General features: G+C 39.4%; 2 protein-coding genes and 2 long non-coding RNA genes across 12 annotated transcripts; 2 read left to right on the top strand and 2 right to left on the bottom strand.

Annotated features, from left to right (window-relative positions):
• The first annotated feature begins 68,021 nt into the window (after window positions 1–68,021).
• On the top strand, window positions 68,022–222,701 carry PRLR (prolactin receptor). 4 transcript variants are annotated; one of them, XM_077116956.1, is made up of 12 exons: window positions 68,022–68,233; window positions 110,164–110,253; window positions 126,771–126,834; window positions 180,729–180,793; window positions 202,792–202,904; window positions 205,612–205,744; window positions 207,170–207,339; window positions 210,673–210,842; window positions 214,767–214,908; window positions 218,078–218,177; window positions 218,669–218,738; window positions 220,684–222,701. In XM_077116956.1, exons 5-12 carry the CDS (start codon window positions 202,835–202,837, stop codon window positions 221,704–221,706), a joined length of 1,878 nt encoding a protein of 625 aa, XP_076973071.1. In that variant the 5' UTR covers window positions 68,022–68,233; window positions 110,164–110,253; window positions 126,771–126,834; window positions 180,729–180,793; window positions 202,792–202,834; the 3' UTR covers window positions 221,707–222,701. The 4 variants fall into 4 exon arrangements, with proteins under 4 accessions (XP_076973071.1, XP_076973068.1, XP_076973069.1 ...); XM_077116953.1 differs by lacking the exon at window positions 110,164–110,253; XM_077116954.1 differs by lacking the exons at window positions 110,164–110,253; window positions 126,771–126,834.
• Window positions 176,380–211,819, bottom strand: LOC143647219 (uncharacterized). The gene is made up of 3 exons (XR_013157927.1): window positions 211,607–211,819; window positions 210,764–210,819; window positions 176,380–176,772 (listed from the first exon to the last, which is right to left on the bottom strand). It is a non-coding gene; the product is annotated as an uncharacterized LOC143647219 (long non-coding RNA).
• A 7,062-nt stretch (window positions 222,702–229,763) lies between the features above and the next one.
• On the bottom strand, window positions 229,764–237,702 carry LOC143647218 (uncharacterized). 2 transcript variants are annotated; one of them, XR_013157926.1, is made up of 4 exons: window positions 237,461–237,702; window positions 236,788–236,830; window positions 231,329–231,470; window positions 229,764–229,984 (listed from the first exon to the last, which is right to left on the bottom strand). It is a non-coding gene; the product is annotated as an uncharacterized LOC143647218 (long non-coding RNA). The 2 variants fall into 2 exon arrangements; XR_013157925.1 differs by lacking the exon at window positions 229,764–229,984 and having other exon boundaries at window positions 231,191–231,470.
• Window positions 237,703–239,374: 1,672 nt separating this feature from the next.
• On the top strand, window positions 239,375–278,317 carry AGXT2 (alanine--glyoxylate aminotransferase 2). 5 transcript variants are annotated; one of them, XM_077116949.1, is made up of 14 exons: window positions 239,375–239,689; window positions 245,078–245,163; window positions 247,972–248,156; window positions 251,081–251,204; window positions 252,365–252,459; window positions 253,637–253,730; window positions 254,377–254,470; window positions 259,984–260,084; window positions 261,088–261,180; window positions 264,660–264,792; window positions 266,056–266,147; window positions 267,774–267,923; window positions 270,137–270,235; window positions 278,188–278,317. In XM_077116949.1, the coding sequence occupies exons 1-14, from the start codon at window positions 239,611–239,613 to the stop codon at window positions 278,293–278,295; spliced, it is 1,533 nt and encodes a 510-aa protein (XP_076973064.1). In that variant the 5' UTR covers window positions 239,375–239,610; the 3' UTR covers window positions 278,296–278,317. The 5 variants fall into 5 exon arrangements, with proteins under 5 accessions (XP_076973064.1, XP_076973063.1, XP_076973065.1 ...); XM_077116948.1 differs by having other exon boundaries at window positions 245,075–245,163; XM_077116950.1 differs by lacking the exon at window positions 278,188–278,317 and adding an exon at window positions 277,054–277,133 and having other exon boundaries at window positions 245,075–245,163.
• The last annotated feature ends 10,041 nt before the right edge of the window (window positions 278,318–288,358 follow it).

The following is a 288,358-nucleotide window of genomic DNA, read 5'->3' as shown; positions in this document are numbered from 1 at the left end:
GTTGAATTCTTGATATTTTCACAAGCAGTGTGGACAACCAAAGCTATAGGCTGAGACCCCCAGTCTTGGGGTTTGTTCCTATGAAACTTAACCCCACAAAGGATAGGTCAAGTCTACTTAAAATTTAGGCCTAAGAGTCACCCCCAAGAGATCCTCTTTTGTTGCTCAGATGTGGCCTCTCTCTCCAGCCAACATGACGAGCAGTCTCACCACCCTCCCCCTCTCTGCGTGGGACATGACTCCCAGGGGTGTCGACCTTCCTGGCAACGTGGGACAGAGATCCTGAAATGAGCTGAGACTCAGCATCAAGGGATTGAGAAAAACCCTAGAATGAGCTGAGAATTAACATCAAGGGATTGAGAGAACCTTCTCGACCAAAGTGGGAAGAGAGAAATGAGACTAAGTGTCAATGGCTGAGAGATTCCAAACAGAGTTGAGAGGTTATCCTGGAGGCTATTCTTATGTATTAAGTAGATATCACCTTGTTGTTCAAGATGTAATGGAGAGGCTGGAGGGAACTGCCTGAAAATGTAGAGCTGTGTTCCAGTAGCCATGTTTCTTGATGATGATTGAACAATGATATAGCTTTCACAATGAGACTCTGTGAATGTGAAAACCTTGTGTGTGATGCTCCTTTTAGCTACTATATCAACAGAAGAGTAGAACATATGGAATAAAAATAAATAATAGGGGGAACAAAAGTTAAAATAAATTTAGTTTGAAATGCTAGTGGTAAGTGAAAGCGAGGGGTAAGGGGTATGGTATGTATAATCTTTTTTTTCTCTGTTATCATTTTATTTCTTTTTCTGTTGTCTTTTTATTTCTTTTTTTAAATCGATGCAAATGTTCTAACAATGATGAATACGCAACTATGTGATATTAAGAAATACTGATTGTATATGTAGAATGGAATGATATCTTAATGTTTTGTTAATTTTTTTATTAATTAAAGAAAAAAGAAATTAACAGAACATTTAGAAATCATTCCATTCTACATATGCAATCAGTAATTCTTAACATCATCACATAGATGCATGATCATCATTTCTTAGTACATTTGCATCGATTTAGGAAAAGAACTAGCAAAACAACAGAAAAATATATAGAATGTTAATATAGAGAAAAAGAATAAAAATAATAATAATAGTAAAAAAAGGAAAAAGAAAAAAAAGACAAACAAACAAACAGACAGACAAAAAAAAAAAAACCTATAGCTCAGATGCAGCTTCATGTGTTTTAACATGATTACTTTACAATTAGGTATTATTGTGCTGTCCATTTTTGAGTTTTTGTATCTAGTCCTGTTGCACAGTCTGTATCCCTTCAGCTCCAATTACCCATTATCTTACCCTGTTTCTAACTCCTGCTGGACTCTGTTACCAATGACATATTCCAAGTTTATTCTCGAATGTCGGTTCACATCAGTGGGACCATACAGTATTTGTCCTTTAGTTTTTGGCTAGACTCACTCAGCATAATGTTCTCTAGGTCCATCCATGTTATTACATGCTTCATAAGTTTATCCTGCCTTAAAGCTGCATAATATTCCATCGTATGTATATACCACAGTTTGTTTAGCCACTCGTCTGTTGATGGACATTTTGGCTGTTTCCATCTCTTTGCAATTGTAAATAACGCTGCTATAAACATTGGTGTGCAAATGTCCATTTGTGTCTTTGCCCTTAAGTCCTTTGAGTAGATACCTAGCAATGGTATTGCTGGGTCATATGGCAATTCTATATTCAGCTTTTTGAGGAACTGCCAAACTGCCTTCCACAGTGGTTGCACCATTTGACATTCCCACCAACAGTGGATAAGTGTGCCTCTTTCTCTGCATCCTCTCCAGCACTTGTCATTTTCTGTTTTGTTGATAATGGCCATTCTGGTGGGTGTGAGATGATATCTCATTGTGGTTTTGATTTGCATTTCTCTAATGGCCAGGGACATTGAGCATCTCTTCATGTGCCTTTTGGCCATTTGTATTTCCTCCTCTGAGAGGTATCTGTTCAAGTCTTTTTCCCATTTTGTAATTGGGTTGGCTGTCTTTTTGTTGTTGAGTTGAACAATCTCTTTATAAATTCTGGATACTAGACCTTTATCTGATATGTCGTTTCCAAATATTGTCTCCCATTGTGTAGGCTGTCTTTCTACTTTCTTGATGAAGTTCTTTGATGCACAAAAGTGTTTAATTTTGAGGAGCTCCCATTTATTTATTTCCTTCTTCAGTGCTCTTGCTTTAGGTTTAAGGTCCATAAAACCGCCTCCAATTGTAAGTTTCATAAGATATCTCCCTACATTTTCCTCTAACTGTTTTATGGTCTTAGACCTAATGTTTAGATCTTTGATCCATTTTGAGTTAACTTTTGTATAGGGTGTGAGATGCGGGTCTTCTTTCATTCTTTTGCATATGAATATCCAGTTCTCTAGGCACCATTTATTGAAGAGACTGTTCTGTCCCAGGTGAGTTGGCTTGACTGCCTTATCAAAGATCAAATGTCCATAGATGAGAGGGTCTATATCTGAGCACTCTATTTGATTCCATTGGTCGATATATCTATCTTTATGCCAATACCATGCTGTTTTGACCACTGTGGCTTCATAATATGCCTTAAAGTCAGGCAGCATGAGACCTCCAGCTTCGTTTTTTTTCCTCAAGATGTTTTTAGCAATTCGGGGCACCCTGCCCTTCCAGATAAATTTGCTTATTGGTTTTTCTATTTCTGAAAAATAAGTTGTTGGGATTTTGATTGGTATTGCATTGAATCTGTAAATCAATTTAGGTAGGATTGACATCTTAACTATATTTAGTCTTCCAATCCATGAACACAGTATGCCCTTCCATCTATTTAGGTCTTCTGTGATTTCTTTTAACAGTTTTTTGTAGTTTTCTTTGTATAGGTTTTTTGTCTCTTTAGTTAAATTTATTCCTAGGTATTTTATTCTTTTAGTTGCAATTGTAAATGGGATTCGTTTCTTGATTTCCCCCTCAGCTTGTTCATTACTAGTGTATAGAAAGCTACAGATTTTTGAATGTTGATCTTGTAACCTGCTACTTTGCTGTACTCATTTATCAGCTCTAGTAGTTTTGTTGTGGATTTTTCTGGGTTTTCAACGTATAGTATCATATCATCTGCAAACAGTGATAGTTTTACTTCTTCCTTTCCAATTTTGGTGTCTTGTATTTCTTTTTCTTGTCTAATTGCTCTGGCTAGAACCTCCAACACAATGTTGAATAATAGTGGTGATAATGGGCATCCTTGTCTTGTTCCTGATCTTAGGGGGAAAGTTTTCAATTTTTCCCCATGTTAATTTTTTTTAATTAATAAAAAAAGTTTAAAAAAAAAAAAAAAGAATAACCTCCAGGATAACCTCTCGACTCTGTTTGATATCTCTCAGCCACTGAAACTTTATTTTGTCGCATTTCTCTCCGGCCTCTTTTGGTCAAAGAGACTTCCTCAATCCCTTAATGCTGGGTCCCAGCTCATCCTGGGATTTCCATCCCATGTCATGTGACTAGTTCTAATGAATTGGCCATGGATAGAAGTGACACTAGTTACATCCAGGCTGAAGGACATAAGAGTAGTTAAACATATTTCAGCTCTCTCTTCCCCTGAAATGTTAACCAAGGAGGACATCTTCTCCAGATAAAAAGTTATAAGATGCTGGAAACTCAATCAAATCATATGGAAATCACAAGTCCCAAAGAGTTCTCTGATCTCACAGCTGACTTTACATGAACAAGAAATCCATCTTTGCTGTGTTAAGCAAGCTTTGTTGCATTAAGCACCTGTGCCAGTTTGAAGCTATTATGTACCCCAGAAAAGCAAAGCCCTTTTTCCTAATCCAATCTTGTTGGTGCAGACATGTTTCTTTTAATACTGATTCATATTGTAGGGTGGAAACTTTGGATTGTTTCCATGGAGATGTGACACATCAAGTTGTGTGTGGGATCTTTTTATTGGATTGTTACCATGAAGATATGACACACTCCATTGTGGGTGACCTTTTGAGTAAATGGAGATGTGACTCCACCCATTCAAGGTGGGTTTTGATAAGTTTACTGGAATCCTTTTAAAGGGGAAACATGTGCCTTTCCATGAGATATTAAGCAAGCTAGAACCCAGAGTTGGGTCCCAGAGAAGCTATGTGAAAGCCCGTGGATGCTTAGAGAGGAAACCACTGGCATCAGAAACTAGAAGTACTCAAAGTGCCACCCATATAGCTCCAAGGAAAATGAGCAACCCACAGCCAAAATTCACAAAACATGGATAATGCACAATGATTGAAATCCAAAAAAAGCAACTGATAATAGAAATAGTCTGACAAAAACTTCAGTTACTGGACCTATCATACCTAAAACAAAAAATAATTTTGTATTTAAAGAAACAAAAGAAGAGTTTGAAAATATAAGCAGGGTACAAGAAGCAATAAAGACTATGAAGACTGAAAACGTGTTAAATAGAACTGCTAGAAATGAAAAATATAATTGAAATCAAATTTTCAATGGATTACACAGTAGGTTTGGCAAAACTGGAAAGAGAATTGGTAAACCTGACCTGAATATAAATCTAAATAAATATTCTAGAATACAGTTCCAGAAAATATGACAAAAGTTTAAGAGGAACCCAATAAAGAGTGAGGAGATTTCACATAGATCTAATCCAAGTTTCAGAAAGAGATAATAGAATCTTTAAAAAACAATATTCAAATAAATAATGAGACAATTTTCCAGAATTGTTGAATACACTGTCCTTCAGATCCTTGAAGCCAATGGATTCTCAAGCAGGACAAAAATGCAGAAATCGACCTTAGGCATATTGTTGTGAAATTGCAAAATACGGATGGAAAAAAAAAAGAACCTTTAAACATAGCCGAAGGTAATCCACAGCTCACGGACAAGCAGTGGCTATGTCAGCTGACACTCACAACAACAACAGAGGCCAGAGGAAGTGGAAATGTAATTTTTCTGCTAAGAGAAAATAACTATCAAACAAGAACCAGATATAGGTCAAATTAACTTTTAACAAATGAGAGAAAATAAGGGCATTTCAATAGTGAAAAACATAGGTAGTAAAAACAAACAAAAAACACATAGAGAGTTCACTGCCAAAGGACCTTCCTAAAGGAAATCTTAAGGAATGTACTTTAAGCACAAGGAAATTATGCCAGCTGGAAGATCTATGATGGGGGGGAGGGGTGAGGGGAGGGCAGGGAAGGAACGTTAAGCAAGGATATTGTTAAATATGTGTATAAGACAAGAAAAGATTGACACAAACTAATAAAATGTCTAAAAAATGGCAGATCAAAAGTAGATCACGGGTGGGCCACAGTGGCTCAGCAGGCAAAATTCTCCCCTCTGCCATGTTGGAGACCTGGGTTTGATTCCTAGTGCCTGTCTGTGTAAAAAAAACAAAAACAAAAACAAAAAAAGTAGATCAGAACCAAAATTCTGGTGTCTAGAACTTACACATTGCACAGAGAGATGATCAGAGTTGTCTCTTATATTCAGTAGAAGGGTAAAGATAAGCATTATTAGGTTAAGTATATATGTTAAAATACCTAGAATAACCATCAAAAGAGTAGAAATAGAACACATAACTTCTAATAAGCAGAAGAGAGAAAATGGGGGAGGGGGGAAACGATCTTGATTCATTGAAAAGGAGGCAAGGAAGGAGGAAATAAAAAGAAATAGAAACAGATAAAGTGGTAAAAAATAGGAGGCACATAATAAGATGATAGAAATCAATCTTAATTTATACATATTTGGGAGAAATGTACTTGAATTAACTATTAGCTATAAACCCAATAGAAATCTTGCTTATGTTCACTAAAAGTCATGTATTCAATCGTTCTAAGCAGTATTCTCCCAATAACCCCAATCTGGAAACTTCTGAACGCATATTCCATAGAAGCATAGGAAAATAAATTGTGTATATTTTATACAATGGAAGCCAATATAGCAATGAGAATGAACAATTTACAACTATGTGCAACAATATGGTGAACTTCTCAAGCATCATGTTGAGTGTAAGAAGGCAGGCACAGAAGAGAACATAGGATATGATTAGTGAAGTGCAAAACCAGGAAAACTAATCCAGGATGTTAGAAGTTAGAGTTGCAGTTACCCTTGGTGGGAAGAGGGAGAAAACTAAAAGAAAGAATGAGGAAGTATCTGGAGAGGTAAAAAGATTCCCTTCTTAGAGCTGGGTATTGGCTTACGCCGTAGAATCCAGTTTGTGAAAATTCATTGATCTATACACTCATGATTTGTATATACCTCTGTGTGTATATTAAACTTAAGTAAAAGTTTTTAAAAAGCCAGCTGCATGTTATTCATAAGAGATATCTATATGTCATTTGAGGAAGCAAAAACATTAAAAGCCAAAGAATGGAAAAAAATAATGGATAAATCATTAACCACCAAAAAAGTAGAAAGAGTAAAAAGCAAAAAAAAGTAAAAAGTAAAAAAAAAAGGCATAATTTTTAAAATATTAGGCAAATGGACTTCAAAGCAAAAACATTATTAGGAATAACAACAGTCACCACAAAATGTTATAAAAATTCTAAGTTCATAAGTACCTAATAATATTAGCTCAAATAACAGAAAATGAAATTTTACCTACAAGAAGGAGAAATTGACAAATTCAGAAACACGAGAGATTTTAATACATACCACTCAATAATCAAAATATCAAACAGACAAAAAATGAAGAATCAGTAGAATACCTAACAACACAATTTAAAAGCTGAACTAATGGATTTATAGTATTCAACAATTGGAGAATAGATGTAATTCTTAAGCATACATTGAATGCTTATAAAATTGGCCATTTGTTAAGCCATAAAGCTAGCTTTAACAAATATCAAAGGTTTGCTAAATAGCAAATCACATTTTCTGACCACAATAGAACTGAGCTAAAAATCAATAACAAAAGATTAACAATAACATTCATTTGGAAATGTAATACATACTTACACACACACAATTCTATGCAAATAATGTAATGATAAAGAAACTAGAAAATAATTGGAACAAAATGACAAAAATACCTCATAGGAAATTGTGGACATTAAAGTTGCTGCTAAAATTATAGAGAATTTACAGCCGATGTGATTACATCAGAAATGAAGAGAGGCTCAAATTTGGTGAGTAATAAACATCTAAATAAAGAATTTAGAAAAAAATCACCCAAGAGAATATACCCAAAGAGAGAAAGAATAGAGATAAGAGCATAAGTTGGTGAAATAAAAAGCAGATACCATAAAGATATCACAAAGCCAAAAGCTTAATCTTTGAAGAGTCCAATGAAAGAGACAAACCCTGGCAATATTTATGGAAAAAATAAAAGATAGAGAAAGAGATAGTATAAGTAAACCATGTTAAAAATGAACAGGAAGTCATCATTAGAGATACTACAGAAATTAAACAGAAAACAAAAGATATGAGTGACGTTTTGTCAACATTTGAAAATATTGGGTGAAATGTGTAAAAGTACTACTATTAAAATTTAATCACTAAGACTTTTTTTTATTCATTAAAGACATTGAGTCAGTAAGTAAAATCTTCTCTCACATAAACACAGAAACTATTAGGGCCGCATAGTTTTATTGATGAATCCTATCACTCAAGAGACAGATAATTCCTGGCTTATGCAAGTTCTTCTGATAATAAAGAATGAGAAAAAGAATACTTCCAAACACATATTATGAAACTAACGTATCCTTGTTACCAAAATCAGTCATGAGCAGTACAAGAATTAGTACAACCCCACTAATGAATACAAATGGAAAAAATCCTAAGCAAAATATTATCATACTAAAATCAGCAATGAATATAAAAGGTACTATTGCATAACCAAGTTAGATTTATCCTAGGAAACTAATTATTTTTAATTCACTGCATAAACAAGAAAGCATATGATTATTTTTCCAACAGATGCAGTTCAATAAAATGAAAATCTGTTTACAATAAACTCTCTGAACACAATAGGAAGAGAAGTGTTGGTTATTCTCTTTATGCCTTCCTGACTCATTGGCTGCCTGCCTCTCCTTTGCTCTGGGAGGGTGAGGGTGGGGATGAGTGAGCGGGAGTGAGGTGGGGCACTGCATCACCTAAGTGCCTTTACTTCAAGACTGCTTATTGGGGTTGGACAATGGGAGTCAAAAAACAGGAAACCCAAGAATGTTGAAGAGAAGTGTTCCCTCCTGCTGGATGTCACAATTCCAGGCTGGATTCATCTATGACTAGAGTTCCTTTTAGGGAGCTCCTAGGACTCAAGTCCAGCTTTCACTGGGTATAGTACTGGCACATCTGGGAAAGATAAACAGCTTCTCATTTGGTACCTCCCTCTCTTGTTCATTTCCTTAACTCTGCCCACACTTGCACACTTACCCTTCATTCAATTCTCTTTGAAATCCCAGCTAATATATTGACCTATTAAAGACATCTTAAAAAAAACCAAACCTACTCCAAACATCAAACTTAATGGTGAAATGTTAAGAACATTTCCTTTGAGAAGATTATGATTCTTTATATCGCCAATACTTTACATCACCAATACATTGCACTGGAGGTCCTAGCCAGTCTAGACTAAAACAGGAAATAGAACTGAAAGTAGTATCTAGAGTAAACAATATTACAACATTTTTTAAAACAACATTGCACAGTTGTACCCTGTGACCCAGCTATTCCATTTCTGCATAGATACCTGAGGGTAACACTTGAATATGTAACCAGGACCCAGGCACAAAAATGTTCATAAAGAAAGCAAACACCTAAATGCCATCAATAATAAAACAGATAAATAAATTGTGGTCTATCTGTATAGTGGAGTAGCAATGAAAACAAAATGAGTGAGATATAAAATATATATAAATATATATTATATATAAATATATATTTATATATTTATAATAAATACATAAAATATATATATAATATATATAAATATATAAAATATATATTTTAATTTTTAAAAAATCAAAACTATAAGAGCGGTTAAAACCACCACATTGACCAGAGACATTCAGCTGAGTTATAAACTGATAAGTATAATAATTCAATCCTCACTAATATCTGTGCATGTTTTATTTTTAAGTTGAAAACCTATTAAAGTATTTATCTCATGCATGGATCTTTTTAAACCTGGAAATCTAAACACACTCCATGACCCACCTTTAGCCACATGAATTCCTGGAGCATTTGCTCCAGCAGATCATGCACCTCTAGGGTTTCACGAATGACCCGTAGGAAAATAATAAGTTGATCTGGCTTCTCAGGTTGGTCCTCTGTACTCAGGCTCTTGGCCAATAGAACACTTCTTGCTTTTTGTCCACATGCTCATTTCCAACCTTCTCAACTGTAGCCAGCCAGGCAGGATCACCAAGTGTAAGAACTGGTAATCTCTGTTTGAGGAACCATCTGTGAATTCACACACTATCTGTGAATACACACACTGTCTGACCCAATCATCTTCACTTTATAATTGATAGCAAGTGGTTCTTTAGGACAGTAATAATAATTCGGAATGACTTATGATTTTAAATAATTAACAATTCCAGAGAGAACTACTAAATTTTGCCAGTCTGACAGATGACAGCTGTGACCTTGAAAATTCATCTTTATCACCATCACATACACAAAGAAAATATGTAGCAAAGTCATGCATGCACATGCAAAATACATGAAATATGCAGAAATATAAAATGTACAGAATATAAAAGGCATACATATCTATATAAACTCTTGTGAACCTAGAAATGTTGCACACAAACTTTTTTTATTTTTCAACTTACTTTAGAAAGATGTGCTCATCCCCTTGTGTCCATGTCTAACACTATAGTTGGTTTCCTTTTTCTTCTTAATTTTACTCCTTTGATTTAAAACCTGAATGGCTTCACATTATCAAGAAGAAAAACAATCCAGACTACTTAGCCTGGCAGTCACTGCTCTTCACAATTTGTTTCCACACCACTCTGTGCTTCTACATTCCACTCACAGGAACACTTGTAATACACCTTACTCTTCCAAACTTCCCTGCCTTTTTTTGGAATTATTCTTACATCCCCTTACATTCTGTATCAATTAGTATATACTAAATTAAAATGCAGCAGCAAATAAGCCAAAAATCTCAGCCGCTTGAAACAAATCTAGGTTTGTTTCTCACTCACCCAATGTGCCCATGATGGAATGACCTCGGACCCTGTTTTTTATGATTTTCACCCTTACTCTGAAATCCATATGGATGGGGCAGGCACTCACTGAAGTACTGTTTGTTGAGGTAATAAGGAGAAAGAGAGCGTGGAAAATCATACAATGTACTAAAGCTTCCCCCAGAAGTTGGCTACAACCTGTCAGCCTTCTATTACTTTGCAGAAATAGAAAAACCAATATCTAAATTTATTTGGAAGGGCAGGGTGCCCTGAATAGTTAAAAATACCTTGAGAAAGAAAAACAAAGTGGGAGGTCTCACACTACTTGACTTTGAAGCATATTACATAGTTACAGTGGTCAAAACAGCATGGTACTGGCATAAAGATAGCTATACCGACCAACGGAATCAAATAGAGTGTTCAGATGTAGACCTTCTCATCTATGGACAATTGATCTTTGATAAAGCGGTCAAGCCAACTCACCTGGGAAAGAACAGCCTCTTCAATAAATGGTGCTTAGAGAACTGGATATATGTATACAAAAGAATGAAAGAGGATCCATATCCCACATCTTATACAAAAATTAGCTCAAAATGGATCAAAGACCTAAACATTAGTGTTAAGATCATAAAACATTTAGAAGAAAATATAAAGAAATACCTTATAAAACTTGCAATAATAGGCAGTTTCCTAGATCTTACACCCAAAGCATGAGTATTGAAGAAATAAATAAACAAATGGTTACTCCTCAAAATTAGACACTTTTGTACATCAAAGAACTTTGTCAAGAAAGTAAAAAGGCCTACATAATGGGAGACGATACTTGGAAACCACATATCAGATAAGGGTTTAATATCAAGAATATATATTAAATCTCACAGTTTTGGATATTTTGTAAATTTACCCATCTATATAATTATGTGTTTGGCTTTTTCTTTATGTTTTTCTGCATCTATTTTTTGTAAAATAAGCATTAAACTGCTGTAATTATAAAAAAAGAATACATATTAAAGAGAATTTTAATATATATGTATTTTGAAAGAGATTTTCCAACTCAGCAACAAAAAGACAAACAACCCAATTAAAAAACAAGCAAAAGACATGAACAGACACTTCTCAGAAGAGGAAATACAAATGGCTAAAAGGCACATGAAAAGATGCTCAATTTCAATGGCTATTAGGGAAATGCAAATCAAAACTGCAATGAGATATCTTCTCACACCTATTAGAATGGCCAGTACAAAAAAAAAAAAAAACAAACCAGAAAGCGATAAGTGCTGGCAGAGGATGTGGAGAAAGAGGCACAACTTACTGTTGGGGGAATGTAAAATGGGTCAACCGCTATGAAAATAGTTAGTTCCTCAGGAAGCTAAGTACAGAATTGTCATATGATCCAGCAGTTACATTGCTAGGTATCTATTCAGAGGGCATGAGGGCAAGGACACAAATAGACATTTCCACACCCATGTTTATAGCAGCATTATTTATAATTGCCAAAAGATGGAAATAGCCCAAATGTCCATCAATGGATGAGTGGTTAAACAAGTTGTGGTATATACATAAGTTGGAATATTACACAGCTGTAAGACAGGAAAAAATCACGAAGCATGTAGCAACATGGATGGATCTTGAAGACATTATGCTGAGTGAAATTAACCAGAAATAAAAGGACATACTATATGGTCTCACTGATATGATCTAACATTAGTGAGTTAACTTGGAGAATTTCAGTTAAGAACACAGGTTATCAGGAGATAGAAATAGGGTAGAGATTGAGTAATTGGTGCTGAAAGGATAAAGATTGTGAAACAGGACAGATTGTAAAAATTCAGAGATGGATAGCAAAATACTACCTGATTGTAGCACAATAATGTAAGTATGCTGAATGTAGGGTGAGAATGATAGAGGGAGAAGGGCTGGAGGCATGTATGAAGCAAGAAGGAAAGATAGATGATAAAGACTGAGATGGTATAATTCAGGAAGGCCTAGAGTGTACAATGATAGTGATTAAATGTACAAATTAAAAAATGTTTTTTCGTGAGGAAGAACAAAGGAATGTCATGATTGCAGGGTGTTGAAAATAGATGGTCATTCATATTTCAAAACTTCAGTTTCTGTGTGAGACTAAAAGGAGAACTGTTTATTTGGTGCAAAATTTTTATTTTGACTAGTGCATTTTCTAATTTAAGTTGTATGGTCAGTTTAATTGAACACCATAAGTTTATGGAACTTTGAATAGGGCATGAGATTTTGTTGGTCTGTCCAGGTTAGTATGATGCCCCAATAAATCCCAGAGTGATTTGAATGTTGAATAAAGAAGTATTTGCAAAGTCTCCTTGGGGGAATGGGGAGAAAGGGGGAAAAATTCAACTTCCCCATTTGGAGAATTCCTGATATTCTCACAATCAGTGGGGACAACCAAATCAATAGACCAAACCTGCAATCCTGGGTTTCACCCCTATGAAACTTATCCCCACAAAGGAATGGGCTAAGCCTACTTAAAATTAGGCCTAAGAGTCACCCCCAGAGAACCTCTTTTGTTGCTCAGATGTGGTCACTCTGTCTCTAAGAAGACACAGCACGTGAACCCACTGCCCTCCCCCTCTCTACATGGGACATAGCTCCCAGGGGTGTAAACCTCCCTGGCAATGTGGGAAGAAATCCTGGGATAAGCTGAGACTCAGCATCAAGGGACTGAGAAAACATTCTCAACCAAAAAAAGGAAGAGAGAAATGAGACAAAATAAAGTGTCAGTGGCTGAAAGATTTCAAACAGAGGCAGAAGCTATCCTGGAGGTTATTGTTATGCATTATACAGAGATTCCCTTCTAGTTTATAGTATATTAGAGTGGCTAGAGGGAAGTATCTGAAACTGTAGAGCTGTATTCCAGTAGCCATGTTTCTTGAAGATGATTGTATAATGATATAGCTATTATAATGTGACTGTTCGATTGTGAAAATCTTGTGTCTCCTTTTATCTATGGTATGGAGAGATAAGTAAAAAAATATGGATTAAAAATAAACAATAAGGGGAACAAAGGGTAAAAAATAAATTGAGTAGATTGAAATACTAGTGGTTAATGAGAGGGAGGGGTAAGGAGTATGGTATGTATGAGTTTTTTTCTTTTTTCTTTTTTCTTTCTTTGGTTGGAGAGATGCAAATGTTCACAAAAAAAATGTATCATGGTGATGAATACACAACTATGTAATGATATTGTAAGCCATTGATTGTATACCATGTATAGAGTGTTTATATGTCAAGAATGTTTGTATGTTTGTTTGTTAAGGTTTACAATAAAAAATATTTTTTCAAAAAGAGGGCAAAAAAGGCTCATTCTCCCTCAAGGAGGGGCCTGTAGATTACTGAAGCATGTAAGTTTACTAATCTTCTTTTCTACCTTTGAGAACCATAACAAACATTTCTCATCTCGAAAAACCCTTCTGGGCTTTCTGAGGAGTCAGCTTCACCTTTATTGGGCTTTCATAAGTGGTACCTGTGATGTTTGGTGTCTGGCTTTCTTATAAGTCAGGGTAGGATTTTGGTTAGTTTAATTGAGGTATATATATTATGAAATCTGCCAATATTAAGTGTGCATTTTGATGAGTTTTGACAACTATAAATATACATGCAATCACCCAAATAATCAACATTAGAATGTATCTGTCACCCCAAAGTTGTCCCTCATCCTCCTTTGCAGTCAATCTCCTCCTCTCACCTCCCGGGACTTGGCAACTACCGATCCCATTTCTATATCTCTATAGTTGTGCCTTAGCTACAATTCATATCAATGCAATCATATAGTATACAATTTGGGGGATATCTTCTTTCACTTGCCATAATTGTTTTGAGATTCATCACATTCATCTAAAAGTCCCTCCCTTTTTATTGCTCAATAGTATTCCACTGAATGGACACAACACCATTTAGTTAACCAATCACTAGTTGATGGACATTTGCATTATTTCCAGTTGCAAGCTAGTATGAATAAAGCTTCTGTGAACTTTCACCAACAAGTCATTGTGAGGAATATGTTCTCCTTCTCATGAGTAAACACAAAGGAACCGACTTACTGGGTCATGTGGTAAGGGTATATTTTCCAAAGTGATTGTTACATTTCACACTGTCATGAGCAGCAAATGACAGTTGGAGTTGCTTCACATCCCCAGCAACACTTGATATTGTGTTTTTAATTTTATCCAGTCTACCAGACATGCTGGAAACTCACTGTGGTTTCATTTGCCTTGCCTTAATGGCCAATGATTAGAACATTTTTTTGCTTGTTGTTTTGCATGTTTTTGCATCTTCTTTGGTGAAGTCTTTGTTCAAATTTTTTGCCCCTTTAAAAAATTGCATTGTTTGCTTCATGTTATTGAGTTGTAAGAGATTTGTATGCATTCTGGATATTAGTCCTTAGTCGCATATATGTCCTACAAATATTTTCTCTCAGTCTATGGTCTGCCTTTTTATTTTCTTAAAATTGTGTCTTGAAGAGGAAAGTTTCTGATTTTGAGGTATGGTATATCAGAATTTTCTTTTAAATTTTGTGTTTTTGTATCCTATTTTAAAAATATTTGCCTAAACAATCGTTGCTAAGGTATTTCTCCTGGATTTAATTCTATATGTTTTATATTTTTAGCTCTTACACTTATATCTATCAAATATTTTGAGTTAATTTTTTTATGTCATGTGAGGTAAGAGACAAGGTTCTTTTTTTTTTTCTTTTTTTGGCCTATCAAATGCAATTGTTCTAGCACCATTTGTTGTAAAGGTGATCTTTTCTCCCATTGATTTGCCTTAGCTCATTTGTTGAAAATCAATTGGCCGTCCATGGATGGGTCTAATTCTGGGATGTATTCTGTCTCTTTGATCAATGTGCCTGTCATTATATAAATATCTCACAGTCTTCATTACTATAGCTTCATAGTAGGTCTTATAATCAGTAGTGAAAACCCTCCATCTTCTTCTTCAAATTGTTTTGACTACATAGATTCTCTACATTTTCATATAAGTTTTAAGATTAACTTGATAGTTTCTTAAGAAAAAGTCTGTTGGATACTGATTGGGATTTTTTGAATCTATAGATCAATTTGGGGAGAATTGACATCTTTAGAATATTGAGTTTTCAATCCACAAGCACGATACATCTCTCCATTTGTGAAGCTATTCTTTAACGTCTCTTGCAATGTTTTGCAGATTTTGCATACCTTTTGTCAAATTTATCCTTAAGCATTTGATGAGTGTAAAATCCGGTTCTCCTGACACTCAGTCCATTGCTCTTTTCTCTTCATTATTTTTCTTCTCTGCTAAAGACAGCTATATAGGAATATTCATCGTTTATAAATGTGAGAGGTAATGAACTTTTGCTCCTTTACCCATAACATCAAGGGGATAATGATTCAATTGAATGCTGAGAACATATTGGTAGGACTCTCTAGGAAACTTAGCATGATTACCTGTCCCATTTCCATAGCTTTCTAGAATTTCTCCAGGTTGTATAGGCAAGGTAGCTAATGACTAAGTGTGTAGTTTCTAACACCAGACAGACTTAGCCTTGTTGTCCTTCCTACCAGCCTCAGTTTCCTCATGTGTAAAATAAGGCTCAAAGAGTATCCCCAAGAATTGATAGCATGGTATACAGAAATACTGATATCAGTTTATGTACTAGAGAAACTAAAGTTTCAAGAGGAAAATAGGTAGAATGTACATTTAGAAAATTTATAGGCATGTAATAAATAAAGCCAAATATCAACTAAAAAAAAAAAAAAGTATCCCCACCACGGAGGTTCAAATAATTTAGTGCATTGAAATACTTAAATATCTATTCTGAAACTTAGGGAGAAATCAGCAAATGCTTATTGCTATTGCTGTTTTGTAATATAATGACAATCTTCCCCTAGTGCCTCTTTATTTTTAACAACAGAGGCTCAGCGGGATCTCTCCTTGAACCCTTGAACACTTGAACCCCATTGTTGCTTTTGCCACTATTTATTTTTGCACATAGGCAAGTTCTTGCAAACAAATAATTCTTTGTTCTACCAGCATAGTTCAAACTTTCTTTATGCCTGGGCACCTGCGAGCCTGCACACAATAGGAATGTAATGCTCTTTTAATTTAACACTGTAAAATCTGAATAAATCTTGAAAGAAATTCAGAAAATTGTAAGAAACAACAAACAGAAGATCAATTGTATGCTGAATCATTATCACTGTTAGTGATGCTAACTTTAAGGGACAGGGATAAACTCTGCCTACCACCTGCTGTTGCTTTACATTAAGTGAACTGGTCGCTTTTCTTATCTGGTTGATAAATCAAGCAAATACTACGAATGAAGACATCCTCTGTTACCTTCAGTACAAGTTGAGTGCTCTGGTTATTGGCCATACAATTATCCTCACATGAAACTGCCTGGCACCTTCAAACTGCTTCTGCTTTTTGACCTTTTCTCTTCAAAATGGGAAAGAAAAACAGTCAGTTTCTTTTTGTTTTTATTTATTTTTATGGATGAAATGAGGTAATGCAATCTGTTGTATATAAGAGATGAAAATTGTCCCTACTTTCAAAACTATTAATGCACTGATTTCCCTCTGATCTGTATCTCTTTTCCTAAAAAGAAAACTAGATGGTATTTTCATTTGTGCAAATGAGTGCATGTGAACATGTGGTGGGGGAAAATAATCAGAATGAATATTTGTTGAACATTCACTGTTTGCTACACCTTCTGTGCATTATCTCAGTTCATCTTCACGATGTTTATACAAGGTGAGGATTGTTTTCCATATTTAATTTTAGATGAGTAAAGAGAAGGGAAGAGGAAACTTTCTGGGGTACATAGCTCTTTCAGCCATAAGCATAACCTCGTTGACCCAGAATTCCATAAGAGCATTTCTTATCTGGTTTGGTTCACACTAGCTACCACAATCTCTCTAAATGTTTTGGGGATGTGGTGGTTAATTTCATGTGCCAACCTGGCTAAGTTATGGTATCTAGTTGTATTGTCAAGCAAGCACTGGCATGACTGTTACTATGAGGATATTTTGTGGATGTAGTCCCATCTACAGTCAGTTGATAACATCTTTGGCTACTTGTAGCTATAATCAGCAAAGAAGATTGCTCTCAGCAATGAGGGGAGTCCCCTCATGTCATCATTATGGTGGTCTTAAAGCCAGAACTGAGGATTTCAAAAGTCAGAGAGAATTTCTGCCTCTAGTCCAGCCTGCCAGCTTCTCCTGAGGAATTCATCTTCACTTCCATCAGTGCTTCCAACTTTGCAGTTTGCCCTACGGAATTCACAATTGTCAATCCTCATGGTTCCATAACCTGATTCCTATAATAAAATTCCTAATTTATTTTATCTACACATATATGTGTGTATGCAAAATATATACATATCACATGTTCAATATATATTTTATAATATATATAAAATGCAATATATACATATAGTATATATACAATATATTTTAAAAATATATACTATATATGATTGTGTATAATATATAAATATAATATTATATGGTATATATAGCTTATTGGTTCTGATTCTCTGGATAACCTTGACTAATACAAGTGGAGACCACTCGTTCATTTGTCCTTGTATATAACAATGTCATCTTTATCCAGGGTCTTCACAGATTTGTGAGAATCCCACACCTTTTTTTTTTTTTGGCATGTGCAGGCTCCAGGAATCGAACCCAGGTCTCCCATATCACTGATGAGAATTCTACCACTGAGCTATCCTTGGACTTCCAAGACCATGCTTTTTATATAGTTAGATTAGCATGTAGTGAATTGGCACACTCTCAATTGATGTCTACACTTATAAATAGCAATTCATAAAGACATAATTAATAAAGACATAAATTAATAGGGGTATTAATTTCCTCTTATTTCCCCTAAGAAACTGGCAGTGGCCCCCATTCCTAATACCTAAGAGAAGAGCCTCTCCTCTGGTCAGTCCCAGTCTTCTCTGGGCTTTCCAAGCCATCTCATGGGGACATCTGTTTCTTGCTTCAGAGACCTTAAAAATCACCTGTAGTTCTTCAGCTTTGCATATTCAGAAGGTTTATCACAAATGTCTCCAAAAGGTTTGGCTTTCTTCTAATTTATTCCCTTTAATTTATTCTGCTGTATTTGTTAGCTAACGGAAATATTCATGTGAAACTGTAGCTCTCTGTCTCTCTCTACTTCCTGCGCCTGCTTTGGTGGCATAGTCTCTTGGGTGGTGTATTTTATTTGGTTTCTCCCCTCTGCTGTATAAACTCTTCTTAGAAGGAGACCTTTCCTGTTTGGAGCTTGAACTGAGAATATCACCCAGTGCAACTGTCTGTCTTTGAAAAACATCATTACCATGCCCAACAGTGATCAAGGGACTTACTCATAAATAATTTTGTGCCCAAGTGCCAGGGAAAGCCACAGTTCCGTCTTTCATTCCTCATTACAATCTTACAATTGGCCAAATTGCAAGCAAGGGGTCTAGACTTTTTGGTCATTACAGCAGTTAACACTCTAGGTCTATAGTTAGATGCCTGTAAACACTTTTATTTTGTATTCCACCATTTATTATCCTTACATAGAAATCTGAATGCCTCAGATATGCCTGAGAGTGGCCTGGGCAATGCAGTGCATTCTTTCAACAGCTCCAAAGGAATGTGCTATTGAATCATACCGGACTGAAGGAAAAAATTGAATCCTATAATGTGATTTTAGAAAACAAAAACATTTTAAAAGGACAGGACATTCTTTAATCACTTTGAATTCAAGGATATGTAAAAAGTAATCATAATCATGGATAAAAATTGTAGAAGAGGAAAATTTGGGTTGTGACAGTTATACTAAGTAATACTCTCCTTTCTTTGAAGTTTGAGTTCCTTCACACGCAAAGATGCTTTTGTGTGTGTGTGTGTGTGTGTGTGTGTGTGTGTGTGTTTGTGTGTGTGTGTGCGCTGGGCTTTTAGCCATTGATATATTAAACAATACAAATGCTTTCTTTGTGGATAGGATCTTTCTGCTGGGCTTTTTCCAGGGCTTTAAGCACACATTCTTTAATATTCACAGCATTTTATTGAGGTATATGCATATTTCTTCATTCCTTAGATAGAAATTTAATAGGCAGTGTAATTTAACTCCTGGCATTCACTATCATGTACGCAGAATCATAGCTTCCTGAACTTTTCCTGGCATCACCAATTTTTCTCTTCTTGATTCCTCTTTCTTTAGCACCGTCTTTTCATTTCCTTTTTTGACCTGTGTTACTTTCTGAATATTTTACCAGCATGAATTAGAAAGCCTTGCCATAATGTTGACATTATTTTAAGCCATTTTCTCCCAAGTGAATTTCCAAACTTTTGTTTGTACAAAACTCCCAAAGGAATCATTGTATACTTCTGGAAATTTCATTGACTAGAGAGGACTGTTCTGGTTGATAGTTTCAACTATGTTTCCAATGGGCCCTTTTCTTCCTACCAACAGTTTGAGGTGTGCTCAGAATGGATGTAAGTTTTTTTAAGAAAAGATGGGCAGTTTTATTTTACTTTACTGTTCTTCCCCATATAATCCTAAACATGTGAATACACTGCCATACACATTTGCTATTAGCTTTTTTCTAGAGAAAATTGATATAGAGTCATTTGAAATTTGACACTTTATATTCAAAGGTCAGCAGATTTTGAGGACTTTTATAGAAATTTTATAGAGGAATTGTAATTACTTCTACATGAAATTGGATACGGAGATTACCTTCTCCTCCGATTTGGCACCTGATGCCTGAATGACGAACGTGCACAGGAAAGCGGCAGGACTTAAAGCCACTTGGATCGAATTATTTTGTCTCTTTCCATAACCATCTAAATCTCTGTAACTCTGAGGTGCAAACCCAGTGAAAAATTGAGTCAATATGCTTTTGGTGTGGTTTGAGCCAATCACAAATGGAGCGAGGACCCTGTGTTGGCTTCAGCATCTGGATGGTTCTCAAAAAGAGCTCTCCCTACTACACACTGTATTCCTAGGGCAGAGATAGGAATAGGGAGATCATATTCTGAAAAGGGGATTCCAATCTTGTCTTAGTTCGCCAGAGCTGCAATGACAAATACCACATCAATGGTTGGCTTAAGCAACAAAAATTTATTGGCTCACTGTTTTAGAAGCCAGAAGTTCCAAATAAAGGTGATGTCATGGCCATGCTTTCTCTTAGAGTCTGTACCACTCTGGTGATGGATTGCCACATTCTTAGGGTTCCTAAACTTGCATTCTGTCTCCATAATATGGTAATGCCCTTGTTCTCCTGTAGTGTTCTCTGACTGTGCTTGAATTTCTTTATTTTATAAGGTCTCCAGTAATATGGATTAAGACCATAATAACATTCTGAAAGGTTCCATTTAAAAATGGGTTCACACCCTCAGGAAGGGGGATTAAGAACATATGTTTTATTGAGGTACATAACTCAATTTATCACAAATCTTTACAGACAAAGAAAAGGTCCCAAAAAGGGAAAGTTGGCAGCTCTTTGTACACATGGTTACAGCCCACTGAAGCAGAGAATGGACAGGTATCCACGTATTGTCTTAGTTCATTCTCACATGTTTCCTGATGATTCTCAGTTCTGCATCTTCAACAATGATTGCTCTTCTCAATTTTGGAACCATATAACCAAGTCTCTACTAGTTATTTAGACTGAAATCTCTTACTAAATTGAACACACTACTTGTCCTACACCTACTTGTCCTCCTATGCTTTGATGTCAGCTGTCATCGCATCATCAATTATATGGCCATTCTCAACATCTCCCTCACTCTCCCTCTCCACAGCCTCACTACACACACACACACTCATTCTTCAAAGCCACTGATTGATTGTACCTTTCAAATATTTTTAGAAATCAATCACTGTTCCCCATCCCCACTGCTGCCACCACAATTCAAGTTCATATCATCTCTAGCTTGGATAACCTTAATAGCATTCTAATTCATTCGTCTCCTATTCTTCATTTCTGCCATCTCTCCAAATAGGTTTTTCACCCACTGTCCCTCTCTCTAATTGTATCTGACCTCTTAAAGTTCTTCAAAGCTGTGTTCTCTCACTTGTATCTTGGCCTTGACCCAAGTTGAGACCTCTATATGGAACTCTATTCTGTCCTTCCTGGCTGGCAACTCCCACTGACCCCTCAAGTCTCTGTTTAGATGTCACTTCCCCATCTTCCAAAACCAGAGTAAAGGTTCTCCCTGTCACAGAACCATACTGGAATGCCCTGCTTGCTTGTTTACATCCTCAGCAGACTGCATCCTCCATCAGGCTAGGAACCCAGCCTACCTTTCCCAGCAGTATATCCCTGACATGTAGCACAGCTGGTGTTCAGTATTTATGAGATCAGAAGAGGAAGGTAGCTCAGCAGGCAGAGTTCCAGTCTGCCATGCCAGAGACCCAGGCTCTCGATTCCCAGTGCCTGCCCATGCAAAAAAAAAAGAAGAGATAGGAGTAAGAAACATAAATGTAAATAAATAAATCCCTGAAATAAGTGTTTTTTTTTCTCATGATTTTCTTCTTTGTTACAAAAGTGCACAATAGAGAAAAATAAATAAATACTTTATTTAAGGCCCTAATTGGTTTCTAATGAACAAGTTTTAAACTGCACATTTATTCTGAAATTCTGAGTAATATTTTAAACATATATAGGGAGACTGATGTTTAATAGGATAATGTAGTGGAGTTTGTAAAGTATATGGTCTTCTCTATGTTTTATAAAAATCCTGATTTCATAAATAAATCTGTTTTAAGTGTGGTATATCAGAATAACTACCTCACTACTAAAGTGGTCCTCTCCTTTAAAACTTTCCTAAAACACTCAGATCCATCAACCTTAATAGAAAAAAATTGCAATAGGAAGGAAGTAGGGCCCATATTTAAGCCAGATTTAAAAAAAAAATAAGATTAAATTCTGACAAAAGTATTTTCCTTCTTACTTCCTAGTTTGAATCCATTCCAATGACCACATCCAATGTACACATGAAGATCAACTAGAATTCTTCCAAAACAAATCCACAGATGTCTTAACAATCAAAATGTCCTGGGTACATGATAGGGATAGTCTCTCTTGTGTGTTTTGAATTCCAGCCCCATTAAGCCTAAATGATACAAATCAATTTGGAAGAAATGTTGTTAGATTTATTTTTCAGTGGTGTAGACATCAGTCTGCTCCTGGTCTCAACCCAGGTTACCCCTTAAGTCCTGTTAGACTGAGTCACTTGAACTAATCATCCTTCATCAAGAAAAACAAAGGGAGAACAGAGTCCAGGAGCAATGAGCCTCCTGACCATGTTTCAAACCAGCAATAGCATGCTCTTAGCAAAGGCAGAGATTTCTAGGCTGTCAGTTTACAACAAAATGAGCAGTTTAGATATTATTTCTCTATTGCAAAATTTTAATAAAGCACTTAATAATGCTCTAACCAAAAAGAATAACTTTGGTTGGGCCCAAAGAGTGAGACAAAAACTTACTGCTTGTTCTATTGTTGATGCCTAAAAATCTAATGCCCAGGCAGTGAGAAGCCAGAGACCAGGAGGTTTATGGATTCTCTCACCACTTCCTCTTTGGATAGGAAAGAGGATTTACAGACACATAATGTGCAGGCTACTGAACAAGACCAGGCATGTTGGACTGTTGCTGTCAACCCTTGGTCAGTCAAAACAAAACTTCAACATTTGTACTAGAAAGTGATTAACCTCTTTAATTGGATTTTTCCTTCCTCTATCTACTCAGTGTTATAATGGAATGTTTCTCATAAAAACTGTCATTACTTACACTGTTTTCCTTCCTACCTTCCAAGTCACTTTATCTGTATTATTTTTAATATATATTTTTATAACAGACAGTTAGGACTATGTCCTTATCTTTGCATTGCCTGCATCTGGTCTAGAAAAAGGCTTATAGTCGAAATTCAAGAAAAGTTTATAAATGAATGTTTGACTGAGAGAATCTCATTATATTACACTGTATTAGCTATGTATTTTAGCTCCCTTTCTTGAGTCATTTTTGTGTCTTTCACAGCTCATGACAAAGCATAATTTCAACAAATGAATGATCAAATAAATGAATGATCAATCATAAAATGGACAGTGAAGTTTGCCTGGACTCAAAAGCTTTTATCTCTATGTCTCTCAAACTCCATTCTGCCATCATTACCCACAAAAAAAGCAATGGTTCCTCTTTGCCCCTTCTTGAAGCCTTCAGCATCATTTACAGGAGGGAGCAGTGAGTGTAGCAAGCAGTAGAGTTAATAACTGGTCCAGAACTTGGGAGATGGCAAAATTTGGCAACAGCAGAACAAATGTCACATTGACTTTTTTGGCTCAATGATAGTAAAATCTGGGATCTGCAACTTTGTGAGAGTAAGTGCAAATATTTTAGCAGTCGCCAAATACGCTAATAATAAAAATATGACTTGTATATGCTTCCTAAAATGGTCATAACATAATTCATTATGTCTGCTCTTTTTAAGGAAAGGTATTTAAGTCCCTGGGAATGCCTCTGTCACAACAGTAGGATAGCTTTTCCTATCCCTTCCTGTTGATAAATGAAAGCATTTAATACTAATAATAAATGCAAACTTTCTTACCTTACATAGGACTTACTTGCAACAAAGAAGGGAAAAAATTATTCCTCCTATTTGCCAATCATCCATTCCTCTTTCCTGTGACTGGAAAGAGTAGAAGATAATTCCATAATCATAAATAACTTGGATCCCACCTGTGCATCCGTAACCCAGAGAAAAGTCATAGATCTTCTAGTTAGATTAGGCTACCCCTAGGATCTGAATTCTATCAGATCTATCAAATGCTTTACCCATAGATATGCTGAAGAAAGGAAAGCTGAAAACTAATGTTTTATTATGAGTGAGTCAAGATATTTCAAAGGCATTTTTTAAAGAGAATCTCCCCAGAAAAGAACAAATAGATTTGCTGTGTTTCTAAATCCTAAACAACAAAAATGAATATAGAAAGGAGAACCAGGTTTACTTAGTCGACTTTGTCACTAAAAGCATTAACAATTTTTCACTGTGATATTTTCAATTATTAATGTGGCCAAATTAAAGTTTTTCTAAATTTCGAGATAGAAGGAGAACTTTTTTTTCACAGCTTACATCCAAGGAGGCTGGAATGATCCTCCAGTATGAAGCCATCGGCCTTCCCAACAGCAATTGCTATACCTCATTATTATTCGTTACCTCTTAAGAGGGGGATTCACTAAAACATGCATAAATGACTTCATGACAGGGTAGTCACATCACTTTAGTCAAGTCTAGTACTACTGAACACCAAAAGGGAAGGGAGAAACCAAAGACTTATCAACGTAGCCTGGAATCGACTTTGATTAACGATCCAAATAAGAAGCATGGGAAACTGTCCACATACCTCTTGTGAATCAAAGCAAGGTAGGACTTTTTGCTTTCAGGCAGCATCTGTATCTATTGACCTTTTCCCTATTTCTTTAAAGTGTAGGTCAAAGGGAAGGGAAGAAAGAACTTTGGGTCATGAATTCTTGCTCACCAGGTTCTAAAACGGCATGAGTCAGCTTGGAGAACTGCTTTGGGTCAGTAATTGAAGATGATAAACTTGTCTATCTTGTTCAGTATTTTAACTAACCCCATTTGCTGCTATGTGTACTGACATGTATTGAATGAATAAATGATTATGATAATGAGATAAAGAATTATTGCCACTTATGGAAAACTTATGAAGTGCTAAAACTGTGCTAAGCACTTTATGGATTCTTATTTAATCCCTGTATATTATGCAAGGACCACAGTCTCCTACAAAATTATAGCATTTCTAAAAAGCGGTGGTCAGAATGCTTTATCATAAAGCTGAGTGAATCAAAACGTAATATTGGAAAATTTCATCACTGAAAAAATTATTTTAATAATCATAAAATATAAAGGCTGCAAAAAAAGTGAAAAAAGCTTAATTTATTTGGCTTATTTGCAGATGCATAAGATTTTAGAGAGGGGACTTTTGGGGTTATTTAATCCAATCCCCCAATTTCGCAAAGGAGGAAAATGGGGTACAGATTGAATTAGATCCAATGTCTCATAGTTAGCTGGTGACAGAGATAGAAATAGATTCCAGATATGCAGGTTCAAGTGAGAGTATTTTCTGATATCCTTTTACTACTCTTGCTTAGATTGCTAAAGTTAATAATTATCTAATAATTATTTGAACCAGAATATTTACAAAAGCCCAGGTCTCTGTATCACTCTGTTAATATTGCTTAGTGAATATTCTCAGGCAGATGACTATGACCCAGAGAAATGGAAGGGAGAGGAATGACATAATAACTACACCTCGAATTTCCCATAAACTCTTCTCTGTGCGGCCACCAGCAAAAAAAATTAAGTGAAGGTGTCTTCCCTCTGAGTCCTCAGGTGGATCTACCAAGAAAAAGATTTGAGAACTTGTATTTATATCCCCAGGGAATATTTCCTCTGTGCAAATGACTCTGCTATGAGAGGAAGCCGTGGCTAAAGCACGAGGTAGTAAGTCAGAATTGCCTTGCCCTGCAGAGGTATGATTTACAGTGTTTCTCCCTACAGCCAAGTTCCTCTTTCTCCAACCGTGAATGGAGGAGTCAGGATGTCCTGCTGCCCCGGTATTGCAAGGACTGGCATTATATATATATATATATATATTATATATATATATAATGCTTCAAATGTGTCCATGGTATTACTGTAGCACTACCCGACATCATTTGATCACCGGGATCTTTAGACAACCTAGAACACAAGTGAAAGTTGGCATGTCTTAATATGATTTTTTTTATTACAGAAGTTGTATACTTGCAGAAAAAACACATATAAAATACAGAGTGCCCATATACCACCTTCTTTTAGCACCTTACGTTAGTGTGGCATATTTGTGTAATTAACGAAAGAGCATTTTAATAGTTGTACTATCCACTATAGTCGATGGTTTATATTAAGGTTAACTGTCTGTGTTGTACAATCCTATGAGTTTTATTTTAATTACTCTAGTAACAAATTTACAAGCTAAAATTTCCCCTTTTAACCACATCCAAATATATAATTCAGTACTGTTGATTAACCTGCAATATCAGGTGGCAATCACCACCATCCATCACCAAAACTTCTCCATCACCCTATATAGAAACTGCATATGATTTAAGTATTTACTCCACATTCCTTGCCCACCCCCACCCCCTAGAAACCTATGTTCTAGTTTCTGACTCGACGAGTTTGTTTATTCTAACTATTTCATATGAGTGAAGTCAAACAACAGCTGTCCTTTTGTGTCTGGCTTATTTCATTCAAGTGATATCTTCAAGATTCATCCGGATTGTTGCATGAATCAGAACCTCATTCTTTTTTATGGCTGAATAGTATTCTATTGTGTGTATATGCTACATTTTGCTTATCTACTCATTGATTTAAGGACACTTAGGTTGCTTCTATCTTTTGACAATTGTGAATAATGCCACCATAAGCATTAGTGAGCAAATATCTGTTTAAGTCCCTGCTTTCAAATCTGTTGAATATATACCTAGAAGTGGGATTTCTAAGCCATATAGTAATTTTATATTTAATTTTCTGAGGGACTGCCAAACCGTCTTGCACCATTTTACATTCCTATCAACAATGAATGAGTGTTCTTATTTCTCCACTTCCTTCCAAAACTCATAATTTTCTTTTTATTTTTTTTGTAAATAGTAATTATTCCAGTGGGTGTGAGATGGCTTCTCATTGTAGTTTTGATTTGTATTTCCTTAATGGCTAAAAATATTGAGCATCTTTTCATGTGCTTTTTGGCCATTTACATATCTTTGGATTAATATCTAATCAAGTTTTTTGGCAATCAGTTTTTGAGAAAATGAAATCCATAGGATTATGACATATTCTTATAAAATGCAACAAGGCTGATCACTTCTGATGTGGTTTTATCAAGCCACAATCTGAAAAAGTTTCTGGTGCCTTTCTTTACTTCCAGAAATGACCATAATGCAACCTTTCCATTTAATAATCTATCCTGTATTTTTATCTTTTTTTGGAGGGTTGGAGGTGCATGGTCTGAGAACTGAACCTGGGTCATCCGCATGAAAGGCAAGAATTCTACCATGAAATACCCATGCACCCTATCTTGCATTTTTGGAAAATATTTTTTAAAGCTCAGCTTTACAATTTTCCCAATATTTTATCTTATTTATAAGCAAGTTTTACTTTATACCTAACTCAAGCTCCAATTGCTCAGCTTAAGGTTGAAATGATGCATTTTTAAACCAAACAACTCAATTCCAAGCTGCTCTTGTGGTTGTAAAACATTGAGAGTATCAAATTATTTCTTAGTTGGATGGTTGATTTTTTTTTGACAAGTTGAAAATTAGTGTGGATATGATAGCCATACAATGTCTCTCAGTGAGAAGTCAGAAGACGCAGTTGTTGTTTTCTTCTGTGATGGAGAAGCCTTAATATCAGAAATATCCCTAATTCTGATCTCTATATTTCCCTCTGTTTTAGCAATAGAGAGTCACAAGTGGCCAACTCAGTCTGCCATTCTAATGGACCATATAAGAATCCTTATACAATAGATTGGAGGATCCAGATCTGATTCTAGTTTTATTTTTTCCTTAGGTCAAATGATGTCAGCTTCTCCCATTTATTAATGTTCATCTCAGGTGTAGATAACAAAAAACAAAATCAAAGTCCACACAACAGAAATCCCCTCATTTACTGTCAGATCTGCACTAAGCAGTTTTTTTCTGCACCTTGTTCTTTCTTTGGGAGAGATGATTCAGACCCATGTGGATTAGACACGTACCTGGTTCCTAAGCTCTTAGTGCACATTCAGGGAGCCAGAGCTGAGCTAGCCCAAATTTTTCACTATGAATAGTTTTTCTTTAATCTCTTTAGATCAATAAAAAATCAAAGCAAGAGAACTTTTGGTCATCTGCAGCCAACCACAGGAAAGTTCAACTAGAGGGCTGAAGGGTTTCAGAGAGGAGCTCTTTCCTTGAATATATTGTATGAGAAATATCAAAAAGAGATCAATCCAGGATATATGATAACCAGATAGAAGTTTAGAGGATAAGCTGAGGAAAGTAGCAGAAAAAGCAATTATCAGGATGAAACTATTATTTTTCTGCTGTTTAATCAGATTAGCTTTCAAGTATTATAATTCTAGCCTGAGATAGATTTAATCAAGGTAGGTTTAATTCTCTCAAATGCTTCAAAATAGTTTTCTTTTTTTAGGGGAAAAAAAGATCACTTCTCGGCAGAGAGAATTACACTTACTTATTGTAAAATCTTTATTTGCCCAGTGTCTTAGCTTCCAGGCTGCTAAGATACACACCACACAATGTGTTGACAACAATGGGAATCCATTGGCTGATGGATTCAGAGTCTGCAGGACTTGCTTTCTCCCTGGGATAGGCAGTGCTCCAGCTGGCCAGCAGTCCTTGGGTTTTTTGGCTTTCCTATTATTGCATAGCAGGTTCCTTCTACCTGTTTGTGCCTCCTCCTTGTGGCTTTCTCTTTATAAGGCCTCTAGTAACTGGAGGCTTCAGACCCACCCTGATTGACTTGGGCCACATCTTAACTAAAAATATTCAAAAGATCCCTTTTACAATGCGCTCATCCCTGCAGGAATGAGATTAAGAACAGGGTTTTTTTTCCCGGGATACATAATTCCATCTACCATAACCAGCATATGCTTGGCACTTGGCAAGGCACAATGAAGAAGATTCCGAAGGATCTTCCAGCAAGAAAGTTAAGAGAAGCACCTATAAACATTTCATAGGAACACTCAAAACCTTAAAGCAAGTTGGCCTTATATCCTCAGCCCTCGGTACATTGCCTAGAATCTCACAGATAGGTCTTCAATAAACTTTCACTGAATGACTAAAACATGAAAGTAAAGGGAAAGGCCCTGCGTGCTGGTTTGAAAGTGTTGTGACCCCCAGAAAAGCCATGTCCTTAAATCCTGATTCCATATTGTAGGGTGGAAAAGTTAGATTAGATTGTTTCCATGGAGATGTGACACATCAGTTTTGGGTAGGACATTTTGATTGTATTGTTTCCAAAGAGACTTGACACACCCAATTGCGGGTGTGGCCTTTTGATAGGATGAAGATGTGACTCTCTGCATTCATGGTGGGTCTTGATTAGTTTACTGGAGTCCTTTAAGAGGACAAACATTTTAGAGGAAGCTCAGATGCTTCAGAGCCAACAGAGACACAGACATTTGAAGATGCTTGGAATGCTGACAGAGAGAGCGGATGCATAGATAATCTTTCCTAACTGGATTTTATTCCAGAGATCTGATTAATGAATTAGCAAATACATCATATACCAATGCCTGTGGATGTTTGGAGATGCAGAGCCCAGCAGACATAGCCATGTATCTTCCCATGAGATGCTAAGCAAGGCAGAGCCCAGAGGTGTGTCTTGGAGGACCTACGTGAAGGCCCACAGATGTTTAGAGAGGAAACCACTGGTATTGGAAGCCAGAAGCAACAGAACCAGGAACAAGCACCAGCAGACACCAGCCACATGCCTTCCAATATAACAGAAATTGGCCTTCCTTGAGTCAAGGGATCTTTCTCTGGATACCTTAGTTTGGACAGTTTTGTGGCCTTAGAACTGAAAACATGTAATTTAATAAATCCCCTTTATAAAAGCCAACCCATTTCTGTTATATTGCATTCCACAGCTTGAGCAAACCAAAACATACTGTATTCCAGAAGACTTGAGACTAGAAATGAAATTTGAACTGAAGTTTGAAAAAGTGGTTGGATATATTTTCTTCTGAACCTGCAAGATGCTGTAGCAGAGAGCATCTGAGCTGAGAGAAATAGTGAGGACAAAGCTTTTACGTCCACACCTGGAAATGACACAAGCGAGTTTCAAGTTGGTGAGTGAGCAGGTCTGGCTGAAAAGAATCACAAGATCCAGAAATATGATGCAGCTGGATTACAGAGACATTGAATAGAAAGATAAGGGATATATTTACTTGTTCTTTTATACTTTGAAGTTACCGACCTTTCCTGATAAGAGACAATCAATTAAAGCCTTACTTTAGGGAACTGAACTTGGAAGGATCATGTAAGATCGCTTACAGTAGGTAGAGAAAAGGAAGGTTCATTGGTTTAAAAATATGTCTGTGAATTCCTTCAAAAGTTGGAGCCTAAGCCCTCTCCCCTTGAATGTGAGCTGAATTAAGGCATTCATGTCTAACAGATAGAATATGTCTGATCCAAGAACAACTGTCTCTTGGATCCCTTACTTAGGGGGAAGCCAGCCTCTATGTCATGCAGACCTCAAAGTCACCCCATGCAGAGACCCACATGGTGACGAAATGAGACTGCTCACCGACAGCCAGCATCAACTTGCCAGCCATGTGAACGGGCCACATTGGAGGTGAATCCTGTAGCCCCAGTCAAACCTTTCTTCTCTGGGGATATTTGACTGCTGCCTTATGAGAGCAATTCCAAGCCAGAACCTCCAAGCTAAACCATTCTTGAATATGATAACAGAATCTGTGAGGATAATACATTTTGGAGTGATTGTTGCATAACAATACGTAGTTAATGTAGGTTAGGTAAGGTAAGGTCAGTTAAAAGGCGGTTGTAGCAACCCAGGATGTGGAATATGGTCTCATCCATGACAATAGAAAGGAGGAAATAAACAAAAAACATTATAAGTGGCAAGACTTAGTGGCAAGCTGAAGAAAGGAGGTGAGGGAAAGAAACAAACCAAATATGACTCTGAAAGTTTGGGAATGTTAGTGCCTGTGATAGAAATATCAGTGGAGTGCAGTGGGAGAACGTCTTTCAAGAAAGTCATCTGTTAATGTTGTAACTGTAGACTAGTAAAGAAGCCGTAATGAAAATGACAAAATGTTGAATTTAGAAGGTTAGAATAAAGCCAGGTCAGTCCCATAAAGCCCTGCATTTAAAAGGGGCTCAGCCTAGGTTTAAGACTCTGCTCTTGTCCTCCTGAAATTCTTAATAATTTTTGAACAAGCGGTCCCAAATTTTCATTTTTCATGGGACCCTGAATTATGTAGATAGGTTTGTGTACACTCTAGACTTTTCCTGAAATAAGTGGTTGATTAGCGTTGAATTGTTTTGTTCCTTACATAATTCTAAAGATGTTGCAGGGCAGGGAGGTGTGGAGAAAGAATGGCTTAATTCTTACTACATTGTGCTGTTTGCCACTTAATCTGGTCATATTAGTAGCCATTTTTCAGTGGTGAATCAACATAATGGTAATTGGTCCAAGACACAGCTTTCCTAATTTAAATTGCTAACAAATGACATCTTTGATTCTCAAAAATGGGTGTCCGCTTCAGGGAAGATGTGGCATCCCTTTGTGGAGATACTGTCACAGTAGTGAATACTGGATTTGCTAATTGTAATATTGCATAAAATCCTGTGGTATGCCTTGTACCAACTGGTATCATATATGTTTACTGAGACTGATATAAACTTGAACAAAATAGTGAAGAAATAACACATTTTTTCTCTTCAGTGTGTTCTAGTGCTTGATAACTAATCAGAAATAATTTTTTCCAGAGCTAATATCACTAAGCAAGAATAAACAATTCCACAAGAAACTTTTAAAAAAATAGTTCTTTTAATGGGATGCAAAATTTATGAGAAGTGGAGTGCAGAAACTTAGTGTTTGAAAACAGACTCCAACATCAAACTTGTAAGAATAATAGTTTTACATTAAAATTAATATCTTAATCTCAGTACCCACCTACTTCATTCTTTCATTGCTAGTCAATGAGTATTAAGTAGAGGTCTTCAGAACACTATAACTTTGTAAAATACAAGGTATTTGTAACCATATTTTATTTCTAGAACACTGTGATTTAATTATTAATGCCTGTTGTTTCATTTATTGAGAAGCAGGAAGAAAAGCACATAGACATATCTGGTAACAAGAAAGAGTAGCAAGCAACCATTTTTATGTAAATAGAGCTGTAATCATCACTTATAAATACACAAAATTAAACTCCAAGAAGCAAAGAATGGTAAAAGGAAACGGAGCGTGTGCACAGGGGTATTTTTTATGCTTGAATAATTCGTTCTTACAATTAAATACCTTGAGTAGTAAAAGGGTTTTTCTCCTGACTACCCAGTATTGTGTGCTGCTTCCTACTCTCTTAGCAAAAAAAGGAATGGTATTTTGCTCAAAGAGCACACAAGTTCTGAAGCAGGGCATCTTAACCTCAGGCCGATGGTCTCAGAAAGTCCATGGGACTGGGTTTGAACCCCCTGGAGCTGGATTCAAAGCGTAGTGTGGATGTTTGCAGGATGTCTAGTGAAACGCTGGCCCCACCTCTCTGCCTATTTCATTCATATCTAGTCCAAAAGGACCAACTTAAATCTTACCTCCTTCTAGCAGCCTTACTCCACCACTCTCTGCTCTTGAAACTCCTTTGCCTCCTGGGCTTTTCTCATCTACCTCATTTATCTGTCCTTTGCCATATTTTGATCTTTGTTTCCCTAGTATATTAGGAACTCCTGGAGGTCAGTGTCTTGTCATGTCTCATTGCCTTTGTATTCCCAGAGAATATGTTACAATGAGAGAACTTCAGTGAGTATTTGGTGATGCTGCTGTTGTTGAGATTTGTCTTAAGAGTTTTCTCATGGCTCACTCCACAGAATTGAAAAACTGCCCCAAATATCACCAATATCTTCCTTGTTTACCTCTCTCCCATCTTCAGGAATTTAACCTCATTAGATTCCCCCAGAACTTTGTGTTTCATTGAATGGTTTACATTCATTAATCACATTTGTACTATGCATTTATCTCAGCTAGTTGTCTAGAAATGTTCAGATCTGGATTTGGGAAACAATATTTTTAAATGATCATAACATTGCATGTTAAAATTTTTAGTGTTATGGGTATTTCTCTAGTGTCATTGAATAATAAATAAATTTCCTGAATATGCTTTTATGTACTCAAAAAAGCAGATAATCTCTAGAAAATTATGTCTCACCTCTCCCATGGTTAAACCATGATAAAAGTTTACAGAACTTGCTTTAGAAATATACAGCCCACTTATTGTTGGGTGAATGTGTCTATATGTATGCTTTGTGGCATGTATTTATATATTTTGTGATACACTGTTAATATGCTTTTTATCCAGTTTCCCAACTTCTATTATAACACCTATCAAAATGTGCTTTGTATTAGAGTTGTTTACATACTTGTTTGCCTCCTTCTCTAAATTTGAGATTCTCAATGGATGGAGACAAAACTCACTTTCCTTGGAAACCTCTCCTCAGTCTAGCATACACAGTGCTTTGCATACAGAAGATTCACAATAAATCTCAGTTGTTTTAGGGAAGAAAAATAGCAGTATGAAATTTTAAGGGGAGATTCATTTGGGCTCCGCAGTTGTTGGCAAGAAAGAAACATTAGGCACATTACTTAACTACTCCTTTCCAATGGAGAATGAATATGGGGAACTGGGCAATTGGCCATCAGCAGAAATGGTGGTTCCATCACTCTTGGGACACGTGGTGAATCTTATAACATGGCTAGTTCTAAAGGAGAGAATGCACAGAGCTCCAAAGGGCTGGAACATGCTTTCCTTGACTAATATCCAAGAAGATTCTTTCCAAATGATCTCTTAAAAAGTGTGTGTTCATAAGTATAGGAATCTTGAATAGGGTAAGAGGTTTTCTTGGTATGTCCAGGTTAGTGTGATGCCCCGATATATCTCAGGGTAATTTGGGCAGTAAATAAAGAAATATTTGCAAAGTGCCCAAGGGGGACTGGAGAGAAAGGAGGAAATATTCAAGTTTCTCATTTGGAGAATTTCTGATAGTCTCACAAGCAGTGGGGACAATCAAATCAGTAGGATGAGCCCTCAAGCTTGGGTTTCACCACTATGAAACTTATTCCTCCAAAGGATAGGCTTGGCATCCTTAAAATTATACCTGAATTCACCATCAGAGAACTTCTTTTGTTGTTCAGATGTGGCCTCTCTCTCTAAGCTAACTCAGCAGGTAACTTCACTGCCCTCCCCCCTACATGGGACATGACTCCCAGGGTTGTACATCTCCCTGGCAATGTGGGACAGAAATCCTGGGATGGGCTGGGACCCAGCAGCAATAGATTGAGAAAGCCTGCTTGACCAAAAGGGGGAAGAGAGAAGTTAGACAAAATAAAGTTTCAGTGACTGAGAGATTTCAAACGGAGTGGAGTGGTTATCCTGGAGGTTATTCTTATGCATTATATAGATATCTTTTTTTAGTTTATGGTATATTGGAGTGGCTAGAGAGGAGTACATGAAACTGTTGAGCTGTGTTCCAGTAGCTTGATTCTTGAAAATGATTGCATAAAGATATAACTTTTGCAATGTGACTGTGTGATTGTGAAAACCATGTGTCTGATGCTCCTTTTATCTAAGGTATGGACAGATGAGTAAAAAAATAAATAAATAAATGAGGGGATAAGGGGTAAAATAAATTGGATAGATGAAAATACTAGTCGTCAATGAGAGGGAGGGGTAAGGGGTGTGGTATGTACGAATTTTTTTTTCTTTTTTCTTTTCATTTTTTTTTCTGGGGTGATGCAAATGTTCTAAAAAATTATCCTGGTGATGAATACACAACTATGTGATGATATCCTGAGCCACTGATTGAACACCGTGTATGGAATGTATGTGTGTGAAGATTTGTCAATGAAAAAGATTTAAAAAAAAAAAAAAGTGTGCGTTTCTGAACTATCATGGGCAAATCTTTTGTCTATACTAAAGGCCAGGAATTGTGTTTTGTGACCTGGCTCTCTGCCTTTTACCCATTTTTAGTGCATAGTCCCTGCTCTGGGGCCAACTCTGACATTCTGCAGGGGTTTGCCACAGCTGTGACTCAGTCAAAGCAATGGGCAGGGTAGTTTCATTTTCTGCCAGGCAACTCAACAACAAAAGTTCCAGCACAATGGGAGCAGAGACTATCTCTGAGAAACATAAACTTCTGATTGAAATGCCTTAAGTTGGGAATTAGAGGACATTCTCCCGTCACTTCCCAGCCCCAGAACATCTTTACTTAATGTTGTGGGAGTTCTAAACTAAAAGTCTAAATTAAACTCAGTTTTCTAGAACTTTTAAAAGATTTGGTCCCAGTTTACAAAACTTACCTCCAAATGAGGAATGGACTCCTTTTATCTATTCACGAAAATAATTTATTTAGATCGTCTCTCACAAATGCAGCAGGGAGAAAGACTCAGGTATTGAACATGACATGCTGTCCTGTCTTTTTTTGTTTTATTTTAGGAAAACATTTTCTCAAAGAGCTTTATAAAACTAAAGAACAAAAATCCAGCTACTTTCAGACTAAAGAGTGAATCCGGGCACTGCAGGATAACTCGCCTTTTCTGTTCATTTACAAGGTTTATTTCAAAGCATATTAAAAGACTTTAATTTTCCTTTTGGGAGAAGGAAGGCAAAACCAATCTGCAAGATCCAAATATCCCCTCTGACTTAAACATCGCCCTTCTCCTGGTAGAGTCTACCCAACCCTCTCCATCCTGTCCCATCCAGGTACAGTTGCATAGACGGTCCCCAGGAGCATTCTCTGGCCAAATGTCATAGGTTAGTATTCATTTGTTAGGCTCATATGTATTAGCAAAATCCATTCAATGTATTTTTCCTGCCCTCCCACAGATCTATATAGGATACTCTATAATTTTAAAGGTTCGGAAACATTATTGTCCATTTAGTGCAATCCACTAAATTGCACTTAACTAAAATTTATTCTGGAAATTGAGAAAGTGACATATATGATTACAATAACTACTTAAGGAATTAAGTTATGTGTGTCTTTTAACATATGCTTAGTTTGGAGAAAAACACAATTAGATATCTAGATGTTCTTAGGACAGGAGATAAAATTGCCCGTAGATGATTATATAAATGTGTGTCTTCATTTAGGTAGCTTCTCTGTCAGAAGATCCCACTGTGCTTTGCAATTATTTATTTGTTTAATCACCTACTTTGCTCCCACCTCCCAATGCTACACCCTAAGTTGTAAGGATCATTAATAGACAAAGAAGCACCAATTAGAAGAAAAAGTGCAGTGAATTTACAGAGAATTCCTGGTTTACTTATAACTCTGTAAAAATGCAAATAAGTAGACAGTTACTCACAATGAAAGTTAGGGGAGATGTTAAATTTCCATTCCTTCCTCGAAAATGCGGTATTTATTGAAAATTGGGGAGGTTTCCTTCAGCCTAGTCTCCTCCAATACTGTGATTCTCATATTCCAATCAGAATTACCTGGTTGTAGCTTGCAAATATCCAGGGTCCTGGGTCTGTCTCAGAGGTTCTGGTTCCATAGCTCTGAGATAGATCCCAGAATATTCAGATGTAACAATCATCAATGCCCCCTTCCCTTCCTACCACCAAAGTGACTCGGATGCAGGTGGGACCTCTCTTTAAGAAATACTCTCTAGGCTCTTCCCTGGTGATTCTCAAACTTCCCTAGGTGTCAGAGTCACCTGAAAGCTTGTTAAAACACAGATTGCTGCTGTACCCTTACCCCAAGATTTCAGCCTGAGAATTTGCATTTCTAGCCAATTCCCATGTCCTGCTGATGTTGCAGGTCCAGGGACCATGCCTTTAGAACCACTGCTCTAGGCTAAATCAACATAACAGCAGAAGAAAACAAGGCACTCACAAAGCCTTCAATGTCCTCTTCAGACCAACCCCCTACTTACCCTCTCTGTTTTATCCTATCACCCACTATGAAGCAACTGCCATCCAGCCAACCCACACTCCCTGCAGCTCCTTAAAGGTTCAGATTATCTGTCTGTGTGGGGTTAGTGCCTCTGTTATACATGGTTTTCAAGACCCAGCACAAATGAACTTTTCTGAGAAGACCTCCATGACCTCCCTAAGCCAAAATAATTTCCCCTTCCTTGACATCTCATGTCAATGGCTGGCATGAGTTTTAACTATCGTACATGTGCCTGCCTTCTCCAGATATTTAGCTCCTCTAAATTGAGTCTCAATTAATTTAGAATTCTAAAGGTAGCAGAAGGCACGACCCATATCCTTCAACATAGTGATTCCTGAAGGATGCGCTATGGATTTCTGGGGCTAAAACCCTCAGTCACTTCCACAGAGTCCGTGAGGTGAAAACTATTTTCCTAATAGTAAAATCATTTTATCTGCCTTTTCATTGTGTTGACATTTATACTAGACAGTGCAAAAGCTCTGGTGAATAAATCTGCTGTCACTTTAGTATAAATCAAGGCAGTGGTCCCACCCTGAATTGGTGACCATTGTATTCTTCACAGATAAGTTTTTTCACAGTTCAAAAAAAAAGCTGGTTTCACTTAAGAGCATTCTCAGTGAAGCAGTAAAATTTGTAAGTTTTATTAAATCTCACACCCTGAGTACAGATCTTTTATACTGTGTGATGAAATGGGAAGTTCATGTAAAGCAGTTCTCTCTCATGCCCAAGTATAATACTTCTCCAGAAGAAAAAAACATTTGATGATTGCTCGACTTGCAAACTGAACTAGCTGGTTTGTGTGTGTGTGTGTGTGTGTGTTTTTAGTGACTATCCATTTTTACTTGAAAGAAAGAATAGGATACAAACAACCATTATTGGAACTTGGGTATTTATACAGGCATTTAGGAAAACAACTGACAGTATGTGCCGCTATTGACAAAATTTTACTTTTCCAGTGAAAATTAGAAATTTGGGAAACTTGTATCTGCCCCTGTGAGTTTGACAGCAACCCAATCCTTGAAGATTTGGTGATATTAACAAACATAATTTTGTGACATTATATCATGAAATGAGTCACCATTTGGAAGATCTTTATAACCAAGTGAATGAGTATTTTCCAAATGACCAATGGAAAGCTTCACTCAAAGTTCAATACAAAATAATGCATTCTTATGTAATAGATTGCCAGAAGTTCACTGATGCATTTTCAGGCGCCACACTGCAATGTACCTTGAAGAAACCAGTGCTGAGTTTTGGTGTTGTAGCAAAACAAACTATCCATAATTATCTGAACATGTTATTAAAATGCTCCCTCCCTTTATTCCTACATATTTGTGTGAGCCTAGCTTTTCTTCATACAGTCAACCAAAACATCTTACACCACAACACACTGAATGCAGAAGTATATATGAAAATCCAGCTGTCTTCAATTAAGCCAGACTTAAAAATAATTCGCAAAAATGTAAAGCAATGCCACTTTCTCATGAGATGGCTTTGTTTGGGAAAATATAGGCTTTTTAAAAAAATTTATTTATGTTAACATGTAATGATTTTTATTATAAAAATAAGTGAAGAAATATTTTTTAATAATTTGATTCTTTAATTCTAATGTGGTAATGATTGTATGCCCATAAGTAAAAAGCTGTTTGGTGCTCTTGATAGTATGAAACATATAAAAGTTTGAGACCAAAAAGTTTGAAAACTGCCACTGTAACCTCTCTGCATACCAAACAAAAGCAAAAATACACTTGCGTTCCTAAGCATAATGTCTAACCAGGTGTCCCTTAACAAAATTGTGGAAGCAGTGGAGTGGCTTTCACCTTGGTTGTTTTTGGTGATGGTTGAGAAGGGGATGGCCTCAACTCTTTTTCTATGCATAGTATCTCACCCATTCAGGCCTTTTATGCCTGTTTTCTGTTGAAAACTACAATATTTAAGTCATTGTTTTTCATTACCAAAGCAATTGGCACAGTAGATCCTTTGTCTCATTGTGGAATGAAAGATGATTTTTTTTTCTCTAATAAAAGAATGTCACACTCTGGCTAACTTGCGAGGGAGAGAATGTTTTCTGGAGACTCTGATACTGCCATGTGGAAAGGTAGATACTTCTTTGCAATGATTTACACATAGCCATCACCCCAAGTTCAGAGTTATATGTAGGATATGGATGCAGTATATCCCAAGTCATGATGGGGAGTGTATGGGACCATTCTTAAAATGTCTCTAAAAATGTTTCCATGGTTCTGGTCTTAATTGACATACCTAGCCTTGGCTCCTGTACCCAAGAAAAGAGAATGAGAGGAAAGATAGAAAAGATGAAAGGAAAGTAAGGAAGAGAGGAAAGAAGGAAGGCATTAATTGAAGAACTACTATATCTTAGGCACTATGTTATATGCTTTCTCACAAAAGAGGAAATCAAGGTGCAAAACTGTTGGGTTATTGTTTTATTTACCAAGTTGCAATGAGAAATATCACACAATGGGTTGAGAATTTATTGGCTCATGGTTCTGAAGTTAGAGAAGTCCAATACCGAGGCATCAGCCATGCAATGCTTTCTCCCCAAAGTTTGTAGCATTCTGGTACTGGTTGCTGGTGATCCTTAGGATTCCTCTCTGTAACTCTGCCTCACATCACATAGCAATGTTGTCTCATTTCTATTCTGGGATCCTGATGACTTCTGGCTTCTCCATGTGACCCTCTCTGACTTGGCTTCCAGTTTCTTTCTCTCCTTTTCTTTCTGGTTTCTTTCTATAAAGTCTCCAGTAATCCAGATTAAGACCCAACCTCATTCAATTGGGCCATACTTTAACTAAAAATAACATTTTCAAGAGATCTCCTTTATAATGACTTTATATCCATAAGAATGTGAATTAAGATTAAGAACATGTCTAAATTTGAGGGCATAACTCAATCTAACTTGGCTATCTTCTCATTTTATCAGTAAAGATAATGTCAGATTATGTCTTTCCAAAGCACATGTTTTTTCCATGATGCTATGTTACATCTTTCCAAAATGCTTAGCAAATTTTAATTTATGGGGATGGTGATAAAATAAAAAAAAGAACTTCTGCAAAATAGTACATATTCAAATACTTTTACTTCTGGGGTACAGCTTTATGTATCACCTAAAGAGGTCCCATGGCCTTTAAAATATATAACCAAGATAAGTTCTGGCTAATGTTAATCGAAATTGTACCTAGAGTTATCATAAATAAAATCACTGATGTTCAATTTTATCATAATTTTATTCTGTTGGTAACATTTATTGAAGCCAAGAAATGAATGCATTCGTTGTTTGTTCTAGGGAAGATCTCACACTAATGCCTCCACAGTAAGCATTTTAAAGGGCTGGCTGAGTGCCAAGTAAGGGACTTGCAGTTTTTAAAAACATGTCTCTCAGATAGGTATTATTATTCTCATTTAACAGGTAAGGAGACTAGCTCAGAGAGACAAATGATTTGTTCATGCACATAGATTATGATTGGCCTACGAGGGTCAAAATCATTTTTTTTCACTTGCAAGCCCATGTCGTTAACCTCTGTGCCTGCTTTTAGCTAGCATTTTAGTGATTAGAAATATAAGGTTGATTTTATCCTAAATCTGGACCATTAGTACTATATTATTTTTCCCTTGAGAAGAAGTCAGTATATGCTGCTATGATTATTACATTTTACATTGAAAATAAATTATTTTCAAATCATTTGCAACTAAAGCATATCAGGAGTCATACAAAACTTTCTCACCTGCTGTAAGATTGAGTTAAAGTTTGTTTTCTAATAATAACAAACACAATAGTAATCACTAGTATGTACCTGATGTCATTCTGAACTTTCAAGTAACTTTTATTTGCATTGTTTAGATGTAACTGGGGTTCAGAGAGGTTAAGTAACTTCCCTAAGATCCTAAAGTTAGTAAATGAGGACCTGTGATTCTAACCCAGGCCATTTGGCTTCAGAGCCTGTGTTCTTAAGCTATGAAGTCTGCCTTTTAATGCACATAACACATATGAGCCCATTAAACTTAAAAAAATCAGAAGATATGAGACAATTGGCATAGACTCATCAAAATGTCAATGTCATGGAAGGCGGGGAGATTGTTTTACAATAAAGATTAAAGAGAGGATAAAATGCTAAGACTTCCGGGTCAAGATGGCGGCTTAACAACGTGCGCGTTTTAGTTCGTCCGCCAGAACAACTGCTAAATAAGCAGAAACAGTACAGAACAGCTCCTGGGGCCACGTCAGTGACCAGACACACAGCGTACCCCAGTCTGGACCAGCTGGACCAGCTGCGAGCACCCCCCAAAACCGTGAGTTCCCAAAGTTGCGGCGGCCAGCGCCCCTCCCCCACAGGCTGCTTCCCAGAGGGGAAAGGAAAGGACTTTACCAGCAGCAGTGACTGGGCACAATCAAATGCCAATTTTGGAACTAATTAACAAATTCTGACTACTAAAAATAGGCCCCCAGCTTAGGTGAACCTGATCAAAGCGGAGGTTGCTCATTTTTGCCCTGGCACCAAGGGGGCAGGACTGACAGAAAAAGAGGGAAAGAAAAAGAAGGAAATAGGTTTTTGTGGCTGTGTATCTACAAAGGCTTGACTGCCTCTGGATACAGTGGCAGGACTTTTCAGGCTGCAACTGCCCCAGGCATAGGTAGAAGTGAGCTCTTTTGGGGGCTTATCTAGAGCCTGTGCCTTCCCCAGGGGAGGGGTGAAGGCCCACCCAGGTGGAATCCCTCCATCAAGGAATTCAGACACCAGTGCTTGGTAATTTGAAGCCATTAAAACCAGCCTACAACCTCTCCTCTGTCTCCAACAAACCCCCAGCCAAAGTTAAAGGTACCGCATCATCTTATGCTGGTGGGACCTGCAGTCAGACAAGTGCCACATACTGGGCAGGATAAGAAAAACAGAGTCCAGAGACTTCACAGGAAAGTCTTTCAACCTGCTGGGTCTCATGCTCAGGGAAAACCGACACAGGTGACTCTTTCCTCCTGATAGGAGGCCAGTTTGGTCTGGGAAAATCTGGCTGGGGTCTATAAAATCTAAGCAGACCCTCCTAAGTGTGTGGGGGTGAAAGGTACCACACAAGCAGGGCAAGAAACAAGAAAACAAGAACTGAAAAATTCTCCTCTGTTAAACAAAACCTAAGCTAAAGGTTCAGATAAAGCTGAACAGAATGTCAAAGAACAGATAGACAACAAATTCATCCAGCAAGAAAACCCTAGATAAAAGAAGTGAAAGGAATCTCCAGAATAAACTAATTAAGGTAATTAAATGCCTAGACACTAGCAAAAAATAACAAATCACAGTAAGGAAATTGAAGATATGGCCCAGTCAAAGGAACAAACCAGCAATTCAAATGACATACAGGAGCTGAAACAACTAATTCAGAATATACGAACAGACATGGAAAACCTCATCAAAAACCAAATCAATGAATTGAGGGAGGATATAAAAAAGGCAAGGAAGGAACAAAAAGAAGAAACTGAAAGTCTGAAAAAACAACTCACAGAACTTATGGGAATGAAAGACACAGTAGAAGAGATGAAAAAAACAATGGAAACCTACAATGGTAGATTTCAAGAGGCAGAACATAGGATTAATGAACCGGAGGACAGAACATCTGAAATCCAACAAGAAACAGAAACTATAGGGAAAAAAATGGAAATATATGAGCAGGGACTCAGGGAATTGAAAGACAATATGAAGCGCATGAATATACGTGTTGTGGGTGTCCCAGAAGGAGAAGAGAATGAAAAAGGAGGAGAAAAACTAATGGAGGAAATTATCACTGAAAATTTCCCAACTCTTATGAAAGATTTAAAATTACAGATCCAAGAAGTGCAGCGTACCCCAAAGAGAACAGATCCAAATAGACATACTCCAAGACATTTAATAATCAGAATGTCCAAGGTCAAAGAGAAAGAGAGGATCTTGAAAGCAGCAAGAGAAAAGCAATCCATCACATACAAAGGAAGCCCAATAAGACTATGCGCAGATTTCTCAGCAGAAACCATGGAGGCGAGAAGACAGTGGGATAATATATTTAAATTATTAAAAGAGAAAAACTGCCAACCAAGAATTCTATATCCAGCAAAATTGTCCTTCAAAAATGAGGGAGAAATGAAAACATTTTCAGACAAAAAATCACTGACAGAATTTGTGACCAAGAGACCAGCTCTGCAAGAAATACTAAAGGGAACACTAGAGACAGATATGAAGACAGAAGAGAGAGGTGTGGAGAAGAGTGTAGAAAGGAAGACTATGAGTAAAGGTAAAAGGAAGGAAAATTAGATATGACATATAAAATCCAGAAGGCAAAATAGTAGAAGAAAGTACTACCCATACAGTAATAGCACTGAATGTTAATGGATTAAACTCTCCAATCAAAAGATACAGTCTGGCAGAATGTTTTAAAAAACAGGACCCATGTATATGCTGTCTCTACTCAAAGGTCATGAGGCCAAGGACACAAATGGACATTTACATGTTTATAGCAGCATTATTAACAATTACCAAGTAATGGAAACAGCCAAAATGTCCATCAACAGAGAGTTGACTAAACAAACTGTGACATTTACATAAGATGGAATATTATGCAGCTGTAAGACAGAATAAAGTTATGAAGTATGTAACAACATGAATGGACCTTAAGGACATTATGCCGAGTGTGATTAGCCAGAAACAAAAGGACAAATACTGTATAGTCTCACTGACATGAACTGACGTTAGTGAATAAACTTAGAATATTTCCTTGGTAACAGAGATCATCAGGAGATAGAAATAGGGTGAGATATTGGGTGATTGGAGCTGAAGAGATACAGATTGTGCAACAGGACTGAATATAAAATCTCAGATATGGACAGCACAATACTACCTAACAGTAATGTAATTATGTTAAAACACTGAATGAACCTGCATGTGAGAATGATAGAGGGAGGAGGACTGGGGACATAAATGAAATCAGAAAGAAAGATAGATGGTAAAGATTGAGATGGTATAATCTAGGAATGCCTAGAGTGTATAATAATAGTGAAATGTACAATGTACAAATTTAAGAAATGTTTTTGCCTGAGGAAGAACAAAGGAATGTCATTATTGCAGGGTGTTGAAAATAGATGATAATTAATACTTTAAAATGTCACCTTATGTGTGAGACTAAAGCAAAAAATGTTTATTTGTTACAAAATTTAGATTTTGACTAGAGCATTTCCTAATATAACTCACGTAGATAGTTTGAGTGAATGTCATAAGTACTTGGAATCTCAGGTAGCATATGAGATTTTGTTGGTTTGTCCAGAGTGATGCCCCGATGAATCCCAGAGTGATTTGATCAGTGACTGGAAAAGTATTTGCAAGCCCCCTTCGGGGAATGGTGAGAGTGGGGAGAAATTCAACTTCCCCAAGTTGAATTCTTGATATTCTCACAAGCAGTGTGGACAACCAAAGCTATAGGCTGAGCCCCCAGGCTTGGGGGTTGTTCTCATGAAACTTAACCCCACAAAGGATAGGTCAAGTCTACTTAAAATTTAGGCCTAAGAGTCACCCCCAAGAGAGCCTCTTTTGTTGCTCAGATGTGGCCTCTCTCTCTAGCCAACACAACGAGCAGTCTCACCACCCTTCCCCTCTCTGCATGGGACTTGACTCCCAGGGGTGTGGACCTTCCTGGCAACGTGGGACAGAGATCCTGGAACGAACTGAGACTCAGCATCAAGGGACTGAGAAAAAAACCCTAGAATGAGCTGAGAATTAACATCAAGGGATTGAGAGAACCTTCTCGACCAAAGCGGGAAGAGTGAAATGAGACTAAATGTCAATGGCTGAGAGATTTCAAACAGAGTTGAGAGGTTATCCTGGAGGTTATTCTTATGCATTAAGTAGATATCACCTTGTTGTTCAAGATGTAGTAGAGAGGCTGGAGGGAACTGCCTGAAAATGTAGAGCTGTGTTCCAGTAGCCATGTTTCTTGATGATGATTGAACAATGATATCGCTTTCACAATGAGACTCTGCGAATGTGAAAATCTTGTGTCTGATGCTCCTTTTAGCTACTATATCAGCAGAAGAGTAGAACATATGGAATAAAAATAAATAATAGGGGGAACAAATGTTAAAATAAATTTAGTTTGAAATGCTAGTGGTAAAGGAACGCGAGGGGTAAGGGGTATGGTATGTATAATCTTTTTTTTCTCTGTTATCATTTTATTTCTTTTTCTGTTGTCTTTTTATTTCTTTTTCTAAATTGATGCAAATGTTCTAAGAAATGATGAATATGCAACTGTGTGATATATTAAGAATTACCGATTGTATATGTAGAATGGAATGATATCTTAATGTTCTGTTTGTTAATTTTTTTAATTAATAAAAAAGTTTAAAAAAATGCTACTAAGATTCATTGGAAATTAGATGATTTAGTATGTGTTAAGCGCTTAATAGGCTGTAGCACATAAATACAATTATTAGCACTACTAATATATTCTGAACGCAATATGATTTATTGAACTGTTTTGAATAAAATGTTTGTCTAACCTGAAAAAAAAAAAAAGATTAAAGAGACATGACCATCACCTACAAAAAATGATCCTAAAATGGATGCAAGACTAAAAATAGACAGCCTTTCTATAAAGTTACTTGGGAACAATTTTTGAAATTTGTGTATGGACTATAAATTAGATAATATTATTGTCTCAATGTTAAATTTCTTAAATGTCATAATGATATTGTGGTTATTTAGGAGAAAGTCTATGTTTTTAGATGTTGTCTGCTAATGTATTTTGGAGTGTAGTCTCATGCTATCTGATGCTTTCTTTCAAATGGAGCAGAGGAAATAATATATGCATGGATATACATAGAGTAAGAGATAAAGCAGAGTGATTTATATACATACATATATATTTATATACATACACACACATACATATGCACTCGGGATCAGAGATAAGGGAAATGTGGCAAATGTTAAATAATCGTGTGTGTGTGTGTGTGTATGTGTATGTGTGAAGATTTCTTTCTCTTCTCCAAATCTAGGAAGCTTTTCCTTCTTAGCCATTTACCTTTCAGTCTTTGCTTGGCCTCGGTTTTCCTCACATGCCAACTTAGATATAAATTCTTTCAAAATAATTCTCATTTTTAATCCCAGCCTAATTCCTTCCCTGCAGTTCTAAACTCCCTCTCCATAACCCTCCACCTCCACAGTTTTTTTTCTTACAGCTTACTCTTAAAAATGGCAGTTTTTCAATGGCTCATTCTGACTGAGTCATACCTTTCTGACACAGAAAGGGTTTCCCAAATGCGGGCTTGTTCTGCTCACTAAGGTGCTATTTACGGGATGAGTGGTGAGAAGGGATTTTATGTCCCATACCCTGGAGGTTCACTGCAGGGGTGGTTGACAGTATCTTAGAGATTTAAAAAAAATTCTCCTGGAGTTTTGATACTGGGCAGAAACTTTGCAAAGAGCCACCTTTTTTCAATATCAGTATACCTGGACTACACTCATATATTCCATTGGCTTTTTATTTATGGGAAGAAAGCTAGTTTTTGAATTTGATATACTGTGCCTCTTTTGGCATTGTTTTGGAAACTACCTTCTGCCTCAAAGCACTTCCCTAAAATCTCTGATGAGAAGCTCTTGTCAAAATGAGCAGTATTTGTAGGCATCATCTTGGGTACCTTTGCAGAATTCTATATGTAGGTCCTGAAGAAAACCGAGGCCACTGTAAACTATAGCCATGCTGTCATAGAAAGTAAAAATGTGTTCTTTATAAGCCCTAAATGGTGATCATCAAGTACTAGGCACTTTGCTTCTCTAGTCAGTCAGCAATAAGGAAAAGAGACATACCTCATGTTATCTCCAAACTCTATTTTTACCTTTTGCTGATGGCCATGGAAAATTCTAACTCTTGCCTTTGGCCAATTGGCTCTTATTTTCTTGCATTATCTAATCTCAGTTTCTCAGTGTTTTTTTGTTTGTTTGTTTTTTCTTGCATGGGCAGATACTGGGAATCGAACCTGGGTCTCCAGCATGGCAGGCGAGAACTCTGCCAGCTGAGCTACCATGGCCCACCCTCGGTGGTTTTTATAAAGGGTTTGAGGTAGGGGCCTGGAAGGAATACAGAGGAAGAACCATAGCAAGTTGGCTGGCTTTTCAAAACATGTGAAAAGGGTGTTGAGACCGGATACACCAGGAGGCAAAATGCTAAATGCACACAACAGAAGATGAATAGGTGAAGCAAGTATGAGAATAAGGAAACTATTCTTCCCTTTAACAAGGAATTTAATCTCTCCATTTGGTCCCCTAGGGACATAGGATCTTAGCAGTCTATCTTTCATTTTCTGACTTTTAATAGCAATCTACAGAGAAATATTTTGTCCTGCGTACAAAGAAATATTTTTGTAGATTAAGAAAAAGAGAAATGCAAGTGAAATAACAAATGCAACTGGCATATATATGGCTTCAGGGTCAGGGAGACATTGGGGAGAGGTGGGGATTAGGGTGATCTGGAGAGGGGTGAACTAGGCGGAAAGGCTGGACTTGATGCAAGGGGTTGTCTCCAGGTAGGAATGTGAACCCCATGGAGAAAGATCGTGTCTTCGAAGAAAAAATGCAAACAGAGATTTTATCATAAAATCCCCCAATTTTTAAATTTTACCCAAAATTGTTCGCTCCAAAAAAACAATCTATGAGCTGCATTCAGCTTCAGTGCTGAAGCTGCCGTGTATGCCCTCTGTTTTATATTGTTTTAAAAAGTGATATTGTATCACTTGTGGAAAATTGAATTGCATTAGGGAATTGGCTTACATTGCAATACGCGTATTAGATGCTAAATATTCTGAAAGATAATATTTCTTGAAGATTTATGCAGTTTTTCAAGATGATTATAGGCTCCACTTAAGAGAGGTATTTATGAGAAGGGTAGGCATCAGAACGATTTGAGACCAGCTCCTTTTATATGGAAGCATAAAACTTCCATAACGATGGTGGCCTGTGGCCTTTCTCATTCAAGAAGAGTTTAAGCCAGCTGACTCAAGTGGAAAGGAATAATTTCCACTTGGCCTCATAGCATTGAACAACTGATATCAGTTTAAGTGCTACATGACAGAAAGCAGGTTGTACAACTACAGAAAAATAAATCAACCTTATCCTGAGGACAATGTATGATGGGACCTTCACGAATCTCCATGGACAGCTCTAAGGTCTGTCTTATCATCAAACAAAAACTCCTTTCAGTCTGAATATGTTTACCTTGGCAGCCATGTCTCTCACCCCCAACCCCCCCCCCCCCCGACACCCACACAATGAGTCCTGGCACACAGGATTTCTTTGAATCGCCTGACCTGTCCCGGCATTATTAGTCAACAGGAGGCAGGAGATGGGGCGAAGAGGTCAAGTGAGAAAGCGCTCCCTGCCCCCTACTATATCTCTATTTGTAAATCCTGATGTAGAAATTAGCCTGTATTTGCCCTGCTTTTGCCATATAGAGCAAGAGTTGGTTTCATGGATTCAGCCAACAAAGGGACCCACAGGTATGGGAGCTGGTCGGAGAGCGCTGGGAGCAGCTGCTGGCCAGGGTTTCTTTGGCAGGACCTTTCAAGTGTCCCAGCTGTGGCTCAATGCCTCTCAGCCCCAATGGAGGCTTTTCTTATTCCATAAGGAAGCAGTTTGTTCCATATGTTGGACAGAGAGAATCTCCTTTCTCATTAATGATCTAAAGAGAGAAAGAGATTTTTTTTAAATGCAAATAAAATAATTATTTCCTAGCCCCGTCTCTCTTCTCTTGGTTTCTAGCTAAGGAGCTGGTGGTAGTGATGACCTATACAGATAGGGTAAGTGACATGGTTGCAGCGCCTCTGAAGACACCTCTACTCTTTCTCCTAGGCCCTACCCCCCACTGTCCCCACCCCACACTAAGGGAAGGCTTTATGGCTGAGAGACCTGACTCCTTTTTGGATGGATGGATGGCTATAGTAAAAATGAGTGAGGCCAGAGAGCACACGTATATGGCAAAGTGAATTTGTGCTCCCAGCCTGAAAAAGGCCAACTGAAACTGAGAAAAGGAGCAAGGGCAACAGGCCAGCTGTTAAGTAAGAAGAAAAAAGAGGAAGTGTTCTTTCTCTTGCCTCCTTCCCTCGTTTCACTCTTCCCCCCTCCCCTCCCTGCTCCCTCTTTGTCCATCTTTCTCTCCTCTCCCTACTCATCAACACCGATGGTTAATGCATTTATAATACTTGGTTGAAAATGGTGCACATGTTTCCCTCCCCAAATGGCCTGTCTTGGCCACTCTAATCCCCATGAAATTTTTGGCCTGAGCCAGACCCAATCCAGCCACATCCCACCTTGACGTGCAACTGAATGGCAGTCCAGTGTGCTTATGTTCTCAACTGGGATTGTTTCACAACCCCCCAAATATTTATTAGTGACATGACATTGAAGAGAGACAGCAGCAAGCAGAGCACCAGTGTGGCTACAGTTCACTCATGATCAGTACCAGCAACTCTTGGGCTCCAGCAAAGAATTTGAGGTTATGGAGGAAGCCTGAAGAACACCTTCTTGATGACAACAATTAGAAGCATTGTTCTCTTAGAAGCCTGCTCCTAAAACCAGGAAAATAGCTTGCACTTAACTTCTTTCTTTGCAGGAAGTAAAAGAGAGAAGAGAAAAAATGAGAAGAGGGAAGGTAGGTTCTGAGTAAGCTCTGGCTTCCAAGCTGAAAACAAAAATGGAGTTGAATAATAATAAAGATATTAACAGAAACTGCTAGTGACTTTTTTTTTTAATGACTGTGTTAAATGGCTGGTCAGGCAAACCCTAGGGAGGCTGTGTTTCATGCTGAGATGCAGATGGCAAAGCAAGCTAAACCTTGATGCACAGAAAACAAGATTCTACTACTGAAGTCATCACTGATTGTCCCAGCCAGTCTGTCTGCCACCCGTGAGACTGCAGATCCTTACAAGGGTTTGCAACTTGGCATTTCAAACATTTCTAAAGAATCTGGTTTCCTTGGGCTAAAAGGGAGATCTGGCTAAAGGCCTTCATCTGATTTACTGAATTGCCCTCTGTGGGAGTATGACAAGTTGCTAGACTTACAGAAGCAATGTGATGTCATGGGGCCTGCTTTGCTTGGGCCTAGTAGTATGACCTTGCAAATTACCCTTCACTTCTCTGGGCCATGAGCTCCTATTCTCTAAAGTGAGCCAATTGGTCAATGATTGTCCAATAATACAACTGCAACCTAGAGTGAAAAATACATTTTACTTCATGACCCAACATAAATAAAATTTACATTTTAATTTAATAGCGATAATATGAATATTAAATAATTGACATAAAATATTTTTTGAAACAAGATTTACCCTATCTACAGTACTCTCAGATATTTTTTATTCCACTTTCTCTTTCACTTTAATGCTGATCACAGTTTATCACATTAATTTCATGATCCCCTAAATGGGTAACAAGACGCAGCTTAAAATTTCTGATGTAGATCATTCATTCATTCAAAAACTATGTGTTAAATGTCAACATATGCAGGGTTGACAGGTACTATTCTAAGTTCAGCTGTGAAGTAAACAGATAAAAACACCTGCCTTCATACATTTTGAAAGAGAAGGACAGACTATATAGAAACAGTCTGATAAATATGTATGCGTGTGTCTGAGTGTGTGTATATATAGTGTGTGTGTGTACGTATGTGTGTGCATATGCTGTGTGTGTGTTGGGGCTTGAATCATGTACTCCCATGGATGTTTCAGGCCCCAACCCCTGGACTGTAGGTGTGAACCCATTTGTAAACAGGACCTTTGAAGATGTTATTAGCCAAAGTATGACAAAACTATATGAGGGTTGGCCTTAATCCAATATGGCTAAAGTTCTTATAAGCAAAAGAAATTGAAGGCAAAAAGAAAGCCACAGGGACCAACCTGAAGCTCGAAATCAATGAAACCAGATAAGAAAGGAGAAGACACTGCCATGTGTGTCACCATGGAAAAGCCAAGAAGCCCAAAGATTGCCAGTCAGAAGATGCTGATCCCAATAAATTCCTGTTGTTAAGCCGACCCATGGTATGGCATTTGTTTAAGCAGCTGGGCAATTAAAACAGTATGTATGTGTGTGCATCAACACACTAGATAGTATGTCAGTGATGAAGCAGATATTATTAGTGCCCCACCTATATCCCTGGCCTTCATTATTTCATTAAGCTCCCTCCTTCCTTCTGCCTCTCTGTTAATAACTCCATGACTAGTTAGTGTGACTATAGGCTAAAATTCAGACCTCTGGCTCCCCATTCTGTGCTCTTTCTACAGAATTCCATCATCCTGCATGGGAAAGGAATGTCTTTGAGAGAAGTAAGGGGACTGAAGAGGGAGAAGTAGCACGTAGAATTCTTAAGTTCATATCCCCAGGAAAACTAGATACCTGTTGAGCTTTTGCTTCCGTTACCACAAATAACCTTCTCTATTCTAAATGCTTTCAAAAATGATCATTAGCAAAGATAAAAAGGCAGCGTTGCCCTGGAAAGGTCTCTGGCACCCTCTCTAATTCCCACACCAGGGAAGACAAAGTTCAGTGAAGTTTTACCTTAAACCAGGAAGGAAGCAATGGCCTCAAGCTACAGGACCTTGTCACCTGAGGCCAAACGTAGCTATTGAGGTGTTTAAAATTCAGTGGTGAAAGCTTCCTTTGTGTGGTGTTTTTCCTCTTCTTCAAGGAATTGAGGGGTGGGTAGGGCAAAAGGAATGGTGTCAACTCACACAGCTGACCCTTAATGAAAGATTTCATTAAGAAAGTGGAATTTCTGGAAGGACAAGTGGAGAAGGCAAGCATCTCAGAGAAAGGAACCAAGCCAGGGTGATCCAGTTAAATGAAAGTCAACTCCTGTTATCAAAGTCTCCAATGGCTCGTCTCTTCACTTCCTGGAGGAGATTTATTCTAGAGAGGCCCTGTCTAGTCCTTACTAGGGATTCTGCTCAAGTTATATAATCACAGAGGCTCATCCTGACTCCTCTGATTTAATTCGTACCCTTTCTATTCCCTTCCTCCCCTTAGCTTTACTTCTTAGCATATATCACCCTCAGCATATGGTTCATTTGTTTACTTATAGTCTTCCTCTCCATACAATATTCCATGGGAGAGACCTAGATTTTAATGTAATTTGTTTCCTGCTGTATCCAGGCACCTAAAACTGAGGCTGGCATTTCATGATGGATTAATGATTGAAGAAACAAGTGAACAAAACAGAGAGCAGAAAAAGAAAGGGACAGATGGGTAAAGAAGGCAATAGGGGACAATTGATCCCAGTAGTAGAGAGACTTGAAAAATGGGATGTATAACCCAAATATAAATAGGAAGATAAGGCAAGATGGGAAGAATTGATCAATCTTCTATGATATTAAAAATAGGAATATTCATCATGTCTACACTAACCCTTTCTCTCTGGTCTCACAAAAATCAAAAATCAATGATTCCAATAGCTTCATGGTTAGCATTTGCTTCAGTCTTCACAATGACTCTGAAAACTACGATTTATTATTTTCACTTTGCAGATAAGGAATGAGAGGACAAAATGTTAAGCAACCTGCACAAGGCCACAGAGCTGGTAAGTATTAGGCCAGAATATAAGTCCATTCCTGAATGACTTTTAAATCCAAGCTTTTAGCACTGTGCCCTGCTGCTTTCATAACTAAGGCAAAGCCTTGGAAGTGACATCCTAGGAAATTCCCTTCAATATTAGCCCTGAAAGTGAGAAGAGAATAAAGCCACTGATAGGTTTTTTTAAATTGAACTCATCTAATGCTTCTAATTTTCTGGAGATTCTAGTTAGCAACCCTTCTTTTTTTTCTTCAGAATCAAAGAGTGTTAGAGCAAAAATGGACACTCAAGGACATTTAGTCCTAGGATTTTTTTTCTCTTTTCTTTTCCTTTTTCTTCTTCTTTTCCCCTTCTTAAAAAGAGTTATGTGAATATTTATTCCTTCTAGCCTCATGTATTCTGGAGCAGCTAGAAGGAAAAGTCTGAGAGGATCGTATTGCAGCCCATGACAAACTCTGCGATCTGTCCTGTAACTACTTGCTGAATAGTGCTTTGAAAACTATTGGTTCTTTATTTCTTTGCTTTGTTTATATGTTACAGTATACAATAAAAAAGTTAAAAAGAAAAGCAAAAGAATGAAAGTTTTGAAGGCAGTATAGAATTGCCTTAAGAGTCAGGTTCAGAAGATTTTCTTAAACAGAATGTAAAAAGCACAAACCATTAAAAAAAAAAAGTTGATGAATCTACATTCAAATTAAGAAATTGGATTAATTCAAAAGATTCCATAGGAAATGAAAAATACAAACCAAAAACTAGAAGAACACATTTGCAACACGTTTAAGTGACAGTGGATTTGGTACCTGTATTAAGGTTCTCCAGGGAAACCGAACCAACGGGAAATAAATGTATCTATATATGTGTACACGTGCATATATGTGTATATGTATATATGTAGGTATATAAATATGTGATTTATTTTTAAAAAAAGAGTTATGTGGTAAAATACACAACATAAAATTTACCATTTTAAAAAACTATTTTAAATTGGACACTAGTGGCATTAAGTGCATTCACAATGATGGGCAACCATCATCGCCATCAGCTAGTTCCAGAACTTTTTCTGTACCCTGAACGGAAGCCCCAAACCCACTAAGAAGTCCATGCCCTGCTTCCTCTTCTACCCAGGTCCTAGGAAGCCACAAATAGGCTTTCTTTCTCTATGGAGGTGCCTATTCTGAATATTTTGTATACATGGAATCACACAATGTGTGGCCGTTTTTTGTCCAGTTTCTTACCCTTAGCCTAATGTTTCAAGATTCACCTACATAGCAGCATGTATCAGAATGTCATATCTTTTTTTTTTTCATTTGGTATGCTCTGCAGTTGGGTCACATTGCATTCTTTTTTCCATGTGACTGTCCCATTATCACAGCACCATTTGTTGAACGTTTTTTTTAGAGGGCATGGACCAGGAATCGAACTCAGATTTGCCTTATGGTGGGTGAGAATTCTGCCACAGAACTACCCCTGAACCCCTCATCATTCCCTTTTATGACTGAATAACATTCTATTGCAGGTATATACCACCTTTTGCTTACCCATTCATCTGTGGATGAACATTTGGGTTATTTCCACCTTTCAATTATTGGAACAATGATACTATAATACCTGTTTTCAATTTGGGGGGTAGAGTTACCTAGCGGTGGAATTGCTGGGCCATACTGTAATTCTATGCTTAATTTATTGAGGAACTCAGGGATTCTTAATCTAAAGCTAATGGTTAAGCTCCAGGAAATCTGTGAAGTCCTTGGAAGTACGGGCAAAGTTTTGCATGGAAGTCCACATGCAAACTTTTCTTTGGAAAGGGTTTATTTCCTTTGCCCTATTTTTTTTTAATTATTTATTTTTATTGACATATAAATTTGTATACCATGTAATCATCCAAAGTGTACAGTCAATGGTTTCCAGTATCATCATATAGCTGTACATTTATCATCACATCGACTTTTTCTTTTTTATGAAAAATAACGTATATATAAAAAAGCAATAAATTTCAAAGCACATCACAACAATTAGTTGTAGAATAGATTTCAGAGTTTAGTATGGGTTACAATTCTACAATTTTAGGTTTTTGCTTCTAGCTACTCTGAGATACTGGAGACTGAAAGAAATATCAATATAATGATTCCGCAGTCATACTCATTTGTTAATCCCTACCTTCTCTGTAATAACTCCACAATCACCTTTGATCTTTTCCCCACTCTTTAGGGGTATTTGGGCTATGGCCATTCTAACTTTTCAGTTGGAAGGAGCTGTCAATAATAAGATTTAGAGGGATGGAACTAGTTGATGTTCTGGAGAGGTTGGGCCCTCTGCATTTCAGGGCTTATGTGGTCTACGGACACATTTAGAGGTTGTAGATTTCTGGAAAGTTACCCTAGTGCAGGGGACATTTGTAGAATTTTATATAATGCCCTAGGTGTCTTTAGGATTGGCAGAGATGGTTTTGATTGGGGTTTGGCAAGCTATGATAGGTGGCAATGTCTAACTGAAGCGTGCATAAGAATGACGTCCATAATAGCCTCTCAACTCTACTTGAACTTTCTCAGTCACTATACCTTTTTTGTTATACTTCTTTTCCCTCTTTTGATCAAGATGCCTTTGCCCTATTTTTAAAGGTTTCTAAGACCCCAAAAGAGTTAAGACAGATCTAGTCCAATGCTCTCATTTTAAAGTTGAGAAAATTGACAGCTAGAAAAAGTGAGTGATGAATGCAGCATTAGACTCCAGCCTTCCAATTCCCAGACCAGACCCCTTGCTTCTAAATCATGGTTTCCTCTCCCCTAAGGCCTTAATGGTGAGATAGACTCAAAATATCTGTTTCTTCATGATCACCTTATAAAAGTAGAGTCATAGAAAATAATGTAGAGTAGAATTTTTTAAATCTCCTTCATGCTCATTAACATGAATAATAATGCATTAAAATTGAAAAAAAAATGAAAGGCTAAGTTTGGTTCATCGGACTTAAAATGGGTTAAATACACACACACACTCACACACACGCACAGGTTTGGTCGGAAAAAAGCCCTTCAAATGTTTTTCCCACTTTGGAATTCAAACTAGAATATTTTCTGGGCTTCAAGATAATTTTATAAAGCCTGCTACCCAACACCTCCCTGCATGCTCTTCTTTACTGCATTAGAAAACAAGATCTTCTTAGAGTAGAAAGAACTTCATCTTGATAAAGTTTCCATTCCTACGTGACTCAAGAATGTTCACCACATATCAGAAACCAAATTGGAAATTTTCCTGACAGTATGTTCCCAGTCATATGATTCTTCAGTTTTGCAATCTGGAAAATGGAATTTGTAACATCAGCCTGTCCTTATGTCTTCTGCCATGAGAGAGATGGAGAAAGCAGATCGATTGGAGTCAGTTTTTTTCCAGGTACAAATTGGGCAATTCAGGAGAAGCACTCACTGTACAGTCATTTGTATTTTATGAACCTGAGTGGCATTTCTCAAACTTTCATGTGCATATAAATCACTTGGTGCTTCAGCTTTCCAGCTACTAAAACAAATACCATATGATAGGTTGGCTTCAGCAATGGGAATTTATTGACTTGTTTATTGATTTTGAGACTATTGAGAATTTATTGATTTTGAGACTATGAGAAGTCCAAAACTAAGGTATCTGCAAATGATGCTTTCTCCCTGAAGACTGTGGCATTCTGGGGCTGGCTGCCAGTGATCCTTGGGTCTTTGACTTTTCCATCCCATGGCAATATTCGTGGCAGCGTCTTCTCCTTTCTCTTCTGGATTCTACTGACTTCCAGCTTCTTGCTCTTCCCCTGGCTTTTCCAATTTCTTTACTTATAAGGACTTCAGCCACTGTAGGTTAAGGCCCAACATCATTCTGTTTTGTCACACTTTATAAATAACATTTTTCAAAGTACTAATTACAAATGGGTTCACACCCACAGGACCAAGGGTTGAGATCTGAGCATTGCTTTTGTGGAGAACATTATTCAATCCCTAATATTTGAGGACCTTGTTATAACTTAGATTCTGATCTGGTAAGTCTGGGGTAGGGCCTGAGGTTCTCATTTCTAACAAGCTCCCAGGTGATATTGATGCCTCTGGACTACACTTTCAGTAGCAAGGCATAGGACCACTTGTCTGTAAGCTCTTGATCTGCTAAGATCTGCTAAGATCTGCTAAGATAAGCATCTTTCATGGAAGCTTGCTAAACACAATTCCTCAAGGACTTCTCCCCACAGAGACACAGATTGAACAGGCTAGCGATGAGGCCCTGGAATCTGTATTTTTTAATGGTCACCCCATCACATGTGATTCTGATGCGTGGATGTATTTGAGAACTGCTGCTCTAAAACAGAAATATCCAAAGGAGAGATTTAAATACAACTAAATGTACAGATGACTCAATAGTTTGTAAAAAGAATATAATATTATATATGTTCATTATTTTTTTTTACTTAAGAAAGAAAGAAATTAAGCTTTAACTGAGATTGATAATTTTGCATTTCCTCATTTCCTCAATTAGCTCAGTACAAATCCTGGAAGCTATATAAGATATCTCATGATAAGAGGGAGTTCAATAGAAACATATGGGTTGCCATGATGCATCCACATGTTAATTTATCATTTACGTACTACAGGTCCTCACAACATGATTTATTTATTAAAGGAAGAACTTTAAAATACGAAACTTTACAACACATCGTAACAAAATGGGGAGTGAGTATGAAAATATTTGATACCACACGGAAGTTTCCTGTTTATCTTTTGACAAAGCACTAAAAAGAGTTGTTGGATTAAAAATTAGCTGCCCATTAGTGTTTGGCTTTTACAATCTCACTTATATGAAATAATGAGAATACACAAATTCATAGATTCAGAAACTAGAATATTGGTTACCAAAGATGAGGATGGGGATAGGGGGTGGCGAGTTAATACTTAACTGGTACAGAGTTTCTATGTGGGGTAATGGAAAAATTGGGGTAATGGATGGTGTGATGGTAGCACAACATTGTGAATGCAATTTACAATACTAAACTGTATATTTGAAAGTGGTTAAAATGGGAAATTTTAAGCTATATATATATATGAAGCCAGAATAAAAGTTTTAAAAAAACTTCGAACTGTACAACAACAAAAGTGGACCCTAATGTAAACTATAGACTTTAGTAAATAGTATAATTATAATTATAGTTTCATTAATTGAGGCAACGTTACCACACTAATGCAAAATGTTAATAATAGGGAAAACTGTGTGTGTGGCGGGGGCAGTATATGGGAACTCTGTACTTTCTGCATGATATTTCTGTAAACCCATATCATCTCTAATTTTAAAAAGATGAAAAAGAATGAGTTGTCCAGTTTCTTTTACAAGAAGAAAGTTGCTCCCGAAATAATGAATCTCAAATACATTATGCTAAGTGAAAGCAGCCAGCTTCAAAATGCTACATATTGTAGAATTCCATTTATATGACAGTCTTGAAAAGGCAATACTGCAGAGAAAGAGAACAGATCAGTGGTTGCCAGGGAATGGGACAAGGAGAGGGGCTAACTACAGTGAAGCAGGAAGGAATTTTAAGGGTTGATGAAACCGTTCTGTATATTGATTCTGGTGGTGGCTATATGACTCGTTTCATTTGTCAAAACATGTAGAAACGCACATTAAAATGGATACATCTCATTGCATTATATTCTACCCAATATATGTGCCTTAAAAAAAAGTCAATAAGCGTTGCTGAAGAATTTTTTTTCTAATGTTTCTTGTATAGTGTAATTTTCAGCCACAGCAGATTATAAAACCAAGCACTGAAAATAAACCAAATTTAGAGCCAAATCTTTGAATTACAGCATCTCAAAAATGTTAGACCAACATCTTATAAAAACATACTAAATCTCATTATTCTCATTAACATTTTGAAAATGAATTACTGATTTTCTACATCTATTCATTTTATATTACAGTAAGTATGTGCTACAATATCCTAGTGCCTATGTATAATTTATAAATAAAGAAATATATGCACTGGGGAGGACATGCTCAAAAATGATTTTGCTGCTGAGGTGATAAATAGAAAACCTTGGCAATGACCTCACTATGAGCCACCTGAGGATCTTGTTAAAACACAAATTCTAATTCAGAAGGTCTAGGATGGAATCTGAGATCCTATATTTCTAATAAATTCCTCGGTGATGCCAATACATCTGATCCAAAGATAACACTTTGAGGAGCAAGACTCATACCATAATAGCCTGAAGAGATCTATGCAGCTATTTCAGAGACTAACAAATGCTGCATTTAATTCAGCTTGCCCAGTTCTCCTTCTTTTACTTTAGGAGACATGGGTACTTATCAGTCAATGAACCAACTTTCTTAGCATCTTCCTACTGTATGTCTACATGAAGAAAATTGTCCCTATCCCCATGCTCATAAAGACTGATTGTACTTAACCTAGCTGTTTAACCACCCCTGTGGATTGACTTACAAGAAGGAAGAAAACATAATCTGATAATAGCAGTGTCTTAAATTTACATATGGCATATGTTGTCTTACATCAACCTTACGATAATCCTTGTAGGTGCAATATTTGTGTATTATAACTCCATTTTACAAGTGCTTTATGACAGTACACAAGGAAAACTTTAAGAAGAAAGTGACAATAAGTCTTGTATTTGTTTGTTAAAGCTACTGGAATATGAAATACCAGAAATGGAATGGTTTTTAAAAAGGGAACTTATTAAGCTGCAAGTTTATAGCTCTAAGGCCAGGAAAATGTCCAAATCAAGGAAACAAGAGGTTACCATCACTCGAGAAAGGCTGATGCTGTCCAGAACACTTCTGTCAGCTGGGAAGGCACCTGGCTGGCATCTCCTGGTCTCTTGCTCCTAGAGTCCACTGCTTTCAGCCTCTCTTCCCATGGGAGTTCCTCACATGCCTTCTCCAGGGCTGGGTTTCATTTCTTGGCTTCTTTTGGCTCTCTCCAAGCTCTGGCTTGCTTAGCATCTCATGGAAGGCACATGGCAACATTTGCTGGTCCACGCATCTCCAAAAATCTAGTTCTCATGTTGGCTCTGTCACTTCTGTCTGCTCTTTCCAAAATGGTTCCCTCTTGAAGGACTCTAGCAGCCAGTTTAAGACCCACATTGAACGGGTGGAAATACATCTCCATGGAAACCACCTAATCAGAAGGTCCCACACACAATTGGGTGGGCCACATCTCCATGGAAATAACTTAATTAAAAAGAGCCCACTCAACGATATTGAATGAGGGTTAAAGAACATGGCTTTTCTGGGGTATACAACCTTTTCAAACTGGCACAAGTCAGACGATCAAGAATAGGTGGTATTTTAAGGAGATAAGGAGTGGAGAGCCAAGAAAGCAGGATGGGACTCAACCATACTCTAAATATTTATTGAGCTACCACCCTAAAGCCCCCCAAAATCAGTAGAAGCAAAGATGTTTAAGTTTATTCTGTGGGAAATAGGCGTCATTAAAGAGTTTTAACTCGGAGAAATGATGTGATCAGATTCACCATGAAAGCATTTGAGTTTGAAATAGGCAAGGCTGATAAAAGTGAGGTCATCCAGGGGTTATCAAAGAGGAAGAGGTAAAAATGATGAACATGTGAACAGAGGTAATAGCAGTGGGAAGGGAAAAGGGATATTTACAGGACTTTGTACCGGATTAGATGAGGAGTGTGACAGAAAGAACACTGACAGTTGAAACCATCAGAAATGATAAGTTTTTACATTTCAAGGACCATAGAAAAGGGTACTCTTTGACATAATTATGCCTCACTTGGGATTTTAGACATGCAAATAATTTCCCAAGTGGCAAAATCTCTTTCCGCAAATGTGTTTACTGTAGCAGTATACACATGAATGAAAATTGGGGAACCATTTAAATATCCATGATATGAAATGGTTAAGTAAATTATTTTGCAATAATATTCTAAAATGGCATAAGATAAAATGACAGTTTTGAAGGACATAAAAAAGACCTGAAAAAACTGTGAGATATATTCCCTGGAGGAGAAGAAGAAATGCCTTAAAAAAACCATTTTTTTCCCAAAGTAATATGTAAATTTAATGTAATTCCAAAGAGTTATTTTTTTCTTAGAATTCAATACTTGCTTATTTATTTATTTATTTTTTTACTTTAGCCTAATGGCATATAAGTCAAAATACCAGGCTAAAGAGTTACTTGGATTAGTGCTTCCCCCACTTCAGTGTACTAAGATTTGCAATACAGTTAGGTTCTGTTTGTATTCCATTATTTTCTACCATCATTGTTGATCATATTTATTTGATTATGTGAAACACAGTATGCAAAATAACATGGTTCTAAAAGCCAAAAACATAAAAAGGCATACTCAGAGAAACATCCTTTCAATCTCTTCTCCCCATCCTTTCCACTTAGCTCTCCTAACTCCAGTCATCATTTCGTTTCTGGTTTGTATTGCTGTATTTCTTTTCTTTTTTTAAATAAATGTATAGATTTTTAAAATATAAACACACCTATAGCATATGGTTTAGTAAATTCTAAGTATTATTCAGCAGTTCACTCTTTTCATTAGATAATATATTTGACTTGGAGATCTGTCCATAGAAGAATGTTTTAATCCATCATATCCTTTTTTTAAAAAACTTTTTTATTCTATAATAGAACATATATTCAAAGCAAAGAAAGAAAATAACTTTTTATTGTAATATAACATATATACAAAGCAAAGAAAGAAAATAACTTTCACAGCACAGTTCAACAAGTAGTTACAGAACAGATCCCAGAATTTTCATGGTTTACCATTTCATCATCTCAGACTTTTTTTCTAGTTGCTCCAAAATATTGGAGGCTAGAAAGAACATTAATACTTATTTTATTTTAGAATTTACAAATTGATTCTAAAATCTTTATGGAAAAATAAATATATCATATTTATCAAGAAAGTTTTTAAAGGACAATCAATGAGAAGGTAACTACACTATCAGACATTATATTATGCTATTTTTGCACTGTGGTAATCAGAACTGTGCTTTATTGGCATATAAATAAGCATCTCAAAAAATATGACATATAGTATATGTGACACTTGAAATCAATAGAGAAATCATGAATTTTTCAATAAGGGTGGTGGGATGCATTCAGAACAAAACTGATTAACTCAATATTTAGTTCAAACAAAATTTAAAAGAAATCCTAAGATAATTAAATATCTAAAAAAAACACTTTAGCACTATTAGAAATAAAGAAGCAAAACAGAAAACTCAGAAGTCTTAGTAGAATATAATTAACAGATTTTACTAGGTGAAAATTAAAAGCTTTTGTATAGTGAAGCAGTCTATAAACAAAATCATGGGAAACATGACAGACACAGAGAAATGTTAACAAAACATTTGATAAAGCGTTGATATGTCTAATATTAGGAGAAACCCCAAAAATTAATTTTAAAAAGACAAGCATACCAAAAGAAAAATAGGCATAGGATTAAACAACCATATTATAAAAAAGAAAATGCAAATAAATAATAATCCTATGAACCCAAGCTCACAAGAAATCTGGGGACTGTGAATTAAAACAATGACACAGTATATTTTGTTCATTTGATTGGAAAAATTAGATTGATACAATAATGCATGCCTGGCAAGAATGTGGGAAAATGTTCTTTAGCTGTATATATTGGTAGAAGTGTATTTTGATAAATAGTTTGTGGTGAAATTTGGAGGTATATATGAAAATTTAGAACCTTCCTATCCTATGACTCAGTAATCTCATTTCTAGGTCTTTCTCCTACATTTTTAGAAAGAAATTTCATAGTTCTGTATCAAAGAATGAATGTGGCCTCTTAGCGCACATCATATACAAAAATTAACTGAGAAAATGGATCAAAGCACTAATATAGAACTAAAACTATAAACCTTGTAGAAGAAAACTTAGGGAAACATGTTCATAATCTTGTATTAAAGAACTGTTTCTTAGGCTTTGCACAAAAAGCACAAGCAACAACAACAACAACAAATAGATAAATGAGACTTTATCAAAGTTAAAAACTTTTGTGTATCAAAGGACTTTATCAACAAAATAAAAAGACAATGCACAGATTGGGAGAAAATATTTGAAAACCATATATCTAATAAGGGTTTAATGTCCAGACTATATAAAAACTGCAATTGAACAAGAGAAAAAGACACACACAATTTAAAAATGGGAAAGTCTTAAACAGACATTTCTCCAAAGAAGATATACAATGTAGCCAATAAGCACATGAAAAGATACTCAAAGTCATTAGGCATCAGTGAAATGCAAATCAAAATCACAATGAGATAACATCTCACACCCACTAGAATTGCTACTATTGCAAAATGGAAAATAGTAAGTGTCGGAGGGGATAAGGAGAAATAGAAACACTTGTACATTATTGGTGAGAATGTAAAATGGTGCAGCCACTGTGGTGAACAGTATGGAGATTCCTCAAAAGGTTAAGTGTGGAATTACCAGATGACTAACAATCCCACTCCTGGGAATACACCCAAAAGAACTGAAAGCAAGGACCTGAACAGATATTGCACACTGACGTTCAGAATAACATTATCAATGACTGCCAAAAGGCAGAATAAATTGTCTAAGAACAGATGAATGGATAAAGAAGATGTATATACTTACAATGGAATATTATTTGGTTGTAAAAAAGGAATGAAGTTCTGATGCCTGCTACAGCATGAATGAACCTTGAAAACATGACGCTGAGTGAAATAAGGCATACGCAAAAGGACAAATATTATATGATAGCACTTATATGAAAAAGGAGAATGTAGTGGTTAGGCTCAGGTCATCAAATTGGCCAGGTGATGGTGCCCAGTTTTTCTGTTACTGTGAACTTAAATCATCAGCATGTGAATTTTGTCTATGGCTGATTACATCTGCAGTTGGCTAAGGAGTGCCTTCTGCAATGGGTAAAGCTTAAAAGGAGAGGTGAGAAGAAAGAGAAACAGCTCAGCACAACTCCAAGGAGCTCAGCACAGCACAACACAATGGAGTTTAGTGCTCAGAGCCAGTTCATATCCAAATGTTTTGAGATTCAGAAAGGAATCACCCCAGGGAAAGCCGTTTGAACTCAGAGACCAGGAGAGAAGCCCAGCAGATATTGCCATATGCCTTCCCATGTATTAGGGGAACTCAGATGAAAGCTACCTGCCTTTCCTCTGAAGAACTGTAAATTTGTAACTAAATAAATCCCCTTTATAAAAGCCAAACCATTTTTGGTGTATTGCATTCTGGTAACTTTAGCAAACTAAAACACAGAATATGCATATTCATGAAGTCAGAAGCTAAAATACAGGTTACCTGGAGCTGAGTGCATTGGTGGGGGGAGTTAATGTTTAATTGGTATGAAGTTTTTGCTGGCAGTGATGGAAAAACTTTGGCAATGGATGGTGAGGTGGAGGCACGACTTCATGTGTGTAATTAACACCACTATATTTTATATTCAAAAAGGGGAAAAAAAGGAAAATTTGGGTTGTATATAAGTTACCACACACATATACAATGAGCCATAGAACTGTACAATGCCATGAGTGAACTCTAATGCCAACAGAATGTTAAAGTTAATAGCACAATTATAATTATATTGTTTCATTAATTGTAACAAAGGTATGACACTAATGCAGAATATTAATAACAGGGAAAACTCAATATGTACTTTCTGCATGGTATTCCTGTAAACCTGCAGCTGCTCGAATAGAAAAACTTTTTAATGTAAAAAGAATCAACTCAGAAAAAAAAAAAACACAAGGTGAGTGAATAAACAAACGGTGGTGCGTGCATCCTTACAATGGAAACTTTTCAGCAATTTTTTTAAAAAAGAGCTGTTAGGCCACAAAAAGGCATGGAAGGGCCTTAAATGCATTTTTTAAATGAAAGAAGCCAGTCTAAAAAAGCTTCAAACTGTATGATTCCAAGTATATGACATTCTGGAAAAGACAACACCACAGAAAGAGTGAAAAAGATCAGTAGTTGCCACGTGTTTGGGGGTGAAAAGAAGGAGTGAATAAGTGGAGCAAAGGGCATTATTAGGGAAGAGTAACTATTCTCTATGAGACTGTAATGGGGGATACACAGCATTACGTATTTGTCAAAACCCTTGGGACTCGGGCCACGGTGGCTCAGCAGGTAAGAACGCTTGCCTGCCATGCCCGAGGACCCGGGTTCGATTCCCGGTGCTGCCCATGTAAAAAAAAAATTAGAAAAAAAAAAAAACCCTTGGGACTGAACAACACAAAGGGTGAGCCCTAAAGTAAACCTAAGGACTCTAGTTAATAATGCACCCATATTCCATCAACTGTAGTAAATATACTACACAAATACAAGATATTAACAACAGGGGAAACTTTGCAGAGGGCAAGGGTGCTGAGATGGAATATGGGACTTCCCTTGTACTTTCTGTGCAATTTTTCTGTAAACATAAAACTCCTCTAAAAAAATGTGAAAAATTAAAGCATGAGGTAAATCCATAGGAACTAACCTAGACCATATAACTACATTAAACTTTAAAAAAAAAGTCATAGAAATATTCATTTTTGTTTATTTTATGCATATAGAGACATGCATACATACATGTAGGAAAAAGGATAGATATGCACCAAAATATTAATGGTGGTTACCTCTGGAGATGAGTTTAGATGCCAGAAGAAGGATGTGTATTTGGAAAAGTTACATTTTGCTTTATAGATAAAAGTATAGAAATAGATATAGACATGAATAGAAACAAAGATAATGTCAATAGTTTTGGGATTGTGGGAGTGGATTTTTACTCTTGATATTTTTTAGCATTTTTCTATTGTCTTTAAAGAAAGGAATGTAGTCTTTAAAAAAGAATAATGAAGGTCCAAAGACAAAATTGTCCCCATTCAGGTAGAAAGAGAAAGAAGATGGGCCAGGAAAAAGACAAGACAGGAGTGGCTATAGGCAGACAGCAGGGAGGCAAGGGAGGTCAGGGGTCTGAAAGCTGAGGAAAGAGAGCTGCTTTGAGATGAGAGAAAGAAGAGGCATCGAATGCTACAGAAATGTCAGAAGGGACAGTGCCTGAGTAGAAGTGGCTGAATCCAGGATACAAGGCATGAAGGCAGCCATTGTCTACTCTGCCTGTGCATCTTTGTCGAAATAGAAGTTGGGTCCCAGCCAAACCTCCTGAATTAGAAGCTCTGCAAGTAGCAACCTGAGACAGATCATTTTAAACACTCCTTACATGATTCTGGTATTCAGACAAGATTGAGAAGCAGTGAGTTAAGGCACTAAGAAGGTGGTGATTGAGGGAAGCCATTGAGAGCAGATGGTTTTTCACTAATTTTGACAGATGAAGAAAGGGGTGAGATAAATTGTAAAGTCACCAAAAAGGTTAGTAGGGTAAAAGGAGAACCGAGGATCTTGGAGATGAAGTCGGTGTGGCAGAAAAGATTAAATATGCAAGGGAGATGCTAGAAAACAGGAGAGAAAAGGAACTTAATGTTTTTAGACTTTCTATTGAATGTCAGATTTTATACATGCTGTCACCATTATTATTCCTTGCACTGGATTTTTGAGGCACATATTACTGTTTCCTAATTACAGTGAGGTAAGTGAAGTCCATAGAGCCAAACCCATGCCAAGACATGGGTTCTTTTCTCTGCATCAGGGTTCTTTTCTCTGCATCAGGGCATGGAGCAACATCTTAGAGGCAGTAGGTAGGGATGGAGTCCAGGACTCAGGTGGAAAAAAGAAAGAACACATCCTCTGAGGCAGGGATGAGCAAGAAGAGATCACAAATAAAATATGCAGGACATGTTAGTGTGTGAAGAAGGAGGCAGTGACAAAACAAGTGTGTGGCAGAGAAGAAAGCGAGACTAACACAGATTGACTTCATCTTCTTGGTAAAGCTGGGGCCAAGTAATTTGTTGGGAGTGAATGCAAGTGGCTTAGGGACAGTGGCCATGTGCTGGACCAAAGAGCAAAAAGCCAGCCTTGCCCTTCTCCTCCCCACAGGGAGATGTGAATTAGTCACTCAACAACCCATCCTGTCACCAACTGCAATCTGAGTATAGATGAGCTGAGCTGACTTTAGTTGAGTGAGAACCACATGGAAGTAAAGCAAGTTCTCTTCCTTCCAACAGCCGGCAGTGTAGGTTGACCTAGAGTGATTAGTTTTACACCAGCTGTTACTAGTCTGATTAAAGCAGCTACAGTAGAGCGGCAGGGCATATAGAATTGTTCTGCCATTGAAGATCCCTTGTTGCTCAGGAGTTTTGAAAATAAACGGGAGTTGCATACCTTCATAGCACCCATAAGCAAAGGTAAATATACCTTACTCACCACATGATGTTGAGGCTCTGCCTTTAAGCTGAAAGGTGCATCTCCCATCAGTTAAGAGAACCAGATGGAGTCATTGGCTTAATGGTACAAGGGCATGTTATTAAATAGGAGCATCAGGTTATTATATCTGAGCAGGTGCCTCTGGGCTTCCAATCCAAAAAGGTCACCAAAGCATCATGAGATTTTCAATGGCTCCCTGAGGTTTGGCAAACAGCCTGTGCTGAGGGTCATTTGCCCGTTATCCTGGAGTGGCAGACAAGTCAAAGTGGAAAAGCCCAACGTTCCAATAACTTTTTCTTTGCAATTCGGTACCCTTTGTTTAAAATATCCCTGGCTTACCCTCTGGGTTGCGTAACAATCAGATGCAATATTAATTAATGGCATCAAACAGACACTAACAACTCGTTTATTGAGGGATAGCTATTTATTCAGGCAGCTGATGCTTTGTTCCAGGACTTTTTTTTTTTCCCAAAAGAAAAGGCAGAAGTTATGAGCATTTGTAATTACAAAAAACAAACAAAAACTCATAACCACATACAGGGCTATCTGAAACTATAAATTCTGTATTTGTGGAAAACAACCAAAGGCTAGATTATTTTGGTTCTATGGATGTTCTATGTTACTTATACTTCTATGGGAGAAAAAATAAACATAGCATCCAGAAAGTTTGGCAATTGGGCATCAAAAAAAAGGGGGGGGGGGGATTGGGTCATTGATTGTTTCTGTTCTTTTGACCCGGTTCTCTCTGGCTCCTCCTCCTTCCCAGGGAAGGTGAGATTCAAACCTCTGGGGTCCTCCTCAAATACCGCCAAGCTGTTGTTCAATGTTGTTAAGAAATAAGGAAAGAAATTTATCACGGAGACAGGCTGCCAGAAATATCATCTTTGAGGTCTTCAGATTTACCAAGACCTTTTTTATTATCATTTGGTCTGTCTCTTTTCTGATGCATTCTGTGGGAATTGTGTGGCCTTAATCAGACAAAACCGATCTGGGGCGAATCAGTTACTTCTTCTCTATATCTTTACTGCATTGAGGTTCCCTCAACTCCCTCCAACACCTTGTAAAACTGGCAGGGTCTGGACATTTTGCATGCTGAAGAAAATCACTGCTTTGCCTCCAGCAAGGAACATAAATGTTGCAACACTGACTCCTCCTCTAATGAAGAAACAGTGAACAAGTGCACGGAGTTGAGCTGCTTCTCGCACAGCCACCGGGCTGGGGACGGTGGAGGAGAGGCTGAAGTCCCCGGACCCTGTCTTCTGGGCTGGGCTTCCTCCACGCCCTCCCTTTCTGCCTTACTCGCGCCTCTCCCTCTCTGTGGATTTTACCAGCTGTTCTTGAAACAGCTTTCCACACAACGGAGCTCCACGTCCCTCTGCAGGAGGTGCTGGAGGAATGAAGCAGCAGACTTTGTTCCCCGGCTAAAGTGAGTACCCACGGCGGGCTCAGCCTTGCTGCGGATTCCGGGCGGCCGCGGGCGGCGCGGGCGGGCAGCAGCAGCCAGGGCTGAGGGTTGCGGGTTCGAGCCCCGCAGCCCGCGCGGATCGCGCCACATCCGGCAACGGGGGTCGCCCAGCACGGCCACCTGTGGGAAAAGCGGGACTCTGACCCAAACCCGGTTAGTGTCCTTATCAGACGCACTAAAAATACTACTCTCAGGTGGTTTGCCACCACCTCTTCTCCCGTCGCCTTACAACTGCGCTCAGACACACGTTAGTTTTTGTTTTGTTTTTTTTTTTCGAAAGGCGTCTTCGGGTACAACCTTGAGAAAGAGTTTCGGTGTGGTTGTGGGATTCTCAGAACGTAAATGCTTTACGTCAAAATGAAGAGCGAAAAAAAGCGGGGAGGTGGAAGGGGGTCAGATAGGTGATGTGAGGATCCCCCCCCCCCCCCCACCTCCAGCCCCAGCAGCAACCACTGGGTATGCTTGTGGGAAAACTTTGGTGCTGACCCGAAAGCTGCAGCTCCCTACAAAAGGCAATGGGCTGGCGGCAGGTAAGCGCCTCCTGGCTGTAAACCTGAGCAGGAGGGAGGTGGATTGAGCAGAACAGAGGAATCCTAGTCCGGCAGGAGCCAGGAAGCAGAACCCACTGAAGAAGCAAGGAGATAGAAGAGAGGGCTGGGGAGAAGGGAAAGTAAGGCAAACTAAGGTAACTGGAGAGACGGAACACTGCAAAAGGGAAGAGCAGCCAGGGCTGGAATTACAGCTCTTTGAGTAGCAAAATACCCTTTTAGTGACCTCTGCCTGTATATCAGGGAAGCAACCGCGTTGCCTTAATGACAAGCCCTGGATTTTCTATGACTGAACTTTAAAAGGGTTGCAGCAAGGGGTGGGGAAATGAAAGGAAAAGCCAACCGAGGTGAATCTGCAAAGATAAATTTGTCTTCATTCATCAAGTTGGCTGGCAAAGATTTCCCATCTGAGTCTCCTGCTTCTTGGCGAATGGAGTTCTGCTAAACCCAGCCTTGCCTTTGGGCAAGACACTCAACCTCTCTGTGCCTTGGGTTTTCTCTGCAAAATTTAGGGAAATTAATCATACCTTTTATATACACATGCACATGATGGGTAAGGAAAAATCAGATGAAAAGTTTAATTTTGATCATTCTTAAAAATTAGCATTCATGGATACAAGAATTAGCTATGAGTCTTCTCCCCAGGGTGGCAAAATGCCCTTTTAAGGAATATGCATGAAATTTTGCTTACAATCTCCAAGGGTTTGTGGACAGCTCCCCTGGAGACCGTGTGTGAACTCCAGATGAGCCCCTTCCCCAAAGAAAGTCTTCCCTTTGAAGATCAGCATCAAGGCTACCCAGCCACATGCTTGCTGGCAGTTGGGCTGGTTGTGTGAGTATAGCCTACCATGGGGCCAGAGATGGGCAAGCCATCTTTTCTAGCCTTCCTGGGACACCCTCCCAGTGGGACACTCTCCCAATCTCCACCAACTGGGGATCCCTCCTCTCAAACTCTTTTAATGACTCCTCACCCCCAGAGCTGTAATGCAAACAGCACTAGAAAGTCCTCTGAAGAGGGTTGCTGTCAGTCTCTTGTTTTTGCCCCTCACCTGGGAAAAAGTGCTCCTTGAGTCATCTAGTCAGATGACAGACAATGGGGCTGAAGCTTTGCTCTGAAAAAAAGCTCTGTTTGCTCCCCAATGCATGGTATCAACAGGAAATTGTGTTCTTTTGGATCCCTGTTCTTTGCATGTAAGGGAATAAGGAGTCCTGGATCTTTGTCTTCCATTGGCAATGTCAGCCAGGGTTGGGGCTTCAGTGCCCAAAGACCAGCTTCAAATCTTGGCTTCCACACTTCAGCAAGACATTTCACTTCTCTGAGCCTCACTTTTCTTGTCTGAAAAATGGGGAGCAATTCTATCTCCCTTGCACAGTTGTTGGGAGATGAGGAAGTAGTATTTATATAATGACTGGCCAATAGTCCATGATAATCTGCTATTTTAATATCAGTGTGAAGTTATAAGTGTTAAGTAGTCTTCTGCTTTTTAAAGCAGCTTACACTCTCTCCTATGGGGCTTACATTAGCAGTAGAGTGAGTAAAATCAGTTCTTGTCTAATTATTCTCCAAGGTGAATGGTGAATTCAGAGTACAGAGTTGGCTTAACCATTTCATCTGCATAGCAAGTAAAATCTATCCAGATTGGCACAGATTCTCAACACTTTTTTTCAGTTGTCTTTTGGCCCATAGTCTTAAATACAGAACAGCTAGTTCTATGCCTGTAGCTCAAGCAGCTACACATGGAAACAGAAGAGTCCCTTGGCTCTTCTGTAGAGAGAAATGGTTCCATTTATCATCTTTCACAGCTTGGCAAGGATTCAGCCCACTCGGCTTATCCTTTCTCTCTAGGGTTGTGGCCCTTAGGCCCAAGATGACAGATAAGTAGAAATGTGGGGGGAAACATTGTAATCTTAAAGCAATTGGTTACCCTGGAATTAACCATTCTAAGGATGGATGAGTATATTCTGGCCATGCATTTTTGCATGTAAAGAAAACAATATTGATAACTTCTCTTCATTGAGCCTTCAAGGTATACTGAGCACTTTCATACAATACCTTAGTGGATTTTCACAGCAACACTACAGGATATGAATTATCATTTAACATTTTACAGGTGAGGAAACTGAGGCTTAGAGAAATTTGAATAACTTGCCCAGTCTGTATAACTCGTAAGAGGCCAGACAGGGTTCTAAGCCCCAGATCTGTCTGACTTTGACATCCACTTTTTTCCAGTACCCCAAAGTGCCAGACTCCCAGATATCAAAAAGTTGTGTCCTCCCAAATGGTATTCATCTTTTGGATGATTTTTAGTGACGTGAACATATACTTTGCACATGGTACATATTAGCAGGCGGTGACAATGAAATCCCCAGTGTAAGAATTAATTTTCCCAAACTTTCCCTATCCCAGTTCTTAGGTCCAAGATAGGAAATACCCAAACTCAGCAGGAGAAGGTTTGTTCTCCGTCCCTCACTTCCTGAGTGATCTGTTTTGGTTAAAAAGAACTCTGAGATTTTCATTATCTATCACCTTTAGAATCATGGCACTATTTACATTTTCTTTCCTGTGCAAAGCATGTCTTCATTCATTTATTCATTCATTCAGCAAATACTTACTGAGTTCTGTTTTGTGCCAGGCACTTAGGATACAGTAGGGAATCCAACCAGACCCTCCATCTCAAATAGCCTTTGTTCTAAGAAGGTGACAGGCAATAGGGAGGTGAACAAATACACAAACAAGAAAATTTCAAGTATTGATAAATGCTATGAAGAAATAGAGCAGCTGAGGGGTACAGAGTAATAAGGTTTGGAAACAACATTAAATAGGGCAGTTAGAGAACATCCATAGAAAGGTCACCTTTAATAAAATATCTTAATAAGGAGGAGCTAATCTTGTGAGTGTCTGGGGAAAAGAGTGTCTTAGCAGAAGAAATCATAAGCACAAAGACTGTGAAGTGGAATACATAAAACAGCTGAGCCCCAAACACAATGAGGTGGGCCTTTTGGAAATCATGCTACAAATTGGATTTTATATAGGAGGAATTGTTGTTTTGAATGTTCATTATACTACTCTAGACTGTGCTGTGTGCTTTATACCATCTTATTTAATCTTTCCAACAATCTGGTGAGTTAGCTATTTTCCATCTTGATTTTAAAGTTGAAAAAGCTGAGAATCAGAGGTTAAATGGCTAGCCCAAGTTTACAAAGCAGGAATTTGAGTCCTTCAGTCTGTTTTGCAACAAAGCCCCAAATTTTTTGCTAACACAGCACGTGAACTTTGAGATAATCTCTCCTGAGGGATAATGAAAGAGCTGGTAGAAAGAAAACACAAAAAGTATAAGGTGTGCAAGAGTAGTTCAGTGGTAGAATTCTCGCCTGCCATGCAGGAGACCCGAGTTCGAACCCAGACCATGTACTTCTCCCCACAAAAAAAATATGTAGGTAGCTAAATGTTCACAATGATTTCAACAATGTCCTAAATTCCAGCTAGTGTGCGTCTAGACCTGCACTGTCCAATATAGCAGCCGCTAGCCTCATGTAGCTATAGATCGTTTGAAATACCGAGATGTATTCTAAGCATGAAATAGACAACTTTAAGAGTTTGAAGACCTAGTACCAAATAAAGTACAATATCTCATCAACAATTTTATATTGATTATATATTAAAATTATAATGTGTTGGGTATATTGGGTTAAATAAATATATTATTAAAATTAATTTCACCTGTTTCCTTTAATGTGTTCTAATGTGGTTACTAGAGAATTTGAGGTCACCCCTGTGGCTTGCATTGTATTTCTCTTTAAGAGCACTGGTCTAGACTAATAAATTGACAAAGATATGATAGGAACTTTTTCTCCCTTCTTCCAAACATTTTTTTCCTCTATCCTTGCTTCAGCATAGAAGTCAGTCCCACAGTTCAGTTATTCTGTGAAGCAGCCAACAAGGAAAAATGTCCCCCTTTTCCTTCCTCCACCTCCTGGGCTGCCTAATTGTGGTGGCAGCTGATAATCTGAAGTCCATGGCATCATGTTTGTTACTGGATTTGATGAAATAGACTCAGTGGTTCCATTCATCTCCAGGACACCTTCCCTCACTCAGGCAGATCTCAAGAGGGTGCCGAGCAGCCTATCATTGAAGAGCCATTTTAAATCTGGATTTAGAAATTTTACCTTTAAATTACTTCTTAGGACAATGCCTTTAAGGTCTTTGCAAAACTGGGATAGGAGAAATCCAATACTTCATGGTTTTGTGAGAAGTTCATTAAATAAGTCATCTCACCATGGTGATAAATATTTCTCCTTCTCCTTTTGTCTTTTTGTTTAAAATAGCTTGAACAAGAAGCAGTCCCAGTTTCTGGAAGGGCATCACAGAAGGCCACCTTTGTTAGCTTTTGTCCACTAGCTAAAGTGGCCCTTCAATGGGTCAATGAAGCAAAGATATAATTTTTTTCCTGCAGTTTGACTTATTCCAAAAGGAAGATTTTGTTGTTGTTAGAGGAAGTCTCTGGCCTGGGATATCAGAGATATGGATTCTGCTGAATTGTGTATTCCCCTCATCCTCTGACCCACAGCGACTCTGCAGCAGTTCAGAGTTAATGAGAAAGTGCAATATAAAATGCTAAAGGAGAAATGATCTATAAAAATGTTGGGCTGAAATAAAAAATGTTGGACTGAGATTATCATTGATAAACTGAGTACTGATAGCTTACGTAGACGTTTGTCTGTAACATTTCCTCTATATAGCTAGAGAAAAGCACTACACAAGATGCTCTCAGATATCTAAATAGCATGAGTTTATTTCCACTTGAAAGCTAAATCTGGGATGGGAAATGGCAGTAGAGAAGCTGGTGTAAGTGGGTTTTAGTGTGTCTCCAGTGGCAGCAGCACATAGTTTTCAGCATCTTCTGAACTAAGAACTGTGTACCAGACTCCACTGGGAAAGTAAAAAAAAATCATAATACTAATGAAACAAGGTCCTTTCCCTGGAGGAGCTTATTTTCTAGTTGGAATGATGAACATAAACATAAAAAAAAAGTAACAAGGTAAGGTAACAATTTCTAGGTGTTACATGTCTAATATGGATAATTAGGGTTTTGATATTCCAGAGGGCACTGTGCCCATAAAGCCCTAAGGTACGTTGAGCAAGCTAAGGTTAGAGGTAGGCATTGAGGGCTGGAAGCCTAGGCTAAAGGCAAATGGACAAGAGGAGAGAGGGTTTTCTGAGTGAGGAATAATACAAAGTGGCATGGTGATGGCAAGGGGCATGGGTGAGGGTGAAGTGAAAAAAATGTCTGATAACACCGTGGCTCTGGATGCTGGCTTTACATTAGGATCAGCTGGGAAGCTTTTCAAACATATTCATGGCTGGGTCACGTGCCCTGAGATTTCATGTAATTAAATCAGTTTAGGATTTGAGGTCTGGGCACGAGTGTTTTGCTTTTCCTTTTTTTTTTTTTTTAAGTTCCCCAGAATATTCCAATGTGGAGCCAGAGTTGAGAATCACTGAACAAAAGCATAACGTTTTATATCAAAATAATGGAAAATAGAATTAAAGAGGTAAAGAGACAAAACCTTTGCTTTGGGGAAATTTTATATGCACAGCTTTCTACGTAATCTTAAATTCACAGATAATTGTTGTTCATGGTGATTCTATGCACTTGAATGGTGTGGCTAAGAAAAAAAGCCCCTTGGTAACTAACTGCCCATTTCCACACTTTTTTTGGGTGGGGGTGCACTGTAGACAAGTCCTAGCTAAGTGTGGGGCTGGCTATTAGTGTCTCACAACTTTTTGTATCTATGAGACACTATATAAATTGAGAAATGCTTTATTATTGTATCAATTAGTGTCACAATAACCATTGTCTAACAACCTGTAACTTTCCCTCACGTTTCCAATTTTACAAATTGGGAAATGAGGTTTAATTTCTTGCCTTGGGCCAGGAGGCCAGCTGACAACAAAGGTGAAATGAGAATTCTCAGCCGCTGAAATATCTGTATCTTATCTGTCTGGCAAATTGAGTCTGCCTCCTCTCCTGTTGCTACCACATACCCAGTGCTATTTCTTCCGTGCATGAATTATTAGTGTTACAGGTCAGTGGGTCTCAGCTGACAACACTGTGGTTGTTAGCATTAGCAGTCCACAAGCAGCCACAACTGTCCCCAGGGCCCCATCCCCAATGTCTTGTTACTTCCATTCAAGTAAAGTTTGGCTCTGCACAGTGCAGCTCCCCCACGCTTACCTCTGGAAAGGGAAGGCTCTGGTTGCTATTCCTGAAGCTCTCAGCCCCAGAGCTGTTCTTTGAGTTTTCTTCTCTGAAGCTCCCATTTCACTGAAAGGATAGTTACTTTTTGTTATGCATCTGGAAAAAAAAGGTGGGGGAGAAGAGCTCAGCATTTTTCACAGCAGCATTACTAAAGATAAGCGTTCCTTGTATGTGTTGAGAGCTGCTTGGTTCATTTCCAAGGATGAAGCGAGGTGTCCTAGAGGGTGGTGGAACAGCGCGAGACACCAAGACCTTCCCAGGATGACAGGAGTGGTCAATTCCATCCCGTTCCAAAATGGTTGATTTCTTTTCTTTGTGTCCAAATCCAACACTGATTTAACAATTTCCAAAGGCTTCGCTACAGCAAAAAGCAAGCCCCTAAAACAGTCCTCAACCTTTGCAGCACATTAGAATTACCTTGGGAGCTTTAAAAATATATATGAATGTGCAGGTTCCACCCCCAGACCCATTGAATAAAGGATCCGGGAATACCTGGCCATCACTTTTGCAGTTCTTCAAGTGAATTGAATCTGCATTCAGGGATAAAACCACTTTTCAGCTAAGATCAGAAATTTAATTACTTATTCTCATTTCTTTTTGCGTTGTAGAAATATCCAAAACTTTGGTTGTTGTTGGCTAGCAACTCACTATTCTACTCTTCGGGAAGCATGATTTCCAGAGCAGTATTAACTTTTTCTACTTCTATATACCAAACCCATACACTGAGGGGCCCTGCACAGCCTCATAACAAAAATGTCTGTGTGTGCAGTTTGTAAAGCATTTTACCAGAAACTTGATAATTACAAGATTGAAAGACAAAGCTAAACTTCTCTGCCACCCATGTATTGAATTTCCCAATCACTGTGTTGATCTTTAGTTAACCAACACTTGCTTTCCTATCTTGGCCATTCTAAAGCCAATTAACTTCATTCCTGTCCACACCCGTATTAGAAATATAATTGCAGCAGTCTTTTCCAGGGACTGTCATTGGGTAGACTTCACCAAGGTGAATTGGCCAAAAGCCATCTAAGCTGTGTGAGCTCTCAAACTCATTTAGGTTGCAGAGTCTTCCAACATCAGACTGGACTCGGGGAGTAGTGAATCCTGGCTTGGAGAGAATCGATTCCAAATCATCCCTAAATATGGAAGAACTTAGGACATGGAGAATTCCAGAATCAATCTGAGAATAATTATCCAGGTTCCAGTTAAGACTGAGTCTCCGGCCTTTCTCAGAAGGTTGCATTAATACCAGATTGCAACTAGGCTTTTGTCATAAGTTGGGGGGATGATGTACCATTCTACTTTTTCTGGGGTGCTGAGTTCGCAGGATTACAAGATAAGAAATTGTTAAGAAGACTTCAGGGAGAAGGATGGAAGAGGCCTGCTGTGAGTCAAGCATTAAGGACATCAGCATTTATTTATTCACTCCACTAATATTAATGGAGGCAACAATACATAGTTGCTGCCTTCTGTAACAGTCGGGCTGGAGATAAGAATGCTGAAGTTCCTGCTCTAGTGGAGCAAGGAGAGGCAACAGAGCCACGTTAAGAAACAGATAACTTAATTAAAATAAAATAGTTCCGTGAAGACAAATAAAATATGACAAAGGGAATAGAGTGTGACTAGGGCTCTCTCTGAGGAGGTGGCATCTGAGTTGACCTATCTGTGATAAAGAGAGAGCCATGCAGAGATATGGGAGAAAGAGGGTTCCATGTAGAGGGAACAGCAACAGCAAAGGCCCTGTGATAGGAAAGGGCTTGACTTGTCCAGGAAACAGAAAGGAGTTCAGTGTGGCTGGAGCCAAGGAGGGACAAGATAAGGAGCAAACAGAAATAGAGTGTGGAGGGCCCTGAGGTCATGAGATGGAATGAAATTTTAGGTGCTTTGAGGAAATCATTGGGGGAGTTTAAACAAGGAGCTTCAAGCTATAAATTACATTTTAGAGATCGCTTGGGTTTCTGTATGGAGAATGGACTGTAGACTGCAAGTCAGAGGGTCAGCCTGGGGGACTGTTTGGGAGTATAAGCAAGAGGCGAAGATGGACCCGACTAGGGTGGTAGCAATGGGGGCAGAAGAGATGTTGGATTCAGGATTGAATTTAGAAGTAAGGCTAGCCTTGCTTGTGAAAGAATAGGACCAGCAAACGTTATGCCAATCTTAGCCCTTTGAGATCATTGCTCTGGCCGTATCCTGATGTGGACCACTGGTTTTGAAGCAAAATGGAAAAATATCTAGTGCTGTTTGGAAACATTAGCAGTTTGACCTTAATTTATTTAAGCAGTAAAACTGAATCCCTGTCCAAGGAGAAATTTTTGTGTGCTACTTTTTAACCTCCCAACCATAAAAATTTCACCTGTCTCATAAGATCATTCTCCTGGATTTTGTTGGTTTTGATTCCTGTGTTGTTTTTTTTTTTCACAAGTGCTGGAAATGTCACATTCACATTGCTAGTTTATCTCTTGCTTATTTTGACACATTGCCTGTATTTACCAAGTATGACAGTTACCCAGGGCTTTTTGCAGTTGGTTAGTTTCCCCATGCAAATTCTAACATCAAAATAGTAAACATTTAATGAGCACATACTATGTGTAAAGCCTTAAGAACTTCACATTTTTCAACTCATTTAATCCTCCCAACTACCCTTTGAGCGGATACTCTTATTATAGTTTTACAGAAAAGGAAACTGAGGCAAAAAAAAAAAAGAGAGAGAGATTATCATTTGCCCAAGATTACAGAGCTGGTAAGCAGCAAAGCCAGGTTTTGAACTGAGTCCAGCTGCAGAGGCCCAGATTCTTAACCACTGTGTTGCGCCACTTTTCACTCTTTCCTATATAGTAGAAGCTGTGAATTTCAAGGCTTGTTTCTCCTGCAAAAATCCCAAGGTATCAGTGGAAGGCACGTAAATGGGGCAGGGTTTCTAGGAGTGGGACTGGCAGGGAGATTGTGGCAGTTAGATTCAGTTGTCACCTTGGCCAGGTGAAGGCCCCTAGTTCTGTTGCTGTGGACATGAGCCAATGGCACGTGAACTTCATTTGTTGCTCATTACATCTGCAGTTGGCTAGGAGGCGTGCCTGCTGCAATGAATGATGTTTGATTTAATTGGCTGGTGCTTAAATGAAAGACCACAGTGTTGCACAGCCCAAGTAGCTCAGCATACCTCATCTCAGTACTTGCAGCTCAGCCCAGGCCTTTGGAGATACAGAAAGGAATCACCCCGGGGAAAGATGTTGGAACCCAGAGGCCTGGAGAGAAGGTCAGCAGAGATTGCCCTGTGCTTCCCACATAAGAAAGACTTCAGTTAAAAGCTAGCTGCCTTTCCTCTGAAGAACTAATGAAATAAATCCCTTTTATTAAAAGCCAATATGACTCTGGTGTGTTGCATTCTGGCAACTAGCAAACTAGAACAGGGATGGATAATTCAATGCCTCTCCCAAAGGGGCCTGCATCTGAAGAATCTACCATCTGCAAAAACAGGAGAATAAGCCCTCACCTAGGGAGCAGTCTGGCAAAGTTGTCAGCACCTGGGGACTCTCTGATAAAATGTCCCCTCTTCTCCTGAAACTCCCACTGCCCACTACTTGTAGTTTCTCTGTTACACCCACCTACCTTTAACTTCCCAAAGGACTGAGGAAATCAAAGTCACTTAGTAAGGCATGCAACAAATTCCTAACTGCTCTCTAGGGTCATCTGAGCCTAGCCTTAAGAAGCTAACAAAAGTGAGTCATTAAGTGATCTGTTACCACATTATTTGTTTAAAAAATGTTTAAGGTTTCTCACCAGAATTTCATTAGTACATGTTAAATAAGCCTGGGGAATAAATATAACACAATAGTTCAAGCTGTCTTTTCTGCCTTCCACTGCATATCTGCTTCCAGAAAATTCTTTCAGATTGCTTGGTTTCCCAGAGTCATCATAAAATAACAGACCTTCCCCCCTTTCATGACAGTAACAACAAAAGACTTAGCAGAATTGAGGTTTATTCAAAGAAATTCATTAAAGTTTCTTTAATTTAATGAATTATTCAGTAATCGCTATATGAAGAAATCAATTGTGAAGATTAATCTTCTATATGTTTGAATGTCATATATTCCCATTAAATAGAAGACAATATTTTTCTTTTTCCTCCTCTTTCTCTCTCTCTCCTTCCCTCTGTCTCTGCCTCTGTCTCTGTCTCTAGCTCTGTCTGTCTGTGTCTCTCTCTCTCTCTCACTCTCTTTCTCTCTTGCAATTGCCATGGGGTAATTTCATATAGAGACTGACATGCATTAATTGGAATAGCTGGATTTATCTAATCAAATCATCAATCTGTTCATTCAGCTGTTTGATTTTCAATAAAAATATTATTTTAAAGCATCATACAATACATATCAGATATTTCTATGGTCATGTTCACTTTCAGATTCAAAACTCCAAAGGAAAAAAAGGAACTACAGATATAGTTACATTAGGCCAAAATTTTAATTAATTTGGGATGATTGCAGTGGCAGCATCAATTAATTAAAGCAAGTTTGAAAGCCATTTCAAGTCTCTGAATATTTTCCAAATAGTTCAGAATCCTACAAATAGCTCAATTTAAATAAAAAATCAGCTTCAAACCTGTAATATAAATTCATCCTTAATTGGAATGACTTTGATTAAATATTCAGCAGCAAATGAGACTGAATACATATCAAATGTAGATATATGTGAATATGTCCTAAAGTAAAACCAAATCATACAAATATCAGGACAATGTGATGGCAGCCATGTGACCATAGGAACAATCCCATCACTTCACCAGGGTTTATACTGGATGAGTTTTTTCTTCTAGCAACTTTTCTGATTTTGATTTTCATTGGATATCACTGAAACCATAAAACTCTGCAGATCCATGACATTTTAATATTTTAATTTTTGGTACATGATTTAAAATTCAAAGATACTAAAGAGTATTCAATGAAAATTCTCCCTCCCCTGTCCTACAATCATCTAAGAAAGAACATGAACCAGGTGTCCTTTTAAAGTCATTTCACATCTAAGATGCTATGATTCTGTGAAGCCAGAATTTAGTCTAATGCTTCAGGAACATCTAACTCCATTGAGTCAGCATTGACTCCTTATTTGTTCTAGAGCGTCCTTTCTAAATGCAAGTGTATCGTTCACTGTAGCAATTAGAGGATGAATAACAGTATTTTGAAGAGGATTTATCTGTCCAATTTAGAGGAGGAGATGAAATTACATGAGCTGCCCACATCTGGCTGTTGGTGGTAGCTGATGATTTTACAGGTAATGCAGATGGATTTGTTGGGTACTAGTGTCAGAGTCTTTTCCAGGGACTTGGGGAATGTTGTGGTTGACTCAGACCCCTAAACATGCCATGCATACCTCCCTCTCCCATGCACGTAGCCTCAGTTTCTCATGGTTCCCTGTAGTCTCTAAGCAGAGAAGGATTCCAAGCCTAGAAAAATGGGTAGGGTTGGTGGATCCATCCATGGAGCTAGCTGCTGGTTAAGAATTGGGAGGAGGGTGTTGGAAGGCAAAATCTAGGGCCCAAAGGTGAATTTTAGAATCTGCTTATTGTATCCAGGGTACTATGCCTGTCACTTTCACTTATTGCCCTGTGTTAGACAGCTGTATACCTATGGGTCAATATTATTTCATGATAAGCCACCTGAGGACCAGGCTATATTCAATTCACTTTTGTATCGCCTGCTTCAGACCCTAACAATGTCTTTTGAATTGCAGATACTCAATAAATGGGTTAACCTTTCAAAAATGAATATTTCAAATCCTTACAGATTACAAATGGTTAGTATTTGAAACCTTGTCAACTCACATGTGTTCAACCAAATTTCTGTCCATGTGGCCTTTAGAAATGAAAGTTTGGTAATTGCCTATATAAATGTACACTCTAAGGCTGTAAAAACGCAGCAAACTGTCTTTCGTGTTGACTTATGTCAGCAGCTGTTCGAAATCATGACACACTAATGACAAATTATTGGTGTATCTCTTCTAGGAGATCATACCAGGTAGTATGTGAGATGTAAGGAAATAAAGGAGTAGATAAACTTATTTTACCTTTCTTCCACTTTCATTCCTACCCTGCTCCAGAAAGAATTTTTTTTTGCCTCCACTAATCCCACTGCTGTGCCCCGTAGCAAATCCTTTTTGTCCTTCTTTTCCTCCATCCAAAGGCCTTCCACCTTTGAATTGTTTCCTCAGAGCATTTGAGAAAATGCTAAAGAACCTAATAAACTATTCAGGTTACTATATTTCAAGAAATAAACAATTCCAGCTTTTGCATTTTAATAACAGTGGTTCAATCTAAAGTCTCTAATGGTGGAAAATTCTAAGACACTTATAAGAATGGGTTAATGCAACATACCTTGCAGTGTGCTTCTTCTACTGCCTTCAAGCAAAGCTACAATTGCAAGAAGACTTGTCCATATCCATGAGCGTAAAGAAAGCCTTCAAAGTCAGAGTGTTTGCTTTTATTTCTAGGAATCAATAGATTTGTGTTTTCCAAGGGCCCAGAACTTGCCCTCAGGGTGAGAATCTTTTGTATATCTTAGATAGATTCCGGTTCAAATCTCAGCTCTAACTTTTCAGTGAGAAAACCAAGGAGCAAGTTACTTACCTTTCTGTGCCTTAGCTTTTCATCTGTACAATGAGGACCTATTGCATACCTTTCGAGGTTGCTGGGAGGATAAGATGAGATAACATGCGTAAAACACTTTGCACCAAAGACTCTCAATTCATGGGAGTCCTTAGTGTCATCTTTATTGAAGGGTTCATAACGTAGTGGGGAGACCAACAAATGTACAATCAATAAGTCAGCAATCCAAGAGGATGTTCTGAGTGTTGATTCTGAGCTCAGTATGAATTCACGAGCCCCAAAGTCTCTCAAGTGTCCTTGCATGGGCCGCTCATTTCTATTTTCCTTCTGCACTTCACCAATAGACCAACAGGGCAATCTTGTTAACAGCCATTATAAAAGGGTTTACTTTCTCTATGTCACTGGAAAGATGTTTGATCTGTGGGAAAGTTTGCTAAACTTCTCTTGAGCCCTTATTGGTACAAATGGAGATGATAATGACCACATTCTGGGCTAACTGATTGTTATGAAGCATCCTTCCTATAGCTGGCCCTCAAAGGGAACTTGCTGCATTTTTGTTTATGCACTCAGATATTTTAATATGCATGCAGGGAACGTTCTGGAGTAGTGACAAAGAGTTTGTTGATTTTGTTCTTTGTACAGTCAACCACAAATGGCACACTTTCAAGGCAATTGTTCTTAGCAAATATTTATCTGGGGAGTTAGTTGAAGGGCTTTTTGGAGCCCAAATCTGATAAGTATTCAGGAAAGCTCCTTGAGGGAGATGAAACTAGGAGATTAGATGACTCTAGCTTCTCCATGTGCCCTACATTTGCTGCCAGCGGCAAACCAGAGCCAGTTGGACAGTGCATGATTCTCAGAAATGAGGAGTGGGCAGAAGCACCTCGTCTTCCTCTAGTTAAGGCGAGGCAAATGGAAAAGCTCAGAAATATATCAGCCCCATTGGCAAGAACAGAATTGAGAAGGTTGGAAATGTGCTGTAAGTAATTGCACTGCTAGTGAAAGAACAGCTTTCCACTGGAGCAAGAGTGCTTGTGGGACTGGCCTCAGATTGGGCAAAGGCTTGGCAAACTTCCTGTCAGGCTCTGCAGAAACTGGGCCCTGGCACTGAAGATTGGGCCAAACTAACAAGTCATGCCTGTTTCCATTTGTGCAAGATGAAATGATATGAGTTTTGTGACTCACTGACCCACCTGAAGGCCAAACGATTACAAAAGCAAAATGCCTGGCTTCCTTATGGCTGGGCAGCTGGACACAAAGCCATTCAGTGGATGGAGGGGACCTCAGACTCGGATGGCTGTGTATTACTTGTCCTTTCAAAGGGACGTAGTTTTGACTTTAGTTGTTAGATGATTGTCCACTGCTTAATTCATATTTTGGTTCTGTCTATTTATTTCTCATTCTTTAAACATTATTATGATTACTGGCTATGAAAAAGAAACTTTCCTTTGTGAATGAGCAAAGTTCTTAATAAGAATCCAATAGTGAAAATCTGAAAGATTCTAAACTAGATATAGAAACAGCAGTAACACGTGCTTCAAATATCCTGTATTGTGTTGTTAAGGTGGAAATCAACAATGTACGGAGAATATTTTGAAATCTAAGGCATAAGTAAAGTGTCATAGCTTAAAAGTTTGTGAATTATTCTTAAAATGCAAATCACATGTGGTTTAGGAAAGTATTCAACTGGAGCATAAGCTATGCTTATGGATTGTCAGGAGCCTGAATATATAAGGATGTCACATCAAACAGTTTCTCCTTACAGTGGTATTTCACAAAAACCTCCCCCTCCCATTTACGAAATAGCAATTGATCAGTATATTCTCATTGATATTCCTTTGGAAGCAGACAATGAATTTTAGACAGGATCAGATTATTGTTCAATGTGAGAGGTAGCTCTGATTATCTCAGCAGCTGTGCCATTATTCAGTGTCAAAGCATGGAGCTTCTCTAGAAATCTTCCGTATAGAACGTCTGCTGCTATTGAGATTTCCTTTTGTGGGAGAGTTTGCACAACAAATGACAAACATTCAATGGGAGTTGGGGGAACTGATATTGATTGTTGTTATGACTGTTGCAAATGAAATGCCTAATTCATATCATGCTTTGATTTGGCTGCAGAGTCTGAACCCCTGATACCTGAGGAGCTTCATCATGAGGTCTCAAAATTTAGATCTTGATCATTAACAGCGGTGGTTTTGTGCATCTGGTTTTGGCAAAAAATTGTAATTCTCTTGAGGATTAATGTTTTAGAAAATATGAAAGGATAAGGGTGCCAATCTCAAATTCTTTCTAATTGATGGCAATTTGTCAAGTATGAAGTAGATGCAACTACAAACTGGCTTCTCCTTGCTTCTTCATCACCTTTAATGATGGTCTCTGATTCTGAGTACTCTTAACAAAAGAGGAAAATTCTTCCCAGTTTGTTTCCTTATGTAAAGTGTGAACAAACAGAACTCTAATAACAGAACAGTTTCCTCAGTTGTCCTCTAGTATAATCATTTAGGAGCTCTGACTCTGCGATGATTACCAAAGTGATGTCATAATACATGCATACAAAATTGATTTTGTATCATTGAAAAGTCGTGATTTCTGAAGATTGTGATGACATTTGGGTTGGTTGAGGGTAAAGCACTGCTAAATATACCTGGTGGACAGATTTTATTAAGTACTAAGAATCAGAAGCCCCCCATCTCAGTTCTAGCTAACCTTATGATATCACTATGTACTTCTGAGCTTCAGCTTCTTCTCCTATAATAGAAATTCCTTAGTGCAATGAATCCATACTTTTAGTATATGGGGAGCTCAGACTTAAAAGGAATCAAAAAAGCTAAATAAATATAGCCTTAAATCTTCTTATTCACCATCTTTTTAATAATCAAGAAACATCCTTAACTTTGTGGTCAAACCTCTAAAAATATGATCAGATGACTAGTAAATATGTGTCTTTTCAGTTTATTCGTGTGATTATCAAAATTTGTTGTCTTGACCAAAATTCTCCATCTCCCAAAGGATAATATCCAGAAGAATGCATTACCTCCTGCTTAATGTGGACCTCAAATATTAAGGAAGTGCCTAGTGTGACCTACATCATGGGTTGGCACGCTTTTTCTATAAAAAGTTACTGCCTAAAAGTAAATATTTTAGGCTTTGAGGGCCGTAAATCTCTTTTGCAATACTCAACTCTGCCCTTGTCACATGAAAGCAGCTATAGATAATGTATAAATGAATGAGTATGGATGAGTTCTAATGAAAATTTATTTACAGAAACAAGCAGCAGGCTGGATTTTGCCCTTGGGCTCTATTTTGTAGATTTCTGTTCTAGACCCTTTCAAGGTCACAATATCCATCTGCTATCATGTCATAGGTGAATTCATCCAAAATTCTGAGAAACCGATTAATATATTAGTCAATATTTTACTAGCACATGAGTCTGTTGTCAGATTACACATACTTTATTATAAATCTATTATCACGTCATATATAAATTTTTTTTAATCTTTTTTTACTCTATCAATGTTTGGCCAGTAACAAGCAAACTTTGCAGTAACAAATATTTTGTTAATTAGTAAAACTCTTGGTGATAGAAGGGGTTTTACCTAATGATAGTATTGGAGAACAAGCCTTTTACTCCTATCCTTATCTTTTTTGGTATTAATCAAACTCTGTGGTAGCTTTTAACCTTGAATACCAAGTGATTCTAAGCTTCATGATTTGTCCTTTAACATCTCTCATTCTCTCATCTCCTTCATTTTATACTTCCGTCACCGGGTCTCTTTGGGCTCATGAAGTAAGATAAATAGACTGGAACACAGCATTCCAGGTTTGGTCATACCGTATGCTTCTATACAAAGGTGGAGGTGGAAAAAGAATGGTTTCTAAAACCCTTCCTAATTATGTCCAGTCATCCCTTTTTACTCTAACAAGCAATAAACAAAGTAAAAAGCGTGAAAGTAGAGAAGAAATTGAGAAAGCTCAGAGGATTACTGGGATGACAAAAAGGACTACATGTAAAGAAAACATTGACTCTTACAAAACGCACTGAGCTGGCTACCATTGCTTTCCATAATTCCTTTAAACCTGACTTGTGACCACAATTAAGCTTTCTGGAGTACTGAAAACATTAAGAACAAAACGAACATCCTGCTTTGCCTAGGAACGATCCTGTTGTGATTTAGAGTTAAGAGCTCTAGCAAGAGTGTGTCTGATGGATGCCAATGATGCAAAGAGTTTATAGAAACCACACTCCTTCTGCGGTATGAGAAAATCTGACATATGTTTTGGCATAATGGGCTAAATAACTGGACTGAGTTCTACTCCAAGGCAGGACTCATAACTCATCTGGGAAGCTCTAACCTTTGGTTGAATTCTCTCCTCTGCCCTCCTGACCAACTAAGAAAAGTTAAGCTGAATTTACTTCAATGTGGCAGAAAATCTGGTAAAATAAGTTCAAAATTTAAAATGATCAGTCATCATCAGTAGTGATCCTGAGGAATTCATTTAAAAATGTTTTATCAAACCCCAGAGATGCTGTGGTGGATATGGGGGAAATCATAGTGAGCAGAGTGTTCTCTGCTAACAAGCATTTACAGAATAATGAGGGAGCAGATATTAATCAAATTCATGGATGTTTGTAACTATGGCAAGGACAACAAAGGAAAGGTATATTATCTCTAGGAGAGCATCCATGAGAGAAAGTAATGAGGGTCCAAGTTCAAAGTGGGAAGGAAGAGTGTTTGCAGCAAAAGGAGCAATACATGCAAAGGCACAGAGGCAGATGAGAGCATGTGAAATATGGTGATATGGAAAAACGCAGCGTGGCTGAATCAAGTTGGAACAAAACATGAGACGAGGCTAGAGAATGAGAGAGACCAGGCCACACAGGATCTCGGGGAAGATGGGAAACATTTGGAGTGTTTGAAGTGGAGGGGTAGCATGATCTGACTGGCATTTTTTAAAAGAATCGCTCATATGACATTTTGGAGAACAAATATGGCATGTGAAAGTAGATGTCTATGGACTGACTCAGGTTAAGGCAGTTGGTAACAAAGATGAGCAATGACAGTAACTTGCCTATTATGATTTTTAAATGACTGACTGGAGGGTGGCCCAAGCCCATGCACAGCTAAGGGGTTTCCCTAGGAGACCACCTGTGGAAATGAACGTTAGACTACACAACTTGACTGATAGCCTCAAAGGGGTTTTAATACTTTGGAATTTGGGGCTTATAGTTCAGAGGATGAGGAAGATTTAATTAACCTCTGTTTAGGAACTCAATAGACATGATTTTCCTTAATTTCTCCTTGCTACTTCTATCTCCATTAATGATTTCCAACTATAAGCCAACTAGTTGGTTTATCCTCCAGGACTGTTAAATGCTGAAAAGTGGGTCTGAACAAAATGCTGGTCTTTGAAGGGGTGTGTGTGTGTGTGTGTGTGTGTGTGTGTGTGTGTGTGTGTGTGTGTGGTTAAGTGCTTCTCCACACTCATTTTGCTCCAGGAATAGAATCTTTTTTGGACTAATGAAGTCTAAGAACATTTGAGTTTTTTTCGTACTTTAAAGAGATGGAAGAAAATTTTTTTTCATAGTTTAAATGCTAACTGTACAGGATATTATGGAGTGGGCTCCCCTAATTGGTGAAAGGTTAGAAAATTGGATTTTTCCATAAACTTAAAATTGGTTTATGGAATTTATATCATGGAATAAAGAAAATTGAAATTACCCATAATTCTACCAAAAAAAAATTACAGTATGTAGATGGTAAAATTTTTTCTTTCTCATTGTTTTTAAAATACGGAACATATTGTATGTTTATCTTTCAAACCTTTTTTCCTAAAACCTAATGTTATATAATAGTAAATATTATATATGCATATGTTGCATGTGTGTTTCTGAAAATATGTTTTTTAAACCTATATAACGTTTCATCACATGTATGTACTGATTTTGCCAATATGATAAATCTAAAGTAATATTGATTTGCATTTCATTGATTACAAGTAAAATTAGCTTTTCATATGTTTGCATGAATACTTCATATTTCTTCTTTTATGAGTTACCTTTTTGTAGAAATTATAAAGATTTCTATTTGGCTCTCAATATTTTATTAATTTCTTAAGAAGAACTCTCTATATTTTAAGGATATATAAATCTATTTTCTATAATATTTCTACAAATATTTCCCTTTTTTGTATCTTTCAATTTTTTAAGCATTTTTGACATGTAAATATTATAAACTTTTTGCCTTGAACTTCGTCATTTTTTTCTTTTATGATGTAATTCCTTCTCAGCTGTTCATTCAATTAAAATGTACTGATTGTTTGTTACATGTTAAGCACCAAGTGAAATAGGAGGGGTAAAGAAGGAAGCAAGACAGAAGTGATTTTGCCTTCTCAGAGCCTGTGGTAAAACCGTGGGTTTTAAGTAACAGTATCTTAAAAAGATTTTTTTTCAAACAACCAAACGAAAAGGTGGGTTTTAGGTACTATTAAACTCTAATAAGAGAGACAAGAACAGGCCATTATCATATATATATTATAAGCTATGCTAAAGGAAGTGTAGGGTGAGGTGAGGCATCTGATCTGGACCTGGAGGGTAAGAGAAGGCTTTTAGAAGGAAGCAACTTTCAAGCTGAGAAAGTTGTTACCCATATTTTATAAGAAGACAAAAGCAATGTGAATTTGTGCGGAAAAACAATGTGTGCCAGGATTCATGTTCAGTAACCTAAATGCTAAATGTTCTCTGAGCCTAGAGCACGAAGTGTGTAATGTGAAGGGACGGGGAAAGTGATGGGCAAGAGTAAATGAGCAGACCACTGGGGAGGCTTTGGGGTAGTCCGGGAGAAAAGTATTGATGATTGAACAGAATATGTAGGTAATGCATCTCTTTTCATTGATAGTAATGCTTCAGTTACATATAAGTTCTCATTCACATAATACTGTCTATTCCAGAATAATCTATTTCGTTTTATTGTGATGTCGATTCTTAAGCTTGTACCCTGCTGTTCTACATGTTTCAGCTTTACAAAATATTTTAAACCGTTAAGATATGTCTCTGCTCATCATTTTTCATTTTCTGAATCTCTTCATCTACTTTTGCCAATAGGTTCACCCAGGTTAACTCGAAAATGCTTTCAAAAAGTTTTTTAAAAATCGTACATATTTTTTTCTCCCATGAGTAATTTGATTTGGAATGTGTTAAATATATAGATCAGTGACAGAAGAACTGGCTTTCCTTTTTTTTTCATTTTTATAATGTTTTTATTGTAAAATATAACATACATAAAAGCAAAGAAAGAGAAAGCAATAATTTTCATAGTACACTTCAACAAGTAGTTACAGAGAAGATTTCAGAGTTAGTTATGGGTTACCATTCCACCACTTCAGATTTTTCCTTCTAACTACTCCAAAATACTGGAGGCTAGAAAGAATATCCTATTTTCTCTGTTGTAACTCCTCCTTCTCCTTTGATCCTTTTGCCAATCTTTAGGCAATGCTGACTTTTTCATATTGAGAACTGGCATTCTTTTTATTAAAATAGAATCAGCCCATCAAGAAGCATTATACATCTCTCCACTTGCTTTAATCTTCTATATCTCATTTATATATATTTGCATGCATATTATGTATATTAGATGATATTTCATATTTCTTGTTAAAACGTTGTAGTTTTATTCAAAGTTCGGCATTTTTCTTGTTAGGGCTATTAGAAATGTTTTTTTTTTTTTTGGTTTTGGTTTTGGTTTTGGTTTTTGCATGGGCAGGCACCAGGAATAATAGAACCTGAGTCTCCGGCATGGCAGGTGAGATTTCTGCCACTTAGCCACCATTTCACTGCCCAGGGCTATTAGAAATTTTATAATTTAAGTTTTTCATTATGGATGGATCTTTTTCATATCATCTCTCTGATAGTATTGAACTATGGGAATATTACTAATTTATGTACTTTCAAACATCTCAAACATCTGAGATTTCTCTAATTATAAATTTTTAGTTAACTTACAGCTATAGAATAGTGCCAGCCAATAACAATAATTTCCTCCTTCCAATAGTTACATCTAATTTTTATTTGATGTCTTACAACATTGATCACAAATTCTAATGTTAAATAATAATGAGAATGTTGACCATCCCACCTTATTCTCAATTTCAAAGACACCACCTTTTATAATATTTTTCAATGTTTTGTGAGAGTTAATAAGATAAATTTGTGAAATACGAAGATGAAATTCTCTCATAGGAATTCATAATGCCTGTTAATTAACTTATTAAGAATCCTGAGAACTGCTATAGAGAAACTAGCTCAAATGAGTTTAGCCAACATTTCTAAAATGTATTTGACCACAGACATCTTTCTCTTATTTGGAAACTTGCATCAGTATCAGTTATTACAACCAAAATCATATTAATTCAATAGTACTTTTTTCAATTTTTGTGCTTCCTTGCTTTTTTTTAATCTCTCTTTTGCTGTAGGTACCATAGTTTGGTTTTGCTTTTATTTTTCTTCCAATTATTTAAAGGATAATCATCTTTTTTTGTCTACAAGTGATTTCTCTTCAGTTTTGCCAAAGCAGTGTTACCCATATTTTATAATTATCAAATATATGACTATCCGCTTTTCAAGAATGAAATAATATCTTGAATACCTCCATAAAAGTTGCGAAATGTAATCCCTTTTATTTCCTTCTAATTCCTTTCCCAGTATTTGTAAGAATAATTTAACATTTTCAATTTAGGTTGCTGTTAATAAATATTTTATATTGCATGGCTTCTGCTTCATGAATTACTTTATATATTCAGCAAAGTAATCATGTTTACCATACATTCCTAGGCAGTTTTACCATTATCTGCTTTCTTTGCCCTTAGCTATTATCCATTTATACCACAAATTTCTCTTTATTTTTCAGTTCTTAATTTTATTTCATCTCTCAGGCAGTTAAAGGATATTTTCAAGAATTATCTTAAGAAGGACCAGTAGGTCATATATTTTTCCTTAGTATATCTCATTTTATTAGTTTACTTTCGAACGGATGCCTTCTCATATTTTTCTAAACTAGAAAAGGTAGGCATTATTATACCTTTCTTAAGAGACTTATCTAAAATGTATTAATTTAATCTCTCAGTCATTTGCAAACAGCTGTTACCCACTCACCATGAGCCAGGTACTATACTTGGCACCAATATAAAATGATGAGCATTTTCTTTCCTCAAGAAGCAGTCTAGTGGAGGAGAGAGCCAAAATATGGTCATGGGGGCAGGAGGGGCTGGTTATCGAAAGAGCAGGGAGAGAGTAAGAAGTGGATTCTGTTAGAGGGACTAGCATACACAAACCTACAGTAATTTTGAAGATCCTTGATGTTGGAGGAAATGGCAAGTAATTGATGGGCAGAGAACTTGGAGAAGTAGGAGTGACAGCAAGTGTGGCTAAAAAGGTAGGTTGGGGGCAGATTGTAAAGAGCTCTGAATACTGTGCTAAGCAATTTGATTTTGTGATTTGGGGAAGTCTCGGTTAATAGAGGACTTGAACTAAGGTCTCTCGAGCCATAGGCCATAGTTTTCTCTGCTAAGTTGCACCTGTTTGATGTTGGTACCTACCACCAAAGAGCTCTCAGTGAACTTGTATAAAGTGCCTGTTGGAAGCAATTAATGGTTCTATTTTATCACCTCCATCTTACAGATGAGCAAACTGAAGAATGGAAATAGGTAACTTGCTCAAGTCACACAGCTGGTAAGAAGCAGAACTAGGATTTGATTCCAAGCAATCTGGCTTTAGAGTCTCTAGTCTTAATTATCACACTTTGCCTTTTCTTGAGCTAGAGGTCCTCATGCATTTGTCTCTGTTCTGATGCTAGTCAGTGAGTGAAGACTGCCATCCAGAGTAGGTCTGATAACTGGCCAAGTTTGAAGCTGTAAAGATTAATGTCTATTACAACACAGGTCTTGGGCCAAGAAATGAAGGGTACTTGCCTCCGTCACATCTCCAAACCACTTCCTTTACCTTTTCATGACTTTCTGAAACCAGACATCAGGAATTGGGACAGCCTTACACTAGAAGAGTTTAAAAGGAATATTTGTGGATTTGAAGGAGATCTCTGAGATGTCACAAATATTTCTATTGTGTTTACCACCCAAGACATTGAAAGTTAACAGCTATAAAAGTAAAAAATATAATATGTGCCTGATAAATATTAGTTGTCCAGTTTGGTTTGAACCTTCATGGAAAAGACATTGGAGGGTAGGCTAAAGTTGAAGCAGAAAATGGAAAAGATATTGGAAGGTAGGCTAAGGTTGAAGCAGGATAGTCAAGTCCCATAAGTGTTTCTCTATATGCATTGATATTAAAAACATCAAACAGGCTTTAGGGCTGTCTTCTTTCTTTGCATTTAGCAAGAGGTCAGGATATCATTTTTCTTGGAAACCCAAAAGTTAAATAGACTCTTATGACTCAGATATTGTGGTTTCACAAACCTGCTGTGTTTTGAATATCTATAGCCCTCAAATACCTTACTAGAAATCAGCACTTGTTATAAATTCCACATCAATAATTTATTGTGTGGGAGAAGGAGGCGTTAACCCATAGACTAGAACCAGCAAATGGGAATTGTTACAATAATACACAACCAACAATACAGGGGGAAATCTTTCAAATAACTAGAACTATAATAACATGGCAACTACCATGCAAGGTACCAATCTCCCTTTCCCAAGAAGTGCTTGACCAGAGATTAAATACCTAGTGGAGGTTGCTGCTAAAGATGGGATAAGAGCATGATGTCTGAGCCTGGACTAAAGTGGCCTCCAAAGTTTCCTCTAGCATCCAAATAATATGAAATAATTCACAAGCACTAGCTTGCACAAAGATCTTGGAATTTCCTTTTCCCGTACTCACCCATTCCAAATAGGAAATAAATATTTAGCTCACTTTTAAGAAGTAGCAGGCTTTTTTCATAATTTTTATACCTTTGAAATTTTCATATGCATGGAATGTGTAGAGACCACACAACTCATTGTGTGTGTGTTTGTCAGGCATCGCTAACAGTGTTTTATTAATCCTCCTTCCATGTCTACAAAGTATAACATGGAGAGGTATTGCTATGATTTTATTTTTTGTGAAAAAACAGGGCAGGGTTTCCCACATACTTTCTGCTTGTTGGTAATGGACCTCTGAACAGAGTCCCTCATTTTACGAGAACATTTTCTTCCATCTCAATTACGTGAAAACACCTTAAGGGGTGGAGTCAAGGTGCATGACCTTCTATGGAAAGACTTCTCGAGAAGTGCTTGACCAGAGTTTAAATAACTAGTGGAGGTTGCTGCTAAAGATGGGATAAAAGCATGATGTCTGAGGCTGGACTGAAGTGCCTCCAAAGATTCCTTTAGCACTCAAATAATGTAAAATAATTCACAAGCACTAGCTTGCACAGAGATCTTGGAATTTCCTTTTCCCATACTCACCCATTCCAAATAGAAAATAAATATTTAGTTCACTTTTAAGAAGTAGTAGGCATTTTCATAATTTTTATACCTTTGAAATTTTCATATGCATGGAATGTGTAGAGATCACATAACTCATTGTGTGTGTGTGTTTGTCAGACATCTCTAACAGTGTTTCATTAATCCTTCTTCCATGTCTACAAAGTTTAACATGGAGAGGTATTGCTGTGATTATATTTTTTGTGAAAAAACTGGGCAGGGTTTTCCCGCATACTTTCTGCTTGTTGGTAATGGACCTCTAAACACAGTCCCTTGTTTTATAAGTGAACTTCTTCTATCTCAATTACATGAAAGCACCTTAAGGGGAGGAGTTAAGGTACATACGGATAACCTTCTATGGAGAGACCTTAATCTCTTAATTTATTATTCCAGGCTGCATTATTCTTGGTTTGACGTCCCTCTTCCTCAAACATGCCTCATATTCAAAAAGCAAGTGTTGGACCATGGTAGCTCAGCAGGCAGTGTTCTCGCCTGCCATGCCGGAGACCTGGGTTCATTTTCCGGTGTCTGCCCATGCAAAAAAAAAAAAGAAGCAAGTGTTAATTCATGTCTCCTGCTAGGATTTTTTTTTTTTTTTTTTTTTTTTTGCTGCTAGGATTTTAACAATATCTTCAGTAAGAGCAAAATGAGACTGCACAGCTTACATCTGGCAAAGCATCTACAAGTCCAAGTGTCCCTATAGCAGGTAAATGATAACAGTGTGATTCTACTAGGATTTACATGATAGCAATAGGATGTACATGGGTGACTAAAGGTACCTTCTTTCCATAAATCAGCTCTCATCTGGGCCAAATGCTATAAGCTTTTGAAAAACTGAATCCAGCTCTTTTTGCCTCAGGGAGACTGGATAAAGCAGAGATAACTGCTGGATTGAAACAAGTATTGGTTCATTTATGTAATGTTGAAAGACAGGGACAATGGTTTGGCTATACTGTAGTAGAGTGCTTAACAGATATTTGAAATCACTGGCTTGGAAATAAGCTCAATGAGGACTTGACTTCTCTCTGTGGTACAATGAATTCCCCCAGACTCTTTACTGTGGCTTTCCTCATACCGAAACCTCACTCACGGCTCAATTACATATTTGGGGGTTGTGAGCATGGTTTTGCAGGAGAATGGGTCAAGTTCTCACACATCACTGATTTCCCTAAGAACTGAATGACTTCTCAAAACTGCTTAAGTTCTTGAGATACCTTGGAACCAGAGTTGGTAGACACTAAATCAAGTAAGCTTACCTACTGGGACCAGGCCAGTACAGGCCTTGTTTCTTCCCATTAAGATTCATGGGCAGAACTCATTAGTCATCCTCTGAGCTGTTAACTTAAGCAGGCACACATCAAGTTTTAGCTGCCTTAGGCCCTTTCTTTTTTGCTGCTAAGATGGCCCAACACACTGGCTTATGCCAACTCTGGTGAAAATTACACTTTTTTTTCTGGCCTTGCTAATTATCACTTCCCCTCTTTCATCTTACTCCATTGCCATAAAGCAAAGTTTGGCAAACTTATGCCAATTTCATTAAGGATTTTCAAGATGGTACCAGAAAAGTGAGCAATTCAGCTGGTACCTCTGCTTTATGCAGCTTCCCCAAATCACAAAATGCGCATCCATGTTTTCAGCCACTCTTTCAGTATAGAAGCACCATACTTAATTATCAAAGCAAGGTAGAAACAGAGGTTTTCCAGAAGTAGACTTGTGCTCACACTTGAATACTGCCTTTTATTTGCAGAGTAGTTGCAGAGACTTTTTTTCATTCTATTCTCAAGCAACTGCAGGAGGTAGATATTATTTTTGGCCCCAATTTTAAGAGTTTAAGAGACTAAGGCAAAACAGTGGAGTGGCATGTCCATGACCACATGACTGAAGTGCAGCCAAGTCATCACTTGAAATCTGGTTTTCTGACAGATGCCATTTCCCACTTCCATTGAAGGGAATCCAACCTAGAAGGATAAATAACAGCAACAATAGTAAAATTAATAATTAGTTACTTAGCATTGTATATGCAAGAGAACATATTAATAGTTGTATATGTGTTATTGCTTATAATCTTAATAAATTTTGAGAACTATCATAACCATTCCTATTCAATGAAGAAACTGGGACTTAGTTTCAGTGACATGCCTCAAGTTACAAAGCTTGGTAGGGACAGAGTTTGTCTCTAGACCTGTGTATTGAACTGTAGGGTTTGCTAGTATCACACAGCTAAGAAGTTGGAGCAAAAGCAGAGCTTTGTGAACAGAGTCCAAAGCAAGAGGACTCTGGTTTTAGGATCTGATCCTGTTTCTATTTATTTATGTGATCTTGGGAAAATCCATTAACCCTTTGGATTGTTGATTTCTTAGTTTAAGCAGTGCTGTACTATCTGGCTAGAGAGCTCATAGGGGAGATTTCAGTCAGGCCAGGCATGCAAGAGGTGTCTCCATACCAAAGGCAAGGTACCTTTCTTAGGTTAGAATGGGGACCACAGCCCTAATGGCCAACACCAGATGTAAGCACCCTTTCAACAATTCTCGCAGCCCCATATTCCCTCCTCAGAAGCCAGGTCAGCTTCATGGAGAAGAGATTTGTTCCTGAAGAATGTATCCATGACAGTATCTCCATTTCCTCATAGTACGAAAACTCATTAAGTGACATTAGGCTGCCCTTTAGAAAGAGTATATTCTTGAGTGCCCTCTTGTTGGCTGCTGTGCATAGCAAGGGTCTGTCAACAAGCCAAGTAAAGTCTCTAACCTAAGGGGTTTATATTCTGAGAATGACTAGTAACCTTCTAGAGTAGATGGGGCTTTCAGAGGACAGGCCCCAGGGCAGCTTGTATCCAAGATGCAGTTGATTTGATTTGTGTCCCTGTTTGAGGTCATGATGTGACCATGATGATAGTGTTATTTACCAAGCACCTCCTCTAGGACAGATGCATTAACTCTATTATTTCTAAACCTCCCAATAACCTTATGAGGTGGGTATTTTCATCCCCATTTTACAAAGGAAGAAAATGAGGCTCTGGGAGATATGTGTGGGACCTCACAGCTAGCTAGTAGGTTTCTGCCCTGGTCTTCTTGCAATGTCATCCATTCCATGTGGTCTAAACAATCAGCCAAGTTCAAACTGCCACCACTCATCCAATTGTACCTTTCTCACCAATCATCAGAAACACTCAGGGCTTGGAAAACTAAATGTGCCTTCAGGAAAGAAGTTATATACTTTCTAAAACTCATATCCACAGTTTGGGTTAGGGCTGGGCTAGGGCCAATCCTCACCTCTCCACTTCTTATAATTTATCAAATCTTTTTCTTTCCTTAGATTTGTTCAATTGTGGGTTTCTTATTGTGAAGATAGATGTAATCTTTTTGGAAATTTTGATTTTTGAACCTCAGGGTACAACTTCAGGATTTGTGGGAAATAAGGGAGATACAAAACATTGTGTGGGTTGAAATATACAAAATACTAACTTTCAGTATGCTTTACAGGTCTACAATCACCTTATTTGGGAATATCAAGAAAAGTCCTATGGTAATTATATTACTCATATAAGAACTAGATTTATTTGTATGATTATAAAATGTAAAATATAAAAGAAGATATATTTAGATTTTATTTCTCAATTTTCAATTTTTGGAGGAAGGTTTAAAGAAAACTTTTCTTAAAAATTCCCAAAATTTCACCCTTTTTAAGGGATATTCGGAGCTATAAACATGACACCTTGAAAACGGTTCTGACATAACTTCAATCATAGAAGATAGCAAAATCATTACAGTTCCTAGCCGTGCAGTACTACTAGGTCAGTCGCAGCTCTTCCTTTATGAAACTGGCATTTGTTTTCAAACAGATGTGTCATCTATCCCACAGTCATCCCCACTTTCATGTTGGGGGTATCTTAAAATGAAAATGTCCACAAACTGCATGGTCTGGCTCAGGGGGAGAAAAAAAATAGGGGCCTCATGCTGATATTGCATTTCTCCTATAAGCATTTCATCACCCTTTGAGGAGTACCCATTAACTGGGAACTATACTAACCTCTGCAATATTGGGGGCAGGTTAGCAGGTCTAAACCACCTCTCTGTGTGTTTCTCCCCTGTTTTCACTGATTCTGAGTAGAAGAAGCCCTGTGCCAGTGCTGGAGCTTACTAACCAGAGACTGTGGTTTCTCTGTGGCCAGCTCTGTGGAGATCCAGAAATCCAGCCTAGCAGGGAACAGCTGGATGTATTTAGCTCATCTGAACTTTGCTGGTGTCCTTGCAGTGGTGGTGTTTAGTTAGGAGCAAAAACTTCAATGGGGACATATCAGCCAGCTGTGGGGAGGGTTTAAAACTTCTTGTTTGAGAACTCTGAGGCTGCTGTGAATTTCACTGCAAATGACCAATTTTATAGTCTAACTCAGATCAGAGTTATATGCACTTTAGGGGCTAAGAAAAGGAGGAAAAGAGAACAAAAACAGAGGTGGAATTTAGTAATGAAAACAAAACAGGAAACCAAAAGAACATTTCTTTAAGTAGCCAAAATATTTTCCTGTTTAGAGAATCAGCATCTCCTACTGAACTACAAATAGCAAAAAATAAAATAAAGTAAGATTAAGTGGACAGTTTAGCAGGGGTAAGGATACGCAGGTCAGGAGTTCAACCTCTTAGGCTTGTGAAAGAAGGCTAGCAAAGAGAAGTCGAAACTACCAAAGTCATGTGAGAAGATAAGAGAGAGAGAGACAGACAGAGACAGAGAGGGAGGGAGAGACTTCTGTCAGCAAATCACTGAAACATACACTCTGATGCCAAGAAAACCCATTGAAGGTTATGATCTTCGCAGCTTCATTAGCGACAGGGGAAGTGTTCCACAGAACCAAGGGCCTGTTCCAGGTTCTGTTTGTTTCCTTTGGCAAATATAAGATGACTTTACCAAGCAATACTCTCTGATAGGGCACAGGCCAGCCCTGGTCAAGCAGGAGAGAGGAGTCTTCCTGGGACAAATCTTGACCTTACTCTCTCAGGACTGCACTCGGAGGAGCCCTGTAGTGTCTACAGAAGGATTATAACGTTTGACAGCATTACTGACAAAATTCATAAAGTAGAGCTGGGCTACCCAGAATGCTGCTCTGTTAGTGGGAAATCTGAAGGGACCCTGAGGATAGTGTAAAAAGAACTGAAGAGCTGGTTAGAGAAATGGTCCTGCCAGCATCGAAGCTACAAAACTCTTGGACAGCTCCAGCATCATCCGTGCAAGTATAAGAGGCTGGTTTTCCCTCTGTCAAGATGGGTGCTGCTCCTTCAGTTCCAAGCCTCAGACCTCCTCATGCCATTGCATGCTGCCCAGAAAGCACCCTCAGTGTGAGGGCTGATGCAGATCCAAGGTGGCAAACCTAAAGGGAAAGCAAGCCTACACCTTGGCTCCTTAGAGCTTTACTCCAGTCTTCAGATTCACTGCAGATGCATGCTCTGAGCACCCGCTGGAGACCAAGGCTTCCGTAAGGGAATGGGTTGCAGCCACAGACTGAGGAGGGCTCTCTTAGGGATAATTCCGGGTTAGGTGGCTTCAGACCCCACCCAGACTTAGGCCTTATGGATCCTTCTCTCCAGTCACAAAGCAAATGAATGTAAACTGCAGTCACAACTATGTGAGTGATAGAAGACATGGGTCTGAGTGAGTGATGGCACCTATGCAAACCCAGTGAAAGTAACCTTCTGCTGAGCCTTAATTATTCACCTGAGCTCTACTTAAGTCAGGTGCTCCTAGATCTGAGCAATGAGGAACTTTCCCATGGGGAAGCAGCCGTTGGGCAGACCTGGAAAAGCAGCCAGAAGGGGAGGAGTTGGCTGATTAATGTTCAAAGAAGGAAAAAGAAAAACAAAACACAACTGTAGTTTCAAACACTCCCAGTGAGCCTGTGAATCTCACCGTCCTATAGCAAAGCATACAGGGTAGAACTTGCTCACTCTCTTCCTTTCTCAATTTTGTCTTTTTGTTTTTCGTTGTAGCTGAAGTTCTTGGCCAATGGATTTACATTGGATAAAAAAATGTTAGGTCAAGGGGGAGTGGTTTCCCAGGACCTATACCACTCTCTGATAGACAGAGATTTGTTCTCTTAGGGAAGGCTTTGAAACCAGAAAAATGCTACCCCGAGCCATCATCCTTGGTCAGTTTGCAGATATGGTGGAGTGTCCCTGCCAATGGATTTGGGCTGCTACCCAACCTCCCTGGGCAAGAGCTCCTTGCCCACCTCCCTGGTCAGCAATGCTCTTCTGGCAGCCTCAAAGACCGAGGTAGCTGATTAAAGCAGGAACAGTCTTCCTGGAGCTAGGTTTCTTGTTTTGTTTTGACTCACTGAGGTCCCTTCCTGCCCCCAGAACCTAAATCCACTTTCTTTCTAATCCCCAGGTGGATGGTATCCCTGTATTCCAGGCAAGACTCCCTTACCTTCAGGTCAAATAGGCCAACATCAAACCGGTTTCAAATTTCAAAGGGTGATTTTTGTAAGAACCTCCAACTAGGGCAGTCATTGGCAACCTCCTCAAAGGAAAAGCAGCAGGACTTCTTTTCTCCCAAATGCCATTGTCATGAATTTCTTTGGTGGCCAGGGCCATGGATGGTCAGAACCCATTGTACATTTCTACTCTGATGTACAAAACCTGATTGGCTTCTTTCTGTCCAGTTTTTTCCTCAAGGAACCAAGGAATTGCTAGACATGTCACACCAACCTGCCTTTTCTCCTCCAGAAAACTTGGAGCCAATCTCCCAGGGATGTGACAATTTACTGTGCCCTGAGCATCTTATCATGCTGGGGGAGGCAGAAGAAGAGAAAGCCATGACCTTGTACCACCACCTCCATACCCAGCCATGCCCAGGCCTAGTAATCCTCAGTGCAACCAAGGGAGGAGGGTCTGTGACCTCTGAAAAGAGACTGTTGACATGGGCAGCTTAAGGAGATTATCCTGAAGCTGTAGCTCAACAGTTGTACAGCCATTCATCACCTGGAATTTATACTGTGTACCTACCATATGCCAGGCCCTGCACGAGGACCTGGAAAAACAAAGGTGTATAACATTCCTACTGTAAAACCCAGGGAGTTGAGAGTCTAGGATGTGACATGACAGTTAGTGTGGGTTCTCTGCTCAGGCAGCTATTCTTTGACCAAAGCTATTTCCCTCTGTGGATGGGGACACTCCCATCTCCCCTTGCTGGCTTCTCCCAAAGTTAAGAAAAGATAAAGAACAAGGAGCAAGGTAGCTTCACCTCAGGGGAGTCAGGCTCTGGAGAATTCCCTCAAGAGTCATCAACCTCTTTCCAAGAATGTCCTGAGGGGAAAGGAAGAGAAAGAATCCCAATTAGCATGAAATGTCCCAAAACATGTGTGCTCTTATATAAGTCTTATTTCTCTATGTGTGTTCAAGTTCTGAGCAGGCAGACAGTGCTTTTGTCAGCAATTTGAAGAAAATAGGACTTCTTGGGCATTCCCTTACTTTAGCTTTCTTTCATTTCTTTTCAGTCCTTTTACTTTTCTCTTGCCACACACTTTGTCTTCTCCTCACCCAGAAAACCCAGTGGTTCCTCACTGCCTACAGGATTGTGCCCAAACTTCTCAGCTTGGCTTTCCCTACAGTGTGAGTTCAGTATCTGACTACTGAGAATGGTATCAAAATGAGCCACTCTCTTGGCCCTTTTTGGTGCCTATATTTCATCAGAATTAATGGACTACTTTTTAAAATCAGTGTTTACTTTTGCATAGAGCCTATAAAGATGAAGGTTCTCTTCCCTCACCCACTCAAATCCAGATGATACATGTGGGCAAGCCTTGCCCTGACCCCAAGCTTTGGTGTGACCCTTGGCCTTTGGAATCTTATGAAGGATGTGTGTCTTCATGTTTTTCCAGGAAAGGATTGTCTTGCCTTCCTTATCCTTGTAACTGAACGATGATTAAAAATCCTCCCTGCCTTAATATGCAGATAAATTATTAATAGTGGGTTGTATATTTTACCAGCTTGTAAAAGAATAACTGGTTAGAGTCAAACATTCTCCTTGTCAGGGTAGGAAATGTAAAGGAAAATGTCTTCTCAGGAAATTTGCCTCCTAAGGCTTCATAATAGACATGTGGCAAGCACCAGCCAGGAATGTTCAAGAGATCGCAGACAGTAAAGTCACAGGTGAAGGACTTTGGTGACCTCTAGCTTTTCTCTGTCAGTTCTGCCCCTCTCCTGTCATCTTTCTCTTTTAGGGCTTAGAAAAGGAAATAGTGTGGTGCACAATTAGGATATCAATGGTGGCAAAAAGGCCTTATGGAAAGACCCAGTTTTAACAAAAGATGGGCAAGGGGACAGAGTGTGAACTTAAAAGGCCCAACTTGGAGGTCTACTGTAGACATGAGGAGTTCAAAGGAGAAAGTATGAGCCTTGCCTGGGAGAGAAGACCAACAGGTCAGTGTGATAATACAGGGGTATGGCCACATTACAGACCAGTCCTGAGGGGAACAAAAGACGTTGGGAGACAAGGAGGCTGCCTTGGGGTGGACTTGGGAACTCTCAAGATCTCACTGGAATACAGAGAGAGGACAACCAGTGAATTCAGGAACTGCTGAAGCCCATGCCTGGTTGAAGCCCACGTGGTTTGGGCAGAATTTTCAGTGAAATAAAAAGCAGAAACACTGGAAAGGATAGAAGAAGAAAAAGTAGTAAGGGCCTCAGGATGTGACAGAAGCAAGAAAGAGGAAGTTTTAGAGAAGGGGAGAAGTAAGCTAGAGAGATGGGCACAGAGGCTGGACTGGATTCTCATGGGAGACACTCAGTGGGAAAGGCCAGCTCCTTGCTGACCCCAGCCAGCCCTTCCCTGCTCCTTTATATGGAAACTACTTATGGGTGAGAACCATGTCTGCCCAATGCACTGTAGGCATCCATAAATATTTGTTGAGCAAACAGATCCTCAAAAACCTTCTCTAAAGGGCTAGTTCCCCTAGGGGTTCAGTGACCAACAGCCCCTAAGTTTGGCCAGTCATCTCTGGCAGGTCCAAGCAACTCCCTTGGCTGAGTCCTCCATGGCACAGGGTGAGGGGAAGCCGGTTCAGGATATTCACCTTGTCAACCAGGAATGCATCTCTGTTGTCACCATCTGCACCTGGCTTGTGAAATGCTGTGTGGACATAATGAGAGCCAAGCTGTAGGGAGGCAGGAAAACCAAGAGAGAGTCATGACAATGTAATGGACCAGGTAAAAAGGCATTCTCACCCCCAGGATTGGAATCCGTCTCCCTATGCATTCATATTTCAACCCAATCAAGGGACAGCATAACAACCTTTGTGGGATAGGAAGAGCAGGCAGGCTGATTCCAATGCTAAGAAACAACTATAAGATTATTTATGCCTTCTGGATGCTCACCTAGGGGCAGAGAAAGTCTGTGCAGCCACAGAAGCAGTCCCAATGACCCAATGCACTGAAGAGGAAATGTGGGAGCCCAGCCTGTGGGGTGTAGCTAAATATAAGGATGGAGGATGATTGCTCTCCATGTTATCTGATGAGTTGGCTAAACGTTGCTGGACCAATGGAAATCTGCCAGTTAGAATTTACTAACTCCAGGGTGCTCTACATGCAAAAGAGCTTATCTCTGATATCTTCATCTTGGTGCAAGGCCACTTCTTAAAATCAGGTCCTCTCCCAGGGCATGGTGCAGGCAGTTTTTGATGCCCATATCACTTTCTCTCAATGTGATAAATAGGGTGCATGAGCCCAGTAGGACAATGCTATTGTTTCGATTTTGAACTATTCATATAAACCTATGTTTGTGCTCATGTGAGCTATGCAGTCAGTGCAAGAGCTGAGAGCTCTTCAGAGTTTCATGACAAAGGGAAAGAACTTGGACTGCTTTGCCTGAAGGCTATTTTGCAGGGTGGAGCAAGACATACTTCTCTTCCTGTTCCATAATTAGAGGACTGTTACATAATTAGGAGTTGAGAGTTACCCTGGATAGTTAACTAGAGCAGAGACAAGGGCATTGGGCTGGGAAAGAGTATACTGTCTCCCCACCTTGAAACCTCCTACATGCCCATCTGTGCACAGGAAGAATGTGTCTTTGGGGGAATGGCATAGTGTTGAGTCTGTGTGCTCCCAGGGCACTGGCCTTATAACTCTTTCAATCACAGGGACAGCAGAAATAGCCAGGCACTCTCCATGTAGCGAAGGACAAATAGGGGAGAGTCAGATTCAAATCACTGCACAGCATCAGCCTTGGGGACAGCTGGCCTCTCTTAACACATCAGAATCTGCCCACTTTTTCTGCAGCTAACTGGTCACTGGGGCATTTATCAACACTTGGGCCCACAGAGAAGGAGAGCACCTACCACTAAGTTGTCTGCATCCAAAAATTTCTATGAGAAAGATTAAGCTTCTGTATTTCACCAGACTCTGTTCTTTGGGTGCTAACAGAACAAAATTTTCATCTTATTTTCTTGCTTATTTGCTTGTGGCTTCATACCAAGGACTACTTATAGAAATTCAGGGCAACATCCAGCAACTGGTAATAGTGAAGAGTAAACGTGAAAGCAATGAGCTCAATTACTCTGTCTGAGAATATGAATCATTCACCACACAAATCCCCTCCCTCCCTTCTCCCATTTACACATTTTATTGCTTTCAAGAACATTTTCTAGGCTTAATTCCTTTTATCTTAGTCTAATTCCTTTTTTCCCCAACTGCCAAGTGTTTCTCAGCCACTGACATTGGAGCACATTTAAATACACTTCTACTAAGCCACTGAATACTCAGTGTGGGGCCCAGGGTCTCTGGGGAACTTGGAGTTGGGGTGGGGAAAGGAACAAAACTGACCATGGCATGCAGAAGCCACAAGGAGCCCTCAATTTGGGGGAACATTAGAGGACAGGCACAAATGGCAGCCTGGAGCCCATGCCCTTACTGGTTATACTATTAAAACTACAGCTATTCAGTCTTTCATGTATTTTCTCAACAATTGTTGATTGAGTGCCAACTAGGTGACAGGGTAGGCCTTGGAGATAAAGACAGAGTAGGTCTTGGAGACATGCATAGTCCTTGTCCTCAAGAAGCTTGTGGATAAGACAGGTACATGGACCAATAGTGGTGAAACATTGTGATGAATTCTATGGTCCAGAGGGACACCAGAGCAATGGGCCTGCAAAGAGGGCTCTGGATGCCAGATGGGCTGGCCTGGGAGGGATTCATAAGGAATTGATGCCTGAACTCAGTCTTAAAGGTGACTTTGGGAGGAGGAGGACATGTGTAACATGTTCCTGGCAGAAGGAGCCTGCTGCCCTGAGAAAGCATGGTGTAACTGAAAAACAAGTTCAAAGTGGCTGGAACTAAGAGGGAGAGGTAAGACCTGTGGCAGGAAGGCAGAGCCAGCTCAGAATGGGCTTTAAGGCCAGGTAAGAAAACTGAGGCTAAGGAACATTATGGAAGGACTATAGTCAGGAGAAATGTACAATCAAATTTTCATTTGCAAAATGAAAGTTCTGGCTGAAATGTGAAGAATCGTATGAAAAGGACAAGACAGGAGTCACAGAGATTTAGGAGACTGTTACAAGAATATATGGTGGGAATATTCATCAGAAGTCTCTTTCTTCATGCTTACCCACCTCACATTTCCCTTCAGAGGTGAAGGTCAGCAAGTGAGAAAGGTTTTCATGGCTTTGCATCATTTTTGTGCCGTCAGTGACTAATGGCTCTGTTTTACGGTCACCATCATGTAAATTTACCATCATGTAAATGTTTCCTCCTGAGACCAGCTCACTATTTGTTCAATAACTGTACCTGCATCTGCCCCATAGTTGCCTCATCACCACACTCAGGAACACAGCTGCCGAAGACCGGCGCACAGCCTCTATGTTTAGTCTCTGATTACAAGTCCAGTCGCAATTGTCAAGCATGTCTTCGAGTACAAGGTAGCAGCATAAAATGAGCTGAACTACCAGGGAGATATCACTGTTGACTGAGGAGTTCATTTATTCATTTCTCTTTACTGTAAGACTGTGCCAAAATTAAGCTTTGTTACAAAGGAAAAGCATTAGATCATTTAGGCCAAACAATTATTTTTAAATATGGTAATCCAGACAGCAGATTCTGGATCAAATTACCTGCCCCTTATTAGCTGTGTGACTCTGGGGAAGTACTTAATCTCTCTGTGTCTCAGTGTCCCTGTGTAAGATGGAATAATTATATTGCCCACCTACTAGTGCTGTCAGTGAGAATGAAGTGAGTTGACTCCAGTTAAACACTTAAAACAGTTAGGTTAGGTTACGCTAGGCATAAATAAAAAGCTCCCAGGTTAATTTAAGGCAGGTTGAGAGTCACCTGATTTGCACCTGTGTGGCCTTACCAGTTACTCACTGCTTGTGTCTTTTTTTATTGGTCAGGACTCATGCAACACTAGGTGTGATGGTGAATTTCATGCCACCTTGGTTAGGTTATGGTGTCCAAGTTATAGCCAAGCAAGCACCGGTCTGATTGTTACTGTGGATTTAAATCATTAGTCAGTTGGTTGCACCTAAGGCTGATTACAATCAATAAAGGGGATTGCCTTCAGCAATGAGGGAAGTCTCTCATCCAATCAGCTAAAGGCCATATAGGAGTCAGAAAGAAGAATATCTATCTCTACTCCAGACAGCCATCTTCTCCTGGGGAATTCATCATCACCTTCATTAGAAGTGCCAACTTGCGGCCTACCCTATGGAATCTGGACTCAGCAATCTCCATGGTCACAGGAACCAGTTCCTATAATAAATCTCTTAATAGTTACATCCTGTCAGTTCTCCTTCTCTGAATAATATACCAGCTCAGTATTTTGAATGACACTCCTGCTTAAAAGGTTCAGAAGAAGAAAAGGTAGACCCAGTCAGGTCTGGCTTTTCTCTCTTTCCCTAAGCTGTATCTACTACACAATGCCATTAGCCCCAGAGAAGAGAACACCTACCATTTCTTTTAGGGAGGAACTGCCCTCCAGATGAGCCCACTAATGCAGACTTCTCCCTATCTGTGGCTCACCTACTTGGGCTAATCTGGGATGCCATGTTGGGCCTTAGAAACAAAGTGTGACACAGATGAACTGCCCACAGGCTGCCTGGGAGAGCAGCTCACATGAGAAAAATTGCTTGTTCACCTCAGAATCAGCCCCTTCAAAAATAAATAAGGTGTGTTAATCTTTTGTGTGTATGGCTTAAAATCAGGTGGCCCCAAATGAATTCCAAGTAAAGAGGAAGCATCAAAAGGCCAGATGCTGAAATTTGCAAGAGTTGTCCCAGATGGTGCAGGGGCCTCTTTGTAGGGATTTCTTGGCATGGCAAGGCTCTTCTGCTTGCTCATGGCAGTTCATGGTGGCTGCCCCAAGTGACTACAGGGAAAGGGATTAAAGAGGCAGTGCCCACCTGGCAAAGGGGATAGTTGATATGTAAAGTCAAAATCAAGCTAAGGTGCCAAGGGAAAAATGATTGGAGTATCTATAGTTCCAATTGAGGAAGAGACTGTAAGGTTTGTTGCTTACAAAGAGATATTGATGGGGTTGACTTTGTTTTTGACTGATACCCTATAATCTTCTTCCCAGAAGCCTCAACTCCTTCATCTCCAAAGCAAGGAAGTAAGATTGGATTCAAAAGAGCTTTTTTCATATTTCCTGTGTCTCTATAGCTCTCTCCCTCTTGCCCCTTGAGTTCCTAGTGAAAGGTAAACAAGGAGGCTGCTGTGTGCAGTAGGTAAAACCCTGGGTGGGAGTCAGGATGCCTACTCCAATTCTGCTTCCCCGAAGCTGGGTGACCTTGGACACATGGTTTAACCTTTCCAGGATCAGTTTCCTTATCTGTTATTTGAGGGGTTTGAAGTCATGAAGGTCATGGATACTTCATGCCAACAGGGATCTTAGGAATCTATTTCAATCCATTTCATAATTTGTCTATGGTCACAGAGTTTATGGGGGCAAGGAACCTAGAACCCAGTGTCTTGACTCCCACCTGGGACCCAAAATATTAATAAGAATGTTCTCTCATCTGTTGAAAGTGCTAGGGTGCTTGCATTTACCTCTGCTCATACCAAGAGCTGATGGCCTTATACCCATTTAACGGATAAGGAAACTGGTTTGCCCAAGATCCCCCAGCTACTTAGAGGAAGAGCCAGAACTTGGAACTCTTAGTTTTCTAGGAGTCAGCTTTCTCCAATTACCCTCAGAGAACCCTGACTCCACGATATGGGTGCCTTCCTTTAGGCAGACACCCACTCCAGCAGGACCAAGGTTCTGATTCTTGAGGGGAGGCAGGTTCATTATGGGAGAGAGAGGGGAGTGTGTGTGTGTGTGTATGTGTGTGTGTGGTTGGGGGTGGAGGGCAGTTGAGGGTACAGGCAAGCAAGAATACTTATTCTAAATAGCTGCAGAGGAGTAGTAGCACCTCCTCAATGTGAACTACATTGAGATGGAGGGAAGAGATTTTTAAGCAAGACTATTTTACATATCTGGTACTAGAAATTTACTGTTTAATCAAGATTGGTGCAAAAGTACTTAGGTGGGGCACACCCTGGCACAAGTGAGCGCTGCCTCTCCTCCCCATGGTGAGGCCTTTATCCTGGTTGTCCCACTCTCTCCCTCACCCCATCATCCCTGATTTAAAGGCCAGGTATACTGGGATGCAGGCATCCTAAGTGGTACCCGCACTTCTCAGTGGCTTTGGGGGGTAGCCCTTCCTCTTGATAAACTGAGGCCTTGATGCCTTCTCTGCGTGAAGAAGAACCACCCTCTAAGATGACACTTGATAAGCATCAGGTCAGTGTCAACCTGGGAGAGAACCACAAGGACAGGTTATTTACATCCTTTACATTAATACTGTCCAATAGAAATAGAATCTGAACCACGGATGTAATTTTTAATGTTCTGGCAAAAAAAAAAGAGAGTAAAATGTTAAAAAGGAACTGGTGGAATTAATTTTAATAGTTCATTTTATTTATGCCAATCCATCCAAAATGTCATAACAATAAAATTTAATGAAATATTTTGCATTCTTTTTCATACTAAGGCTCTGACATCCAGTTTGCATTTTACACAGTTTGCACTTTACTTCAAACCCTCAAGAGCCACATGTGACTAATTGGCTACCAGAGTGGATGGATAGACGAGACACCAATCTGAAAAGGTGCCTTGAACTCTATGGTGTCTGAGGTCCCTTCCAACCCTGACATTTGACACATCGGAGCACTAAGGTGCTTGGGAAAATATTCATCCTGCTCCCACGATTTTTCATAGAAACAGATGCTGCAAAATATCATCACTACTCCTACCCGCCCCTTTACCACAAGCAATCAGCAGGCTAGGATTAGTGCTGCAATGACACCTGGCCAAAGTGGACGAAAACTGCTGCAGTTCCTTGAGCAACCCCACCTTGGGTGCTCAGCAGAAGGTATAAATAGAATGTCTACCTTGCACCAGCGTAACTGCACTGCTAGGAGTTCCAGAGTTAGTTATTAACAACCAAACATGTTCACCAGTCTTGCTGTATGGCGTGTGCGTTTTCCACGAGGACTTTGCCCCCCTTGAGTTCCTCCTTAGGGCCTGAGAGGGAGAGACAAACACGTGGCCTGTAACTTCAGTTAGAAGAGATCCAGGCCTAACCCCCAGGGAACTCATTGGGAAGCGTTTTCCCACGAAAGTGGATTTTCCTACTGACACTTTAACCAAACTGATATTGTGATAGAATAAGATGGCACTACCTTAGAAGGAATGGGAATAGTCTGTTTTGTCTCCATTCGTTGTATACAATGACTCTAAATGATGGCAAACTCTTTAGATATTTGTTTTACTGACTTCATATGCCCACCATGAAACTAACACTTCCTAGAATTTAGGTTGGAAGGGATGTGGGATTGCATTCTCCCCACCCCCTCACTGGGGGATGAGGCATCTGAAATTAAGGGAAGGCTCAGGCTAGAGAGAATAATGACTAAGTCTAATGACCTCTGGGTCAGTGTGTTTCCTGCTCAATGAACACTGAAAGCCAAAGGATGCTTTTTAATGTGCTGCAATAGCATTTCTCTGAAGTTCTTCAAGCAGAACAAAACTTTCTTTTATTGATACAATAAAGAAGTGGACTTTGGCCTAGGTTATACCAAAAGATCATCATTCTAAACTAATGATGACACCTACATTTGTTTAGCACTTACTCTATGCATGGCATTATGTTAAACTTGACTAAAGTCTGCTCGGTTTACTCAGTAACAGTCAGATAACAGTAGGGTTTACCACACAGGTACTTCATGAATACTTGCATTATTGAGTAAATACACATCAGTGCTTAGCCCTCCAATAAGCCATCACACCTACAGCCTTGGTGTGTCCCTACTTTGGCTAAGGAGAACCATGTCCTGTGAGGAAAGAAAGGAGTAAGTTGCAGCAGGATTGACCTTACAAGTAGACACAACAGGCAAGGGTCTATGTAGTGCAAAGACCACCGCCGCCCCCCCCCCCCCCACATGTCCATGTTTAATTCAATCATTCCAGTACAGCAGGTTCTTTGTTCGTAAATTTGGGAAGTTTATTGGTACTTCACTTAAATGCCAAAAAAGATTAACCTTTTAATCAGCCAACCATTATCAGAAATCCCTTGACAACTTCCAAGAAACTGAAATAGCAAAGTCTTATAGGTAGTGTAAGGAGATGGCCAAACCTGTGATGCCTTAGAATTTCCTAGATAGAAATGATCATTTGACATCTAGTCTGAAGTGGCTCTTTTCTATATAAGTAAACCCAGGTCTTCTTGGAGTTGCCTTCTTTCAGTTGGCCAGAGTATTTTGACCACTTTTACACCCTGAGTAAGTGACTTGTTTTCCAAATACCAGACGTATGTTGTTTTTCAAGATACTTGTCACAGACCTTCATCCTATAACCCTGAGGTTGGGATCTTCCACTCAGTCATGGACCCTCTATCTAATTTGAAAATACTCCATGCCCATATGTGTGTCTAGAGCAGGATTCATAGATGAATCCATGCAGGATTGGGGTTCATTTGAGCTCTTTGGACTTTTCTAGTGTGTGAACTGAGGAGAGAGACACATGGAGCCTAGAGGATCCTGTTTTCTGTGTCCTGGAGATCCTCAGCCTTGATTAAACTAAAATAAGGTGAGTGCAAGTGGCTCCTTGGGAGGGAGATCTAAGAGTTGGGATCAGGCTACACTCCCTTGCCACTGAAGGCACTGCATGGCCCCTTTACTAGAGGAACAGAGAATACACCTACAGCCCTGCACCCAGTCCTGTGAGGTAACTGAAAAGGTATGTTAGCAATTCACACTGTGTCCAGTGGAGGGCAACAAGGAAACAGATTGAGGAGACTGGAGAAAAGCAAGGATAAATTGGGATGTTGCTTCCTGGAGAAGGGAAAGCCCCCGAGGAATGCAATGGCTGTCAACTCTTTCAAGGACAGTCCTATGGAAGAGAGAAGCTTTCTTCATTATTCCAAACAACAAAACATAAATTAGGGAGGCTGGGTTTTTCTAGCAATTAGAGCTGTCTGCGGTAGGATGGGCACTAAGCAGGGTGGTACATTTCTTGGCACTTGATGTGTTCAAGCAGTGGCTGGGGTGAAGGAGGTGCCAAGTGGTGGTGGTGGGGTGGGGGGCTGAATAAGGAATTCCTTCCCTTAGGTGGGAAGTTTCCTTTGGAAAGTGAGTAAACAATAAAGATGGGTTTAGGATCCCAGTATACCACCTCAAGTATTTCATGTTTGCAAAATCTGAGAAACCAAAAAGCCTGAGAGGTTTGCATTGCATTTAAAAAATGTCTTCTGAGAGGCCATCGGATCACAAAAAGCAGTGTTTGGTATGTGTAAGAGTTTGAACTCTGGAGGTCACGCTCGCAGGGGTTCAAATCTTGCCCTGGGCCCTTACTAACTTGGATGCGCTACCTAAATCTTTCATCCCCCCACTTTTGCAGCGGCAATACGGAAATGCCAAAACCTGCCTCTTACTGTTGTGGCTAACCTCAAGTCAGTTAATGCATTGAAAGCATGAGAATTACTCCTGGAACATAGGAAGCCCTAAATGTCAGTGGTAATTAGTATGGAGGGAGAAATAATGATTATTTCTTAAGTGCATGAAAGAACTTAAACAGCATGGTGTCGTCTCTCATCCACAGGAACATGTGTTTCTTCTTATTTATGATAACTATGGCATAGACATTAACTATGGCTGCTTTTACTTGTAAAATGGACATTTGTTAGGGGCCAATTCAGAAATGATATACTGTGTCATTGGAAAGAATGAAAGCTAGGCCCTTGATTTATTTGGTAGTCAAAGTGCATAAAGGATGGGAGGGGTGCAGCTGAGTCCCTGGAATCCCCATTTTTCCCAGTGGCTGTTTCCTGGCTTCTTGTTCCCCAAAGAAATGAAAATCAAGGCTTTGTCCTAAGAATTGGCCTTTCCCACTGTTAACAACATAGTAGTATCTGGTTGCCAACCTGGCCATCCTTACCGTAAATTAATTTTCTTATCATGAGAGCACCTGGATGACTGAGGGAAAGAGGATCAGAAGACACATGAGGGCATATGTTCCCCATCTTGGAAAATCTCCTATCTGCACTGAGTGCTTGTTGGGGGCTTAGGAGTGTTTCACCCGCCCCCCCCCCTTTGGTTCTTTGCATTTCCCAGGCTCCGAACGCAAAGCACTTAAACTGGCATCTAATGAAAGAAAAGGAAGAAAGATTCTGAATGTCCCTCACAGAACGTACTGTGCAACTCTTGAGATCCTGCTTCCTAATTTGTCCAAATGAAATAGCTCACTGGGGAAATAGCAGAGGTATCCTGCTGTTGAGCAAAATGTTTTCCAGGCTGGGAGTTAAACCACTCTGTTTCTGTGTGAAATAAGGCGGCTCTGTCCTAACACCAAATGATCAATTGTATATAACAGGACGAGCTTATTTTTCAGGCTCCCAAAAAATACAAAATCACAGGCAGCTCTGCATGGCCCCTTTGGAAACCAGATTGTGCCAAGAATGAGTTTTTAAAATGGTTTCTTTCTCCTTGGATTGTCTATAAAACCAACATTATTTTTTAAAAAAACAACACTGTTATGTTATTAGGGTGCTCCGGGGCACAATTCAATATGCAACAATCACCCACATATGTTAGCCTCCTAGGACCCTTCCAACTGGTATATTGATTCTATCCTCATTCATCTGAGTGGGGGCGAAACCCAGGCTGGGCTCTTCAAGTGTGTGATGCAAGTTGTTTCTCCTGATTGCCTTGTTCTTTTGCCTCGTGTCTTCCTCTGTTGTTTTTTTATTTTTTATGACACTAGCAGGAAAAGCTATCAGCATGGAAATCTAGTCATTATATATAGAATATTTCACAACTAAACTTACAGAGGGAAAACTATTTCTTGTAACTATAACTCAAAGAGGCACTCTTGGGCCAGCTAACTGTGGAACTCAGACTCAGGCAGAATCAGTGCTGTGGTTTCTTCAGATTAGCTGCCATAGGTTGCACTTTATTTGACTTAGTACGTATGTCGATGGTGGTTAATTTCAGCAAAATCCTCCTCGCAAAGATTTAATTTGTCTGGAATATTCTGCATACTAACTTGTACAAAATGACTGCAAGGCCCTTGGCACAAGACTGCCTATCAACACGTTAGGCTCTCCCAGGTAGAAAATATATCATCAAAAAATTCAGCAGGTGATGGTAGGACATGGATTTGATGTAGTGTGATTTCCTCAAAGTCTGCTCTCCATCATGTGATCATTTGTCACTGAATCACATTTGAAGACTTTACAGAAACAATCAGGGACCACGTGGAACAAAATGTCCAGAAGATCCTGGGGGAACATTTCAACTTGTGTGGACAAGTGAAAAAGAGAGATACATAGATTATTCTGACATCCACACACAAAAACTGTGTGCCTGCTGTAGGTCTCTTTCCTTCCTAAGAAGCTTTCCCTCTGGAGAAGGCTTTAGGATCTAATCTCCTTGATTATAAAAAGGGATTTACTGGGTTGAATTATTTCAGCCTTCATCTTGTTCCTTCCTTCACAAAGAATTGCACTTAATCCTTAAATGAGTTCTGGTGTCAGGAGAATTAGATACTGAAAATTGATGTTATTAAATCTATTAAAGGAGGGAGAAGGAGTTCCTCCCTTAATAGAATAGCACAATCTGAGTGGCATCTCTCACTTAATAGGCATCTGCTTAGAAATGTTTCCGAATTTTTCAGTTACACTAAATAATTCAAAATTTATACAAGTGCACAGTACTTCTCCCCAAACCTTACTAAAATTCAGGGTGTGAAATCATTCTCTCATAGTTACTGCACCCCCTGGAAGGTATGGCTCACCCTTCTGTCAGGCTGAGTAAAGCTAAATCCTAACACCTGATCAATTAATGTAGTACAATGCCAGGATTGTGAAGCATCACTTTGATGAGTTTTGATATCACTATTAATTAAATGGCCAGTGGAATTCCAATGTGAAAGTTACCAGCAGATATTAACTGGTTGTTGGTCATTCAACTATAAATCCCACTCAGTAAGCTAGTAGGATGTCTTTTCATTCCTATGGAGCCTCAAGAATTGGGCATTTCACAACACGAGCAAACTAACCGCCCTCCCCCTGTCTACATGGGACCTGATTCCCAGGGGTGTGGACCTTCCTGTCAACGTAGGACAGAAATCCTAGAATGAGCTGGGACTCAGCATCAAGGGATTGAGAAAACCTTCTGGACCAAAGGGGGGAGACAGAAATGAGACAAAAGAAAGTGTCAATTGCTGAGAGATTCCAAACAGAGTCGGGAGGTTATCCTGGAGGTTATTCTTCTGCATTAAATAGATATCACCCTGTTAGTCAAGATATAAAGAAAAGGCTGGAGGGAACTGCCTGAAAATGTAGAGCTGTGGTCCAGTAGCCATGTTTCTTGAAGATGGTTGTATAATGATATAGCTTTTGCAATGTGACTGTGTGATTGTGAAAACCTTGTGTCTGATTCTCCTTTTATCTACCTTATCGACAGACAAGTAAAGCATACGGAATACAAATAAATAATACGGGGAACAAATGTTAAAATAAATTAAGTAGATTGAAATGTTAGTGATCAATGAAAGGGAGGGGTAAGGGATATGGTATGTATGAATTTTTTTCTCTTTTTATTTTTTTTTCTAAATTGATGCCTATGTTCTAAGAAATGATCGTGATGATGAATATGCAACTATGTGAGGATATTGTGAATTACTGATTATATATGTAGAACGGAATGATCATAGGTTAAAAATGTTTGTGTTTGTTATATTTTTTAAAAATTTATAAATTAATAAATAAAAAAATAAAAAATAAAAAAAAGAATTGGGCATTTCAGGACTTAACTGAATATGCTATGGATTATGCTTACCCCATGACGTGTGAATCCAAGATATATTATTAAATAGCTGTTATGCACCGCAGCCTTCAAAATCACTTTTGATCTCAACTTAAGAAGATAAGAAATATATATCCTCATAAAACAATTAAATAATTTGCATCGAGCAATATGCAATAAATGCCATAAAGGAATATGATGCCACTGGGTGACCCACTCAAGCTAACGTAGGTGCTCCCTAAACATATAAAGTGATATGGAACTAGTTATTGATCTCCTCACTTGCTTCTTTGTATCTCCACCACACTGGACTGGAGGCTTCCTGAGAGCAAGGACCCTATCTCCTGTATTGCCATGTATGACTTATTCTCCTGGCCTGAATCAGCAATCAGTAAAAGACTGTAGCTTGGATGAAGCTATACACAAAAAGTAAACCTTGAAAGATGGGAAGAATGTTAACAATATAGAAGTGGTTGAATCTTCAATGATAAAATGAACAGATGAGCCAAAACGAGAAGCAAAGATTAGCATGGTGAATGTATTCTTTCATTTGCTCAGCAAACATTTGCAGAACCCTTACCAGGTGCCAGATAGCGTATGGACATATGGACGCAAAGGTGAAGAAACACCACGCCTGTGAGCACAGAAGAGATTTTGAGACCAACCGGAGAAAGGTGGGAAGGGATAAGTGGGATTAGGAGTAGGGGATAAGATTCAATACATGTGAAGAGACTTGAGATTGTTGTGCTGAGGACAGTGAAAACCAGCAAAAGATTTAAATTAAGGAAGGTTCGAAAGTCATTGGAAAAGTCCCAGAAGAAACTATTATTAGCAGATGGCTCGTTACTGGTGAAACGAGTGAAAATTTTAGCTAAGTTGCACACACTTTCAGAACTGCTATCTCAAAATTTTAAGAAAAGTGAGCTATATATTAATACAATCAGAATTTCCAGGACTGGATTATATTTGTACTTTTATGATTTAATTCCTACATAATGTCTGTGTAAATATTACTAACAGTGCTTTATAATTTTTTCATAAGTATCACTTCTCTTTAAATATAATACTACCTTAAAGACTCGTTACATTGTTAAAAATGTGTTTTTACTATTCATATTCAAAAATCCTTTCTAACAGACTATACTTCCATTTTATAATGTAATTCAGTGGGATAATAGGACTTGTTAACTGAGTTCATCATACAGCAAACTTTGCTAGAATTCATCTGCTGCATTAGATTTACATAAAGTCAGGCAGTGTAGTAACTAACACCAATCAACTAAGTAACACCTTCTCTATAATGTTTCCTATGGAACATAGAGTAAGCATTTTGCGTTCTGTATTTGCAGTCAGATTTTACCAATGTGTACTCTGTTTGCAAGCTAGTTCCTTCATATACCACATAATGTTCTTCATTCCCGTGAATACAGATACCCCCTCTTGATATGAGGCATTTATGACATATAAAAGTCAAGCATACTCGGCTCCTAACGGATTGTAGGAAGACAAATAAGTTCTCCAGAGTGAGAAAGTAGTGTTCCTTAATATCGTCTTTCCTGAAGGCTTGGTTTGCAATAGAGTAACAAAAATCTGATTTCAAAAAGGTTAAATTTGGAACTATAAAAAAGTCAAACAACTCAATTTAAAAATCGGCAAAGGATCTGAATAGACATTTCTTTAAAGAAGATCTACAAATAGCCAAGCAGCAAAGGAAGAGAGGCTCAACATTGTTAGCCATTAGAGAAATGCAACTCAAAACCACAATGACACCTCCCTCCACTCCCACCCCACATCCCTGCCTGGCACCCTGGCCCCGGGTGCACACGGTTGCTCCAGCCCCACCCACCTCTCCCATGCAAGCTCACAGTCTCGCCCTGCCACTCCTGAGACCTGCGCACCCACATCCAGCCCCTCAACCCCCACCTTCCCCTCCTGCCCCCCTACAAGCAGTCCCCTGTACATCCGGGCTGCAGGTGCCCACCTTCATGCCCAGCCACAGCTTCCCCTCTGTCCATATAGTTGCACAAACCTGCCCCACCCTCCCTGAGCTCTGCTCACGCTGCATCAGCATCCAGCTCTTCCCTCCAGATCCACATGCGCACACGTACGCAACACCGCTACATGCCCCCAGATCTAGGTAAGCACTGACCTGTGTATCCATGTTACACCTACCCCCAGCACAAGCAGAGGCAATCCCCTGAGCTCTGCACACATGCACACCAGAGCCCCCTAGGCCCACACACAAGAGCAGCCACATCCTCACCACTGAATGCCCATGCATCTGTGGACTGACCTCCTGACCTCTGCACCCAAACCCTCTGCCCTGCACATGTGCACAACCTTGCCCACTCCCCCCCAGCACAAGCATCCTGCTCCCACACCTGGCAGGTGCTCATGTGTGCATCTGTGCTGCATAGCCCCCGCCCTGCACATGTGTGCGCTCCTGCCCCCACCCCACACTCACCTGTGAAGCTGTGCCAGGGCCCCACCCACCTGACATCACCAGCATCAAACCCACGTCCTACAACCACTGTGACCTGTGCCCCACCCCTACATACTCACACATCCGCATCCTGGCTCTGCCCCGAACCCCTACCCCTGCGCAAGGACACACCCACATCCTGACTTCCCTGTGCCCCCATCTCTTTGCCCCATACCCATACCCTGATACCCTCAACCCCCACACTTCACACACCCACCATTGTCCTGTTGGCATCCCAACCCCCAGTCATCTGTGCAGCCCACCCATCTGCCTCCTGCAGTGCTTTACCTCTGAGTCCCCCAAACTGCACCCTGCTCTTGTGCTCCAAAGCCTGCCTGAGCTGCACCCCACACTCAGGGTCCCTGCACCACACCTCCACAACCCCACACCCCACACCCCATGCTCACAGGCACCAACATCCCCAACCAGGCCTATACCCATACCACAACCCATCTCCACACTCTTGTGCCCAGTCCCATGCTCCATATCCTATTCACAACCATCCCATAAATAAAAAGCTTTAAACTATTGAAGAAAATCAACTTCCAAAGTAACCCTATCTAAGTATTTACATGCCTCAAAGACAACAGAAGATCACTAACCATATGAAGATGTAGTCAGATATAATCCAGCCTGATGACCAAATTAGAATACCAGAGGAGATACAGAATTTGTGTTCTATTTTGCTAACTGCCAGAATGCAATATACCAGAAACAGAATGGCTTTTAAAAAGGAGAATTTAATAGGTTGCTAGTTTATAGTTCTAAGGCCAAGAAAATGTTGCAGTTAAAGCAAGTCCATAGAAATGTCCAATCTAAGTCATCCAGGGAAAGATACCTTGATTCAAGAAGGCCAATGAAGTTCAGGGTTTCCCTCTCAAGTGGAAGGGCACATGGCAAACACAGTCAGAGTTTCTCTCTCATCTGGAAAGACACATGGTGAACACAGAGTTTCTCTCTCATCTGGAAAGGCATATGGTAAACACAGTCAGGGTTCCTCTCTCATCTGGATGGGCACATGGCAAACATGGTATCATCTGCTAGCTTCTTCTCCTGGCTTCCTGTTTCATTAAGCTCCCCAGGATGCATTTTTCCTTCTTCATCTCCAAAGGTTGCTGGCTGGTGGACTCTGCTTCTCATGGCTATGTCGTTCTGCTCTGCTCTCTCTGAATGTCTTTCATTCTCCAAAATGTTTCCTCTTTTATAGGACTCCAGAAACTAATCAAGAGCCACTCAAATAGGTGGAGACACGTTTCCCCCAATCCAGTTTAATGACCACTCTTGATTGGGTTACATCTTCAGGGAGATGATCTAATTACAGATTCAAACATACAGTATTGAATAGGGATTACTCTGCCTTTATGAAATGGGATTTAGATTAAAACATGGTTTTTCTAGGGGATATGCATCCTTTCAAACCAGCACACTTTGGAACAACTAATCAAAGATGTTCATGTAGCTCTACTATATATAATCAATTGGATAGCTAATGACATAAAGGAGATCAAGAATACAATAAAGGAACATAAAAAGGACTTTAAAAGAATAAATAGAAAAATAGCCAATACCATAGAGATTAAAGATGCTATAGACCAAATTAAAAATATACTAGAGGCAAACAACAGCAGATTTGAAGAGGTAGAAAAAAAAGAATAATTGAACTAGAGGACAAGATAACTGATTGCAACACACAAAAGAGCAAATGGCAAAAAAAAAAGGAAAAATTTGGATTGGATCTCAAAGAAACGATGGACAAAACAAAGCACATAAATATAAGAATCATTGGTGTCCCAGAAAGAGAAGAGGGGTGTGAAGGGCTAGAAAGATTAGTTGAAGATATAATGGAGGAAAACTTCCTAACCCTTATAAAGGACAAAAATATGCAAATCAAGGAAACCTAACAAACTCCAAATAGAATAAATCCAAATAGACCTCTCTAAGACACATACTAATCAGTCTGTCCAACATTAAAGAGAAGCAGAAAATCCTGAAAGCTGCAAAAGAAAACTAATCTACTACATACATAGGAAACCACATAAGACTGAGTTCAGACTACTCAATTGGCACTATGGAGGCAAAAGGGCAGTGGATGATATATTTTAGATCCTGAAAGAGAAAGATTTCCAGCCAAGAATTCTGTACTCAGACAAATTGTCATTCACAACTGAGAGAGAGATTAAAATTTTCACAGAGAAACAAATGCTGAGAGAATTTTTCAACAAGAGACTGGCCTGACAAGAAATACTAAAGGAAGTTCTGCCAGCTGAAAAAAAAACAGGAGAGGGAGATCTGGAGGAGGGCACAGAATTGAAACAGACCAGTAAAGGTAACTTAAAGGATATAAGAGAAAGAGGGAAAAGAATATATAGATCTGACAAATAAAATCCAAAGGATAAGATGATGGGTTCAAGAAATGCCTTTAAAGTAGTAACTTTGAATTTTAGCAAACTAAGCTTACCAATTAAAAGATACAGATTGGCAGAATGGATTAAGAAACATAATCCAGCTATATGCTGCTTACAAGAGATTCATGTTAGACACAAGGATACAAATAGATTGAAAGTGAAAGGATGAAAGAAAAATGTTCCATGTAAGCTGTAACCAAAAGAAAGCAGAAGTACCAACACTATTATCAGACAAAATAAACTTTAAATCTAAAGACATCATAAGAGATAAAGAAGGACACTATATATTTTTTTTAAAAAAGGGACAATTCACAAGAAGAAATAACAATCATAAATATTTACTCCCAATCAAGGAGCTCCAAAGTACGAGAGACAAACATTGGCAAAACTGAAGGGAGTGTCAGACATTTCAGCAATAATAGTGGTAGACTTCAGTATGCCACTCTCCTCGACGGATAGAACAACCAGACAGAGGATCAACAAGGAAATAGAGAACTTAAACTATTTGATACATGAATTAGACCTAAGAGACATATATAGGTCATTACACCCCAAAACACCAGGATATACATTCTTCTCTAGTGCTCATGAAACATTCTCCAGGGCAGGTCATATGCTGGGACACAAAAAAGGTCTTTATAAATTTAAAAACATTGACATTATTCAAAGCACTCTCTCTAATCACAATGGAATGAAGCTGGAAATCAATAAGTAACCAAGAATGAGAACTTTCACAAATATATGGAAATTAAATAACACACTCAAACAACCAGTGAATCAAAGAAGAAATTGCTAGAGAAATTAGTAGCTATTTAGAGGCAAATGAAAATGAGAATACAACATATCAGAACTTATGAAATGTGCTGAAAGGGAAATTTATTGCCTACTATTCTAGTTTGCTAGCTGCCAGAATGCAACACACCAGAGATAAACTGGCTTTCAATAAAAGAGGACTTATTTAGTTAACGTATAGGTAGTTAAGGCAGCTACCTTTCAACCGAGGTTCTTTCTTACATGGGAAGACACGGGGCAATCTCTGCTGGCCTTCACTCCAAGCCTCTGGGTTCCAACAGCTTTCCCCGGGGTGATTCCTTTCTTTGTCTCCAAAGGCTTGGGCTGAGCTGCGAGTGCTGAGATGAGGTATGCTGAGCTTCTTGGGCTTTGCTATGTTGCGCTCTTTCATTTAAGCACCAGCCAATTAAATCAAACATCATTTATTGCAGCAGGCATACCTCCTAGCCGACTGCAGATATAATCAGCAACAGTTGAGATTCACATGCCATTGGCTCATGTGAACAGCAATAAAACTAGGCACCTTCACCTGGCCAAGTTGACACCTGAATCTGACTACCGCACCTACATTAAAAAAGAAGAGAGAGCAAAAATCGAGGACTTAAGTGTTCACCAGGAAGAATTTGAGAAAGAACAGCAAACTAACTCTGAAAAGAAATAACAAAGATTAAAGCAGAGTTAAATAAATGGGAGAAAAAAAGAACAATAGAAAGAATCAATAAAATCAAAGGTTGGTTCTTTGGTAAATCAATAAAATCAATGGACCGCTAGCAAGGTTGACAAAGAAAAAAAGAGAGAGGATGCAAATAAACAAAATGAGAAATGAAAGGGGGGGGGGGGTCATTACCACAGACCCTGCATAGATATTAAAAAAAATCATAAGAGGATACTATAAACAACCCTACGCCAACGAACTGGACAATTTAAATGAAGTGGACAAATTTCTGGAAATACATGAACAAGCTACACTGACTCAAGAAGAAATAGAAGATCTCAACAAAGCAATCACAAGTAAAGAGACTCAATCAGTCATCAAAAATCTTCCTACAAAGAAGCCCAGGGCCAGATGGCTTCACAGGTGAATTTTATCAAACATTCGAAAAAGAACTAACACCAATCCTGCTCAAACTTTTCCAAAAAATTGAGGAACAAGAAACATGTACAAAACCGGGTAAAGATGCTATAAAAAAGGAAAACTACAGGCCAATCTCCCTAATGAACACAGATGTAAAAATTCTCAACAAAATACTAGCAAATCAAATCCAACAATACATTAAAAGACTTATACACCATGACCAAGTGGGGTTTATACAAGGAATACAAGCATGGTTCAATAGAAGGAAATCAATTAATGTAATACAGCAACTTAACAAATCAAAAGGGAAAAATCACATGAACATCTCGATTGATGCTGAAAAAGAATTTAACAAAATTCAGCATCCTTTTCTGATAAAAAAAAACTTCAAAAGATAGTAATTAAAGGTAAGTTCCTCAATATGATAAAGGGTATATATGGCAAACCCATACCCTCTGTCACCACTATTATTCAACATCGTGCTAGAAGTTCTAGCTAGAGCAATCAGGCAGAACAAAGAAATAAAAGACATCCAAATTGAAAGGAAGAAGTAAAAATTTATTATTTGCAGATGACATGATACTATACTTGGAAAATCCTGAGAAATCTACAACAATGTTACTTGAGCTAATAAATAAATGCAGCAAGGTGGTGGGATATAAAATTAATGTTCAAAAATAAGTATGTTTCTATACACAAGCAATGAGCTGAGGATCAATTAAGGAAAAAATTCCATTCAAAATTGCAACTAAAAGAATCAAATATTTAGGAATGATCTTAACTAGGGATGTAAAGGATTTGTACACAGAAAATGACATAATGTTGATAAAAGAAATCAAAAAAGATCTAAATAGATGGAAAGACATTCCCTGCTCATGGGTAGGAAGGTTAAATATCATTAAGATGTCAATTCTACCCAAATTCATCTACAAGTACAATGCAGTACCAACCAAATTTCCAACAACCTACTTTGAAGACTAGGAAAAGCTTGTTACCCAAATTCATCTGGAAGGGAAAGAGACCCCGAATAGCTAAAAGTATCCTAAAAAAGAAAAACAAAATGGGAGGATTAACATTTCCTGTTTTTTTAAACTTGTTGTAAAGCCACAGTGGTCAAAACAGCATGGTACTGGCACAAACATAGAAGTATTAACCAATGGAATTGAACTGAGGGTGCAGAAATAGACCACCAAATCTATGGTCAACTTATCTTCAGCAAGGCCCCCAAATCCACTGAGCTTTCAATAATTGGGCATGGGAGAACTGGATATAAACAGCCAAAAGAATAAAAGAGGACCTTCATCTTACACTCTATAGGAAAATTAACTCAAAGAGGATCAAACAGCTAAATATAAGAACCAGTACCATAAATCTCCTTGAAGAATGTGTAAGGAAGTATCTTCACAACCTAGTAATAGGAGGTAGCTTCTTAAACCTTGTATCCAAAGCACAAACAACAAAAGAATAAATAGATGAATGGGAACTCCTCAAAATCAAATGCTTTTGTGCCTCAAAAGACTTTGTCAAGAAGGTGAAGAGGCAGCCAACTCAACGGGAGGAAATATTTGGAAATCACACATCAGATAAAGGTTTGGTATCTTGTATATATAAAGAAATCATAAACTCAACAACAAAAAACAAACAACTCAGTTATAAAATGGGCTAAGGATATGAATAAGCATTTTTCTGAAGAGCAAATATAGATGGCTCAAAAGCACATGAAGAGATACTCATTCTCATTACTGTAAGGGAAATGCAGATCAAGACTACAATGAGATATCACCTCACACCTGTAAGAATGGTTGCTACTAAGCCAACAGGAAGCTATGAATGGTGGAGAGGATTTGAAGAAATTGGGAAACTTATGCAGCCAGACACAGGCAGATACTGTATGATTCCACTTTTATGCCATGGGTAAAATCAGAGACTTACAATACAGAATATAGGGGAACTAGAGACAGGGAAGCTAGAGATGAGTGAATGATTAGCAAATGATATTGAGCTCCAATGTAAAGGAACAGATAAAACTGAAGGCAGTTCACTAGTGGGTCTAAAGTAATATTATCATACTGAAGGTGAACATGATTGAAAGGGGTTGTACAGACCCATGTGTCTCACTGATTAACACTACAGATATAAATAAGTTCTTGTATGAATTACTGCAAAGGTATGAATCTTGTACCAAGAGTGTATAAGTTTGGGGTATTGGGGGAAACTGCTGTTGCATGCTATGGGCTAAGTTTAACAGGAAAACATCAACAGTACAACAGCAATAATAGGGGTAAATAATGGGGGGAGGGACAAAAGTTAAGGGGGAGTTTAGATTTTCCATTTGGTGAGGGTGTGTCTACTGGTTATCTTTTAGGAACAATGAAATTATCTAAAACTGAGAGTGTTGGTGGACTGCTGACTTTGGACATTATACATGATGCCCAATTAATGGAGGTGGCCGAAGGATGCACTGATGAAGAACTAGATTGGCAAACAATGGTGCCTACACATACACAAAAAGGAATGAAGCTGTGAGGCATGCAACATTGTAAATGAATGTGTGGGGCATTTGGTGAGGCTAAATAAACCAGAAACAAAAGAGTAAATATTATATGGTCTCATTTAGAAAATACTTATAAGAAAACAGGAGCCTAGATTATAAACTCTTATAGCAGTTACATTTAGTCCAGAGTGGTTATTGTTATTTCTGGATTTTGGGAGACTGTTTTATATATGTATAACCTGTTATTTAGAGATAAGAATGAAGTAGATCTGGTTGGGATTAAGGTAACTCATAATACAGGGGTAGGGAAGACGTTGTCTGTATTTTAGAACCTAATCTATTCTTTAAAACCAAAGGAAGAAAGGTTTGTTTTGTCCAGAACCTAAATTTTCTGTAACACATTGTCCCAGTTTGAATCTGTAGAGGGCCCCAGAAAAGTCATGTCCTTTAATCCTCATTCAATATTGCTGGCTGGGATCTTTCTGATTGTTCCCACGGAGATGTGACCCACCCAACTGTGGGTGGAAACTTTTGAACATATGGCTTCCATAGAGTTGTGACTCCCATTCCAGGTGGGATTGATTACTTCACTGGAATTCTTTAAAAGACAAAATATTTTGGAGAGAGCAGCGAGATCCATGAGAACACAGAGCCCCTGCAGCCAGAGACCTTTTGAGATGAAGAAAGAAAACACCCCCGGGGTGTTTTTTGTTTCATGAAACAAAAAGCCTGGAGAGAAAGCTAGTAGATGTTGCTATGTTCTCCATGTGCTTTTCCAGTTGAGAGAGAAACCCTGAACATCATCAGCCTTCTTACACCAAGGTGTCACTCCCTGGATTCCTTAGATTGGCTATTTCTATAGCCTTGCTTTAATTTGGACATTTTCATGGCCTTAGAACTGTAAACATGCCTCTTAATAAATGTCCCTTTTTAAAAGCTCTTCTGTTTCTGGTATATCACATTCCGGCAGCTTGTAAACTAGAACACACATAATCTAACTCAACCTGACTGGATAGATCATTTGAACAATCCAAATACAGGGAGTCCAGAATAAGAATGAGGGTCTTATATAGCTTAAAGTAATGCCTGGATATATCCCATACTATATTAAGCAGATAATCAAAAAGTATTGGCAAAGTCCCTTGAGGAATTGGAGAAAAAATATGGAACTTTTAAACTTTACCACCAGGGAAACCACTGATACTGTGTCATACATTAGGGACACCCAAATCAAAAGGCCAAGCCCTTGATCTTGAAGCTTGCTCTTCTGAAGCTTATGTATGTAGCAGAGAAGCTTAGTTTACCTACAGGTATGCCTAAGAGTACTTCTGCAGGACCTCTTTTGTGGCTCAGATGTGGCCTCACTCTCTTTAAGCCCAACTCTGTAAGTGAAATCATTGCCCTACCCCCTATGTGGGACATGACATCCAAGGGTGAAAGTCTCCCTGGAAGCATGGTAGATGACTCTCAGGGATGAGCTTGGACCTGGCACCATGGGATAAACAATGCCATCCTGACCAAAACAGGGAAAAGAAGTGTAACTGATAAAGTATCAGTGGCTGGGAGAGTTCTATTAGAGTAGAGAGGCTACTTTAGAGGTCACTCTTATGCAAGCTTCAGTTAGACACTGGTACTTATCATAACTTGCCCCAACCAAAACCAATCCTGCTAATCTTAAAGAATAACTAGGGCATTATATAATATTCTACAAAAATCAATGCACTAGGGTAACTTTCCAAAAACCTCTAACCTCCAGATGGGTCCCTGAACCAGGTAAGTCCTGAAATGCAGAGGGGCCAGCCTCTCCAGAACATTAACTAATTCCATTCCCCCTAATCGATAATATCAACAACCACTTCCAACTGAAAAGTTAGAATGGGCACAACCCAAATACCCCTACAGAGTGGGAGAAAGATCAAAGATGATGGTGGAGTTATAGAGAAAAGGTAGGATTTAACAAATGAGTATGATTCCTGAATCATTATATTGATATTTCTTTTAATCTCCAGTATCTTAGAGCAGCTAGAAGTAAAAACCTACAGTTGTGAAATTATAACCCATATCAAACTCTGAAATCTGTTCTACAACTAATTGCTGTGATGTGCTTTGAAATTTACTGCTTTTTTGTATATATGTTACTCCTCACAAAAAATAAAAAATAAAGTCGATTGTGGTAATAAATGCACAGCTATACGATGATATTGTGAACCACTGATTGTATACTTTGAATGATTGCATAGTATGTAGATATATAATTTATAGCAATAACAAATAAATATTCTTTTAAAGAAAGAACTGTATGGCCCAATAACTCCACCCAAGAGACTAAAAAAAAAAAAAAAATATGCATGCAAAAATTTGTACATGAATTTTCATAATAGCCAAAGGTATAAAAAAGAAAAGGTCCCTCCACTGATGAATGAATTTTTAAAAATGTAGTGTGCTCATACAAGGGTTTTTTTTTACCAATAAAAATGAATTAAGTACTGATTCATGCTGCAATGTGGATGAACCTTGAAACGTTAGGCAGAAGTGAAAGAAGCTAGATGCAAACAGCCACATATATATTATTCCATTTATATGACGGTCCAGGATAGGCAAGTCTACAGAGACAGAAAGTATATTAGTAGTTTCCAGAGGCAGGGGAGATGGGAGAAAAGAGAGAATGGCTAGTGATTGCTAATGGGTACATTAGGGGGATGACGAAGATGTTGTAAAATTAATAGTGGTGATGGATGCACAACCCTGTAAATGCTCTACAGCCCACTGAATTGTGTTCTATAAAAGAGTACATTTTATGGCATACAGATTTTAACCAAATTTTAAAAATTAAAAAAAAGTTAAAAGGAAGGTGGATAAAAGGTTAAATTTAGTTTTTTGAAGCAGGTTAGAAAGTAGTGAAATTGGTCCTTGGTTATGAGAAAAGCCATGAAAAAATTGCAATTTGGAGAAGCTATCAGCAAATAGGCAGCCTAGGAAATAAACAACACTAATTGCCCTTAAAAGGAATGCATATTAATAATAATTTCTTTCTTTCACATTTATTTCACAGTTTGTTTACTGAAGTATCAGTTTGCATGTCTTTCAATTGGATGCGACTTCTCTTTTTGAAGAAGGTAGGAGGCATACAAGTTTCAGTTGCCAAAATAAAAGATAAGTTGGGAAGAACTTAACACCTGAACTAGAAGGGCACTCTTGCCAGAGGTTTTTGAGGAGGATAAGGCTTTGTGTTTTATTTCCTAATTTTTCCCTTTAATAAAGTGCCACAGTTCAGGACAGTCCTGCCCCTTGAGCTCCTAAATGATTCTGCCAAATCACTTAGAACCAAGCTGTGTGGGGCCCAGCAAACCTGCTTGTGCCAGAATGACTCACTCCCTGGGGAACAAAGTCAGGACTATGGAATAGAAAAAAGCAGGTGATGACTGAACCTTGTCCCCAAATAACTCAATTTTCTCTGCCTACCATTTTACCATCACGGTTTTATTCCTTAAGATCATGAAGTTTTGTTTTGTTTTGTTTTTTTATTGTAAGAGGCTCATAAAAATGAACCCACCCTGGGAGTTACTGAATTTTATCAGCCAACATCTATGAGTATGTCCCTGGAGAATAAAACTTTGAGAAATTATAATGACCAGACGATTTTCTCAAAGCTAATCTTTCTGGAGACCATCTCAAAAACAACAACAATGAACAAAAAAACAAACCAATTTTTTCTAAACCCAAAACTATAAGTATCAGAAACCGTCTTCTTATCCACATGACTAAAAAGCCAAAATGAATTTGTTACATTTTTCCCAGAATGATTCCTGAACCAGAATTCATTTTTCCTTAAGTGAAAATATTAACACATTCCTTAGAACAAATCAAGTACCTCTATCACCATAGAAGTGAACAAACAGATGGCCATGAAAGCGGACACCAGATCTCCCCTTTGTGTCAAAGGTAGCAGGATCTGGTCCAAGGAGAGGGACCTTAGGCTGTACCGGGGGGAGGACAGACATGGCTCCACAGGACAATTTCCCCAGTGGAAACAGGACTGTCTACGATGGCCTTGGTAATGGGACTCTTTACAAAGATGTGGGTAGAAGAGTCAAAATTACGGGCGAATTTAGTACCAGGGCTACCAACTGGATCCCAGGATGACTGTACAGCTGAAGGGGAGGGGTTTGAAGCAGTTACCACAACCCCAGAAGGGAGAGTTGTGTGCAAAGGACCACCTTGAGGTGGCCTTGAAACAGTGGCCTTCAGTGGAGAGACACAGCCATCCCCATGTGACTTCAGAGCAGGACAACGGGGATGGGGGGTGGGGACGGGGGGGATAAATACCCTGACCTCACTACTTTTCTCCCTCCAATCTCCTGCCAGGGCTCCCTGTGGGCCATATTTTCCCCAGAAGCCAGAAGGCAAGGGAGCCCGTAGATGGTCCAAGAAGTTCAGCGCACCATGAAGATGGAGTGGAGGAGAGAGGGAGGGGTCAAGGGGAGACACTCAGCATAGCAGGTTTCCAAGCTCAGTCCTCTCCTGACCACAGACTCTGTGGTCTGGACTGAACATTCCCTGAATCTTGTGTATTTAAGACACCTCTGAGATCAAGAGCAGTCCCCCATAGCTAGTGTTAATACCTCCTTGTTGGTTGATATACTTCCGTAGCTCATTTCTCAAAGCTGCACCAGTCCCTCATGTTAAACAGCCTGATTTCTGTGCTTGGGAATAAAAACCAAAAGACCGTTTGTTTTCAAAATAACCTATTGAATATTTATTACAGCCCTGGTGTTCCAAAATGCACACTTATGTGAGATTATTTGCATCACAAAAATAATTCTTTACTTTTTTTTAAAGTGAAGGTTCTATAATGTTATCTCCTAGAGTGAAACAAGAGTTTATCTAGAGACTGTGGAAGTCCCTAAGAAAAACATTTTTAGGGACTGAACTTAAAAGCAAGTCCCTAGACCTGCATCTTCCATGTCCTACATCCCAAGCCAATATTCAGCAGGGATATGGCATCATGGCTGTACCACAGTCCTTGCATTTGTTGAAATATTTCCTATTCTGGTTGATAAATTATGCACCGCCCTAAGCCCTCCGAGTTTCTCCCACTGCTGCCATAGCTGCCTTTACGCTTTTCTGGACACTTCTCCCTCTATCATCCTTACCCCATCCCTCTAACTAGCATTACAGACTGCTTCTGTTCTGAATGTTCAGTGCCCAAGCCATACCTGTTGCTAAACAATATGAATATTGCCCCTGTTTGCACAGAAATTACTTAGGCGATATTTCTCACCTCTGGAGAGAAAAACCAAGGTAACTCTTCTAGGTACAATTAGCTCACACCTTGGGTGGGGCATGTCTCCCTTACAGATCAGAGCCTCATAAGATTTCAGGACTCAAGATAATGAATAGCACTTCTCTACCCAATGGCTGGCTATCCAATGTGTTAAAAGGGTTGGGCTAAAAAAAAACAAAAGTCCTCTATAGACATAAAAGGTTTTGTAAATTTCTCTGTAATAAATTGGTGCAGATACTGTGGATTTCAAGTTGTTGTGTAAGCCAGGGTGGCTATCATTAGTATTTGTTAACTCTGACTCCCTGTTGTGGCTTTTTTTGTGTGTTTGAGATCCTAGAGTTTTCTGCTGCGGTAATGAGGATAGGAATTTTCCATCCTCATCATCAATTAGTTCCGTCAATCACCATATTTTGAAAGTAGAAATGAGATCCTGTATAAAAACAGAAATAAGCAATGAATGCACAAACAAACAAAATGCAAGCTGGAAAAGAGGATACAAAATTCACTCCCAGTATTTGTAGATAATTCTTCTTGGAGACTAAATTATAAAGCTTCATGGGGTAGGGACTGTCCATTTTTTTCAATACATTATTCCTAGTGTCTGTTATAGTGACTGACACATATGTATATTTACCTAATGAGTTGACTGAATGAATTAGGCTCTGGTCCTGACTCTTACGCCAATCCTGTACTTAGAATTTTGAGGTCAGTTCATCTGTTTCTGGCATTTATAGGCAAAGGGGATTACATTTCTATTTTGAAGCAAGCAAAATGATGCTACCAAAGAAAAGAATCCTGGGAAAAACTGGCTCCTTCTCCTAAAGTACCACCCACCTAAGTCTAAGTCTTATGGAGGCCTCTTCGCTTAGATATGAGATCGACTTATAATGATGCTTGAAGTATATTATTCCCAGCATGATCAATTATCTTCCTCGGATTCAGATTTTGCAATCAAATTCCACAGTGAACACACCACTGCTTATATTGCAACACATAGCACTATCCTACCATTCAATGTGGGTGCTTTCTTAAATGATGGATCATGGAATCACAATTAGGTGTTCTCAATGGAACCTCTTGAATGAGCCAAAATCTACATTTTTATAAACTCTCTTGAAACTGTTTCACTCAGTGAAATTCTATAATATCATGCTATAGGAATTTAAGTGGAAGTTTCTCAGAGGAATACTCTCCCCATCATAGAGACTGAGCCATGTGCCAAAACAGTGCTCAGGAAACTCATGCTACACATGGAATTTGGAGCCATTCCACAGGCTGCTGACATTTTGGAACACCAAATGGAGACTATGGGAGCAAAAAGTCTACCTTGAGAGACCCTGGCATTCCAAATCCACGAGCATGAAGTCCGGGAGATGCCAGAACATTCCATATCACCTGACAATTTTTATTATTCAGTAAATATTAAGTGATATCCGAGAAACATATATTTCAGAAAGTCTAGAGTAAGAAACAAGGTGAGAGCCAATTCTAAGGTTGGTAAATGTGATTGGAGATATTCCATATCTTCTCACATGGATCAATGCTCAAGTTATTGTAGTAACTGTAAAGACTGCTAAGATTGTATGATTAAGCCGTACTGTGAACTGTTGGAGCCATAGAACAATGTGCAGCATGAATTTTTGCTGATTAAGCTCTTGGTAGGGATCCAGTTCACACTATTGTGAATTCGTGTCTTCAGTATTAATTTGCATCACTAGAAAATCCTCATAAAGTATGGAAAAATAGCATTTCTTTCTCAGGTGCCAAAACAGGTATACAGAAATCAGTGATATCCCATATTGGCACAACTACTACACCAAGATACTTATAAGCATGAAATGTATTTTAGTCACAATGAATGAGAAAGACCTTGCGTATCTAATCAAATAAGACACTTCCACTTATATCTGGACTAAGAGCAATGAAGCTGAATAATAAAGCTAAATAAGGACTTCAACATACATGAATCTATGGTTGACCAGCAGCCATGCCCATTGCCTAGTCATTAAATTATTTCTTGTTGCTCCTGCTGGAAGAAAAGACTATATGAAACTTAGCATTAATCAAACTAATATGAAACCAATTAGCTAAAATGCTATTGCAGGAAATCAGCTAGTCTTCTTCATATGAGGGATTCTCAGTTAAGCACTTGGGGGAGAGAATTTGCTTTACCTCAGTCATCATCCAGAGCTTCATGAAAATACTGTCTTTGAGGATTTGAGATGTTGGGTCTTGGTTCATTGGTAGCCTAATCATGATTTGAATAGAGGACAGGCTCACTTGCTTCTCATGAAGTCCTGTATCAATATTACATATCAAGTAAATAAAGGAAAATGCAAAACTGGAACTTGTAGTATTGTTTTATCAACACTGTGGTATATGCAATCCATGAAGAAGCCACACCATAAATTAAAAAAAAAAAAACTCTTCAGCACTCCCAAGTGACTTAATTTTACCATTTATTTGTTCCACAAGGGACAACCACTGCTGAGCCTTTTCATTGCTCTGCTTGAAATGGCATATTTTCATTATTATTCAGTTCAAAATAGTTTTAATTTCTTCTTAGACCCACGAGTTCACTAAAAGTATATTGGGGGTTTTCTCTTTATTTCTCTGATCATCGATTCTAATTTAATTCCACTGTGGTCCAAAAGTATATTCCATATGCTTTCAACCCTTTGAAATTGGCTGTGATTTGTTTCATGACCCAGCATAAATCTACTTTAGCAAATAGTTCACATGCATTTGAAAAGAGTGTTTTCAAGAGCATTCTGCTGAAGTTGGCTGGAGTGTTCTATAAATATCCGTTGTTTGTTAATCATGTCATTCAGATCATTTATAACCTTAGTAATTTTTATATGCATGTTTAATCACATACAAGAATGCTGTGTTAACATCTGCACTATGATTGTGAATTCTCTATTTTACCTCTTAATCCGGCAGTTTTCTTTGTATATTCTGGAGCTATGTAATTAGATAAACACAGATTTTTATTTCCCTACTAAAAATTATGAAATGTTGTTGTAATTAGATAAATACAGATTTTTATTTCCCTGCTGAAAATTACAGAATGTTGTTCTACATGTCTAATAATACTTCCTACATTAAATTCTAGTTTATCTGATAGTAAATATAGCTACGCAAGCTTTCTTTTGGTTATTGTTTTATTGGTGAATCTTTTCTCAATCCCTTTATTTCCAACCTTTTTGGGTTCCTGCTATATCATAATTGGAGAATTTAGGCCACTTTCAATGAATATACTTACTGAATTATATCTTAATATTTGTTTTCTTTTTTACCATCTATTCTGTGTTCCTTTTTTTATCCCTTGCTCTTTAAAAAAAAAAAAGATCAATGACAATTTTTTTTTTCCTTCTGCATGGGCAGCCACTGGGAATCGAACCCGGGTCTCCGGCATGGCAGGTGAGAATACTGCCACTGAGCCACCGCTGCACTGCCCCAATGACAATTTTTCAAAGTATTCTCTTTATCCTCTTTAGTAGTGTATTAATTAGGTCTTTGCTATAATTCTTTTAGTGGTTACCCAAGGATTGTATAGCATGCATCCTAGACATAATACTGACTTTTTTGAATTAGTGCATTTATCCCTCCTGAACAATACAAGCAAGCCTGACTACTCTAATGCCATTTACAACCCCTCACCCCCTTTTTTGTTTTGCTTCACATTATATTCCTACAACCTTGATAAAGTGGGATATGTCAGTGTTAGGCAGGATCATATTTCATTCATTACACATGTTAACATATTAAAATTACTTATCAAAACATATGAATCTAACATATAGTCCAAGTAAATCATTTTGAAAATAAACCATATGTCCCCTCACCAAGATGTATTCTTTTTCTTCTGAGAAAATGATATATATGAGAGTTGTGCTTTTCCCAGTGTTCAATATTGAGGCTATTTAGTACACTTGGATATTCAATAAGTTGATGCCTTCTTAGAAAGGAGTTAGCTATTCTTTTTCTTGATATCTATGAAGATTTATTTATTTCTACCACATCAGCTATTATCCACAACTTCTAACTATTGCTACTATAAAGAAGCACCAGGACCTTAAAGGATTGGCCCTCTTTTTCCTTAATGATCAAATTGTAAGGCAATTCTTTGCTAAAATTACAGTGTTCTTAGGTCTCTTACCTCTAACATGGAAGAATGATTTCCTGAACACCTTTCTCATGTGACTTCCATCACTTTTATTTGTCAACGACAAAGAATATCTTCACTTAAATATTATTCATGCATCTTACAGTCTGGGGTTGCTTAATCTTCTAAAAGAAAGTGGGAATGAATGATGCGCACATAATGGGGACAGGTCTTTCACAGTTTTGATGCAGCAAAAAATCAACCTCTGTCTGTCACGTGAAGACTGAGAAGGAGGCATCATGTTAAGTGATTTGAAAGTTGAATTATAACAATGGCAATATTTGCTTTTGAAAAACCTCAAATACTACCAATGCTAAAAATAAAAACTTTGCATATAATTAGTCTAAGCATACATTTCCTTGCTCCTTTGAAACATGCTAACAATCACATTACTTAATTGTTTAGACTTTGGACCATTCTGTCTCATAAATTCTGAAAATTGCACTAATGTCTGAAATGAGTTAATGCTTTCTAGTGTAAGTTCTCTGATGTTTATTTAGATTTCATTTTCTATTAAATGCTTTCCCAGTTAATGGTCCTGCAAGGTTTTTTCCTACTTATGAACTCTCTCTTGTTCCCTACAGGGTCCAGATTGGATATAGGTCTTTCCATATTCATTACATTTGTTAAATTTCTCTCCAGTGTGCATTCTTGATGTGCAATATTTAAGGAAAGTGTCAAAGATTTGCTACAGTCTTTACATTTGTCAAATTTCTCTCCAGTGTGAATACTCCAGTTTTTTCAATCTTAAGTTGTACCTTTTGGATAAAAATCTTTCCACAGTCAATACATGAATGGGATTTTTCTCCCAGATGAATTCTCTGATGTTGAGTAAGCTTTGAGCTTTAGTTAAAGGCTTTATCATATTCTTTGCATTTGTAAGATATCTCTTCAGTATGGATTCTTTTATGCCTAATCAGGCTTGACAACTGCTGAAAGGGCTGTCCCACATTTATTACTTCTACATGTAGTTTATATTTGGGGGGGACTTTTTGTTTTGTTTTGTTTTGCATGGGCAGGCACCAAGAATCGAATCCAGATCTCTGGCACGGCAGGCAAGAATTCTGCTGCTGAGCCACCATCACACCGCCCCACATATAGTTTAAAAACCATCAGACGTCATTATTGCTGTTATTTTAAATAGTTGGCATTTATGTAGATTTACCCAAATCTTTACCCTTTCTGGTCCTCTTTATTCCTTCCTGCATTACCATGCTTGCAACTGTGATCATGTTCTTTCTGGGTATAGAACTTGTAATAGTATTTCTCATAGGTCAGAGCTTCTGGCTATGTATTTTCTCTGCTTTTGTATGGGCTTAAAATCCCCATGGTTCCCTCATCCATAGCTTTTTGCCAGTCGGCTTGGCAGCCCCTAACCCATTGGCTGACCTCAGTCCCTGCACATTTTATTCCACTTCTATTCCCTGCTCCAAAAATTGGCAAATGCCTCAAAGAGAAGAGAGCATATGCCAATATGAGAATCACCTAAATTTCCCTTCTCTCTATGATTTGGGCTCTCCTTGGTTGACTCCATTACCTTTAAAGAGTTAGGTGGTTTATATACAAATCCCCCTATTTTTTCTGGCATAGGAAGGTGCTGGGAATCACAAATCACCTTTTTGTAGTTATTTTTAGCAGCATTAATTATGAAACAAGCTACTCCATCTTGGCTAAAAGTATAAACTCTTCATTGGTTTTCTTAGGAAAAGAATTTTATAACCCTGATTTTATCATCATAGAGACAATCTTGAATCTCAAGTTGTGTGGCGTTCCAAGACACTCTAGCATACACAAAAGACATAAACCATCATTTCTTATAGATTTTTAGTTACATGTGATGGCAGCCAGTCTTAGCCACAGACTGCCAGGTGTTGCTGAGATATCAAAATTACTGCTTTAAAAAGTATGATCTACAGGGAAACAAAGGCAATCAACTGATGAAGAAGTTGCTACTCTTATCACTGTGACTATAACAGTTTCACATTATAACATTCCATTTGTGCCTCCCAACTTGTATTCACTGTAGGCCTCTGAAAATATTTATCTAAGAATAAGTTTATCCCCATTTCCTATGCCTGTACACATAAAAAGTATCAGAACTTTTTCTCATATTTCTTTTCATGTTTGAAAGGAAAATTCTGAATTCTAATGCTCTAAACACTTGCAACAACATATCACAGGATCTTGGCTACTCAATTCAAAGTCTCAGCCATCCAAGTTGATTAGATCAACTAGTTACCTCTGGAATATTAAATCTAAAACTGCATGTGGGATAAGAGGAAAGTTGGGAAAATGAAGGTTAGATAGATGAGAAAGTAAAATATTCTAATTATTGTCATGAATTATTTTTCCCAAAAGTGTATTTTGTAGACATCATTATTCAGGAATCCATTTGTCACATTATATAGGCCATACCAATCAGGAGGGCTGATTGTGGGCAGAAACTTATCCCAATATTGAACAGACTTGAGACTATAGCACCTGCAAATGATATAGAATTTCCCACAATGGTAAGTGTACATGAAACCTTGGACAATAATTCAATTCATTTTGAAGAACTATTCTAAGGCAAAAAGAAAAAGAAAGAAAAAGCAGACTGGTTGTGGAAGAGCCCCATCTTAAAGTGTCTCAGAGCATATGTCATTCCATCTCACACCTCAGAGTCAGAGCTCTGGATTATTATTTGCAACACATGAAGACTAAGTGGTATCATTTCTAACCATGGACCTACATGTACTTGTATTTCAAGGAATGTGTGGATGGAAGCCATGACCAGCAAATAAATGGTCAGATTGGAGAAGTTGTCCTTGCTAACTGACCATTAGCAAGTTCCAAGTTTCTTCTCTTCCTGAATGTGTTTCCGTGTCCACCAGGACGATTCAGTTCTGCTGCAGTTAGTCATGGGCAGCATTACCTTAATTTGTCTTGGCCATTTCCAGCCACTTTCCTGAAGGTTGATAAGACAAACAAGATTATGCTCTGGATATTATTCTTTCAGCATTTGCTCTTCACATATTTCACCATAAAAATTTTACCATAAGATGGTACCAAGGTGAGATCTTACCACCTTAACTGAGGTGAAATCATACTAAGTTCCAAGGGCCAATGAATTAACCAGACATTACCTGTGATCACCTAAGGAGTGGATCCCATGGGAAGTGGGGTAGCAAAGCCAACAGAAACTCCTTTATGACACACAGCTCGCTTTAAATATGTAGATCTAATTAATGTTGAGAATTTTACACTTTGGTGTGAAAGAAGTTATTATTTCCAGGCCACTGCAAATTCTTGAATGGAGTAATTTGCTATCTCCTTACCGATTAGTAAATGCAGAAGACCTTCTAAAGAGTGATTTGCTTACTAGTTAAAGGTTGATGTTAGCTAACTGGAGAGAGTCTGTAGCCTGCTGCTATGTTAGGTATAGAGATGCATTGTTAGTATTTTTACTCCTTTTGAGTTCTTGTTAATTTTGGTTCCTGCAATGATTTGGGCGTAAGACAAAGTGGTGGTTGAAGGAAGAAAAGAATTCATGGGGAAAGTTATCCCAGAGTAGGTTTTTTTTTTTTTTTGTCCCATTAAAAGACTGTGACTGGAGGTGCAAAGGTAGTTCAGCAGTAGAATTCTAGCCTGCCATGTTGGAGACCCGGGTTCGATTCCCAGCCCATGCACTTCCCAAACAAAGAAACCACTAAAAACAAATGAAAAATCAAACAAACAAAAATTCAACAAATGGTGCTGCAATAATGGGATACTCACATGGAAAAAGAATGAAATGTGGCCCTTGCCTACAACATACAAAAACAAAATAAGAATATGACTGAAGTCTCCTTGACTTCTAAGTCCTCACCTTGTGTAGAACTGCTTAAGGAAGTACTGAGTTGGCAAATGTGGATATTATGGAGGCTTTATAGGTTGCCCATCAACTAGGATTTTGAATGCTAATATAAAAAGTGGACTCTTGTTTTCCTTTTCCCTAGTAAATGGATCACACTCAATCTAGGTATTCAACCCAGAAATTTAGAAATCATGCTTGCCTATTTTCTTTCTCACTCTCCATGTCCACACCATTAACAAGCTTTATAATCTCTTATCTCTAAAATATATCTCAAATTCAACCTCTCCTTCCCCAATCTATGCCTCACACCCTAATCATGACATCATCATCTCTGAACTGGACTAAATCCTCTAGTAGTCTCTTACAGTAACTTGGGTCCATGCTTCCAGGATTCTGTCATGCTCTCTCTGCATTCCATCTTGCACACAGTTGCAAAGTGATCGTTTTAAAAAGCATAACACTAATTAAAACCTTTCTGGCTTTTCTATGTAGTTCAAGTAAAATCCAAACTTTTAGACTATGATAGATTCAGTCCGTCCCTGCCTCGGCAATCTTAAAACAGACTTCTCACTTATACTCCCAGCCATGTCGATTTCTTGAGAGCCTCAAGCAATCTAAGCTCTTTCCTGCTTCAGAGCTTTTTGCACTTGCTGTTCCCTCTGGCTAGAATGCCCTTTCTTTGACTCTCAAACATCTGAATGTTCTCCATTACTTATGTATCAGCTTCCATGGCTTTCCCTCAGAGAATCCTTCTCTGACACCCATTAGTAAATATTTCCTGGCATCATTGGGTATCCCTGCACCCTACAGGAAGTTTATTTTTTGTCTGTGCCCCTCCCCCACTAGACTGCAAGCCCTGCATATTGTTAACTGGTTATACATGTTTCCATTCCATGATTTAAATAGTCTTTGAGTAATAATCACATATTTAGTAAACCCACTAAAATAAGTGGCCAGGGAGACTTGGGCAGTAATTAATAGTTATTATAAAGAACTATTTCAAGGCAAAAATGACCTGTAACAGGCACCAATGTAAGGTGGCTTCAAGTATATCTAGCTTCATCTCAAACCTCAGCTTCAGCAAGCAGAGCTCTCAGTCAGCTTATAAATTGCTGAAGCCTCTTGCCAAATGGTCACACAGTGTGTCTTCATTTACTTAGGTTGCATCTGAGCAGTGACCAATTCTATCCATGTGTCACATGACTCTAGGACCATGATTCTATATAGTAAACAATCAATAAATATTTGATGCAGAATGAATGAACAAACTTCTCAGGAATGCCTGGTTCAGAGAAACTTGAAATGTAAAAAGTCAAAATTTTTGAAACCTAGGTACTTGAAGACCATGGGAAATGAATATAAAATAAGCCTTGATATTTTAATAGGAACCTATGATTCAACTTACATATAAGATTTCAGAAACACATGGGTTTCATTTAGTTCAGTACCTACCCTTATAGCATTGTCTCTGATGTTTTTCATTGTAAACTCCACTCTGATATTGCCAACATCGAATAAAGCTAAAAGGAGGCAAAGCTTTTAATCCTTCAGCACATACCCTAATATAAGCTCCTTTTTTATAAGGCCTAAATGTGCAGTTTATTTCATCATTATCTCACTTCTGACTTCCTCCTCAGAAAGTGGGTTCATCTGAATACATTAAGTCCCTGTGTTCAAGCTAAGGAAATTCCATATCTTTATGTCAAGCTTTGAAGAAGGCTTGCACACAAGAGCTAGGATGAGGGAAATATGAGCCAATGGGACTCAGAGGCAGAAAATGTAGACATGTTTACTCCAAGTGTCCATTTGCATATACTGATGCACCTTCCTTCCATCCCATGGCAATGATTCCTAAAAATATATAATTATTTCAATTACAAGCTGTGAAAATGGAACCAGTATAAAGCAGACTGCTCAGTAGAGTCAGGGACTGGGCATGTGGAGAAGTAGAATCTGAGTCCAGCCCTCCAGCAGGCACACTATTGATCCAAGGTAGGTCTGGGAAGGGAGTGACCTACCTTGGATCGATAGGTGCTAAATGGCTGGACCAGCTAATTTCTAAGATCCGTTTCATCTCTGGCCATCTTTGATTCAAGAAACACATTATATTCTGAAGGAGCAGTGCCCAACAGTAATCTCCTCGAAGTATTGTATACGCAATCACATGCTTAGTATTCTCCTAGAGTCTCATAAGATGGAAATTCAGTGAAATTCATTTTCATGCTACTTTTGTTTTCCTGCTTATATTGGATGGAAAAATCCCTATATTTGTTTCTTCAAAACACAGATGAAAAATACACCTTAAAAATCAACAAGATTCATTAAAGGAAAGGATGGATTCTATATGAATTTGGGTTACTTCAGCTTTGTGGTTTGCTTTTGGAGCTAATCTTGAATTTAAGATCGTTTGTGATCTAGTGGAAACATAGAAAAGTAAAATGCCCTTCAAAATACATACAAAATAGTGATGCTAAGAGAAATATATTTTGTGCTGTACTTAGATTGTAACCAGAACTTCTTCTGCCAAGATGATTAACAAACCTTTTGTTGCTGGGAAGGATAAAAGATTGGCAGATTGTTGTGACAAACATTAAAATTAAATGCCCAGGATTTTTCTTTATGCAAAAGACTCACTGGGAAGATTGCAGCCATGTATTGTCGCCATGCATCACATCTCACAGAAGAATATCACTAGGTGTTAAATCTACAGTGGCTCAAATTTTCAAAGCCTTGAAAAACTGGCTTTTAATGTATCACCTGGCAAACTTCAAACATCAGACAGCACAAGACATTTGGGACAGGATTAAGGGTCAATGGTGTTCTAAGACTCCAAAGAAAAAGAATCTTGCAGAATTATCTTCTGTACAGGCTCGATTTTCCAACATTGGTCTGGACTGCCAAGTGTGCTGGCTCTGGCCATGTCTTCATTAGCCAAGTCAAGAGGATAATTGAGTTTTTTATGCAGATAATCCAAACCAGAATTGCCCTTCAGAGAGCTAAAAGAAGCTTGCCTGATGAAGCAAAGACCCTCACCAATTAGACCAGATTAATGCATCTTCTATGACTTAGCACCACTATCAGAGGTTTTCAGAACAAAACATTAGACAAATTGGATACAGTTGTCATTTTAAGAATCAGAACGCCTCTTAGGGATGTAGTACTATATTCTTTTGTTGAACAATGATCATGCAGAGACCCTTTTTCAGTACTAATCTGTGGTCAGAGCTGTAGAAGCAAAGCAAAACGAATGCTTTGAATGAATCCAGCCCAAATAGTCCATTCCTTTGTGACCAGCATTAGACCTTTGGAAGGAAGGTAGCAACAGTAGCACAAGGAAGAAGGAAATCTGGAGTAGTTTGCCAACCCCGTTGCAGAGAAATGCTTCCCAGCCCATGAGAGAGCTGGTGGGCACTATCCATTCTCTCTGGCCCCATTCCATATCCCAGAACTTCAAATTTCACTTACCTTTCCTCTGGCCGTGGATGCTGTCACATTAGACTGTGAAATTAGTTCACTTTTGCATTTCATTTCTAAAATGCCTTATTTCATAAAAGTCATCCTAGGTATGATTAAGTCACAGGGTACATTTAGGAAAGGACTGAGGGGAAGAATCTCCTCTAGCAAATGCAAACCCAGCCATAAATGTCAGTTATATTGTCTGTGAGTGTTGATGGTTTGAGTTGTTAATAACAGGGAAAAGAGACCATAAGTGTTTCCTGCTAATGTGGCTTTAGTGGAAAATACAAAAAAATGCTCAACTCTCTCCTTGCTGAGATCACTAACTACAATGTTAGAAATACTTGTCTTTGTACATATATAACTGCCTCAAAGAATTTGCAACATTCCTTGAAAGAGCTCTGGTGGATTGTTCTTTCGACAGATTCACTTAACCTAACAGCCAAGAATTCTCTTGAAAACCAAGGGCTTTCTCTCTTGCTGACACTATTTCTTTGTATCAGTAGGGTGGAAGGCCCTTTGATGACTAACTCTAGTTTTTTCTGGGTTGACAATAAACAGATGCAGGTCTGTAGTTTTTTTCTGACTTGGATGAGGTCGATAGGTTGAACAAAGTAAAAAGGTGACTTTTTTGCTCTTTTTCTTTACTTGAGTGGAAAAAGGTACCCTCAGGAAAAAATGAGGGAAGCATGAATATTGTCTGGAAGCCAAGAGGAAGCTGAAAGATTCCAAAGCAGTTGCCACAGTAGTGCATTTTGGCTGGAGCTATAGCAGAACAAAGGGTTATGGGTGGGTCACTAGAACTATATTCCAGACCCCTTCTGGGGGTGTAAGACGCCTTGAGGACCACTTATGCATGTTTCTCTTTCAATGTTGTAAAACATGATACCTCACTAGAATCACTTGGCCTGGTGCAGCGTTATTAATATCATCTTTATTGTTGTCAAGAGTTTTTGGTTGCAAGTAACAAAATCCAACTGTAACTTAAGCAAATGTGTCTGTGTATGTGTAAATAAATAATGACCATTAGCTCAAAAGCCTAAAAAAAAAAAGTTGATTGATCTTCAGGCATAGTCACATCAAATACTCAAGCTGCAGATATTATCTCCTCTTCCCTTCCTGTCTCTTATGTCTGCCTTCACCTATGTTGGACTTTCTCCATATGGGAGTAAAGAAGAGCCCCCCAACCTTTCTGTTGTTCCTGCAGCTCCCAATCTCAAAAGAAAAGAGACTTTCTCAGCATCCATTTCTGTCTCTGTAAAACACCCTGATTGGCCCTGCTTGAGTCATGTATTCACCCTTAGACCTGTCAGTGGGTCCAAAGGGCCTGACTGGCCAGTGTGGGTCATATATTCATCCTTTTGTGGGTGAAGTAATTCTTTTGATTGACTGTTTCACTAAAACCAAATGAAGTGAGCAAGAGAAATTCTAACCAAAAAAAAAAAAAAAAAAGGAATGTGGGACAGACACAAAACGAAAAGTTGTCTACTATATTAGTAAATTATTCATTTGCATTAAATATGAGTGTGGTTTTCATGCACAGTAAGCAAATCAGAGGACATCTTAACACCCTATGAATCATCAGTTATCTTTAGACTTTTCTTTGTTCTTTCTTCATTCCTATCTTGCTTCTTTACTTCCTTCCACTGGGTTAGGAGTTGAAGTAATGCAAATAAAAAGACCCTATCCCTGCTCTCAAGATGCTCATGATCTAGTTCAAGAGAGTAACACATAAAACTACACAAGTAAGTAATTGCAGTAGACCATAGTAATTGCTCAAGATGCTAATTCCACTCTGCTGTGAATCAAAGACAACAGCGGAAGGGTGTTCATTTCCTTTTCTATTGTGGGAATTTATAGACAATCCAAGGTCTTAGATGCCAGTGCTAACTCCACTGCCTCACAGAAGCTTCTTAGAAATTGGACAAAAAGACCATCATTTTCAACATGATCCACAGGTACTCTGAACACCCAAAGTGGGAAGCTAGCAAATATTTGGCTTGCAGAGGGACTCTCTTAACAAGACCATAGCAAAAATGTATTGCATTTCTCATTAATATATCAATGTCAAATTAATCAGTAGACTCCTCAGCTAGGAAGGAGGCATTCGGTAGAATACTCAGAAAAGTATTTTTTTAAGGTCCTTTTTCAAAGACTGCCAAAATGCAACACAAACAAGTATTGCAATATGAAGACAAATGACTTTTCAAGAAAGGAAATTATAGTTCCTAGAAGAAAGGGGAACAAAATCAAGATTTCAATCCTTTGGTTCTTCCTCCCATCACCCACCCTTTAGTCTGAGAACTTCAGGTACACCATGAGTAAAACAGGGTGCTTTGATAAATGAAGACTCATGGTTCTGTCCAATGTGGACATGCTGTGAACCTGTGCTCTTCCATCCTGGTCTGTATTCTGGGCTTACATTGTTTGCAGCATGACTACAGAAGAAGTTTATAACAGCCACTAGTTTTTGCTCTGTTAAGGGTAAAAAGCAAGTACTCTCTGGGACTACTCTCAGGAAATGAGTAGTCAGCCTAGTTATGATGGTGCCTGCACTACAATCTCCCTGAAGTTTCCATGACTTCCCCCCGAAATTCCAAGCATTGCTAGGAAGTCAAGAGGACATTGTACTGATACAAATTTGGTTCACCTATAAGTTCTGTCCCTGGTTCTGGTAGGAATGCATACTTCAGATCTATTGTAATCACCCCAGCATCATAAAGTTTCATTTACAGAAGGGCGAAGGAATTAATGTCATTGACCTTCTGAGAAAAGCTGAGATTAAAACCATCTCAGATTTTACTTCTTTTACACTGAAAGGCTTGTTCAATATAACATCATCCTTGGATTTTTTTCCCCACGTTGAGTCTGTCTATAAACAACATGCATGTGGGGACTACATTTTATTTTAGCTTTTATCTCCAGCCAGGACAAATAACATACTCTCAATATGCATTTGTATAATGAACAAAGAATGAATGAATGAATGAATGCTATCCATGGAACTCATGAAGGAAAGTATTTTAGTTTCCAGGCCATGACAAATACTACACAACAGTTGGCTTAAACAATGACAATTTATTGTCTTGTGGTTTCAGAGGCTGGAAGGCTTGCTTTCTCAAGTTGGCAGGGCTCTGTCTGCCTGGCATAGCTTGGGTTCCTTAGCTTTCCCAGGACATGGTGATGTTCTCTTCTTTCTCTTCCGGGTTCCCACTGAATTCCAGTTTATGGCTCCTCCTGTAGCTTTCTTTTATAAGACCTCCAGTAAAAGGATTAAAAACAATACTGATTCAGCTAGCCAAACTAAACTAAAAATACCATTTTCGAAAGTTCCTTTTTACAATGGGCTCATATCCATTGCAATTACAGACTAAAAGCAACAACATGTGATTTAGGTGTACATAATTCACCCAACCACTGCAAGTGAAGTTTTAAAAAAAAGTAGGAAAGATTGGCATTGATATACAATACAATAAATAAATCTGGGTTTCGGAGGACTGGATAATTTATGAAACATAATAAGATCTTCTTTGAATCCAGGCAATATTTATGATTTCAAATAAGTTAAAGTTTAGCCCAGTGGCTACAATTCAAAGAGAAAGACAGCCTACAAGAACGGGGCAACCTGGTGTTGAGTGATCCAGGACCCTTAAGCAGGATGTTTTCTGGGACTGATTCTCAGAAGATGAGAGTAATTTTGAATTAGGATCCAGTTAGGAATGAAGAGAGAAGAGAGCAGTCTCAAGAATTGCAGAACAATCACATCTTGATGAGAAACCGTCCTACCTAAGCATCTGGAATTCCTCCACAAAATCTGTCTCACAGTCCGTATGGCACTCTAAGAATAATGTGTTCATAGTATTAACCAAGTGGAAACACTTCAGAATTAAATTAAGAATGGGCAGTATTAAAAAGCAAAGTCCTACTTCTCTTCCAATTTGTGTTTCTTTTCTAAATTATGGGCCACTGATAATGCCCCCACCCTGGAATCACTGTGTAAGTAGCCCAATCCTTAACACATCTGACTGATCAAGGATATTTATTCTCCTTTCACTATTTTCAATCCAAGTAACATATTTATATGCATTCCCCCAATCAGTACATACTTTATTGCTATCCTCACCTTTCCAGGCTAAATGAAGCAGGTAAATAAACTCAAGTTACTAAAAGAAAGAAATTAGCATTCTTCACATTTACTTGTCAATTCAGTACACTTTTGAGTTTAAGGAGAGTTAGTCAGCCAGGCAAATGGAATAGATATTCTTGATTCATAAATGTCTTAAATATATTATTTGGTTCTTTGGTTACCCAAAGGCAATATATTAGGAAAAGCATGGATTTTAGGATTCGAGAAATCAGGGATCAAATTCTTTCTTTCCTATTTAGAAGTACTGTGACCTCAGGGGAGTCATCTCAACGGTATAAGCTTTCACTGTAAAATGGAGATCATTATATCATTCATAGGACTAAATAGGTCTAAGAGGCATATAAAATGGTAGATTCTTATCAAGTGATAACTATAGACCCTTTCATTCATTCAACAAATGTTTATTGAATATCGACTATGGGTGAAGCACTATTATTGGTGCTAGCGAAGTAGCAATGAACAAAACAGTAAATAACTCCTGCCCTCAATAGAGCTTAGATTTAGATTCTTTGTGTAGGAGACAAACTGAGCAAACAGTATGTCACATGGTGATATGTGCTAAAGAGGGAAAAATAAACAGAAGGCAGGAGTGATATGGAGTGTCAGTCGAAAGGGTTCAGTTGCAAAGAGTGGTCATAGAACACTGCTAACATTTTCAGGGTTCAAGACAAGAGTACAAATGGAAGGTACATGCCATATATCTAAAACATTTCACATACTATGAAATAAAATACGTACCATCCTCCTACCTTGACAAATATAACTTCATTACATCTTGCAAGGCCATGCTCAAATGCAGACTGAGACTCCTCAGATTTCTACACTGGAAAATACAGAGTTCTGCCCCAGACCAGCATCCCTCTGCACCACCACTTGTTCTCTCCCCTCTTCCAGCCCCATTCTGAACTGTGAACACTCTCAAACACATACTTGTAGACACTCCAGCCCAGAGGCCTAAGTTCTATCCTCACAAGGTCTTTGCACTCCTCTCAGACCTAGGAATGTACCCACTGGCAGCACTGTCTTGGAAGTGGGCTCAGGGCCATTGGAGCAGGGAACTCTGGGTATTCAGAATGCAAGTCTAGAAGTGAGGAGAGAAGAGTGGGTTCCAAACAAGCATGCCATTTTAGCCCTGCATATGGCTTGCCCTATGGGTATGGATGCAATGACACTCAAAAATGAGGGTCCAGGAAAGCTATCTTTCTTATCTGAATCCAAGAGTAGAGCTGGAGAAGGATAATTTTGAGCAAAGACCCAAAGGAGTTGAGAAAATGATCAATATTTGTGGAAAGACTAATATGCAATAACAATAGCAAGTATAAAAGTCCTGAGGTAGAAGCAGGCCAGGTGTGTTCCAGGAGCATCAAGGAGACCAGCATGGCTGAACAACACAAGTGTAGAGGGCCCAAAGTGGGGTGGGATCAGCCGTGGTGGGGATAGTAGGAGATGATTTCAGAGAGGTGCTGACAACCAGATCCAGGAAAGTCCTATAGGTTATCATAATGGTAGCTTTATGAGCAAGATGGAAAGCTATTGGTGGGTTTTGAATAGAGAAGTAAAATGATTTAACTTAGTGTAATATGACTGCAAAGAATAAGAAGAGAGGCAGGAAAATCAGCTAGGAGGTGAAGGCACTCACCAGGCAAATGATGATGGCTTAGACCAGGGTGGGGGCAGTGAAGAAAGCAAGAAGAGTTCGGATTTTTTATCCAGTTTAAAGGTAGAGTTAACCAGATTTGCCAGTGGCTTGATTGTGGAGTAAAAGAGAAAGGAATCAAGGATTCCTCCAAGGCTTGTCATCTTGAGCAACTAGAAAGATAGAGTCCTCGTTCTGATTTACTTTGCTCTTCAGGAACATAGAAATGAATGTAACTATAAACTGCATAACATATAAGCTGCTGGTGGTAGTCAAAATAAGCCCTTGGATGATTTGAAATACTAATAACAAGAGTTACTCAATAAGAAGGGGGGTGAATTTGCATTTGTGCTTATACAAGTATTACGTAAAAATGTGTGCATGTTTATCTTTTCAGCACACTGAGATATTCACAACAGGAAAGAACTGTTAGCAAAATCATGAATTATCTTTCTGTGAACGTCCTTTTACTAATGAGTAGGAAGCATCTTTGTAAGCCATTGTGTCTTTATTCAAAAGGTTTGAAAGATCACACCATGGTATGATCTTTCCATGGAATCCACCTCCTGCATTCAAGTCTTGGAGGTGTTCCTGATTAGTTTTGGAATCTCCAGCAAGTCCTTTAATTCTTTTAAACCTCAATTCCCAGATCTTGAAAATGAGCATAACGGTTGCCCATTTGGTCAACTCTGAGGTAGCATCCAAATCCCACATGTTATTAAATACTAATGGTCTCCATTTGAGCAGAAGTTTAAGTAAACAAATATTTGGTTTTACTTGTATTATGTCATACCCTTGTTCATTGCTCTTCCTTGCAAGAAATGCTTGATGATGAGTTTCGTTGTTTTTTTTTAACAGTGGTTTTTGTAAGCAAAGAAGTGAAACCAATTAGTTCAATTGGTTATATTCTGAAATTAATGAGGCACTCTTTTTGCATGACTGAACAAATTAGTTTCATTCTGTTTCCTGGCCACACACCTCACTCAGCCTCACAAATGAGTGGGATTGATTACAATGGAAATCAGGCAAGATTGTGTACACCACAATTAGGAAAACAGTCCAAAACATCAAGGCTGGTGTTCAATTAGATTTCCCTCATATTTTAAGAACCCGACCTTCAAGTCTTTATGATCATAGTAGAGAAGAAATAAATACATAAAGAACAAAAGATAAGAAGGATTCTGTGCTACTAAATAGTTATAAAGTTAGAAATGTCTCATAAAGTATTTAGAAACTAAAATGGTTGAGAAATAATATTCCTCCAAGTGTTTCTATCTCTTAGGTCATTTGAGCTTCTGGTGCTCTGACTCTCTGTTTCCTTAAATGTGAAACAAAAAGTTTTACATCTAAAATGTCTTCTAGCTTGAGAACTCCACACATTTTATGAGTCTTCTACTTGGAAACTGTTGCTTCCATTGGTGTAGGAAATATATACATTTTATTCAATCTGAAAATTTGATATCCAATATGGGTGAAATGTGATTATTTTAAGATGTCATAATATCCTTCAGAATCTGAGAAATTTATCAAAACTAATTAAAGAAATCATCACCCCTACCCCCTGTGTGATTCATTTTGAAATCTGTCATCTGGGTTCTTTCTTGAGGAAGGAAGCCTGGTTAGCGACAACTTTTACTGTAACTAGAGCAGCTAGCAGGTTCTCCCAGGTACCTTGGCCCACAGGACTGCACTGGGAGAAGGCAGCTGACTTTCCTCAGAAATCTCCTTCCACACCTATAGCCTTGCAGAAACATTTGTGTGTGTGTGTGTGCGTGTGTGTAATGGAGTGGAGCCTGGCAAAAGAGATAGGAAGAAATTCATAGGGAAAGGAAAGACAATTGAAAAAAATAGCAATCCACCCTCAGCAAATCAAAGACTTTCTTAGAATGCAATACTGGCTATGTGTGCAAATAATTAACATGCAAACCACTAACTCTGTTTGCTTGTTATATAATAGCAGTCATTTTGGCATCACTGTCACTGATAGCAGCCCAGAAAGGACGTTCCTCTTAGTGGTCTGTTAGCCATGTGGTTCTTGTGTTGTATAAAACTTCAGAGATGAAGGTCTAAACCTCTGGCTACAGCCCTAGAGTAGCAGATTTGAGACTGGTTATTACATATATTAACATATGTGTATCTTTCGAGAGCAAGAGTCCCTGGTGAGTTATCTCCAGGAGCAAAACAAAAGAACATTCTAAAGACTTTGCCTAAATCCAAATTATAGTTCTCTCAGCAAATTACCAAGAAGTAGATTGACCATTAGATTTTTTAAATCCAAAGGTTATTTAATCCACATAGCTTTTGTTGGAGAGGCAGCTGCTGCTTATCTTTCTTATTAAAATATCATAGTTCAGTGGTAGAAGGCTCACCTTCCATGTGGGAGACCCAGGTTCAATTCCCAGACCATGCACCCAAAAAAAAAAAAAAAAATCATAATGATAGCCATCCTTTACTAAGGGCTCATTATATACCAGGCACTTTACATACATGATTTCCATCCTACAAAATAACCCTGCAAGATACCCATTAGTTACACATTAAATATAAAAAAGTTATTTGCTCAAGGCCAAAGAGCAAATCAACAAAGGAACTACAGTTTGGTCCTATACTTATCCCCAAACCCTTTCCAATATCCTGGCCTGACCTTGTGAAAATGTGTACTATGTCACAGATGTGCACATTGCCCTTGTGCAAGGGCCCTTGTATTCTTCTCTCTGTTCTTCCAGTCTTGTTGCAGAGAGCGAGATGTGAGTGTTATGAACACACCATATGTATCATTTTCGTCAAAGTCTGGTTCCTTTGCTTTGAATTGATTAGCTCCTCTTTTGGAATATTTATCTTGCCTCCTCTGCAAACTAACAACCTAAGTGTTATATTTTCTCTGGAGCAAGTATCTGCCAACACACTATAAATAATGAAAAATAGCCCAAAAATTTAATTAAGAAGTTGTGAACTAGACCTAGTCAATAATTGAACTAGCCTGGGTCTCTGGCATCCATTGTTCTCTAAAACTGTGGAAACTCAAAATTAAGCTAACCAATCAGTATTACAGTCTTGTGTAAATATGGGCAGCTTTCATCTGCGGTTTTCCATCCCTAGAGACCTTTAAATATATTGTAATAAGAACTTCTAGATTACTCTGGCATTTTTAAAAAATTTTTTGATTAATAATTTGAAGGTGAAGCAAAGTTTACTAAGAAGTCTCTCAATTTACTTGTCAATATCTGAAACTTAATCTAACATAGTAATGGATTAGATGTCAGTTATTCCCAAAACATGAGCCTCCCAGGTTTTTCATAGCGTTTTCTCAAGTGCAAATATTTTTGATGCATCGTTTGTTTCTTTGAGGTACATAAGTATACAGTCATGTGACAAATCAATCTTGCCTAGATGAAACAATAAAATTTGTTGAGAATTCAGTTTGCAAAACTTTGCATGCATATTACTGTGAGCATGAATGAGATAGTGGGAATGTACTTTTTTCTTGCAGCTCTTTCTCAGCTCATCTTCTTTGCCTATAAAAACAATAGTACATACTTGTGTGAAGCTTATGTAGGAGCGGGGAAGCTTAGACTACCTATTGGCATGCCTAAGAGTTACTTCTAGAGGACCTCTTTTGTTGCTCTGACGTGGCCTCAGTCTCTCTAAGTCCAATTCTGTAAGTGAAATCATTGCCTCCCTCAGTATGTGGAACATGACATTCAGAGGTGAAAGTCTCCCTGGTGACATGGGAGATGACTCCCAGGGATGAATCCAGACCTGGCACCATAGGATCAACAATTCCATCCTGAGCGAAAGGGGGAAAAGAAGTATAATTAAGAAAGTCTTAGTGGCAGAGAGAGTTCAAATAGAGAGTCTACTCTAGAGGTTGTTCTTACACAAGCTTCAGTAAGACCATGCTACCTATCATAACCTGCCAACCCCCAATCAGGACCATTCCAGCCAATCCTAAACAACACCTAGGGCAATATATAAGATTCCACAAGGTTTCCATGAATATGAATCCTGAATCATTAAATTGATATCTCTTTTAGTCTCCAGTATTTTAGAACAGCTAGAAGTAAAAACTTAAAATTGTTGGGTGGGCCATGTTCGCTTAGCAGACAGAGTTCTCGCCTGCCATGCCAGAGACCCAGGTTCGATTCCCAGTGCTGCCCATGCGAACAAAAAAACTGAAACACTGAAATTGTGGAATTATAACCCATATCAAACTCTGAAATATGTACTACAACTAATTATTGTTATTAGTTGCATATTACTGTGAGCATGAATGAGATAGTGGAAATGTACTTCAAATGCTGTGCTTTGAAATTTATAGCTTTTTGTATATATGTTATTTTTCACACAAAAAAGAAGGAAAAAAGTTGATTGTGATGATAAAAAAATATTTAAGCCCTCGAGCCTCTTATATTCTAGAGCAGCTAGAAGGAAAAACATGAGAAGATCGTATGGTAGCCTATGACAAACTCTAGGATCTGTCCCATAACCACTTGTTGAAGAGTGCTTTGAAAACTATTACTTTTTTATTTCTTTACTTTGTATATATGTTAGATTATACAATAAAAAAAAGTTAAAAATAAAACAAAAACAAACAGAAAAAGAGAATGGATAACACAAATTGCATGTATGATTTCTCCAGGATGATGGTAGCATCAACCAAATGATCTGCGTAACAACTACCTAAAAATGTGCATTGTATTTTTCATTTTATTTTATTATTTGTGCTTTGCATATTTCTGAAAAAAAATAACTTTTTGTGTTAGGATAGGCTAGGTTATGATGTGGTAAGTAACAAACTCCATCAGTATGTTCCAGCTATTATTTGCTTTCATAACAAATGGCTTCAAAGGTGGTGTAGTAAAAAACTGTCATCTTATTTATGCTCACTGATTCTGTGGTTCAATTTGGATGCCATACAATGGAGATGTCTTGTATCTACTCTGTAATGTATGAGGCCTTAGCTGGGAACTTATGAATGGTTTGGGGCTGGAATAAGCTGGAAGCTTCTTCACTTTCATGTTTGGCACTTAGTTGGGATGACTCAGTTTTGTTCTTGATAAGAGCACCTACAGGTCACCTCCCTGTGGGACTTAGTCTCTACGGGATGTGGGTTCTGAGAGGGAGCATGCAAAGAACAAGAGGAAGCTTGCAAAGACAGCGGATGTTCCAAAAGAACCAGGCAGAAGTTTCACGGCCTTTTCTGACTTAGCCTTGGCCATCACACAGCAGCATTTCTGCATCCAAATCTAAATTGAGGGGAATTAGACACTATCTCTTGATGGGGGGAGCTGCATATTTACAAAGAAAGAGAATATATGGTATTTGAGATGTTATTGACCATATTGGTCAACTTTGTAGTACACCATCTGCCATATATTGGCTCATAGCAGCAAGGTTTATTTCTTGCTCACACAAACTCTGTTGAGGATCAGGCAGTCCTCCAGAGGAGCTAACCCCTGTGTTGGCTCATCAGTCCAAGCTGCTGCTTCTATTTATGGTTTCTCCATATCAAACCAAGATTCCACAACCACTGCTGCAGGGGATGTGAGCATGGAAAATCGCACACCAACACTTAGGTACCAATTTCTGAAAGGGACGTGAGTTAATTTTGCCCACATTTCATTGGTCAAAGCTAGTCATGGAGCCATGTCTAAATCCAATGGAACAAGCAAGCATGGCCCTCTTGTGTGCCCAGAGAGAAAGGAGAACTGGAAATGTTGATAAACAGCAATAATGTTTACCGCAGCTTCAGAAATTCTACTTAGGTGATGAAACCCTGCAGTTCCCTTTATTGGTGAGTTTTGTATATTGTCAAATCAGTTCATGCAGTCTGCATCCAACCAACAAATATGTTTTAAACCTGTTTATGTGTAAGATATTAGTAGTTAGTACCTGGAGGGAATGCAATTGCCCCAACAAGGCAGAAAACCAATTGAAATTTCAATTGTTTTTCATTGACTCTGTGAGAGAAAAATACATCTCTTTCACCTCCAGATATGCTATATTTCCTCCATGGAATATAAAATAAGCCTTTTTTTTCATTTCTTCTTCTCCTTGACTTTGTGGTTTTCATAATTTAGTGTCAGTCAAAAGCTTCTTTCTTTCAATATTTGGCCCAATCTATCCTTACCTTTTTCAGGCCTTTATTTCATGACAGAATATTATGGATGCAATCCTTTTTCCAGAAAATTCAGAAAAGGACTATTAATTGAAAAATGCCATGACAACTAACTGTGTAATAAATTAAATACTTTAATCCAGTTTAGAGTTAGCATACATCATTACTCTGACAGCACTATTCCATTTGTTGTTGCTTTAAAGAAAATCTAGATTATCAAGGCTGCAAACAGTGGATAAGTCTAGCCAGAAGCCTCCTATTTTCCAATAGCAGAGCCCATAGCTATATTTCAATGATGAAATGAATAAAATCCAGCAGGAGTTCTTTTTTCAGCCAGTTTGTATTTCCAGTCTTCAATCAGAAAATTGTGGAAAACAATAGAATAGAATAGGTGAAATTGTATTTCACCTCACTCCTTGGTGAAAAAGAATCAAGAGGAAGAAATGGGCTCTGTGATAGACAGAATCAAGGATAACAGATTTTTGGTTGTATCTTCCTGGAGAACTTCAATTATGTGGAAAATCACTCTTACCCTTGGTTTATCCATGAACTTAATCATACTATGGACTCTGCCTTTGAAAATTTCTAAGTTATCGAGAGCTTAGAATAAGTTCTCATTTCAAAGCAAAGAAAAAGGAAATACAAACAATGGAACTCATCGAAGATACACAATATAAATATGATGTGTGCTTTCATATGTATTTAAATAAATATATAGATGGCAAAACTATAATCAGAGTTTCTAAGGTGTACATTGTGAGGTGTACCCACAGTGCTAAGACACGTCTCAGAAATTGTATAAGAGACTTGGTGGATTACTAGTCTATGCCAGTAAATATATGTGCACCTGGGTAAAAATTGGATAGTTATCACATTATTACATAGGTTTTAATTTGCTAAATCAACGTGGCTTCTTTAAATCTTCCAAAGTAGGTCAAAACAGTTAGTGCTCAGATCTGGGATACAGAAGGATGTAAGAGAAATATTATCAAAACCACAGGCAAAACTGACAATAGCTTTCTGGTGATAACTTTACCTCCCACAATAATGAAATCTCAGGTCTTTTAGGATCACATGTAAACTAAGCTGGATATTGATTTTACTAAAAGAGAGAGATACTAAGCAACTAAACATTTTCATTTCCAAGAATGGTGGTTACACCATGATAAATAAAGAGGTGTACACTTCATTGTCTGTTCTTTTTTTAGCACTAAAATATATAATGTATGTCCAAATATAAACCAGTTTTTTAGGGGGTGAGTAGTACTTTGCATCTTTCCTATGTTCTGATCCTTTTAAATTATGGTTGTTTCAAGTTTGCCTCTCCAGGTTTGGGATTCATTCCCTCCTGCCACTTTTGAGGGGGCCCTGATTTTCACAAAAACGTTTTTCTTAACTAACACTGACTAGGTCACAAAATCACAACTTTTAGCCATCATGAATCCCATGACCATTAAAGCCTGCAGTTAAACTCTGCCTCCCAGGACATAAATTCTCTGATTGTCAACATCTACTTTGAGTGAAAATGGTTGAACTGTCTCAGCATTTACTTTCCAAACAAGAAAGATGGCAGTTTTTTTAAACTGTGGTTTAGTAGTTCCTGAAATGGGAATGATAGTAGATTCCTGCGAACCTGAGAAGACTTTTCATGCTTCCGGAAATGAGGGGAGAAATTAAGCAAGGATATTGCTCAGGCACATTTGGGAGCCAAGTTACCAGAGGGAACAGTAAGTTTCAGTGAAAGTTTAGGGATACAGCAATCCCAATCATAATGCCACCAACCGTGTTTCCAGCTGAAGCAGTACCCACCCCCCACTACTGCATCATATCTTTGCTGTGTCTTCTAGCTAGGTTGATATAACAAATTGCAAAACAGAAAATTATATGAGGAGTCATTGGCCTATGGTAGGACAAAGGGAACAGACATTTAGTGGCTTGGTGGATGGGATAATGTTGGAAGAAAGGGGTAGAACTCAGTTCAACATCCTACTCTTCTCCTCACATCCATTCCCATTCTGAGTCCCCAGAGGGTTAGGGAGAAGAGTAGGGGTTACGTGCATGAGGTTGGGGGGTGGGAATCTTTCTTTTTCCCCAGGCTGATTGGACATCTCCACTTCTCTTTTCCTTTCCTCTTCTCCTAAGGAATGAAAGAAGTCTTGCTTCAGAAAAGTCTAGATGGTCTCATTAAGAGCATAAACTGATTGCTCTTAAACCTTATCTGATTGCCTTGGTTAGTGAAACAGTTGTGCTGGCAGAGAAACATGGGGGTTATCTTTCATCATTCCATCCCTACACATTCTGACTCTCCATCCTCTCCTGCAGAGAGGGGAATTGAATTTCCACATTTCGAAACTGTTGACAGTGCGTGCTGTGCCCCACCCTGGGCATATGTTCTCAACTTCATATTCTCAGGAGAAGTTATGGTGGTGGCACATACATGATAGAGACAGTAAAGCATTCACCCAACCTTCAATTAGGAAAGAAGGTTGCCACCCATGTACTGAATACAATAGTGTTTAAAAAAGGCCTGTCTTCAGTTGTGTCTCTTCTTAGGGGTATTGAGGCTTTATTGGAGGAACTTAACCTCCAATGTTAATGAAACAATATGTACATTGCAAGGAGATGTATGTTATGAAGAAAATGAGTACTCACAAATATGCCTTACAAGCCTGTATTGCAAGCAATTTGTTTATAAGTCCGTTTCCACCACCCTATGAGCTCCTTAAAGTCAAGAAGTGTATTTGTTTCATCTGTACATTCCCCCTGTGACATCACCAACCCTGGTGACTAGTGTAGTCCCTTTTAAATAGTTAGTACCTAAGTCAGTATATGTCACATTGAATGCATGCACTGGCTGATTGGTTGCATGATAGAACTGGACTACGTCAGTGACTAAGCAAGTCTAGTACTATAAGAATTCCATTATCTTGGATTCAAAGGTCATGATGGAAGTTGCACTAGGATTTGTGGATGTTCTTTGTTAACCAACTTATGCCACCAAGAGAGTGAGGAAATTGTGCAACTCAATCATGCTCAAAGTAGTTAGCAGGGACCTACTTTGAGGAGAAATCTCTCTTGACTCAACAGCATTCAAATACCATCTGCATTGTCTATAATTTGAAAAATATTTCTGTCTGAAACCCAGCCCTCCAAGCTCCCACTGAGCATACTGGTTTGTTTGTCATGAGTCCCCTTTCTCCCCTAAAATCTTTCTTCTCGTTATTGTCATCATGAGACGTTCATTGAACGTCATACTTAGAATGCATTAGAGTTGGAAAAAGCATGGTGAAGTAACCAGCCCAGGACAGCTACTGTTTCCTTTCTCCATTTTAATTGTTTTATTTCATTGCTGAATATTTATTTTAATCACCCAGCGAGTCAATCAGATTCCAAAGTGGTTTAGAATTCATATGTAGCCTTGTCTATTAAACCTTCCCTTAGAGTCGGAACTCCCGCTAGCTCCCTCAATGATGGTTAACTACTAGGCATTGAGGGTGACCAAATTTGCTTTCAAAATTAGAATGACTTTCAGGCTAAGAGACTACAAAACTGGATGTCACATTAATGCTTTTCCTGTGTAAGTGATGTGTTAGAAGCACATAAAACTAATAAGGTATAAATGAATAAAAACCCAAGTTTATAATGCCCCTCAGGATAAGAACAGTTAAGAGTTCATCTAGCATTGCCAGGCTTTCATCACATGCAGGTTTGGAAGGCACGATCTGATTTTTGATACATAAAGGTTCATAAACAAGTGTGCTGTGATGGGGACTTAGCTATTTATTTTCCTATCTCAACTCCAGTTGCCTGGATCATTGATTAATAGAAATGAAAGCAATTTCTTCTACACAGTTTTATAAAGGAGTTTTAAATCAAAGAGGAATGGGATTTTTGTCTTGAAGTATTAAGTTTTTAGCTATCCTTTCATTAAGGTCAACAGACATTTGTTAAGGGCCTGTCAGGCACTCTGCAAAGTTTTGGAGATACAAAGGTGAATTAAAACCCCTCTCCTCAAAGTGCTCATCCTGGGTGAGCCAGGCACATTTTTTTAAGTTTCAATAATATAACAACAGTGTTGTATGCAAAGTGGAGTCAAGGCACAGAAGAAGCTATAGAAACAGTGAAGCAGTGTTAAATAACATAATATTTGGCAGACCACCAAAAGGCTGTTATATGGGACATTGGCAGAAATAGATAACCTCCAAAGTTTCCATTCAAACCTAAGGTTCTGAGAGCTTTGTCAAGTGGGACTTCTTCCCCTAACCAGGAAGTAAGGCAGTCATTTGGTATGCAGTTGGCATAAATTATGTGCATTCCACTTTTTCGTGGCATGACTCTGTCAAATGGGGAGAGCACATTTCTCTTTTTTGCCTTCATTTTGTTCTTCTTTCATTAAACTACTCTCAGGGCAACTGGATGCTCCAGCAATAGGCATCAGAAAAAAAACATATACGTGTATTTTTGAGGAGTCGGGGAGATCCTGTGCTCTGTTACCAGTATAAAATGTTTATGAAATCAGTTTTCTGTACCTGCTAGATCAGAATGATATGAGAACTGGCTTTCCACAGGTCATCATATTCATTCCTTGTGATTTGACAAGGCTAATATTTTATCATGAATACAGAGAGATAAACACTATTCTCCTAACATATTCATTACTTTCCTCAGCCATGCTGGTAAATAAAATGCATATGGTAATTTGAGAGACACAGTGTTCCCATTGATCTTTTTTTTTTCCTGGAACTCTGACTCTCTTTTATGAATGCTGAAAAATCTCTTCTAGAATACATTATTTCAACCAACAGCAGTGACTAAGCTGATAAAGCTAGAAAAAGAGCATGGTTGAGCCCACGGATTTTGAAAAGAAATCACTTTTTATAGACTTTGCACATTAAAAGCAGTTTTCTAAGAACTAAATGAATACATAAATATGCTTCACTGAGAGTCGGACTTAATTGTCAGAAGGCACCAATTCTTTGTGGTCAATAATTCTTTTGCTTATTCATTTAACAAATATTTATTGGTCTATTACTGTGTATTAGTCACCACTGAAGGCCTTGGGAATAAGGGTCATGCCCTCCTCAAGTTTATATTGTGATGAGAGGACAATGAAAACAAATAAGTAAATGAATAATATACCAAATAATTAAAAATTGTGATATAAGTTATAAAAAGAACAAACGGGGTGTGTGCAGGTGTAAGGTGATACTCTAGATAAAGTGACCAGAAAAAGGCAATCACACAGAGAGGGAAGAAGAATTTCAGGCATAAAACAGAAAATTGATCTATTGTCTCTAGAAGTTAGTGCTACCTGGACAATGGCAGTTCACAATTATCTAAATCACAGGCCAAATCCCACTTACCACCTGTTTTTAGAAATAAAGCTTTATTCTCGTTTTTGTAATCGTCTTATTGACATTAAGCCATGCCTATTCTTTCACCTAGGATCAATGACCACTTTCACACAACTGCCAGGGTGAGCAGCCTCAGCAGAGACCTGCCAGCCAGCGAAGCTGAAAATATTCGCTACCTGGCCCTGTACAGAAAAAGTTGGCCAACCCCTGATCTAAATTAATAATCTGCATGATCATTACATTTGTTGTCTTTTTTATTCTGTTGTGTTTAGTCCTTAGGTGTTAAACCAACAGTATACAGAAACTCTGTTCAAGTGCATTTTATTGAGTGAGAATATGTCCCAGGCACTCTTTTTAGTACTTTATGGACATTGAGTTACATTTAATTCTCACAACAGCCCTTTGCTGTGGACACTATTTTCACTCCAACTTATAGAGGAATAAGCTATGACACAGGGAGAGGTTAAGTAACTCACCTGAGGTTACCTACACAGTAAGTCAAGATTGAAAACCAGGCACTCTAAACTGCTTTTGTGATTTAACTCTCAGCACCCCCACCACATAGCAAGCTTCCCTGCCTAAAACAACCTATTTAGTCCTAATTTGCACGAAAAATGTAGAACTTGCTTTGGAGCCACAGTTTACCCTTATTATTCATTCTTTGCTTAGTATTTAGAATGTAAAAATAGTCTGGCCCACACTAGCAATCCAGACTACTTCTTCAATACCCCTCATCTACTCCATATTGAGTTTACTAAATAATCCTTGAGCTTCCTCTCTCACATTGTTTTGGTAGTAAGATGTGCCACTAGAGTAAATATGGCCCTTTCCTCCCATTTCCTAAGGGCCCAACATAACTTCAGTATCCCCACCTAGGACTGTCATTTGATTTCCACTAAAATACCAGATATACTTGAGGCATCCATGTACACCTATCTGAAAATTCCATTTCAGAAAGTCCACTTTCTGGGGTGTCCATTCAATCCAAGCATCTTGCAGCCCTAACCCTGAAACTACACATGCCAATCTCTATGAAAGAGTTCTGCATTTCTAGATTTATTTGTTTTGCCAGGCTACTCACTTCTGAAGGGATTTGCCCCAGGCAGGCATATGCTTCTAAAGTTAATACTGAAGTTGAATACTTACATACCCAATGAAAACACTAAATATCAGAGAATTGTCATTTTTGCCCCAAGTCCAAGTATGGGTTGTGAATAGTTACTGAGCAACTGCAACATACTAGGCAATTTTCTATGACAAATACCACACAATGGGTTGGCTTAAGCAATAAGCATTTATTGGCTCACAGTTTCAGAGGCTAGAGGTCTAAAATCAAGGTATTGGCAAGGTCATGCTTTCTTCCCCAAAGTCTATAGCATTTCAGTGCTGGCTTGCTACAACCCTTGGAGATTCTTGGCTAGCATCTTGGCCTCCTACCACATGGTGATCTCTATCTCTTTACATTTGCTGCTCTGATTTCCTCTTAACTTCCAGCTTCGGGCTCTTCTGCCTTTGGCTTTCACTCTATAAGAGTGCCAATAATATGGATTAAGGTCTGATTCAGTTGGGCCATACCTAAGTGTGATCTTAGAAGAACCTATTCACAATTGAGTCCGAAACTTGAATAACATTAGCATATTCAAAGATACTGTTTACAAAGGTTTCACACCCATGGAAACACAGATTAATATTAAGGGCACATCTTTGCCAGGGTACATAATTAAATCTAACCCAAGTACCTAGTCACATAGGCAGACATGGTCCCTGTTCTCATGGAATGGAAAGAGTAGGGACCAATAAAGATAAAACGAGCATACAATGTAGAGAGGGCAGTAATAAGCAAAGAGCTGGGTAATATGGTTGTCCAGAGGCACAGCACCTAACAGATAGGCAGGTGGGGAGAAGGATAAAGGGTGGAGGTATGGCCCTGGAAGTCTCCCTAAAATATAGATTTAGAAGGTAAAATTTACCAGACCTGGAGTGGGGGTGGGGAAGATTGGAAATCAAGGAGTCAAGGATAAAATCTGCTTTTATTACTGGCATATGTATTTCTAGACACATCCAAAATTGACATTTATATAATCAAATGGTCACTCATTCTGTAATTTTTCAAGGGTACTAATATGTTTCAAGATAGAAAGAGAGGAGTCTTATTTCACGGTTAACCAGCTGTGGAATTTTGGATGAATAACTGAACTTCACCCAGCCTCAGTCTTTTCATCTTCATAAGGAAACTGAACTAAATGATCTTTATGTTTCCTTCCAACTATAATTTACATTTTTGAAATCCAATCCATTTGCTTTCCTGAACCCAAGACTTCATGTGGCATTCTAACTTTGAACAACCTTGGAATGATGCATCTGTTAAAACTGTATTATGTTGTATCACACCAAATCTGACTAACCAGGGTCTTAAAGTAGGAGGATTTATTTTCTCAAGTGGTAAGGGGTCCAGAGGTATACAATTCATGGTTCATGAGATGGATGCACTGTGGCTTCTGGGTCTCAGACTCCTTTAATCTTCCCTTTTGGCTATCTCTTTTGGTTTGCTGAAGCTGCCAGAATATACCAGAAATGGGTTGGCTTTTACAATGGCAATTTATTAGCTTAAAAATTTAAAGTGCTAAGGATATGAAAATGTCCCAAATAAGGCATCAACAGGACGATACCTTCTCTGAAGACACACTATTGGCATCTGGGGTTCCTCTGTCCAAGAGCAAGGCTCATGGCCAGTGTCTGCTGGTTCTTCATTCCCAGGTTTCATTGATTTCATCTTCTGGTTCCAGTGCCTCCTCCCTGAGCTTCTGTGGGCCCGCTCTTATCTTTTCTCTCTGTTCTCTCTCAGTTTCATCTCTCTGCTTCTGTATGTGTTTTATCCCCTCATACAAGACTCCAGTAAAAAGATTAAGACCTGGGCAGGCTATGGTGGCTCAGTGGCAGTGTTCCTGCCTGCCATGCCAGAGACCCAGGTTCAATTCCTGGTGCCTGCCCATGCAAAAAAAGAAAAAGATTAAGACTCACCTTGAATGGGCTAAGTCACATCTCAATTGAAATAACCTGACCAAAAGTTCTCATCCACAATAGATCTGCCCCCACAAGAATGGACAAAAAGAACATGGTCTTTTCTGGGGTACATAACAGCTTCAAACCACCATGATTCCAGGACAGCTGCTCCATCTCCAGCTTCAAGTCTGTAAACCAGGCCAGAAGTAGGGATAGAAAAAATGGCAAAAAATACAGAGCCAACTGAATCAGTTTTCCCAAATGCTTTTAGTGACTTTTTCTGAATTAGCCAGAACTGTGTCACATGACCATCCCTAGCTTTAGGGCAGGCTGGAAAGTCCTCTTTTCTTTAGCTGGGCACATTATGCACTAAACAAAATGAAGTTTATACCAGTAAGGAAGAAAGGGAGAAGGGATATTGGAGAAGCACTATCATCCTCTACTGAAGCTTATTCAGAAATAATATTCAAAATATTTAAAAATAAGGCTGACATAGCACTGACCTATTAAAATAGATGCTGGCCAGTGTATGGTAGTAGTACATGCCAGCTAAACGTACGTCATGTTGTTTCCCTGCTTTGTATTATAGTCATTGCATACAAGTTTTCATCCTTTCTCCTCCAGCTTAATTAGGCCATTAAGTCTGCCAAGTACAGGACTGTCTTTTGCATGTATCCTTTCCTGTCCTCAAGAAAGTGATGTTTATAGTTAAGTTTTCAGTTTTGTTGAAGGGAGTAAATTGTTAAACTATTGATACTGTGATCCAGGGTTGTAGCAGCTAGAAAGGAAATGTTCCGGTCTTTACATATTCTACTTCCTCAGGAATAAATACTTCCTACACATCAGTGGTTGAATAACCCCAAATGCCACAGTATAATTCATTACAAAACTAACAGAAAGAAATGGACTTTATATACTTTACTCAAATTCCTCACAACCATTTAAAAGAATGATTATGGGCTTAAAAAAGAAAAAAATATATTGTCTGAAGTGAAAAGTTTGGGAGTAATAGAGGTTCAGAGACCTTTTTCTCTACTTACTAGGTTGAAATAAGACTTATAAGGAGCTGCCCATTCCTGACAGAGTAAAGAATAAATGATATCAATTCCTTAAAGATTTTTGCATCTGGTTCTTCTGAACTTTTATGCACTTACTAGTGCATTATTTCTCTTCACTCAAATCTTGAGTAATCATAAGGAAGACTGGGGTGAAGAATTTTAGTTAATTTTCTTATAAACTTGAAGTCAAGTTGAAAATTCATATCAATCTTTAATCTTGAAAAAGTTATATTTGTAATGTTCATGGTTTAAATTTCACCAATTTAATATTTTCAAGTGGGTTTATTTTCTCTGCTTTATTCATTTTTAAACTGACAATTTGTTTTCAACTATAATTTTGTTTGCTTGAATTTTCCAACTTATACTCTATTCCATGTATTTCTTAAAATTCTATGCAAGTATATCCTAAATTATTTGGAAAATTAATAACGAGCTACCAAGAAATAAATATATACGCAACAGTCAATTTCCAATTCTGCTTATTCATTATTTCAATTGCTAGTGTTTTCAGCTCATACTAGAGTCCATCGTGGCCACTCTGCTGTCTCTACCTCTAATTCTAAGCTCCTCTTACTGTCACTTTCTTTTTCTTGTTACATTTCCCAGTTCACATTCCCAAGATAAGGAATCTGATTACCTCTGTTCTTCACTCTTTGGGCAGACGTTTTCACACCAGACAACCTCATAAGGTACTAGGAACCCTACCTAATTGCTTTTCTTGAATCCTAGTCAGATCCACTGGAACAAGTGAGTAAAGCCACTGGGGAATGATGTGACCCAGTACAATACATGACTGCCCAAGGCAGACTCCTTCAGAAAGGACCCTGGCTGGAGCAGTGTGCTGGTTTGAAACTATTATACACCCCAGAAAAGGCCATGTTTTTTTAAATCCAATCCTGGGGGTGCAGACCTATTGTCGGTGGGAGTCTCTGATTAGGTTGTTTCAATTGAGATGTGACCCACCCAATTCAAAATGGGTTTTAATCCTTTACTGGAGTCCTTTATGAGGATAAAGGACAGAGAAAGCCAAGTGAACTCAGAGACAAATGCTCAAACACCCAGAGAAGTTTGGAGAGAGCTTGGAGAGAAACACCCTGAGAGAGAGAGTTCACAGGGAGAGAAAATCCCCAGAGATGCTTAAGGGGACCCACTGAAGCTCAGAAAGGAGTCCACTGGAACCAGGAACTGAAAGCAATAAAACCAGGTAGCAAAGGACCAGGAGATGCTGGCCATGTGCCTTGTTATCTGGCAAATGAACCCCAGATGCCAGCAGCTTTCCTTCAGAGAAGATATCATCCTGTTGATAATTTAATTGGGACATTTCATGACCTTAAAGCTGTAAATTTGTAAACTAATAGATCCCCAGTGTAAAAGTCAACCCACTTCTGGTTACATTTCAGCACCTTTAGCAAACCAAAACAAGCAGGTGAAAAATATAATCATCCAGAAAAGAACTAGATAAAACAAACAAACCCAACCATTGTTACAATCAAGCTATTCAATTATTGGTTTGTATTTTTTATTGTTTTTGCAATGGGAGGTGGGAAGAAGGAGGAGTTAAGGTCTTATATACCATAAGGCAAATATTAGTCTGCTTAAAGGGGTAATTGGCAAACAGGTTAGTGCTCATATGAGCTGCACAAACTGGTCATTGAGGATGTTTAGAGCCCAGAACAAGTCCCCCCAGGTACCCTTGGTAACTGGCAAGCTCTGTGCCCTCACCTACATTCTGAAGCAGGCATCCACACTTTGCCTGGCTTGTAGCATGCCCAGGATAAGTCACGGGCTTTGTGCATTCTGGACAGATTTCCTCATGCCACAAGCTCAGTACTTCTCTGGGTAAGCACCAGGTCCGCTGAGGGATAGCAGTCAAGGTGTGTTTGCAGGATCTAAGCCCTCTGCCCACTCACATCCAATTACTTGGCACTTTATCACCTTTTCAGGATAAGTAAAGGGAAAATGGAAAGAGTTAAACAAATCTGTCACTGTCAGAGGTTAGAATGTGAAGGAAAGAGCAAAAAATATGGAAGAAAGTAGAAATAGTTGGCAAAGGAGAAAAGTATTAATACTGTATAAAATGACAGAGATGTATCATTATATGATGTGATGACATCTGGATAATAGAAGTTGTGGTTTTGACAAAGGTACTGGAATTTTTCCAGATTCCAGAGTCTTCCCTACTTGCAGCTAGTTGAACTCCACTCCCCGCATTGTCACAGTTGACCCATTGACCTTTGTGCAATCTTCCCTAACCTTGTTGGGTCAGAAATATGAACTATTGAGTAAGGGTTCTGTCAGAGTTGAACAGCTCTATGGCAGCTCGCCTCTTAGCAGATAATTTGGGGGATTCAGGAAAGCTGATTGGAGAGCAATACTCTCAATATTCAGAATGTAGATTGTGATATCAACACAATTTTGCCACTTGACTTAATTGCTTACACAGTAGATCAAGCAAATAAAGAACACTTCTTGAACTTTTCTTGAAATTTTTTCCCTTGATACCTAAATGTCAGTCATAATTTTTCTGAGTGTTCTCAGTTGGCTTCCTGATTCTGGTCTAACTCCTGTTGTGCTGCACACTTATCTAAAAAAAAGTTGCCTATGTTAACACACCACCATCATCCAGAAAGGAGAGAATGTGACACCTACTTTTGATTTCTTACCAATTTCTTACTATAATACTTTTATTCATTAACATTTGACTCTGGTTCCCTTTGCAATCTGGAGTCACAGAAGTAGAAGCCCTAGTCTGGGTGAGCTCTGATTTAGAATGTTCAGTCCTTGCCAGCAAGGATTTGGAAGAGAAAAAAGGAAAATATAGCAAAGGGGGCAGAAATGGAGGCAGATTTGAAAGTTTGGCTTGAGAATTGTACTTAGTAAATGCAGAGGCAATTATCTCTGAAACTCTGACTTCCCAGCAGTCAAATGCTTTACAGGCAGGTTAAAAAGTGACAAGATTAATTACCAAGGCTCTTTGATTCATCACTGTTATTCAAAAAGTGAATAATGAGGGCTGTTGAACTCAAAAGAATATCTATTATCGGTTTTGCAACTAATTAAGGAAATAGCATACTAGTATTTTTTAACAGCTTTAATGAGATAGAATTTACATTCCATAAAATTCACCTATTTCAATATTTTTAGTACATTTACACAGTTGTGCTGCCATCACCATAATATAATTAGAACATTTTTATCACCCCCAAAAGACATTATATACCCATTAGCAGTCACTCCCCACCCCACACCCCCATCTCAATTGTATAGGTAGACCATATTTTGTTTAACTATTCAACAGTTGATGGACAACCTGCTAATATTTTAAATAAAATGGCAAATTACCACAATCTCTGTAATCTGAATCGGGCATCATTTTAGCTGTTAAATCTGAATTCATAAAATAGTTGCTGATTTTAGTATCTTGGACATAATGGTATTTAGTATTGGAAGTGAAAATTATTCGACTTAATTCTGTGGTAAATAGGTGTTTACAGATGGCCTAAAGAAAACAGCATAATAGCATCATGACATTTGTATTTGTGTTTTTCAGTTACCTTCGTAGAACTCATCGATATTTGAGAGTGTATACTCCTCCCTTCTTATAGAATAAGTTTGGAATGTATTTTATTATTTTGAAGGATATGCCCATAGAATATAGCATCCATATTTGCATGCTTAGCCAACAAGTTCATAGCTGAGTTTGAGGCCAAGCTCCATAGTTGTTCACCAGGCATATGTGGTCTGCTCTGTTCTGCCCCTTGTGTGTCTGCTTTTACCTTGTCCCTGCTTCTGTCTCAGGTTTCTGACAACATAGGCATGAATGAGGATATGTGTAGAAGAGAAGGAATAGGGAGCAAACAAGGTAGAGCAACTCTTAGAATTTGCCTTAGAATCCATTTTTAAGCTTGCATCTTCTAGGTAGCAAGTCTCTTAGGGCTCACCCTTCTTACACAGGGAGTGGTGGCCAGACTGAGGGCTTTGGATAGGAAGCCAGGGAGGTAACTTTTATCTCTGAAATGCTCCATTTTAGCAGGCTACATAGCTAACATTTAAGCTGCAAGCTGTAACTGCTACTCCAGAGTTGAGATGTTCCTGCCATAATCTGTTGGGAAAAATTCAAGATCCTTTTCCAGCTACTGATATTCAGGCCAAATTCATCAATTCAGTTCTTCCCAAGAAGTTCCTTGTGTGAATCCTTGGCAAAAATATCCACCCTGACCTTCAGTTCTTGGCATTTTTAACCTCCATTTTGTGAAGAACATCCAGGATGGGAACTTCTCTGGAGGCCAGAGTTGAAAGCAAAGTTGGACCAACACATTGAAACTCTAGTAACGCCAGTCAATTGATTAAGAGTACTAGCCCTCACATTTGTACATCAAAATACTTTTCTTCCAAAGTATTTTTCCATTCACTAGTTTTTCAGAAGTAGATCAACTTGTGTTCTCTGAGGATAGTAACTTTAATAAGAGATGGTATGTTTGAGAGAAGGAACAGGGAACAAAAACGGTGGAGCAACTCTTAGAATTTGCCTTAGAATCCATGCTTAAGCAGTCCATCTTCTAGGTAGCAAGCCTTTTAGGGTTCACCCTTCTTTCATAAGAAGTGGTGGCCAGACTGAGGGCTCTGCAATCCTGGCACAGGTACTTTCTATCTCTAAGATATTGTGTGAATAACCTATTTCTTCCTTGATTTTCTCATCAGCAAAGTGAACATAACAATGGTTATTTCCTAGAGATGCTTTGAAGATTCACATAGTATCCAGTACATACCAAATGTGAATAAATGTTACCTGTTAGTATCATTAGCATGCATTTGTTGCTTTTCAGTTTGCTGGATATTGCATATCTAATCCTCACAATAATACAAAGAAATAACTATAGGCAGTCCCACTTTACAGATGAAGAAACTAAGAGTCAGGGAACTTATATATCTCCCTCAAGGTCCCATGGAGAAAAAGTGGTGCAAGTTACATTTATGTCCCTTTCAGTCTTACTCCAAATCCCATATGTATCTATTGGACCATGCTGCCTATAGGCTAATTAATATGCTGTCTACAAGAAGCAAGCTATAATAACACCCACACATAAATTTTCCAATTTTTACGTAGAAACAGATGATTGATAGAAGTGGCTTCATTGCAAAATGATTTCATCAAAACCCAGGAAAAGGAAATCAAAGTGAGTGCCTGGGATGAAGTTGTTGCAACAAACATGGGCTTAAAGAACCTCAAAACAAAGCAAATGAAGTGATAAGAGGCTGTATCCTCTCAGCTCTGGGGAGCCATACCCCCTGGCTTATGGGGACTCAAAGAAATTGCACATATGCACTCTCAATCTAAAGACATTACATTGACTCATTTCCATCAGCTAGGAAATTAGTCTATTGTGCCCATGTTGATGTTTAGTTTCTCAAGTTAGTGATTTAAGATGTTCCCATTACACCACCACTCACCCACCAACAGTACTTTTAAATTAGCCTGGGGAACATAAGAGTAAACAGAAGCACAATTATCATTCTGCCAAGTTCAAAAACCTCTAAGAAAGGCAACATACAACAGTCAAACAACTGGTTTGAAAAACAGAAGTGTTAGCATTAGCACATGCTAGCAATTTGCTACTCCATAAGGGTCTTTGGCTGAATTGCCCCAAGAGTGAGGGGGGAAGAAAAGGTCAAAGGTAAGAGAAAAATGGCATTTAGATGGTCACCAACTGGCTGAAATATCAGGAAAGCCAAAATAGAATTTCCTGCTACTACTCTCTCTCTGAATAGCCTCCCCGATTATACAGTGTAAAAAAGGAATGATTGTGGCCGCTAATCTTAAATAATCTTAAACCTTGGATACTAAGATGGGGAAATATTTACTCTTATTTTTATACGTAAAAAGGTGTTCTCATTTTCTATTACCACTATCGTAACAATCTGCTCTTTTAATTAAAAGTGTGTTCTTTCCCCACTTAAAGCATTAGCGGCTTCAAATGCTTAAAAAAGCTTTTAATAAACCACCTCAAGGAGATTTAGAGATCAAGATGAAGGTAACACTTTAAGAATGTCGTTAATATTGCAATCAATCGGGGATTATTTTTTAAAACAATTTTCTTGAGAGTTCTGGACACTGCGTTTTCATCACATGGAGGTTTTCTTGTCATTGCTTGCTCTCTGCTTCCAGTCAAAAAGGAGTACAACTCTAGCTTGTATTTGCCCTTCACGTTCTCCAGGAGGATGGGTTTATGCTCATGGTATCTGAGCTACAATAAGGAAAAAGCTATTTAGTTCAGGTCCACCTTGTCCTCATGCCCAGCCCATGATCACCACAGTTAAGATGATCATTGGCTATTTTCCGCAGACTCACAATCATGCCGCAGCTATTCACTGGACTGGAACAACCACCCTACATTTAAGTAACCCTAATTTGGTACTACCATGCTTGTAAAATCCAGCTCTAAACTCTACTGTTCCATGTTGGTCAATCCAGAAGACCTGGACTTTGTTTCCTTTTAAATTGTCAGTATGCTTTATTTACTTTGCACTCATTCCCAAAGGCTTTGAAGTAACCTATTTAGATATGGGCCTTCTAATAGCCAGTGCTGTGAACGTGGGCAGGTTATAACAATAAGAAACCTACTATCATAACAATAAGGAACCTACTATCACTTTATAGTGTTTTACTGCTGCAAAGCACTCTCATATACCATCTCTTATTAAAGTTATTATCCTCAGAGGACACCAACTGATCTATATGTTCCTGAAAAAAACAGTAAATGGAAAAATACTTTGGAGAAAAAGTATTTTGATGGACAAATGTGAGAGCTAACACTCTGAATAGATTGACTGGTGTTATTAGAGCTTCAGTGTGTTGGTCCAATGTTGCTTTCAACTCTGGCCTCCAAAGAATTTCCCATCCTGGATGTTCTTCATGAATGGGAGGTTAAAAATGCCAAGGACTGGAGGGCAAGGTGGATATTTTGTCAAGGATTCACTCAAGGAATTTCTTGGAAAGACCTAATTGAGGAATTTGGCCTGAATATTAGTAGCTAGAAAAGGGCCTTGAACTTTTCCCAGCAGATTATGGCAGGAACATCTCAACTCTGAAGTAGGGGTTACAGCTTGCAGCTTAAATGTTAGCTATGCCACCTGCTAAAATCAGAGCACTTCAGAGATGAAAGTCCTCTTCCTGGCTTTCCATCCATGACCTGAGTCACCAACATCTGTAGGTTTTCATATGGCCTCTGTTAGAACACCCATAACAATGAACAGCTCTCCTCCTAACAGAGGAGCCCATACCTTCCTTGACCCATATCATGCTTGGGGCACAATAATCATTAAAAAAACCTCTTAAATCCATACTTTCTGCTTTATAACATGTTGTTAAAACCAAAAATACGTGGAGGAAGTTGCTAAAATGGTGTTTCATGGAAACATAACATCATAACATCAGGGCACAAGGGAAAGTTCAGCAAATGACCCCTTTATTGCTTGCATAGAATAAAGGGTCCAGAAAGGATAAATAGTCTCCTTGTCACTTATACAGCACTTACACAGTACAAAACAAAAGGGAAAGAAGTCCCATCACAGCCAGTCTCCCTAGGTAGCTGAAAACTGCTCCAAGTGATGCCAATAAAAGCAGCTCCCCACATCCCACCAGAGAAGAGAGACCAATCTATATTGTTTGAGTGTGTGATTTTTTTTTTGTTTTTTGCTGGGTTTTTTTTTGCATGGGCAGGCACTGGGAAATTGAACCCAGGTCTCTGTCATGGCAGGTGAGAACTCGGCCTGCTGAGCCACCATGGCCCGCCCTTGAGTGTGGTTTGTAGCCTCCTCACAGGGAGGGGGCTCTGCCACTGAGAATTCCTATTCCGGTAAGCGTTTTGGGCTTCTTGTCCCCAGTCTCAAGGTTTAGGTTTGAGCCAGCCCTTCTCATTAGAATTAACATATCCCCCCAGCCTGCAGAATAGTACATAATAGAAAAGGAGGTAGGAGTAGGAGGAGGCCGGAGGATGGCTGCTTAGTGTGTTTGTGACTTCCCCAAAGAAAGAGATGGGGGTAAATGAGGTCTGGGTGATGGCCAGTTATCAAGTGACTATATCCACCCTAAAAGAGAATGTCTAATTCTACTTCCACAGAGCAGCCCTTCAAATAGGAGAGTTAAGCAGAAGAACTCATGTGTCAAGAATTTTTCTTCTTTTTTTTTTTTTTTACATGGGCAGGCAACGGAAATTGAACCCGAATCCTCGGGCATGGCAGGCAAGCATTCTTACCTGCTGAGCCACTGTGGCCCAAGAATTTTTCTTGAATAGGTACATTATTCACTAAAACTGGTGAGGTAGGTAATGTTATGCCCATATTACAGATGGCTAAACATTCAGAGAGGTGGACTTGCCTCAAAGGGCATGAGTAGTAAATGAAAGAGCTAGATTTGAACCCAAGTTTATTGGAGCTCAAATTTTATATTGTTTCCACCATAGCATTTTGCTTATCTTGTTCTTTCCACTCCCAAGTCCTTAAACAAATCACCTAATGATTCAGTTCTGAGTTCCTTCACCATCTTATAACCATTAGCTAAAGGTATATCCTTCATAAGGTGAGATGCTATAATTCTCCAGATATGGCAGACCAGTGAAAATAAGAAAAAGGCCAGCATCTCCTTTGTTTAGGTGGGTCACACCTGTTAATGCAACCTCAAATCATCTAATATTTTTGGTAGCCAGATACCACTTTTAACCTACATTCACCAAGAGTCATTTTAAGCAACCACTTTTTACATGTGACACTGTCAATCCATGCCTCCCTTGCTTCATATTTGTGAAGAGAATTGGGGGGCTGGGAGACTCTGTGCAGGGTCAGGACTTTACTCCTCTTTCTCTTAAATGTCATTTTTGTAAGATCTCATCCATCATTCCAGTCCCTCAAACTATTTTTGCATCTGGGTTTTGTCATCCCTGTCTACGTTATTTCTCTTGGCTGTTTTGTCAGCTACAAACTCAATCAATATACTGTCAATGTCCTGGACCACAGCATCAATAGAATGCTGCCTGTGCTAAGAAAAGAAGCTGAGGCACACCACTAGAAACTGTCTTCCAGGTCTCCTTAATCAATCATCTCAGCTGTTTATCCTCTTACAAATGCATGAATGCCTAGCATATTCCATCTTATTCACAGAGATTTGTCAGAACCTTTGCCAAAATCTACATACACTAAATCACAGAATTCCTGTTGTAACTAGATCCTTTGAGTGCAACGAATAAGAATTTACTCAAATTATATTAAATAAATAGGAAGTTATTTTAAGATACTTGGGCATCATACTGAAGCTAGGAAGAGCTTTCAGTACCAAGGCAGCTAGAAGAACTAGCTTTTTACTATAATATTTCTCCAAAAACAATCCATTCTTCATGGCTATTCTTCTTTCTGAGGGTTGGCTCTTTTCTCCTTTTGCTGTTGACTGACATTTTTTCCTGATTTGCATTTTTTCCTCAATTTATAGTTTCTACTTCCTCATAACTTTGGCTTGCCTATGGCCTCTCAAGTGTTCTTCAATCCTCTTCATATTAGGAATGTTAAGTTTTAACTCATCCTGGTAACTGTCCCATTGTCTTAGAATTTCTCTGTTCCAAAAAAAAAGTAAATAAAGATGGAATCGTATGGTACAAAATCTGGCTGTCCTAAAATTGCTGCTTTGGCTATAGCTTACGGAGCTCATGTTTTAAATATTTCTTGACCAAGTCCTCCCCTAATATACCATCCTAAGAAATACTTTATCAGAATGGAGCTTTGGAGAATTTGACATGGTATGGTTTTGTTTTTGTTTTTGTTTTTTTCCATTTAACTCATTTAATAATATTTATTGAATACCAACTATATGCAAGCATTTTACAAAGTAAGAGGCATAAAAATGAAAATAACAATTGCTGACCTCGTGTCTATAAAAAGAAGATAAAGAATTTGAATAATCATAATATATATGCTGCTATCTATTAATTGAATATTTCCCTTTACTCTACTTGTTCTCCTGGTTTGACTCAGTTCTAGTATAAACTTCTAGAATCATTTCTCTCCCAGTCTGTTTGAGGATCAATGTTCACACTCTGATAATGCCCTGTCCATAACATAACTGCTTTATTTATCATGAAATATAATGTCTAGGTCACTTTTCCATTTTCCTCAGGTCCTGTGGGCTCCTGAAACACGTATATACATCTCTGTATTGTTAAATTGAAAACAGACTCTGAAACCAAGGTTCAGAATAAGCTTATGGAGCTAAGTGACACTTGTGGGAGCAGAACTAAAAGAAAGTTACTTCTCAAAGAAAAGTGACAGGCAAACAGTTTATATAGCTGATACTGAACAAAAAGCAGTGAATTCTCTGCCCAGTGTGCTTGAAATAACCAATTCTTGAGAAACCAGGGTTTCAAAGATAGTTTGAAATCATCTTTTGCTAGGTATAAAGAATGAAAGCATATGGCATATTGGCCCCCGAAATTTGTTTCTTCAAGTCTGGGGGTTCAAGGTTTTTATGGATTCTATCAAGGGAAGATGAAGTCATTACAATTTCAATAGCAATTGTAAGCAGAAAGGAAGGGAGACAGTGTCCGCAGCCGTCTCGTTCGGCTTCTGATCCCCGGCCGGCGAAGGGAACAGGAGGGGAGAAAGAGACAGGCGCAGGCAAACCGACTCGAGTGACAAACACGGGTTCGAGGCACGCAACGGTTGTGAGCACAGACCTTTACTGGAGTTAAGCTTGCATTCTCTGTTACAGGTTCCACACGGGACAGAATACCCCGCGGGGGAACAACCTCTATGCGGCCGTCAGGTACGGCTCCCTGTGGGTCGTCTCCACCCACCCCGTCCGGGTAACCTCTTATATACTGTGCCCAAACCCAATAGGTTAGTGCCACGTATACAGAGGTGATTGGAAGATAGGGTTGGTGGGCGTGTGCGTCATTTGCGGAAGCAGGATGTGAGCGCCATCTTAGCTCACTCGATGGGCGGGGGGGAACTCTAGAGCAGGCTGCAGCGTGTCCACTAGGCCAAACCCGGAAAGCGGCTCTCTACATCTCCCCCTTTTTGTTTTTATAAGAGGCATGGTCCGTAGACCGTATTCTTGTACCCAGTGTCTCTATTGATGATGGTGCTCCCGTGGGCCTGAGTGGCTCACAACATAGTTTGGTGCTTTGGGGAGTCTGGACTAGGCTCGCGTCATCACACGACGGAGCCTCTGGCACCGACCAGAATGCTCACCTCATATAGAGACCGGAGAGTCCGTGAACTGGATACCACGTGACTCCTCCCTGCAGTGCTTCGCCTCGCAACTGGGTCAAGCGGGGATTATGAGAGCGACAGCCAGGGCATAGGAAACGCTGCGGAGGCCTCGGTGCAATGGCTAGAGCCAAGCCCAGTCTGGCCAGGACTGCGGCCGCAGCTCCACCGTCGAGGCGGCTAGGCGCGCAAAATTAACAGCCTCTGGTGTCTAGCTAAACACGGGTAGTGGCCAGGGAGCCTGCAACAAACCTTGCTGACAAGAGCTTTGCCCCAGGTGATTCAGACGGGCTATCTATCGAGGAGGGACGCACACCCACATTTGACTGGAAAGACATAGCTAACATGGTAGAAACACGTAGTTGCTGCTGTGTCTGGAACAAGCGTTCTAACAAACATTTAACAGTGACTAAGCCCACTAATAGTCCCACTGCCACGAGAATCCAAGTAGTCAAATTGGGCCAAGAGAACCATGAGGTGACTCGGTTCCACAGACTTTGTACAGTCTCGCCCAGTTTGGAAAGGTCGAAGGCAACGGGGGTTATTAAAACTGGTCCCCCTTCTAAACAATCGAAGGGTGACCGGCGCTTTCGTTGCTATCTCGTCAGTCGCCGCCGTCATCAGCAGAGTTGGAGGCCTGATCTGATGGTTCAGGTTGAAGGCTTGTTGGTTTTTTAGGCAACAGCTCCGTGGCCTCCTCGGGCGATGTCACGGTTCTCACCAGTCTTTCCGGAACCCACACTGGTTGACGTCCTGGCTCCTGGGGAAAAACACAAACAGAGCCTCTGGCCCAGCTGAGCACTGGGTCAGGGCCTTGCCATTGTCCTGACAGGACATCCTTCCAACGGACTAGACCTCTATGTGGAGGACTCGGAGTAGTGTGCTGAAGAGCAGGTGTCATTCCTAGTGAATTTTCATTTAAAAAATTGTACGTAAACAAGGCTATAGACAGTTAAGCCTTTGGGGACAGGCCGTGACCTATTCCCCCTTTCTGTTTCTTTAGTAAGTCTTTGATGTCTAAGATGAAAATAGACCAATGCTCTGGCAGAGCTGAGAGAAGGGGCAACCCCATCTGAACAGGTCCTAAGGACTCCATGCAATTATTAATGGCTCTTAAATCATGTAACAATCTCCATCTGCCTGATTTTTTCTTTATGACAAATACGGGTGTGTTCCAAGGCGATGTGGAGGGAATGATATGGCTCTCTTTTAGCTGTATAGACACTAGAGTATGCAATGCTGAGAGTTTTTCCTGTGATAATGGCCACTGAGGCACCCACACCGGGGTACTGGTCTTCCACTTTAGTTTTATAGGTGTGGGTGGGAATCTCTCCTCAGTGGCCCCTAGGAAAAACCCAGGCCTCGTCTGTCAGAATTGGAGACAGCTTGTATAGGCCTTGCGCGCCCGTGCAATGAGGCTCCTAAGCCTTTGCCGGGGACATATCCCATTCCTTTTAACAAGCGCTTAGAAGTTGGAGAGCAGCCACTGTAATTACCTGATTCGGCCACCAGAGGGAGCCCGTGGTGAGGGTTTTTGGCGAGATCACCAAAACCATTCACCGGAAGCCGCCGCGTCCCTGCAGCAGGCGCTGGCGGGGCGGAAGGCTGTGTGGGTGAGACAGGGGGCCTCCCCCAATCGATCAGCGGAGGTGCGTCTGCACCCTCGGTCTCGTCACCATCTGACTCTGAGTCAGAGATGTCTGAACTAGCGCCAGACTCTGGCGGCTTGCCTTTATGGGAGCCGTCCGCAGACGAAACTGACTGAGTTTCTTGGAGCGCGTGCCGTGCCTGCAGCAGGGCGGAAGACGGACTTAGGCCTGCAGCATTCTCCGCCTCAGGGCAAGCACGGACGGTTTCCCAGATAGGGACCAGGATCGGGTCCATACAAAGGCCCGTCCGGCGCGCCCGTTCTATGTCATTACCAAGTTTTAACCAAGAAGGCAGACTAAGGCTCCCGGAGTGGGCGAACCAAGGTGCAAAAGCAGCAACATCGTCTAAGAACCGCAGGAGGGAACTCTTCCTAACCGAGATACCCCACTGCTTCAAAAGGGTCTTTAAAGGAGCTAACAAAGGTGAACTTCCTGACTGCCCCATGCTTGCAGTCGGCACTGTACTTTAATCAATCGGGGAGCTCTCCCGATTCACTGGGGCTACCTGAACGCCCACAGCCCTTAACTCTCACGTAATAAGAAGTACTCACCTTCTCGCGGTGATCAAGCGCGGGAAGTCCGCTGCGAACTCAAGAAGCACGTCCTCACCAGCTCGGGGAAAGGCAGCAGAAGGGTTCCCCGTACGGGCCACCACTTGTCCGCAGCCGTCTCGTTCGGCTTCTGATCCCCGGCCGGCAAAGGGAACAGGAGGGGAGAAAGAGACAGGCGCAGGCAAACCGACTCGAGTGACAAACACGGGTTCGAGGCACGCAACGGTTGTGAGCACAGACCTTTACTGGAGTTAAGCTTGCATTCTCTGTTACAGGTTCCACGCGGGACAGAATACCCCGCGGGGGAACAACCTCTATGCGGCCGTCAGGTACGGCTCCCTGTGGGTCGTCTCCACCCACCCCGTCCGGGTAACCTCTTATATACTGTGCCCAAACCCAATAGGTTAGTGCCACGTATACAGAGGTGATTGGAAGATAGGGTTGGTGGGCGTGTGCGTCATTTGCGGAAGCAGGATGTGAGCGCCATCTTAGCTCACTCGATGGGCGGGGGGAACTCTAGAGCAGGCTGCAGCGTGTCCACTAGGCCAAACCCGGAAAGCGGCTCTCTACAAGACAGAGTTATCATTTCAATAGCAAATGTAAGCAGAAATGGAGATACAGTTATTATCTCAATAGCGAGTGTAAGCAGAAAAGAAAAGAGAAAGAGCTATCATTTTAATAGCAAATGTAAGTGTAAGAAAAGGAGACAGTTATCATTTCAATAGCAAATGTATGCAGAAAACATTTACAAATGTAAAGGAGTGAAGCTGGGCTGACCCATTTAATGACTGACTCAAGTTCCTCCATTAGCATTAGGGCATTTGCCCTTACAAATTTCTAAAGTAAAATAATAATAATAATAATAATGGACAAAGGCACTCTGGGATCAAGGTAGCTGCATCACAGTTTAGAGATTTTAGATTTCCTCTCTGTCTACTCTAATATATCAGAAAGAAAAAAAGGAATATTTATATAATGATTCAGTAATTATAATCATTCATTAAATCTTAATTCCTCAGATACATAGCTACACAGAACAAAGAAAGCGTATACAGAAGATGGGGAGGAAGAGGCAAGGAGGATGTGAGCTATGTGAGTTGTCTGGGGCAGGATGTCCTTTGGTCATGGGCCATAAATTTGCAAGCACTGTTTATTTAGGAATAGGCAAAGTATTGGTGTCAGTAAGACTCCGTGATAACAGTCCCTCCTACCATGGAAGTAAGGGTCTTAACACCACAAAGGATTGTGAGTACATCAGCATACCTCAGTTGCTTCTCATTTCTTCTTTGTAGTTTCATTGCAAACAAAGATCCAGAGATCAGTGGTAGTGAGCCTCATGGGTTTCAGAGCTCTTGTGGTTGGAACTGGAATCTTCTTGTGCTGAGATTCTGGAGGGACATCCTCTATCAAGAGTCATGAACAGTCCAGATGGTTGGAGAGACGTGTCTCCTGGGTGACTCCTCAAAACATTTCGCTGTATTCTGTTTCTGAGGTTCTTGGCCATCCCGTGAGAAAGAATTCAAGAGCAGAGCACAGCACAGCCTAGAGTAAGCAGGCAGAACAGAACAATTATTAAGATCGCATGTGAGAGGACATGCAGGCACTCTCATAAGAAAGGAGGGCTGAGAGGTGAGAGGTGAGAGGCCCAGCATGGTATGGTTTTAAGCTCCTGGTGATCATATCTTCCCTTTCTAAAAGATGTTCTCTGTACTAATGTATTCAGAAAATTTACCAAGGAATAATATAAAGTTTACAGTGGATAGGTTGGGGGACCCCGGTGTCTTCTTTTAAAATTTGAACATTTGACCATACATGGTTTTTCAGCATGTCTTTTATTCTCCCAAGAACTGACAGATGAAGTTGCAGAGCCTTCATCAGTAACCTGACATTCTTCTAGCCTTGATATTCGACTTGACCAGGAGGCCTGAGTCCCTAAGTTTGGTGCACCTTCCCTCCTGTTCATCAGTCTCAGACCTTGGTTCCTTCTCACCAGTATCTGTTCTGTCCTTTATGGTCTGAAGGTTGTCTGCCTTGACAAGGAGAGCAGAAACAACAGAGAGCTGAGTTCTACTTTTTCTCTCTCCATTAGTACAATTTAGTTTTCTGCATATAACAGGCCTGTACCAACTGTTTTTCTTCTTGCTCTGATGGCAATTATAATGTTTTTAATATCCTTGCCTCTCATTTCTCATAAGACCCTCATCTTCCCTTCCTGCTCCCTGTATCTCTCATTGCTTCTCCATTTTTTTCCTTCACTCTGACCCACAAAGTTCCCAGAGACCTTCTCTTGCCTAATCACAAAGCCCCGTTTCCAATTAAATTCTTCTCAGCAACTTTTGCCATGACAAAATAACCTATCAATCCCAAAACTAGCTCTAACATAGACTTTGGTGATATCATTTTCTTCTAATTCTCTGAAAGTCTCTTCTGCTGCTCCTTTAACATCTTTAAAAGTTCCACACACACTCTCAAAGAAAGCAGCATAATTGGAAATCTTAGAATTGGGCAGACTTGTTTTACCTGGTCTGACATTCTCCCCAATACAGAAATTTCATATGTAGCATCCCTAACAGGTGATCAATTATCCAGCTTCCATTTAGATAATTCCTATAGTGGAGGTCTTCCTCATGAGACAGTCCTGACATGATAAAGTAGCCTTGAATATTAGGAAGTTTCCACTATGTAACTCAAATGTCCTGGACTGTACACCAAAACATTCCAACATGGTCCCACTTGCTTGAATATCCCACTCCTATTGGCTCCGTGGTTCAATCTCTTGATTATAAGAAATCTTGCACTTTACAGAGCCCCTCTTTCCAGGCAGGTGTCAGTCCCAGAGGGCACACAGCAGGGCAGACAAGCATGTGGGAGTGGAGAGAAATAGAGACTAACAAGGCTAAATGGCAAACCGGCCTTTTCATAAATAATGAATGAATGAAGTGAGCCCTGGGCCCATCACTCAATAAATGTTTGTAGAACTGCCAAAATGAATGAAAAGATTGCAATGTGCTTTATGCCCCTCTATTCTCCAGGGGCCCCAGACTGCTGCACAGTTTCCCATGCCCTCCTTCCCAATATGGTGTTTGTCTAGAACTCGGCTTCCTCTGAGCCCTACCCCAGTCTCCCTTGGCCCCTCAGGGTTTCCGGCAAGAGTATGAAAGGAGTTTGGATTTTATTTGGGGAGTAACAGAGAGAAGCAGGAGTTGTTCTGAACAGAACTAGGACATTATCAAAGAGAGCGCTTTACATCCTGAAAGAATTCCCAGAATCTAAAATGCATTCTAGAATGTTCAGAGTTTTATAAAGGAAAAAGTCAGTGTCATGTATTCTCTGGAGAAAAATGGATGGCTTCTGAGAAGCTTGCTTTAGATGTTGTTTCACGGACTTTGGATTCACCAGACACCTCATTACCAAATGCTTGGGAACTGTCCCATTTTATGCCCAAATGGCCCTCATAGCATCATAGGCTTTTACTGCAATTCATTATGCCAGTAGCAGTAAAGTGGAGAAAGTGGGGGGTGTGTGTGGGAGTGTGTGAATATGAGAGAGAGAAAGAGGGGGAAAGAGATTCTCAATGGCAGGAGGCTCTGATGGCTGTCCACAGCCTCCTGCCTCTCCCTTCTACCTCCATCAGTTGAGTCAGCATGGAGTATATTCAGCGCTCACTTCCTTGAAAGATAGTCCTTAAACTTCTGGATTTTGAAAAGTCTGAAAAAGATTTGAAAGCAGCGTTTGATGTGCCATTCTAATTAGACTGTTTACTTATGCATGGTATGTGCAAAACAAAACTGGGCACTGAATTAGGAATTGTTGTCTTTAATAAGTGGCTGTGGGTATGGATAGGCATATTTCATATCTAAGTCCTAAAATCAATTTTTTCCTAACTCAGATTTACACTACCCTAGCAGTCGCCGCTTCATACCTCACAGATCTGAACTACTCAGTCCCCAGAGTTTAAAATTTCTTATACAGTACCTAGAGCTGGATCCTGGAAGAAGCAAGGTGGGGACTACAGAACTGCATTTCCTGGTAGGCATAGCACAGCTCACATAACTCCTTACTCAGAAGCCCACTGAACCAGCCTGGCAGAACAAGCCTTCTGCACTGTTCTTGTCTGCTAGCTGCCAGAATGCAATATACCAGAATGCTTTTTAAAAAGGGGAATTTAATAAGTTGCTAGTTTACAATTCTAAGGCTGGGAAAATGTCCCAATTAAAACAAGTCTATAGAAATGTCCAATCAAAGGCATCCACCCAGGGAAAGATAACTTGGTTCAAGAAGGCCGATGAAGTTCAGAGTTTCTCTCTAGTGAGAAGGCACATGGTGAACACAGTCACAGTTTCTCTCTTGGCTGGAAAGGCACATGGTGAACATGTCCAGGGTTCCTCTCTCATCTGGAAGGGCACATGGTGAACACAGCATCATCTGCTAGCTTTCTCTCCTGGCTTCATGTTTCATGAAGCTCCCCAGGAGGTATTTTCCTTCTTTATCTCCAAAGCGCTGGCTGCTGGACCCTCTACTTCATGTGCTGCAGCATTCCCTGCTCTCTCTGAATCTCCTTCATTCTCCAAAATGTTTCCTCATTTATAAAAATTTCCAGAAATTTCTCAAGACCCACCCAAATGGATGGAGATATGTCATCATCTAATCCAGTTTAACAACCACTCTTGATTAAATCACATCATCCAGGGAGATGATCTGATTACAGTTTCAAACATACAGTATTGAATAGGGATTATTCTAACTTTAGGAAATAGGATTTTGATTAGAACATGGCTGTTCTAGGGGACATACATCCTTTCAAACCAGCACATGCATCAAACATTATCTACACTAGAAAAGTGTCCTTCTGCAAATGCTTATATGAACCAATGTAATAGAACCAAACTTGAGCTTCAAGTTGAGGGGCCAGATTCACAATTCAGCCATGGCCATGAAAGAATTTGCCAGTAAATTCCACTGTAGGTCTCCAGGACCAACTTCCATAAAACCTAATCTCAATTGGTATGATTGGCATAATTTGACTAAGAGCTATAGAACAGCTAATAGTACTGCTTTGATGTTAATTTTCTGATTTTAATCCTTGTACTGTGTTTATGGAAAAGAATGTTCTTGCTTTTAGGAAAACACACTGACATATTTAGGAATAAAGAAGAATAATGTGTGCAACATATTCTCAAATGGTTCAGAAATTACATTTATGCATACAGAGAAAAAAGAAAATCATAAATCAGATGTGGTAAAATAGTAACAATTTGCAAATCTGGGTGAAGAGCATATGGAAATTTTTCCTTTGCCATTTTTGCAACTGTTCTGTAAGATTGAAATTACTTCATAAGAAGATTACCAAAAACCTCAATTCCAAAAAACTAGAGCCGCCTTATGCCTATCACTGAAATAATAGTGATTTCAGCCAAGTCTAGTGCATTGAGGTGAGCTAGAAATGGCATCTCCTGTTTTGTCATTTCTGAACTAACATGAATCACTTCCTTTTTCAGCTAAAGAACTGATTTCCTGTTCATGGAGGAAAAAGCTGAGGATGTTTTACACATGAGCCCTCAAGGTAAAGAGAACTTGAGTCACATGCCCCTTCCTCACTGCTCATCCATCCTTCTGTCCGTTTCATCTAGGCAAAGATGCAGAGAGAAAATAATTCCAGGCATTCAGTGTCCACAAAGGTCATATTTCTGTTCTCAAAGATCTTTTTAATCTCCCCAGCCTGTCCTGCCACAGAAAACCCTTCTCCATTTTTCTCAAAAAAAATACCAAAAATGTTAATAGTTGATATCTCCTGATGGTGCAATTATGGGAGATGTTTTCTTTATTCTTTGTATTTCTCCATACTTGAGTGATTTTTGACAATGACTGCATTACTTTCATAATCAGAAAAGGAAATATGGCATTTGCATTTATTCTGCCAAGGAGCTCTTATATAAATTCTTGGCCCAGCTTTTTGTACTCTGCTTCAACCCCCTGTTATTGTCCCTGTGGCATCTATCTTCTCATTGCCAGCTGTTTGACAGAACTTATAGCAAGATTCATGTATAGCAAGCTCAGAGTTGCCCCTCTCTGCCAGTGCCAGGGATACCATTTCGTGGCCCCATGCCCCCACCCAACACCAGTCACATCCCGCAGGCTTAACCTCACAAGCTGCCAGTTACCTCTGCAATCTCCCAATGCCATTTTGGTGTTGGGAACGGAAAGAAGTTCTTAACCCTCTTTTTATGCTATCATGCCAACTCTAACACCCATGCCCTTATTCCATCACCCTCACAGGCCATGACCAGCAGGTGAGTAAGTCATGAGGTATCATGACTCCAATTCACAGCTAGAGAAACCAGACCCTATGGCTTGTCTTTGAATACACCCCAGAAAAAGAGACTTAGACCCACTGAGAAAAGCTTGACTTCTGTAATCCTAAGGTTGCACTCTCTTTCAGAGAAAATTAAAAACTAGGTAATTAGGTGGCAAAAATTCTAAGGAAAATTATCCTGGGTTTCTTGAAGTCACCTCTATTGCTAGACTTCCAACACTGAAGAGCCCTTTGAGGGCCATTTGTCAATTTCTGTGTCAAGATCCAAACCTGAGCTTTCCCTCTAGACCAGGGAATCTCAAACACTGCACTGCTGACATTTGGGGCTGGTTAACTCTTTGTTGTTTGTCATTGTCCTGTGCATTGTAAGGTATTTAACAGTACCCTTGTCTTCTGCCCAATAGATAATTGAAGCATCCCACCTAGTGCAAATTGTGAACGCTAAATAAGTGCTTTTAGGTATTGCCTAATGTCCTTTGGGTAGGAAAATTGCCCCCTTTGAGAACCACTGCTCTAAGTTACCTCAGCCCAACAGGAACTTATGTTTTTTATGCCAGTGGACTGCAATCCATTGTGTTCAAGGTATATATTAATGAGTACCTGCAGAAGAGGTACCACAATCATCAAAACTCAGCCTTGACACTGCAGGACTCTGTGGCATGAGAGCCTTATCCTGGAGTATTTGATAACATTGGAACTGGGGATCAACCCAGACTACTGGCTTCTCGGCTTCTTTCTTCCTCTTGATGCCAAATGCCTCATGTGATTTGCTTGAAGACAAAGTCGACGAGGGAAAACAGGACAATGTTGAATACCGTTGTTGAAGAGGTCTAGAAAAGCACCATGTAGTCTGAATTGTGTTGCAAAGCACCAGGATATTTGGTTCCCATTTTTAAAATTTATATATGTATTTATTTATGCATTAAATTATTGCGCAAAAGACTTGAGAATTAGTTTCCAAACTACTTCATAAAATGTGATATTCTAATAAACAATTAGCAGGAGACCCGGGTTTGAGTCCTAGCCCATGTACTTCCCAAACAAACACACAAATGAAAAACCAAACAAACAAAAATTCAACAAATGGCACTGCAATAAGGGGATACTCACAGGGAAAAAAAATGAAATGTGACCCCCACCATACAGCATACACACAAAAAAAACTTTAAAAACAAATAGAGCAAACAAATAAATGCCCATCTTGGGCAGTGGCTTGATTAGTGGCTTGATCCCATCCCCAAATAGTGGCCTGCAGGTGAGGTGGTGGTAGCAGAATTACCTGTAATACCTAGAGGTATGGAGACCCTTGATCTCATTGGAAAACAGGCCCTGAGAGTAAATCTGGAAGCGTTAGGGCTGTTATGTGCTCTTCCTGCTCACCTCCAAGTAAGGCTTGAGTTCCTCTTATTCCCTGGTTGATCTCCTGCCCCAACTCCCACCAACCATTATCCGTCACCCTTTATCCAACTTGGTGTTTGATATGCAAGGAAGTTTCTGATGCCAACAGATAACTGTGAAAATACAGGCAAGAATTTGAGAGTGATCACATGGTCATCCAAGAGAAACAGAAATGTAGCTTAGTTTCAGGGTAAAACAAATGTCCAGAAAAGAACATTCCAAGCCCATAAAAGAATTATGAAACAAAAATCTCCCTAGAAGAGAGAATTAGAATTAAGGGTGGAACTTCGGCACTTTCCCAGGCTCCCATCTGCCCATCTCTGACCTTAACTTTCTTCAGGAGCTTAAATGCAGCCCAGTGCTGGGGATGCCATGCACATTAGAAAGATATGCTTTGAAATGTGTCCAAAATTCTATGCCTGTTATCACCCACCATGCTTGCCTGACAGACCCTCAAATTCCTGTTTTAACTCAAGCATGTCTTAACTCAAAATCTATACACTTACCTAACAGAGATAATCTATGGATAGGAATTTATCAGATTAGCTTGCTGACACGTTTCTAAGAAAGACTTGGAATTGGGATATAGGACAGGCTAATTTTGAGTGCAATGCAAGGACTGAAATGATCAGGTACTGAGCTCTAGACCTGCACTGTCCAATACACTAGCCATTAGCCACACGTGACTATTCAAATTAATTAAATTAAATAATATTCAAAATCCACTTCTCAGTCACATTAGGCACATTCCCAATCCTCAGCAGCCCAATGTGGCTAGCATATTGGATAGAGCTAACAAAAAGCATCATCATAGGAAGCTCTGTTCGGCAGCACTCCCCCAGCTGAGGCAGCTGTTGGCACTGGGCGGGGGTGGGGGGGGGGTTGTTCTGAAATGGGGGGATAAAGAAGATAAAAGAAAGAATGGAATTCCAAAGGGAAAGTAAAATAGAGACAAAGACAAATTTTGCCTGCTTTCCCAAGGGGCCAGCCCTGAACAAATCTGCATCACCATATCACAAAGCTCTTTAGGCTGATTCCTGGAAGTAAGGAATGAATGGGACCTGTTTTTGATTCTATGGCTCCCTGTAAAGCCAAGAGATACTGTGCCCAAATCCTGAAGTGAGTGGACTCAATGCATCACTCACATTCAGGGGTCACCAGGTCCCCAGCCAGCATAAAATTACTGCTTTGGGGGTACAAGGCAGCCAGGCAGTATACAAGGCAGTCTACAAGGGGTCCACTTAGACCTGGGAATTTCCTAATCAAAAGATATTCAAGAGACAAGGGGTACCTTCTCCATCTAGAATTAGATGTGCATCCAAAGTATCTGGGGCACATGGCGATTCTGAGAAATAACTTCACCCCAAAGGAGAACATAGCAATTTGTGGTAAGGTGACACACTTTCACAGGAATAATTCACCTCATCCTCACAGTAATTGATTGAGGAAAGCAGCACAGAAGTGACCCCCCCCCCACCTCCACCCAAACTTTATATTGGAAGAAATCCACATTCTGAAAGAGGAAGATGTATGCCACAGTCAATGTGGCAGGTCAGTGGCAGAGTTGGCTCTAGAAACCACCTCCCTACACTGTCTGTAGCCTGTGCTACCCCTCATGGCTGATAAGGGGCTTACTTTGTACCTCTCCAGATCCCGAAGTATATCAGACCCAAAGAGTGTAGCTTCCGCCCCGTCAAGCTGCAGTCTGGGTTCGCATCCAGCCCAGGCCAAGGGCTGAGCCCCTGAGAGCTTCGTTGTCTCTTCCTTACAAAGTGGCTCATGTGAGCTGCAGAGCAAAAAAGCAACATGGAGTGATGTCTGGAACACTGGCATGGCTTTTCTCAACGCACCCTACCAGACAAACGCTGATATCCTGACAATGGCAAAGAGGAAACATCGCTTATGGCAGTGCATGCGCCAGGCCTGCTGAGCCTGTTTTCCTGGGCGACACACACCAGGCAACAAATGCTGCTTCCCAGGCTGCCTAACACTCCCTCAGTCTGGAGTGGGAGACCCTCGGACATGCCATGGCTTTTCTTTTCTAGAAAAGGACCCAGAAAGCTGAATTCGATTAGTCAGTGTACAGGACTTTAAATAATTTGTTGCCAAATATTTATAACTTATTTTCAAATTTGAAAGGGCTCTCCCAATAAAGGGGTCATTTACATATGAGTATAAATTGTAAACCAGATCCTTTATTTTCCTTTGACATATCATTCTCATAAATAGCATAATAATTATTGGACTTTCATTTCTAAGGGCCTGTCATGGTTAGGGACAGGTGTCAACTTGGCCAAGTTGTGGTACCTGTTCATCTGATTGGGCAAGCGCTGGCCTGTCTGTTGCAATGAGGACATTTCATAGGATTAGGTCATGATCACGTCAGCTACATCCACAGCTGATTCCATTTGTAATCAGCCAAAGGGGAGTGTCTTCTGCAATTAGTGATGCTAAATCCAATCATGGGAAGCCTTTTGAGGAGGACTCAGAGGAGACAGGTTCCATTCCTGCTTTGGCTGGTGAGCCTCTCCTGTGGAGTTCGTCCAGGCCATCCATTGGAGTCATCGGCTTCGCAGCCTGCCCTGTGGATTTTGGACTCTGCATTCCTACGGTCACGTGAGACACTTTCATAAATTTTATATTTGCAAGTGTTCCCTGTTGGTTCTGTTTCTCTGGAGAACCCTAACTAATACATCTTGGTACCAGGAGTGGTTCTTAAGGAACAGAATCTTAAAAATGGGTTTTTATGAATGGTTTTCTACTCTGACTGGGCTCAGAGACACTAAGGACTCTGATTCCTGTAATCAGAATGACACTCCCAATCCATGGACTGAGTTGGCAAAGGAGATAGTCAAAATATCATCATTCGATTCTCCTAATGCTTCGCTTGTACGAAGCCAGACTCTGGGGGATAATGTTTTTGACACTTTTACAGAGTTTTGTAGAAATAAGAGTTATAGAGATGTTGGTTGGTTGTTGTTAGATACACTGTCTACATTAAAGGGTGAAAGGGATGGGCTTAAGGCTTCAAACAAGAAGCTTAAGTGCCGTCTGAAAGATGTAGAGGTTTCTATGAGTATCCTGAAGGAAAATTTTATTTCCTGTAGCCGTAGACTTGAGATCTATGAAAATCAGACTCAGAATCTTATTGTTAGAGTAGCAACTTTACAACGTAAACTGAAATCTCAGTCTTGCATGGTGTCTGCCGTTAAAGTGAGGGCATTGATTGGAAAGGAGTGGGACTCTGAAAAATGGGATGGTGACATATGGATTGATAATGATGTTGGGGGTGAGGTTGAAACCCTAGACCATGCTGAGCCTTCTTTAGATAACCCTGTAATAGTCTGCCCTGAGGACATAGCCGCCCCACCTCCAGCCTGCCTTGAGGAATTGGCCACCCAACCTCCTCCTGAAGGGATTAGCCCTAGAGTGATTAATCCTGTTTCACCAGATGAAACTGCAAATGAAAGCCCTGAAGCAAATGGCTTGGAAGATATTTCTTTTCATGACCCACCCCCACCACCCCTCATTTCTTCTAGACCTATAACTAGACTAAAGTCCCAACAGGCCCCTAAAGGTGAGGTACAAAGTATCACACATGAGGAGGTACGTTATACTCCAAAAGAACTGTGTGAGTTTTCCAATTTATATAGACAGAAATCAGGGGAATATGTGTGGCAATGGATTTTAAGAGTGTGGGATAATGGTGGGAGGAATATAAGGCTGGATCAGGCTGAATTTATTGATATGGGCCCACTAAGCAGAGATTCTGCATTCAATGTTATAGCTAGAGCAGTTAGAAAAGGTGTTAACAGCTTGTTTGGGTGGTTGGTTGAAACATGGATCAAAAGGTGGCCAACATTACCTGAGGTTGAAATGCCAGAACTGCCCTGGTATAATGTAGATGAGGGGATCCAGAGTCTTAGAGAGATTGGGATGTTAGAGTGGATTTATCATGCAAAGCCTGCTCTTACACCCCAGAAATGTCCAGAGGATGCACCTTTTACCAGAACAGTGAGAAATAAATTTGTGAGACTAGCACCATCATCCCTAAAGAGCTCTGTGGTTGCACTTCTCTGTAGGTCAGATATTACTGTAGGAACTGCTGTCACTGAGCTGGAATCCTTAAACACAATGCGGATGACAGGATCCCGAGTTGGCAGAAGCCAGGTGGCAGCACTTAATCACCAAAGACAGGGTAGACGTGGGTATTATAATAGACAACAAACTCAAAGGAGGCATCAAAATTATATGACATGCAGAGATTTGCGGCATTGGCTAGTAAATCATGGGGTGCCTAAAAATACAATAGAAGGACAGTCTACTAAATTCTTGTTGGAGCTGTATAAAAAAAAGAGTTCTAGGTCAAGGGAACAGAAGTCTAACCTGAATTACAAAAACACAGAGTCACGGCCCCTTAACCAATTTCCAGACTTGAAACAGTTTACAGACCCTGAGCCCCTTGAATGAAGGGGAGGCCAGGTCCCTATGGGGGAGAAACCTGTTACACTGCCACAAATTTATACTGTTAACCTTCCTCTAAGTCTTCCCCAAGAGACCGATGGCCTTTTACCAGGGTAACTGTGCATTGGGGAAAAGGAAATGATCAGATATTTCGGGGATTATTAGACACTGGTTCAGAAGTGACATTAATTCCAGGGGACCCAAAACATCACTCTGGACCACCAGTCAGAGTGGGGGCTTATGGAGGCCAGGTGATCAATGGAGTTTTAGCTCAGGTCCGTTTCACAGTGGGTCCAGTGGGCCCCCGGACCCATCCTATAGTTACTTCCCCAGTTCTGGAATGTATAATTGGCATAGACATACTGAGCAACTGGCAGAATCCCCACGTTGGTTCTCTAACTCGTGCAGTGAGGGCTATTATGGTGGGAAAGGCCAAGTGGAAGCCACTAGAACTGCCCCTACCAAGCAAAATAGTAAATCAAAAGCAATACCATATTCCTGGAGGGATTGCAGAGATTACTGCCACTCTTAAGGACTTGAAAGATGCAGGGGTGGTGATTCCAACCACATCCCCGTTCAACTCTCCTATTTGGCCTGTGCAGAAAACAGATGGGTCTTGGAGAATGACAGTGGATTTTCATAAACTCAACCAGGTGGTAACTCCAATTGCAGCTGCTGTTCCAGATGTAGTATCATTGCTTGAGCAAATCAATACATCCCCTGGTACCTGGTATGCAGCTATTGATCTGGCAAATGCTTTTTTCTCAATAGCTATTAGTAAGGACCACCAGAAACAGTTTGCTTTCAGCTGGCAAGGTCAGCAATATACTTGCACTGTCCTACCTCAGGGGTATATCAACTCTCCAGCCCTATGTCATAATCTTGTTCGCAGAGACCTTGATCGTTTCTCCCTCCCACAAGACATCACACTGGTCCATTATATTGATGATATCATGTTGATTGGACCTAGTGAGCAAGAAGTAGCAACTACTCTAGATTTACTGGTAAGGCATTTGTGTGTCAGAGGATGGGAGATAAATCCAACAAAAATACAGGGGCCTTCTACCTCAGTAAAATTTCTAGGTGTCCAGTGGTGTGGGGCATGTCGAGATATCCCTTCTAAGGTGAAGGATAAATTGCTGCATCTGGCCCCTCCCACAACCAAAAAAGAGGCACAATGCCTAGTTGGTCTTTTTGGATTTTGGCGACAACATATTCCTCATTTGGGTGTGCTACTCTGGCCCATTTATCGAGTGATCAGAAAAGCTGCTAATTTTGAGTGGGGACCTGAACAAGAGGAGGCTCTGCGACAGGTCCAGGCTGCTGTGCAAGCTGCTCTGCCACTTGGGCCATATGATCCAGCAGATCCAATGGTGCTGGAAGTGTCAGTGGCAAATAGAGATGCTGTCTGGAGCCTTTGGCAGGCCCCTATAGGAGAATCACAATGCAGACCCTTAGGATTTTGGAGCAAAGCCTTACCATCTGCTGCAGATAACTACTCTCCTTTTGAGAAACAGCTTTTGGCCTGCTACTGGGCCTTAGTAGAGACTGAGCGCTTAACCATGGGCCACCAAGTTACCATGAGACCTGAGTTGCCTATCATGAGTTGGGTGTTTTCTGACCCACCAAGCCATAAAGTTGGGCGTGCACAGCAGCACTATAGTGTAAAGTGGAAATGGCATATACGAGATAGAGCCAGAGCAGGTCCTGAAGGTACAAGTAAGCTACATGAAGAAGTGGCACAAATGCCCATGGTTTCCACTCCTGCTGCCACATTACCTTCTCTTTCCCAGACCAGAGCTATGGCCTCTTGGGGAGTTCCTTACAGTGAATTGACTGAGGAAGAGAAAACTCGGGCCTGGTTTACAGATGGTTCAGCACGATATGTAGGTACCACCCGAAAGTGGACAGCTGCAGCATTACAACCCCTTTCTGGGGTGTCCTTGAAGGACAGTGGTGAGGGGAAATCCTCCCAGTGGGCAGAACTTCGAGCAGTGCACCTGGTTGTTCATTTTGCTTGGAAGGAAAACTGGCCAGAGGTGCGTTTGTATACTGACTCATGGGCTGTTGCTAATGGTTTGGCTGGATGGTCAGGGACTTGGAAAGACCATAATTGGAAAATTGGTGACAAAGAGGTCTGGGGAAGAAGTATGTGGATAGACCTTTCTGAGTGGGCTAAAAACATGAAGATATTTGTGTCCCATGTGAATGCACACCAGAGGGTGACTTCAGCAGAGGAAGATTTTAATAATCAAGTGGATAAGATGACCCGTTCTATGGATACCAGTCAGCCTCTTTCCCCAGCAACTCCTGTTATTGCCCAATGGGCTCATGAACAAAGTGGTCATGGTGGTAGGGATGGAGGTTATGCATGGGCTCAGCAACATGGACTTCCACTCACCAAGGCTGACCTGGCTACAGCCACTGCTGAGTGCCCAATCTGCCAGCAGCAGAGACCCACACTCAGCCCCCAATATGGCACCATTCCCCGAGGTGACCAGCCAGCTACATGGTGGCAGGTTGATTACATTGGACCACTCCCTTCATGGAAGGGGCAGCGATTTGTTCTAACTGGAATAGACACATACTCTGGATATGGGTTTGCTTTCCCTGCACGCAATGCTTCTGCCAAAACTACTATTCGTGGGCTTACAGAATGCCTTATCCATCGTCATGGTATTCCACATAGTATTGCTTCGGATCAAGGAACACACTTCACAGCAAATGAAGTGCGGGAATGGGCACATGCTCATGGAATTCTCTGGTCTTACCATGTTCCCCATCCAGAAGCTGCTGGATTGATAGAACGGTGGAATGGCCTTTTGAAAACTCAATTACGGTGCCAACTAGGTGGCAAAAACTTGAAAGGCTGGGGTAATGTTCTCCAGGAAGCTGTGTATGCTCTGAATCAGCGTCCACTGTATGGTGCTGTTTCTCCCATAGCCAGGATCCATGGGTCCAGGAACCAAGGGGTTGAAATGGGTGTGGTGCCACTCACTATTACTCCTAGTCATTCATTAGGAAAATTTTTGCTTCCTGTCCCTGCTACCCTGAGTTCTGCTGGTCTACAGGTTTTAGTTCCAAAACGGGGTATGCTTTCTCCAGGAGAAACAACAGTGATACCACTGAACTGGAAGTTAAGATTGCCACCTGGCCACTTTGGGCTACTTATGCCTCTGGATCAACACACCAAGAAGGGGATTACATTATTGTCTGGGGTAATTGACCCTGACTATCAGAAGGAAGTAGGACTGCAACTACATAATGGAGGTAAAGAAGAGTTTTCTTGGAATATAAGAGATCCCCTGGGGCGTCTATTAGTACTACCATGCCCTGTGATTAAAATCAATGGAAAACTGCAACAACACAATCCAGGCAGGACCACTAATGGCTCTGAGACTTCAGGAATGAAGGTTTGGGTCACCCCACCAGGCAAAGAACCACGGCCAGCTGAAGTGCTTGCTGAGGGGAAAGGGAACATGGAATGGGTGGTGGAAGAAGGTAGTGATAAATATGAACTTCGACCACGTGATCAGTTACAGAAACGAGGATTGTAATGCTGTTTTGTTTGTGTTATACTATTTAAGTTGTAAGATATCAAGTTTACGAATGAATGTTGCCCAAGGATTTGCACGCTATTCTGGAGAGATTTAATGTGTTTCCAGTTATATGCAGGACAGTTGAGTATTGTCAGGTAAAAGAAAAAATGTGTGCTTATTTGTTTTCATTTGGAAATTAAGTATGGTCTAAGGTGATATATATATCACCAAGTTGACAAGGGGTGGACTGTCATGGTTAGGGACAGGTGTCAACTTGGCCAAGTTGTGGTACCTGTTCATCTGATTGGGCAAGCGCTGGCCTGTCTGTTGCAATGAGGACATTTCATAGGATTAGGTCATGATCACGTCAGCTACATCCACAGCTGATTCCATTTGTAATCAGCCAAAGGGGAGTGTCTTCTGCAATTAGTGATGCTAAATCCAATCATGGGAAGCCTTTTGAGGAGGACTCAGAGGAGACAGGTTCCATTCCTGCTTTGGCTGGTGAGCCTCTCCTGTGGAGTTCGTCCAGGCCATCCATTGGAGTCATCGGCTTCGCAGCCTGCCCTGTGGATTTTGGACTCTGCATTCCTACGGTCACGTGAGACACTTTCATAAATTTTATATTTGCAAGTGTTCCCTGTTGGTTCTGTTTCTCTGGAGAACCCTAACTAATACAGCCAGTTAGAAAGATAAGCAATTATCTTGCTAGTTAGGCAGCCCAGATGTTGTTGAAAGAAGAAGCAAATTTGAAAGAACATATTATATGTGAGTGAGAAAGGGTAACTAAATCACATAGAGACAGGATGTGCTTGTACAACATAGAACGAAGTGAGGGAAAGAGAGGGGGACTTCGGTACTCAAATGATGCCAAGATGCATCAGAGATGCTCAGACTTCTGGACAGTTAGTAAGGAGGTCCACTGGCTGCCCCCTCTTCATCCCCACTCTTTGGACTTCAGTTCCTCCTGCTTTACATGACAAAGACAACAGAAGCTTGTGGGGCCAGAGTAAAACAAGCACCCAGCTTCTTAGAGGAAACTCAACTGAATTTATTAAATTCCTCGTTAATAAAATGAGCCAGCCCTTCTCCGAGGCTCTTAAAAAGGAGTTTTTCCATGAAATTGCTTTTCATCCACATGTCAGAAGCTTAATGGCAAATAATGGCTAGTCACCCCCTGGGTACGTTAAATAAACCTAATACAGAACAGTGGTGGAAATCTGAGCGGGGCAATTTTTAAAAACAAATGACTTGGAACATTAAGAACTGTAGAAATCACTCATTATTGCCCCCAGAGGCAGACACATGCTCAACCGCATGGGCAGATGAACCCAGCAGCTGCTAGAAATTTAACTGCAACACATCTGAGCCATTCCTCTATTCTACCCTAGAGGGGACTGTTTCCATATATTTATGCCACTAGATGCCAGGTTTTCATTAAGACACTGTTGGGGGGAGGGGGACTTAAAGTATTTATTTGGATTTTTACCCTTCAATACAAATGGTATTGGGAATTTGTGGTTCTATAGCGTGGAAGGATGGGAATATGTGGTCCTATAGCATGGAAGGAGCAAATATTTGGTAACAATAATTCAGTCAATTCATACCCCCACCGCCTCCACAGAAGTTCTGGTTACATTTCCCAAGGAAAAGACGCCACTGTACCTCAGCTCAAGACCCTCCTTCTGCTTGAAAAGTTCTCAGGTTGGGAAGGATTCAGTAGAGGAGCAGTCAGCAGTGAGGGAATGGAGGAATTTTCACGAACACTTATATAGTCCTCCTCATAGGCCTTGGCACTGTTGTAAGCCATAATAAATAGTAAGTCATTGCAAATACAACTTCATTACAGCTCTATGAGACTGCATCTGCCATTATTCCATGATACAGATGAGGAAACTGAAGCACAGAGAAGTTAAGTCAGTTGCCAGAATTCCAACCCAGATAATCTAGCTCTAAAATCCCTATTCTTAAGCACTGCACTTTGCCGCCCAAAGTGGTGAAGGGAGCAGAAACAGGAGGCTCTTAGCACCCTGGATATGCAACAAGGAAATCTGTACCCTCCAGAAGGAGTAGACATTACTTCAGAGAGGCATGAGGATAAGTATGTTTTTCAGAATATAGCAAAACAGAACATTCTGGCATCTTTGCTCTATCAAGCCTAATATCCTAGGCACTGTCCTGAACATTCCCTTCCCTGGGAATTTACATTTTAGTGAAGGGAGACTTGCTATCAACAAATAAATAAGGAAGAAACATCATGACTCAGAAGGTGGTAAATGCTATGGAGAAAAGTAAATCAAGGAAGGGAGTCGAAGTGCAAAGCTGAAATTGCAAAAGCAATTTGAAGAGGGTGGAAATGAAGGCCTTGCTGAGAAGGTGATATTTGATCAATGGCCTGAACGAGGTGAGGGATTGATTGATAATTGAATGAATAAATGATGTTCAAGCATAATCAGCTATTCCATTGAGACCTCAGAAAACAAACAAATGAAACAGAACAAGACTCCTTATACCAACCCAGGCCAACTTCCTCCCCTAGAGTAACTCAAGCTGATCTGGTTGCATCTACTCCTTGTTATCCCTCGTATGACTTCTGCCTCTCCCCCTACTGAAGGATTCTCTGCAGAACAGAAGGGGACAGAGCCACAGTCCACCATTTAAATGACCAAGGGAATTTTTTCTGATGCAGGGGTTGCATGGTAGCACTTTTGCACCTTGTTCTGGTGTATAAGTTAGGAAGAACTGAGCTGATGTTGCTGTTATTAGTATATCTAGATGCATAAGTTAAGGCTGAGCATTTTGTGCTCAACGGGAAAGTGAGCCAGCTATGAAAACAGATGTGCTGATGGAAATTAGCAAATGTGAAAGTGTGAAACCTTTGGAAGAATGCAGATATTAAACTTGGTTGATAACAAGAATGCAGGGGTAGGCAGGATAAAGAATGTAGAAGGAAGAGTAGAGTATTCACTTGACTGCTCATCCACTCTCTAGGAATAAGAGAAGTCAGATGAGGAGTCAGGACCTGAAAACCACTCATTCCTTCCAAGAAGAGCAGGAACCTCTGGGCGTGCACCATCAAAGGAACTGCAAAGACAGGAGGGAACAGTCAGCAATTGCAAGAACAAGAGATCTTAGCAAACATTTAAGTAGACCTGGTTATAGGCTGGGCACTTCTTAAAACTTTATTATAAATATTAACTGGGCAGCTGCAAGGAATGCAGAAAGACATTCCAGCTATGCAAGAGGGATGCTGGGGCTGACAGAATGAGGGGATGCTGGCTGACCTAGTTGTGTGCCACTGATCTGGGCATCAGGCTGAGATCCAGGTTCTGATGGACCCAGTTATCTAAGAACTAGAGACTTTGCAGTTGTCAAGGCAGGTTAAAGGACCAGGCCAATAGGGCAGGACCAAATGCAAGGTTTCTCGTGTTCCCCTTACTGGACAGACATTCATCCCAGAGCCTCTGGGTAGGGTTCAAGTGGTCTCAGCTGTGGAACCCATGGGCGGAGGTGGCCAGGCAGGTCAGGCTGCAGTTAGGAAAGGCAAGCTGCTTTGGGTTTTTTCCTTCGTTAGCTTTGTTGTCTGTCTATTTTGTTTCTTTTTGCATGCCATATTTAAAAAAACAGTTTGTTAAGCAATTTGGGGTCCCATGGAGCTCTGATGCAGTTATCAGCAGAAAGGAACAGTATAATACTTGTGCCATCAACACACAGAGGCAGCCATGAGCAAGGCCTGAGAAGAGCCAGGTTAAGTCAGCACAGGAGAGGGGCACAGCAAGGAAAGACAAGGAGCCATCTCCCTGGGAAGAAAAGGAGGAAGGAACAGATCCTGGACACACAGGGTACCTCCCAGTCAACAATGGCTTCCTATGCACTGCTATCAAGCTGGAGAATGAGTGAGCTCCGGTTGACATATATAGAGATTAGGGATGTTTTAAGGGGTGCATTTAGGTGGTATTTCTTCTAATTGTGTAGTGGCTCAGAAGTAATTTTTCCATTCTTTCACAGAAAAAAAGCATTAGGGTGGCCTCAAAGTTTCAACTACACCATTTCTCATGTCACATGTGAGAGCATTGAGCAGAGGGGCGGAGTTAGAGGTCTACTGGTAAATACTGAGCAACCTCTCTCTGAGAAGAAAAAGAGAGGGTTGGGGTGTGATGGAGATATGGATCCTGGTTTAAATTATCCCAGTATGGCTCACTTCAAGCCAACAACATGAGGTACATTGGTGCCATTCCTGAAAATGTAACAGTTGCCTCCCTTTGACAGGTATGAGCTGGCACCTCATGAGAAGTGCCCAGCTTGGATCTTTCCTCTCAGGAAAATGCCTTTTCTAGGCCTAGAGGATAGAGGAGCCAATTCTACTTCCATCACTAGCATCTTCCTTCCCCAGTTCCTTCAGCCCAAGCTGAGGCACTCAAACTTCCACTCTTGGAAGAATCACCTGTAGCACTTGCTAAAAATGAACACTCCTCCACTCTGACCTCCAAAGATTTTTTTCCTCCAAAGATTTTGACCCATTGTCTCTGTATTGGAGCTCACTGATCCCTAGAACAGACTCTCAAAATAATGCTCCCAGGAATACCTACTACTATTGAAGGACAAGGGGACAGATAGGAGACCACCCTGGTTCCCTAAGCATCATAGCTGGGGAGATCCAGTGTGCTGAGTGACCCTGTGTCAGGAAGAGAGCAGCCTTGGGGGGCTCAGAACCCACAGTCCCAAGGCCCTCTGGCCTAGCCACTCCAGCTGTGGCCAAGTTGGATTTGGTGCACCTGGAGCTCCTACGGGCAGGGGCCATTTGCCACCAGCACAGACCTGAATCCAACTTCTCCCTCCATATGCCATCACGAACCATGTGGCATTGGACATGTCCCAGGCTTCTTGTGAGGGTGAAGTGAGTTGCAAACTTTAATGCACTTCAGAAAGCACCTGGCATCCTATGATGCGGTTTTTATCATCACCCAGTTCTGAGCTCACTGGAGGCTTTTCAGATGTGGTTCTTGGTTTAAACCACTTACCTCTTTGAGTCCCAGTTTTCTCATCTTTAAAATGGGAGCAGTAATATGATAATAATAGCAATAATTATAATAATATTAACTTCCCTGCCCACTGTACAGGAATATATAAGGATAAAATGTGATAATGATATGCAATTGTTTTATAAACTACAGAGTTCCATTTGAATAAAAGTTTTTTCATTTTATTTTGATAGTTTTGTTAATTTCAGGTAGGACGAGCACCCAAAGACTTGGATTCCTGTCCCTTCTCCCTACCTGCAGTGATGGTGGGTGGAGCTCATTACATTTCTGAGCATCAGTTTCCTCTCCTGTCAAGTAGGGCCCCTTAGCAGAGCTACTATATGTGTTACGTGGGATCAGGTCAATCAGTGGTTCTCAATCCTGGCATCTGGAATGCTTTTTAAAAATACATGTACATTTTTTTAAATGTACACTTTAGAATCACCTGGAATGCTTTTTAAAATACATGTACATTTTAAAAAATATCCTTGTCCAAGTGAGACCAAGTTGGAATCAATTAATCAAAATCCCTAAAACCAGGACATGGGAAGCTCCCTACCTAGTCTAATGTGAATCATTATTGAAAACCACTCTGCCTATGGAACAGCTTTATAAACTGCAAAACATCATGTAAAATTTATCTGTGCTTTTTTATTGTTATTAATTGGTCGATGATCCCAGGAGGGATAGTTCCTCTGAAAACAAGGCCAATGTGTATTTTACACCATGTCAAAAGTGTGTCCTGGCCCAGGAGAATTGAAACTCATCCAGTTCCTTTCCTTGCATTCAAGCCAAGAAGAATGAGTGAAAACAAAAACACTTCACATAAAAGACAAGATTGGGGTGGTGTGGTGAGTGAGCCTCGCTGTGGTCATTCAATTTGAGCACAACGCCTGCAGCCACAGGGAAGCAGTCAGCATTCTGTCTTATTAAAGTGATTCCATTGCAGAGGCGCATACACTGCAGTGTGGCAATTCATCCCGATCAGGTTAGGAGTCCAGAGATCTTTATGTTTAAGGCCCTAGATGCAGTACTAGTCCCGAATCCATTCGAGTCCTGAATCTCTGCTAGCCTTTTCCCTCCAAGAGAAGGCAGCCATCCCCAGCAGACCACACCCCCTCCTCGTTGATGCACATTTACTCAGGGGTTCCTGAGAGAGGAAGAAGGGAGGGTGTCTGGAATCAGGAATCAGAAGTCAGCATTTTACAGCAGTCCTCTCACTGTTTCTAATAACTTTCACACAGCTGTGATGTCCTGTCCTGTCTCATCTGCAGAGTTCTAACATGACAGGCATTTTAGATAGAAGTAATTCCCTTGTGGAAAGCTCCAGAGGTTTCCCAGAAAATGACATCTCAAAACAGAGAAGAGGAGCAAAACCTGTTCCAGAAGCAACAAAATGGAAACTTTAATCATTGGGGTGATAAAAATAAAATCATAAACAATCACATGAGCAAGGATCATCCTGTGAAAGCTCAGACAAACGTGTTAACACGAGTAGATAGATGTTTCATGGCTGTGGCATATGTTTGGTAATCATCACAGAACAGGATTAGCAAATTAGCAGATCAGAGCTAGAACCTCTACCTCCCCACCCGAGGCCCAGACTCTCAATGTCTACATTAAGCACCAGCTGCCATGCTCTTCTTAAAGCATCTTTGGATTCCTCCATCAAAGACAGAAAATGATGCTGGTTCTGAGTCCAATGTCTAATAATATTAACATAAAGATAAAGATCTCTGGGCTCCTAACCTTCTCAGGATAAATTGCCACTCTGTGCTATTTGCACCTTTGCACTGGAGTCACTTTAATAAAACAGAATGCCGACTGCTTCCCCATGGCTGCAGGTGTTGCACCCAGTGTCTGATCATTTCAGCAGAGTACAAGTCATCCCTTAAGCAGACTTTCAGTCCACCATATCTTAGAGTTTTGTTCTGTTTTTTTCACCCTTAAGACTTCACTGATTCACTCATTCTTTCTCCAAACAGTCATTTTGACCATTCACTTTGGGCTGACCTTGTATAATGGTCTTAATTTTGAGCATGGCTTGAAATAGTGAATCCCTCCTGCTGCTCTCTCTACCCTAAGCGGATTATGTCCTGTTTTCCAAACTCAGTGTTGGCATTCTGTACTAGAAAGAAAAGCCAGACTCCTGGAAACCACAGGGTACATGTATGCTTCTCTCTCTGAGAATTTTATTTTAGCCTCAGGCCATCCAACCCAGATGGGGCAAGGCAAATAAGAAGGCCCAGCAGCCCAAGGATTTCAACCTAGCAGAGCCCAAAGAAAGTACCTAGTGCCGCATCTCACCCTTAAAGCAATGGATGAATATGTCTAAAGTTTGTTTATAAGAAAATACCCTTTTTTTTTTTCTGGGATAAGAAAGGTATTTGAAATATAATTTGGGTTAATAGTTAAGAGATAGAAGCAGGCAATCCAGTGACCATTGGAAGAGAGCTTAAGTTGGACCCAGAGTAAATATGAGATGTGCAGGGTTTCCCTGCCACCTGAGTCTTGATCATTACCTTCCGATCTTAGCAAAATTCCAGCCAAAAACTGGAAACAGCTCGAATGTCCATTAGCAGCAAAATGAATAAATGATGTTATTTCATACAACGTAATATGAATAAAAATGAGTGAGATTAAATGGAAAGAAGGTATGTAAAACTACAGGTGACAAAGAGGATGAATCACACAGCAAGGCAGAATTAAGGAGCCATATACCACACTTAAGAAATGGATAGCATACGATTCCATTTAATTTAAAGATCAAAAGTGGACAGATAACTACCTGTAATGTAGAAGTCAGGAGAGTGGCTCTTTGGATAGGAATGAGTAGAGATCGGAAGGAGGTATGAGGGGGATTTCTGGGATGCTATTAGTATCCTATTTCTTTCTTTCTTTTTTTTTTTTTTCACATGGGCAGGCACCGGGAATCGAACCCAGGTCCTCTGGCATGACAGGCAAGCATCCTTGCCTGCTGACCTCCGTGGCCCACCCAGTATCCTATTTCTTGACCTGGACGGTGACATGGATGTTTTCACTTTCTGATCATCCACTGAGTAATAAACTCATGATTTGTGCATGTGTGATGGTCTTTAATGAAATCCAAATCTTGGATTGGTCTCTTTTGGTTTGTCAGGGAGTTGGCCTTGCAAGAGCTATGTAGGGCCTCAGAGTCCCCTGTGTAGCAAGTTGGGTCCACTTCTAGAATCAGAGAAACTGAGGCAAAATTCTGAGTATAGCATTGAGGTGAAGGTGGCTGATAAAGCTGAACATGGTGAGGACTGCACTGAACTTCAGGACTACCCTGACACTAGGACTTGGGAGCAAGTGGCCACAAAATAGCAGAACTGAGATTTCTGATATTCAGTATGGGCTGGGGGCTGGATGGGCCACTATGTATGATGGAGTCCAACAGTGGGTGTTGCAAAGGATGAAGGGCTGAGGAGTGGTGGGTTGGAAGCGCACATTTGCTCTTTTTAATTCTCTTTTGGCACTCCCTCCCTAATGCAGATAGGAGGCTCTGCCCCAGTTCTGGGACTGTGCCCTGATTTCCCATCTGGGTGAAATGGCTGTCTCTCAAAAGCACAAGCTGGCAGGGCATAAATTGCTGGACCTCTTTCTCAGCTTCTGGGCTCAGTGGGAGACACCTGGCTTGATGGGAAAAGATGGTGATGGGAGGTTTTTGGAAAAGGAGCATGTAGGCAGTATCAGAGTTGATGCAGAGCAAAATGAGGAAGAATGGATTTTCATGATGATGCTGTCACAATAGGATGTATTATAGTGGAGGAATATTTTTATAAGGTGATTGATGGGGAAGAGCAGAAAGATGGGAGACTTTTTGAGGATACAAAATCAAGGAAGCCCAGGAAGATAGTCATGGGCAAGGTGTGGAGACTGTTGACTTGCTACAAACCTAAATCCAGTTCCAAGACTTGGAGCTTCTTAAACCACAGCCACACCCAGGGAGCTACTGAGGAGTGAAGCCTAAAATAATTGTCTTTGGACTGAGTTGCAGGGCTAGGTTTTTCCTAATTGGACTCCAAATATTTGGAGCTTTCTTACATAGTACCCACCATTAAAATAGCTGATGGGCCTTCTTTCAGTGTTCTAACCCCAAAATGGGATGAATAAAGAAGGCCCATGCTTTCCCTTGATCTAGACCCTCCTCGCATTGGGGAGTGGACTCAGAGAGACAATATCCATATTTATCCCCAGCCCAGTTCCCGGAAGCTATGAAAAATGGTCATTATACAAGCAGGAGGTCTATCTAAGCTCTGTAAAGCAACACAGAGCAGCTCAGGGTATCATTTGACATAGCCCCCTTATGAATGAGCAGTTGTAATCATCTTTCTCTCTGAAAGTTTACATCCCACTGTATTTGCCCTCCTCAAGGGTAAGTTGCATAATGAGTTGAGAAATCATTATTGAAACATAAAGCCGACCCCACTGAGAACGTCAAATTCTTGGTCCAGGGATTATTAGGCATTAAAAAGTGCACGTGGTAGGAAGCAGATTTCATCTTAGGAAATCCCAGAGGAAAGTTTTTATTTTTAGTCCATAAAATGCTTCCTGAAAGCATTTTTATAGGAAGAGCTTATTTCGGAGAGTATCTTTGCACTCAGACCAAAGCACCAGAGAGTATAAGCAGAAGGCAATGTCTACTCCTGCCTCCCGCCGTTCTTCTCCCCATCCCAGCATTGTTTTCTATTTGCTTGTTTTTGGCTTTTGGTTTTTTGTTTTTCTTTTTTGGCAAAACGCATGGAGTCCTGATTTGGAGGAGCTTTCTGGATAACATCTGGCCTCACTCGAAAGGGTGATTTATAGCACGTTGACCTCAAGCATTTTGATGCAATGCCCAAAATAATAGGGAAGTCTCAATAAAGGGTTTTTATAGAAACCCTTCAGCCAATGGGCAGAATTCATCCCTGAGCCAGACACAGAGAAGAATCCATTTTCTTAGGAGCTATATGACCCTAACAAAGCTAGGTTAGTGAGATCAACAGTGTTTGAGACCCCCTGGCTAAGCAGGGCCAAAAGCTGAGATGACCCCTCTATAGCCCTAGCTCATCTGCTCCTGCTAAGGATTCCCTGCCGGCCAAGGCTCAGCGTGCTGCCCTCCCTGGGTCAGCTTTTTTCATCTCCACTGTCTCCACCATAGAAGGGGGTTTAATTGCACCATCCAGGTCAGGCTTTCCTTGTGTCAAATGGTTTGACAGGCTCTGCCAGGGCCAGATTTCTCTATCCCATTGGTAACTGATTGACAAAGTACTAAAACACTCTGTACCTTGGTTTCCTCATCTGTTATAAGGGGATGGTCATAACCTGTACTTATTCATGGGGGCTTTTAGGAGAGCTAAGTGAAATTTAATTGATTAAGGAAGTCAGCATAGAACTTAACCTATAGTAGATGCTCCAGGAGTGGTGAGCATAATTTCAACCCATTTGAGTCTTTAACATCTTGGCCTAAATTAGCTGACCTTGAGGGACTTGATGGAGTGGGTGGTTAATATGCTTGGCGGGACATTTAGAAGGAATCTGGGAAGAGCAAATGGAAAGGCCTCAATGAATACACCCAGGCTACCTCACATTTCATCAGGAGCAGTTACTGAACCAGGGGCCTCAATATAAGAAAGTTGCTTGATGGTGCCTATGAGCTCCAAGCATCTATTGTCACTTAGATTTATATCTGAGAGTAGATCTGGGAGGGAGGATTCGCAGGTGGAGAAAACCTTTCGAGAAGTTGCCTGTTAGGTGGTGCCCAGCTGGCATATAGAGAGCCGTCCTCTGATTAGCAAGAATGGACAAAGGCTGGTGTTTAGGGGCTCATCAAACAACATTCATTCTTCTCAAACATTCCAAGATGAGCGGTCTGTGGATTTTTTTCCCTTGACTTAAAAAGAAAAAACAAAAAAACATGAAATTTAAAGGGAAATTTAAACCATGTGTTTCTGAGAATTTATACTTAGTTAATCAAATCTATAATTTTGTGCAACTTGTTTGAAGTCCAACAAGACTAAAGGGGCTTTTTCAAATGTCTTTTAAAATCCTTTTCTTTTTCTTAGAAGGGCATTTAAGAGGCTTTGAAAGTTGTTCCAAGGGTAAAAAAATATATATTAATATTAATAATAAATTGCTCAAAACTCTCAACCCCTGCAGTTTCAAAATTTCCTTAATACCCTGAGCCCAAGGGATTTGAGTTATTGCTGGGGTTTATCATCTCTTATTTATGAGGCTTTTCAAAGGGGAAAAAGAAATCACGTGGAGGTTCACGGGAGTTCATTGTGTGGTTTATGGCCATGTCCATCGCCCAGAAGATTTCTAGAGCCTTTGTGAGCCTGAACCTTCAGAGGAAGCCCTTCTAACTCGGCAGCATCGATTAGGCCAGGTTGGAGACATGACTTTTCAGCTTGGATTATTTTTGGCTGGTGGATCAGAGCCAGAGCCCTCCTAGAATGGTTCTCTTGCAAGACCCATGGATACAATCTAGGTCATACAAGGTGGGCAATATATTGTTAGGCAAATGGGGGTGGAAAGAAAACAATTTTTTGTTGGGGTGTTTGTAAAGCTGCTGACTGTCCCATGGCTGCCTTGAACATTGTCATCTAATGACCTCTGGTGGTGGAATTTTTCCCAGCATGTATAGATCAAGGTTTTTGAGCCAAGCTACCTGACCATGTTACATTTTCCTACATTCCTTTCCTCTTGTTTTGTCATTCCCATTAAGTAAGGAGCTGGAATCCATTGCAAACAACCAGAATGAAGTGGTGCATGTGCCTGACCTGACCACCATTTCACAAAAGTTGCCTGGGGCCTTCTCTTTCAGAGAACCACTGACACCTTTCCTGTTGAAAGAGAAGGGAACCAAAATGAAGGAAAATGTGGCATCCACAATTATCTTCATTTTGCTACTTTTTCTCAACACCAGTCTTCTGAATGGTAAGTAAGAGACTGTCCTGCCCTCTTTAACTGCCCAGGGTGTTCATTAAGAGGGTGGAGAGTTATTGCAGTCCTCTTGCAGTGCAGTTGACAGAGATGAAAATGCTTGCGTCATTAAATGACTTGCAGTATTTTGGACACGTGCAAAATCTCTTAGCTATGCTCTTCCTCCCATCATCATTATGATTGTGTAGTGAAACGGCTCTGATAATGACAAGACCTGGGTTCCCGTCAGGCTCTGTCAATTCTACTTGAGCCAATTCCTTAATCTCTCTGGGTTTCCACATTTGTAAAGTGAGCATTGTGATGTTTCCTCCACCTCAAATGAAATAATGCCTGTGAAAAATCCTTTTAACTGTATAGAGGTGTAAGAGATTGCTCTTACAGGGTGGGAAACAGGTATAGCCAATTCAGTATTATCTGTGCTCAACAGACAATATGCAGTTCACAGCTGAACAAGTATGGGTGTGGTATGCCTGTGTATGTACATTTCAGCGTGGGTACCTTTGTCTCTTTGTGTGTCTATTCTTGCAGTAACTATGGGGTTTACTTCTCTGTGCAAATGCTTCTGTGGTGTACCTGTGCATATACACTTCTATGAGTGCTTACTTCGCTCATGCATTTGTGTGTGCTCACTTCTGTGTGTGTGTCTGAGTGCAAATGCTTCTCCACGTGTGTACCCATGTGTGCCAATGTGTTCTTCTATATGCATGTGCTGGTGTGCATTTCTGTGTGTGTGTGTACTTCTGGTGTGAACTCTGTACGGGCATGTGTCTTGTACCTATGCATGTGGTATGTGTGTGTTGCCCCTGTGTTTCCCTGCATTTTATGGGGACAGTGAGATAGTCCATTAGTTTAACTGTCTCCTCTAATGGGGGTGAAAGGAGCTTTTGACTAATTGCAATTTCACAGCTTTACCCTCCTTTCTTATGTTTCCTAAAAGTACTATTTATAGCCCATGAAATAAGCTTTCAGAGGGAGAGAGAAAGGAAAACAGAGGTCAAGATAGTTCATAAAGGAAACACGAAAGAAATCATGAATAATTGCCCTAATTGGCTTCTGAGTGGGCCCATCATTGAACCATAGCTTGCTTGTTTGTTATTTGTTTTTAAATAAACTTTTCTTTCTATTTCACATACTCCTCCCACCCATCCATCCACGCACCAAAAAAAAACTCAGATTTTTGCCTATGACTCCCAACATTCTACCCCATGAAATTATCCTGAAAAATTCTCCCTAGGGGAGAAGCAATACTGTAAATATTGGCAGATCTGGTGCCAGGCTGCCCTTGACTAGACTCAGCTGGGACTGTTAGTAGGGGCTAGCCCAGCTCCAGCTGACACTGTCAGCTCAGTGTCCTCAGCCCCAGCCATTCCTGCCACTCCATTCAATTCTTCCTTCTAGCCAGTTTTGTCTTGTGCCCCGTCACCCACTGTTGATTCTCTCCTGGAGGTCTCCACCAAACTTTCCCCTGTTTGACCTGGTGCTTGTCTAGAAGTTTTGTCCACATTGCCAGGACGGGGCAGGGCAGAGAAGCTAGCATGGGAGATAAAAGCAAAGTGAGATCCCTAAGTTGATGAGCTCCACATCTAAAAGCTCTCTCCTCTCTTCTCCCAACTTCTGGAACAAAACAGAGGGCATCCAGCAAGACAAAAAGGAGGATCAACAGGTTATAGGGATGAGTGTGATTGAACTTCCAAACACAGCAGCAGCAGGGTAATTTCCCATGGTCATCTTCCCCTGTTGGGCCTGACAGCCAAAGAAGTAAAAAGAAAGCCACGTCACCAAGAACTTTGTGGCTAGGCAACTAAATTATTCTGTCCCCTTGACATTGTGTTTTTCATATTTCCTTGTTCAGGCCTTCTAGTTTCCAGTCTGAGATTAGACACAGCTCTTAATAATAATGATAACTAATGACCAGGAAAGGAGCTACCTTATCCCCTACCTCCTGCTGTCACTCTTACTCTATAAAGAATCACAGAATTGCAAGGAAGTCCTCTGTCACCTCACCATAAAAAAGACTCAAGGGAAGAATGGGGAAATAAAAGAAAAGGGGGATTAAAAACTAAGAGGTAGAGATGGGGACGGAGAAAATGGGAGATAGACTGTTGGACTGGATCATAAGATCAAGGCTGAATGTCCAAAAGGAAAAGTAAAGGGAAAGGAAGGAAAGAAGATAAGAGAGAGTAAAGAAGCAGCTGAGGGACAGTCTCAGATAAAGACAGCATCCGTGATACAATGAAAGAACAAAAGATCAGGAGAAGAGTTAGAGATAATGGCATGGGAATGGCAGAAAGATGGCAAGTGGTGAAGGACTCTGGGATTGCAGAAGAGCTTCAGTCCATATGCATCCATCTCCCTCTCAATGTTCACCCTTCATACCATTACTTTGTTGGTATCTCATGAGTTACTGATCCTCACCCAGATTGTGGGTCTCTCCCTCCATCTTGAAGTATGCTCCCCCACCCATAAGCACCCCTCCACCTCAGAGCTCTACCCCTAGAAATTCTGCTAGCATGGGGCAGCCCTAGAGGGGTGTTGCTAGATGCTGATGTGTTGGCATTTCCAAGCACCCACCCCTAGGCATACTCATCTCAAGACCACATTACTGTCCTAGGTTCCTTCAATCAACTTCTGTCACTAGCAGAATGGTCCAATGGTTGAATGAACTTAAACTCTGATTTCAGTGGTTTCTGGCTTTTTCTAGGACAGTCACCTCCTGGAAAACCTGATATCATTAAATGCCGTTCTCCGGAAAAGGAAACATTCACCTGCTGGTGGAAGCCAGGAACAGATGGAGGACTTCCCACCAATTACACTTTGACTTATTACAAGGAAGGGTAAACAGTTCTCTTGTCTTCCATCAAACTCCACATGAGTTGCCAATCTCCTGGCTAAAATAACACTGATTCTGAGTTAGAATTACTGCCTCCCTGCAGTTACACAGATAAGGCTCATACTATGGGGGTAAGATGAGACTGTTAATGTCCGTGTCTGCATTCTCCTGTTACATCCGTGAAATGTTCTCTCAATATGCAAATGCTTACCAGCCACAGCAGCAATACAAAATTAACAGGGTTTCAACTTTCCTAACTCCCCCAAGCTTAGATTGGAGCTTGAGGCTACAGATCAAGTGTTTCCTAAGTGCTCTTTAATTATCAGATGATCATTATAAACCTTCTGCCATTTATAATTATTTTTTAGTGAACAGATTACTATTGCAACATAAGAGAATTGCATAAAACTGTGTCATGGTATGTTAGCTTTCAATCTTCTTTTATACCCAAAAAAATAAAGACAGCTGTAAGGAAAAGCAGATTATGATTTTTCCTTAGCTAATTACTGATCCAGGTGCCATTATTTCCTAGAGGGCATTTTTAGCCGGAAGGTTGCAGTGGCCATTAAATGAAATCAATTCTGTGCAGGTCTTTTGTTGCACTCACTATGAGACCCTCCTGAAAATTCCTGGGAAAGTTGCATCTTTCCCCCATAAAGAAAGCATTTAGTTAGTGACAGCACTTTGTTTTACACAATGCCGTCATTCCACGTGGGGTCCAAACAGGCTGCATGTAAACAGATTTCAGAAACTCAAACTGTCAGCCAAAATTGAAAAAGCCTCAAACCCTGTGTTGTGTGTCTTGAATTGAGTCTCCTAAGTCTACATAAGACAAGCCTAACAAGCCCCTTGGGCCTGAAATCTTTCCTCTCAAAGTCACTTCACTCCCTTGCTGACTTGGTGCAGATGGAAAAGAACTGACATCAGTTTTTCTCTTCTTTTATTTATGTTTTTTAAAGTGGAATGAAATTTAATACATATGTGCATAAGTGCTGCCTTTTGCATTTGCCCCACCATATGGGTCTAGGTCAAAGACCAAATCTCGTGAGCTGACAAGATCCAGTGCCCTGGGGATGGCAGTGCCTTGGCCATGGAAAGCTCAAATGCTTATTGGCAAGGGGCACAGGTCACAAAGCCCACAAAAAGCTAAAGAAAGAAAGAGTTGGTAAGAAGCAGAGGAGTTGAGGCCCTAAAATAGCCCTCTCACTCCCTAGACCCCACTAGCCTCTCTTCCCAGTTTCCTTCTCCCGCTGTCTTCCATTTCTCACTCTCAGCTGACATGGGAAAAGGACGGAAGCTTGGGGAGTCCTTCCTCAGCTATTTTTTGCATTTCGAATGTCTAATCCCCAGAAGACAGTGATAGGGGTCTATAGTGAAAAAAAGCTGACTCTTTTCATTACTTTCTTATTCACTCCTTTCCTCATTGCAGAGAGACACTCATCCATGAATGTCCAGACTACAAAACTGGTGGCCCCAACTCCTGTTATTTTAGCAAGAAGCACACCTCCATATGGACAGTATACATCGTCACAATAACTGCCACTAACCAGATGGGAAGCAGTTCTTCGGATCCACTTTACGTGGATGTGACTTACATAGGTAAGGGGAGTGGAGGCATTAATTATTCCATTATTTACTTACCAATAGTCAAACTCAGTTTGAGAATTCTTGGCTTTTAGATGGATCCCCAAAAAGAAAGATGATAAAATTTACAATATCCTTGTCACCTGTGCATTTTAGACCAATTTTTATTGAGTCATTCATCACATTAAGACTGCTACTTGGGATCTTTGTGTTCCTGGGTTTTCCCTTGACCCTTGTTGCCATCTTCTTGCATCCAACAGGGATATTCTAATTATGCTTCCTTTATCAATCTTTCTCTCCTGACTTCCCCTTGTAACCAATTTCCCCTTCTTCCTTGGCATGCTAAGATTTCTTGTTTCTCTCCCCATGAAAGACACAGTTGCTCCAGGGAGTAACAGCTCTTAGAAGGGGTCCATCTGGTTCTATATGCACAGGAATTGCTCCAGTTGCTTTGCCCATATTTGGTTTTGCTTCATGACAAATGATGCTATATTTTAGAAGCAAAGAACTGGAAAGCAAATAGTGCTACTTGAGCAGCTGGTTGAAGGCCAGGATCGCAAGTACATTGTTTGGGAAAGTCATTAGCAAAGTAAAACAAAGTCACCCTAAGAAATGCTTCTTGCTTTGTATGGCCAACATTAAGCTGCAGGGCAATTAGGCATAAATATACTGGCCTTTATGTTGTAGCAGAAATGATAAAGGGGAGTACTAGGATGAGAGGTGGGTTGGCCAGGATGGGTTTAGTCCTTATCTTGGGTAATAGTCCAGAAACAGCTAAATAGATTCAAGGTCACCCAAGATTTACTGATTTAGTACCCAAAAAGGAAAATTAGGCTGGGACTCTCAAGTATTTGCTTGAATATCACCCTGTTGTCATGTTTTCAGTAACTGATCCTTAAAAATTGCAAAAGCTTTCCAACACCAACAGGCACACACTTGAATATTTCCTCTCCCCAGCAAAGAATTGGAACTGAGTATGGTGTGGAAACTGTATTTGATCATAGTTTAAGAAAATCAGAAAGGTAACCCTGATAACCAGTAGGAATCAAATAAATCCCAGTTGTATAAATTTGCTTAAGATATGGAGTCTTTAAGATGCTAAATGCAAAATAATTCAAATTTCATGGACTGTTTCTTGAGTTGTCACAAATGTTAAAATATTTACTATTTGAGGACAAAACAAAGAGCAATTCTGAAATGAGCAACTATTATAATGAATGTTAACAACAAAAACAGACTCACTAAAGAACAGTATGTTTAAAAAGTGAAATCAGTTGAGTGCATCACTTGACATTGACTCTGGAAAAAACCAGAATCTCTGGTGAAAGAATGTGTTGGACCATATTTTTCAAAATAATACAAATTTTCGTGGAATCCTCATCTAAACCTACAGCATACAGTATTAGTTAAGGGCCACAAAAGTTCATTTAAAAATCAGTTTTGACCCCAGTATGTTTTCCATCAGCTTGAGACTCTCATCCAGTGATAACCTACAATATAAAATGACCGAGTTGCCAGATAAGCACTCAGAAACAGTTGTTTGACATTGTTCTTGTTCAGTGAACATAGCTATGTTGAAGACACTTTAAAGCAAAGGCTTTCAACTGGGAAAAGTTTTGCTCCACATGGGATATTCAGCAATATCTGGAGGTATTTTTGACTGCCACACCCTGAGTGGGAGCAGGGGTGGGGACTGAGGTGAGGTTTACTTGCATCTAATGAGTAAAGGCCAGCGCTGCTGCTAAACATCCTACAATGCACAGGACAGCCCCCCACAACAAGGAATTATCTGGTCCAAAATGGCAATAGAGTGGAGGTTAAGATACCCTGCTTGAACTAATTTGTTCTGAACATTTTATTTATACTTGGGGGCCAATATTTTTAGATCAGAGGGGTATCTCAATATTGTAATTAACTTAAAATTTATGTTAAATAACTAAGGTTTGTTTAGTAGGTACATATAGTCTTTCTCAAGTCTTTATTTAGTAATATATAAGCATTAGGATTAGTGGCAAATTCTTTTAAGTTCAAGTTTTAGCCAGTATGGATCATAATATCAAATACACTAAGGTTATTAGCTCCCCATCTGCTGTAGAGACGAGATTTGAGGAGGTAATAAACCAATGGAGAAAATGTTACTGGCCAGCATGGCAGGACTAGGACTAGGGAAGTGAGAGTCCTTGGCAGTACCTCACTCATAAGGACGTGCTCTCAGGTTCTGTACTAACAGAAGTACAGTACTTCAGGGTAAAGGTCTCCTTGAATTTATCACCTTGGCCACCTCACTTGCTGATTCCTGGCCCTATTTTCTGCCACCTGACATCAAATACCAAGTATTGAATGAATGAATGAATGGGCCAGTTGGTTGTTGTTACTCCCTATGGTGAATGGAATCCACTCTCCCAGATATTATTAAATCATTAAAATGTGCCTAGAGGTCTGGCTTTTTTGGTGATGTTTACAGTGACCTAATAACAACCAACTGGCCCATTCATTCATTCATTCAACAAATGTGGACTGAATTCTTACTAGCAAAATGATAGCTAACATTTATTGAGGGCTTATTCTGTCAAGCACTGTGGAAAACACTTTCCCTGCATCATTTCATTTAACCCTCCAGTAGCTCCATGAAGTAATGTCACTAGACTTGTTGTACAGAGGAGATTACAGACTTAGAGGAAGGAAAATCACTTGCCGAAGGACACATATTTGGTAGAAGAACTATATGACTCAGAGGTTGCTCTCTTTACCACTTTACTACACTGTGATTATGAGATACTTGGTATTTGATGTCAGGTGGCAGAAAATAGGGCCAGGAATCAGCAAGTGAGGTGGCCAAGGTGATAATTTCTAAAGGAAAGATGGACTCTGTAAACGTGTTACCTAGAAAGTTATAAATATGAATAGATCTATCAGAAATACCATATGCCTGCCACCAGTGAGAAACTTGCTGTCAGCTGAAGGAAATAAGCTATTTGAAATACTTCCCTTATAATCTTCCCACTTGCAAATTCCAGCCCAGTTTGCACCACCTGGTGCCTGTTATCATGAAAATACTTGGAAAGGTATCTGACCTGGTTTCCCAAAAATGGAAAGTGGAGGAGCACAAACAAAGAATGAAACCTCAAATGCTTATTAAGTTCACCATCCAAACTTATCTTCAAGCACACTTACTTTTGATTGTATACTAAGGGGCTAAAGACATGGCCCTTGTCTTCCAAGGGCTTATAATGCAGTTGGGTAGAGTGGGCTAATAACATAGAAAATACAGTTTATGATGGAAATTGGTAAGGGCCAAATAAAGGATAAAAGCAATGAATGCTACTGGAGTTTCTTTCACATCTACAGTTGAACCAGACTCTCCTGTGAAGCTGACCTTAGAAATAAAGAAGCCAGAAGACAGAAAACCATATCTGTGGATAAAATGGTTTCCACCTACCATGATTGATGTAAGGTCCGGTTGGCTCATACTCCAGTATGAAATTCGATTAAAACCTGAGAAAGCAGATGAGTGGGAGGTGAGTCAACCAGAAGCTTTTTGAAGGAACAATGTCCTTTAGCAGTGATGAACTGAGAATAGGTCATTTCTCCTAATTACTGGGCCACCATGTTGGCTTCCCAATGCTGGCATGACCCACCAGGAAGTGGTAGGGTCTTCTCCCTCTCATCTTCACAGCTTTCCCAGGGCTATCTCTGTGTAATACACAGCCCCTTTCACCAGGTCCCCAACCTACCTTCCTCAGCACATCTTGTATCTAGACACCTATGGCATTATCATTTTATTCACTTTGAAATATTTCAGCATAAAGAAATAATAGGGTAAATTACAGGCATTGTGGTAATCCACCTTTAACTACTTTAAAATATGTTTCCTTAAAAAAAATTTCAAAAATTGCCAAAATAATAGTATCACACGTAGGAAAAGTAAATTCCTTAATAACCAGTCCATATTCTGATACCACAGTTGCTTCAAAACACATCTTTTACAGCTGATTTTTCCAAAAACAGAATATACAGGCGTACCTCAGGGATATTGTAGGTTCAGTTCCAGAGTACCATATTAAAGCAACTATCATATTAAAACAAGTCACATGAAGTTTTTGGCTTCCAGTCCTTATAAAAGTTATGTTTAAATTATATCATAGTCTATTAAGTGTGCAATAACATTATGTCTAAAAAACAATGCACATACCCTAATTTTAAATACTTCATTGCTATACAATGTTAGCCATCATCTGAACTTTCAATGAGTCATAATCTTTTCATTGTTGAAGAATCTTACCTTGTTTTTGGCTGCTGACTGATCAGGGTGGTGGTTGCTGAAAGCTGGGGTGGCTGTGGCACTTTCTTAAAATAAGGCAACAATGAAGATTCCTGATTAACTCTTCCTTTCATGAAAGATTTCTCTGTAGCATGCAATGATGTTTTACAGCATTTTACCCACAGTAAAACTGAAATTCTTTCCAATTGGAGTGAGTCCTCTGAAACCCTGCCACTGCTTTATCAATGAAGGTTATGTAATATTCTAAATTCTTTGTGGTCATTTCAACAATGTTCAGAGAATCTTCATCAGGAATAGATTCCATTTCAAGAAACCACTTTCTTTGCTCATCCATAAGAAGCAAATCCTCATCTGTTCGACTTTTATCATAAGACTGCAGCAATTCAGTCACATCTTCTGGCTCCACTTTAATTCTAGTTCTCTTGCTATTTCCACCACTCTACAGTTATTTCCTCCACTAAATCTTGAACCCTTCAAAGTTATCCATGAGGGTTGGAATCAACTTCTTCCAAACTCTTGTTTAAGTTGATATTTTTACCTCTTCCCATGAATCACAAATGTTCTTAATGGCATCTAGAATGGTGAATTCTTTACAGAAGATTTTCAATTTACTTTTTTCATACCCACCAGAGGAATCACTATCTCTGACATCTATGCTCTTTTGAAATGTATTTCTTAAATAATGCGTCTTAAAAGTCGAAATGACTACTTGATCCATGGGCTGCAGAATGGATATTGTGTTCACAAGATGAAAATAACATTCCTTTGGTTGTACATCTCCATTAGAGCTCTTGTGTGATTGGGTGCATTGTCAATGAACAGCAATATTTTGAAAGGAATATTTTTTTTCTGAGCAATAGGTCCCTACAGTGGGCTTCAAATATTCAGTAAACCAACATGCTGTAACAGATATGCTGCCACCCAGACTTTGTTGTTGCATTTATGGAGCACAGAGTAGAATTAGCACCATTTTTAAGGGCCCTGGGATTTTCAGAAAGGTGAATGAACATTGGCTTCAGCCTAAAGTCATCAGCTGCACTAGCCCTAACAAGAGAGTCAGCCTGTCCTATGAAGCTTTGAAGCAAGCATGAATGCCCCAGATGACATCATCTTCCAAGAGAAGAAGATTTCCCATTTAAAATCTGTTGTTTAAGCCAGGCCATGGTGGCTCAGCAGGCAGAGTTCTCACCTGCCATACCGGAGACCGGATTTGATACCTGGTGCTTGCCCATGCAAAACAATAACGAATCTGTTGTTCAATATAGCCACCTTCATCAGTTGTCTTAGCTAGATCTTCCAGATAACTTGCTGCAGCTTTTGTGTCAGCACTTGCTTCTTCACCTTGCACTTTTCTGTAATGGAGATGTCTTCTTCCTTTAAGCCTCATGAACCAACCTCTGCTAGCTTCAAACTTTCCATCTAAAGCTTCCCCTCCTCTCTCAGCTTTCAGAGAATAGAAAATAATTAGGGCCTTTCTCTGGATTAGGCTTTCTCTTAAGGGAATCTTGTGGATGTTTGATCTTCTATCTAGACCACTAAAACTTTCTTCATATCAGCAATAAGGCTGTTTTACTTTCATATCATTCATATTTCACTGGAGTAGCACTTTTAATTTCTTTCAGGAACTCTTCTTTTGCATTGATAACTTGGCTAACTGTTTGGAGCAAGGGGCCCTCTTTTGGCCTATCTCTTTGCTATATCTTCTTCATTAAACTTAATCATTTCTAGCTTTTGATTTAAAGAGACTCATACCTCTTCCTTTCACTTGAGTACTTAGAGGTTATGAACTGGCCTAATTTCAACATTGTTGTGTCTCAGGGAGTAGGGAGGCTCAAGAAAAGAGAGAAATGGGGAAACAGCCAGTCAGTGGAGCAATTATAACATACACAACATTTATCAATTAAGTTCACCATCTTATACAGGCATGATTCATGGTGCCCCAAAATAATTACAATAATAACATCCAATATCACTGATCACTGATCATCATAAAAGATATAGTCATGATGAAAAATTTGAAATATTGCCAGAATTACCAAAATGTGATACAGAGGCGGGCCGCGGTGGCTCAGCGGGCAAAGTGCTTGCCTGCTATGCCGGAGGACCTCGGTTCGATTCCCGGCCCCAGCCCATGTAACAAAAACAAAAAAACAAAATACAATAAAAACAAGAAAATGTTTAAAGATGTTTCCCTTTCTTCCTCCTTTCCTTCCTTCTATCCTTCCTTCCTTCTCTCTGTCTTTCCTTTAAAAAAAAAAAAAAATGTGATACAGAGACACAAAGTGAGCACATGCTGTTGGAAAGATGGCACCCATAGACTTGCTTGACTTAAGGTTGCCACAAACCCTCAATTTGTAAGAAAGGCAATATCCATGAAGTGCAGTCAGGTGAAGCACCATAAAACAAGGTATGCCTGTTTTCCCATGACCACCCACTTGGACTCATTGTTATATCCCTTTGGTCTCAAAGTGGTCAAGAGACTGGGCTAGTTCTGCCAAAGAATATTCCACCTTCTGGATTTGTCTTTCTAGTTCTTTGTGGGGTCATTTAGCTTATTTCTCAAACTCCCGCATTTCATGTAAGTCAGACATAAGTTAAAGACATAATTAGATTTTCTTTGAATAATTTTGACAAGAGTACTTCAGAGATGATATTATATACTTCATCTTGTTGACCCACCATTAATGATGTTAAAACTGACCTCTGGATTAAGGTCATGATAACCTAACCCCTTGATTGTAATATTTAATACATGTGCTATTACTTCAACATACATGAATGCCCAGTTCCCTTCCACCTAATGGTTTCAGCATCAATCAATAACCCTTGAATGAGTTATTTCATTAGTATTTACAAAATAGCATTTCTCTAATTTTATTAACCTTTCTACATTTACTAACTGAATTTCTCCAATAAAGTTTGGGTTGGGGTGATTTTTGTCTAGCTGAAATAGAGTTCTACGTGGAGAAAAATAAAACTTGTTAAATGAACAATTTTAAAAGGGAGAGACAGATGAAGCTAAGTGAAATAGTGAAAACAGGCCATCTGGTAATTCTTATAAACTAGCTTAACTCTTCTAATGTTTTATATTTAGGGAAAAAGTTATTTTTCTTCATAACAAATATCAGAAGTTACTTCTGTTTTCCATGTTACTTCTTAGACCCATTTTGCTGGGCAGCAGACACAATTTAAGATTCACAACTTATATCCAGCACAGAAATACCTTGTCCAGGTTCGCTGCAAGCCAGACCATGGTTTCTGGAGTAAGTGGAGTCTGGAGAGTTCCATTCAGATACCTAGTGGTGAGTGTCTTGGCTGCCTTTTGTCTATATTCCTAAGTATTTTTAAACAGAATGTTTTTGGTAAATTTGCATGTAGTGACTATTAGTGGCGAAACCATTTTGAGTCTCAACCAGAAGAATAGCTAGAGGTAGGTTTATTATCTTTCCATCCAATACAAAAACTTTTGGAAGAAAGGGTAGCCTTGCTCCCTGGATCATTGGCTGTGAGCACCAGTTTCTAGAATAAGGCAGCCAGTATGGGCTTGGTGTACCTCAAATTGCTGATGGTCAATTGCATTCACCCCTACCCCACCAATACCCCCCCCCTTCTCATTTGGAGGATCCAGCCAAAGTCATCATCCAGTTCTCCCAGAATTTATCAAGTGGTATCCTATCTCAAAGGCATCACCTGATTTTCAGTCTCTGGTGCCAATTACATGTTGGTCTCGTGGTCAATTTATAGCATATTTTATTAAGTGTTCAGGTCTAACAAAGTGCCATTAAATATGGCAGCTTGTATTCCACAAGCTACCATGATGATTGTTCACTCATATTGCATTTGTATAGTCCTTTGCAGTTTACACGATCCTCTTTTGGTTCTCCCATCCTCTCAGGGATGCAGAGAGTATATAACTGCTATTAAGAATTGAAAGTGAGGAAAATGAAGCTCAGTCAAATTAGGACTGAAACTCAGTCAAATTAGGACTTTGCTTGGCCAAAGTATCAGTGCTTTTAGTGGTTTGTCATACTGAAATGAGCACTAAACTGAGCCTCATAAGACTTATACATGTATCTAGTCCAGCTCCAGCTATTATTAAATAAAAGCACAAGGTCTGAGAACACAGGGTTCAAATCCCAGATTGCAACTCAATAGTTACATGCCTATGGACAAGTCACCCTTTGAGTTTCAGTTTCCTCATCCATAAAACAAGGAAATGTATACAAAGGGCATAATGCCATTTATGACTTTTAATAAGAATGCAATATTATTATTATTATTATTATTAAAACTGGCCATATGATCCTGGGTTTCCTCTCTAGAATACATATAGCATTACAATATATATATATACAACACATTAAAATATTAATAATAATGGAAAACCATAAACTCATCATTGGTGTTAGTCAGTTTGTATAGCTATCCAAACCAAAGGGGTTGGAAAGATAAAGGGAAATAACCTCTTGTGTACAAAAGGTTTGACATTTCTCCAAAAAAGATATAAAGATGACCAATAAGCACATGAAGAGATGCTCAACATCATTAGCCATTAGGGAAAAACCATGAGATGCCATCTCACACCCACTAGAGTGGACATTATTTAAAAATAGGAAATAACAAGTGCTAGAGGACATGAAGAAATAGGAACCTTGGTACATTGTTGCTGGGAATGTAAAGTGGTGTAGTTGCTATGGAAAACAACTTAGCAGTTCCTCAAAAAGTTAAACATACAACTACCATATGACCCAATGTCTAGGTATATATCCAAAAGAATTGAAAACAGGGTCTCAAATGGATATTTTATACATGCATACAGCAGCATTATAGATAATAACCAAAAGGTGGAAGTAGCCCAAACATCCATCCGCAAATTATAAACAAAATGTGATACATGCATACAATGGAATATTACCCATCCTTAAAAAGGAATGAAGTTCTAATACATGCCACTACATGGATGAACTTTGAAGTCATCATGTTGAGTGAAATAAGTCAGACACAAAGGGACAGCTGTTGTATGATTCCACTTATATGAAATAGCAAGAATATGAAAGTCCATAAAAACAGAAAGTAGAGGTACAAGTTACAAGGGGGGAGAGTGGGGGATGGGAGTTAATGCGTAGTCAGTGTAGATTTCTCTTTGGAATGATAGGATGGTTTAAGTAATGGTATCTATACTGAATCACATATCATTCCCACTGAATGATATGCTTGAGAGTGGTATGTTTTATACATTTCCACAATTTAAAAAGGGAGAGAGCAACTAAAAAGGCAATGACAATTAAATGCAATATATGATCCTGAACTGGATCTAATGATGGAGGAGCAAAGATCCAAAAGGGCATTACTGGGATATAATTCAAAGTTAGAATATGGATTGAAAGCTTTATATCAATGTTAAATTTCTTGAACTTGATACTGAACTTAAGGTGGTTATACAAGTGAATTTTTGTTATTAGGAAATATATGTGGAAGTATTATGTGTTCAAAGAGCATGATGTTCAGAAAATAGAAAGATAAATCAGTAGACAGACAGCATAAATAGATAGATGATTGATAGATAGATAGATAGATAGATAGATAGATAGATAGATAGATAGATGGAAGAATAGATGGAATGACACACCAAGTATGGCAAAATATTAAAAGCCCAGAATTATCTAGAGGTACCTACCTATATGTAAGCAATGATAGACCTGTGCACACCACTCCCTCATCCCCAGCCTGGGATGTGCCTGTTCCTGAAGGAGCAGAGGTGAAACAGATTATCCCACCTTTGGGCTATACCCCAAGAAAAAGAAGCTGAGCTGCTTATATCCAATTTCTTTTTTCAAAATTACTGATGAAATAAGGCATTCTATCCTCCCTCCAGAGTGAAGTGAGTGCAGGTTGGCAGAATATCCAGAGCACTATACTAATTTATCCACTAATGGGCTCCTGTTAAATAGAATAAACATCAGGAGCAGGGAAGAAATATCTTCATTAGCACTCTTAGCATACTCACAAGTTAAATACATCTTTTTCCTATTTATTAGACCCCAAACGATTGATTTATTGCTCTTTCTAATATCCTTGATAAAAATCTATTTTTTCCCCTGGCCTTATGTCATTCAAGAAATTGCCCTGGCCATTCTCAAGTTTTAATGGAATCATCTCTTTATCATTATGAAGTAATTATGCTAAGATCTACTTTTATGTAACCTTGGGATGGACACTTTAATCTCCCATTATACACTGCTATGATTTCAAGAAGGAACATTGTAAAAAACAATGTTGGTGTGCCTGGGTTTCTGGGTGGTGGCCATGCTGGAGTTCAGTGTATTGTTTTTGTATTATTTTTGCAACTGTCTTGTAAGTTTGAAATTATTTCAAAATGAAAAGTTTTTTTTAATGTCATTCATTGAGTTTATTAGTCTGTTTTTAGTGCCGTTGTATATGATCCAAGTGTTCTGACTGTTTGCTTTTTAGACTTCATCGTGAAAGATACAACCATGTGGATCTTCGTAGCCATTCTTTCTGCTGTCGTTTGTTTGATTATGGTCTGGGCAGTGGCTTTAAAAGGCTACAGGTACTTCACTGTCTCTCAACCCTCCTCCAAATCCTCATTGCCATGGATAATGGCAGTAATAATAATAATAATACAGAGCTGATGGACACCTACAGATAATCCAAGCTACTAGTTACAGTCTGTTTGCCACAAAATAGCTTTTGTCAGAGCTAGTCAAAGTAGAGAAATGGACTCGTTTGAGTTTGGTACTCTATCAAATGGAGGATCCCAGTTGTGAGATAGTAAACAGCTTAACAAGATCAACAAAAAATCAAAAGATGCAAATAGTTTAAATAATCCAATAACTTCAGTATCAATCTCCTAAATTAGCCAGAGCTAATTTTTCTGTAGGCCACAGTAATTATTATCTTCCCCTTTAGTTGTTAATATCAGATAGCCCCAAACTCTCCACGCCTAGCCACGTTAGTCCATGTAGCATATATTTGGAGATAAAACTCATCTTCCAGAAACTACAAAACAAGAACTTGTCATTATTTCATTTTATTTCATAGCATGGTGACTTGCATCCTTCCTCCAGTCCCTGAACCAAAAATAAAAGGATTTGATACTCACCTGCTAAAAGTAAGTATCAGAGGTGGGAAATGTAATGTGCCTCACTGCTTTGTAATAATTAATTTCACATGCCCACACAATCCCATCAATCAGCCTGGTCACCTCAGTCATCCTTCTCCAGCTGTCCCTACTCTCCAGTATGTGTGATTAAGTGATGGGAACCCAGTATTTACATGTCTGCTGTGACTCTGGCTATGGTTGTGTGTGTGTGCATGTATGTGTGTATAATGGAATGAGAAAGGAAGAGAGAGAGGTAAGAACCTCCAAAGTACATGAAGAACCAAAAGAAAGAGGGCACCATCAGATCCCAATTATCAAAAGGCAAGGTGAGAAAACCAGGAAAATATGCAAACACATAGTAAAGTTTGCTAGATTCACTGAGTTTGCCCATAAACACCGAGATAAACATTCTGTACAATCAATTTAGAAAGTGAGTGAATATCCTGATTAATCCAAAACAGAGATCTACTATCACTCCCATTAAATGTTGGTAAAAAAAAACTTCCCCTTGAATGTTCTCTATGTAAGGCCGTAGGAATAGAATATTCAACTGTGACCGGTGCCTAGTTTGAACATACAGCTGAGATTGGATCACTACAAAGGGGGTTGGTGTTTGCCAGAACCCATTTAGGCTGATTCAGGAGGGAATTAAATTTAAATGCTTTTAATGAAAAGAGGGGTTGAGACATTTTAAATTTCTCTCCAGTTGAAACATGTGGTTATGATATTACCTTAAGCTGAACATTAATGTGCTCAATTGCCTAGGCACTTGAAGGCTGCCAGTTCAAGAACTTGAGAACTGAACCCCAGAGAATTTGTCTTGTCTGGGTTCATGCAGGTTGCAAATGTCGGAGCAGGGACTAGAGTCCAGGAATTTGGCCTCTGGTCCAGTACTCTTGCTCCACTACCCTTGTCTAGCATTGACCCTCATAGAACCAGCATGAATGTCTCAGCTAACTGATTAACTACCATCTGTCTTACAATGTAACCTTCTTAACAGAGATTTAGTAATAAAATAGCTTTTTGTGTCAAAAATTCTCACATTATTTGTTACATGTCACATTAATTGCATCACCTGCAATCCTCAAAAGAATCCTGCCAGAGGGGCACTAATATCCTCATTTTACAAATGGGCAAAACGTTTTAGAGTGCATCTTGTCCAAAGTGATACACCTAAGAAGTGTTAAAGCCAAGATAAAGTCACTAGTCTCTGACCTAAGGAAGAGGAACTGGAAAAAAAGAGGGGAATAAGCGGAGGAAGCAGATGGAAGAAGGAGGTAGGGGAGAAGGAAGTAGGAGAAGAACAGGAGGAGAGGGAGAAAGTTTGGAATAGGAAGAAGAGAAAGAGGAGCAGGAGGTTGGGGAGAAAAAGAAGAGAGAGAAAATGAATGGAGTAGATGGAGAGAAAAAATGGAGGAAGGCCAAGGAGGAGGAGTATGAAGAGGAGAAGGGAGAGAAGGAGAAGGACTAACAACAGGAAAATAGTAAGAATAGAGTCAGCTTATTATTTTCAGACTCTAGAAATTGGTAAAAGAAGTTAGGAAGCCAGCAACCAAACCTCAGAGCCATTCTGCCAGTGAATCCTGAAATGTCGAACGCATTCATGAACACTGTGGTTTTAGAGGTCACACAAATGCTTCTGTTTAACAGTTGTATGTTTATTTAAATGTGTGTGTATAAAACTAGCCCATGCACTCATGATTATAATTGTTCAGACACTCACTAGGTTAAACACAAGTTGATTTAAAGAAAAATATTACATGGAGAATAGTCCTGAAGGTGATGACCTTCGGGCCTGGTAGACAAACATCTGAAGTTTGGGTAACTCTACTAGGATATTACCACATCTGTCTGTCCATGGTAATCACCTGACATGGACACCACTCTGCTGTGATGCTGATTTGGAATGTGGTGAAGCTAAGAGCCATCTCTCCTTGTGTTTATGTTTTAATAGAAGGGCAAGTCTGAAGAACTCCTGAGTGCCCTGGGATGCCAAGACTTTCCTCCCACTTCAGATGGTGAGGACTTGCTGGTGGAGTTTCTAGAAGTAGATGACAACGAGGACCAGCAGCTAATGCCATTCCGCTCAAAGAAACACCTTGGCCATGGCAAGAGACCCACTTACCAAGACCACGACAATGACTCTGGCCGGGGAAGCTGTGACAGTCCTTCCCTTTTGTCTGAAAAGTGTGAGGAACCTCACGCAAATCCCCTCACATTCCACATGCCTGAGGTCATTGAGGAGCCAGACAATCCAAAAACAAGTAAAACCCATGCCTGGGAACCCCACGACTCAAACTTGGAAGGTAAAATACCCTATTTTCATGCTGAGGGTCCCAGATCTTCAACATGGCCTTTATCACAGCAACCTAGCCACCACAACCCAAGATCATCTTACCACAACATTGCTGATGTGTGTGAGCTGGCCATGGGCACGGCAAATGCATCAGCCATATTTTTGGACGAAACAGAAAAAGATGCTTTAAAATCCTCCACGATCATTGAGAGTGGAGGGGAGAAAAAGGCAGACAACCTATTGGGGGTGGAAAGCTTCCATCCCAAGACTGACCAAGACACAGCATGGCTGTTGCCCCAGCAGACAACCCCTTTTATCCACACGAGACCCTTCGATTATGTGGAGATTCACAAGGTCAGCAAAGATGGAGGACTGTCATTGCTACCAAAACAAAAAGAGAACAATGACAAAACAGAGAAGCCCTGTACTCCTGAAACCAGTAAGGAGTATGCTAAGGTGTCCAGGGTTATGGATAACAACATCCTGGTATTAGTGCAAGATCCACAAGCTCAGAATATGGCTTTGTTTGAAGACTCAGCCAAGGAGGGTCCTTCATCACTTCAACAGAATCCAGCTGAGAGAAACCTGCCCTGTTTCTCTGCACCACCAAGCAATTGTAAACTCCATGTGAGCGGGTTGGATTACCTGGATCCAGCATGTTTTATGCACTCCTTTAATTGATAACTTGACAATGGAATGATTCAGTAAAATATAATTTCTCTTCAGGTAACACTACAGAGTAAAGGAAATGCAATTTAGTCGAGAATGCTCCAGAATGTGGTTAGCGTGACACTACTAGAACTCACTTGAAGATTCACTCCATTATTCCACGTTCCATTTTCAGCCAGTTGCCTCTTTCTCCAACAGCCGATTCTAGAACAAATCATTTGTTTCCTGTGATGTGATTTGTAGGCTTACTTTTTGTTATTAGTTCTAAAACTATGTGTTCTTTGAAAAAGTATATTGCTTACTATTCTTAGGGACAATGACAATAAGTATATCCTTTGGAAAAGGCTTTCAACGTTTGGTACGATATGATGGGAGGGATTGAAATAATCTAAATTGTTTACCACGGAAAGATGAAAGCAATGAAGAAAATGCCATGAAAACCATTTTCTAAACTCAGTTTCTCAACCTTTGACTCTTCTTTCCTGTTATTAGGGTTATCCAAATACAGCACGTTTAAAGGAAGAACGCATTTCAGAACACCTGACCAGTTGTTTACATCAGTTCCTATACCTTACTGATGCTTTGGCAATATGCAAGTACAAATGATGCCTCTGATTTTTTCTTAAAATAGTTTGAATATGTTAAGCATATTCCCTAAATTTTGTCTCATTCTAAAGCCTCTAGAGAGTATAGTTTTGAGAAGTAAAATTTTCTTACCTGAGAGGCAAATGAATTTCATGTGGTGAATCCTTTTAAAATATTTTCCTGCTTCATTTCAACATGATAGATAATTCATTACGTGCCCTAGTCTTCTCTTAAGGAAAAAAAAATCCTAAAAGACTAATTTTAATTTGAAAGATAATCACAGCAGGATGCTAATGGAAGTACTGCCTTACTGTATATACAAAATTCTACTTTAATACAAACCCGTAAGTTTACCAGTGTATTTTTTGAAGACTATTTTTCTATCACTTAGGTAAAATAAAAGACTATTTTCTATCTTCCCAGTACAGCTGTTTACGTATTCAATGGGTACAGTATTTTCTGCTCTGAGGTTATATAATGAGTATTTACAGTACATAGTAGTATATGCAATCCTTGTTTGTGGAGCAAAATGCCATATGAACCCAAGGCCCACTGAAAACTGTAAACTGGATGACAAAATTCAATATCCAACACAGGATAGTATACATGAACTGGGTTGTCTGATCTCTAGATAAACGACAATTGCCAACTTAGGATTTCAGGACTCTCTGCAGACCAGAAATTACTTCTCCTGTGAGCTTTAGGCTACCCTGGGGCTTTTACCATCTCTGGATAACTCTTCAAAAAGCGAATGTGAAAAATGGGAATGGTGATCCCACCATGCTCTCTCAGAGAGAAGGTTTCTGTTTTGTTTGTTTTTCTGAGCAATCGTAGGCAGCAAAAAAATTTTAAGCAAAAACAGAAGTTAGCATCCCTCTGGAATCGATTCTTTTAGCAAGTTTTTGAGGAGTAGGAGACAGCGCTGAAGTCAGGAGTACCCAAATAGAAGTTCGCAGAGACGGGCATCTGTGGAGCAATGGGAGATTTCCAAAGGCTGGGCTATGAAAGCGAGGATATCAATTCCCAGGGCAGGCTCTCGGAAAGGGGTAGAAATCTTGGACCTCCATTTTAAAGGGATTGCCCATGACTCATCAATTCCTCAATCTGCTTCCATGTATTTATCCTTTTACCTGATGGTAGAGGCATGGCATTAGCCCAGACAGCGTATCTCCATTTGGCTTCACTAGCTGGACATAGAGGCATCAGCACACCTCTGTGAGTTAAAAATACTCCACCAAAGCATGACTATTTGAATAGGAGCTGGACTCAGAGGTGAGCTGATGTTTGAAAATGAGTATATTGCCCATGTGTTCCAAATTGTGAAAGTAATTGATCTGAGGTTCTATTTTCCCTATATACAAACAACTTCCTGACAGTCAGGGATGTATTTGTGAAAGTTATCCTAACTCATTCACCCCCTTAGATCCTGACTACTCAAGGTATAGTCTGAGGACCAGAAGCATCGCCTGGGCTCTGTTAGAAATGCAAACTATTGAGCCCCACCCAAGACCTAGAGAATCTGAATCTGCATTTTATTAAGATCCGCAGATGAATCATATGTGCATTAAACCTTGAGAAACACTGCCCTCTCGGATCATTTCCATTAATGGGTATTTATAGTGCATGGAAACAATCCTCTCTAAAAAAAAAACGCAGATCAACTCTGCTTGACTTGCGCTTCATAGTGCTCAGAACAACACTATATCTGAGAAGATGCAATTAAAAAAGAAAGAAAGAAACTTATTGGTGACTTAAGATAATTGTACTGAATGACCTATAGAAGTACAGTGCCAGAGAGTATATTTCATCTTGAAAGGGACTGACCGAAGAGTATGACCTTCAAAACCAATGCAGACTAAACCTTTCCCTACATAGTCCATTTTTCTCCAAGATATGTCAACCACCCTTATAGTTGGACAACTTGAAGTTAACCTACTTTTACAAGCAATATGGCAAATATAAACAGATATATTATGATTAAAGATTCCACTTCAACTACTATCCCTAAAAAAGTACCACTTTGTCATTCATTAAATGAAGTCAAGATTACAATTCCATGATCAATTGGCAGTCTTTATTTGAATTAATGTTTTTCATGATCTGGCATTTTTTCTATCAAGTCAGCTGGTTGAATAGAAGGACACAGACTAAGGGTCAAGAGGCAAGTTCTATCCTAATTGTATCACCTTGGGCAAATCAAATCCCATTTCTGTGCTTCAGAGTCCTCATTTATTTAATTGAGATATTAGACCAAATAATCTCTAAATTCGTTTTAAACTCCAACTCCTTGATTCCATAACTCACTGAATATTTTCCAGCAAAGATAATTCTAACCAATTCCTTATATCTTGATTATGCTAACAAATGATTTCTCTTTATCATAGAAATACAGTCTTAAGTGATGTGTTTATTATACTTCACCTTTTAAATCATTAGTTCCAGTTGATCTCAACATACTGCATATGCATTTTATAAGTTATATAGGTGCAGATACATATTCTAAGTATATATGCAACTATGTGTGTAGGAAGAAGAAGAGGCATGAGATGGGAAAGAGACATTTAGAACGAAGTGTTAACTTTTATAAAAATAATCAAGGCATGTTCATTCCTTGCAGAGTCTAATAATCCCAGATCTATTTTTTTGTGTCTGTCTGCTGCCTCTGACATTTTTTTTCACTCATCCTAGATTTTGATTCACCACTCCACTGTTGGCTTAAAGAGCCTAATATTCTGAGTAAAAGAAAAGACATATTTTTATGAGTAAACACCTAAATATTCAAGTTACAATGCACGTGGAGACTGGGTATAGCCAATGTGTACTTCATGGAAGCTTGTGACCCAAACTGCAAAATAGTCTGTGGTCAATTTTAACAAATGGGTATAAGACACCCTGATATGAGCACATGTTATTATCAGCAGTGTCACTGATATTTAACAGACTACATTCTCCTAAGTGCCTAAGACCAGTCCAGGTAGGCAGTGCTTAAACTTGTTTGTTCCAAAGGGGTTCACCATATGGGATCAAGACAGTCTGACTCCTTAGTCTGTAGAGACCAAACTGGATTGGAGAATCCTATGAGTTAATGAGCAACCAGAGGCATCCAAGTTCCAAGGAGCAGTTAGGTTCTGGAGGAAATCTGACTGTTTCTTTCTCCAGGCTTCCTGCCACTGCCCATCACTTGCAAAAAGACTTGGTCCTCTTTAATATCTTTCATATCTTCTTAGAATAGACAAGAAAGAAACAGATTTGTACACATTTAACAAAGTGCCTTTCTTTACTTTTGTAAAAAAGTTTTCTCTTTGCAAGAAAAAAGTGCATTGATTGGAAAGTAAAATTTACTTTGGATGTATTTCATTGTTTATGCAAATGAATGGAGAGACGAAAGTGAAGAAACCAGAAAGGGGATGATAAAATGATCTAAAGACCAAGAAGCAACCGCTCAGTGGATTTTTATTTATTGTTCAATTGAAGCATCATATAGCTGGTGTGAATAGTGTAACTTACTTTGCATGATAAGCCTGCCACCTTGTGATCCAAAATGGTTGATTTAAAGACATTTTGATAACCTTTTGAATGTCTTTGAATTGCATGGCTGGGCCTGAGAAAGAACATGCAGGCGTATTGGAACTCTGCATACTGAAAGAAAAAATGTATAAATAACTGTGGATTACTGTCCCAGTATTGTTCACATAGATTTGCCATTGATGCAAACCTCATGTGTACATCAGTGAACACATTTCTTCTGCCTTCTCAGCTCAAGCACAATAGTGTTGTCACTAGGAGTGTGGACTGGACACTCCATGTTCGAGTCTGGTCAAGTTTGCGGCCACTTAACCATAACATGTGTGTCCTTTGACTCTGGCCACCAGTTTCTTCATTATTAAATAAGTTGGTTGGCCTGAAAAGTTTTTAAAGACCCCTTCAAGCTCTAATCGCCTTTGATCTCATGATCTAAGTAAAGCCAGGGTTTCGGGTCAGAGGCCTGGGTGCTTTGCAGGAAAGCACTGCTGATGTGCCCTCACCTGAAGCAATCAACACCTGAGCTAGTGTGGTTGAAACAATGCTGAAGGGAAGGAGAGAAGATCCACTTTTTCAGGTCAGACTGCTTTAATATCCTTGCTTCTCCTCTTCCTTTCTAACTTTACATATCTGTGGACTTTTTTTTTTTACGTGGGCAGTCACCAGGAACCAAATCTTGGTCTCCTGCATGGCAGGCGAGAACTCAACCTGCTAAGCCACGGTGGCCCACCCCCTGTGGACTTTTTACACCCTCTCTCCAGGGCCTAAATTTTTCCTAAGAATTAAATTACATGCTGTGGCAATCATGGGATCTATAAGAAACTGCAATATGTGTAGAAAATGACTTTAGTCCTGCAAAGGATTGAATCAAATGTTAAATCAGTCACACAGTTTTCAAGGTCCAGTTTAAGGACAACAGGCATATTCCCATTTGCATAACTAAATACCCTAGCCCGTGCTCATTAATTATTTAATTAATTCAAAGTCCTTTCATGAATCCAAGCCATGCTGATGACTAGGCACTGGAGGTCTTAAGTAGAAACTTGAAAATACAGAATGGTTGCTTGAATACTTATGGTCTAACCAGAAGTTCTATTTATAATTATAATCTGGCTAGTCCATGGTTAACAGTTATCCTAGACTTTCCTGTATCAGGAAGTTACCCTCAAGCTGTCTATTTCAGTGGGAAATAAAAAGATGGAAAATAAGACATTGCCAGAAAGTACTGGTATCTCAGGATTCCACAAAATGTCCAGATTAGCCCACTAAACCCAAATAGTATTGGACATGGTGAATCTACGATCTAGTCTGTGTCTTGAATTTATTATTAAGAGATGTACATAGCAAAAATGCTGTATGTAGCCACTGTCTAATCTATATCAATTCTTTTGGTTTATCTTCAGATTTCAAGTCAGAAAACAATGATGTGTGAAGTGGGAAAATGTATCTTGCTTATGTGGTTGTAGTTAATGGATAGAGAGCTCTTGGATTATCTTAGTCTATTAATTAAACTTTCACCTTCTGCTGATAAAAAAAAAAATCACCAAAAAAACTTTAGTTACTGAGAAGGTGAGATCAAGAATAACTTGGAAAAAAAAGAATAACCTTGAATAGTTATGATCAAGTTATGCATCACCTTGATAAAATTCAAAATACAGTCTGAGTTTTTCCATGCAAATTTCACAAAATAAAGTCTGAGTTTTTCCATTCAAATTTCACAAATCCTGAGTGAGAGAGGGGTTACTCTTGTAATCATGTTTTCTGAAATTGAAAAGCCATCTGGCAAAGATATCACTGAAAAACAACTTGTTTTATAAAATTCATGGATAAAATGATTTCGAATTTTTGAAAGTAACTACCTCCCCTTTGTGTCCTAAGGTCCTTGCTTCAAAGCTGCTTCTTGTTTAGAGACAAAACATGTCATATCTCAAGCTTTGACTGTTTTTGTGTGGCATATTTGTTGTATTTGCTGTGTGATATTCCTTACTTTAAAGTAACCATTATATTAAACTTATATTACTTTATGTGGCTCAAAACTATATGCCACATTGAAATATATAATCCTTATATTGTGTAACCCATCATGTAATACAAATGAAAATGATTATTTAATAACTTACAATCTATCCATATGTAGTTTCAATATGATTGTGTGTATGTCTACAAAACAAAACTGAAAAATATGTAATCATATATTTCTGTTGAAACCGTGAATGTACTAATTTTTTGCTTAATCTTTGTCCAGAAGTAGTATAAAATGCCATTGTACAGCTCATCTGGGGTGTTAAGTGTGTAAAGTACAATCCAACAATTGTCTGAAAGTCAACCCCCCAGCTTTGCTTCATATGACCTCCAATGCTTTTTGAGCGTTATTTTCATCAAGATGCCTGTTTTTGTACTTGATCATTCATTTTAAACAATTTAAGGGTCTCATGTGGAAACCAAAGCAATCTAGAACCAGCCTGTTGGATATGTGGTGTCTTCTGTAAAGCCATATTGAAGTGAAGACTATGTATTAGCATAAGGTTCCATATTTTCAAAGCTATCACTACCTCTGCTTTTTATTTTCTTTCCCTAGAAAATGCCAAGCATAATTTGTCTATTGGGTTGGACATTAGAAGTGACTGTTACAATAAATTGCTGAGTTTTCTTTTTTTTAACACAAGGATACACCTTCTAATTCACCACTTTGCAGGTTTATATGCACTGTGCTCAAAGCCATTTTGCAGTTTTACATTTTATAAAAACTGGCTGACAATTAAGGGTCAGAAAGAATACACAGTAAGTCACTAGGCAAAAATCCAACCAAAAAATAGCGTACAGATTTTTTTGAAACTATTAGTCACCTCAAGGTGGTTATCCAAAGCCATGATAATGGTATTTCATACTATTTGACTACCGTAATACCCTCGAAATAAATCTTTCTGTATTTGATTTTAATCATCATATGTATAGTAAGGGATGGGAAATAGGCCATTTTCAGAAATAATCTTGGTTTGATGTCAAAGGCATTTCTACATCTAGTTTATCATAACACCTATTTTTACTTCTTAACTTGACAGCACCTCTAATGAATTTTAGAAGACTATAATATCTAGTTTATCTTGCATTTTTAATTCTGTAAAACATTGATTGTTGCAAACTGTGCTTTCAGTTTTCCATAGATTTACTCATCTCCTGTTTTGAGAGAGACAACCTGGAAAAATCATATCCTTCTCAATAGTATGAGAGCTTATGCTAACTGCTATATCATAACATCTTCATTTTACTATACACCAGAAGCAACGGTTGCCAAACAAAATCTCAGCCATCCCAGTATAATGTGGTTATTATATTTCTAATCATGTCGTTATTGAAAATACCCAGCTCAGTGCCTGACTCAATAAATGTTCATTTCCCTTGCCTACCTTTCCTTTATTTTTTTTTTTCATTTGACGTGGAGTTGAGCAAAATAGTACGTGTGGGGTTGAAACAACTCTCTTAAAAGAATTTTTGCTGCTGAAAGAGCTATATCAGGAAGTTGTTTATAAAAGTTTGAATAAAATAGTTTTCTGCCTTTTTCTTTACCCTCTTATATGATAGGATGACATAATTTCCCTCCTTTATCACACTACAAGAGTGGCTGCTAAACATATACTGAGATAGAACCAGGTATATGGGGATTGAATAAAGACATTCACTTAAATATTGTCAATTGAAGGGAAAGATGAAACTTTTTTTTAAGTGGAATCTTTTTTAATAGAATGGATCACTCATAGCATTAACAACTTCTTTGACAATGTCTGTTAGTTTAAGTGTCAGTGGATAATCTTTTACTTTTTATTGATCTAGAGCTACAAATCTTCACCTACTATTCCTTCTTGTTCAGAATTGTGAAATGGTGTGGGGGGTTGTTTTACAAATTCTCTGCTGCCTCCTCCAGCCTCCAATACCATGTCTTACAAAAGAAATAGACATTTCTTTCTTACACAGGTATCATGCTCTAAAAGTTAGTTTCAAAGAAACACTGACTTGCCCATGCTTACATTTATATTGGAGCCCTCTACCTTTAAGTCTTGGGCTCACTTTCATTGTTAGATTGCAAAATTTAGAATGCCAGTCACCAGACGCAGCCTCTGTACAATTATTGGTGAGCTGGAAGGACGGGTAGCTGATTTTTCATGTTTATTGCATGTGCCTTTCCCTAAAGAAAAGGAAATTATATTTATATATTGCCACATCTTGCCAGAATCCCATCTGAAACCTTACCCAGCAGGACTTCCTACAGGTTACTTACCAAAGTTACTGTTTTCATTTACTTTTTCAAGTTTCAAGTTTACTTTTTCATTTACATCTTCTAAATACATCTTCTAAATCAGAGTTCCCTATTTTTAGGGGTTGTAAATCAGAGGTCCCTTCCTTTTTAGGGGCTGAGAGATACAAGGTCCACTTAGTAGAAATTTTGAAATCTTGGGGGTAGAACCAGAGTGGGAATGGGGAGAAATATAAGAAATAGGATTAATGAAAAAGTCCCTGATAAGATATTTGGTTCTGATAGGCTACCATCAGAGACCTTCCTGCTCAGAATATGGAAAGTAGGACTCCAGTTGTCTTTACCTCTGAGAGTTCCTCCAAACCACACAGGTGAGATTGGATGTGTTCTTGATATTGCAAAATGTATTGTACTTTGGAGGTCCCTACACCTAAATTGGGATGCTTTTATCTACAGTCCCCTCTGCCCCCACCCTATCCCGCCCCTCCTCTCATTTCTGGCTACTCATGCAGATGTTAAGCATTTTCCTCTTATTATGATCAGGTTCACATTACATCTTACACTTACAAATGAACTTGAAGCACAGATACTTTTATGAATGGGATAAAATAATTTTTCAGGAAAAGGCTAAAGGACATCAGTAGAAGTACCACAAGTATATTGGTTGGCAAATACCAGTATAAGAAAAAAAAAGCTCAGGAATTTTCATTACTGTATTTATAAATGTGTTTGAAAGAAATTGTAAACTCCCACAAGTACACTTTTAAGGTGACACATTCACTGCACTTAAATTATTAAAAATTGCAAGGTAAGCTTAAGTGACATTTGCCCAAAGCTTTACCTACATGGTCAATATCGATATTGTTACTGAGCTATGTAACTTTATGATGCATTTTTGATCCTTTTTCAGAGCAACTGCTTTTGCAATGGTAGCAATGTTTAAATTGACATAATAAATTATTTCTGAGCAATAATTTTGGAGGGTCTTTATATATAAACACACACATAATATATATGAAACCTGTATTACATGAAATATATAACTTCAAGACTGAAGTTTTTCTTTGTTTGAATGCACTTTATTAGAACACATATTTTAAAAGAAGAGCAAAATGACATTCTAAACCTCCCTGGAAATACAATAAACAGACACATGCCAAAATATTTATCTTAGGACATTCACCCAAGAAATTTTTGTCAGGCATGTATTTTTGTGCTCATCTCTCAGCACCTTCTTTGATTTTATTTTTTTGTTAATCCAAAATCAAAACTTACATCTTGCTTCCAACTCATATAAATTCCATATCTTCTCTTTCCACCATCCTCATGGTTGCCTAGTCTTTATCCAATTTGCCAGATCTGAGCCTTAAAAATGCAAACATACTTGGAAGCACCTCTCAGTTCCTTTGGCATTCTCCTAGGAACAACCAAGAACCATCAAAAGGAGAGCTTCCAAATCTGAGATGCATCAAAATTTCCCACATGAAGCTTAAACTACAAATCTCAGTGACAGAAATTCGTGTTTTCTTTTGTTCACTTCTTTCTTCCTCAAGTTATCCTATGTCTTCACTTAAAACTCCAACTATGATTTAATCTTTCATTTATTTTTTATTTATTATATGAAACAGTTCATGCACATTTGAAAATTAGCAAATAATGTCTTCATTTCCTGGAGTTACTATCAAAAATAACACAAACTGGTTTTGGCTTAAGCAACGGGAACCTATTGACTCATAGTTTTGTGGCAAGGAGAAGTCCAAAATCTAGATGTCAGCAATGCTTGCTTTTTCCCTGAAGAATGTGGCATTTTGTTGCTGGCTGTGGGCAACCCTTGGTGTTCCTTGACTTTTCCTGTCACATGGCTATGTCCTCTCCTTTCTGGTTTCTGTGACTACTGGTTCCTCTTTATAAGGCCTCCAGTAATCTGGATTAAGATTTACCTTCATTCAGTTGGCGCACACCTTATCTAAGTATAATATATTCAAGAGGTCCTATTTACAATGGGTTCACACCCACAGGAATGCAGATTAAAATTAAGAACATGTTTTTTCTGAGTAAATAACTCAATCTACCACAAATGACATAACAAAAACCTATTTACCAACACCCAAATTTCATAAATATTAACATTCTTCTAAATCTTTTCCATACCTTTCCTTTTTACTTTAAAGAAAAGTAATATAGATATGGTCATCTATATCCTTCAATAACTATCAAATTACTTACCTCCTTCTCCAATGGTAACCAGTTCTACAGTTGTATATTCTTCCTTGCCTCATATAAAAGATACATTTACCTTATACCTATGTAACTATTAGTAATATATACAATTATTTGGGGTGTTCATGAAATTAGCACAATAATAGCAAAGAATATTATGCACTTTGATTTTTTTTTCACTCAGCATTAGGTTTCGAGAGACAAATAGTTTTAGTTTATTGATCTGATCTATTTTCAGTTATATAGCTTTGCACCCACATAAACACAATTTATTAATTACTCTATTGAGCTTCTTACAATGTTACAAATAATGTTACAAATTATTCTGCAACCAACATTCTTGTTCAATTCTTACCTTGAATATGTGCAAGAGTTTCTCCAGGATATACACCTAGAGGTGAAATTGTTGAGTCATTTAGACTGTGTATCTTAACATTTCCTAGATATCGACAAATTGCTCCCCAAAGTAGCTGTACCAATATACACCCCTGTTGTCAGTGTAAGAGTTTCCATTTCCCCCCATCTTCAACATTATCTGGTGTCTTAGTTTTCCAGGGCTCCTGTGAAAGATACCACACACTGGTTTAGTTTAAACAACAGGAATTTATGGTCTCATAGTTTCAGAGGCCGTAAGTCAAAGATCAATGTATGGGCAGGCCATATCTTCTCTGCACTCAGTAGCATTCTGATGGTGGCTCAGTGTCTGTGTTTATCACCTGATGATCTCACCCTCCTTCTCTGGTTTTTCTTGACTAACCACATCCAAATTTCCTGTGTTTGTAAGGACTCGGTCGTATGGATTATGGCCCACCCTGAATCAATTTGGCCTCTTCTAAAGGCCTCTTCACAAAAGAGTTCATGCCCATAGGTCCGGAGATTAGAACTTGAACATGTCTTTGTGGAGGCCATGTGTCAATCAGCCACACCTAGTGTTGTCAGATGTTTTAATTTTTGACAACTTGATGAGCATACAATGATATATTGCTGCTATTTTTATACTAATTTCCCCAATGAATACATTCTTTATCAGAATAATTCATTTTTTTGCCTACATATTTTTTATGCAGTCTTTGCTATTTCAAGTTTCTTCATATGCCATGTCTTAGTCTAGGTTTCTATTTTGGTCCATTGAACTGTTTATTTTAACCTATTCCCACACCTCATCATTTTATTGCCATAGTTTTACACAAAGTCTTGCTATCTGGAAAATTAATCCCCATATCTCCATACTTTTCTTTAAAATTATTCTGACTATTCCTGGCCACTTATTCATCAAAGGAATTTTGAGATAAACCCTAATAAGTTTCCTAAAAAGTTATGTTGGGGATTAGATTGTTATGCATTGAATGTACGTATTAATCCTAGGAAAATTCACATTTTTATAATATTGTGTCTTCCTAATCATGAAATGGTATAACCCTTCATTTACTTTGGCCTTCAGTAAGGTTTTATACTATTCTTCACGAATGTTTGCTTGTATTTCACTAGAGTCATTCCTAGATACCTTGTCGCTTTTGTTGCTATTGTAAATAGCATGTTTTAAAAAATTATTTCATGTTAAGTGGCTATTGCTGGTATATAGAAATGTCATTGATTTTTATTTAAGATGCTCCAAAAATTACAAATACTCTAAGCCCTCCAAGTATCAGCTGACCTATCTCTCTCCCCCCCTATCTTCTGGTAACCTCTAATTTATTTTCTATCACTATAAATTTGTTATTTCTTGATACTTCTTATATAAGTGAAATCATACAATATTTGTCATGTGCCTTGTTTATTTAACTCAGGCTAATGTTTTCAAGGTTCATCCATGTTGCACCACTTCATTTCAAAACTTCATCGCTTCTTATGGCCAAATAGTATTCCATTGTGTGTATTTTCTACATTTTGTTTATCCATTCATCTGTTTTGGGGCACATGGGTTGTTTCCACCTTTTAGCTATTGTGAATAAGGTTTCTATGAACACTGATATACAGGTAACTCTTTGAGTCCCTGTTTTCCATTTCTTTAGGTATATACTAAGTAGTGAAATTGCTGGCTCATATAGTAATTCTACATTTAAACCTTTTTTTTTTTTTTGCATGGACAGGCACCGGGAATTGAACCCGGGTCTCCAACCTGGCAGGCAAGAACTCTGCCTGCTGAGCCACCGTGGCCCACCCACATTTAAACTTTTGAGGAATCTCCATATTACCATTCACATTGGCTGCTCCAATTTACCTCCCCACCAACAGCACACAAGAGTTCCATCATTGATTTTTTAATATTGATCATCTTGCATCCTGTAGTCCTACTAAACTAATTATTATTTCTTATCATTGATAGGTTTTCTTGAATTTCCCATTTTTACCATCATATCATTGTAAACCTTGACAAACAAGCATACAAACATATAGTCATATCACAAGAAAATAAAAATTCTGCTTCTTCTTTCCCAGTTTTACCTCGTATTTCTTTTCCTTGGTCTATTTCTTAGGGTAGGATTTCCAGTGCAATGTTGAATAGAAGCAGAGTAGCACTTGTTCTTGACTTTAACTAGAATGCTCCCTGTAGGTTTTTGCAGATATCCTTAGCTACGTTAAGATTTCTTGACATAGCTAAAGAAAAATAGAAATTCTTTTCTATTTCTAGTTTTCTATTAATTTTTTTAACTTTATTTGGTGTTAAAAGTTCTCAAGATATTTTCTACTTCCACTGATACGATCATATGGCTTTTTACTGTTAATTAGTTAATATGTAAATACAATGGATAATTACCTATGCTTTATTGTTAAATTATCCTCACATTCCTGGGATAAACCCTACAAGTTCATGATATATTTCTGCAAACTTTGTTAGATGCAGTTTGCTAAAATTCTGTTTAGGATTTTGCATTCATGAGCTCCATCTTTTTTGCTGCTTAGCACATTATTTTCTGAGGTGATTTGTAAGTTAAAATCTTCGATGATTATGGAAATTTCTATTTATCATTCTAATTTTATCAATTTTTTATTTCCATGCTTTGAAGTTACATTATTTGGTATATGTAGATTTAAATATTCAATCTTTCTAATGAATTCTCCCTTTCATAAATAATGATCCTCTTTATCCCTAGTGATTCTCCTTGCCATAAAGTCTATTTTGTTCCAATACTAATATTAAAACCTTAGCTTTCTTTTGGGTGTTAATTACCTTGTGCATCTCTTTCCTTTCTTTACTTTCAATTGTTCTGTGTCATGTTTCAGCATATAGATTTTACTTTCTCATTCTATTTGAGAATATTTTCTTTAGGTGATGTGGCATTTCATTCTCTTTTTCTCATCTATACACCCATCCTTCATTTTTCTTTTGCAATCTAAATTATTTAAATCAACCGGTTCTATAATAATTATTATAAGAACAGTATGTAATTAAAAGTCTTGGTACAAAAATTCAATGTACCCAAAGGTCCCTAATTCAGGGCAGCTTGAAATGCCAAGTCTCTCCCCAGTACAGGAACAACTCAGAGCATACCGAGCCAAATTCTAAAGCATATTTTGATTATATCTTATCCTGCTGTAGTTAAAAGAAACATTCATACTTTGGTTGTGAAGTTCAAGTGAATGAACAACTGAAGAAGAGCAACTACTAGGGTATTTTAAAATGTTTTTGCCATTGGGATTTTCAAGTCCTTCTTTTAAATATAAATCATGCCTGATTAAATTAATATTGGTCATTCACAACATATCCATCCTTACCCAATGAGAATCGTGTGCCAGGCACAGTGCAAGGGTGTAGTAAACCATATGGGTGTGCTCTCTGACCTCCTGGGGATTACAGTCTAATGGGGAAAGCTGAGATAACCCACGCTTCCCCAACTCTCACCAAAAAAATAATAATTCCAGTAATCCCAGATGAGCCTTTGTCAAAACAGTCTGTCCTGAGAAGCAAATGAGTGGACTTTGACTTGGCACCATCTTTCAAGATGTTCAATTTCATAAAAAATTCTAAAGCCTATCAAATCTGAACCATATCTCTAGCTGGAATACCTGCACACTCTGTCCTTCATAGTCCATTCACTGTGAAAAGGAATGCTTGTAAAAAGAGATTTCATGCCAATTGACTTTTATCTGAAACCCTCCAAAAATATTTCCCTTTCCTTCAATTCCACAACTCCTAAATGAGTTAGCCAAAGAACAGGAATGCTTTGGAAAAGCTATTATTTATCTTCAGTAACATCTATTGGACCCTCCTCTGTTCTTGGCAGAGAGCCTGGGGGCGGCGGAGCAAAGAGTAAAGCTCAGTTCCACTCAGACTTAACTGATAAATCATTGGTGAATTTGCATGCAATAAACCTTCCTTATAATCATTAACGTGGCAACAGGATTTCCAGGTCTCCCCACTTGCCAAATAATTTTTTAAGAGAAAAATCACAATGTTTCCCTACTTGATAAAATATAGTCTAGACCTTCAAAGTGAGTCATTGTCTGAAAAATAAAGCAGTTCAGAAGACAGCAAAGGATGCATGTTTGGTACCTCTTTCTCTACTACTTACCAATTGTGTGAACTGGGGTTTGTCTCTCATCTTCTCTGGTCTCCTGTAAATAGAGATAATTATTCCTGATCTGTCTGAAGGAGAGAGAAGGGAAAGAACCACAACAGATGTCTCTTAAAAGTCCCGTGTAATGTGGAGACAGCATCTGTTTAATAGAATTTCATCTGTGAACCTAAGGTAAGATATTGGATTGACATTTCAAAAATGACTCCTAGATTGAGAAAGAAGACCTTGAGGGAATCTAAGTTTCCTGCTCAATCCAGTTCTCAGATTCAGTGGTACCATGGTAATTTGACAGAGGTTAAAAGACCTAACATCTTGGGAAACAACTTTATGCAAGATTAGTTGAATTATAAATCAATGCCATTTTTCCAAAGTGCATTTAAAATGTACCTACATTTTGATCCAGAAATTCCACTTAAAAGAATTTATCAAAAGAAAAAAAAAGGAACTTAATCAACACGGGTAAGGGCTTCAAGGAAATACATTGGGAACACTGCAGCCTGGGAAGGGAGGAGGGATTTAAATAATAATAATGTTTTGGTTTGCCAAAGCTGCTGGAATGCAATATGCCAAAAATGGATTGGCTTTTCTAAGGTAGATTTATTAGGTTACAAGTCAAAATTCTAAGGCCCTGAAAAATGTTCAAATTAAGGCTCCAACAAGACAATACCTCCTTAGACAAAAGGTAGCTGGCATCAGGAGTTTTTCTGTCACAAGGGAGGGTACATGGCAACATCTGCAGTCTTTCTCTCCTAGGTTGGTTTCAAAATGACTCTCTGTGGTGCCTGCCTATGCCAAAAAACAAAACAAAAAAAAGCTCTTTCAGCTCCTGTAGACCCTTCTGGCTTCTTCTGGGATGTTTTCTGTCTTAACTTCTCAAAACTCTCTCGACTCTTTTAAAGGACTCCAGCAAGCTGATTATGACCCACCTTGAATGGGCAGGTCACATCTCCATGGAAACAACCTAATCAAAATGTCCCACCCAACAACGGGCTTGCCCCCACAAAACTGGGTTAAAAGAGCATAGGCTTTTCTGGAGTGCATAACAGATTCAAACCAACACTGAAATGAAATATATGATGGAATGTTTGTGAAAGAATTAGAAGAGATGACTTGGATCTACATCTGTGCATGAAAAGTTAGATGCTTGCCATGAAACGCTTTATTAGTGACTATAGACTTTATGAAATGGCAAGTAGATACACAGATATACATAGAGAAGCATTTGTGGAAGAATGTTTACCAAAATATGATGATCATATTTGGAGCGATTTTTATTTCTTCTTCGTGCTTTTCTAGACTTGATTTTGTTCGTTTGTTTTCAATGAAAAAGTATATATTGTTGGGAGATTTTTTTTTATTTCATTTGAAATAAAGGTACTTCCCCTCCAGAAGTTTTTCGAAATGCACTTCTTGCTTCCCCACACTAGGCAACCCTTAGTGTTATTGGGTCCCTGTCACCATAACCATCTCTAACCGTCTTGCCCAAGAAAGCTCTCAGGATGGGGAGACTGTGATATTCACAAAGGCAAAGCTGATAGCAGCCAGCAGAGCTGAAGCACATGGTGGTGCCTTCAGGAAGGCGGCATTTCCTCCATGCACTCCAGCTGCGATCCATGCAAGGACAGGTTGTTCATTTCTGACAGAGGTGGATAGAGTGTTTCCATAGCAGTCGACTAGCCAAGCACAGACTCCCTACGGCCCCCAAAGCAGAGTGGGCCGGAGCAAGGAGCCCATCTGTGTTTCTAAACATTTTCTGTGCTTACCTAGATCCCTCGCCTCCTGAGGACATTTGGGGGCAAGAGGTTGTTTCCTAAATGTCACTGGGGATGTGACCAGGTCAGTTCTCCTTGGTGCAGGGCGAATACAGGAGGAAACCTGTCCACCCCACCCCCCATCACTTGTCACTGACCCCGAGGCATGGTCAGCCAAAGCGCATTGACTCCTCCTCGGCAGAAGTAGGAAACCTGGAAGAGATGTCTACAGAGCAATCTAAATGGACCTTCTAAAGCATGGTTCTGAGTGGGGGGGAAGACACATAATACACATGTTTACATAAATAAAACAGACAATTTTCAAGAATAGAAACCAACAAAAGGATACCTACTAAACACACTAAATCATTGCTTATGGCGATTGGGAGTGTGGAGGAGTGGAGGGCTAGGCGGGAGTGACAAACGAAAATTAAGGAAATTTAAAATATAATAAAAAATAAAGCACATTAACTTCTCAGCTCTCAACCTCTTGCTTTCCTGAGATGCCTACGGGACTTACACTGCACTGCAGAACCTGACCGAGCTATTTGCTTCCCCTGCTTCAGCAGCTCAGGGATCTCCCTCTAATATTCTTTGAGTCATTTTGAAAACTCCCTTCCCCATTTTTCCTTCCTCTTTTTCTCTCTCTAAGAGCTCCCCAGTAATAATTTCCTTATTCATGCACCGCATGCATAGCCTCCTTCTCTCTCCCTTGGTCAAACCCCTCATTTCTCAATCTCTGACCCTTCAACCGTATCCGGATCCTTTCCCCACACCCGTCACCACCCTCCTGTGGAGAGCTGCTCACACTGCTGACAGCTTGTCAGTGTTCCAGAAGACCTTCCTCTCCCTGGCTCCCTCTCTCCCCCATTTCCCCCACTTTTGCCCTCCTTAAGAGCCCATTGCCACACTGAGCTACCCTCAACAGACAGCAACTGCTCCAAGATTCCCCTCCAGAGCCTCCGCCCCCTCCGTCATAATTTCAAAGTCCAGCTGGTCAGCCCATGGGCAGCTGGAACCCGAGCTCAGAGCTGCTTCTTTGAGGATTTGTTCCTGAAGGGGAAAGATGACTCTGGCCTGGAGACATTTGCAGAGGGCTTTGTGCCTCCCTCCTATGATGTCCAAGAGGTGTCCCTCCCTGAGCCGTGAGTCGAAACCCTGGGGTCATGGGTCAGCAGAGGGAAGGGGAAGGGCTGAGCTCTGGAGCCTGTTTGGAATTCTAGAATGTCAGACTTGGGTAGGGCCTTAGAGATGAGTGATCTAACACAGCAGTCCTCACCCTGTCAGATCCAATGCTCCCTTTTCATAGCCAGTATTCTGTAAGGCCCTTTTGTCCTGAAGTGAAATTTATGCATAACAAGACCTAGCTATCTACAATTTCAAAATGAAGGCAGCGTATCTTAGCTGTGATGGAAAGAAGAGAGCAATTCATAATCCAGTATTTATTTCAACATATAGATTCTCAGAAATGATTACTTTGGAAGACAGAGCATCCTCAAAAGTTTCTAAAATACCCCCTAGGAGGTGGCACCTCCCCCTGAATTACTGACCAAGAATGTGAGTCTCAGAGAAGCTTCATGATTTTCCAGCCCCACCTAAGACAGAATGGGGGCCCTTCTCTTCCATTGGAGCTCTCCCCTCTCTCTTGCAGAAATAGACAATGTGGTGACTTGGAGCAGCCTCCTGAAAGATGGAAACTTTGGTGGCTTTATGTATTGTATTCTGTGGGCTTGTGGTTTTCACATCTCTTATTTACTAGAACCTGCCCACCTCCTGCAAATGCTCTTGTGCAAACATTAGCTTAAGCCTCTCTGTGCATATTTGTATGCCGTCGTGGGGCTCTGTGCCCCACAGACCATTTCAGCCGGTATAGCGGTACCTTTTCCATTTTCCACATGTACAGGGTTTTATCTTCATTTTCTCTTCATGTTTCCTTTTTCTCTCTCCTTCCTTCCTCTCACATTTGCTTTTATACTGTTTAATTTTTTTGTTTTTTTGTGGGTTTTTTTTTTTGGCTTTTAACAAGGGGAATATAATGAGTTGCTAGTTTATAGTTCTAAGGCTAAGAAAATGTCCCAATTAAAACAAGTCTATAGAAATGACCAATCAAAGGCATCCAGGGAAAGATACCTTGGTTCAAGAAGGCCGATGAAGTTCAGGGTTTCTCTCTCTCAAGTGAGAAGGCACATGGCGAACACAGTCAGGGTTCCTCTCTCATCTGGAAGGGCACATGGCGAACACGGCGTCATCTGCTAGCATCTTCTCCTGGCTTCCTGTTTCATGAAGCTCCCCGGGAGGCATTTTCTTTCTTTATCTCCAAAGGTCGCTGGCTGGTGGACTCTGCTTTTCATGGCTATGTCATTCTGCTCTATACTTTTTAATTTTGAGGACAATCGCAAGTCTTTGAAACTTGAAACATGCCTGAAACTTTAAATTTATCTCCTTCCATCTTCAACCAAACTTATGAGTATTACTATTATCCTATTTCACAGATGAGGAAGTTCAAGATTAAGAAAAACTAAGTAATTGGGGTAAAGATAGAAACATAAGCAGCAACTAGAAATTGAAACCAGGCTTTCCTGAGCACAAGGTCAGAGTGATTCCACCAGATCCTTTGTTTTTCCACCCTCCTTGCTGTCCTGTTTATTCTTCTCTTTTTCCTTGGTTATGGGCCTTTTACCAGAGCATTACTTCACCTGATGTCTCCTGAGAAGGAGCTAGATTTATATCTAGTGTTTTATATTGAAAAAGGAGAAAAATTTGTTGAAAGTACTGGTTGTTAACAAAGCAGGAGAAAAAGCTATTTATGCTGCCACCGTCCCCTAACATGAGCCAACCTCTGAGGGTCATGGAGCCAGGCTGATGGTAGCAGAGGACTTAGGAATTGCAGATGACATTTGGTGCTTAGAGATATTGATCAGCTCACTGGGGACTCCTTAACATAGCTCCACCAAGGAAGCCATAGCAAAGAAGTTATACTGCACATCCATACTAAGTTGACCTGAGTATCAGACTCTTCCCCTGGCCTTATAAACACTTTAGGGCTTCTATTTCTTACCCAATATATAAGGATATATACCTGCTTGTATTTGTTCATACAAAAACACATTCATTGGACACAAACTTTTTGAACACCTGTTGTGGGAAAAAAAAACATTCAATCAATAAGGATTTGAGTGTCTACCATATACCAGTGCTGGAATCAGAATCATAGTGAACAAGGGAGGCCTCATACCTGCACCCCTCCACGCAGTCCTTGCTGTAGTCCATGGAACTGCAAAGGGCCAGGAGGGTGACCTGGAGTACTGCTCCCAGGGTTCCAAAGGAAAGACAGACGCCCCCCACCCACCCACCCCCAGCCTCCAAATCCTCCAGGGTGCTTGCTTGGAGAACAAAGCTGTTCCTGGCTCACTTAAAAAAACAGGCATTTGTTGGAAGGATCTGGAGGTAGGGAGGGGACCTGAAAGAATCCACAGGAAGGTGAGAATTGGTCAGGAGAAGCCAAGGAAGGCCCAGCAGTAGGAACAGCAGCTCCTGGAGGAACAGCCTGCTGAGCATGTCCTGGCTCTGATGAGGCCTCCAGCTACTTGGGTCAGATGCTCAAGAATCCAGAACCCAAGGAAGGGTATCGCATCATCCCATTCAGCTATTGGAGGTCTCATGCCCACTGCTCAGCTTGGCTGGTGCAATGTAGGCACCCAGTATATCTACCCAGATGCTCAGACCACATCAAGTGGAGCAAAAGGTGATTTCCCAAAAAGAAACAGCTGAGCTATAAAACTAGGTTAGGGGATTGGATGATGCCAAGCAGCACCTGCAGCTTCCTGCAAACCATGAAACAGTGTGTAAAGGGGAAAGGACTTCCCCATAGGTCTGGGAGCTCCATCAGCACTAGCTCACCAGGGAGAGGGGAGACAGAGGAATAAAATCTTCTCCACCAAATAACCATTACCCCTCACATATCAACACCCAAAGACATTGATGATTCAGATTCTCAACACGGTGGGCAGCCCTCAGAATTGCAGACACCACATTCATTTAACTTGTCATTGCCTCGGGTCCAAAGTGGAATGATAAAACCCTCCCTTCCTAATTCACGGGACACCCTAAGTATCAAATGACATAACAGATGCGACAATTTATTTCGTTACCTTATATTGCACACAGAAATAAGAGATAATAAGCATTTTAATAAACCACCTTAATATTACATCAGCTGGGTCCATTGTACATTTTCAAATACTTTATTATATTTTCTGTTTTAAAGGATAAGGAAGCCCAATGCATATTCCCTCTGTTGTTGAAAGCTGGGTGTAGATGTTGGAAACATCTTTGTTCCAATCATTACAAAAAGAATTTCCTTAGAATTCTCAAACACCCACAAACATTGATTCCTCTCACTTACTTTGCCCAACAGTTTTTCTTGCTATGAGTTTAGGGAAAGAAAAAGTTAAGATGATTTGTCTGCTGTGGAATTGTGTCTATGAGAATTAATCAGCTGGAAAATTTAAATCCGGTTACCCAGTTGACATATACTTACATTAAAGTGATGTTGTTCTGTAAATTGAATTCCATCTTCAAGTGTCTTGAGTTTCTCAGGGAGTTGAAATGGAAATTGGTGAATGGGGTGAAATATGTTAGCTGCCTTTGGTATTTGTACTATTTATCTCCTAAAAAGGCAATATCAGACTGCTTAAATAAGCAAATAAAATTCTGTCCACAAATAGAACTGGGACTCAGTATCACCAACCCAGATCTCAGGTATGCCTTTCCATTATTCCCTGCCCCATACACACGCATACACACAGGTGCATACATGCACACACAATTTCCAAAAACCCAAGAAAAGATTTATTCACCATCAACTGTCACCTCTACCTCAAAACATAGGCTACTCTGAATAAAGAATTCAAGTAATTGTCTGGATATTCAGATTTTCAAATTTTCTGGCAATTGAAAACTAAAGCACTCAGTTTCATTCATTCATTCACCAGATGTTTCTTGAGTCCTTGTTATATAAGACATGACTGTTTAAAATTCAGGTTTTTCTTCTTCAAGTCTTTCTCTACAAATCTCCTCTCTATCCGGCTCACTTTCAAATTTCCTATAACCTTGGAGTCAAGATTGCATATGGCCTCCTAATGGGCAGCTCCAATTTTTTAGAAAAGGAAAATGAGGCTGAAGGAGTAAAGGGATTTTGAATTCTTAGAAACACTCAAAAAAAATTTTCATCTCATAAGAGTACCTAATGCAGAGAGACACAATGAAAAGCTTTTCAAAAGTAAAATTCTCAGAAAACTTGAGCTACCTTTTCGTATGTGTCATTGAATAGCCAAAAGCCACTTGCTTTAAATTTAAAAGTAAGGGCAAATTAATGTCGTTAGTGATTATTTAGAGCAGAAAAGTGAATGGGATCTCTTTGAAAGAATATATTCAGAGCTGTTCCTTTCCAGCCTCATTTAAAAACACAATCGTTCATTGCGTTTCTCAGGACTGTGACTTCATAGCCACACAAAACACCAACATTTCAACCATGCATTCAAATCTTTATGCCGAATAAGAGACATCATGTTCCTTAATTCTCTCCATCTCTGAAATCTGGGGGTTAGATGTGTCTGGGTAAAGCTTTTCTCTTGATATTGACCTTGAGCCTTCAAAATTAAGAACGAACTTCCCCAAGAGTTCTTCTAAGGTCTCCAGAGACCTTTTCCAGTTCTGATATTCTATGACCACATTATTCTACCCCACTGCTATGGAGAGGCCAAATTCTGTGCTGGAACGGGAGGGTGATGGTGGGTGATGAAAGAATAGAAAAGAGCACTAGGCTTGAAGTTTTGTTCTTTTTCAGTAGCTAGCTAGCTTGATGACTCTAAAGAAATTAATTTACCACTCTAGGCTGGTTTCCTCATTTATAGTATGAGCATATTGTCCCATAAAAAAACTAAGGTCTCTTTTAACCCCAAGTATTTTGTGATTTCCTCTCATTCAGCTTACCTCTTGTTTGCTATGATGTTGTGCTTTAGACAGAGATTTCATCTTCCACATGTATTGGATGTAATGATACCTATCCCTTCTCAGGCCCTGCAAATATAGTCAACAACCATTAATTCTACATTTATTGAGTGCCAACCAGGCACCAGGCACTGTGCTAGGCACTGGAATTCAGAGAATAGAAAGCTTTTCTATGAAGAAAGAGGATGTACTCCAGCCACATGCTGCATTGTCAGGAGTTTTATCAACTGCTGAGAGAACTGTAGTTGACCAAGCTTCTCTGTCTTGTGAGGGACTGTGATGGAGAAGCCATGAGTTCCCCCAACATCTTCCTGGCCTGAACAGATTCCAGAGGAACTATTCTTTTTCCCCAGAAGTTTAAATCTGAGATATCTCGGTTTTAAAATCCAAGCCAAAGACTGATTTAAATGATTTAATAAATAAATAATACTGCCCAAGGACCTTGATTTAAGTAACTATAGGTAACTTTCACAGACCCATGCAATGTTTACATGAAGATCCTAACACTTCACTTTTAGTAGGTATGTTCTGGACATCTGTAACCAAACTCAGTCTTCACACAAAACCTAGAATGCCTCCATGTGACTTCACACCAGAAAGATACCAGGTAAGCTCTAGGTCTTTAGGAAAAAAAAAAGAAAAGGTGGTTCTTCTTGGGTGGTTCCAATTAATTGTTTACTCAAGAAGGACCCACAAATGACATTCCCTGCCACCAAACAACCTGTCCCAGATAGTCTAAATACTCTAAGATCTCTTTCCTCTAAGTCATGGGGAGTATTTGAAACCCTCTTATTCCATTTATGAACTGGTGGTGGGGGAGAAAGTACAAGAAAGAGACTATGCATGGCAACTTTAATTGATTCATATGGCAGTGCGTGATCTGACCTTCCTGATCCCTACACTAAAAAAATTTAAAAATTTATCATTTTGTTCTCAGGCCAATAAGATGAGTTCTCTCTCCCAGTAACATTTTTTTTTTCAGTTTCAAGGGTAAAATTATTTCCTTTTTTTTCCCTATGCATATAGTTAAGAGATTATATTTTATGTCTGCACAGAGACATCAAGATAGCTATGAATTGACAGGCTCAATAGTTTTGTTTTGTTTTTATAGCTCAGATGCAGCTTCATTCAGTGTTTTAACATGATTACTTTACAATTAGGTATTATTGTGCTGTCCATTTTTGGGTTTTTGTATCTAGTCCTGTTGCACAGTCTGTATCTCTTCAGCTCCAATTACCCATTATCTTACCCTGTTTCTACCTCCTGCTGGACTCTGTTACCAATGACATATTCCAAGTTTATTCTCGAGTGTCCGTTCACATCAGTGGGACCATAAAGTATTTAAGACAGGATAAACTTATGAAGCATGTAATAACATGGATGGAGCTAGAGAACATTATGCTGAGTGAGTCTAGCCAAAAACTAAAGGACAAATACTGTATGGTCCCAGTAACATTTTTATTCTACATAATTGTTGAGTCAAAATATAGGTCAGAGGAAGCCACAAAGAAGAAAAACATGGAATAGATGTTTTACAATTAAAAACACAAACACCAGCCCTTGCTCCTGATAGTATTATATATATTTTTATCGACAAATGTTCACACATATACAGTCCGTACATGGTATAAAATCTATGGCTCACATAATTGCGTGTTCATCACCATGATCATTTTTAGAACATCTGCATCACTCCAGAAAAAGAAATGAAATATAACAAAGAAAAACTCATATAACCTATCTCCCTTAGCCCTCCCTTTCATTGACCACTAGTATTTCAATTTACCCAATTTATTTTACCCCTTCTCCCCCCCATTATTTATTTATTCTTTATCCATATTTTTTCACTCATCTGTCCATACCCTGGATAAAAAGAGGATTGGATACAAGGTTTTCACAATCACAGGGTCACACTGTAAAAGCTATCTCATTATGCAATCGTCTTCAAGAAGCAAGGCTAGTAGAACACAGTTCAACAGTTTCTGGTACTTCCCTCCAGAAGTTTTTTGTTTGTTTATTTTTATTGTTTTCAAAAAATACTACAAAAAAAATGCTTTATTAAGGAGGGTTGTAGAAAGATGTCTGGATAGGGAGCTCCAGGACCCAGCCTCTCTACCAAAAAGAATACTCAACTGGCAGGAACCATCTGAAACAACTGTTTTGAAATTCTGGAGACCAGAAGAACACTGTACAGCATCCAGGGACGAGTGGGAGGAAAAGGCGGGTAAATTATGGTAGAGAACTGTAAATTGCTATGTCTGCACATGGCTACCAGTGCCCATCCTCCATTCTTATAGCAGGCCATGCAAGACCCAGGCCCTGACTACTTGCTGGCCATAGAAAGGGACAAAGACAGCAGCAGCCATTGTTTCAACCCTCCTGGATAGGGGCAGTGACAGTGGAGACTTGAAGACACCAAACTTCTTCAGGGCTGTGGGGGACAGTTAATTGAAGCAGGAAAGTTCCACTTTGGCGAGCCATTGGATAAACTCTTGGCACCTTCCTGATCCTCTCCCCAGGACACTTTGGAGCTGGTCTGTGCCCCTTTTGGGGATTCCAGGCCTTGTTTCACTTGGGAAAGACTGACTTGGTAAAGTCATCTCTGATAAGCAAATTCATCAAGTCAGAACCTAGAATATAGGTTACCAAGGGACAGGGTAGAGATAGGGAATGAGAAGTTAGACTTAAAATGACCAGAATTCCTGTTTAGAATGATGGAAATGTTTTAGTAATAGGTGGTGATGATGGTAGCACAACATTGTGAACACAACTAACAGCACTGAAATATACATTGAATATAATTTAAAAGGGAAATGTTGGATTGTATATATGGTAATAGAATTTTAAAAAATTTTAGTCTCTGAAACCACACTACACCAACAGTGAACCCAAAGTTAAACCATGGACTTTAATTAATAGCACAACTATAAAAATATGCTATCATCAAGTGGAGCAAATGTTCCACACCAGTGTAGGGTGTTGATGATAGAGTGGTATATGGGAATTCGTATTTTATGCATGATTATTCTGTAAACCCACAACTTCTCTAATAACATAAAAAATGCTTTTTTGGTTCAGACATTTTACTTCCAAAGTCCGTTTTCTGTTCATAGCTAAAGTCACCTCAGAACAAGGATTTTCCTTTGAGAGACAGAAAATCTCAGCCTCCTACTTCATATTTGATCTAGAAAGGTTTTGAAGGCCATGAGAAATAATTTTACCTACTTTAAAGAAAGGGCCTTAGATTTTCGTATGGAGAATATTATCTAATACTCACCTGTGAGTCTCTATAGGGCAAGCAGCCCTGTGCTCCGTTCAGAAGAAAGACTAGGTAATGTTATATTGGCCTGCTGTTAAGTTTGTAAGAAGTGCTGATGTAAGGAAAAGAAAGATTTTAAATATTGTCTGTCTGCAGTCCCTTGCCTATGACCGTATCCTGGAGATCCACAAGCACCATCTTTCTCCCACGATGAAACCGTATTTTCAGAAGCCCTTGCTGCTCCATCAGGGTTTTATGGAGTGGCTGTTTGATTTGGAGGGAAACAGATACCTGGATTTCTTTTCAGGGATTGTCACTGTCAGTGTCGGTCACTGCAACCCGTGAGTATCCTTGACATTGGGGGGAATTTCACTCCAGAAGAATATTTGGGAAGCAAATTAATGATTATATTAGTGGTTCAGAAGACTTGGTTCACTTGTCCTGGTTAAAAAATATATACTTCTTACAGATTATGCCTGACATAATCTTGTATTTCCTGAATAAAAATGTATCACTGCAGTTTTTTCACTTTTTGACAATTCAAAATTTTGTAATTCTAGTTACATGTGCAGTACAGCAGGTACCATATGACTGGGTTATTGCCATGTGTTTCAACTGTCTAGTAACAGCCTTATAAAGAGGTGAATATGCTAATAAAAGAGCAGAAAGGAAGGGGAAGCCAGGTGGCTCTCAGAGAAACACCGGCAGGTGTGGAGAGATGGAATGAGAGGGAGTGGGAGGGTGGTTGATGAGTGACGAGAAATAACTTTAAGTTTGAAGATGTTCTTAATAAACTCTGAGTGATGGATGAGAAAAGTGAAGAAGATAAGGAAAAGGCATGATCATAGCTGGAAATTGACATTGAAAAGATATGGTTCAATTAATCTTGAGATTCTCTGCAGGCTTGATTGTCAACCTCACCCTCACCCTCTACCCATGCAAATGCCCTCCAAGCAGATTTTTCTGTGATCTTTTTTGGTTATATGGTGGAGCCATCTCATTTTAATATATATTCTCTCTTGCCTTTAATAATCTGGCTGATAAAACTAACTTTAAATGGAAAAAAAAAAAAACCTAGCCAATCTAAAATAAATTGATTAGGTTGGGGCCTTTCTGTGAAAGTCACATGTCTTTTTTAAGCTTTTCTTTTAGCTACTTTTCAGGAGGTGAGGTGTTAGTTCCAGGCCTCAGCTCTCACCTTCTCCCCATCAGGTTTCCCCTTCCCCTACTGCGTTCAGGAGGCACCAGGTCTGTGCCAAGTCCTAGGGAGTATCCAAAATAAATTTCAGATGCAATTTAAACTATAGGACAAACACATGAAAGAAGTAGAGAAAATCGAGGTAGAGAAAAATTGTAAACATGCTCATTAATCCTCAACGAGCTACTGTAATAAGTCTAGTAAGTAAATCTAGATTCCCTACATTTCCAACTGGCTCCAGGACACCCCCATCCCTGATACCATGCCATCAGCTCAAATTCAACATTCCCAAGACTAAATCCATCATCTTCTCCACAGAACCATCTCTATTTGCATATTCATCTATTCGAGGAGCACGTGTGAACCACCTACTCTGCTGAAAGCCCTCTGCTAGGAACTGAGTAGCTAGAAAACCGGCTGTATTTCCCAACTAGGCCTGGTTTTTCCCAATATTCCAAGCAAGAATGTTGAAGTCACCTTTGACTTTAATCTGCTTTTCATTCCCTACAACTAACGTGATACCACCAAAGTACCTCTCTTACTGGGCACTCTCTCACTAATTCACAGTAACTCAGCTTACTGAGAGCTCCTATCCTCCCACCAGGGGAAGCCACTAAGCCCTCCAAGATAGTCTCACCATTATCCATCTTCTCCCTCCGTTCTTCCCGTCATGTGCCTCTCAGATCTATGCTGAACACTGCTTTTGCCAAGTGTCTCTTCTGTCCATCTTTCGATATTCCACAGTGTTTTCTAAAATGAGTTCTGTGGGTCACTGATCAGAAGAGAGGTGTAGAGGAAAAGGGTACTCTCTTAGTTTACCAAGCTGCTATGAGAAGTACACACAACAGATTGGCTTAACAGGAATTTATTGACTCATGATTTTGAAGCTTGAAGATATATACATATACATATTAACAAGATATCATTAATGCTGGTTACTGGCAATCCTTAGGGTTTCTTGGCTTGTTTTTATTCTCTATCTCCTGTCACAAGGCAATGTCCTCTCCTTTCTGGCTTCTGTGATTTCTGGGTTCTCTTTATAAGGCCTCCAGTAATTGTGATTAAAGTCTACCCTACTTCAGTTGGACTATACTTTAATTAAAAGTAACATCTTCAAAAAGTCCAATTTAAAATAGATTCACACCCAAGGAAAATGAGCTAAGATTAAGAACATGTCTATGTTGGAGTACATAATCCAATCCCACCATGAGAAAATAAATTTGGTAAAGACTTTATATCTCCCTTTTGGAGAGAAATGGTGCACATTAGCTTATTAAAAGCACTAACAAATCTTGCAGTAAAGAAATCTGTTTGAGCTAGTATTTCTCAAAATGATTTAATCACAGAACTGATTGTTCTGTGTGTGGCAGATATAAATAACAAATAGAGTTGGTGTTTAACAACAACTTTAGGAATTTCTGTTCCTTAGGTCAAGTTCAAATACCTCAGTCCATCTTTTAAGGTCTTCTAAGTCAGATCCCACACTTATCTACACTTATTTCCTACTATCTCTCAACATGAACCTGCTTATCCCATAAGGTTGGCCTGTTCCTTCAAATAATGTGTTTTCTTAGTTACAAAATGTTTATAAACATGGACCACTACTCAGTCCCAGACATTTGAATCTTTTTCAAAGAAAAAATTGTTGATCTTGCGTGCATGTTCATGAAGAGATCTCTAGCTCTTTAGAAGATAAGGAAGACACCCTGGCTTACATCCAGACATCACTATTTTCCTAATTATTTAAAGGGTAAGAAAATGTATAGCTAGGAGAGATTACAAAACCAAACACCCTTCCAGGCCAAGAATTTCTTTCTTTAAATCCCTGATAATCATTAGTCTCCATTTGAATACTTGTGCTGAAGAAGAATTCATTACCTTTTGAGGCAACGCATTCCATTCTGGACAGTTCTGGTGTTTAAAGACATCCTTTCTTGCATTTCAATGAAATCTACCTCTGGAAACTCTTTGAGAAGTAGCTGTATGCTTGATTCAAAAGCCAAGGTGTATTTTGGAGGGGAAATGCTTGCTGGCCATGTGGGTAACTCTTTTCTCCTGTTTATCCAGTAAGGTAAATGCAGTGGCACAAAAGCAGTTAGGCCACCTGTGGCATACCAGTGCCGTCTTCTTCCATCCTCCAATCCATGAATATGCCGAGAAGCTTTCAGGTCTTCTCCCTGAACCACTTAAGGTATGATATATTCAACTCAAAGTGACAGCAGTCTCAAAAGCCCAGGTTGTGGGGAGGTCCAAAGGAAGCAGGAATATGGACAGGGAATTCAGTCTGTGCACTGTAAAACTGTACTGTCAGGCTACTAGCCATATCTGAAAGCAGTTGAGCAGAAGAAAGGAATTTATAAATTGCTGGTGAAACAAGCTGGACAGGGGCAGTGTTCAGTCACATCTCTTTGGCCACCCCTCACCAACACATCTTGGCAGAATTCGCTCACCAAGAGATCCAACCCTCCTGATGCTCTTTTCCACCTTCCTCAAAGGTTTTTTTTCTCTTTACTCCACAGCTGCTCTGCAAAGTTATTTGGATTTCTTCATTGCCAAAGAGTTGAGTCACTTTTTATAAAATCAGTGAATAGTCCAGTTCATTTAGTGTAAGATACACTTAAAGAATTTCTACACTAAATTGAGATGTTAAAATATTGGTCAAGATTTGTCCCAAGGCATTTAAATGAGTTAATACATATGAAGTACTTGGAACAGTGTCAGGAGCTGACGTTAGCTACTATTATTACTTTACCATTAAGCTCAGATGGAGAAACTCGGAATAGTTGTGACCTAAGTTCAGCAGGAGGATATTTATAGAAGGACGGAGGCAAGGAAGTCACCAAAGGCACAAGCTCATGCCACCCAGCCCCAGAGCCTGGCCATTCATGGGGTCCATTTCTCTTCAGTTCTCCCATTCTTTTAGCCAAGTTGCAGTGCATTTTTTGTTTGTTTTTTAAACATGCAACTATGCACAGAACCTCCAGGCTGGGACAGCCTTCTAGGTCAGGGAAACTGCCTTGGTCCAAGCCTTGTGAACCAGGTTGAGTGGCTTAGTTCAGAGGCCAAGAAACCCACTCTTTGGATCCATTTGGCCACTAACCTCTGCAGATTTCCCCAGGTACCTTGCAGAGTATCAAATAAGGCCAATGAAAGTCCAGAATCTCGCACAATTGTGATAATCTTTGGCCATTTTTGTGTCTCTAGCACATAATAGTTGCTCAGTGAAAGGCTGATCTGAGGGGCATTCTCCTTAATAATCAGAGGCAGGAACACATTGTCTTTAGCAATTTTAAATTATTGGGGTAATAAAGAAGGAAAGTATGAAACTACATGTCTTCCTTTTCTCTCCAGGTCATTTTCTTGGTTAACAGTGGTTCAGAAGCCAATGACCTGGCCATGTTGATGGCCAGAGCACACTCAAATAACACAGACATCATTTCTTTCAGGTAATCACACCTTGGAAAACTCAACTTTAGCCATAGTGACTTACACTGATACTAAATGATGGCATGGAGCAGGAGAAGAGCTTTTCTGGTGGGGAGGGGGGTTCTAAATTTAAGTTTTAGGGCAGGATCAGTCAAATGAATTTTATGACTCAATAACCCCATTTGAATTGGCCTAATCCAACATACGGTGTCCTTGACTCGGGTCATGAACAATTTAGAGTCTTCCTATGCCATAGATCATCACGGGGAATTGAAGAGGAGATCTAAATTAATCAGATCTCTCCAGATCACTCCAGAGAAACAGAACCAACAGGAGAGAGAGAGAATGATTTATTATAAGGAATAAATCATCAATCATCGCATGCAGTTATTAGAGACCCAAGGAAACATTTGCTGTCAAAGAACTATGTCAATAAACAATTGTGATTGATGTTTTGTTTAAATAAGCATTCCAAACTATGTGTGTACAGACGTACATTGATCTACTCAAAGCAGTCATGCCGCTTCCAGGGCTCAGCACAACTTTGTGCCTCCTCTTTCAAGACATTCTTTGAATAGTCTTAATAGTCCTAAATACTCATCATTTAAAGTTTTTGATTTGATAAATGGCCAGAACTCATTTGAAGTCAAAAGTGGTGATTAGGATACTTTGTACTAAATATGACTATTTTAGACTATAATTTAAAAAGCAGTGTGTTTTATATGCCTAAGAAGGTGGTTTATAAGGCACTTAATGATGAGTTCCCAAAGTTGCTGAGCAACAATTGAATCATAGGACAAATACTTGGCTTTCCAAAGTGGAGATTTTAACAACTAATATTCATTGAAAATACATAATTTCTGGGTTTTTTTTTTTTTGCTGAAAGATTAGGCTCATTACTTTAGAGGAAAAAGGTATGGCAGAGCTCAAAGTCAGCATTCTTGACCAGATGATCTCCAAAACTTCCTTGCAGCATTCCAAATTTATGAGACCTGTAAAAAAAGATAAATGCTAAATTCCCCTAACATAGGCTTAGAAAATCTCTTTAAAATCACTGGAGTTGAATATTGATGGCATTCTATTTCCTCTCCATTGTCCTCATGCCCCTTTTGTCCTCCTCAGTGTTCCTTAGCCCTCAATCAAGGAGAAATGCAGGTAACCTTTCACCCCATCCACCTTATTGTTTCTTCTCTGCAGGGGAGCTTACCATGGGTGCAGCCCATACACACAGGGCTTGACAAATGTAGGGTCCTTCAAGATGGAACTCTCCAGTGGAGCCAGCTGCCAAGCAGTGAGTTTTGGGTTTTTGTATCTGGTTTCTCTAAAGGCTCCTGGGTTTGCAGAAAATATTGATAAGATTTTCCATGTATTAGAATTAGAATTTAATACAAAGCCTGGCATTAATCAGGAGCTCAATTCGACTTAATTGAATTAAAGGCCATTTGGGTGACATAGTTCTTAGAAGGGCCTTGGATTTTTCTTTAATTTGTTTTACATTTAAAGAAAATCAAGGAAACTGGAAACAATGCATTGAAATAAGTTCTCAGAGCCTTGAACGCACACCATTTCTATAGAATCATCATTGTACTCACCTTCGGTTCTGACCTGCTGTACTTCCAACCTTTTCAGAATCAGAATCAGATTCCTAATTATTCTTATTCTTCTTTCGAATGCTCATACTACTAAACCCTTAAGCAATTGTTTCCAGGATAAAACTGAGAGCAGATTCTTCTGTGGCATGCCCATGTTTCTGATTTCTAAGGGAAAAAATTTCTGTCCTTATACCAGAATAATATTATGTTTTCTTCTTAAGTGGTGTGGGGGGGATCTCAATATCAAACTAAGGAACCCTCTTGCCTTGATTGCTACCATATATGCCCCCAAAGTGGTTGCCCTGTGCCCCTGTTTTGCCAAACTCCTTCTTTTGTCATTTGCAGACAATGTGCCCAGATGTTTTCCGAGGCCCTTGGGGAGGAAGCCACTGCCGAGATTCTCCAGTGCAAACAGTTAGGAAATGCAGCTGTGCACCAGGTCCAACTGGGAAGGGAGGGAGGGACCAAGAGGGCAGTCAGGAGGGGTAAGGAATTTGAAGAAAGGCAGAACCATTCCTGAATGAATGATCACATTTGAAGAAAAAAAAATGGGAAAGAGGAAAAAAAAGTCAAAGAAAACAAGAGTAGAAATAGACACCTTGTTATTAGCACATTTCACAGACCTCCTACCTCTTCACTATCAGAGCACCAGCTCGGCTGTGGGGGGAAAGCATGACATGCTATCAGAGCTCAGTTAGACAGACTCACCTGGTACTCAACCAAGAGACAGTCTTCAATGTTGTGCAACAGGTCTGGTATTAATAGCCCTGGTATTATTTTGAAAGGAAACGAGGTTTGTGGAATAATTTACCATTTCATGATGGAAGAAAAGGAGAAGAAAAAAGAATACTTTCAGGAATCTCAAAACTCTAGTCAAGAATTTCTCCAGGGATCCGGAGTGCCAGCCAAAATAAGAGCATCTGTCAAAACATAAGGTCTTTCCTGGAGTCTACTGACATCTTTTGCAAATGTTGTACAGGCATTCTTAAAAGGAAAATTTCTATTTACGAATCACATTTTTAACTGCATTCTTTACCTGGTCTTAATGTGAGGGAGAGAAGGTATAAAAATAACATTGGTTCTTTGCTAATCGTCTAGTCCTGCCTTATACATGTCATTACAACACAAGACCTTTTGAATAGCTACTCCTAAGTAGTTCTAAAGGAAAGAACTAAGTGCTGCAGCCCCAAACATCTTTAATGGAATCGTATGAGTCATCCTGCAGAGAGGATGAATATAAACTGGAAGTCTGAAAAATCAGCTTTGAAATGAAGGAAATTCATAGTCATCTTGAAAGTCTAATTGGATGATGTCAAAACAGAGGTAGGAAGATGGAGGAATGGTCATTGGAATAAGGCAAAATGTCCTGGTCACAGAATTTAAAGCCAGAAGGAAGTTTAAAGTTATGATTTACCCCCTTCATTTTAAAGATGAGAAAACTTGAGGCCACACCAAGGGGCCAGTAAAGCTAGGATTTGATCCCAGGTCTTCTGACTGCAAAGCCAGTGCTCCCAACACTTAGTACCATCCTCATTCACACCGATGTGCTGTCAAGTTGAACCCAGGCAAAAATAAAAATCCTCTTCTGCTGGCCAGGACAGGAAGCACTTAAAGTCAAGTGATCTGGGTTTCACTCTCAGCCCTTCCATTGTCCAGCCATGAGCAAAAGCCCTATCTTTTGCTTCAGGTTTCTCTGTTGTAAAATAGAGATAGATATACCTACCTGTAGAGAAAGACAGATAACAGAAATGCCAAGAAAAGACATATCTACATATCATGCCTGTATGGCCTCGAGAACTAAAATGGGTTGGATGCACCTTGCAGATCTCCATCCATCTGATTGCAAACCCACTGATGCAGAACCTATTTTTGTACCAGGTAGCACTTTAAGAAATGGTTATTTCCCTCTCTCCCTATTCTATGTCCTTCTCTCTTTCTCTGTTTCTCTATCTCTCTCTCTCTCTCTTTCTCATCTCAGTCTTCTCCCTCTCTAAGACCTTCTCATCAGCCCTAAGCCAACTTGAAGTTGAAAGAACACCTTGGTCATCCCTTTAGTGACATTAGGAGGATAAATGACAGTGATGGGCAGACATTTCTGCTTCTCTGGGCTGTTTTCTTTGGCATATGTCAAGTCATTTGTCTCCTTAACTCCAATCTTTAGGAGCTAAGACAGATCTTTTATCTTTAAATAAAATTTTTAAATAAAATTGGAATACAATTCCTCTGTTGCTTTTAGGACCTGAGGAAAGTTCATTCTTTGCTGTAAAGCAAGTATATTCACATATGTTTACAAATGCATCTCAACATGGAAAGAACTTTGAAAGCAGATAGTTCCAGTTCTCAGCTCCTCTCAGGACTGGTTCACTAGGTGCATTTGGCTGCCAAACTTGCAGTTTTCATTTTCACCTAGAATTAAATCATCACTCCTAGCGCAAGCCAGTAGGCCATTTTTGTGGACCTAATACAGATGTTTATGTGATGGACTTCATTGTCTTCCCCCACCCCCACCCAGAATTTTTTTGCTTCAGTAGATCATTCCAAGGTCTGAAGTTCAGATCTAATCCATGATGAAATTCACCTCTCCTCAACTGCTGTCCCCAACCCCCGATGTCCCAATCCTGCTATTGATCTTGTCATTCTCTTTCTTCTTTTGGAAAGGCAAGTTTTTTTCCCCTTAAAACTTGTTCTTTCTTGGCTCGTTATTCTGCTTAGTTCTTTCTGTTCCACCAGCTCAAATTGGAACTGTTCCATCTCTGCTCTGTGGCTTGGATAGTGCCCAGCTGAGGTCCTCTCTCCACCCCCCTTGGGGGTGTCATAGTGACACCACTGCACTAAATGCCAAGTTTCTTTCTAGAGGTGGCCTGACCTGCAGTTACAGCGATAAGCCTATGAAGTAAATGTGAAATAAAAGCTGATTACAGTAAAAAACCCCTCTCGCCATTGAACTTGTGGATAATAGGGAGAAAATCATGAGAGGTCTGGCAAAACCTCCTCTTGGCTTCGTTCATCCAAATTTAAGCTACTGGGATTGATTTTGTTCTACCCTTTAATGAGTAATGGGCTGGAAAATTATATTTTTTGAACATATGTCTGATCCTTCCTTTAATGTCATCCTATGCTGCTTTCTCTTCCTTTCCTAATAAAAATAGAAAATTCAATCTCTAGAGGCAAAAATTTATTTGATTGCTATATGCTGCCCATTGAAACAATGTAAGTGATGCTAAAACTATGTTCTTTTTGTGTTTACCACTCTTGTCCTTATACTCACACACACACCACATCCCCAAGATACAATAAACCAAAAATATCAGATACCTCTGTCAATCAAGATTCCCCAAATATCATCTGTAGCCTGAAAAAAAAAAATGCTTTTTGGACTAAGTAGTGTTTTCCCAATTTTTTAAATGACGAGCTAAAGTATAAAACGTATTTCTCTATGTGATGATATTAAGAATTACTGAATTTATATGTAGAATGGAATGATATCTTACTGTTTTGTTTGTTTTTTTAATTAATAAAAAAATTTAAAAAAAAAACATATTTCTACTTCAGTTTCAATGGCAATTGCTGCCGTCTGTTCTTTATCTCTAGCCTTCAAGAGACAGGACTCCAGCTACATCTCTAAGCAGGTGTGATCAGGACAAGCAGTAATTCTTACCTCCCAGACTTGTTTCACTGTCACTGAGTCCAGGGTCTCCCATCTCATCTACCTCCCACTTCTGCATTTCTTGTGCTGTCCATGGAATTGATTTTCAGTGCTGTTTAGAACCAAATTAAAGGCATGGATGAAATTTCTGCATGTTCAGCTGCTTAAAGTTGCAGTTGATAGGGGGCCTTTGGCATTTCAAAAGAGAATTCCTCTCCCTTGCCTCTCCTGCTTCCTTGCCACTTGCTGCTTTCCATGATGCCATGCAGATGGAAGATTTCTGGAGCTTGGACAATTCCCTCAGACAGTCTTCTCCTTCTCCTGTCCTCTCCCATCCACAGGTTCCCATGCCTGTCTGTGTGACAAAGCTCACAACTATTGAATCATTCAGCAGCACTGGTAGGAATGTTTCTACCATCTTCAAGCAGAATGGGAATGTAAGCATGGTTATTGTTGCTAAGACATTTGAATGGCATGGACAACTGGTAGTGGTAATATGGGCAATCTCCAGCTGAAAACAACTAAAAATTTTGCATAAAATATGAAAAAATCATCTTCAAGTATTCTCTCAGAAAGTAAGAATTCCCAGGATTTCAGAGAGCTCAGAGAGTGTTGCAGCCTGCTTTGGCCCTTAGGACATTTGCCAAACCTGGTGACCTTGAGTTTATTTCATATAGCTCTGTGAAGTGCAGAGAATGGATGATAATACCCAGGACCCAGCCAAAAGAGGGGATCAAATAGTAAAGTTGGCCAGATTCTGAAGGAGACTGGCCCTCCATGGGTCAACTAGAAACAAACCTGTCACCAGCAGTGACTCCTCACCCACCAAAGTGTCTGCAAGGATTTTGGTGCAAAATGGAAATAGGAGGAGATGGCTGTTGCAGGAAGTGGGTGGGAGTCATCACTGAAAATGAGAATTACAGACAGGCATCTTAAGGCTTTCTGGCCTTCTGAACTCTCCATATCAAGCTGGTCATTTAGAGGAATCTTCGATTGGTGATGCTACAAGTGTGTGGAGCCTACAAAAGTGAATTTTTCCGGAGGAACCTACCTCATTCTAGGCCTGGAAGAATTTCACAAATGAAATTCCAAGGGGAAATAAAAAGCTTCTAGCCAAAAATAACCAACATGCAAGTAAGGAAAACCTCATGATCATGAAACAGACCCATATGGATTTTAAATGATGGAATGATCAGACAGAATATAAAATTAATGTTTTTAATATGTTTAATGAAAATCAAATTTAAAATTTAAAATAAGTGCAAGTGATGAGGAACTATAAAGAATAACAAAGCATTTTTGAAAACAAATATATCTTCTAGTAGTAAAAAAAGCAATATTGAAACATAAAACTCAGTGAGTGGGTCTATCAGCAGGCTAGATTCTACTAAAAGGAGAATTAGTGAATTGGAAGATAAATCACTTGAATATGAACACTTTACTCCCTTTTCAGATAAGAAAGAGCTTCAAGTAAATTTCTCAATGTCTCATAGACAAAATCTCTACAATTATTTACCTCTTAACTGATTAAACATTTTTTATGCACCTACAATATACCATGCAGTTTGCTCAGCAGCAGAAGTTCAACAAATGAACAAGATATAGTTCTTGCCCAAGAAAAGACCTGTAAACAATGCAGCACACAGTGCCAAATGCTGCAAAGATGAAAGCAAGCTGGTGCTAGTACATTCCTTTTTAGGCTGAATTCTAGTTGCTTTACAAATCTACTTACTAATTCTAAAAACTGAGATACTTCGCAGTTTTAAAATCATGTAGCTTTGAAAAGTGGTGATAGGGTGGTGCAATGGTGGCTCAGCAGGCAGAATTCTCACCTGCCATGCTGGAGACCCGTGTTTGATTCCTGGTGCCTGCCCCTGCCAAAAGAAAAAGGAAAAGTGGGGATAAAAGGTAAATAAAATAGAGTACTTTTCAAAAAGATTAAATCCTTACTCCAATTACATTTGAATTAAATCTGCCCACTTCAGAGTATGGGTATCCTTACGTGCAACATTTACCTATACCAGACTCAGTGATGTTTGGAGGTATTTCTTCCCAAGTTGGAAACAATCAAAGTGTTTTGTTTTTGTTTTATGCATTTGTGGCTATTTTAATCTCCCTCCTTGATCCAAAGTACAAATCATTCTGACAGAATGAGAAATCCAAATCCTCACATCCTGATTAATATTCTAGGGGACTCTAATCAATTCACTCACCATGCTTTCTATTCTCTTTATTATGTTTTTCTCCTTTCTTTTAGATGTCATTCTCACATCTACAAAACCTACTTTTTGTGTGTGTTTTTCCAGACTCCTGCCAAGCTAAAGACCAGTATATTGAACAGTTCAAAGATACTCTGAACACGACTGTGGCCAAGTCAATTGCTGGATTTTTTGCAGAACCAATTCAAGTGGGTATATTAACATTTGAGCTGAGTTTTAAATTATTAGCAAGTTTTAACTCATTCTAGAGAATTCCAAACAAGGTTAAGTGTTCAATACTATATCCTTCTCCTCTTCCTCCCCTTCATTCTCTCCCTCTGTTTGAAAAAAGAAGGCCCCTGGTTTCCCATTTGCCTCTATAAAAGACATCTCTTCTATTCCCAGATTGAACTGATATATAGATGAAACTATTGACTTTCTAAAATTCTAAAGAAAAGGAAACCTCAGCAATTAGTAGCTGTTTAACGCCCACACTGTCAGAAAGGCCTTTCTTTAATCTTACCAAATCCCCTTATTCTACATTTTTCTAATTTTAAAGAAGAATAAATGCATGCATTCATTTTCAAGAAGGCATGTATATTAGTTTCCTAGGGTGTCTTAAGAAATTTGTTCTCTCATAGTTCTGGAGGCTAGAAATTCTGAAATCCAGGTGTTGGCAGGGCCATGCTCCTTTTGAAGGCTCTAGGAAAGAATCCTTCCTCATCCCTTCCTAGCTTCTGGTGCCTGCCAGCGATCCTTGGCATTCCTTGATTTACAGATGCATCACTTCAATTTCTGCCTCCATTGTCATATGGATGTCTTTCCTCTGTTTGTCTTCACATAACCTTATATGGGCACAAGTCACTGGATTTTAGGGGCCATCCTAATCCAATATGACCTTACCTTCATTATTTACAACTGCAAAAACCCTTTTTCCAAATAAGATCCCATCCTGAACTTCTGGATGAGCATGAATTGGGGGGGGGGGGGGGGGGGGGGAGGGATGACACTATTCAACCCAATACAGCTCAGCATAAAGGTAACAGCTCCTCTTTCACCCACAGTTGAAACAATTGTACAGATGGGTTTAAAAGCTGCCATTATCACTAATGATAATGATAATGACCCATCCTCTTTTTTTTTTAAACATTTTTAGAACTTTTCAAAGGGTTTGTGCTGTATTATAGGTCTTCTTGGTTTGGTCTTTTGCAGGGGGTGAATGGAGTTGTTCAATACCCAAAGGGGTTTCTAAAGGAAGCCTTCAAGCTGGTGCGAGAGAGGGGAGGCGTGTGCATTGCAGATGAAGTGAGTGACCACATGACAGGTGCAACAGTACTGCAACAGGGGTTAGGCTGGGGGCTCCCCAGAGGGAAATCTCAAACGCTCCTCTGTATTTCAGGCAGATGGCATCTAGTGTGTGACTTCCAACATGTGACTTACTAATGACACTTTTGCTAGTTAGCTGGCTGGTCTGTTAATGGACTAGCTGGTTGGTTTAACATGTACAATAGATAAAAATCCAAATGGCTGTCTATCAAATAAGTTACTGACAGGTATAGGTGATGCCACCATGGCTCAACAGATTTTTTTGATTCCTATTTGGGGATTGCTTTCAGTGGCAGCTTACAAACCACATAGGAAATTCAGACTCATAACCAAGTTAACTTCTCAATTTCTAACAAAATAGTATTAACCAACCTGACAGCATTCACCTTACCTTACTGACAAAATTTTCCTGGAAATCCAGCCTCTAAGTTAGAAGACTACCACATGTTACAAATATCTGAAACTTGTTCTCCCAAAATTCTCAAATAGTTTGAGTTGAGGCCGCATGGTTGGAATAAGCACACAGTACCCTCATGGGGACTACTTTAAAGGAAATAAAATTCACCAGTTGTGTAAGACTGTGATTTTACAATTTCCTTAGAACCACACCTCATTTTAAAGTGTACCAAAAGAAGTAGCCCTCTGCCTACTGAGAATAGTGATGGAGATCAAATAGCCAGAAGATGATCTGCAGGGCCACAGAAGTCCTGCTGGGCAGCTGGCCCATTGTTGGGTGAACCATCATGATGCTAACAAGTAGTTAAGGCTCTACCAGGGAATGTAAATACATGTTTCATACCTGTATTTTGGTGCTGCTGTCTTTACCTGAGCAGTTTTCCTCAACTAAAAAGCCCCTCTGGAGACATTGTGTTGCTCCACCAGCTGAATTCTTTTGCAATATTTTCACATGCAGTTCGGGCTGTCACCTTTGGGTGGACAGGATGATCACTGATGTGTAGCACACAAAAGCTTGGGCCAGCCTCTTCCTCCTACACCCATCCTCCTGTCCCTAGTCTGCCAGGACACGTACTGGGAAGATGAGCTATCCAAGGTCTTAGCTGAAGAAAGTTCTCCGCTACTAACAAAGGAGAAAAGCATATTTTGTCAGTTTGCAATTACCTACATCAGTGAATAAGATAAACTTTGACCTTCAGAATCAGCACATAATCAGCTGCCATTGTTTAGACTAATTAGAGAGAAGGTAGGCTGAATTAAAATAACGTATGAACTTCAGAATTTTCAAGACATGTAGTTTTATTTCTTTCAAGAACATCATTGGAAACTGTGTAACCCAGGGTGACCCTGAGAAGTACTATTCTAACGACCAGGTAAAAATAAGAATAGATAGACCTTTCTGAGCAATTACTATGTTCCAGGAAGTGTTTGCAATACTTTACATGTGTTAACCCAGCTAATATGAATGACAATGCTATAAAGTATATCCTACTGTTACTATTATTATTTTCCATATAAGCAACTTTAAGTCCAAGATGGTTAAGCCCCCTGTCAAGGTCATGCAGTTTGTAAGGATAGAGTCAGGACTCAAACCCAGCGACCTGAGACTGCAGAACTAACCATTATGCCAAGCTGCAGCTCAAGAATGTCTGGATGGTAGTGTAGACAGGAAAAGCATGCTTCGTAGGATGATGCAGGAGAAAGAAAACCTCAGGGCCAGGGCCAGTGTGGCCTGACACAAGTCATCTTAATTAGCTAGCCTTGAAAATTAATATTCTCACCTTTAAAATGAAAACTGGCTGCCCTGGTGATGTTGTAGCGCAGACTCTGTTTTTAATTTAAAATTGAAATTTTAACTTCAGTTTTAATTTAATTAGGCAAGGCAAGCACATTCAATCACCCATAGTCCCCACCCCTGCTCACTGCTGTAGATCCACCCCATTTCTCTCACTAATGTATACCCCTCACCTCCAAAGACATTTCAGTTTATAAAACTTGGAATGGGCCATCATAGCCCTACTCCAAAATTCCTATGGAACTCATGCTTCCCAGGTGATTAAACATGGTTCATTGTCCTATGTAATTTCATGTATTGTCCAGAAGCAATCTGATTTTTCACCCTTCCTATCATTTATGTGTGGTATTCAGATAGATGGAATAAAGAAGGAAGTCAGTCAGGCAGACAAACTGGATGGACTTCCCATGAGCTCCAACTACATTACCAATTTTTGGCAAATTAATTAGCTTGCCCAGAGGCCCATAACTAGGAAGTCAGAACCCAGGTCTGTTTGACTCCACGTCTGAGCTATTCTGCTGCCTTGGTCCCTACATCCAAATTCTAAGCCCTGAAATTTGCCTTTGCAGTAGCACCTGGATGAGAGTAGGGAATTGAGAAGAAAGCTTGCTCCTTTAAATTCTTTTCAGACTCAGCTTGGAGTGTCCAAACCCCTTTCCCCGACCTCCAATGTGTGTATGTGTAGAGAGAGAGTGAGAATGGAACAGACAAACAGAGTCAGCAAAAGATCAATGAATCGTCAACAATAAGCTTTGGCAGAAATTTGCAGGGAGATACTTGTGTCTGCTTTATTCAATCAGGCGCATGTGCCATTCCTTCCTTCATTCTAAAGATAGTCACTGTTGACTTTGTATCAGGCACTCTGCCTGCCAGCAGACATGTACATTGGTGATAATAGTGATAATAGAAACAAAGGGTTCCGATGGCAGCATGTCCAGGGTACTTTGAGTGGGAGCCTCCCTGGGTCTCAGGAAAAGCTTCCTAGACCAGGTGATGTTGAAGCTATGTTTTGAAGGACAAGGATTTAGTGAGGTAAAGGAGCTAGGAGAAAGTCTTCTAGGCAGAGGGAACAGAATGTACAAAATCACAAAGCTGAGGTCAACTTTTAGTGCAAATAACCACAATTTCTAGATAAGAGGAGTTAAATCCAGAGTTGCCCTGCTCAGCTGGCTCTTCTCCATGACACATATCTCAGGAAGAAAGAGACCATGGGGAAGAGTATGACCAGCTTATCTGGGCCAGAAAGCAATGCTCCAGCCCCATGGTGACTTCTGCTTCATTCAGCCTGGGAAAGATCTAGCGTCTTCCCTCTTCTCCTGGCTGCCTCGTACAGTAGAGGTCTCTATTAAGGATTGTTCATCATAACAATCCCTTTCACATGCATTATTTCAATGACACTCACCTCCTGCTCCACCTCCAGTTGCCTGTGACATGTTGTTAGTATTTCTATTTGGCAGATGAATTAGAGTTTTAGAGGAACTAAGAAACTTATCCAAAATTGCACAAAGCTAGTAAATGGTAGAGATGCCTCAACTCCCAGGTACAGACCCAGTGATCTGTCCACCATAGTACCATAATAGTGATGGCGATGGCAATGACAATATTGAAGAGGAAGAGGATGAAGAAGAGAAGGAAAGGGAAGAGATCAGAGTCAGAAAAACCAGACTTTCTGGAAAAGTTTCCAATGGTTTCACATTTGTTTCATCAGGTGCAGACAGGATTTGGAAGGTTGGGGTCTCACTTCTGGGGCTTCCAAACTCACGGTGTCCTGCCTGACATTGTCACCATGGCTAAAGGCATCGGGAATGGCTTTCCCATGGCAGCAGTTGTGACATCTCCAGGTGGGACCTTCAGGCAGTTTGTGTTTCTTCTGGGCCTCCAGCATTAGCGTTGGTATAAACACATGTATTTAAACTGTGTGGGTTGGAGACAGTGATGGCAACTACGCAGGGCATTTCCAAGCAAATGAAAGAGAGAAACCATCTGTCAGACATGTTTTGGAACAGACGGAAGAAAACCCTTGCATTCTTCCTTCACCTCCAGAATGAAATACAGGGTTCTTCCACACCAAGGAAGTATAAGAGAAAGCATGACAAAAACAAAGCAAAATCAACCCTGAAACTTCCAAGGAAATCTTATTTTTGAAGGACACTCTTAGCTGGTCTTGTTATATCAATAAGCTGTAGACTTAAGGTCCAATGTGACAGTTTACTCTGTTGATGTCTCATCAATAAAACACCCAAACATAGTTTTATGCAATTAGCAAGAACATTCCACATTCTATGAAATGAACATTAAAATTGACAGCATTTTTCATATTAGTGAGGTTTTCAAAAAAAATGATTTTAAAGCATTCATGGTTGAAGAGCTTAAAATTATTTCATGTATTTTTCCCACCAAAAGTAAGCACATTAAAGCATTGCAGGATAATTAGGTGCCTTGTGATATCTCAGTACAAAGGTACCTTTCATAAAGATACAAAACTGTGTATATAGAAGGTGAAGTACAATGTATTAAATATACACTGGCCCTGGAACAATCGGGAAATTATGTTACTATAACCTTGATGGGAGGTTGTTTTCTTGATATTTCCTTTTTAACCCCAAGAGTGGAAGCCAGGGAAAAAAGGCTTAGCTATTTGAAGGTTCCACGTAAATTACAATAAATGAAGGTACTTTTTAATTCACACAACACAACACATTAAAGATCATGATATCAAAAGTCTCACCAAGTAGAAGCCTAGAGGAGGTTCAGTGTAGTCAAGGCATTTTCCATTCAACTAACATTTATTAAATGTTATTAAAATAATATGTAGTGCAGAAATATTCTGTGCTGAAATGGATAGCATGTTAATGCAAATGTTCTACAAATATTTATGCATGTAAACAATATGTGATAATATTGAGTCAAATATAAGTATTAAATAAAACTCTTCAATGACAATTAAAAAAAAAAAGTCTCACCAAGTAAATAGTCTATTTTTCCTTATCCACTCTTAGGTAGGTGAAGAATGAATTGGAAGTGATGCTGTTTACAGCACAGAATTAAATATAATCCAGATCGTGTGGTGGGAGATTATGGATATTTGATTTTTTTCCTCCTAGAGATTGCCCAGTCTTTGGCAAAACGCCTGCTTCACTTCAACACCTTTGGAGGAAACCCCATGGCCTGTGCCATCGGATCAGCTGTGCTTGGGGTAGGTCCCACAGCTACCTTACCATCACCCATTACTTGTTTCACAAACTGACTGCTTCAAATATACACAAATGATCAGAACGCTGTCACATTACATGACTAAGGTGAAGATTCAATTAATGGCTTGTGAATTTAATTAGATTTGCAGTTATTATCCTGCCTTCCCCACCAACCCACTTTTTTGTTTTAAGATCTAGTTTGGGTGCATGAAATATTGGATAAGAAATCATATGTAATTAGTAACTTCTCATGCATGGGAAAACTCTAAGAATATCCCTAATCAGCTGGACACTGAAATGTTTTTATCTGGGTGTGTGCCATGGATAGTTACTACCATTTTTTCATTTTTATTTTGGCCCTGACACATACTTTCCCTTCCTTCCTTTTGTTGTACTGCCATCAATTAAACAATTACAAAGAAGCTGAGGTCTATATGACTACTAACTAGGTGATTTAGCTATTATGAAAAACTCTTTGCCTATACCTTATTGATTAGCCTGCAGTCTCATTTAAAAAGATGTTTTAAATGACCTTGCTAATATGCATGACAACATTTGCTTAAATAGTTATAACATATATCTGGAAGGATGCACGATTAATTAACACCAGTGGCTTTTGTGGGGAAGGGAAGTTGGTAACTGGAGGACTGGGGAGCCAGTAACAGTCATCTTGCCATATACCCTTTCATATTTCTGATTTTTGTACCATACATATGATTAACCTACTCAAAAAATTAAATTTGAAAGTATTTTTAAATAAAAAATAAGTGTAAGCTGCCCTTGCTAATTAGTTATCTTCAAATACAACTACATCACAGGATGAGAAAGTGTGGGTAGAAATGTGTCATTTATTTCATTTATAGAAATGAACAACTTGTTTATTAACTGTTTGTGTCACCTTAACCGATTCAGAAGATAGAGAAAGCTTATCTAAAGAACAAATAGTCCTTTGCACATCAATGTTTGCTTGGATTCCTGCAATTATTTTCAGCTAAATTTAGAGTATATTTTGCATGTCTTGTCAACAATCACAGCTCTCTTCTGTGAGGCGAGTTTCGGTGCCAACACTTTTATGTCGCCAGGAGCCCTGGTTTTAGATCTAGACAGAGCTCGGCTCTGCTAAAGCATTTAGGATTCCACGTGACCTCACTTGGGCTATGAGAGCTTGTGTCTGGCTGAGGGCTGCCTAGGCAAAGATAAACAAGCTCCCAGTTGAGCAAGAGCCCATGACATTTCTTCCCTCAGAGCAGCTTCCACTACCCTACATGCAAGGAAAGACAGGGCCAGAGTGCTTGCCTTATTCACCACTGTATCCCAGGTCATAGCAAGGCTTGATAATAATGAACCTCAGGATTCCAGATTCTGTGTTACTAATTGCAAAGACCGGTCTTCTATTCTTTCCTAGGTTCCTACCCACCCATGTAGGTGAGATGGATTTGGAAAGACATGCATTCCCTCTACAAAAATTGTTTCTCCTCAGCAAATCATTTTATAGAACCTAGTGTGGCTGCACTAGACTTTGCCTTGGGTTCCATTTTTCTGGTTAAGTACTGCAAAGCAGGTGCCAGCTTTCCAGTCAATTTTAGACAATTTCTTTCATGTAAGGTCATTTGTGGCTCTCTCCACAGGTGATTCAAGAAGATTGCCTCCAGGAAAACAGTCAAGAAGTTGGTACCTATATGTTACTGAAGTTTGCTAAGCTGCGGGAGAAGTTTGAAATTGTGGGAGATGTTCGAGGCAAAGGCCTCATGATAGGAATAGAAATGGTGAAGGATAAGGTAGGTTCTGATCTGCTGCTCTCTCTATGGGTGCTCTCGCGTAGCAGGGATTAAAGTGAGAAACATCAGCTGAAAGCTCAGGGAGAGAGTATACAAGGACAGCCAGATTCATCAAAGCCCATCAGAGATGAATAGAGCATGTTGAGTAAAACAAAATGCTAGCAGATGGCCAAGAATGCTAAAGGGATGAGGGAGAACATTTGGAAAAGGGAACTGGTATTATCCTTGCCAGACTAGACCAAGATCATCGGCTATGAATAACTGGATATTTGGAATTAGAAATATAGGGAAGAGAGGAAATCATCTGGAAAGGGGCAAGTGACCCAGAGAGTTAGTGGAAGTAAGGAAGAAGGGCCAGGAGAAGGTTGTGGTGCTGGGTTGAGTGGAGATGTTAATGTTATAATGTGTTTTGTGTTTATTTGCGAGTGTTTGTCTCCAGAGTAACCAGGGGGAAATGTATCTTTCTGATGTTCCCTGCTGTCACTTCAAATTCAACATAGGGACAATTGAATTTAGCATTTTCCCCCCAAAACAGTTATTTATCCCAAGGTTATTATTTCTGTCTTTCACCCTCCACCATTCTGCCAATCACCCAGCCTCAGAGTCACAAAATAATCTGTGACACCTTCCCCTTCCCTTATTTCTACCATCAAGACTTGTTGATTCTTTCCTTTCCATGCCACTCCATTCCTTCCCTTTGTCCCTTTGTTTCCACTGTTGCCCCTACATCCCATGCTGGTAGGAAATTGTCACCTTCTTCCATAAAAACAAAGTCTACATCCTCTAAGGAGAACAACAGCAGGAGAATCTCAACATGGGAGTTATAGCCAGACCAACCTGGCAGTCCTAATTCTTATCCACAGAGATCCAGCTTCCCCTAGAGTGATTTCTTGCAAATTACAAGAATATCAAATCCTTCCTAGTTTGAAAGGGTTGCTATTCAATCCCTTTAATATTCATATCAAACCATAAGATTCATCCATTAATACCACATAGCAGAGCCTGTATAGAGCTGGAATGCTTAAATAAAATTTAAAAACTAAGGGAAGACAGCAGGAAAATAAAGAGTAATAGGAGACAAGGCCCTCTGGCTCACAAGCCATAACGCACTTACCTTTAGCTTGTGGCCCAGTGTATTAGCTAGGGTTCTCTAGAGAAACAGAATCAGCAGGAAATATCTGTAGATATAAAATTTATAGACGTGTCTCACGTAGCTGTGGGAACATAGAGTCCAAGATCTGTAGGGCAGGACACAAGCTGGTAATTCCAATGAAGGTCCTCAATGAACTCTGAGAAGAGGCTGGTAGACAAACATGGGAATGGAAGAGTCCAAAATCGATAGGGCAGGCTGTGAAGCTGATGACTCCAATGAAGGGTGTGCATGACCTCCACAGGGGACACTCTCCAGCTGAAGCAGGAAGAGAGTCTCTTCTGAATCCTCCTTAAAAGTCTTCCAGTGATTAGATTAAGCATCACTCATTGCAGAAGACACTCCCCTTGGCTGATCACAAACACAATCAGTTGTGGATGCAGCCCCACCAACCTCTCCCCACCCCAACCCATGTCAGCACAGGTGACTAGCTTATCTGATCCCAAAAGATGGGAGAAACTGCAGATGCCTAGTGAAGTGAAATGACCTGTTGTCTCTCAAAGATCATGACTTTCTTAACCCTGAAGGATTAAGTCTTGGGGAAGGATGAGCAAATTCCACCAGTAGGAAAGATGAAGACAAACTGGACACAGCCCAGTTACCCAAGCTGTGCTGTGGCTCAGGAAAAGTTTGGTCTGTTGATGCTATTGTGCAACTTCTGAGCCATTTCCTTGACTTTGAAATGATTTTTTTTTTTAATATGGGCAATCAAAAGTGAAAGTTGAGAATTCCATCAAGAAAGCAGACTCCAAATTCAAAAATCCCAGGGGAGCCACTGACAGAGCCAAGATTCACTGGCTATCTACATTGAACTTTGTTTTGTCTTTGGGTATTTGGGATGAATTAGGATAAAAACAAATATTTTTAATAACACACCCCATTCCCCACTCCCAAACTCTGGGCCATCAATTAACAGCTTCATTCGATTACAGAGAAAGAAAGGAGGAAGAAAGAAAAATGGCCCTGATTGCTGAAGTTGCTTTTTCTTTTATTTTAGAAATAATGCCTTTGATCAGCCACTCAAGCACCAAATAGACAAATTTTTTTTTAAATGTGTTGACAGATGAGCCGCCAGCCTCTTCCTTTGGAAGAAGTAAATCAAATCCATGAGGATTGCAAATGCATGGGGCTCCTAATTGGCAGAGGTGGCATTTTTTCACAGGTAAGAGGAAGTCTGGTCTTTTCCTATCATTTTAGATGAGCATCTCCCTGATATCCCAATGTTGGTCACATTTCCTCACGACTCTGCTAAGGGACATTGGCCTCCATGACTAATGCTTAGTGTCAAAAGAAAAAGGCAGTTTGAAGTTGAAGATGATCATATGAAGATATAGCTTTTACAACGTGACTGTGATTATGAAAACCTTGTATTTGATGCTCCTTTTGTCCAGTGTATGGACAGATGAGTAAAAATATATGAATAAAAGATAAATAATAGGGAAGATAAGGAATAAATTAAGTTGGGTAGATGGAAATACCATGGTCAATGGGCGGGGAGGAGTAAGAGGTATGGGATGTATGAGATTTTTCTTTTTATTTATTTTTCTGGAGTAATGCAGATGTTCTTAAAAATGATCATGGCAATGAAAACACAACTATGGGAGCCATTGATCGTACTGTATGTGTCTGAAGACTTGTCAATAAAAATATTTTAAAAAAATAAAAAGAAAGAACAGTGATGCCTTCAAGCCATTAGGGGGAGAGGTGGGTCTCTGTTTTGTGAGGAATAGATACAGAGGACATTATAAACAAGACATACAGACAAACCAGAGGATTTACAGTATAGGCCAAAAAAGAGTTACAAGAGCCATGCAATAAATCATTTTTTCATGTGTGATGTCATTCTAGCCATTGTTAAGAGACATCCTAGCAGAGCCCTGGGCTCTGACTTTATAAACCCTGAAAGCTGCCAAGCCTTTTAGTGGCCGCTGTGGCTGAGAGGAATAAATAGCTCTAGCAGGCCTGCGTGACCCCTGCAGGAAAGGTGGGGTCCTAATACAGAACTCAAAACTCAGCTATTCCCACTGCTTTAACCCTCAGGCTGGGAGACTCCAGAGACCAAGCCCTCCCCTCCCTCTTCCTGGGAAAGCCAACTACAGCTCCATGGTTGGGCCCCTTTCTTGGCTCTGCCATCCCAGCCTGTGCTGCTGCTGCCCTTAATGAGGCAATCTGCCCCTAACTCCTTCACACCTACAGGACCCTCACTCCCTGCACAGTTGGAAGGATGAGATTAACTTCCAGTTCCACTGGTCTTCCAATGCACCCTTGTCCTCTGTCATCTTTCTTTCCCATTTTAAGCATCCGTCATTCTCCTCAGTTTCCTTGTTCAACTCCTATGCCTTTCACTCTATTTCATAGACAATCTTGCCTTATACTTCCCAAAGAAAGTTGAGACTGTTAGGCAGGTTCTCACTATAATCTCATCTGTTCCCACAGCCACTCTTACCCCCTTCCCTGAAGATTCAGAAAATGAGGCATCTCTCCTCTTCAAATCCAAATCTCCCTCCCGTTCTCCTGACTTTTGATGCTCCCTCCACCTCCATTCCAGGAATCACCTCCTTGTCCTCTTGCATTTTTAACTTCTCCTCACCTTCCCTTCAGCCTATAAACAAACAGGCTTATAGCTTTCCCAGCCCAAATCCAAACCACGGTGAACAAAACCAGAAAAAGAACTTTTACTGGGACTGCTCTGTGGATGTTTCCTAAGTCCTGAAATATGTCTTTGAACATATCAGACTGTAATTAAATTACTAAAAACCCTAATATGTACAACTGACATAGACATAAAACCACTATTGTTTACTCAGTTGTTTGGCAAACTATTATGGGCTTCAGAGGCAGGTACCATGCTGGGAACTGAAGCTACAATGATAAATAAGATCCAGTCCCTATCTTATTGAGCTGGCAGGCAAAAAAAACACATGAACAGAAAATTGCAATAAAATACAGTGAGTTCAATGGGAGATATAAAAAGGGCATTATCGGAAGGAAAAAAAGGGACTCAACGAATAGTGTGGCTTATCTGAGCCTTAAAAAATGAAGGAAACAAAGTATGCATAGAAATATTGCAAAGTGCAACAAGTTACAAGCATTCTAGTATGGCTGGAGCAGAAGGCCTAAGGCAGCAAATATGGAAGAGATGAGGCTGAAGAAGTAAAAGTGAAAAAATCTTACTACTTGTCCAGCATTGTTTTAAACACTTTGCATGTATTGACCCATTTAGGATTCACAATGAGCCTAGAAGGTGGGTGCTAGTATTATTCTCATCTTACAAATGAGGAAAAAGAAGCACAGAGAGGTGAAGAAAATAGCCCAAAGTCACACCACTAATGAGGGTTGAACAGGATCCAAACTCAGGTGATCTGATTTCTGAATCTGTCCTCTGAGGAGGGTCATTATGAGAGGACCAGACTGCAATCAGGAGGCCAAGTAGGCAGCAGGTGATGCTGTTTGAACCTGAGCAATGGTAGTAGGGAAAGAGGAGACCTTCTGAGAACAATTCTGAAAGTGAAATGGACGGAACTTGGATATGAAGAAAAAGGGCGAGTCAGGATGACTCCCTCCTGTCTAAGTTAGTTCAGAGAAGGCAATAATCAATACATCTTTGAACATGCTCCATTTGAGGTGTTTATGGGAATTCCATTCTATATACGAACCTGTAGCTCAGACACAACAGCTGAGCTGAAGACAACGATTTGGGAGTCATCGATATATGGCTGATGAAGTAAGGAAATCTCCTGGGAAGTGTGTTTAAAGCAGTGAGTTGAAGATAGAAGTACCACCATCGTGTAAAGGGTAGGTGGAGGAAAAATTGCCCAGATAAGACAGAAAAGGGGCAGAAGGGGATGGGGAGAGGCAGGAGTGAGCAATCAGGGAAGCAAAAGAGTGGAGAGGTTCAGGAAGAGGGAGAGATCAAAGTAGCAAGTGCAGCAGAAGAGGCAAGAAAAAAATGAGGGCTAAGATACGTCCATTGGGTACCACACTTAGGTTACTGACAGCTTGAGCCAGAGTGGTGTCAGAATGTTGATAGGTACAAAAATCAGACTGCAGTGGGTTGCAATGTGGATTGAAAAAATATGGCTAATAAACACCAACTAGTTTTTTAAATGTTTGGATAAAAGCAGGAAGATAGCATTTATGTGGTAACTAGAAGAGGACAAAGGAGTCAACGCAGATTTGTATTTTGGCATGGTTTATATTTGGATTAAGAGAGTTTTTTTTTAACTTGTTTTATTAAAAAAAATTAACAAACAAAACATTAAGATATCATTCCATTCTACATATACAATCAGTAATTCTTAATATCATCGCATAGTTGCATATTCATCATTTCTTAGAACATTTGCATCGATTTAGAAAAAGAAATAAAAAGACAACAGCAAAAGAAATAAAACAATAACAGAGAAAAAAAGATTATACATACCATACCCCTTACCCCTTGCTTTCATCTACCACTAGCATTTCAAACTAAATTTATTTTAACATTTGTTCCCCCTATTATTTATTTTTATTCCATGTGTTCTATTCTTCCGTTGATATAGTAACTAAAAGGAGCATCAGACACAAGGTTTTCACATTCACAGTCTCATTGTGAAAGCTATATCATTGTTCAGTCATCAAGAAACATGGCTACTGGAACACAGCTCTACATTTTCAGGCAGTTCCTTCCAGCTTCTCTGCTTCATCTTGAACAACAAGGTGATATCTACTTAATGCATAAAAATAACCTCCAGGATAACCTCTCAACTCTGTTTGGAATCTCTCAGCCATTGACACTTAGTCTCATTTCACTCTTCCCCCTTTGGTCGAGAAGGTTCTCTCAATCCCTTGATGTTAATTCTCAGCTCATTCTAGGGTTTTTCTCAATCCCTTGATGCTGAGTTTCAGCTCGTTCCAGGATCTCTGTCCCACGTTGCCAGGAAGGTCCACATCCCTGGGAGTCATGTCCCACACAGAGATGGGGAGGGTGGTGAGACTGCTCGTCATGTTGGCTGGAGAGAGAGGCCACATCTGAGCAACAAAAGAGGCTCTCTTGGGGGTGACTCTTAGGCCTAAATTTTAAGTAAACTTGACCTATCCTTTGTGGGGTTAAGTTTCGTATGAACGAACCCCAAGACTGGGGGCTCAGCCTATAGCTTTGGTTGTCCACACTGCTTGTGAGAATATCAAGAATTCAACTTGGGGAAGTTGAATTTCTCCCCACTCTCACCATTCCCCTAAGGGGGCTTGCAAATACTTTTCCAGTCACTGATTAAATCACTCTGGGATTCATCAGGGCATCACTCTGGACAAACCAACAAAATCTCATGTCCTACCTGAGATTCCAAGTACTTATGACATTCAATCAAACTATCTACATGAGTTATATTAGGAAATGCTCTAGTCAAAATATAAATGTTGTAACAAATAAACATTTTTTGCTTTAGTCTCACACATAAGGTGACATTTTAAAGTATTAATTATCATCTATTTTCAGCACCCTGCAATAATGATATTCCTTTGTTCTTCCTCATGCAAAAATATTTTTTAAATTTGTACATTGTACATTTCACTATTATTATACTCTAGGCATTCCTGGATTATACCATCTCGATCTTTACCATCTATCTTTCTTTCTGATTTCATTTATGTCCCCAGCCCTCCTCCCTCTATCCCTCACATGCAGCTTCATTCACTGTTTTAACATAATTACATTACAGTTAGATAGTATTGTGCTGTCCATTTCTGAGTTTTTGTATCCAGTCCTGTTGCACAGTCTGTTTCCCTTCAACTCCAGTTACCCAATATCTCACCCTGTTTCTATCTCCTGATGGTCTCTGTTACCAAGGAAATATTCCAAGTTTATTCACTAATGTCAGCTCATATCAGTGAGACCATACAGTATTTGTCCTTTTGTTTCTGGCTAATAACACTCAACATAATGTCCTTAAGGTCCATTCATGTTGTTACATACTTCATAACTTTATTCTGTCTTACAGCTGCATAATATTCCATCTTATGTAAATGTCACAGTTTGTTTAGTCAACTCTCTGTTGATGGACATTTTGGCTGTTTCCATCTCTTGGTAATTGTTAATAATGCTGCTATAAACATTGGTGTGTAAATGTCCATTTGTGTCCTTGGCCTCGTGTCCTTTGAGTAGAGACAGCATATAGATGGGTCATGTTTTTAATTCATTCTGCCAGACTATGTCTTTTGATTGGAGAGTTTAATCCATTAACATTCAGTGTTATTACTGCATGGGTAGTACTTTCTTCTACTATTTTGCCTTCTGGATTTTATATGTCGTATCTAATTTTCCTTCTTTTTACCTTTACTCATAGTCTTCCTTTCTACTCTCTTCTCCACACCTCTCTCTTCTGTCTTCGTATCTGTCTCTAGTGTTCCCTTTAGTATTTCTTGCAGAGCTGGTCTCTTGGTCACAAATTCTTTCAGTGATTTTTTGTCTGAAAATGTTTAAATTTCTCCCTCATTTTTGAAGGACAATTTTGCTGGATATAGAATTCTTGGTTGGCAGTTTTTCTCTTTTAATAATTTAAATAAATTATCCCACTGTCTTCTCGCCTCCATGGTTTCTGCTGAGAGATCTGTGCATAGTCTTATTGGACTTCCCTTGTATGTGATGGATTGCTTTTCTCTTGCTGCTTTCAAGATCCTCTCTTTTTCTTTGACCTCTGACATTATGATTATTAAATGTCTTGGAGTATGTTTATTTGGATCTATTCTCTTTGGGGTACGCTGCACTTCTTGGATCTGTAATTTTAAGTCTTTCATAAGAGTTGGGAAATTTTCAGTGATAATTTCCTCCATTAGTTTTTCTCCTCCTTTTCCCTTCTCTTCTCCTTCTGGGACACCCACAACACGTATATTCATGCACTTCATATTGTCTTTCAATTCCCTGAGTCCCTGCTCATATTTTTCCATTTTTTCCCCTATAGTTTCTGTTTCTTGTCAGATTTCAGATGCTCCATCCTCCAGTTCAGAAACCCTATGTTCTGTCTCTCGAAATCTACCATTGTAGGTTTCCATTGTTTTTTTCATTTCTTCTACTGTGTCTTTCATTCCCATAAGTTCTGTGATTTGTTTTTTCAGACTTTCAGTTTCTTCTTTTTGTTCTTTCCTTGCTTTCTTTATATCCTCCCTCAATTCATTGATTTGATTTTTGATGAGGTTTTCCATGTCTGTTCATACATTCTGAATTAATTGTTTCAGCTCCTGTATGTCATTGGAATTGTTGGTTTGTTCCTTTGACTGGCCCATATCTTCAATTTTCCTAGTGTGATTTGTTATTTTTTGCTGGCGTCTAGGCATTTAATTACCTTAATTAGTTTATTCTGGAGATTGCTTTCACTCCTTTTATCTAGGGTTTTCTTGCTGGATGAATTTATTGTCTATCTGTTCTTTGACATTCTGTTCAGCTTTATCTGGACCTTTAGCTTAAGTTTTGTTTAACAGAGGAGAATTTTTCAGTTCTTGTTTTCTTGTTTCTTGCCCTGCTTGTGTGATGCCTTTCCCCCCGACACACATTAGGAGGATCTACTTAGATATTATAGACCCCAGCCAGATTTTCCCAGACCAAACTGGCCTCCTATCAGGAGGAAAGAGTCACCTGCATCGGTTTTCCCTGAGGATGAGACCCAGCAGGTTGAAAGACTTTCCTGTGAAGTCTCTGGACTCTGTTTTTCTTATCCTGCCCTGTGTGTGGCGCTTGTCTGACTGCAGGTCCCACCAGCATAAGATGGTGCGGTACCTTTAACTTTGGCACACTCTCCAATTCTGGGGGTGCTCACAGCCGGTCCAGCTGGTCCAGACTGGGGTACGTTGTGTGTCTGGTCACTGATGTGGCCCCAGGAGCTGTTCTGTACTGTTTCTGGTTATTTAGTAGTTGTTCTGGGGGACGAACTAAAACACGCACGTAGTTAAGCTGCCATCTTGACCCGGAACTCAGATTAAGAGAGTTTTAAGCCTATTTGTTTATAGGCTGAGGGAAGGCAATGAAATGTCAAAAATGCAAGAGGACAAGGAGATGATACCTGGTGGAGGGAGCATTGAGAATCAGGAGCACAGATGGAAGAGATTTGAACAGGAGCAATGCCTCATTCTCTGAACCTTCAGGGAAGGAGGTAAGAGTAGATGTGGGAACAGATGAGTTTATAGAGAGAACTTGCCTAACAACTTCAACTTTCTCTGAGAAGTGTGAGGCAAGATTGTCTATGAAATAGAATGAGAAGCATAGGATTTGAGCAAAGAAACTGAGAAGAATGATAAAAGTTTAGAATAGGAAAGATGACTGACAGAGGACAAGAAAAACTTGTGGAACCAGCAGAAGTCAGAGACACTTAATATCTAGTGGTGTCAGTGTGTCCAGCTGTTTGATTTTCTTAACAGTTGTGAGCTATCTATAGTGGAGCAAAGAAGTTCAATTATAGCACTGATCAGGATTGGGACTTGGCCATGGGGGTACAGGAGAAGGATAGAAATGCAAATGAAATAAAGGGGTAGGTGACAAAGTAGTTCAGACAATCAGCTATGTGCTACAAACTGGGCAAGAAGGGAATGAAGAGATCTAGTTGGGGCACTAAACTTGAAGAGAATGATGGAAGAGGAGACTTAAGTAGTAATGAAAAGGGCAAATGGAATAGGAATCAGAAATTGAGTTATTCCTGGTGAAGAGGGAGCTTATGATTCTGGCCTTGGATGTGAATGGTTGGAAAAGAGTGAAGAGGAAGGTCCCGGAAGCTTTAACAATAGAGAAACTGAGAAACTTGTTTGTTGTGTTGTACACGGAGATCACCCTGGGTGATGACAAAGATGGAGCTAGATAGGTGCCTAAGGCCTCAGTGAAGGTGTTGAAGGACCAAGAAATGAACAGAGGGCAAAAAAAAGAAGGCCATAGCCAGAAGGCATGAGCCTCAGAGGGACAAGGATTTTCACAGGACTGGAGAATGAATGGTCTGGATATAGCAGTTGGGAGAGAAGTTGAAGCCAACCCAGTGAGCAAAATATTAGAAATGTCATAGAAACAAGATTTTGCATTCTTAATTTAGTGCATTTCCTTGATTTTATATTTGATTCCATGATGATTTGTTGCTCTATTTTATTTTGTTTTTCCAGACATTCCGTATTGCGCCTCCAATGTGTATCACTAAGCCAGAAGCTGATTTTGCAGTGGAAGTATTTCATGCTGCCTTAATCCAACACATGGAAAGAAGAGCCAAGTAACATTTTTAAAAATAAAACACCACAAACAGTTGTGTTCAAGGGTAAATTTGAGGAATTTCAGAACTCCTGGCTTTTGGAGAAAATCTACGACTCCTTGGTGGTTATAAAGAGAGGGGTGACTGTTTGCCAGCCATATCTGTTAACAGAGCCCCATTATCTTAAGAAATCCATCCTTCAGGGAAAGAAACTCAATCCCTAGCTCAGAAAATAAATCCTAATTGGCTAGATTAATTATGATAATATGACTACCCTTTGCAGTGACTGGCTCATGCATGAATCTCTGATGTATTGTCAATGAATCCTGAAGGAAAATCTTTGGGGGTAAGAGAACTTTTCTTCATCCTTTCTTTTTCATCTCAGGAAGAGATGTGTTCTCCCTGCACTGAAAACATCACGATGTCGTGATGTGATTCCTGGAACCATGTCAGCCATCTTGGGATCACAAGGACAAAGCCTATTTGCTGAGGTTAGAAGGCGGATTGAATCTGAGTCCTTAGTGATGTCAGTGAACCACTGACTTAACCAACTCTAAAGATACCCTACATTGGGTCTTCTTGTTACATGATGCATTAGTAGTTAGGGTTTTCCAGGAAAACAGAACCAATAGGATACATATAAGTTTTCTAGACTGTTTAAAGCAGATACCATGAAATGGGTTTGCTTAAACAACGGGAATTTATTAGCTTACAGTTTGAAGCCAAGAAAATGTCCAAATCAAGGCATCAACAAGACAATTCTTTCTTCCCAATGACCAGCTGCTAGCAATCCTGGGCTCCTGTGCCACAATGCAAGTCACATGGTAGTGTCTGCTGGTCTCTCCCTTCTCTTCTGGGTTTCATTGCATTCAACTCCTTGCTTCCATTGACTTTCTCTCTCTGTCTATATTCATTCTGTTTTTAAAGGATTACAGTAATAGGACTAAGACCCATCCTGAACAAGGTGGGCCACACTTAACTGAAGTAGCCTCAGCAAAAGGGCCCACTTAAAAATTGGGTTTACAGCCACAGGAATAGTTTAGACTTAAGAACATGTTTTCCTGGGGTACATAGAGCTTCAAATCACCACAACATATAATGTAAATATTATGAGATTTACTACAGGATTTGGCCATGTAACTGTGGAGACAGGCAAGTCCAAATTCCATAGAGCAGGTCATAACCTGGGAATTCCAGTGGTGAAGGTTTTCCATGAATTCCCCAGGAGAAGCTAGCTGGCTGAAGTAGAGATGGAAATTATTCCTTCTGATTACTGAAATCATCAGTTCTCTTTTAAATGCCTTCAATGGTAAAGTTAATACAACTTATGTTGTATGATAAGGGGATAAGATAGAGAAGAAAACAAAGATATATATATTCATAGCAAAACAAGGAAGAAATTTCAATCCTCATTTCTGTAACTGGCCATGTGGTTGTAGCTCATGCATATTACTACAGTCTTCCACTACCCGTCTCCATATTCCTTTTTACCCTCAGCAAGTACTGTTACCAATTCTTTTTGGACCAGACCTCTGAAACAGGACTCCTGCTCCTGTCCTGTGTCACTCACAGCAATAGGATGAGACCAGATTCTGTGAAGCACAGTGGAATTTTATTCTTTGGCCAAAGAATGGAGAAGAGTGGATTTGTGTCCTAAATTACTTTTCTCCTAAGGCAGATGAGCATTGTTCTTTTATGGGGGGATTAGGGGATATACACAAAGGTAGTTGATGCAAGCTGATAGTGGGATTTTATCATTGGTTTTGGGGGGTTTGATCACAGTCCTTTGTCATGCTAGAACATACCTTTACATATGGCACATTTTCAGAAGATAGCATCTACATCCAGAGGCAAAGAATTTACTATTATAATGAGCAAAGTTAAACTAAGATCAGAATTGGGGGCTTAGTTCACATGCTCCCAGAAGGGGATTTTCCTAGCTGAGGCAAAGCAGGAAATTTTGGCTAGCATCAAGATGGGTTCTTGCTATTTCATTGGTCAGGGACCTTGTGGTTCATGGAGGATCAATGGGGCAACTGCCACAAGAGCTGCAGTTCCCATCAGCTTCTTGGAGGTTGTTCTAGTTTGCTAGCTGCCAGAATTCAATATACCAGAAATAGAATGGCTTTTATAAGGGGGAATTTATTAAGTTACAAGTTTATAGTTCTAAGGCCATGAAAAATGTTCAATTTAAAGCAAGGCTATAGAAATGTCCAAATTAAGGCACCAACAAGAGGTTACCTTCACTCAGGAAAGGCCAATGAAGATCAGGGTTTCTCTCTCAACTGGAAAAGTACATAACAAACATAGCAATGTCTGCTAGCTTTCTCTCCAAGCTTCTTGTTTCATGAAGCTCCCCCAGGGATGTTTTCCAAAGGTCTCTGGCTGCGTGAGCTCTAGTGATTCTCATGACTTTAAAAGAGGATTCTCTCCAAAATGTTTCCTCTTTTCAAGGATTCCAGTAAACTAATCAAGACCCACCTGGAATGGGTGGAGTCACATCTCCCTCTAATTCAAGGTTAATACCTACAATTGGGTGAGTCACATTTCCATGGAGATAATCCAATCAAAACATTCCAACCTGCATGATTGAAGAGGGATTAAAAAGAAACTGTTGCTCCCATAAAATTGGATCAGGATTAAAACATGGCTTTTCTAAGGTACATAAGCTTTTCAGACCAGCACAGAGGTGCTTAATTTCTTTATTTTTCTGGAAATAAGCACAACTCAAGTAGAGAAAGAAGTTGAATGGAACGACATTTTTGGTCAGACTTCATCCTCGTGATAGCACTTCAGTTGGTTATGGTTCTTTGCCTGATGAACTAACCCAGACCTTCATTCCTGAATTATGGATTATTAGTAATCCTGTTTGGATTGAGTTGTTGCAATTTTCCATTGATTTTGTCACAGGGCATGGTAGTACTAAAAGGCACCCTAAGGGATCTCCTGTATTCCAGGCAAGCTCTTCTCTGCCTCCATTGTGTAGTTGCAGTCCTATTTCCTTTTGATAGTCAGGATCAATCACACTAGCCAATAAAGTAGTTCCCTTCTTTGTCTATTGATTTAGAGTCATATGAAGCCCACAATGGCCAGGTGGCAGTCTTAACTTCTAGTTACCTGGAATCATTGTTGTGTTTCTTGGTAGGAGCACTCCTCCTATTAGAACTAAGACCTGGAGACCAGCAGAGCTTAAGTTTGTGGGGACTGGAAGCAAATTTTTTTCTAGTGGATGACTATGGGTAATAGTGAGTGGTGCCACTCCCTTTTTTCCACTCCTTGATTCTAAGACACATGAATCCTGGCTATGGGAGAAACAGCACCATAGAGTGAATGCTGATTTAGAGCATACATAGTCTCCTGGAGAATACTGCCCAAGCACTACAAGTTATTGCCACCCATTTGTGCTATAATTGAATCCTCAAAAAGCCATTCGAAGATTCTATCAATCCAGCTGCTTCAAGGTGGTGACTATGGTAAGGCCAGTGAATTATACGAACGTGTGCCCATTCTTGCACTTCATTCATTGTGAAGTGGGTTTCTTGATCAGAAGAAACGCTGTGTGAAATACCATGATGGTGCATAAACCATTCTGTAAATCCATGGTGGTAGTTTTCGCAGAAGCATTGTGTACAGGGAAGACAAATCCACAGCAGGAGTATGTGTCTATTCTAGTTACAACAAAACACTGATCCTTCCGTGATCCAATGTAATCAATCTGCCAACAGGTAGTGGCTAATAGCAACTGGGAGAATTGTGCCATATGGGGACTGAGTATTGGGTTCTGCTGCTGGCAGATTGGGCACCAAATCAGCCTTAGTGAAAGGGAGTACATGTCCAATGAAGCCCATGTGTAACCTCCATCCCTGCCACTATAGCCACTCTGTTCATGAGCCCACTGGGCAATGAGAGGAGTGGCTTGGGAAAGAGGCTGACTGGTATCCACAGAAAAGATCATCCTGTCCACTTGATTATTAGAATCTTCCTCTGCTGAAGTCAGCCACTAGTGAGCATTCACCCAGGACACAAATATCTTTTTTTTTGCCCACTCAGAAAGGTTTATCCCTATAGCTCTCCCCCAGATCTCATTACCAATTTTTCAATTACAATCTTAACCATCTCACAGATATAAGTGAACTATACTGTAAAATACTTTTTAAAGTTTTCTGTTATTACAGTCAAAACTGATGAAGAAAATGCTCCAGAGATTTACTGTACCTTTATTTTTTACCTTCATTAAATGTCTATCAGAGCGTCATCTCTTCTCCATTTCCACTGCCACCATCCCACCCTATTTTAAACCCTCATTACTTATTGTGATCATCTCCAAAACCAGAATTTCCCAAATTTCAGTCATTAGAGTACATAGTCACAGTTTTCCCCCGACATGTGTGTATCATCTGTCTTAGAATTGACTTAATAATAATTTAACTTTCTTACTTACATGTATTTAATAGTAAATTTTCTGTAATTATCATAAATGAGAAATCAGTGTGACTTGCCAAAAGTAGAAAGTAATCATAAAAATAAATAACGTGAAACAAAGCAATAAAAACAAATTCTAGCTAGATATAGTTGTTTCCAAATCTTCTCCACCTGAGGTCCATTCTCTCTGTGTTTGAATGGGAGATCAGAGTGTATTTGAGAAGTATTAAAAATATATTGGATGAGAGGGAGTGCAAGGGTAGTTCAGTGGTAGAATTCTCGCCTGCCATGCAGGAGACCTGGGTTCAATTCCCAACCCCTGCACTTCCCAAACAAACAAACAAGCAAACAAACAAAAATTCAACAAATCATGCTGCAATAAGGGAATACTCACATGGAAAAGAATGAAATGTGACCCCCACTATACAGCATACGATATATATATATATTGGAGGGATGCACAGGTAGTTCAGTGGTAGAATTCTTGCCTGCCATGCAGGAGACTCGAGTTTGATTCCCAGTCTATATACCCCCCCAAAAAAATCAATAAATTGTGCTATGATAACAGGATATTCACATGGAAAAGAACAAACTGTGACCCCCACCGCATAGCATACATATATATATGCAAACTGACACCTTCTTCTGAACACAAAGAGAAAGGTGTGAGAGAACTACAAGGGAAATAACTTCCTCATTATGTGATTGGCTGTTTATTTAAGGATGTGCCCAGGTTTGAAGTCGTGTCCCAAGTGATCTACCTCCCTAGTGCCTGTTCCACTGACACATCCTACATCCACCTGCCAGATATTTTTCCCTCAGGCATTGACTTAAGGACAAAACCTTTCAGTTACTCCTCATTGTCCCCTGGAAAAGGTCAAAGCTCAGTAAGGAGCTCAAAACCTTCCAGTATCTAGTAATTCATATAGAGCAAACATTTTAGAAATTTTCTGTTTGGAAACAGTGGAAAAAACACTATATTAAGAGTAAAAGTGACCTGAACTCTAAACTCAAATCTTCCACTCATTTGCCACACACAGATCTTGAGCAAACCTTTGGTCTCCTTTTAACCTCAATTTGCTCCCAGATATATTGCCTTCCTACTTATGAAGCTGTCTTGGAAATCAAGTGAGCCAAAGGGTATAAAATTATTTTTTGCAAACTAATAAACTACACAAATGAAAATTTCTTCTCTTCAAGCTACATTTTCTTCCTTTCTTTCACTACAAAATCTTTTCCAAGAGTAGATTTTGTGTTACATTTGTGCCTTCCATCCAAATCACAACCCACTTGGAGCTCATTCCTACCTCTCATTTTTTGGAAGCCCCCTTCTCAAATGGCCACCAGTGACTTCCTTATGGCCCAACTAAAGGAAACTAAGTGTTCCCTTTAAATATTCTTTCTAAGTCACTACTTCTTCTTTGGCTTCTGCAGTGTGGTCCTTCTATCTCAGATGACTCTTCCTATTTCCTGGCAATTCCTAAACTGCAAATTATGTTCTCAGTCGCCACTTCTTCCATGACAGCACTTTCTAAGGAAACCTTATCCACTTAAATTTTCACCTCTTGACTATGCTGATTTCTTTCAAATATTTATCTTCAGTCCCAACATTTTTTCTGAACTCCAACCCCGAGATTCTAGACTCCCCTTGGCTATCAAATGGACACTTCAAATTCAACATATTTAACATAAACCCCACTAAATATCTGTCCTCCAGTGAATCACTTCTTTATTAATGGTACCCCTTCTGTTTCAGATTTGCAGTTTAGGTGATTATTTTTTCCTTCATTTATCCTTTTTGCTTTCATGTTACTGTCTGATAAATACTTTCTCCAATATAATTTGTCCAAAATGCCCCATCCTCTCCATTATATCAAAACAGACATTATCATCTCTCCCACATTATTTAAGCTGCCTCTTAAACAGTATCTTGGCCTCATTTCCAACCCATCCTCCACACTGATGCCAGATTTAAAGGATAAATCTGATCATGTCTCTCATCTCTAAATGCCACAGAGCATTCCTTACCGTCCATGGAACCAAGTCCAAACTCCACATTACAACTTTCAAGAGTCTTCAACATTGGCTTCAACACACCTTTTCAGGCTTTACTGCTACTATTCTTTCCACATCATGCATCCTGCTTCCTTTGCTTTTATAGTTTACTCTGCCTGGAATCCTCTATCCCTCTTTTCTGCCACTGGAAATTATGGGGCCAGGGAGATAGCACAAAGAAGGCCAGTACCTACTTTTTAATTCATGTTCCAAAGCCTTCCCCACTGTCAGCATTCCCTTTCTTCAAAGATAAAGGAAATTGAGAAGAAAATTTAAAAATTATATTAACTATTTAGGAATTTAGTAAAATATGAAGAGGAAGCAATAAATCACAAATTTAAAGAAAAACAAAAACCTTTTCATGTTTGAGTCAAGGTCTTTTCCAGGGCCAGGATATCCTCTCTTGGAAAGAGGGGGCTGAGGAATTTGGTTGTTCAAATAAATGCATAGAACATGTCCCCCAGCTTCCTGAGGCCTCCAGTCCTCTCACATGAGCGTACATTGCGATACAAAGCCAGCAATGGAATTTCAAAACTGAACCAGGTCTCAGTTCTCATTTCTGGACTGAGAAGGCTACATACTTCTCCCCAATGCCTGTTGATCAGGTAAACTGCTCCTCCTTCTCAAAAAGCAGTCAGAGATTTTTTTTTTTTTTTTTTTTTTTTTTTTTAAGAAAGACAGAGAAGGAAGGAAGGATGGAAGGAAGGAAGGGAAACATCTTTAAACATTTTCTTATTTTATTATATTTTGTTTGTTTGTTTGTTTGTTTGTTTTTTACATGGGCTGGGGCCGGGAATCGAACCGGGGTCCTCCGGCATGGCAGGCAAGCACTCTTGCCCGCTGAGCCACCGCGGCCCGCCGCAGTCAGAGATTTTAAGATGAACAAACAGTCAGAGATGTGGAGAAGAAAGGGCAGAAATTACAGTGTTAGAATGTGTATGGCCGTTCATTTCTTTCACTGGTTTATAAACATGGATGCTTTCTTCTTTCCACTTGGAGCCGTGGGCAAGAATTTAACATCCTCATTTTTCTCCCTTCCATTTTCTGCCTCTTACCACAGGAGATGAGATGTAAATGAGCCTACATAAGACAAGCCCACCTTCTGGCCAAGGTTTTTATTATTTTCTCATTAAAACTAACTTAAGTCAAGATAGTGAGCACTCAGGTCAGATAAATTTTTTCCCACAAGGAAGGAAACTTAAACAGTTAATCATGTAATTGGAATGCACCATTAAAATATTGACAGCTGCAAAAAAAAAAAAAAAAAAACCTTGAAGCAAATGCCAATCCACTCAAGAAGGAATTGACTCAAAAAAAGAACCCGTCACATACGCTTATTAATAACATTAGTTAGAAAGACATGTCCAGTGACATCTACCAACAGGTAATAGACTATGCTTCTATTTGTAACATAAAACTCCATCCTTGACCTCAGTGTTTTTTTAACATTCCAATAACCTCAAATGGTATCTCCAAATTTGGGGAGAACTTAGTTCTTCTTCCACAGTTCAGTCCCACATATATCTCATTTCCTGCAAAAAACAACAAAAGAATAATAAAAACATCACATTTGCCACTTTTTCATCAGAGGGTTATAGTCGTCTTTCAGAAACATTTAAAGGCTGCTGCGTTGTGCACCAGCAGATCATTCTTGGTTAATGAAAGATGAAGTCTCCTTCCCAGTTGAAACACAGTCAGTAAGAATGGCCCAACTTTACTCCATAAAAAAGGGGAAGAGTAGAATACAATAACGCAAAGCCTATCAATAGCAACCAAAGTTTCCTCTAAGTTAGTGAAAGTGAAGCCAGAGAAATAAAATCTTTTTTTTAAACCAAATCTGGGGCTGATTTGTGAGGAAAGTATGGGAAACAGCCATTAAAAAGAGGTCTCAAGAACACAGTCAATTAATAAAGGATGGAGTTGGGGTTGGAGGGAGTTGTACACAGCAGTAGTGAAAAAACGAACTTGTAATTAAATAAGGCAACATGAGGTGCTGGAGGGAGCATGCAGTACCCTCCTTTGATTTGATTTGGGTAAATTAACCTCTCTGAGCTGAATTTTCCTTATTCCCCCCCCCCCAAAAAGATAATATAACCCCAGGGAACCCACCTGAGGATTTAAATGTGAAAATATCCTGGCAGCTTCTCACTCAATTAATATTAGCTCCCTCCCTACCAGCCCCTCTCTTTTCGACTCAGAACTTCCTTGGTTGGCACTTAGCCCACATCATTTCTTGGTTAAAGTTTATTCTTGTGTATGCATCTTATACCCCTAACTAGAATCTAAGCCATTGGAAGGCTGACCTTGCTTATCCGTCATTATGCCCTTTGAACCTAACACAGTGCTTCTCACAGAAGAGGAAAAAGTAACTTCTAATGGTACTGTGTGCATTTTATCCTCAGATGTTACAGTGTAACTAACATTTTAAAGTATCTGAAATACACAATTAGCCATTTGATGTGGGTTGCAAGGAAGAATTCAAGGACAAGTCAGTGTGTAAAGCCAAATCATTTAATAAGCTCAATGCCAGAAAGCTCCTGGATTTCTCAGCCAGATGCCAAAGAGCCCTGGAAGTTCTAGGTTGGATGCCACAGAGCTCTAGGAATTCTCTGCTGGATGCAACAGAGTTCTGGGAATTCTTAAAGAAGCCAAAACCTCAACCAGGGGCCAATGCCATGAAGGTTCTTGACTCAGACGCAGGAAAGAACTCAAGGATTAGTCACTGTGTACAGCCAAAGAATTCAAACACTAGCCATTGTGTAAGGTACAAAACTTAATGCATAGCAAAAGTACACACTTGAAGGAAAATGAGCACAGTCATTCTCCAAAGGAGGAGAAGCTCTCTGAGATCAGGATCCTTGCATCATAAGGACTTGAAAGGGCCCTTCTTCCTTTGGCTATGCTATTAAGGGACTGATGAGCTGCACTTTTCATTGGTTCTTTTCAGGCGCTGATGTGAGTGAGGGCTAGGTGTGCAGGGACTAGGTATGTGGGGACTGGGTGTATGTGCACAAAAGGGATTTTTGTTATGGATTTTAGGGTCATGTCCTCCTCTCTCCTTCCCTGCCTAACCTGCCTCAGAAACACTCAGATGTATTGTGAGAAGGCCATAATGACCTTAGGAGGAATGCAGAGGCTGCCCAGAAATCTCATATTCATTCTCTAAGGGGTTGCTGCAAATATTTGCACTCTCCTCAGGCCCCCAGTTTGCATACCTGCCCTACTCATTCTCAATAAATGACTTTGTGTTTAATTTACTAGAAAAATATTGAATCTATCTAGCAAGAATCTTGATTCTATCACTCTGTACTTAAACCCTCTAAGGATTTCCCACTGGACTGCCTCTTGCTTGCTTTCCAGTAGGCAGCTTTCCCAATTTTCTGCCCTTCCCTTGTGCTAGCCTCTCCACCCAGCTCAGGGGCTCTGCTCATTGCCTTCCCTCTACCTGAAATGCTCCCCTCCCCACACAGACACCCCACCCCCAGCCTTTACTAGCTAAGGCTTCCTTGCCCTTCAGAGGGCATGTGTTCACTTTCAGGGTCAGGCTATAATTTTAAACAAACCTTTTTCCCACCCCACTCTCCTCACACATATTCTCCAGGATTTTTCTG

The sequence above is a fragment of the Tamandua tetradactyla genome, chromosome 9 (genome assembly GCF_023851605.1).
Source record: "Tamandua tetradactyla isolate mTamTet1 chromosome 9, mTamTet1.pri, whole genome shotgun sequence".
Taxonomy (NCBI): domain Eukaryota; kingdom Metazoa; phylum Chordata; class Mammalia; order Pilosa; family Myrmecophagidae; genus Tamandua; species Tamandua tetradactyla.
Note: the sequence above shows the minus strand (reverse complement) of the source record. Positions and strands in the feature narration are given on the sequence as shown.

What these genes read in the sequence shown, in the direction of transcription:
- PRLR (XM_077116957.1), top strand. Translation starts at nt 202,835, where the DNA reads ATGAAGGAAAATGTGGCATCCACAATTATCTTCATTTTGCTACTTTTT. An exon ending in CGTGGATGTGACTTACATAG is followed by an intron (nt 207,340 to 210,672) that starts GTAAGGGGAGTG and finishes TCACATCTACAG; the next exon opens with TTGAACCAGACTCTCCTGTG. An exon ending in TTGATACTCACCTGCTAAAA is followed by an intron (nt 218,739 to 220,683) that starts GTAAGTATCAGA and finishes ATGTTTTAATAG; the next exon opens with AAGGGCAAGTCTGAAGAACT.
- AGXT2 (XM_077116948.1), top strand. Translation starts at nt 239,611, where the DNA reads ATGACTCTGGCCTGGAGACATTTGCAGAGGGCTTTGTGCCTCCCTCCT. An exon ending in GAAATGCAGCTGTGCACCAG is followed by an intron (nt 254,471 to 259,983) that starts GTCCAACTGGGA and finishes GTGTTTTTCCAG; the next exon opens with ACTCCTGCCAAGCTAAAGAC. An exon ending in GCGTGTGCATTGCAGATGAA is followed by an intron (nt 261,181 to 264,659) that starts GTGAGTGACCAC and finishes TTGTTTCATCAG; the next exon opens with GTGCAGACAGGATTTGGAAG.